The sequence below is a fragment of the Python bivittatus genome, unplaced genomic scaffold (genome assembly GCF_059951505.1).
Source record: "Python bivittatus isolate LINGU-HERP-01145 unplaced genomic scaffold, Pbiv_v1 ctg000330_np1212, whole genome shotgun sequence".
In the NCBI taxonomy this organism is placed as follows: Eukaryota; Metazoa; Chordata; class Lepidosauria; order Squamata; family Pythonidae; genus Python; species Python bivittatus.
The window spans coordinates 38,709,816-38,947,159 of record NW_028277058.1 but is presented as its reverse complement, the minus strand read 5'-3'; the positions used below and the strand labels follow the sequence as shown (position 1 = coordinate 38,947,159).

General features: G+C 39.7%; 9 protein-coding genes across 13 annotated transcripts; 4 read left to right on the top strand and 5 right to left on the bottom strand.

Moving 5' to 3' along the window:
* Positions 1-14,295: 14,295 nt before the first annotated feature.
* On the top strand, positions 14,296-33,324 carry NCF4 (neutrophil cytosolic factor 4). Its single transcript, XM_007421021.4, has 10 exons — positions 14,296-14,522; positions 15,527-15,611; positions 17,396-17,549; positions 19,623-19,693; positions 21,396-21,523; positions 21,650-21,707; positions 22,745-22,843; positions 23,831-23,961; positions 26,806-26,871; positions 32,777-33,324. The coding sequence occupies exons 1-10, from the start codon at positions 14,491-14,493 to the stop codon at positions 33,009-33,011; spliced, it is 1,059 nt and encodes a 352-aa protein (XP_007421083.1). The 5' UTR covers positions 14,296-14,490; the 3' UTR covers positions 33,012-33,324.
* A 7,126-nt stretch (positions 33,325-40,450) lies between these two features.
* Positions 40,451-76,060, top strand: CSF2RB (colony stimulating factor 2 receptor subunit beta). Of its 3 annotated transcripts, none has more exons than XM_025169037.2 (14): positions 40,451-40,676; positions 44,471-44,567; positions 46,486-46,612; positions 51,629-51,792; positions 52,948-53,108; positions 56,131-56,302; positions 61,804-61,936; positions 62,054-62,223; positions 64,153-64,301; positions 64,408-64,570; positions 65,383-65,473; positions 68,095-68,164; positions 69,450-69,538; positions 72,790-76,060. In XM_025169037.2, the coding sequence occupies exons 2-14, from the start codon at positions 44,507-44,509 to the stop codon at positions 73,826-73,828; spliced, it is 2,589 nt and encodes an 862-aa protein (XP_025024805.1). In that variant the 5' UTR covers positions 40,451-40,676; positions 44,471-44,506; the 3' UTR covers positions 73,829-76,060. The 3 variants fall into 3 exon arrangements, with proteins under 3 accessions (XP_025024805.1, XP_087997187.1, XP_087997188.1); XM_088141061.1 differs by having other exon boundaries at positions 61,792-61,936; XM_088141062.1 differs by having other exon boundaries at positions 44,395-44,567; positions 61,792-61,936.
* On the bottom strand, positions 74,775-84,837 carry CIMIP4 (ciliary microtubule inner protein 4). The gene is made up of 6 exons (XM_088141063.1): positions 84,775-84,837; positions 80,699-80,771; positions 78,379-79,028; positions 76,055-76,205; positions 75,431-75,541; positions 74,775-74,911 (listed from the first exon to the last, which is right to left on the bottom strand). Exons 1-6 carry the CDS (start codon positions 84,781-84,783, stop codon positions 74,820-74,822), a joined length of 1,086 nt encoding a protein of 361 aa, XP_087997189.1. The 5' UTR covers positions 84,784-84,837; the 3' UTR covers positions 74,775-74,819.
* Positions 84,838-90,301: 5,464 nt separating this feature from the next.
* TST (thiosulfate sulfurtransferase) lies at positions 90,302-96,826 on the bottom strand. The gene is made up of 2 exons (XM_007421020.3): positions 96,175-96,826; positions 90,302-90,771 (listed from the first exon to the last, which is right to left on the bottom strand). Exons 1-2 carry the CDS (start codon positions 96,767-96,769, stop codon positions 90,473-90,475), a joined length of 894 nt encoding a protein of 297 aa, XP_007421082.1. The 5' UTR covers positions 96,770-96,826; the 3' UTR covers positions 90,302-90,472.
* An 812-nt stretch (positions 96,827-97,638) lies between these two features.
* On the top strand, positions 97,639-103,933 carry MPST (mercaptopyruvate sulfurtransferase). The gene is made up of 4 exons (XM_007421019.4): positions 97,639-97,776; positions 98,474-98,651; positions 101,426-102,071; positions 103,203-103,933. The coding sequence occupies exons 3-4, from the start codon at positions 101,477-101,479 to the stop codon at positions 103,499-103,501; spliced, it is 894 nt and encodes a 297-aa protein (XP_007421081.1). The 5' UTR covers positions 97,639-97,776; positions 98,474-98,651; positions 101,426-101,476; the 3' UTR covers positions 103,502-103,933.
* A 2,448-nt stretch (positions 103,934-106,381) lies between these two features.
* On the top strand, positions 106,382-133,440 carry KCTD17 (potassium channel tetramerization domain containing 17). Of its 2 annotated transcripts, none has more exons than XM_088141060.1 (7): positions 106,382-106,600; positions 110,269-110,377; positions 122,196-122,287; positions 123,362-123,457; positions 124,937-125,062; positions 126,330-126,435; positions 126,509-133,440. In XM_088141060.1, exons 1-7 carry the CDS (start codon positions 106,382-106,384, stop codon positions 126,586-126,588), a joined length of 828 nt encoding a protein of 275 aa, XP_087997186.1. In that variant the 3' UTR covers positions 126,589-133,440. The 2 variants fall into 2 exon arrangements, with proteins under 2 accessions (XP_087997186.1, XP_007421077.2); XM_007421015.3 differs by having other exon boundaries at positions 126,330-126,484; positions 132,826-133,440.
* A 2,692-nt stretch (positions 133,441-136,132) lies between these two features.
* On the bottom strand, positions 136,133-162,820 carry TMPRSS6 (transmembrane serine protease 6). 2 transcript variants are annotated; one of them, XM_007421025.3, is made up of 18 exons: positions 162,743-162,820; positions 161,242-161,398; positions 159,914-160,056; positions 159,485-159,552; positions 158,497-158,681; positions 153,323-153,364; positions 151,713-151,917; positions 150,415-150,551; positions 147,962-148,074; positions 147,039-147,148; positions 145,519-145,664; positions 144,434-144,532; positions 143,329-143,442; positions 141,573-141,689; positions 138,922-139,093; positions 137,492-137,763; positions 136,570-136,706; positions 136,133-136,388 (listed from the first exon to the last, which is right to left on the bottom strand). In XM_007421025.3, the coding sequence occupies exons 2-18, from the start codon at positions 161,390-161,392 to the stop codon at positions 136,227-136,229; spliced, it is 2,373 nt and encodes a 790-aa protein (XP_007421087.1). In that variant the 5' UTR covers positions 161,393-161,398; positions 162,743-162,820; the 3' UTR covers positions 136,133-136,226. The 2 variants fall into 2 exon arrangements, with proteins under 2 accessions (XP_007421087.1, XP_025024784.1); XM_025169016.2 differs by having other exon boundaries at positions 161,327-161,398; positions 162,743-162,760.
* Positions 162,821-174,497: 11,677 nt separating this feature from the next.
* Positions 174,498-201,535, bottom strand: IL2RB (interleukin 2 receptor subunit beta). The gene is made up of 10 exons (XM_025169007.2): positions 201,326-201,535; positions 197,983-198,067; positions 197,163-197,277; positions 193,623-193,686; positions 192,088-192,193; positions 188,687-188,832; positions 187,020-187,194; positions 184,872-184,977; positions 182,727-182,811; positions 174,498-178,879 (listed from the first exon to the last, which is right to left on the bottom strand). The coding sequence occupies exons 2-10, from the start codon at positions 198,047-198,049 to the stop codon at positions 178,130-178,132; spliced, it is 1,614 nt and encodes a 537-aa protein (XP_025024775.1). The 5' UTR covers positions 198,050-198,067; positions 201,326-201,535; the 3' UTR covers positions 174,498-178,129.
* Positions 201,536-226,794: 25,259 nt separating this feature from the next.
* C1QTNF6 (C1q and TNF related 6) lies at positions 226,795-234,499 on the bottom strand. Its single transcript, XM_007421013.3, has 3 exons — positions 234,188-234,499; positions 231,052-231,301; positions 226,795-230,279 (listed from the first exon to the last, which is right to left on the bottom strand). Exons 2-3 carry the CDS (start codon positions 231,293-231,295, stop codon positions 229,732-229,734), a joined length of 792 nt encoding a protein of 263 aa, XP_007421075.1. The 5' UTR covers positions 231,296-231,301; positions 234,188-234,499; the 3' UTR covers positions 226,795-229,731.
* Positions 234,500-237,344: the final 2,845 nt, after the last annotated feature.

Sequence of the window (237,344 nt, the reverse complement as noted above, 5' to 3'; positions counted from 1 at the left end):
AATTTGGAATAACCAAAATTTGGTAATTAGCATGACTAAGGTTCCCTCCCTTGAGTCCCACTTACGAAGATGCTACTGCAACATCCATCTACAGTATGGTAAAGTCCCAAATGGAAATATACAACTCCACTTTTTGACATTTCAAGGAAAAGTACTTCCACATCCTAATTAAGTTAGCACAGTTGTCATGTGCTAAGAGCTGTCATGAAACTCTCAACTTCATTTCTGCAACCAACCGTGCTTCTGATGCAGGATTACACTACTAAAATTGAAAGCACATCTCTTTGAATAGGTTTTTAACTTTAATTGTTTTAATAATTTTTTAAAATAATTTTTTGTTTTTACATGGTTTTATCTTATTAAAACCATTAAGGGACCTTGATATAGGACAGAAGATAAGACTTCTTTCTTGGACTTCTGATTCTTGGCAGAGTTAGATTTCCAGTAGGTGTCAGGTTAGCTGAAATTTCCCATTGTCACTATCATGTGACTCTTTGAAAGTTTTGTCATCTGACAAAGAAAGACTCATTCATTTCTTTTTCCTATCCAGATGGTGTGTAATAAACTCCCATAACAATAGTACTTTTTTCTCTCTCTCCTTTTATTCTTACCCACTCTCAATAGGATTTCTATGCTATGATTCATAAATTTCTGTGTAGGCATATGTTTTTTTATGTAATGCAACACTCTCTGCCTTTCTGTTGAGTCTCTACTTTTTGAATAACTTGTAGCCTCCCAGAACTATTTTCCAGTTGTGTGTGTCATACCACGAAGTTTTAGTGATTACTAGGACATCATATTTATCCTCCTATGTTGGGATTTAAGTTTGTTTCCCTTACTCTGTGCATTGGTGTAGAAACATCTGAAAACGTGTTACTCTAGTAACTTTGATTCTCTGAACCCCATTTCCAGCAATGCCTTGGAGTCTACTGAAGAGCTGCCTCCCCACCTTGTGGACCAGTTGTCCCTCAGGGTATCTGTAATCACAGTCACCGACCTGCTTTTTTGAACACCTACAACAGCAATGTATTTTAGTTACATAAGAAACTGAAAAAAGGGGGTTTTAAAAGTAAGATCTGAGTTAGAAGTATTGCTTGTTCCTTTTTTTTTTTTTTTTGCAAATACACTGCCCAACCCCAGCTGTTGTTTCTAAAAGGTAGCAATCAGTTCCACCAAGGAAGATTTTTTAAAAATGGGGGAAGAAAAAAAACAAAAAACAAACTACCTTCTCAATCACTGTGAAGACTAATCATTCACTGACTAAAGCACTAAAACGCAGGAATGAGCCTTTCTTACAAACTAGTCAGAAGAGTGACTGTGAGGTTCGCTTTATATCTTAGCTTCTAGAAGGGCTTCAAGTTATCCCCTGTGTTAAAACGGATCTAAGTATAATAAAATCCCACTGTAGACAATAAATGGGATGATGAAAAAGTTGTTCTCTGACCTCTACACTAGGAGGCCTCAGAGAAATAGCAGCACAAGAGACATTAGTGCATCTAAACTCATAACGGTAAATGAGCTTTCTCTCCCTGCCTAGCTGTCTTTATCATAATTGTCTTTGCTACTTATCTGGCTGGCAGGCTTTAGCCATTCATTCTTGTCTTACAAACTAAGCTTAAGTATTCTGGAAAGCTAAGGCCAGTGGTGTACTGCGGCTGGCTCAGACTGGCTCATGAGAGCCAATTGTTAAATTTTCTGGAATTTTGCGAGCTGGTTAGAGCAGAACTCAGCCACTACAGCTGGCCTGCTGATCAGCTGTTTGGTGGCTAGTGGCCTGTCATCATCAATGGAAGTGGCAAAGCTGGTTGTTAAACATTTACCAGCACAACACTGGCTAAGGCCCAGCTCAGGTGACATTAGGTTATGCTGAATCTACATTATATTTAGCTGTGGTTTGGCTGTTGAGTAATTCAGCATCACCTAATTGTATTCTTGGCTTGACCCCCACCCGCCACCTCCCAACCGCAACTTGGCCAACAGAAGTGTTTTCAAAAGGGCTTTTGGCTACTTCACTCACTGGCAAATTACATATCAAGACACATGCAGAAAGAAAACAGATCTTGCATTAAAGGCTGGCATATACCCACCCAGACATACTGCTGGGCTTAAGTGGCAGGCTGCATTCCTGGACTGGCTTTCTGTCATGCAGATATCACCAAGTTTGAACCAGTTAAAAGACGTGGGAGAAAGCATCTGATATAAAGGTGGTCTCCTAGCAAGTCTAATTATACTTACTGATTTTCAGCTCCACCTTCCATTAAGTTGGTTGCACCTGATATTCATACAATGTGTGATTCCAAATTTAATGTAGTTTAACTCTTGACAGCAGCCTGCAAACAACAGTTGATGGGATAAATTTAGTTAGGGGAGTGCAATGAACCTAAGAAGAAGAGGGTGACCAGTAGCAAGGTGGATGGACTTAGTTAGTTAGTTAGTTAGTTAGTTAGTTAGTTTGTTTATTTATTTATTTATTTATTTATTTATTTATTTATTTATATTTATATAGCCGCCCATCTCACACAACGTGACTGTTGCAGTGGCGATGAGCACACTGTTGGAAGACCTGAAAGACCAGGTTAGGGACAGATTGTCATGGAGAAAATCTATCTATGTGATTGCTAAGAATTGATAATGACTTGATGGCACATAATCAATAAAATAAATAAATAAAAAGAACCTAAGACTAATAGCTAAGGCTACTATTCTTTATTGCTGTCTATTGATCATCTAGATTTTTGCAGCCCAGATCTTGTAGTCCTGCTAATAGCCGCATAAAAAAGAACCTGACAATTGAGAAAAACAACAGAACAATCCACTTTTACTCAAATCCTACTTTGAAAAATGGATGCAAAGTCCACCCCTGTTATGCAGAGGAAAAAGAAGCATCACAAATGAATTACAGGAAGGGTAATAGGAGAAATGTGATAACAGGGAAAGTGAGGCCAGGGAGTTTGCACATCAAAACACAGAGAACATTGGAATGGAACAGGCATGCTTCCCCCAACATTTCCAGCCAGCATGGTCTATGGGACTACGGGGGAAATTATAGAAATTTTGTCTAGCATTTCTAGAGAACAGCAGTTTATGGAAAGCTATAAACTACTACTTCATCTCTTAGTCTTCTTTCTGACACCAGGACTGATTTGTGAAGGGTGGGGTGTGGTGGTGGTAGGTAAGCATAAAAACCTGTATAGTATCCTTGCAAAATTATTAGATATTCTAGCATGTGCCTTCCCTTGATTTTTTCTCCCTAGCCTGGAATTTTAAGCTGGAACCAGGCATTTCATTTTCACACAGTGCCTCTGAAATAGCTTAGTCTTGGAGCATTTGGGGAACAGAGCAGGAACCAGCTGTCCACGCTGCTTGGAATCCATCGTTTTCTTCATCCCTACTAATCTCAGTTAGGCTCTATATTATAGTCAGGTTTTTCAAAACTACAGAATAACCTTCATTTTCAGGAGTCTTCCCTCATGCTGGGTGAATTACACTGGAGGTGTTCAGAAACCTTGGGCATGTAATTAGTTGAACTTGGAAGAAAAGAATTCTGTATATTAACACTGGGATATTTCAGCTACTTTGATGGAGAATGTAATTGCTCTGGGGTATCCAGATAATGAAAGAATCTAAGTGGAAAATGTAATACCTCTTTGTGGGCCAATTTCTACTGGAGACATTGTACAAGCAGTTAAGTAAACCTTAGTGGATGTCTTCATAAATGATCATCCACCAGCTGATAAAAACTTGAACAATAAAAAAAGATTTCTGTGCCAGGCTAGTGTCCTTAGTTTCACTCAGACCCATGTAAAATAGAAGAGGCAATCTGTGTAAAACTGATCATATACCTTATCAAAAGTTAATACATGCAGGCCCAGTTCTGGGGGATGGAGGTTGATCAAAGAGTGAAGTCTCAGGGAAGTTTGGACATTGTGCTAAGCTATACTTTGGCTTGTTTGATTCTGACTTAATGCAATGAATTAACCCAAAATCCCATTGTGGTTTGTAAACACAGCTGATGGCTAGATGTTATATATGAATCCTCTGGCTTATTCAACAAACCATGGTTAAAGCCTATCAGTGAATCCAGACACTATGGATATTTTTAACAAGCCCCGTTGTGGCTTTACAAAAAATCTAAATCCAGTAATTGTAGTCTGTGGTTCATATTATGGTTTAGTTGTTGCCTGAACCTGGCCATTGGGACTTATTCAGCAAACCATGAGCTGAGCTGGCATGGCCCACCAGGCCTTGTCACTGCCTTTCTTTTGTCCTCACTCTGGGGAGTCCCTGGAATGGGGCAGTGGCAGATTTGGGATTAGAATTTAATCTAATTGTCCACTCCAGAAGATGAGATGAAAAAAAAAAAGTGTGTGTGTGTGTGTGTGTGTGAGAGAGAGAGAGAGAGAGAGAGAGAGAATAGATGGGCAAAGCTGCAGTGACCTTATTACCTGTTACCTGGGGAACGTAATGGCATAGAATGAATCTCTGAATTCATTGCAACCTGGCAGTCTCAAATGATATCAGGAATCCAGCAGACTTAGTCAAGAAACCTGAGCACTTGCTCAGCCTTTCTGACTCAGAATCTATCTTTTACCACAACTATATATACCTGTCTTTCTTTGTCTCTATGTCTCCTTCCTACTTTCTTTGCTGTCTGGGTTTCTTAGAGAAGCCTTCATTTCAAAGGTTACCACATTTTGATACTGCTTCTTTCTGTGAGACAAAAATGATCTTGGCTAGAATGTAAAATCAATTTATCTTCCACTTCCTCTTCTTCATTAACATTCATGTGTGACAGAAATAGTACAAAAGAGATTCATGTGCTCCCGTTTAATAGATGCAGTTCTATACGAGCTTGACGCATGCAAACTTCTTAGTTTACACTTTAAACTTTACAGCTTGACTGAATTTAAGATTTACTTGGTAAAGTTAATCTGACAGATTTCAGAGGATTTATTTCCAAATTAGTAGGCATGCCGTTTCAGCCTTCGATGCCGCTCACTCCAATCTGTCCACATATATCATAAAAACAAGGGTTGATTGTTGAGCTAGTTTTAAGTCCATAATACAGCAACATTGTAGGAGGAGAGCTGTGTTAGTTTATGGTGGCAAAAAGCCAGGAGCCTGGTAGCACCTTTTCTGATCAACAAATTTTATTAAAAAGCATAAGCTTTCACAAGCTTATTCCCTCTTAATAAAATGTGTTAGTCAGAAAAGGTCCTGTCAGACTCCTTCTGATTTAGTTCAGCAACATGAAATCCCCAGATGCCACAACTTTCTTGAATGACCATCTTAAAATTAAATCATGTTTAAAACCAAAATGTTAACACTTCATGATATTGCCAACCCTGATAAGTTGTCACAAGGTTTCAGCCGAGGGGCAGAATTAGTATTCGTCCTCTCACATCAGATGAAAATAAGCAAGGGTGCTTACTAACTGACAAGGTTTCTGGTCCCTGCTATATCAGACCAAACATGCCATAAAATGTTGTGCCCCTAAGGTAGAGATATTCTGTAATATACCTCTGTAGATATAACTCTGTGTACAGAGTAATGGGCTGGATTTTCGTTTCACTCACCTTATGCCCTTCCCTTCTAGCCAAGATGAATGATTTATGACCTCTCTGTTGACTGGTTCAACTTAGTGCTTCTCATAAATTAAAAAGTAGGACATATGGGTCAAGTTCTGAAGCCATATTGTAAGCTGTTGGAGAAGGATAAAGTCTCCATCTGTTCTCTCCCGTGCTCCCTTCTTGTTCCTTTATTTCTTGTTTCTCTTTCTGCTATATAATTTGTAACCTATACAGAAGCTTTCTTCCTTCATGATTCCATCTTTATCTCCTGAATTTTCATCCTAAAAAGAAACTTGGTGGGGGTTTTTTAATAAGAACTTTATTGAATTATAAAAAGCATAAAGGTAAAAACAAACGACAACTAATGATCAAAGAGAAAAGTAGAGAACAAGAAAGTTAGAGATAAAGAAAGAATACAAAAGTGATGGAAAGTAAAGAAAAGGAAAAGAAGAAAAAGAAGTACAGAAAGAATAACTTCTGACTTCTTAGACAGAAGATGTAGGTAAATCATAATAACCTCTTACTCTAAAACTACTTCTTAACATACATATTTTATATAACCTATTAATTTAACTAATCATCAAATCCATATATCATGATTTCATTTTTTTCTGTCTCTTACAAAAAGTCTAAAAGGGGCTTCCAATTGGTATTAAAGTTAGTCAATGTTTTTTCTCTAAGCAAAGCTGTCAGTTTCGCCATCTCAGCCAGCTCCATCAACTTCACCATCCATTCTCCCACTGTAGGTAATGTCGAGTCTTTCCACCTTTGAGCGTAAAAAAGTCTAGCTGCAGTTATCAGATATAAAAACAAAGGTCCATGAGCTTTTACCAATTGTTTATCCATCAGTCCCAAAAGGAAAGTCTCTGATTTTGACTGTATATTAATCTTCAAGATTTTCTGGATTAATATAGGAATTTGAGTCCAATTTTTTTTAGCTTTTTTACATGCCCACTAAAGATGGTAAAAAGTCCCTTCTTGTTGTTCACATTTTCAACATATATTTGAAACTCCTTTATTCATTTTTGATAATCTTTCCGGTGACAATACCATCTATGCATCATTTTATAGAAATTCTCCTTCAAGTTATAACACAGTGTAAATTTTAACCCTTTCAACCACGTATTTTCCTATTGTTCCATTTGTATATTATATCCAAATTTTTTAGCCCATTTTATCATACAATCTTTAACTTGTTCATCTTCTGTTTCAAATCTCAACAAAAGCTTATACATTTTAGCAATAAGATGTTCACTGTCAGTACACAATTCAGTTTCAAAAACAGCTTTGTTTCATTCAAAACCATATGTCTTTTTATCAACTTCAAATCTTTCTCCAAGTTGTACATATGAAAACCAATGACATGAATGTCCTTGTGATGTCAAATCCTCTCTTGATTTTATTTTAATTTCTCCTTGGTGAATATTAAGAATATCACCATAAGTTAACCATTTCTGCTTAGTTACCATTTCTTTCCTATAAAATGCTTCTTGTGGAGATAACCATAGGGGTATTTTCAGATACAATCTAAGTTTATATCTATTCCAAATTCTCAGAATGGCATGTCTAATAAAGTGATTCTTAAAATCTACATTAACTTTAACTTTATCATACCATAAATAGCCGTGCCACCCAAATCTCAATCTGTGTCCTTCGAAATTCAATAGTCTGCTATTTCTCAGCAACACACATTCCTTCAACCAAACTAAACAGCAAGTGGCAAAGTAAAATTTGAAATCAGGCAAGGCTAGACCTCCTCTTTCTTTAGCATCTTGCAACACCTTATATTTAACTTGCGGTTTTTTACCTTGCCAGATAAATTTAGTTATATCTTTCTGCCATTGCTTAAATGGTAAATCAGTAGTCACAATCGGTATTGTCCAAAACAAAAATAGCATCCTAGGTAAGACATACATTTTTATCACAGAGATTCTTCCCAACAATGATAGTTGTAATTGTTCCCATCTTAAGATATAAATTTGGTGTTTTTGAAAAACATGTCAGAAAATGAAAAATCATGTCTAGCACAAACAATACAACACATTTCCATCTCCTCATCCTGGGAGTCATAGAAGCAGATCTGCTAAACTACTGCAAAGCATCAGAAAATCTCTACCAATGGATACACAGACAAGTTACTGATAAAGAAGCTGCAGGATGATGTTACTGAAGGCTAGTTTTGTAGTCATCACCCAACTGGCTGACCGATTTGCTGTTGAGACAATCTGGGCCACCAAGAAAGGGACAGTGAAGGAAAAGGGCAGTTTTTCTGGGCAGATTCTGTTGGAATCCAAACATCCTGATGCAACACTAAACATTTCTTTCATGTCTCCCCGCCCCACCTATTTTGCTTCTCTGCAGGGCAAGATGATAAATATATGTGCAAAAATGTGGATTATTTAGTAGTTTTGGTATCTCTTTGCTGCCATCTTAGGGTCATCAGGATTTTTGCAGCTGAATTCTGGCAGGCTGCTTGAAAGAATCTCAAATTACTTCCCATTAGAAACTTGAACATAAAATTAGCAGCATTTTTGGAGTGAGATACAGGGGAAAATTCCATATACAGTGGCAGAATAAAACATTTTATTCTGCCACTGTATATGCAACAGTTCTAGTGTTACTAGAACTGGGCTGCAGAAATCCTGGCACAGAGAGAGTCGGGGTGGGGGGTGGGGGGAGTTGAATCTTGAAGAATTATTTCTAACCAGCCATCTTGTGCCTCCCCCATCCTTTTCCTCCCTAGATTCTCATACAGTCCTGTGGGAGCCGAGAATTTATTAGCTTCTTGACACAAAGTGTTTGAAGGTAGATAATTAGTTGCTGTGGCCTTGAAAGCCCCCTTAAAACTGATTGAAGTATACATTTTGGTTCTCTCTCCTCCCTTTTCAATCAACAACATGTGCTATCAGAATTTGCACACTTAGTTTAGTGAATCACCTACTTCAGGGGTAGGTAGTGTTTAGTGTAAGGATGCCAGTGTGCCTTTTGACCCTTCTGCCAGACTCCCTGCCCATTCTGACTTTTTTGAATAAAAACGCTGAAATAAAAAGCTGGCATGTGGCAATGCAAATTGGCACCCTCTGACATAATATTTATCACAGGAATATTTGCAGGCCCCATAAAGATCCCATTGGGATGGTTGAGCCTGAGAGGACTAGCCTGCCTTCTTAAAAAGTGTTTTTAGTTATTTAGCACATTTATATAGCCGCCCATCTCACCAAAAGCGACTCTGGGTGGTGTATAACAATCAGATAAAAACAAATATAAAAACAACATGAAAAATATAAACAAACACATTAATAAATATCATAAAAACCAAGATACAAACCATAGGGGAGGGAGAATAAAAATGGCCCACTCAGCAATGGAGCCATCTGAGCAGTTCTCTGCTTCCCTGGGAGCCCCAGGCCTGATCACATAGCCAGGTCTTGAGGGCCTTCCGGAATAGCAAAAGGGATGGCACTAATCTAATCTCAGGGGGAAGGATATTCCATAAAGCAGGTGCCACAGCAGAGGAGACACATCTCCTGAGACCCACCAAATGCAGGTCCCTGGTCGATGGTATCCGTAACAAGCTTTCTTTGCAAGATTTGATGGGGCAGCCTGATATAACCAGGGAGAGGCAGTCCTCAGATAGGCCAGCCCCATGCTGAAGGGCTTTAAAGGTCAAAATCAGCACCTTGAATTGGACCCAGAAGCAAACTGGCAGCCAATGCAGCTCATGGAGCAGAGGTGTAACATGCGCTGTTCTCGGAGTGCACATAACTGCCTGCACCGCTGCATTCTTTACCAGCTGAAGCTTCTGGATACTCTTCAAGGGCAGCCCCATTTGAGCACATTGCAGTAGTCCAATCTGGAGGTGACTAGGACATGAGTGACTGTAAGTAGGGCCTGCCAATCCACAAGATGAAGCTGTGCAAAGGGCCTCCTAGCCACGCCTGCCACCTGCTCACTGAGTTTGTTTCTTGCCCAGAAAGGTTAACTATTCCTACCTATCATGCTCATAAAACTACCATGCTGGGAATTGATAAAAATATGCCCTTCATTACAAGAGACAGCTCTCTGTTTGAAGAGATGTTCCTCTCCTTCGAGTACAAATTGTGACCTTGACATTCAACTGCAACTGGGCAGCAGGCGCTGCAGTCAATGGTCTTGGTTCATATAGAAGTCTAAGTCGTGGATGGGCAACCTTATTTTGTCAAAGGTGGCATTCCCTTAGGGATAATCTGTTGGGGCTGCGTGCCAATGGCTGGAAAGGCTGAGGCGAGCAGAGAGAAAGGACAGCCATTATTTCGATTTCTGATGACCATCTTTCTTTCCATATCTATTTTCCTTTCTCTGGATCTCTCTCTCTCTTTGTCCAAGAAGCTGGTTGCCAGGAAATGAACATATAGTTCTGTAGAGGGCCTGAACTGCAATTTGTAGAGAGTTTTTGCTGTGGACCACATGTGGCCCTAAGAGTTGTCTCTTTTTTTTTTTGCACCTTTCTCTCTCTCCGTGTTCCCTCTCTGTCACTTCCTTGTTCATCCTTGTTGTGTTTCTCCTTGTGTCTCTCTACCCACTTTCTCTCTTCTTGTTGTTTATATTGCTTGCTTCTTGCTTGCCTTGAACTCCAAGTCTGAATTCCCATGCCAATGAATTCCCTTTCTGATAGGAACACTTCTTTTATATCTTCCTTCAGGAGAATGGGGGGGGAGGGGGCAGAATCTGTATTTTCTAAACTTTACTTTCTTTCTAGTTTTGTTTCTCCTCTGAAAACTCCTGCAGAAAACCTCCTACCTCTTTTTTTTATATTGTTTTTCCTCCAAAAACAATTTGGATCAAATTTTCTCTAGCAACACTCTTATGAAGGGGTTGCATTGGGTGAACCATACCAATACATGCTGCTTTGTGTTTTCTGTATCTGTTTTCTGCCATCTAGTGACTGTCCAGATTTCTGTGGCCTGGATTTGATAGCCCTAATTATGTATAATTTCCTACCCAGTTGATTAACTGGGACAGTTATAGTCTTATTGGGTGACCTTATTAAGTGACCTACCTAAGTTAACAGCTTTGTGGATTCCTACTTGAGTGTGAAATATGACACTGTATAAGTGGCATATCCCCAAAGGGGGTAGGTACATTAGTTTTTTGGGGATAAAAGTAATAGATTTTAAAGATTTAAAATAGCACACATTAATTTGCATATACTATATGATTTACCCAATGAGTTATTTCAAAATCACAATGAAAGCCTTCCTTGCGGATTATTCTGCTTGGCAGTTTATGTTGGACTTATATGAATTAGTTCTAATGCTCCTACCTCTCCTTTTAGATTCCTTTTAGATATATACTTTCTATTTTGTATCTTTTACCTTTTCATTATTTAGACTCTGATGCATTTTCGGTGCTTCTTAATTGACTGTATCCCACCATCCTTATGTTGGTCTTTGACCTTTATAAAGATTTGATTTGATACGTGAATTAGTCCTTGCACAAACTGATGGAAGGCTAATGAAATATGGAAGCCTCCCCACTTTGGGAGGGAAGTAGTAATAGCATTCTCCAGCAGAGTACCTAAATATTAAAATGATGAGTTGTTTGGTCTGGTTATCTTCTTAGCCTTAGTTTATGACCAGTGAAATGGGAATGTTGTCAGTGTTCAAAGGAATGGAAGTAGAAAGAGAGCTGACACTGGGCAATGATTGACAAAGTTTACAGAGGTAAGTGAGAATGATCAGTAAAGAGGCAACTCTCTCTTTGTTCTTTTTATGTTGTTATAAACCTTAGTACACTGTGTTACTTCCAGACATTGATGTTTGTATAATATGCTTAAAAGTCATTGACATTCTATTATTTAAATATCTTAGAATACTGAGAATAGAAAAGAAAAAGAAAAAAAATATTCTGTCAATGTTAATTAAAATTTAGGATGACAATATTGCAAGTGTAAAACTATTTAGCTTTTTCATCCATAGTTGAGCTTTTTCATCCATTGAAAAAGAACCACTACAAAATAATTATTTAGATGCATTATTCACATCTAAATAATTGTTATATGCTAGAGGTTTTGATCTTAAGCTGATTGCTTATTAAAGTTTCCCTTGTATTGTTACTTAGTGTGCATATAAGTGTATGTGTGCGTATATGTGTGTGGGGGTATATATACACATATGTATGTATACACACACACACATAATAAAAGGAAAAAAATAAACAGAGCAAATTTAATAAGAATTAATTACCAAAAAGAAAAAAAAGAGAAAAAGGAAATTATAAAAAGAAATATTGGGTTTCTGACTCCCCCCTTTTTATACATCTGCTGATTTGCAATATTTGTAGACATTTAGGCCATCTTAGAATCCACACTGTAAGTGATTCTATTTGCCATGCTGCATGATGTGTTGTAGTATGGGAACTTCTTAAATTGAGTTAAACCTCTTAGTTAAACCCCTCCTCTGATCCAGAGGCAACTCTCTTGTCAGAGAGCTGGGATGCTAATGTGGCATGACTGTGAGGCAAGAAATAGAGGAATTGTACCAAGTTAGGACATTTTCCTACTACTAGTGCATTAAAATACAATTGACTTATACTTGAATCAGCGTGTCTCTACTTCCAATCTCTGCCCTGTGTCTATTGCATCTCTTCTGAATTGCTGCTGAATGGGATTGTCCTGATGGCAGGGAATACCACTTGTCATAGGCAAGATGGCTGGTTTTCTCCTCTGCCATCACCTTTCAGCAAGTCACCAGCCTGTTTGTAAACATCTGCCAATCTACCAGGCACTGAAACAGAAAAGAGGTATCCCTGAGTACAGCACTGTGTTTGACTTTTTGGTTTTTTGCCCTCCTTCCACATTCCATTTGGGCATCTCTCAAGTAAAATTGATATGAAATGAAGAAAGATGTGAAAAGAAAGCAGAGGAGAAATAGCCAAAGAGAGGAGGAAGTAGACCCTGCCATGATTATGAAACAAGCTTGGTCCTGTAGAGCAGGAAATCTGAGTCTGACAGCTGTTGGGTAACCACATCTCTTACAGCACTATACTGGAATGGGACTGTGGGGGGACAGGGGCAGGAATGGTGGAAACTGACAAACGTAAGACACCTGGAAATCAGCAACAAAAGTTATCAACATCCTTATTTCCTGGATACTGCAATGAGAAAAATGAGGTTGCTGCTTCTAAAGCTAAAGGTGCATTTCAGAAAACTATTAAAGTGATACAGTGCAAATATGCTCACTCTTCTTCCCCCAAAACAACTGTAGAGTTCTGCTCTCATCTCCTTGTTAGAAAATCAGAGATCAAGTAAGCAAGGAGGGAGGTATGAAAGGAATTCAGATGACAGAGTGCCAGTGGAAGAGGGCAAAAGAAGAGATAGAATGCTGGCTGGTGACCACAGGGGAGGGGGTTGGTCTGCGCCTCCCAGTACTATACTCCCCAGATACTGATTGCTTCTAACAATGGGACAGTCAACAAAGCCTTTTAGATTTTACTTACCTTGAAACTGTGGTGGAGGCAGTATCAACTTAAAGGGTACCCTTTATGGTACCCTTTAATGGGTACACCTAATGGCAACTTCAGGGTGTTTCATCACAGCTTGGAAATGAGGTGAACAAAACAGAACAATTGTGTTGCCAGGGCATGATTGTGCTGGGCTAAGATGCAGGTGGGCACAAGGGCTTAGAGGAAATGTAAAATTCCACCAGGGTGGGGCTTTGTCACATTCACTATTCCAACAAATATGAATTCTAGCTGCATGGTCTCTCCTCACATATACATACAAAGTAAGTAGATGTTTGAAGTAGCCATTAAATTTGTGGAGATAGATTTTATGCTGTGCTGTAATATCCTTACAATATTGCCAAAGCCATATTGCCCATCACTTCCTTCTCCTTTCTCTTAAGTATTCATGCCCCACAGCAGGATTGCTGTTGCTCAGCAGTGGAAGCAGTTGATGGAGATAGGAGCGACTGCATCATCTCTTGCTCTCCCTCTATGATCAGTGTATATGAACGCCATATCTTCACATGATTCTGTTCGTAGTCAACTTCTGAATAGACCACTGGCCTATTATTTACATAGATCTCATCAGCCAGATAGTATTTCCCCTTTCCGATTCTCCTATGAAGTGCATGCCCTGATCCCATTTTCAAACACAATAGTCATGCACAGGTTTCTGTGGGCATCTCCTAGTCTGCAGGCCTATAAAATTAAGGGTCCCCATGATTCACAAAGATACTCTATAAATCATACAGTTGAATAACTTATAGAGAAGGGTTGTGACAGATGACACGGAAGCTTGGTTCAGCTGCACAGCTCCCTCCCCCCACCCTATTACTACCACGATCTGCCTTGTGGAAATAATCACAATAATTAGTTTTAAAACAGCATTTGCAGTTTTTATTTACTACTATTTATATTGCTTGTTACCTGCTTTGGGAGGACCATTGTTCTGAAAAGTAGGAGACCAATAAACAAATAAATAAGCAAACAAAGAAAACTAAACAGTTCAAGGGCGACCTGAGGATTCAGGATGTGGCCCATAAAGCTGAAACTAGATGGAAAACTCATTTCAGTTGTAATTTGGCCTCATGGGCTTTTTTTTTAAGGGCAAGATATTTTCAACACAGGCATGTGTGTCATGCAACCTTATACTCTGTTTCAAAAGGTTGCTTTCAGTTGTACTTCCTCAAATGACCAAGGGAGGAGAAAACCAAGAAAAAGCATATTTCCGGAAAGTCAGAATTAAGCTGCCAGGCAGAGGTTGCTGAAGCCTGGCAGGGAATCCACAGTGCATTAGCCGAGGCAGAGAGGTGAGCTGGAACACAACCCTCCCCCTGCCCACCTCCCCACCACTCAAGTTGCTGCTGAGCTGTTTGACGTGCAGAGCGCTATTAATCCATTGCTCTTTTGGGGTCTTGCAAGGCAAGGGCCTGGAGGAATGTCTCATCTGAGGCAGCTTCGAGATGAGAGGTGAGTCATTTAGGTTCTTTCTCCCGACAGCTTTTCAATGTGCCTTTGCCTCAGGCTCAGTACTTTTTCAAAGTTGGTGTAAGTTGTCCAGATTTGCGGATGCAGCTCCAGTTGCGGTAAGAGAAGAACGTCTGTGTTTGGAGTGTTCTCTTTGTTCTGATTATACAGTACGGTTTCTTCTCTTTTTCTTTCTCAAATGCAGATATGCCAGGCTAGCCTAAGGTATTTTCCTGCTTGAGCTAGAGTAGCAAATGGAAATAGAAATTCTCCTCTCGAATAACTTTGGCACTTGTAGCAGGAAATCCCACAGCCCTGCTCCCTGGTATTAAAGGGATAAAAATAACACAATAATAACTTATCATTGCTACTTCTGGCAATTTTCTGACTTCCTTTAATGATACAGCTGGTCATGCAGAAATACACACACACACACACACACACACAACCACAGCCACACCCATCCCAAGAAAATTATCCACAGGAAGTTGTAGGCAGTCATCCCAACTTAATGTCTACCAGGTGTGCTAGGCTTCATTTCCCATAATTCCCAACCAGAATGGCCAGAAATCCAATATAACTGAAGGGCACCAATTCTGCAATGTCACTATAAGCTTCCAGATGCAGAAGAAATCAGGATTCTTACACAGTTAAGAATCTAAAAGATCTTACAAACCTGATTCATTTATATTATTCTTCAAACAAATAAGCCAGCTATTAGTACATAATTTTATTAAACAGAGTTTAAGAGGCAACATGCCACAATGTTATATAATCTGTTCTATCACACAGTGATGTATAGATCTGCTCAATGTTGGTTTCAAACTCCCTTCTTTCCAAAGACTAGTAAAAATCCACTTGATTTTTTACTGTGCTTCTCTCTTTCATGTCTTCTTACCTAAACTTCAGGATTTGTGAGTTATCTTGAATTAAAAATAAGCATTTAAAAATGTATGACCATCAGCATAGGAATGGCTGTCACCTGCACCTCTTCATGTACCTTTTAGTGACTTTGACCAGCTTCCAGATGATGTACCTGTTTCTGCGAATATTGCAGACATTGAAGAGAAGAGAGGTTTCTCCAGTTATTATGTAAGAGAAATATTTTTCTTGTGCACCCTGCTCTATGCTATCCCAGGGATGGGGAGAGTGGAGCTAGAGGAAATCTACTATTTCATAAAAAGGGGCTCTTTAAAGGTGAAATGATTAATTTCACAGGATTGGATTTGACTTTGTAATGACAATGTTTATCATATGGTGGGTATTAGAAATTTTGAGAGATGTACAAAACTCTCTTAAATCTGTAATTGGAGGTAATATCAAACCAGTATTGCTTAAACAAGTTCATAAGTTTCTCCCTCCCCATTGAGATGAGGAGATTGGAAATGTTTTCCTTCATTTTCAGCATTTTCACCTGGACAGTCTGTGCTCACTGTTTGTTAAGTATGATTTAGGGAAAATGGCCCATTTTAAACTATGGTTAAGCTTGTTCACTTAAATCAGTCTTCCCTAAAATGCTGTGCTCTAGATATGTTGGCCTTCACTTCCATGACTTTCAGCCAACATGTCCAGAGAACACATCTGAAGGGTGCTAAATTGGGGAGGATTATTCTCAGCCATAGTTAACATTAATCATAGTTGATTAAAAATGGAAGCAAAATCACTGGGTGGGTTCATACATCATGCTCAACAAAGTTGATCCTTACTACCACCACAACCCACTGGAAATACAAGAGAAAACGTCACCTGATAATCCTGTTTTGCTTCCTCTGCCCCAGTTTGCAAATTGTATACTGGGGAGCAGGGGATGTTCTCCAGCCACAATGCAAATGACTGACCACATGTGCAGGTAAATACTTTTGTCCCAAAGCAGAGGCATATGTGGTGTAATGGCTAAGGTATTGGGCTACACCTGGGGAGAGCCAGGTTCAGGTCCATCCTCAGTCATGAAAACTCACTGATATCTTTGGGCCAGTTATTCTCGGCTCAGCATAACCTCCTGGGATTGCTGTTGTGGAGGTAAAATAAAGGGAAATTCTCATGAAAATTGGTATTTTGAATGACAGGCGGGATATAAATCTAAGGAACAAATTAATAGAAAAATTGAATTTCTGGAGTATTTGGCTGCCTGCAACAAGCTTCCAGCAAGTTCCAAGCAATTCTGTTAGAGTGACAGAAAGGTCTTCAGGAGCAGACACAGGTTTTCACCACATACATTTGCTTTGTTATGAGAGAGCATGATGAACCCGACTATTGTGATTTGTAAACCATAGTTTATGGGTTAAGGCAGTCTTTTCCAATCTGGACACTCATCAGATATGATAGGAACACAAGACTCAGAATTCCTAGCCAGCATATTTCTGCTATGTGGGATTGGCAATTGAGGAGTTGTAGTCTTCAAATATCTGGAATGCACTGATAATCTCTAGCCCAAAAATATCTGGAAGGGACTGATCACCAAACTATGGTTAATAGTCTTAGTATGATATGTGATCCACTATCAATCTTGTTTTGACTGTATTAACAAAAGATAGGAGAAGATAACTATGTGCAACCAAGGTTTATTCATGCAATATATTGAACTATGGTTGAGCATTATTCTGAACCAAGCATTAATTTTCTTACTGTATCATTAGTATTGAATGAAAGCCAAGTTTGGCCCTGTGGAGGAAATTATATAGAAAAGATATTTACATATTTCTATTTTCCTGAATTCCTTTGCTTGTATTAAGGACTTAGGAAGCTTATACTAAATCAGGCTCCCAGTCTGAGACCAGTTCTTCAGCACTTTAGGTAGAAATTTCTTTGAGCAATGCTGTGTTGTCTAAAATTCTTTGAACTGGAGATGTCAAGAATTTTGAATTCTTATTTTCTAGGTATTTGTGATTGAGGTGAAAACAAAAGGCAACAACAGATATATGATATTTCGTCGTTACAGCCAGTTCTATAACTTGCATACCAAGCTGGAAGAAAGATATGGTGCAGAAAATAAAAATAGCAGCTTTACCTGCATGCTTCCTACCCTTCCAGGTAAACCACAAACACCTTTCTGGTCCTACATCTAGATTTCCTTCCTTGGTAATCTGGCAATGAATTGTTCTAAGTGGTTGCATAATAAAAGATTTATAATTGCAGAAGATATTAGGATTACAACAATACAGTGATTCAAATGATGGAGTCCTCTGCCTTTACCGCATGTTTTGAACTCCCAGATATCCCTTGCCATCAGGGATGCTCCCTAATTTGAATATCACTTTTTCAAATCATCGTCATCATCATTATCTTGTAACTATTTGCAATCCTTTTGGGAGTAATTTTTATTGTATTTTTATTTATGTGTTGCTTTTCTGTTCTTTTTTACTTTGTGAGCTGCCTAGAGTCAGTTGGAGTCAGGTGGCATCAAAAATTGAATGAATAAACGAATAAACATAAAAACCTATGATAACCTGGAGATTCTTATGCTTCCCATGTGTTATTGAATGGCTTTTTTGATCAATGTGTCTTATTCTTCTTGGGGGCCATTGTGATGCAGCCTAAGCTGATGCTGGCCCTAATTATGGAGATGGCTAGATGTTCTGAATGAGTGCTTCCAATCCAACTGTCCAAAAGTGTAAGGAATGCTTCACTCCAAGCTAGTCTCTCTCTAATATATGTGCCTCTCCTTAGGGAAGCTTGTAGGTTACAATGCCTGAACAGGGTATGTGATTTTTCCATCTGGGTAATGTGAACTTTACCCCATCTATTTTCCCCACGTCAATTCTAAATGAAAAGCTGTGTTAAAAAAAATCAGATTCAACCTTACAATTTTATTTGCAGCAGCCAAATATGTACATTTCCACAGGAGGTCCTTCTCTAAGTAGCACTGCGTCAGCCCCCACCCCCCACCAGCCCTAAATTATCTCAGTCTGGATTATATAAACCTCATATGTTTTCAGAAACACAGTTTCCAAGCTGACTTAACCTGTTAAGTCTGCTGTACATGGGTGCACTCCAGGTCCCATCAATTAAATGTCATTTTATGGGTCTCAGGAAGTGTGCCTTCTGTGTTGCAGCCCATGCCCTCTGGAAAAGAACCCCCCCCCCCCCAAGGTATGGAGGACTTCCTCTCTCCTTGGTTTCGTAAGTCTCTTAAGATCTGGCTCCCAGGCCTGGGGTTAGGGTGGCTGTGGAGCCCCTGCTGAGATTTTGCATGTTAGGGAGTATGTTTTGGTCCAGGTAGTATTTAATGTGTTTTTAATCTATGTATTGGACTTATTGTACGCTGCCCAGAGTCTTCTTGGAGTTGGGTGGCTTTAACAAATATCTGTGTCTGTCTCTATCCACACACACACACACACTATCCAGGACATGAATATTTTGTAATAGACCTTTTATCAATGTTAGCTCAAAGACTCTGTTGCCCGATGCAGAACCCAACTATTCACCTCTCCTGTATACCTTACAGTTTATAATGTCTCATTTCACCATTTATAATTCAACTTCTGCCTTTGTCTATCCTGCTATTAAGAAAAATTCATTCTCTCTGCTGCATGACAGAGCCTGTATCTCACGTCATCAGTTCCTGTTCTTTAAAACAGTACCTCCCTTGTTTTATAAAGCACACAGAAATAAGGCATTCTTATGCCTAATAAAGCCCCCAATTCTTTCAGTTCTTTCCGTCAGAGATAAGGATCCTCTGCTGCTCTTGAAACTTAGTTTCTTTTGTTTGTAGAGAATTGGATTTCCTTCACTATGTGTTCTATTTGAAAATATTTTGGTCTTTGCCATCCTATTAAAGCAGTTGTCGATAATATAAATTTAAAACAGGCATTTCATGATTCCAGCACCATAGAAATCATTAGTTCCTTTCACAGAGTTATTGACCTCAGGACTCTCAGAAAGAAGATGCCCAGCATTCTCAGTGAATTGCAGTTTGCATGAGAGAGAACGTGAGAGTTTCATTGGTACTAAAACAATGAGAATTTAAAATGCAATTTGCTATTAGCCCCAACATTCCCCAAAGAAAAAAAGCTCTTCACAGTCAAACTTGCTGATTTTTTTTCTACACATCCCTTCCATGGCAACCCATCCTTAGTTCTCTTCATTGATATTGATGTTTTTCAGGGAAAGTTTATGTTGGTGCAAAGAAGGAGATTGCAGAGAGCCGAGTCCCTATACTCAACATGTACATGAAGGTAAATATTAATTTTAAGGACGGTTTGTTGCTTTGATCATGTAGCTGCTTAATGCAAAACACCGTTAGGGAAAAATCAATTGTTGCACCATGGTGAGCTGAGGAACTGTTCACACATACAATTTAAATTCATCTGCGGTTAGATTTGTCTACAATATGAATGCAAAATACTGTACATTCAGGTAGAAAGATTTGGATTTGATTTTTCATCCATTTTTTCTTACTCATGTCATCTCAAAAGTATAGCTAGACTACTGAACTCTTTCTGTTTTCAATTGTCACAGCTTTCTTCAGAGAATTGTGGGCCTTATTTGGCACGAATACTTAAACGTTTGGTCAGAGATTACTGTCTACCTTTACAGAATTGTATCTGTTATTACTGTAGTTTGTAAGTCAGGGTAGTGGAGTTTACTGTATGACTAACATTTGTTATTAATTTGCCATGTTGAGCCTAAATACTAACATGTGAGAGAAGCTTTTGGATCAGAAACTTTAGGATAGCATGTGAGATATTGCCACTTCTCCTGTAGAAATTGCCTTCTTCCAAATTAATAGACTCAATTTTATATTTTCTTCATTCATTTTGCATCTCTCCACCCTTGAGTCTTTATGGGCTTTTGCACCATGTTCCTCTTGTATATAATTTCAGGTCATTTGTTGCTGTGTGGTCTTGATGACTTTAGTCTACTTGCAACCTATAACATGGCAGGAGAAGGGAAAACTTATAGGAAACGTTTTTTTCTTTCTGCCCTCCATTTCTCTTTGTGGTTGTTCGTTCCTCTGAGCCATTGAACAATTTCTTGTGGGTTTCTTGACCAGTTAGAACCACTTGCCTTTGAAGACTGAATTCTACAACTGCTAAAAGCAGAAATTACTGGAAAAAAATGGTTGCAGATCTGCACACTGAATCAGGAACAGTGGCCCAATTTTTTATGTAGGAATTGTCATCATAAGGACTGAGGCTGTCAGAGCATCCCTTAGCGTTCGAAATGATGTGTAGCACCCCCAATACATTGAAAGTAGTCATTTGAAAAAAATGTTGAAATGTCTTGGTATTGTGGAGGATTTGGCATTTATAAATGTTCATTCAAGTTTTGGATGCCTGGGACATTATACAAGATTACACAATTGCCCGGAAAAGGTTACCCACATCTAGCATCCTATGCAGCCTCTCATTGTCCAAACTTAACCTAATAATGAGAGAATTCCCAATATTAGAGATACTTCTAAGGTTCCCCCTCTCCATTACATCTGGTGATCCTGAGGCAGGGCATTATTACCAAACCTGTTAATCCCACCCACAATGCCAATACAACTATTAGCCACTCCAACCTCTCCAGCAGCCCAACTGGACATCTGGGGGTAGTTGTCAAAAAAGTCAATATGGTGGCATGCAATCAAAGCCTCATCCTTTTTTAAAGGGGCAGGGCTTCAACTGCACAATCGTGGCTGTCATCTTGACTCTCTCGACCCTCTCAGCAGGTGCTCCTAACTTCTTACAGCACTGATAAGAAGGAGCCCTCATTAATGGTGAGCACGTGTCAGGGCTTAAGGAGTAGGGATACTGGCACTTCCCTCTTACATGGAGTGTAGCTGGACCATGAGGGGGGTGTTTGAAACCCCCCAGAAAGATTTCCTCTACTTATAAAATGTCAAGGCAGAAATGTCCATTTCACAACCTGCTCTTTTGTTCATTGACACAGAAGCTGCTTAGCTTGCCAGCCTGGGTATTGCTGGATGAAGATGTCCGCTTATTTTTCTATCAGTCGGACTTTGATAGTGAGCAGAGACCTCAGGGACTGAGGAGGCTTCGCCCTCGCACTCGCCGTGTGTGAGTATGCAACAAACGTACCAGACAGACCTTGCTAACTTGACAAACATTCAGCTGGTTGCAATGCTAATTCTTCACTGATCCCCAGTGGAGCTGGTGAAATATTCTCTCTCTTCTTTATGGTAGCAAGAGCATGAGTCCCCAGGAACCTGGCTTTGACAGATTGGCAGCTCCACGAGTGGAGGTGAGTGCCTCGCTCACTGGGTAGTCTAATGGCATAAAGGTATTTCTCTGAATCTGCCGCTATCCAGCCAGAGGATCCTCTTTCAATAATATAGTTGGAGTTTGTGGGCCAGTAGGAGGAACACACACTTCATCGTTTCTAATCTTAGAAAGTATGTAGAGGGAGGGAGGGAGGGAGGGAGGGAGGGAGGGAGGAAGGACGGAATTTAATATTACTGTATTAAATGGCACTGAATTAACATTACAAAAATGTTTGCATCAAAATCCACATATAAATAGATATTTAAACACATTACTGAACATATTTCATCATAAAATATGGATTTTAAAACATAATTTATCTCAAAATTGCAGTTGTCCTGAGTTTCCTGAAGAAAAGATGAAATATAAATGTGGTTGATCAGCCTTCCCCAACTTACACTTCTGAGATAACATTGGGATTGCAACTCTCAGAGTTCTCAAACAACAGTTGCAATTCCACCACATCTGAAAAGTGCCAAATTGATAAGAGCAGCGATAGAGAAGTAGAGCAGTGATAGATAAGTACAGTAGAGGCACATTTTCTCTTTCTCTTTCTCTTTCTCTTTCTCTTTCTCTTTCTCTTTCTCTTTCTCTTTCTCTTTCTCTTTCTCTTTCTCTTTCTCTTTCTCTTTCTCTTTCTCTCCCTCCCTCTTTCTTTCTTTCTTTCTTTCTTTCTTTCTTTCTTTCTTTCTTTCTTTCTTTCTTTCTTTTCTTCCATCCATCCATCCATCCATCCATCCATCCATCCATCCATCCATCCATCCATCCATCCATCCCATGGAAACATGCATAACAGTTGATTTTATATTTCTGTCTTTCTTATGGCAACTGAAATGTATTGTATTGGATGTTACAATCTCATTCTTAAATTTAATTTTGCTACGACTGGATTGTGGAATTACTGGACATTTTCTTTCAGAGCCGTGAAATCTGTCAGCTACTGTTATCACAGTATGGTATAATTCTGCTGTAGGGAAATATTCCCTGAGTATTTTGTAATTGGGTTCTTTCCCATAGGCATTGTTTGATTTTACTGCCTCCTCTAAACTGGAATTGAGCTTCAAGAAAGGAGACTTGATCTATTTACTCAGCAGGATCAATAAAGATTGGTTTGAGGTAAATAATGTGTGTATGTATGTGTGTGTGTGTGTGTATAATTTTTATTAAAAGTTTTAACAGCAGTAATAAGAACTAATACAAACTAAAATAGAACAGAAAAAATGAAAAAGAAAAATAACAGAAAAAACTGACAGTGCAATAAGAAGAAAAGAGAAGGAAAGAGAAAAAAAGAGAAAGATATAAAAAGGTTATAAAGGTATAAAGAAGTGGCTTCCGATATTCTTCACAGCATTTATAAGTACCATTATATTTTAACTTCTGTTTCTGAAGTTACATCATGACTCTCTTTATCATCTATCCTGTCTAATGCTCAAAACCATAAAGCACAAGTTCATTTGTGAAGATACTGTCCTTTCTCTAATCAAAGAAGGTTTGAGGTACATAATATTAAGGGCTTGTATGGCTATAAGTTACTGATCTGGACTTATATCTCCCAGGGTGGCCAGGGTGGGATGCAGGTATGATGAAAATTAAGGACTTGGTACAACTCAAGCGCAGGCGGGGGTTCTTTAATCCCTCTCAGCATTGCATGGTGAATGGAAGATAAGATGATGGTGGATTCTCTTCCAGGGATTCCACTCTGAGGGAGTAAGAGTAGAGAGGTTTCTGTGGAGGGCAATGAAGAAGGCATATGCTGACACCATTTCTCCACTGCAACCTTTCCCTCCCAAAAGCACTCTGAGATGTGGCTGGTGGACTAACCTCACACATAGCTGCATTGTCATGCTAAGAGCTAGGATTTTTGCAGGGGGCCTTATATATGTAGGGCATGCACCTTGTTCTTGAATACCGATTTGCTATCTTTGGGTTCTTCTTTTGCTGCACTTTTCTTTGGTGGCCTACTGACTCCGAGAAATGGCTTTTCGGCTGCCTTTGTAAGGTTATCCTGAGCCATGTCCCTAGGCAATGACACTCTCCTCTTTGGGTCTCATGCAGTCAAAAAGAGGGAGCCATCCTGTTAAAAACTGTCCTGTTTTATTCCAGGGAACTCGCCAAGATGCCACTGGCATTTTTCCATGTGACTTTGTATCGGTCATTAAAGATCTCCCAGAGGAAGAGGACCCCATCAACTGGCTGCGCTGCTATTACCACGATGACAATGTTAGCTCTATCAGGTAATGCAGCAAAGCAACTTTCTGGGCATCGCTCTTTTCCTAGTTGTCAGTGCTTTGAGGTTCAGCACCAGTCCCACTTGGAGAATTTTTGTGCCTGTTCACCCGCTAAGAGCAGGAGGTTATGGAGTAATATTTTTGTTTTACGATTATTTATGTAGCACTGTTGGCCAGCATTGCATAGTACCGAGTGCAAGATGTCAGATCCCTGCCTTACAGTGGTTGTATTGTGAACCAAGTTCAAATCTTCCCTCTGCTAAAATCGATGATTTCCTTAAGGCAATCTCTTAACTTTTCCATTTGCTGTACCTGGATTGATGATACTATTCTGTCTTGCAGGATAGTTCTTAGGTAATGTATATGATATAATTTGAAACATTTGAAATGACTAATGATAGTTAATTAATATTATCGTTGAAACCGGTCTATTTATGTTAGATTGGGTATATTTCATGGCCCTTGAAAGATATTTGGTGTATAGAGATAAATTTTAATCCTCCCTGTTGGTAAAGGACAAACTGCATGCTACAAGCAAATGTATATGCCTAAAAATCAAGGAAGGATCATTTTTGAAAGAAGGGAACACACATACACACATCATATATTTTCCACCTTAGCATTTTTGCATTCCAAATAGCCTTAACCAGTGGCTTCCTTTTTGCAGGATTTGAATGAATTTCAGATCCAAAATGGGAAAACTCCTTTGAAGGCAGTAAAAATATGGAAAAAAGGTTAACTTCTTATGCCCTCCCTGGTCCTGATTCCACATCTCCATTCTTAATCCTTCTTAATCCTCTTCCTTTTTTTAAATAGTAATTTTATTAAAAATTACAATGATAAAAACTAGTACAAACTAACAAAAGAATAAAAAGAAAAAATAGAAAGTGCAAAAAAGAAAAAATAGGAAGAAAAATAGAAAAGAAAGAAAAAATAAGAATATGGTAAAGAAAAAGAAAAGAAATATATAAAGAAATTACTTCCCCCTTCATCACAAGTATAAACAATTTTGATAAATTACCACCTTCTCTTAAGACAGAAGAAATTATCTCCTCTTCTTCCTATATCCCATCTCTTATCTATAAACAAGTCCCTAAAGCCTCGTCGTTCAGTCCTGATCATTAAGGGTTACTAGAGAAAACAACATATCTATTTTAACCTCGATCAAATAATCCAACTTTATATTCCTTCTTTTTTACTTTCAACAATCTTGATCTTTAGTCCCTTCAAATAATGTCCTAGAACTTGATTTCTTTTCATTTTTTTCTTTGTCTCTTCTCATTCTTCAGAGCTTTAACAAGCCTTTTTTGTAAATCCAGTATAAGAAAGTTATCCATTTTAATTATTAAGAAATCAGATGGTTTCATTTGTATGCCCAGTGTAGCATCTTTTTCCATAACATTCATGTAGCCTGTCATTTTTAAATCCACTTTCAGATCACTCTCAATCTTGTCTGGTAAAACTTGTTCCTCTTCCATAACATCTTTTAAACACAGACTATCTATAGGGGCAGCCACTCTTAAAATTAACTTTTGAGTCCATTGTTCAAAAATATCCTTCAATATATTCAGTGTTAAAATACTTTGCTCCATTCTCTATTAATAGTCACATCTAAGTGTTCTTCTTCTTTAATTGTAATCTTTAGTTCCTTCTGGTTCCCTCTACTGTCCAACCTTCAAAGTTTCATCCTATCATTTAAAAAAAAAAAATCAAAACAAAAGTATTTTCCCATGGGAAGGATTCTTATAATTAATTTCAAAATCTTATTTCAAATCCATCTAGACCCTCAGCCCATTAGTAACTTTCCAAAATCAAAGTTCTAATCACCCTTTTTCTGTTTATTCATAAATAACTTTTTAAGTCCTTAAACTTGTATTTAAAACTTTTTTCACTAAAGATTGAAGGAAACTCACCTGGAGCTATAAAGTTTGTCGATCCAAAAGTTCCTAATAGCTGAAAAGCAGTTAAAAAGCAATTTCTGAAAGTGATTAGAAAAAGAAGTATGCGAACCCAGTGTCCTTTCAAAGGTGCTGGCTGTGGTTTGAGCAAAAAGATGTCTATTCCTTGTTTTCCAGAGCTCTAAACTCACAGGAGACCACTATCTTGCAGTGTTCTAACAAGGAGCAACTATATGAAATACTTGTGGGTATTCTCAAGTCCTCTTCTTGACCAGACAGAAATTATGAAGAGCCAGTCTACTTGCTGGCTCTTCATTCCACTGCGGTCATTTTGGCAGTGCCATCTTCAGTTTGCCATTTATTCCCCAGAAGTTCCCCATTCTTAATCCTCCTTCTTGAAGATACATTGCTTTTTTTTTTTTAACTGATTTGTAGGTTTGGGGTCTACTTTATACATTAGTTGAAAAGTATTGTGGTGATAGGGTTTTAGAGCAAAGTGTAGGGTCAGTGGACAAATGTGTGACCTAACTCCTAGAATTCTCCTAGAATTCTCATAATAGGACATGTTGGCTGGGAAATTCTGGGAGTCAACAGCCACACTTCTGGAAGGCACCCTGGCTGGAGAAAGCTAGCCCCCTATTCATCTCTATTTTAACTCCTTGATGCACAGCCAAAAACTTCCTGTTTTAAATGAATACTGGTGAAATCATTTCACAACTACACTTCCATAAACACTGAATTACTTAGAACTGAAACTGAAAATGTGGTTGGTATTAAACACCGTGGGACTAGAGATATGATTCTGTGCTGATTGTTACTTCTGTCTGAATGGTCCCCAAATGCAGCTATTTCAACATGTTATGCTTATGCTGTTCTTAGTGGACAAAAGTGCTACGTGTATATATTTAAGTTTTCACTTTTTTGTACTCTAATTTTTTTCCCCCCTCTTTAGGGACATATCAGTGGAAGAGGACTTGAGCAGCATCCCATTGTTCCAAGAGTTAATGGAATTAATCAGGTAAAAGTATAAGCGGGTGAACCAGCTAACTGGATATCCCCAAATATTTGCATTCTTATGTTTGGTTAAGATTCCAGATGCTCTCTGCAATGATGGCAGAAGAGGTTTGGTGTTGTTTCTTCTTAAATTATTTCCATAATCCCTAATACAGAATAATTGAGAGTTCTGCATTTTTCCTTCTTCTAAAACATTGAGTGTTGACATGCCATTATCCTTTAAAACTTTTAATAGAGTGTACTGTCTTTAATTTGCCATTCAGTAAGGTTTCTAGTGTAAGGTAGTCTCACATGGCTATTACTGTAGCATCTATAGTTCTCACATTTACCTTATACCAATGTCCTTATTTGTATTCCATCTGAAATTTCAAATTTAGTATCTCATTAAAAGATAAATTAATAAGCCTCCTCCTCCTCCTCCTCCTCCTCTCTCCCTTCTCTTTCTCAGAATGATTGAGACGGCTCAAAATAGATGTATTTATTGCTGTCTGATCATCTCTTTCTGTACTTACTAACTGAGCTTCATGCAAGAGGCCTGCCTACAACTTTCTGTCTTTAGATTTTCTGTTAAGAATATGAGTTCACCAATTTTTCTGGCCCTTGTAGAAGGCTCTTCTTCAATTTCTTGTCTTCAAAATCTAAAAGGTTAAGATTATGCATTAAATGTTAAGATTATACTAGCCAGTGGAGTATAGTGGAAAAAGTGCTAGGTAGCTTTGGACTAAAAGAACCTGGGTTGGAAACTCTTTTTAGCAATTCCTCATCTCTCATCTTAATCTATTAATTAGAACTATTGTCAGAAGCAAAGTGAGAGGCAGGAGGGCCATTTGGCCACAGCATCAAGAGTAATCTTGCTAATTTTTAAAACATTGAAAAATATTTGGATTAAGTCTCACTATTTTTGTCTTATGTTGTTTTAATGTGTTGTCATTTTAATTTTTATATTTTATTATAGCTAAGGTCCTTAAAAGGGACTTGCAGAAGGCCAACTATATAGTTAAAACTGAAGGGGGAAAGATGTACACCACCCTGAGATTATTGAGGGACAGTAAGAAATTAAAGATAAATAAATAACAAATAACTACTGTCAACTCAGTAATCAAATGATGCATATATGTGCTGCATACCAATCGCACGGTGAATGTTGTCCATAGACAGCAAAACGTAAAAATGTAAAAAGAATAAAAAGGCTGTGGATTGAAGAAGTACAAATTCACAGATGCATCCTCAGAGCCAAATCAAACATGGCTTTTGTTGTTCATAAAGGAAAGGATGCATATGGTATCCAGCACATATATGCATCATTTGATTACTGAGTTGACAGTAGTTATTTGTTATTTATTTATCTTTAATTTCTTACTGTCCCTCAATAATCTCAGGGTGGTGTATATTTTCCCCCCTTCAGTTTTAACTATATAGTTGGCCTTCTGCAAGCCCCTTTTAAGGACCTTAGCTATAATAAAATATAAAACTGTCTAGCCAGGTCATCTGTAGGAACGTGATTAACTTTAAACAGATAGCACTGGTGATGTTACCCGTATGTTATGGTACAATTTTCCTACTTCAGGAAAATTGGAGCTTTAATGAAAAACTTGTTTCAGCAATGATGCAGTTCCATCTGTGTGTCTGTGTAGGAGCCAGAGGTTCTATACCTTGCCTTATTGTAAGTTAAGCTTCGATCTGGGCAACTATTTGCATATATATAGTTATCTGGGCATTTCATTGACAGCCATGAATCCTACATGCACTCAGCTGTTTTGTCCCTGAAGCCATGAAGAGGATGGGTCTAAAAATTAGCCAAGAACTCAGGTGCTTGCATGAGCACTTCTGTCTTGCTATATATAGACAAAGTTTGAGAATGTGGAAGTTCCTTTCTTATGTTCTCACTCTGCATCCTCTGATGAGACACCAGACTTCAGGTTTGGGCAAGGCCTTTGGCTTCCTCCTCAGCTTGTTCTCCTCCAGTGCCATTTGGGTTTAGAACTGTTTCCTGTGAGGTTGCCCTGTATAGATTTCAAAGTAATGTTTGGGGCCTCAACCTGACAATAAAACTGTTTTGCCTCCCACTGCCTACTAAACTACATATCACTCCAGACCCTCTAATCCAGTGTTGTCCAAATTTGGCCACTTTAAGATGAGTGGACTTCAACTCCCAGAATTCCCAGCCAGCCATGTGTTATTGTCCACTCATCTTAAAGTGGCCAAGTTTGGACAACACTGCTCTAATCTATCCTGTCCAGCATAAAGTTCCCATGTATAGTGCCAGATGTGACCAATCCTCATCACAGCCACATAAATCCTAAAATCCTTTGATGGGTAGCCAAGCCTAGATGCAACCTGATCCAAAGGTTCTAGGAGCCTCCAATATTGAGATGTGACCACAAGGGATCAACAGTGCTTTGTACCAGCTAAGCTACAAGCTCTTCTTACCATGTTGTTCTTTATATTTCTTACAATTATCCACCCTTTTACCACCTCGTTTTTTCTGCAGCCAACATCTGCTTTGAACTGACAGGATCTTCCTTTGCTTTTCTTCCACAGTTTGAGTTAATTTCTTTAGCTTATGCTTGCTATAAGCAGCAACTTATTTTGGAGTGCAGGAAAACACTGGATATGGATAACTAATGAGATTCCGGATTCCAGATCCATATTCTTATGAAATGAGAATAGAAACATTCACAGACCAGAGCTTGTCCTTACCTAGTTGTGTTGGCTATAGGAAGGGCTATAAAATATTCCTGCTTGGACTGATTCCTTGACTGAGCAGCAGACTTTTATGCTGTTTTTAGCTGGTTTTTTAAGCTGTTTCTTCTCAGCAATGGTTCCTGGATCTAATGTTAGGGTTGTTCCTCACAGCCACATTAAAGCAGAAAAGTATGTTGGCAATTGGTAATCCCTGTTCTGCCTCAGGCAGTGATGCCATTCTTATAGTCTTAATGCTGAACAAGTACTGGCAATATTGGTAAACCACACTGCGTTCATTTGTTCTCCCACCAAATGTCATCAGCTGAGGAGAGATATCTGCCAATTGCTTTCCTAACTGTGGAAAGAGATGCATTTTGTCAAACATTGCTCTGGTTTTGTGCAAATTGTTTGTGTTGTTGTGTTCAGCTGAGAGCCAGGTTCCTTTTGGATGTGGGTTTAGTGTTATTCCAGAATCGTGCCATTCTAAAATAATGCTAATCTGGAATAGTGCTACTTTGGAATAATGCTATCTGGGAACAGCGCTAACCTGTATTTTGTTTTTTAAACTGTCCCACCCTGGTAAGGACATCTCTGTCTCTCCCTCTTTCCGCAGTTCTGGATCAGAACTTTTTGGGAACCTGGAGTAGTCACCATTTTCTCCTCCATCTTTGCTCACTCAATGTGCTTCAGGTGGCTGGAGAGGCTGAAACCACAGATGAGTGCAGGAAGGGAGCATAAGAGAATCTGCAGTGAGATCTCAGCCAGAGACATCCCCCGCTCAGATTTGTTTCCAATTTCCAGAGTGTGATTAGATTTCCCCCCTGTCTAGTCAATTTCACGGCAGGCTCTTTCACAGCTTGCTGGATGAAATTGGGGGAGGGAGAGGAGTGACCAGATCAGTTCTTTTTTCCTGCCCTTCCCCTCATCTCCCCCCCCCCACATTGTACACAAACAGATCCAAGGACTAGGGCTTTATCAAACAAATATTTGCCCTGGCTTTTTTTAAACAAAAAGGACCCCATATTTATTTATTTAAAACATTTATATGGTCACCCAACTGAAGCAAAGTGACTCTGGGCAGCTTATAGGAAATTCACCAGAACCTAACAAAAGAGGTACAAAACCACAATATGTAAACTGACTAACAACAATAAAATAATAAAATCCAAAGAGACATGACACCATCATTCCAACTGGGGCTCTAACGCAACACAATGTAAATGCCTGGAGAAAGATCTGGGTCTTGACAGTCTTTCTAAAAGACAGCAGGGTCAGGTGGAATGGCATTCCATAAGGTAGGGGCTGCCACTGAGAAGGTGCACCTCCTGGGTCCCACCAGATGGTAGTGTTTCAGTGAAGGGACCCGAAGTGTGCCTTATCTGAGCATGTGGGCAGGCAGATAGCCTAGGGAGAAGGCAGTCTCATAATTAAGCTGATCCTATGCCATGTTGAGCTTTAAGGATGATAACTTTGAATTGCACCCAGAAGACAATTGCAAGCCAGTGCAGCTTGTGGAATAGTGGTATCATATAGGCATAATCAGTGGTATCATATAGGCATAAGCATCCATAACCTCTAGCACCACTGCATTCTGGACCAATTGTAGCTTCTGGATAGTCTTCAAGAGCAGCCTCACATAGAGTGCATTGCGATAATACAATTGGGAGGTGAGACATAGATCCAGGAAGGGGTACAATTGGCACAGAAGCTGAAGTTGTGCATAGGTTCCTCAAGCCACAGCTGCCACGTGCTCCTCAGACAGGGCTTTGAATCCAGGAGAACTCCCAAACTGTGCATTAAGGCTGAGCAGAGCAAAGCTATCCTGTTCAGAATCAAGGATGAAACTCTCCAATTCTGGGACCCAAGGGGCCCAAAGCTTACAGCCACTCAGTCTTGGTAGGGTTGACTTAAAAGCCTATTCTTCCTCATTCAGGCCTCTACAACCTCCAGCCTCCTGACAGCTTCTCCAGGATGGCTGGAGAAAAAATGTACAAATGAGTATCATTAGCATATTGATGATACTGCACCCCATGCTGATGGATGACTTCTACTTCATGGAGATGTTAAAAAGAAGGGAGGACAAGGTAGAACACTAAGATATCCTGTAAAGTAGAGGTCTCCAGCTATATCCATTTCCCCCACCAACACCGACTGGAACTAGCCTTAGAGGAAGGAAAAGAACCAAGGAACAGTGTCCCCCACTCCCAATGCCCTAAACCAGAAGGATATCATGACTAATAGTACTAAAAGGAGCTCATGTGTCTAGGAAGGCCAGGATGGATGCACTACCATCATCCCAAGCCCTTCAAAGGTCATCCACCAGTGTGACCAAAGCCATCTCAGGACTATGAGCTGGCCTGAAAACTGGCTGAAAGGGGTCTAGATAATCCACTTCCTCCAGGATCCTCTGAAGCTGTAGGGTGCCACCTTCTCAATAACGTTCCCCAAAAAGAGCCCCTAATCCCTTCATTGTATCAGAAAATAATTCATTTCTCCCCCACTAGAATCTAAGTTCTCCTCCTTTCTGTTCACATTGTTTATTCATTTCCAAGTGGTCCAGACACCCAGAAATGTTTGGATTTCCCAGTGTGCAAGGACACTGACAGGTGAAATTGGACGTGAGCTCACATTTTCTCTTAAACCTCATTCTACATCAGTCTATCAGCTTCCTTGCTGGGGCAACCATATACTCTTGGCATTGTTGGAATTGGCTTCTTGCTCCTTTACAATAGAAAGCTAACACAGCAGGTTGAAGGTAGCCTCTATCCCACCATGCAGGTTTTTCTCATGCAAGGAGACATGGATATGGGTGTATTTCTCAGCAAGCCATTCCCTGACTTGCCTTTTGAGATTGTGAAGTTCTGTGACAGATCCAAATCAAATCAGCAGCTGAATATTCCATGTGCATCTCAGTTTTTGAATGGCATATCTGATCATGTCATTTTCCTGCCTCTCTGGCGTGGCATTTTAACATTAACCAAGAAAGCATCCCCAGACAAGATCAGGGTTTCTTGAATGATATTGCAGTGGCTAACCTGATCATTGTTTACCTGTTGCTGATAACTAGCTGAGTCTATCTTTGGCATCGACAGCAAGAAACAGGTGAGAGACTGTGTATATGCCAGTGTGGGACACACTTCCAGACAGGAAAGTGGAAATGTGTTTTGGCACATTCTTCCTGGTGTGATTCTGGTCTTACAATGAATATCTTCTTTTTTTCTCAGGCGTGGATTTGAGCGGAATGATATTGCTCTGAATTACCGTGATGCTGAAGGTGATCTGATCCGTCTGCTCTCTGACGAGGATGTTGCACTTATGGTGATGCAGGGCAGAAGCTGGCCTTTTCAGAAAAACATCTTTCCATGGAAATTGCATGTTACTAGGGAAGATGATTACAGTGTTTACCACCCCACAGAATCTGCCGTCTCAACACAAACAACCACCCAACCACATTCATAAGGGAACTTGATGTTTTGATAGGAAGCAGTAATAATTAATTGAAAAGATCAGTGTGGAATTAACCCGCTAAGAAAGAACTTTTATATACAACCTCTTAGAGTTCTTTTTTTCTTCTTCTTAAAATCATGGCTAGGATTCCTTGTGATCCTATAAACATTATCACCCGATTTGATTGTATCCACTCACCCAGTTTTTAGGGGATTGTTTGCATACTAAATGCTTGATTTGGAAAAACTGCATATTTTTGTTTAATACTGAGCTATTATGGAACTATCCTATATTGTTATTAAAAAATACAGAAATAAAATATTTCAAGACATTCCTGGTCCTGATAATTTTGTCTTTTGTCACTCCTGTTTTAACTTCATAATGTTTCATTGTAATTGATATTGGTTTTGTTGTTATTAATATTATTATTAATATTCAGATCCATAATACATTTCCTTTTATAAGTGCATCTTTGAAATGCAAACTATCTAGAAGGCTGTATCATATTTTCCTGAGTTATCTCCATTTTAAAGAGATGGAACCCCAAAATATGTGACCTAAGAATTGCTGTTTAGACTTGGAGAAAGAGATTATGGGTGAATCATTTTCCTTTCGGTTCCTTTTCTATCACCTCTGCATCTGCTCAGCCCAGACATGCATTAGTCTAAATTAAGTTTTTTTTTTTAGCAATATGTGTGTGCATATTTACCTATGCATTTCTATGCATTTCCCTCCACAAACTATGCATTTTAGCATACTTTTATATCGGTTAGGAACAACTGTATTTATAGCAGAAGCAGGAGACTGAATTTCATGACATCAACTCATGAATTTGAGGAGAATCTATAGCAAACATCTGCACCAATCTGCACTTTTTGTGGAAGAAACTTTTTTAAAATGGATGCCTTACAGAAAATATATGCAAAATCATGGATATCGAAGTATACACAAAAATGCATTTTTTTCTGTGCAAATATTTATGCAGTTTTTCTGCCCAATTTGCAGATAGCATGGCCAGATAGAACTCATGGTTGGTAAGCTGAAAAATTAGGGAAAAACAGAATTGGCAAAATCACCCATCTTTTCTACTATAAATATATTTCTGAAGTGAGCATAAGGAAGGCATTTTTAATTCTGGATGTTAAACATTCTGAGCTACTGTTTTGCTTCTGGCTCCAGTTGATGGACCTTGCAGTACTTCTAGAATTGCAAGCCTGAACTAGAAGGAATGGTTTGAATCGCTAGTGCATAGCCAAACAGGGAGGGGGCTATAACTCATCATCCCTGCTCCTTGATCTTATTGGAAGCCCCGAATCTCTGAGGTTTCCCCGCCTTGAACTAGAGGAGAGGGAGGTAGAAACTAATTGGAAATACTGCAATGCTGCATAAAAACCACTCTTCCAAATTCCTCAAAAGTTTATTCTGGGTAAAAGAAGCTTCTGTTTTTCTACTTCTTTCTCAAGCTGATTTAGAATTTCTTTCCATTTGTGGGGCAGTGGTTAGTTTTTGTGGTGGTGTTGTGCATGTCTTCTCCATCATTACGCCGTCTTCCTTGGCTGCAGCGTTTCCTGCTCTCAAAAAACTCAGCGGTAAGAATATCCTCAGGATCTTTAGTGACTCAAGCCAAGAAAGCTTCAGACTGCTGGGGAAGTGATTATATAGGGACAGACAGGACAGTTACACCCATCTATTGGACACCTTGTAAGTAAGTTAAATGGACATGAGGATTTCAACTTTCATTTTCTGCTCTCTTTGGATAAGATTAATCATGCTAAGATGGTAGGAGGCAGCATACAAGGAAAAGGGAAGTCATAATCAGCATGTAATAGTAGATGGTATAAAATCTCCCCACGTGGATGCAAAGGCTCCCAACCTCTTCGTTTCTTCAAGGAATGGGGAAACTCTATGAATGCTGTAGTCTCTAAAAGAATTTCATTTTGTCATTTTCAAGTCTGGAATTCTCTACTCCCTATCAGAAGTCACATGCAAGGTTTAAAACTACCTGTTCCATATTTTTTAAAAAATAAGTTAGCTGTCTTTGGTGTTTGTCTAATAAATTAGTGCATTTCAGGAACATTTGGGGAAATTTCACTGGTTGGCATTTCTGAATGCCATATTGTTGCTAAAAGCAAAGGAAATCTGCCAGAAAGAAGGTATGTATGAAATAGCTGATAATTCTAATTATATGCCATTTTTCTGCATTGCCTTTCCTCTGAGCCCATAATTAGTTTAAGGTTTTAACCTGCCATTCTTAGATGGGTTTCAGTCTCTACTTCCTCTCTCATTTCTTCTGCCATACTTCTTTCAATCTCTTAGAAATAACTCTAGCTCCTTTTTTTCTTGAATGAATAGGGAATGCATTTTATTGTTCTATCTACTGCCTTGCAAATTTTGCAGCTAGTCCTCATTCTCTGCTACTTAAGTGAAAAACCCAATGGTATAAATTATTTTTCCTTTCCTTAGAAAGGAAATCCTTTAACTGTCATTGCTCCTTGGGCATGTTGAGATCTTGCCCCAAACCATGAGCGTGGGATGAAAGAAGAAATGTGAGTTCAGCTACTTTTGGGGAGTATATTTCTTTCAAGCCACTGGGGGCAAGGAAGACACATCAAGCTCTCTCATTCTCAGAAGCACTTCATCAAGATCTTATTCGTTGTTAATCAGCATGAACTTCTTAGATGGAGGGCTGTCTTTGATACTGGGATTAGGTCAAGTTGGCACTCAACATTATACTGGAGAAAGAATGATAGAAAAAATTAAGTAAGGAAACAGCTGAGGCAGTGCTATGGTTTCTAGGAAGGCAAGCAAGAACTCCTGCAGAACTGAGATGCCAAAAAGCTGTCCAGTTTTGAAAGGACCATTTTTCTGTTGGGAAGGAAGGAAGGAAGGAAGGAAGGAAGGAAGGAAGGAAGGAAGGAAGGAAGGAAGGAAGGAAGGAAGGAAGGAAGGTTTGATGAAAGTGGGGCTAGTTCTGGTGCAGGAAGAGACAGGACTGAGTGTCAATAATGCAAGCATTGCCCAAAAAGGACTAAAAGAAATCACGGGTTTGCAATAGGAATACCATTACTAATACATCTAGATGCAAGTATAGTAAGTTTGACTATAACTGAAATAGAAATGCAATCCATCACACTACAGTGGGAAGACTGAGGCTCTGCTCCATCCACTATCCAGATGCTCAAAGTTGATAGCCAACTTCCAAGCAACTCCACTTCTTAGAATTCTTTATCTAATGTAACAATTGTTAAGACAATCCTTTCAAGTGGCAAAATAGGATACATTCCCACCATAGAGGGCGAGGAGGGAGAGTCAAAAAACAAGGACAACTCCTCCTTCTCCGCCCCCCCCCCCCACGTTTGAGATTGCAGGGAGGGAAAATATAATTTCAGATAGCTACATTTTTTAAATGGAGCATTTAGAATTTATTTTTTGAATCACAGAATACTCTGCTCAAATTGCAGTATAAGGAGGGTAGAGAGAGAGAAAAATCCCCATTACCTTTTGTGCTAGCCCTTTTAGCAACTAGAAAATTACTAGGAGATGTAAACATTTTTGATGGTTTATTTGTTTTTCTTTTTGTTGCATGAATAACCTTTGGCCAGCAACACTGACATTTTGAGTTGGCTGAAACTTTTCTCTCTTAATTGCAAAAGCTCTGGAATTTAATGGAATTAAATCCATGCAAATTTAATTCCCCAGCCAATTAGCATTTCTTTCTGACATGGGGATGGATTAGATTTTTTTGTTTTCCATTAAACTCTGAGAAAGCAGATGTGTTCTTTTAGAGCTAAATAATACAACCAAATGCACACAATACCACAAAAAGAGAGGAAACTGGTGGCAACCTGCAACAGCTGAATATCATAATCAAACATTGAATCCACTGCTGTATAAAACAGATCAGAAAGACAATTTTATATGAAACTTTATTCCTGATATTTGAAGCTGCTCCCTAGTAAGCCAGGCAATTGGTTCATCTTGACTAGTGTTGTTAAATCACATTAATGTAACTTCCGCACTACTGATTTCATAGCATCACTTAGCCATTGTTGAAGCTGGCCCACGTTACTTGTTGAATGTGGTGGGCTGCTGTGTAGTGCAAACTCCGGCCATGTTGCCAGTTTATTGTTCAGTATGACTTGTGAAGTTAAAAAATGATTTACATCAGAAAACCATTGTTAACTTGGGGATAGTGTGCTGAGTTTAAAACAGCCTCACAGTAGCTTTCCAGGTGGCATCATATGTGTGTGTGTATGTGTAGGTTTTGATTCCCTCCCTCCCGTCTTGTAGATTTTGACTACCTGCCTCTCTTCCAGACACCCATGAGCAGAGGGCTATCCAAATATCTACAATACAAAATGCTGGAAGTTAGATGTTGGAACTGAACTTTCTGCATGTGAAAATGGAATCTGCCAAACAGCTTCTTTATATTAGTCAAATGATAATGACCTATAATTTAATGTAGGGCAATGGCTTAATTTGGGAGTCCTAAGTGTGGTGCCCATGGGCACCAATATGCCTAGGGCTCTTTCTTTGGCATCTACCTGGCCATATTCTTTACTTGAGCTTCTCAAAAATTTCTTTCATTTAAAATAAATGAATGAAAAGCTGGCAAGCTGGGATTCAGTGTTGTGCTCCCCCCGACCCCCAGTGTGGAAGTTCAGTGAGTTTGTTTTCCCTGGGTATGTGGAGGTGTTTCTCCATCATCACTTTGTCTTTTGTGAAACTGGTATTTTGATATATTTTGTGGGAAAGAAAATGTGATTTGGCATTTAGAGTTCATATCCTACCTCTGCTTTATAATCCCACAGAATCATACAATTGGAAGGGGGCATTTAGGCCATCTAGCCAAACCCCTTGCTCAGGATTGGAATCCAAATTAAAATGTTCATAACAGGTGTCTGTCCAGCTCTGCTTGGACACATCTGGCCCAAAGGTAACTGTAATGATCTGTGGCTGACAGTAACACTAAATGCATATAACAAGATTATGTGTCTCATGGGCATTGTTGAGTCAGGACCTTAAACATGGGTGGTAGATGGTGAATTTTAAATTTTCTGAGTGAAAATAACACAGATTATTACACCAATGAACCTTGGAAGAGAATTAACTTGGAGGTCATAAGTATTTTGTTGTCCAAAGCTATTTTTCTAGGGATCTAGATATGGCAAACATGGATGATCTTACAAGACTTGCTGCTACTAACTGTTTAAAATACGTAATGGCAAATTGGGGCTATCCCAATGTCCCACAATTCATTGAAAAAGAGTTTGCACTATTTATAAAGAAGTGCCATTTTAGACATATTACAACCAGCCCCAGCCATTCACAAGCCAGTGATGGAACAGAAAGAATGGTTTAAACTACAAAGCAAATTCTAGCATTAGAACCTTTGTTAAGTTATAACTATGAATCCTATTTCCAACCTTGAAAACAAACTTGTGCCCTAACTGGACCATTGTCAAGGAAGTCTGTGCATCAGATGCAAAAGCAGCCTACAAATTCCTCTTTGCAGACCATCATGGAAGGCATTCTTTGCCAAAAGAAATGATCTGAAGGCAGAGTCTTAACTAACAACTGTGTAGGAACTCAGTGTTATATTCTCAAGACCAAGAGAGGCAAGATTAAGACAAGCACAAGACATTTACAGCTAGCACAGAAACCTCCAGAAACAGGGTTAAGCAAGGTAAACTTGGGTACAGACCAAAATACTGGATCTGAGTTAATGTACTACTAAGAGATAACAATGGCAATCTAATCACATCATCAGACTCATGCATCTCATCTTCAAGCACAAAACCTGTGACTTCTAGATGCAGCATGGTCTGAAAGTCTGCATGAAACTAGTTTATGCAGATAGAAATACCACGACTTATTGTGGCAGAATAATCCCCAAGTGTTATTGGATGTGACTGCAGACCTATTCATCACCTCAGAGTCAGGGCACTGAAAACATCCATATTATTTACTGTGTTTTTGAAGGTTACGTCGAGTTCATGACTGAATGGAAAGGCAATGTAATGAAATATGTTACTAGTTAGTGAACAGGGGAAGGAGAAGCCAGTTCTATATATGACAAGGAAGAACCCAGGAAGAAAAATGGCAGCTGGAGAGGGAGCGCTTCTGCTAAGAAAAGCAGACTAAGATCTCCAAGCAGTTGTATAATTTTGTTCCTGTAAATAAATTAAGTTATTGTTGTTTAACAGAGTCAGGTCATTTTATAACAACCAAACAGATATTTTGTTTTGTAGCATGTCAGCTTCCTGATTCAGTTTTTTAAAATTAAAAGACTTGTTTAAAAGTTCAGTAGGGCAGGGAATGCAGTATGCCTGTATGGAGACGATCAGCAATGAGGTTATGCAAAAACAACTTGACTATATAAACTAACTATTCAGTGCAATCATGTCTGGGTAACACTTATTTGATTTGCAATTGCTGTCTAAGCTAATTCTGTCACTTACCTGTCCTTTCATATCTATCTATCTGTCTGTCTGTCTGTCTGTCTGTCTGTCTCTCTATCTATCTATCTATCTATCTATCTATCTATCTATCTATCTATCTATCTATCTATCTATCTATCTATCTATCTATCAGTAGATCTCTATCTCTCCATCATCATCTACAGGTAGATCGATCGATCTATCTATCTATCTATCTATCTATCTATCTATCTATCTATCTATCTATCTATCTATCTAATTACAGATAGATAGATACCTATCTCTATCTAATTACATCCCAGGCATCTGATGAAGCCAACTGAGAGCTATGAATGGTTATATGATAACTTTTTATTTATTTATAACATTTTTATACAACCAAGATAATGAACTTCATCAATCTTTAAACAACTTGTCACATAACTCAGAATTGTTCTTTGAAACTGTAACCTTAGATTAATAACTTGGTAAAAATTGACACATTCTGAATGAATCTTTGCATTGCTAGCATAGATGTGCATCCTCACTTTGAAGGAAAACTGGATATTCTTTGTGGATTTTTTTTTTTTTTGTGAGAACCAATATACTTTGAAACTTCATTTTAATGGACAATTGTGGGGAAGAGGGTCCATCGTTCTCCAAAATCTCTCAAACCTAAGAATACTTCATTGGGGTGACCCAAATGTTGCACCTTTTGTTATTTGCAAAAGAATTAATGTTGATAGCATTAACAAATGGTGTAAACAATATAATCTGTGTTATCTGTGTAAGGATGTCATTATGCAAACATTGCAAATCACAGCAGATTTTTGTCCATTGCATGCAAAGTCTTGAAAATTGTAGTTTCATTGTAATAGATGCTCTAGGCTGTACTGTGGGAAGTACAGTGCTTTCTTTAAAATGTTATGCAATTCTTTTTAAAATGAAACATTTAGTTTCCCTTCCGTAAGCAGAAGAGATGTTGAAAGACTGCTTTGGAAAAAGGAAACTAACAGAAAAGAAAAACAAAAGGAAGAAATAAAACTTCGCCAGATGCTGATCGACATACAAACTGTATGGTTAAACCATGAAAATTCAATTCATCTTTGGAAGTTGGGATTTGAAGAATGGGGGACCTCCTGTAGTTATGAAAAGTTTTAATTCACAATGGTAAATTGGAGTAAAAGGCTTAATTCTTTACTGCTGATTGTATATTTTGAAACTGTCACCAAAAAGAAGAGAAAAATTAAATGTGAAGGTGAGTGGCTTATTATTATTACTATTTGTTACCACACGCGTTTATGTTTTTAAAGAAGATTTGTTTGCCATTTTTTCTCTCTCAGAGAAAATCCCAATGCATACAAAATACTATTATTGTTAGTGTGTGTGTGTGTATGTATGTATGTATGTATGCCTTAGTATTGATGCCCAGCAACTGTGTGGACTAGTTCCTGCAGTTTTCTTGGCAAGGTTTTTCAGAAGTGGTTTGCCATTGCCTCCTTCCTGGGGCTAAGAGAGAGTGACTGGCCCAAAGTCACCCAGCTGGCTTTGTGCCTAAGGCAAGACTAGAACTTATGGTGTCCCCATTACTAGCCTGATGCCTTAAGCATTACACCAAACAGGCTCTCTTATTATTGTTATTACAACACTATTATTATTTGGTATTTCTAGATATAGCTGGCAGTATGGATGTATCTTCAACTGTTGACAGAAATATGCCCACTTGGTCTCACCAGAGAAAAACTTGGAATGGGGCCAAGATGGAGAAAAACCTTCCCTGTGCCATTCAAGAAGATGAGAAGATACCAAAGTTAATGCTTCCTCTCCACAAAACAGCTATATAGAATAAGCCAATGATGTACATACCTTTGGCGCTGGATCTCATTTATAAATTTTAAAACTAGCTAGGTTCCTGTTACCTGTAATACACCGACTACAAATTCACTCCTAGCTGTTTAGTTTGCTACAAAAGAGCAGAGGTGCCTTGAGCGATACTTAAAATAGACACATGGTCCATCTGAAACCTTGGTCACCACTTGGAATAAGAGGGTGGCTGAGGCCTTGGATTGGATTGTGCCTACGCAACCTCTCCCCTGTCACGGATCCAGGTACTCCCCATGGTTTACGGAGGAGTTGAAACAAGAGAAGAGACATCTAGAGTGTCGGTGATGTTTTACAGGGGATGAACTCAACCAGACATGGGTTAGAGCCACTATTAAGGCCTACCTTGTGGCAGTAAGGGCGGCGAAGCATCAGTACTTCTCCACCCTTATTTCATCTGTGGATAACCATCTTGCAGCCCTGTTATGGGTGGCACATGCCCCCTTTAGTAGAGGCGGCTTGGAGAACCCCCTGCAGAGGCTGTGAAAGAATTTGTCCAGCATTTGTCAGACAAAGATGTTTGAATTCACTCACAGTTGGATGCTAGCCTTGTTATAGATCCAGAGGAGGTGCCTGGGGAGGAGTCTTGCCCAGTTATCTGGGAAGGGTTTGATCCTGTTGGACCTGAGGAAGTAAACAGGGTCCTTAGGACAGTGAGCAAAGCCACCTGTTCTTTAGACCCATGCTCCTCTTGGCTGGTTAAGGTGGCCTGGGGGGTGTTGTGTGAGTGGGTTCTAGTGGTAGTAAATTCTTCTTCGAGTGAGCGGGTTGTCCCATTACCTCTTAAAGAGGCTTTGGTTCACCCCCTTCTCAAGAAGCCATCACTGTATTCCATTATACTAAACAATTTTTGTCCAGTATTGAACCTCCTCTTTTTGAGGAAGGTGGTTGAGAAGGTGGTTGCGCAGCAGCTTCAGAGGACCCTGGATGAAGCAGATTATCTAGATATCTTCAATTGGGATTCAGACCTGGGTATGGAATGGAAATGGCATTGGTTGTACTTTTGGATGACCTCTGGCATGGGTGGGATGGAGGTTGTGCTTCTATCCTTGCCCTACTTGATCTCTCAGCAGCTTTTGATATCACTGACCATGGTATCCTTCTGGATCAACTCAGAGGATTGAGGTGGGTGGCATGGTGTTGTGCTGGTTCGCCTCCTTTCTTTGGGTGAGCTCATCCATTGCCATGGGGTAAGGTATCATCAGTATGCTGATGAAACCCAATTATACATCTCTGCCCCTGGTGAACTAAGCAGTGCTATGGGTGTCTTATCCTGGTGCCTGGAGGCTGTGAGGGTCTGGATGGGGAACAACAGGCTTCAGCTGAACCCTGGCAAGACTGAGTGGCTTTAGGTTTTGGGGCCTGCTGGTTCTAGGACTATACCATTTTGGTGCTGGATGGGGTAGCACTGCCCCAGACAGACCCTATGTGCAATCTGGGGGTTCTCCTAATTCACAACTCCTGCTTGAGGAGCAGTTGGCATTGGTGGCTAGGAGGGCCTTTGCTCAACTTCATGTTGTGTGTCAGTTGTGCCAGTTTATTCATTCATTCATTCATTCATTCATTCATTCATTCATTCATTCATTCATTCAATTTATATAGCCGCCCATCTCAGACCAGTGACTCTGGGTGGCTAACAACAATAAAAGGAGCCAACATTTAAAACAGTACAAAAAATTAAATATAAATGCAGCCAAAATTTCCTAGATTGAGGGGGTCAACTCATAGTCACTCATGCCCTAGTCGCCTCCTGGTTGGACTGCTGTAATATGCTCTACATGGGGCTGCCCTTGAAGAGTATCTGGAAACTTCAGCTGGTGCAGAATGCAGTGGAATGGGCAGTTATGTGTGTTTCCAGAAGAACACACGTTACACCTCTGCTCTGTGAGCTGCATTCGTTACCAGTCTGTTTCTGGGTCCAATTCAAGTTGCTGTTTTTGATCTTTAAAGCCCTACATGGCATGGGCCGGGTTATCTGAGGGATCCTCTTTCCCCCATTACATCTGCCCATCCCACAAGATCCAGTATAGAGGGCATGCTGCAGGTCCCATTGACTAGGGAGTTTCATTCGGGTCCGACGCCATCAGATATTGCTCCAAAGGCTCCAATCAGATAATGTAAAATGACTGTGGTGGAAAGAAGGGGGTTATGCATGCGGATTTCTTTTTCCATAAGTGTTCATTATTATTAATAACTTTTATTAGTATTAATTATTATTATTATTATTATTATTATTATTATTATTAATTTATTGGCCGCCCTTCTCTAATGAACTCTGGGTGGCACACAAAATTAAAAGAGACATAAAAACAACTGAAAATATTAAATCAACAGATAGCCTGGACTAACATGCTCTAGTGACAAAATCCACAAAACAAAACAAGGGCCATTAAACAAAATACAAACATCAACCCCACTAGTTCAAAGTGAACACAAGTTCACACTTGTCACACTTATTCAGATCTGGCTGAACTAATGGAGGTTGGGGACAGGTCTCACACAATCGGGGCCTATGGTGGCCTGATCTGGAATTCTAAGTTGCCTGTATGGAATTTCTCTGGTGAAGAGATGTGGTGAGACTGTTTCTGTCTCTTCTGTCTCTTCTTACTTCTCCCTATAAAAGGTGATACTGGTCTATGTTCTGAAGAGAAACCAGAGCAGTTCCCTCCGGATGGTAGATAATTAACATTATAATTGTGATTCTGCCTTTCCCATGTACTGATCTCACTGAAGGTTTCAAGACTATCTTTGAGGGAACCCTGGGTCACTTTGGAAATCCATAGAGATTTTGTTTTATTTTTGTTTTCTTGTTTCTTTTAATGTGCGGACCCGAGAGCAAACTTTTCTGGCAAACAGCTCATATATCTCAGTCTTCTTCGTTTTAGTTTACTTGATGAGGACAACATGGCTCTTCAGTGTTCCATTAGGGATGAGTCCCGGGTTCCTCTGCAACAAATGGTGATTTTGAGGCAAAAGTACAAGTTGTTAAGAAGCAGAAAAGTAGTGTGGGAAAGCATTCTCTGAAGAAAAAGAATTAGGAAATTAATTAGGTGGAGCATGAATAATTGCACTGAACATTTTAATCTCATTTTCAGCAAGGGAAAGAGCAGCAACAGGAAAGTAGCCATCACTCAACAGTACTTTATGCAAAGAATTCTATCTTGCCCACAGGTGAGTTCTTCAGCAAACAAGGAGTAACTAAGGGACATGAAGCCCTACAGCGTTGTTCTGACTTTGAGCCTCATCGCTGCCATCGTTGAAGTTCAGCGTAGGTTTTATATTAATCTATTTTATTCTTCCCTTCCTTTTTTGCTCCTCATCTTTCTTTCCTGATAAAGAACCAGAAGACTCTTAGGTAAATAGTCAGTTGCAAGCTTCTCCATTATCAGTGAAAAGACTATGTCCTTACCTGATAAGAAACTTGAGAAGAAGCTTTTTAAATAATTCAGAGAAACTCCACCTTAAATAACACACTATAAATGAAAGTGGGAAATTTCTCTTACAGTTTCCAATATTCTTATTTATCCCAGTCTAGTATTAAAGATACCCTACTGAAATCTGTGTAGTTCTTGCTTCCTTGATCTTGCCCAGCTGTGTGGGGTTTGACACTATGGTCACCATAATGAATGAACTTAGTAGGGATCTGCATGGGAATAATGTTCAGCCTTTTATACCATTAATATAGTATCCTTCTGGACCAACTACAAAGGCTGGAGCTCCTTCTTTAGTGGATAGTTTCAGGTGGTGGTTATATGGGAACAGAGATTGACCTAGGTAGTCATTCCTTTGTGGGTTACTGTAGGAATTGTCTCCTCCTCCCCTCCACCTTCAACATTTACATGAATCTACTTAGAATGTCATCCAGAGGTTCAGGGTACAGTACCATCAGTATGCTGATGATAGTCACGTGTACACAGTTGCCCTTGGAAATTGCTGGGATTGGATGGGACAAAACAAGATAAATCTGGGCCCAAACAAGACAGTGATGCTGTCTTCTGTGTTGACATGCTCTGCCAGCTCCAGTGTTGTCTCTTGACAGGGAACCTCTATCCCTTAAAAAGCAAGGTTGTAATTTGAAGGTCCTCCTAGATTTGTGACTACTAGTGGATGGGCAGGTAATACTATGTAATGGGTATGTAATACTATGAGAGAAAGACCTTGAGAAACAGGGTGAAGAGATGCTGCCTAGGAAATGGTCAGATAAGAGAGGGCACAGCCTGCAGCTGCATAATGGGCAGAGAAAGAGGCTCAGAAGGGACTCTCCCTAACTTCTCAGGCTGTAAAGGAGATTGTGGGAGATTTGTACTTTCAGACTTGCATGACTGATGTCAGCCTTCCCAGGTAGACCAGATAGGAAACATGACCATGAGCTAATTCTATTTTATTGTAAGGCTACATTAACAGAATCTTGCAAGTCTGAAAGAATATCTAGACAAACCACCTAAACTGATAAAAAAATTCTGCCTTTCTCAAAATGGTGCACCTGAAAAGGTGGGATATTTGTATTCCTTAATAATGCTGTCAGAAGGATCAGACACCTTCTTTTTCTCTTTCTGGGGTTCTTGCCAAGCCAGGAATTCAATAAAATATGCCAGACGATCAGTGGAAGTCAAAATATATTTATTCACCCAAAGTTGTCAAGTAGCTCTGCGTGGGCAGCCATAATAGAATGCCTCTCTATCTCCCTTTTTATATATATATTTTAGTTTAAAGATTTTGCCAATCATTATCAATGGAATGGAATGTATTAGCTTATTACAGACAAATGTTTCCTTATCTTAGAGTGAAAGCAGATGCTTCCTTATTTATAGTTAAACAAATGTTTCTTTATCTAGAGCTAAAACAGATATGTTTTTCTTAAGTGGGCATTTTATCTTTCCTATACATATATTTTTCTATACATAAGACATATATCTTCCTTTACATGAGTATGCTATGTGTTGTCCCTTTTGTTTTTAATGGAGAAGCCAGCTTTTCTATAAAATGGCATTAATTTAAACTTATTGTAAACATGTAAGGAAAATATTCCAACAGTGCTTAATTATACAAATAAATAAATAAATAACATTTTAAAAATCCTTATATTTATTCCCATCTCCTGTTGTTGCTATTTTTGCTCTAGTTGCTATCAACCCTACACAAGATACCAGTTCTATATGCTTAGGTATGTTCTCTTTCCCTTTCAGAGAGCCAGCTGATGAAAACCTTGAACTGTTCCAGTGACTATGAATCATATATGGAGTGCACCTGGTCTGAGTCTCGGGAGGCAAATGCCTTTGTCAAGATGCACCTTTTTCACAAAGAAATATATTCGTGAGTGGCTGAGCACTGATCCATTGCAGCGGAATTTGTCTGAGTGTATGAAAAAGAGAAGTTGGGGGCAAAGGAGGACTTCTAGATAGGGCATGTGAAAATAGTGGAATGCTAGAGAGACAGGAGACAGAAGCCCATGGAACAGAAGCAAGTCATATCTCTCATACTGAAGGGCCTGTTAGAACTGTGCTACCCACTGATTTTTCACATGTTCTGAATGTTCCAATGACATTCTTATTTCTAGGAAATAATCAATGCATTCAAGAAAATGATTAATAATAAATAATTAAACATTCTGTATTTGGGGGAAAAAACAAAAAATCAAATTTTAAGAGAAAGTACTATTTATACATAAATTATATATATTTTAAAAGACATGTGCCCTTTCAGATAGGATCAAGAGGGAATAGATTTATGGGTGAATACTTAGAAAACTACCACTGTGCCAACTTGGTTTTCTGAAAGTTGTCTTCCCTTGAGAAAGAAGAAAGAACTCCCCTAGGAAGGGTTTTCTTAGTAGTTTTCCCGTAGGCTTTAACAGATGCATAGGAAGGCTAGAAGACTGCAGACTGCAAATGATAGGATTAAAAAAGGAAAGACAGGGCACTTATGCACTCACTAGGCCATGCTTTTCACATATTTTATTTCTGGAAACCTTTGCTGAAATTTTCTTCTCCCTGAACAAGAATTCTCAAAACAATTCCTTTTTCATCATACTGAATGGGAAAGATGGAAGAAGAAGCAGAGGAATTTTGGGCACAGAATTATGCAGAAGTGTCATCAGCCACAACTGCTGTAAATTGATTCATCTATTCTTGTTTAAGGGTTTTTCCTTATGGCTGAGATAAAGTGCCATCTACCAGTCCTCAGACAAATAGAAAACTAGAACAGTATAATTTTTTCTGCCCCCACCAGTGATCTCTATCCTGCCATAGCTATAATGTTGGCAAATGGTGCTATTTTTTTAAAAAAATGTCATGCAACAAATTTCAAAACAAGGATTGTTGGATTTGCCCAGTTTAGTTTCCCTCCCTCTAAATGTCACCAGCTGCTGGGAAAATATCTGCGACTCAGTCTCCTTTACCTGGGATGGGGATGGGGGAGGAGGTGAGTTTTCCGAGAAGAATAGACAGCAGGGTTAGCCTTGTTAAAATTTGTTCTGGTTTTGAGCAAATGTTTTGCATGGTGCATTCAAAGGGAGTCCAGCTGATAGCTGATATGGTATTATTTCTGGACTAGCACTGCTAAATCCATATTCAAAAGCAGCCCAAACAACAGCTGATAGGCATGGTGAGAATTTTGCCATGAAGCAGCAGAGCTCCCTTGCTCCCATTTCACCACGTGGATTCCTCCAACATCACTGCTGGTAAGCTGTTGTTCAGGCTGATCCAGGTTTCTGAGGATGGGCTCAGAGATCTGGCAGATATGGAAGGAGAGCCTGTGTGAAACAGCTAGATTTTCCTGCTGCCCAAAGACAATGGCCTTGGAAGACACCGCCTATGGATTGGAGGGGAAAGGACATGCCCATCCCAGTAAAAAGTGGCCAATAGGTGCCTGGCTGATCCTATTCCCTGGGGTTACCTGGCTGTGCCATCAACAGCATGGTGAGGGAAGTGCTTCATAGTGTATCCACAGCAGACTCAGTGTTGGGGTAAGAGAGAGAACTGTGAGGGAACGTATCTACAAGGAGGAGACTGATGTGGGAGATCAAGGCTATCAGGAAGGAGGAGGTGCATTCTAGGTGGGGGGAGGAGGCAAGAGGCAGCACAGTCTGCAGGGGGAGCATGAGAAGACTAAGAGATTCAGGATAGCCACTCCCTAGAATCTCCCAGGGTATATCCACTAGTTGCTGTAGTATAGATTTAGTCTGGCAAGATTCCATCTATAAGGTGTAAGCAAATAAAGGAACTGTACTCGACTGGACCATTTCATCGTTGTTCTTGGGCTGGGCCTGACAAGAACATTACTGCAATACTGGTACAGTTAAGGATGACTACAGGCTACCTCAGACATAGGTTGGGGTCAGTTGAAGAGAACATCATGAGGACGCCACAGAAAAAAGAGATTGTTGGGAAATGTTTGTGTTGCAATGAGATGAAAGTGAGGAGATCTTTGAGGCTGATTTCAGAGAAAGGGCTTCTTCCTCACTGCTAGTCCATTAATGGGTAATTATGTTGGGAGATCTAAGTAGAGTGTTGGTACTTCTAGGTGACTTAGTGGCTTTTGGTACTTTTAACTATGAGGCCCTATTGGTTTTATGGAGCTGATGGTAGGAGATACTGCTCCTTTCTTTCCAGTGGCTATCAAAAAGAGGTACATAAGAACATATGATTAGGCTTGCTGAATTAGGCCAGGGTCCCTGAATCCAGCATTTTATTTCACACAGTCGCTAATGAGATGTCTCCGGGGTGTTTGCAAGCAGAAGTTGGAGACATATCCTTCTTGTACCATTGTTCCCCTGCAACTGCATTTTAATGTGTGCTGCCCTCCAAGACTCATAGCCCTTAATAGGGTTATGTCTGTCACAAATTTAGCTAATCCCATTTCAAAGCTATTAGTGGCCATCACAACATTTTGTGGCAATGAATTCCAGTTTTATTTATGTGCTGCATAATGAGGGGTTTCCCTGTTTATTCTAAATCTCTTCACTGGATGACCCCTGGTCGTCCTTGTTCACTTTCTCTATACCATGCATAATTTAATAGATCTCAATAATTTCCCTGCCCAGTCAATTTTTTTCTAAGCTAATAAGACCCAAATGTTTGAACCTTTTTTTTGTAAGAAAATGTTCTAGTGCCCTGGTAATTTTTGTTTGCCAACTTCTATATGTTTCTCAGCTCCATTCTACCCTTTTTCAAATGTGGCAACAAGAACTACACATGGTGTTCCAGATGTGCAGTATTGATTTGCATAAGGACATTACAACGTTGTCCTTTGTATTTTCAGTCCCTTTCCTAACTATTCTTAACATGAAATCTGCCTTTTTCACAGCTACTACATACTCAAAATTTTCATTGAGCTAACTCCCATGACTCCTAGATCTTTCTCCTGGTTTCTTACAGACAGCTTAACCTGCATAATGTTTTTATGGCCCAATGAACATTACTGTACACTTACTTAAATTGAACTGATTTGACCATTTGTCCAATTTAAAGAGGTCCCTCTGGAACTCTTCACAATCATTTTGGTTTTTTCCCCCTGAATAGTTTGATATCATCAACAAACTTGGTCAGCAAACTACTTACCACACTGGAAGATTACTTCTCAGCACCACTGAAGTTTTTCTGGGGGATTTTGCAAAGCCTGGCCTTACCTCCCATATTTTTTAATACCTATATGAAATTGTAGGGGAGAATCATTCTCAGATCTGGAGTTATCAATGTGTGCTATTCAACAGTACTTCCTCTTTCCTATGAATCCCAACCTGTTGGTGTTTCTAAGCTGAAAAGAACTGATGTGGGAGATCAAGCTATGAGATAACTTCCCATTATTGGGAACTCTTGCTTTGTTCCATTTTACAATCACAGGACTCTCTCGACTCCCCAAAACCACTCCTTCTGCTTTCTTTTTGAGACAGAAAGAGAGAAAGAGAGAGAGAGAAACCCCAGAGGAAATATTTTGCTGTTCTCAGTCAATGACTGGCTTGCCTCCCCACCCCCAACATGAAGACATGATGGGCTAGCTCTACCAGGTGAAAAGTAATACAGGGGAGCCGCACCAGTGGCACAAGGAAGGGATAATGGGTAGCTACTGTGTAGTAATTAAAGGAAAGGGTTAAAGTTGGGTGATGGTGGTAAAGCCAGCAGTTGTATTGAATAGGCATAGATAAATTGTGGTCCAATCAAAGCATTTACCAAAGCTGGGGAAACAGAATTCCTGTAGAGTGCTGTGTTTCGTTCTCTCTACATGATTCAAAATCATGGTCAACAGTGACTTATAATCATACAGAGAAAACTATTCAGGTTCAGGTCCATGTGTGTGGGTTTTCCAATGAATATGTACATGAAGTCATGATAGTGTATGTGATCATGCTTCCTTCTCCACATATTAATTATAGTTTGAGGAAATACAAGTTGAAGTTCCCTATTGTGAAAATGAGAAAATATTGCTCATTAGCAATGGAGAAGTGGACACCATCTGCCCTTTTGTTCTCCTGCAGAAAATGAAGAAGTGGTGTTTCAGCTATTGTCTTCTACCTCCGTTACTCTGAAAGAGGAACTGTTTTTCAGTCTGACAGGGAGGGGGAAAAAAGCAGGGTGATGAAGAGGAGCGGGTGGTTTGATGACTAACATTTCACAGATGAAAGTTGGGACCATCTATGACTGCCTTCTTAGATGTACTGTAGGTATTTTTCAGATTTCTTGGAATTCAGTTCCCAGAATTCCACAGCCAGCATGGCATTGCTGAGTATTCTAGAAATTAAAGACCAGACATTTGAAGGTATCAAGGTGGGGGCTGCCCAGAGTCCTTTAGGAATGGGGTATTTATAAGCACTGCAAAATAAATAAATATCTAAATGAAAATGGCTTGGCACCTGCAAGACCACTTGTACCAATCTGACTCATAACGCTCAAGGATCTCTTCCTGGGAGAAGCTGCTAGTGGTGTTCCAATTCTGTTAGGTGAAGAGGACTGAGGCCAGAAAAAAACTTCTTCTTCTTCATGGAACCAGTTCTCTGGAACAATCTCCCCCAGAAGCTAGACACTCCAGTTCAGTGATGACCTTCTGGAACTTGGTAAAAACCAAACTGAAGGGGTTGATTGTTCCCCATCAATAATTGCTCTCTTGTGTAATTGTTCACTTTATTATTATATTGCTTATTTTATGGTCTGAACACCAGCAATTTTATACCGTCTTGCTTGATGGAAGAATTCTGGAGAAGTTGAAAGCATGCACATTTCTTTATGATCTTTATGTTAGTATAATAAAGGTATTAACCTAATTTTGGAATTATTCATATTGTTAATGTAAGAAGTCTTTGCTTTTTTCAATAAAACAAAGTTCTGTTGCTTACAGAAACCTCACAAAGATGATCTGCAATAGCCAAAAACTAGACACCCAGATACATTGGAGCTGTAGGAGGAATGAGAGCGATTTCTATTCTTTAAGGAAAGATACGTTCATTTTCAAACCTGATCGGGAATTGGGAATCCAGCGGAATGTTGACCTCTTCAATAACAGTATGTATCTGCATCTTTATGTGAAAGCTTTCTTCATCCAACTTCCTCCAATCAAGTACAGAACATCAGACCCAGTGTTTTGCCACATGTAATTTGAAACAATTTAAGATGGTGACCATGTAATCCTGAACAACTCCTGAAAAGGTAGTTTCAGTGATGACTTTGAAGTCTACCATGATCACCAACTAAAACATCACACTCGAGGGACTTTTTCTTGCCAGCTTAGTTATGGACATTGTTAAGCAGCATGGTGAAAAATTCACAAATAGAGCCCCAATCTTATCTCATATTCCGAGAATTAGGTATTACTTAAAACTGACTGTGCTGAGCAAACTAGTGCCCTACCCAGAAGGTGAACTGTAGGCCATACTCCCCACTCTCTTCTCTCAAGTCAGCCTTGGTGTTGTGCAAGATAGACATTTGTGAGAGGCTTACTATACCTCTTCATCTAACTAGGTTTTAGATGTTTTCCTATAATCAAGTTGGAGACTGACCATTTTTTCCATCAGTTGATCCATGGGATTAGATGCCATTCCAAGCAAGCATTGACAGACTTAGGGTGCCTTTGTTATTTCTCCAGATTGCTACATGGAACATGCAGAAATGTTACCGATGATCTGAGAGTCAAAGATTTTGACTGTTCTATCTAGCTTCTTATCTCATTTTTCTGGCCATGACAGCAACATTTTTATTGCATTAAATATATAGGGCAGCTTTCCCTAAGTCAGTGTTGTCCAAACTTGGCCACTTTAAGATGAGTGGACTTCAACTCCCAGAATTCCCCAGCCAGCATGTTGGACAACACTGCCCTAAGTGATGCCTTCCAGATATATTTAATTGAAGCTCTCATAATTCTCACCCAGCATGATTATTGGCCATACTGACTTAGGGTAATAGGCATTGAAGTCAAACGCACCTGGAGGGCATCAGATTAGGGAAAAGTCTTGATGTGCTGTTATAAATGTATAGAAAACTTGGGTTTTGTGATAGCCTCTTATATTTACAGATAAGAAATTTCTCCTACTAACATTCATTTTTATACAACTATTTAAGGCCAAAATACTGCCCTTCTATACTTCTGGACAGTATTAGTAAATATGTGGCTTTCACATGGGCAAGGATTAATTTATGTTTTTCCCTTATTCCTTCTTTTAGTCCAACCTCTACCACCTGAGAAATTAAATGTCACTGTCACAGAAGAACGTGATTTCCTATTGGAATGGAAAGCAGGTGGAGGAACAAACAGAAATCACATATTGGAAGGCCTCCCCCTGGATTTTCAAATAACCTACAAAAGAACCTGGGAACTCTGGGAGGTACTTAGGCAATTGTTATAATCACACAGTTACAGTGGTTCTGTTTATATTTATATTAGGGAACTAATAGTAAGCAATGGATGTCTTCCAGAGCAAAAGCAACTGTAAGTTCTGAATGGAGTCTGGAAAATGCTCAAAAACAAACCAAAACCCTAATCTTATGACACCTTCAGCCTCCTTCCTTCCTCCCTCCCTTCCATAGCAGCTAATAAGATAGTCCGGAATCCCTAACTTCTTTGAACATTGACCTTTGAAATGTTTGCCAAATAAACAAGTAATCTGGCTGATGAGGCTATGAGTAGTGCTTAGCCCTATGGCAATCTCAGGTGACCTTTCAGTCCATGAGTAGATTAATTAGAAATTGGAGCTGGCTGTTTTTGTGAACATTTATTTTGACTATAGATGGGCAACAACCTGCCGCTTTTAGGTAGTTATTTGGCTCCCCAACCAGTTTTTGTAGTCTCTGCACCTCCCCAACATTGGGCTATCAGAATTCAGTAACATCAGGCTGAACTACACTGCACAACAGTTTATTTTTAAAAAGGAGCAAACAGTAAAATAAGTACAGAAAACCTCCAGTAGGCTCAAATACATGCATTTTATTTTTTAAAATAAAAACACCCCCCACTCCTCCACCCTTGCCAAAAAAAATGAGAGGAGAAAATTCTGGCTGTACTCTCTTTAATGATGTTACTACAAAGCTGCCATATACCCTATGGCTCTCAGACACATCACACACACACACACACACACACACACACACAGACACACACACATTCACACAAAAATATACACAGTTTTTGAAAATTATGAAAGTGTAATAGCTTCCCCCAAGAGTTAGATAGTTTATCTATCAGATTTATATAGCTGCCTATCTCGCAAACACGACTCTGGTAAGTGTACAATGAACAATAATTATGGGAAAAAACACTTTTTTTTCTGCCAATATTATTACAGTTTTCCATAATTTTCCATCAGATCAATAGGACTTTCTGAAATATTCAGTACTTCATATTTAAAATATAGGAAATCATTGCAATAAGTAGAAAAATAAATAAATAATTGTTTTCAATATAATAATTTTATTAAAATTATATTGAACAGATAAAACTAATACAAACTACAAAGATAAAAAAGTAAAAATAAAAAGTGAAAAGTGAAAAAATAGAAAAGAAAAAAGAAAAAAATTAGAAAAGAAAAAGAAGTGACTTCCCCCTTCTGCTCAGCAAGTATATACAACTTCGACTTCAAGTATATATATCATCATCTCTTAAAATACAACAAATGATCTCTTCACCCTATATCTCACCTCATTCTCTATAAACATATCTATAAATCCTTGTCATCCATCCTAATCAGCAAAAGTCCATTAAGGTTTACCAGAAATAATCACAATCTATTATAAACGTAATCGAATAAACCCACTTAATTTCCTTCCTTTACATTTATATCTCCTTTTCTATTCTTAAACAAATCCCCCAAGCCTCATAAATCAAATACAATCAATTAAAAACTCAATAAAGCTTACCAGAAATAATAACATAACTATTTTAAGCTTGATCACATAAATTTAAAATATAAGAAATAATTTCTTTCCCATACAACTTTGTATATCATTAAAACAAAACCTTAAAACATCAACTTCTATAATCAGAAAAAAATAAATAAAAATTGCCAGAAGCAAAACTCTTGTCTATAGAATAAAACCTTAAGCATCATCTTCCAGTCCTAGTCAGAAAAATTCCATTAAAAATTGCCAAAAATAACAACCACCTTTCTATTTTAACCTTGGTCAAATAAACCCACTTCATATTCCTTTCCCTTACTCCCAAATATCTTGATCTTAAGCCCCTTCAAATAATATCCCAACACTTGGTTTCTTTTTATTTTCTTTTTGTCTTTACTCATAAAAACACAAACAATGTTAACAAGTCCCTTTTGTAAATTCAATGGTAAAAATGTTGTACAAGCCACTCTTCTGATCTATTATTTGCAAGCCCTTTTTAATTATTAAAACGTCAGCTGGCTTCAATTGTAGGTTCAGTTCACCTTGTTCCATATCCTTCTTATAGTCTATCATTTTAAAGTCCACATTTAAGTCAATTCCATTCTTGTCCAATGAAACTTGTTCCTCTTCCACAGCATAATTTAGTCTTTCAAGAATGGCAGAAATCTTTAAAAGAATCTTCTGAATTATTTTTTCACACATATCTCTTGATCCATTCGTTATTTCATTTGCTTCTGGTGCTCTGTAGAGTCCAACCTTCAAAGACCCAACTTATCACATTATTTTTTTCCAAAGAATGTAAACATCTACAGTTTCCCACGGGAAGGATTTTATAATTAATTTCAAACTTTTATTTGAAATCCCTCTGGACCCTTAGCCCACTTTTAACTTTCCAAAATCAACACTCTAAATGCCCTTTTGCTACATTCCAAAAAATAATATTTTTCCAAGTCCTTAAAATCATATTTAAAACTTCTTTCCCAAAAGAGAAGGAAACTCACCCAGTGAATACAGTAGAAACTTGCTGTTCTGAAGGGTCTTAATATTTCCAAAGCTATAAAAGGATAATCCAAAAAGTGATTAAGAAATGAGGCTTGGCTTAGCTTTTTGTCCTTAAAAGGCTACATTACGACTGTGAGCTTAGATGGTATCCCTCGACTCCCAGCCACTCAACTCATAAGCCAACCATAAAACCATGGTTTATCTGGTATACTTATGAGGATTGGCTGTCCGGAGTGCACCTGGGTTATCTCACAATCTCTCCTTTCTCTGGAGAGTTTTCACCGGTGTGGATCCAGCATCCAGCTGCGATCTCTGTCGTAAACATCATCCCGCTTCGGCAGGATGTACTGTATAGCTAGCTATGGCGCACACTAGAAGTCCCATGGCGCTCATTGGAAGTCCAGAAAAATAAATAATCTTCAAGTAAGTTTAGAATGTTGCTTTTCCTAGAACAGATAAATGTGTTTATTTATTCTATATTCTCATTCCAATCTCTCACCCTGTATTCTCTAGGAATCTTCCTCTGTATTAGTCTCAAATAGCTCCCGCTACCTTCTCCAACACAATAACCTTGTGCCTGGCAGCAGGTATGTTGCCCGAGTTAGAAGCAAACCAAGTCAAGGCAGTGGATTTGCTGGCCATTATAGTGACTGGAGTCCAGTGGTAACTTGGCAAACACAGGAAGGTAAGCTTAAAAAGAGGACACCTTTGTGTGACTACTGACTGAGAAAAGATGAAAACTGGATATTTGCAAATGTTGTACTATACTTTAAACTCCTGGAAGGGATCCTCATCAGCTGGATAAGATTTAGGCCAACCACTGGGATGTCTTCTCCATTAAGCTTCTATCCATCATATTAATGGGAAAAATCAGAAGTTGTTTTTCCTCCTCCATTGTCCAAATCTTTGTTTTCTCATCTAAAAGACAAACAATAATTTAAAACTCACTCTGGCTTTTAAAATATCCCCTCTATCTCAACAAATACATGCTTCATTTGCTATTCTTCATTAGTGATTGAATCACCCAGCCTGGTGCTCTTCAGATGGGTTGGACTACAGTTCCAAGAATTCCTGCCAGTAGCAGCACAGTTTACTGCACAGCAGTGTAGAGAGTAAGGAAGATGACCTTGATGGAAGAACCATTATCCAGGCAAAAGGGGCTGAAATGTTTTTTTAACGCCAGAGCAATGAGATAGTATTCAGAAGCAGTTCAGGCAGACACCTCTCTAATTCACTGAAGTATAAGAAGGAGGAGGAGGTATAGCACATTCAGACTAGCAAGAGTCTGTTATTATTGCCAATCTCAATAAAAGTAGTCTTAGCCTTCCTGTTGAGTTGAGTTCCTGATCTTGTCTACCTAGTGGGACTGACCCTATCTTTACTGAAATTGACTATCATAACAGAATCTTGCAAGTCCTCTTCTTATAGTCCAGTGAGTCAGGGAATCTCTATTACTTCAAATACAAATATCCAAGGTAAGGTTGCCTATCTCTGAAAAAAGAAGATTAAAATGTGATATATATTTTCATGCCTTTTTTAAAAAAAATCTCAAGCTGAAGTGAAAACAGGGCAAATGAAACCTAAGATTGGGAAAAATGTGAACTTCACATTGACCATTCATAGTATCCAATGCTCCTGTTTGTTGTGTGAATCTATTATCCACCTTTCTTAGGGAGGAGTTATGCGTCCCTATTATCCTATCAGAAGTACGTGGCTACAGAAACAATCTTGTTGCTTGTTCTCAGATAGCATAGTCTGCATAACTTTTTCATAACCCTTTTTCTGAAAAACATAGACATGGATGATATGTCCATAACATTTAAGTAGAGCACACACACACACATACACAAATCCATTTTTTTGTAGGGTGTGTGGGTCTGCATGGTTCACCTACAGCAGTGTTGTCCAAACTTGGCCACTTTAAGATGAGTGGACTTCAACTCCCAGAATTCCCCAGCCAGCTGGCTGGGGAATTCTGGGAGTTGAAGTCCACTCATCTTAAAGTGGCCAAGTTTGGACAACACTGACCTACAGTATCAGGTGCTTGCAAGGTATGGTGACTGTCACTTGAAAACCTTCATAGCATGAGCATCTTTACTGACTCATCTCAAAAGTGCTTCTGTGTCAGCTGCAGAATGCATAGTTTCGGGCAGGAAAGCTTTCTAGAAGAATTAATGTACAAGAGGGTAAGATAGTAACAATTTAAGAAACATAAATCTTTGTGTGAAAAAACATTTAATGCAAGAACCTGATGTCACACACTTTTAGCAACACCGGCCATGAGTTACACCAGATAATTTTGTAAATCTAAGGAAGTGGTTGAATAAATGTTGCTGCCATCATCTCCTTTGTTCCACTTGTCCTTTTCAACTTGATATCAGTGGGGCTTGATTTGCAAAGTGACAGAAAGATCAGAATCCTCTTCCCATTTTTAAAAGTCCAATATCAAAACTTCACAGAGTGAGGATAGCTACTTTGTCAAATTTTTACGTTATGGTTTTCAAGAGGGCTTGAAATCAATCTATTTTAGGCAAGGAAAAGAGATAAAGGCAATGTTTGACAACAATTTGCTTATTGTTTGGGTTTGTTGTAATTATTTCTAGGGTTAATGCAAAATGAACTCTCAGATTTATCAAGTGGGTAGTGAATCTGGAAAGGCCATTTCAGGGCACATTTTAGAACTTCAAACCTTTCAGCACAGGAAGAAGAATTTACCGACTTATCAACTATTGTCTCTATGCTTTCCCTTTCTCTTTTTCTCTCTTTTAACTAAATGGCACTTTGGAGTCCTTGGGGTTTTCTGAGCTTGGTTCTTTTCTTGCAAATGTTTCATTACCCGGCTAGGTAACATCTTCAGTGCTAAAATGGGATGGGGTTTACTCATTTATGTGCTGGGCCTGCCTTGCCAGTGCTGGGAGTGGGGGTTGTTTTGCTCCTCTGGTAGTTCTTTGATTGCCATATGTTTACTGCTTGATTGTGGGCCTGATGGTAACCTTTGCTTATCTGGGTGATGACTGCTGTTGAGACGCTCTTCTGGTCTTTTGTCTCTTTTGAATAGTATGTAGATGCTGTTTATCTCTGTGTGTCTATTAATTGCTGCCTTGTCTGAATACCAGGCTTCCAGGAATTCTCTTGCATATTTGGATTTAGCTTGGTCTAAAATGCTGACAGTTTCCCAGTTAAAACTATGGTTGAGTCTGTCCATGTGTTGTGAGATTAAGGAATTTCCATCATGTCTTCTGACTGCTAGTTGGTGCTTGTGGATGTGCTCGGCTAGTCTTCTGCCTGTCTGTCCTATGTAGTGTTTGTTACAGTCCTTACACTGTATGTTGTAGATGACTCCTGTTTTTTCTTCTTGGGCTACTGGGTTTTTTGGTTTGCTTAAGATGTTTTGGAGTGATTTTGTTGGTTTGTGAACTACAGAGATGCCATGTGGTTGTAATAGTCTGTTGGTGGTTTCTGAGATGTTTCTGATGTATGGCAGTGTGATCCTTTTCATAGCTTGTGTAGGTTGTGTTGTAGTAGGTTGAGTGGTCAGGCACTTTTTGATAAAGTTGTGTGGATATCCATTTTGTTGGAAGATGTTGTATAGGTGGTCTTTTTCCTTTTTCTGCTGTTCTGGGTTGCTGCAATGCGTTTGAATAATGTTCTTACACAGCTCCTCTTGTGGGAGGTTGGGTTGTTGCTTTGGTAATGGAGTACTTGATTGGTGTAGGTTGTCTTCCAATAAACTTGGGTTTCTAATTTCCTGTTCTTTCCTCTGCTGATGAGGATATCCAGGAAGGGTAGCGTGTTGTTGTTTTCTTCCTCTCTGGTGAATTTTATTACTTTGAAGATGTGGTTAATGGTTTCATGTGTCTTCTCTGGTTGTTTCTTTTTTATTATAACAAATGTGTCATCTACATACTGGTTCCATACTTTAGGTTGTATGTGGGGAAGTGCTATAGCTTCTAGGCATTGTATTACAATCTCTGCTATGAGTCCTGACAGTAGTGATCCCATGGGTGTGCCTCCGATTTGTTGGTATATTGGTCTATCAAACTGAAAATAGGTGGTGAGGCAGAGGTTGATGAGGTCCATGATTCTGGGTATTTCGATCTGGGAGTATTTGGTTAAGTTGGGTGTGTTGTGTAGTACTGCTGATATGGATTCTTTCACTAATTCTGGGTTTATGGACGTAAAGAGTGCTGTGACATCAAATGAGACCATAATTTCATCTTCATCTATGTGTACGTCTTTGATTTTCTGGAGGCACTGTAGTGAGGAGTTGATAGAATATTCACTGTTCTGTGTGAGGTGTCCAAGCTTTTTTGTCAGTTCTTTCGCTATGTTGTATGTTGGAGTCCCTGGTAAAGATACAATTGGCACTTCTAATCAATAAAGCTTTCCCTAGCTACCTTTTTCTTGAAATTATATTATCCATTACATGCAACTCTTCATTCCATTCTTCTCCAAGGCATTCACATCATGCACAAGTCATCTGTGGATTCAATCCCACAAGTAGTAGTGATGGCTGCTAGTTTTAGATATGTTCAGATGGCTTTAAAAGGTGATTAGAGAAATTTACTAAGGCTATGTCTAGCAATGACTTTTAAATCACAATGACTACTGGAAGCCAGTTACAGATGCAGTAGGCCACTGGGGAGATCTTCCAACAAAGCTTCAGTTCCACACCAGCAATGAGATGAGGTCCATTGTGATTAGATGACCTTGTCACTGGTGGGTTGTCAGTGAATGATGTTCCAATACATTTTTGTTTTTAACTAACAGCAAATAGCCATTTCAAGTTTGTCTGTGAAATAGCTCTGATGGGTATTTTGTGCTTCCACTGGAGAGGAATTGACTCCTTTGTAAAGGGGCACTGAAGCAAAGCTGCTATTGTACCAGAATCAAATCACTTGGTAGAGGAGCTTAGTAACTCTAAGAATACCAAAACAACTAGCAAAGTCATTTTCCTTTCTTTTTGTGAAGGGGTGGGTGCTTTTTTAGGATGGATGTGGGGTGGGTGGGATGAAGTTAATTGGCAACCAATCATGGATTGGCTGATAGATCTGTGTTCAGCTGTTGACCAGAAAGGGCAAATGTTGACTGCTGGCCACTTGAAAACAGGCCCATAGTCAGAGTGCCCCGAGGCCAGGTTAGATCTGAAAATGGTCAGAGTAACTGAGGTCAGTCTCAGTTGAACCTTAAAGTGAATGTGGAAGAACTACAAGACAAAGAGTCTCCACTTGCTACAAATTAGTAGGGAGGAACAGTCACTAGCGTGGTTTTGTCCTTGTGGGTCAATGTTATGCTGAAATCTTCCTTGCAGTTTCTCACAGGGCTATTTCTTCTGCAAAAAAGGCTTCTGTTTTGCTTCCTTGTTCTCAGAATACTTGAAAATTATTTTTAATTTCTTTTGGTGATGTTCTTGAGCTTTATTTATGGTTGAAATTGGCAAGTGTGTTACTGCTGGCATTGTTGATCTTTTTACACATTTCTCTGAAGGGTCCTGGTCTGTCTGTACCTCCCACATGTTATCTTCCCATGGGATTTGATTGTGTTAAACCAGGGAGCCTACAGACTGCCAGAGAAAGATGGGCTGTTCACATATACACAGAAATACATTTTATTAACTTCGTAACTAACTAGTTGCAAGAACATCAGATCCCCGGCACCTGTGATCATTTCATTAAAATTCTCTCCTTTGGAAAAAAAATATTGACAGCAAATTATCTTTCTTTAAATTGGGTGAGAACTGGTACATGATAGTTTTTCAGCACAACAGTGGACTTTTCAAAGGGAATTGACTGGCCTTTATCAGAAATAGGATATAGAACTAGAAGGTTGTGTTGGACCTATCCATCAGGATGTTTATATGTCTTATTTACACTATGATAGTCCATCTTAGTTTGAATGTTTGCTAGAATTGAAACATCTACTTGCTGACAGGTTTCAAAGCATTAATGAGGGCTAGATGTCACCGGAAGTATTGATGTCTTCTGAGACAATCTCCATTTTTGTCATAAAATAAGGACTTTCTTCACTATATTAAATACACTGTATACATTGTATTACATACACTCTTTTAAAAATCCTAAGGATCACTATTTTCATTTTTAGCAGTGCTCTTTATCAAATTCTTCCTTCCTACTGTTGTCATGTTTTACACAATTCCAATAAGTTTATTTCCAGTTTCTCCATCAGATGATGCTCGGCCCAAGAATCTTCAATGTTATTTTAATGGAATTGATAGGCTCAAATGCAGTTGGGAGGTGAGACAAGAGATCAGCAGTTCTGTTTTGTTCACACTCTTTTACAAAGACAATCCTGGATCAGAGTAAGAAACTATCTTTAAATCAAATATTTCCCTGAATGACTTACTTTTTCAAAAAATTAAATTTAAATTTAATTTACATTAATCAAATGTCTCCCTGTTGTATTCATTTATGTGCAGAGAGATGGAATGCTCTGAAGTCTATCAAGTACCTCTTATAAGCAATAATGCCACTTATCATGTATTGCAAAGCTGCGAGATCAATGTCACTAATCCCAACAGACAAAGCCAATATCTTGTGCATGTAGGGCTGAAAGAAGAAGTGAAAATGATACATTTTCATCAGAAAAGTAAGTCCCCTCTAGAGAATGCCTATCTATTTCACAGAAGCATGTGCTGGCTCCTGTAATTGTTGATTCTCTTATTTGGAGGATACCTAATACACAGTCATAAAGAAGTAAAAGTGCAGATAAAATAGATTATGTGATCCCCTCTAGGACAAGTCTAGCAGATTAAGCAGGATTCAGGCATGGCCTAAAGACACATGATACCACAACTTCACTGAAGTTAAATAGCTCTGGATTTTATCAGTGCCTGAATGGATATTCTTTAAATACCCCACATACTTTGAGTTGAACTCCATAATAGAAGAAAGATGAAATTTAATGTAACAAAGTTAATAGTCATCTAGTTGGGCACTCTGGCAGGTATGAAGTAAAAGACATGACTAGGACTGTGGACAATCCTTGCTCAAGTTTGTCCTCAATTTGAAACTTACTGGGTGACTTCTGATGTCACTGTTATGGGGACAAATTAGAGGAAGAAGTGCTGTAGACACTGCAGTAAGCTCATGGAGGAAAGCTAGGATATAAATGTAACCACTAAATATGTAACCGACAGGGCAGGTCCCCATTTTCTGCATTTCCATCCCTGTCTACAGTACCACAAATCTCCTCTTCTCTCTCTTTTTTCTTCTTTAAGCTGCAACATAGGCATGCTGGAATGAAGCTCAAAGTTTCAATGAATGGTACTCTACTTTTGTGAAGCTGAACCATCAGTTCTTCCTTGCTACAAAGTTTTTATAGACCAGTGGAATATAGACGTCCCGTTCCTTTTGCTTTCATTGTTTTAGCATCACAGCAATGATTGTTCAATGGGGGCACAAAAAAAAAAAAAAAGGGTCCATGTTAGTGTCAAAAGAGAGAATGTGGGAAGAGGATGAGAAGATATCCATGTGTACAAACATCTGGGAAAGCAAAGGAAAAGAGTGGGGACTAGGAAGAGGGAAACAATCACTAAAAGAAAAGTACCAGCCAACTAGAAGACCCATTCATGCAAGGGTGAGCCGCTGAAGTTTGCCTTCTTGGCAAGGAACAACATGATAAAGAAGCAGCGTAGGTTGCCATGTGGAATTGTCCAAAGTATAGAGACAAGAGTGTGCTCAATTCTAATTTTCCTAAACAAACCTTTTGACTTTTGACCACTAGGTGGCAATTATGTAAACCTACCTTACATTTAGCTTAATTTTTCTTTCTTCCTCATGTATTTACTGCAGGTGCAGGGCCTGAGTTTTTTTTTGATCAACTGGTTACTTTATTTTGATCCATTGGTTATGACAGGAACTGACTGACTGGCTTGTTGCCTGAGCCTGATGTCATGGACTGAGAGAGAGTCACTGACCCAAAGTCGCCCGGCTTACATTTAGCTTAATAAAGTTGTCTAAAACTTTTAAAATTAGTTTCTTCTGCACATGATAGAGGGCAGCAAAGGATGCTTCAGCAGTGATTGTTGTTCCAGCTGGCTAAGAATTTTGCTTGGTTTTCTATTGATAAGAATTTACCAGTATTTGCAAATTTCTGCATAAACAAACAGAAAGACCTTGATAACTTCTTTTCAAATGAAAGAAAATAAAACTAATTCTTCAGAGTCTGGGTTGGAATCCTTATGTATTATCCTATATTTGCAATGCTGAATTAAGGTTGCCAGCTTTTTTTTTTTTCCTGACAAGTTTCTCTTCCTAGACAGCTAAAAATTATACATAGGGATGTTTTGAAAAACTGTCCCTCTGAATCTGGCCTAGGCAGATGCACAAGCATATCGACTGGCTCAGTTTTTGGTAAGATCTTAGAAATATTTTTCATTAACTTGAAATTCAGAAAAAGCTGAATGAGGGAGAAAGTTAAAGAGATTATGTAATGTGTCCAGAGCCTGAGAAAGAGCTAGAAACTTCAAATAATTAAATTGATGAGTCTCTTGATACATTCTTTTGTTTCTTCTAGTCAAGCCGTACCCACCTTACAACCTGTCCATGCCTATGTCTGATGGTCTTAAGTACATCCTGCAGTGGAATTGCAAAAAGATCCATGAGATATATGACTTGCCAAAGACATATCAGATCTCATACTGGGAAACTGGAAAACCTTCAGAGGTAAGCTGGAATAGATTGCTTCATAACTAGCAAACAGATTATGTTTCTGTTTGCCCTCATTTAATTTTTCTTTTTCCTGTCTTACCTTTTCCTTCCTTCCTCTCAGCCCAGATTTGTTCCCAGTGGGATCCAGAAATTTGTTTTTACTTCAGAGTTCCTGGAACTAGGCAAAAGTTACACAGCAAAGGTGCGAGTAAAAGTAAACTTTGATGGTTACGATGGTTTTTGGAGTGAATGGAGTGAAGAATTTGGCTGGCCAACTACCAGCGGTAAGTCAAGAGTGGACACTAATCTTCTTTTGATCTTTATAGAGAAATAGTTTATGCTATCCTCAGAAGGCAAAACATTATATACAGTACATGATTTCGTTTAAGTTGTGACCCCGAGTCAGTTCGATTGTGGTGATCTATGTAGGTAATTAATTAATTAATTTTTTTAAAAAAAATCACATCACAGTGGGACTTTTTGTGGATTGTGTTTGTGGTGTGTTTATGTGCATGCTTTATGTATTTATTTCTAAACATCATTTGATACTGCTTTAAAGCAGTTTAAAATGGTTATAATAAATGCTATGAATTAAGGGTCAGAAATGATGAAAGCAGTGAAAAAAGCTCCGGTTATACCAACTATTTAAAAAATAAATACAATCTATGCAAATAATGTGATTGCATGCAGTAGATCACAGGTTCAGTCCCTGACATCTCCAGGGAGAACTGTGGTAATTCCTGCCTAAACTCTGGAGATAGGTTCTCTTTGACAGGCTGCAGTATCTTGGACAACATATAGTTTCTAAAGCAGTCTTTCTCAACCTTGACAACTTGAAGAGGTGTGGACTTCAACTCCCAGAATTCCCCAGCTAGCCATGCTGGCTGGGGAATTCTGGGAGTAGAAGTCCACACCTCTTCAAGTTGTCAAGGTTGAGAAACACTGTTCTAAAGCATCTTCAAAAGCAGCCCCACTTGGAATATAATGCCACACTGTACTATGATCTGATCTGGTTGTTTTTTTCTAAAACTTGCTTTAATTGTTCATTTAGTTGATTTTTTAACCTTTCCCTTTTTTATCCTCTGTTCTGTTTTAGCTTTTCCTCTCTGGACTATCGTGCCAATAACAGTGATCTTTATCATTCTGATGATGGCAGGAATCTGCTTTTGTCAAAAATATCTTCTCAGGTATGCCTGATGTGCATTTTAATACCTTGGCATAGTGGAGTTGGGAAGGTAGCAAGGGGCTATGCTAAGAGTGCTCCTCCCTTAACTCAAGTCTTAGGGTGACCTTCCTCAATCTGTTAGATATGCTGAGACAAGTTCCAGAATTCTAGCTGGATATTCTGGGGGTTGTAGTGCTAATGCATCTGGAAAGTGCTAGGTTGGAGATAGCAAATTTTGAAGGCAATTTCAACCACTATATGAAAACTGCCACACTATATAGTCAAAGGTCCCAAGGCTGCTTGGAGTGGTGGTTTTAGAAATTTGTAAGGTAAACTATCTAGACTGAATTCTGGGATCGTGGTTTGCAACTAGGTACAAGAGATCAAATAAAAGTACTCTATTGTCATTATCTCATCACTTTCCCCATGTCTGAAACCAGCAAATTTTGTTTAGAGTAAACCTAAGAGTTTCTGCTAGAGAGACAATGTAATGTCTATTTTTTTGTAGGATTCTTTTTTTGAACATGACATAATTGGGCTAAACTGAGCCTTCTTTGCCTCTCTGAGTTTTTCTGTAGTTCTCCCAAGCCACCATGAAGTCTTTGCGAACTATACTTCCATTATGCAGCCTCAGGTCTAAATAATTCTCTGTAGTCTTCTTCCAGTAGCTGTACACTACTACCTGCATCCTTTGCAATGAAATTGTGACAAGCAACACAAAACACATCCTTTTCAGTGTGCTGTGTTCCAATCAGGGGTTCAGTTTGTACCAGGCTGGGATTTAAATGTTACCCTGATTTGCCATATTTTTTGCTGGGAATTATTTTAGCACTGGCTATATAAGACTTTTTTGGCTTAGATTGTGCAATGTCACTTGGCCCAGGTAACCTATTTATATAAGTAGGTACATAATCACCTTGGGCAATAAGCTATCCCATGACATCCAGGATCATTTTCTTCAATCCATTCATCCTCACAAATGTCAGACTCACTAATATTGTATAATTTCTCTGCATAATTTCTCCTCCAACAAATGCTGGTTTCATTCAAAACTTCCTGGATTTCTGAGACATCAGAACTCCATTGAACGTTTTTTGGTGGGTGAGAGGCTACATTTATGAAAGACTGATCTAAAGTTCTTTACAAATGTGTTAGTTCTCAAAGTCTTATTTAGTTTTTTGGCTGTTTGTTTCATTTTTTAAACATTCTTCAGCTTATGATTAAAATTTTCTTTCATTGCCTTCTTTCATTGAAGGCAAACTCACCCAGTGTTTTCAGACTTGTTGATCTGAAGGTCACTAATAGCTTAAAAGTAATTAACAAACAATTTCCAAATGTGATCAGAAAAGGAAGTTAGTGTCCTTTAAAAGGTACCAACTGCAGTTGCAAGCAAGATGGTTATTCCTGTCATCTCCCAGTGCTCAAAACCTGCCAGGGAGTGCTGTCTTGCAGTTTCCTCGTGAGTGCATGTGGGCAATCCCCTGTCCTCTCCTTGTCCGGAGAAGTTCTGAAGGGCCAGTCTACTTACCAACTCTTTGTTCTTCGCTGTGGTCATTGGCTCCACTTTTTGTGGAGCCGTCTTCAGTCTGCCATTTCTTCCTCCAATCCAATTCAATCCAGTTTTTGCCTTGCCCTTGCCCACCTTTTGGAGGGAGACCCCCAACATGCCCCTCAAAGGCCACAGGCAACCCCAGCCCCAAACAGCTTGCATGCCCTGCTGTATAGGCCAACCTGTGTCATCTAATGAGCTCTGTCAATATCCCTCAAGACGTTTTTACACAAGAGCAGCTCATCATTTGATAAATAATAAGAGAAAGACCTTCATTTGGTGGTCATTCTTTAAAAAGCCTGGTTTTATTACGTTGGGAAATAAAAGAAAGCTGCGGTTTTCCCCTGGAAAACAAGAGCATCATTATGATACTGTATAAGCACCTGCTTAAAAGCACCTCAAATATATTAACTAGGGTTTGAAGACTAAGCATGGCAATCCCTGCCCACAGGTTTACAACAATTGTGAAGGCACAACACAAAAGGTATAAAGGCAGGAGGAGGCAGATAAAAAAGCCAAGTCAAATGCCAGTTCTTAACATTATATAGTAATTTTTATAGTGACGAGAAAATGGAAACAGATGAGGTACAGATGCAATCAACTGGAGGTTGTTTCTCATTTGAGATGATGAAGTGAAGCTTTCTGGTGGGGTTAAGGACTCCTAGAACACAGGCCAAATATTGTCCTTTTCCATTTTGGACCTGACTCCTGATTACTTGGTTCATATCATTCCTTCCATTTGCATTTTGTTTCCTGCTGAGCTCAGCTCCAAGATTTGGAGCAGGACCTAGGTCCTCCAGATTTTGATGGATTCCATCTCCCAGCAGCTCCAGCCAATATGGCTATTTGAAAGAATGATAGGAGATGTCTTTGTAGCACCCTAATTTAAACCAAAGGAATTTTCCTAAGATAAGAAGAATGGCAGCAAAAGCTGCAGCTGGCTGTCAATGAATGTGGAGTGGGGGCTTGACTGCCCATTCACTATTGCTTTTGTGTGGCAACTGCAAAAATAAATGTGAGGTTTTGGTGCTGGTTGAACAGGGGCAGGTGGAATCCTGGTTGTTGCCTAAATTAAATGTATGCTTTCACTGCAGCATGAAAAAGGAATGGGAAGCAAATATTCCAAGTCCTCCCAAGAAGTTTCTTCTCCCCAATTTTTTTCCGGTAAGAAAGATTTTTCTAAAACAGGACTTCTCAGCATGTAATAGTTTTAAGCCAAAACTAATGAAAGCAGTATAGAATTATCTAAAACAGATTATATAGCAGCAAAACAGAATATAGACCTGATGTTAGATCACACCACGGCCAATGGCTAGCAATGACAGAAATGATATCTTGGGAGCCAGTCTTGGGAAAGACTGTTCTTAGGCACATCCAGATCCACAAGGCTGTGTAATCCAAATCTAGGGGAACATACGCATATGTCCATAGAGAGATGCCCATACGGTGATGTAAAAGAAGACAATAGAACAAATCCAAACTGAAAAGAGTCACATGAAGCTCCTAAAGCTGCACAATGGGAGTCTGCACAAAAACCAGGAAAGATTCTACCATATCATGATGCAGGCTGGGTCTTGGTGCCATTGCTAGACCTAATTTTGGCAAATCTTGTGTGTTGCCACATAATGGTTTTTGATTTCACAAATAGCCTTCTCTATCTTTTAAACAGTGTAATATTTGGCAAGAGATTTAATCTTTTAAGATCACCTCCCTAAAGATCAACACTATTAACTACTTAGGTCAATAAGGAAAGGTATGAATATACTAGCATAGCTAATGCTGCATCATCTTGCTTTCTGCTGTCTATAATGCTCTTTGATTGCCTGCTTCTGCAGAATTCCTAGCAGACAACATGCAGTAGCAAACAGCACAGAACTGCAGAGGAGAACCTGTGGCCCATAAATCAAAGAAGATAATCTCTTAATTTAATGTTTAGTTAAAGTGTATTTGTTCTGTTTGGTCTTCAGACTACTAAGGATTATTTAGGAATTGGAGGTTCAAGGGGCATGCTGCATATTCCTGAATATTGTGTTCCTCCCCAACATTCACTTATAAAAATGTACAGTGACAGCTCATGGGAAATGTGGGCAAGACGGATCAATTCAACCCAGAAAATTGGCAAAAGCATGCCTAAATCTGCTTAGCTTGAAACTGCTATTGTAGCCACTTTCTATTAAAAATAGCAACTTCCAGATTTACCTTGTTTACATGAATTCTAAACAAGCTATGCAGTTGTAGAAGAGTTCTATGTGTGTGAAGTCAGTTGCATAAGAATGCCAAGCCAGCAGACCCGGAAGTGCTGTGAGACATTACTAGATATGAAAAACACTTTGAGATGGGTAGGTTTATATTTACACACAGCTCAGTTTACTCTGTATTATGTGTACAGGTCTTTTTGAACATCTCTTTGATCAAGGCCAGGCTGCAATCTATTCTTGTTTCATTTCAGAAAGTGCAATTGGCAAACCATTCAGAAGACAGCAGTATCCAGAGCTCTTTAGCAGAGGAAGGAATCAGCCATACCAGTAAACTGGAGAGGTGAGTATAGAAAGAAACACCCTACTGGGAGTCCAGTCCAAGGCATTTTCACAAAACCATAAAGGAAGTGAACTATTAGCTATTCAGAAATCACTAGCATAGGCAGGATCTATGCGACTGCGAGGAACCTCATTCCCAGTATTTCCTGAAAATTCAGTTGCTCTTTAGAAGACACACACAATAAATACACTTCTAATCTGTATATAAAAAACCTGAAATTGAGGCAAGCACCAAAATGATGATGTACGAGATGTACGAGAAGCAGAATGCATTAGAAAGGCCACATGCTTTTTATTATAACAGAACATTGCCTTAGGGGATTCTAGCTGCTACCACTTTTAAAAAGTCCAGTAATTTTCTTCAATGCTCAGAATTGCGCAACAGTGAAATTTAAAATTTAAAAATATATAGTGCTTGTAGACAGGCTTACATTTTTGTGCTTGCACATCTCAAGTCACTTTTCAGTAAGAAAGTCAATAATTTCTTCCCTGCTGAGGTTTTCTGCCCAAGTGAACTTTGAGCACTCTGCTTTGTAGATTCCCAGAGTTAGCAATTAACCCTTTTCTGGACTTGATTCTGCTGGTTGATGTTTATTTCCTTTCCTTCTCAGCAGCATCCTACTTTTCATAGCTCTGCAAGGAGATGTAGCTGGTTTGCACTTTGCACTTGCAAGCAGGCAGACAAGGTCCACCCATCCATACAGTTGGACCCTGAAACCATTCTTACCAGGAATACTGCAAGACTGAAACATAGTTTACATAATAGTCCATAGAAGCAATAGTCCTTTGGGGAAAAAAAAGTTATAAACGGATATAGGAAGTGATGAAATATTGAAGGAAAAATAGAACCAGGAGGATTACTGCAATGCGTTCTACATGGGGCTACCCTTGAAGAGTATCTGGAAGCTTCAGCTGGTCCAGAATGCAGTCGCGTGAGCGATTTTTGGGGTCCAAAGAAGGACCCATATAACACCTTTGCTCCGTGAGCTGCATTGGGTACTGGTTTGCTTCTGGATCCAATTCAAGGTGTTGGCTATCACTTTTAAAGCCCTACATGCCATGGGCCCAGGCTACCTGAGGGACCGCCTCACCCTCACGATTTCATCCCGTCCCACCCGATCTCACAGAGGGGGCATGCTCCAGACCCCCTCGGCAAAAGAACTCCAATTAGCGGGGTCCAGAAGGCGGGCCTTCTCTGCTGTAGCCCCTGCCCTTTGGAACATCTTGCACCCGGAGGTGAGACAGGCCCCCTCACTCCAGGCCTTTTGGAGGGATTTGAAGACTTGGCTCTGCCATCTGGCCTGGGACGGGGAGGGAGGTTGTCAGAAATGGGGTTGGCTAGCCCCTTAGTGGCCTGGTGTGGCCTCCATCGGCCTCTTGGATTTTTTATCTTTTTTCTATTTGTGCAAGTGTGGTTCTTTTTATAACTTTTAATTATGTATTTATAGTTTTGATTTGATGTAGACTGCCCAGAGTCCCCCATTGTGGGGAGATGGGCGGGGACAAGTTATTAAATAAATAAATAAATAAATAAATGAATGAATGAATGAATGAATGAATGAATGAATGAATGAATAAATGAATTAGGCTGCGTGCTTGCGTGGGAGCCAGTTGTCACAATTATGAGATTAAACAAACTAGCAAAGAACTATGTAGATTGGACCTTAAGTTCAGTCAGCGAGAAGGGTTATGAAGTTGTAAAAAAGAGTAATATATTATATTCATGAATTGATATATTTATAAATTGATATAATTGATATAACATTATATACTATATAATTTAATTCAATTTATAGAATATATGCATTTATGAAACTGATTTCTGAAGAAATACTACAATGCAATAATACTGCAATCCATCCACCACTGCAACTTAGTATTCCTCTATGAACATGCCCAAAAGATTCAGGAAAACACTGAACCAGTTTGAGAAGAGATTTTGGAAACAATGGGCAGCATCACGAACCTAGGAAGTTTGGGGAGGAAGTTCCAGTCCATGAGGAAGAATTAAAAATTCACTGTTACTATAGCAATGAATGCTGGATAGTCAAATAGTGACTCTTTTAATGGTTTTGAATACATATTGATTTTAGCAAGTTCTGTATAACTATTGACCTGCCAGACCAGGAATCATTTAACAATCATGAAGGTCTCAATAAAAATTTGCCTATTATTTGCCTATCTGGGACCATTAAAAGAGTCCTGGTGCAAAACATTTCTTTTATATTTGAGAATACTTTTAAAAGTAAAATGTTATGGCTGTTGTATGGAGTTTTTTCAATTGCCTTAATTATGAAGTGGAATATCCTGCCTGCTTCTGTCCATCTGCACTTGGCCTGGCTTCTCACACTTTAATTCAATCTCAAGAAATACATGAAGAAGAAACTTATCCTAGAAGGCCTTTTCAGGTCAGGAAGAATGGGCATCCAGGGAAGTTCTAGGGTAGGGTGAAAAAGTATGGCCTACATATGGATCATTAATGCCCTGGGATGGCTTCTAGAGTCCTTCATCTCTTTTGACTTTTTTTTTTTTTCATTTTGAGAAAGTTTAGGGACATTTGAGAGGCAAAGTTTTTCCTTTTAAGAACTCCAACTTACCCCCTGCTCAAATTGGTGTGCTCCTCCCTACAAAGCCCAGCATGACTGCCAAGCCATTGGAACTTGCACAGCCTTGCTGCATAGCAGTGTTTCTCAACCGTGGCAACTTTAGGATATGTGGACTTCAGCTCCCAGAATTCCCCAGCTGGGGAATTCTGGGAGTTGAAGTCCATCTCTCTTAAAATTGCTAAGGTTGAGAAACACTGCTGTAGAGTAATGGAGAGATAAGTAACAAAAAACTGATAGTACCCACCTCCTCAACTCATAGTGATAAGGTAGATTCAGGCATGTGCCATCAAAAGAAACTCGAAAGCAAATTTTTCAAACTTGGCAACTGCTGACCAGGGAATTCTGGGAGTTGAAGTCCACACATCTTAAAACTGCCAAGTTTGAATAACACTGCTCTAAAGCATCCTGTGAATGAGGTAGAAATACAAAAACTTCTTTTACAAGGAAAAAAGAACTTCCAGGAAACTGGAAGAGTTTGGCACAGTATTAAACACAAAATACCATTTAGTTCTTCTTCCCAAAGACATTTTTCATACATTTCCATGGTACCATCTGTCATTTCTTTTTCCTCATCTAAGCCTTGGTGTGTTCTCTGGTCTCTATAAATGGATGATAATCCTACTTTGCTTACTTTCTTTGTTTGCAGGGAATTACTGATTGGTGGGTCATCAGCTATTGAAGATGGGTCAAAGAAGATACATTTGGTTTGGTCTCAGAATATGAAAAAGACAGATCCTCTCAACAAAGCCAATACAGGCCAGATTTGTACTAGTCCCAAAGCACACGTATTTGATTTTAATGGCCCATACATATATTCCTCTTCAGAGTCCTTTGTACCTACTGTTCAGCAAGATTTGAAAGTTACTCCTTCAGAAACAAAGGAACCACTAGAGTCTCTGCAGTATATGGGATTGCCACCTTTGTCTCTTCAGCAACAGCCGGTAGGGAAAAATGAAAATACTTTGTCTAATGTCCATCAGCAGATGGAAGAGAAGCTTCTGTTTCCTACAGGACAAGAAGCATCTCAAATCCAGGAGACAAGTGGACAGTTGGAGAAAGGGGAAACTGAAGGATGGAGGCCAATGTGTCTTTCCAGCTCAAATAGCCACAGTCAAAATTTGCCATTAGACTACATTGCCACAGTAGATCTATCAATAAGCAAAGAAAAGGGATGTTTATTGCCATTACCTGTGTTGACCTCAGAGGAAGGGATGCTTCCTTGTGCTAATACAGCAACAGTTGCTGCACAGTTGCCCAAAACTATTGAAAATCTCTCAAATTCAGAGTTATGCCAGAAGACGTCAAAACCGGTCCTCCCAGTTATGGATAAAGGTATTGGTGACCTCTCAGCAATATCCCAGGAAGAATCTAATGACTATGTTATGAACTTTTCTGCTATCTCAGGTTCTGTGTCAAAGGATGGACTTGCTTTTGCCGTGGAGGAGCCTAAGCAGGAAATTCTTATATTCAGTCTTGGCAGCAGCAGTCCAGTTTTCTTATACCAAGAGGGTGAATACTGCTTCTTTCCTGGCTCCAAGCCCACCAAGGAAGACAGTAAGGGTGAAGAAGCACCTGTGGGACACCAATCTCCAGAAAACTTTCCAAAAGTCACCAAATCCCCTTGGGAGACAAAATCTCTCGACAGCAAGCTACAGGTCACCTCTCAGGTGTGCCAAGATTTGTGAAAACGTGTGCCTCAGTAAAAGCTCTCTAGCTCTTGAATACATAATCTTGCTCTCTTTTGTGCGATGTGAGGGTTGCTTTTCACCTAATCAGAAGAAAACAAGCTGATATCAAATATGTCCACTGCCAAAGCCAGAGAGAGAAGGAAACCAGGGAGGTCCATCCAACCTACTGCATAGTTGAGGCAGGAGAAAGAAGTGCAAGTATGAACTTTTACATAGCCATAAGTATGATTTGTTTTTGATACATAGCAGTTGCTGGATTTCTTTCATAATGGCCTCTTTTCTTTTCAACAGTACAACTCTTATTAGAAGAGAAATGGTTCAAATCTAACCTGCTGGGCAGAAGTCAATAATTATTGTCTTGTACAATGAATTTTGTTAATGAAAACTTTACCCTGAAAAAAAAAATGCTTCAGTATGGAAAACCTTATTGCAAAGGCAATATTTTTGGCATTAATGCTTTGTTTTCATACTAATTCCATATCTGCCAGTAAAAGTTGGACTTTCCTATGCAGATATCAGCATGTGTTTGGACTGATTATGTAGGAAGGTGCCTTTGAATAGGTCAAACAAATGTATCAACTACCCCAGAATTATCCAATCCTTTTTATGAATTTTTACATGCAGTTAAAAAGAAGCCTGTATCTTCTGCAGAACATTTTTACAAAGCTTTCATCTGTTACATGACTAATTAAGAGTTACCTTTAAATTGGACCCATGAGCAATACCTCTGGTTGCCTCTTGAAATTAGCAAATAGTTATGTAATTCTGTACTTTGAAAACTTTATATGCTGATTTGTGTGATCAAGTCTCTATAAAATGTCAGTTGCAGGGCAAACAGATTTTCCCCATTCATCTGAACGAACTTACTTGTAGCTTTATCAATATAGATAAGTACACAGAAGGACAGAGACTGCAATGAGATTTATTTCACTGCTAGGGAGAGGCAGATAACTTTCACCAAGGGCTCATATGCCTCTCTTATGCCTTTTTAGGATTTGCCGCCTTTGTTCTTCTCCCCATATTTTTGCTCCAAAGCTTTCTGCAGGTTAAGATTTAGGGCATTTTTCTGGAACCATCTCCCTGTTAAGATACAAAATAACAGCAGCAACAATCTTTGTCATCACCATCAAAAATGATAATAAAAAGTTGTTGGACAAGCTACAAATTCAAGAAGTTATGAAATTTTCTACAGAATTTTTTTAATCTAAAAAAAACCTGTGCTGATTCAGAATCATTGCTGGGCTGGACTTTTAACAGAGATTGGATTTTTACTGAGCTCCACAACCTTAACTTTTTGGAGAGGCTGGAAAAGAGCCACTAATGAAAAAGGAACTGCAAAATTATAAAAGGACAGACACTGTAGTGAAATTATGTCAGAATCATTGAAAGGAAATACTGTAGAGAAGTTCACAGAAATGATTTTAAATCTGTTCCTGGGCATATAGTTTGAAGTTTGTAAGCTAGGAACTGGATGAAATCTAAATGTTTAGACTGTAATAATACTGAGGATTTATACATAATCCCTCCATAACATTGATTGTAGGATAAGCTAAACACATCTCCTTCTAGTTTTCCTTTGTGGTTCCTAGGCCTCCTTACCTAGATCATCAGTCTTCCTTCCATGCCAACGTTTGGGGTCCCGCACAGCCCTCTTTATTACATCTGGAGTATAAGAATCCTTCATCAAGCTTTTGGTTTCTAATGGTCCTCCTACAGAAAGAATATTTGAAAAATATTCATTTCTGCTATAGTCATTTTTGCGCTGAATCAAAGGAATGGACAGAGATGAGGACAGACAGGAAAAGGTTAGTGATGTCAGAGATTTTAAACAGTGACAGGTTTCTATAACTGATACAGACTATAATTTGGTCTTGGGTTCAAATCTTTTGTTGGGGGAAATACTTTTTCATGTGGTCATCTGCAGATTATTCAAACTACAGAAAGGAAAGGCAACTTCAGTGTTTTGGATAACGGTGCCCATTGTCCCTTGCCACTGATGCAGTGGATGGCACTAACAGAAGTCTGCAGGGTACCGTGTTACTAACTCCCAGACTACATTGAATGTGAGAGTTTGATCCTACAAGCAGAAACATTAAAAACAAAACAACTGTTAGCTTGTGAGAATAATTTCTCCTAAAGGAGAAAAGATCCCTTACAGTACCAACACCAAATCAAGCTGCTGTTATGGCCAAAATAGGAAGCATGGAGATCTGTCTAACCCACCTTGGAAAATGTTGGATCTCAGATTATAACCCAGTTCATAATAATCAGCATAAGGTGAAGCTGCCATGGGATTCTCAAGGGGTTTGAATGGCCAGTCACTGAGTCTTTTCTGTCCTTGGATCAGTCCAGCTTCACAAAGAGCACGTCGTGCCTGGAATATACATATGCGAAATGATACTTTTAGTCTCTACCTTGCGTCCCAAGGTACTTGCCATCACCACATACGTTTCAGCCTACCTGGAGCACTAGTGGCACCTTCCACTCCTCAGATAATTAATTAATCAAATTTGGCCAGAAGGAGGCTTTTTGTGTTTTGGATTTGAGTCAATAAAAAGATCATAACCACTATTTGGACAGCAGTATATTTTTATGGGTTTTTCCCCTTAAAAATCAAGATCAATAAACAAAAGTCAACTTTACTTAAATGATAAATCAGAGCTGGCATGTATATACACTACTGTATATTGTGGTGACTTCATTGGCTATCAATAGATTTCAGGGTACAAGATATTGCTTGTTATCTTTAAAGCCCTACCTGACTCTGCTCCAATAGGGCCACCTTCTCCAGATACAAGTACCCCATTTCGTGCATTCATCCCAGCTGGGAATCTTATCCTTAGTGTGTGAAAAGTTAGGTTGGTGAAGGCCTAGGGCTGGTGCTTCTCTGTGATGGCCCTTTCCTTATCGAATAGCCACCCCATGGAAGCTCAACTGTTACCAAATCCGACATTGTTTCATAAAACGATTAAAACTGAGCTCTTAAAGCAATTTGAACTTCTTTGGAGGGCTTTTGAGAGCAAATGCCTCTTGATATTGGTGGGATCCTATGATTGCTGTGATCTGAAATGGATATGCTTTTATTGAACTGTTTTGCCTAGCTGATTGCTATATTTATTTATTCATTCTATTTTTTATTATGTATTTTTCTGCTTTGTTGTAAAGCACTGTGAATTGCAAGATTTGGTGACATATAGATTTAACAAATCAATAAATATGTGTGACATTGGCCTTGTGTCTTTTCAGTTATATAACTGGAGAGGTATATATGTTTCTTTAAACCATATTGCTCATGATGTAAATGAAGTCTTGCTTTTCAACTCTGGCTAAATAATATTTAGCACTATGCTGTAGTCACACAAATTCCTTAGAACATAATATTACACATGTCTCCTCAGAAGACATTCCTATAAAATTCAAGAGGTCTTGTTCAGATAAGCATCACTGAAGTAATCATAATTTTCCAGGTGAAAATAGAAATAAAAAAGTCAAGCATAATCTTTCTTAGTTTGATACCAGTAGTTAAACTAGTTGGAGATGATGGAAAGTATAGGTCAACATATTTGGAAGACACCAGGAAGACTGCCCTAACTGGAGAATGTGTTCCTAAAAGCAGATTTCTAAGCTGTAGTTTAAAAAAGTTAAAGCATATATTTTACCTAACATGCAAACTACAGTGATATTTTTATAAATAGAATATAATGCATGTGAATCTTGAAATCAGACTTGCAAAGAAATATGATGTATAAAATATAGAATCACTTGGCTGTCTTTTATTCCTTTTTCTGTAAATATTTTCTGATCTAACGTAACAAGTGTCATAGCCTAATTTCAGGTGTGATTTTTGAACTTTTAAAGCCTCAGGAGTGTATCAAGCTTTTTCTGAACCATGCAGTTCTATGGGCCAGTTTGGGAGTTTCCAAAAGTAAATCCTCCAAACTGGAAACTGTTTGGGGGTTTCTGAACTGCCTTTTGGATGAAACAAGCCAGGTGGGGGCTGTACTGTGCTCCAAATCCCTTCCAGTTCATAGGATTTAATTCTAGAGACCCCAAAACCAGCAAGCACGCCACCCCCAAACAACATGGTCCTGAGAAGGTTTAGCATGGTCAGGAAGGAAATGGAATGTTCCAAAGTTCTCTCTCAGATTAACACACTTTACATATATGCTAACCATGTTCAGTGCAAGAATGTCTGCATCACATTTAACCATTGCTTTGTTTATAGCTGTTTATCACTGTTTATAGCTAACTTTGACTTTTAACTCTTCTTTCACCATTTTCTTCTCCCTCTTTTCTCCTACCCTTGCCAACCACTGCGTGCATATATATGATACTCCATTATCTGCACTATATTTTATGCATCTGATGATGGGCAGTGATTCATGAAAACTTGTGTGATAGAAGAATTATTACTCTTTAGATGACACAAGATTTTGGTGCTCTTAGAAGCTTCCTCCATGTGAGCAGTGTGTGAGTTGAAATCCAAAACCTCTAGAGGACACCAGGTATGGGTCATCACGCCTCCCAATTATAATGATTTTGTTTACCTGCTCCTCTGATATCAGCTTCTCCACTACTGTGGTGCCATATTTGGCTTTGATGTTGGTAGGCACTAGACTTTTCTTTTCCTGAAGGGGCTTCCCTTCCGCTTTAACATCTTGTGTATTTGATGCCAAGGAGCCTTTGGCACTCAAAGCAGTCTTGGCTTCTTTGATGTCTTCACAGCTGCTCTTTATACTTTTTCGCGGGGAGCTGAGCAACTCAGTGCCTACAGATTGATACAGTCTGCCTGCTGATTCATCTGAATTAAACACGTTGGCTTCTGCTTCTTCTTGGATAGGCTTGGCAAATTCTTGGGAACTTGCAGGCCTTCCCTTCTGGTGATTTCCCATAGAAGTTGTGCCGTCTAAGCTGTCCCTTCTCCCAACAGATGTTTTAGATGATCCGTGGTGAATATACTGGACAGAGGGAGTTTTGGAACTGTGGTTCTGTCTATTGTGGTATTTTGCTGGGAAGTGCTGGGTGGAAGGAGATGCTTGACGGATAACTTGGGATTCATATCTTATTTTACCCTCTTCTGAACTCTTGGAGATGTCCCAAGAATTTTTACTGGAGCTCCTTGAGGGAGGTGTTTTGTTGGATGGCACCCCAGCCATGTTATATGTGACCTGCTCCTTGTTTCTATATGCAGGCTTTTCTGGAAGACAGAAAATAAAATATTGGAGGTATTTGCATATCAGAAGTAAGTCCAGGTGACAGCTTCCCAGCCTGCTAGTCGTGCCCTTTTCTCTGATACTTACTTCTATTCCTCCCATCTCAATTTTCCAGTATTCTCTCCTAACTATCACTTTACATTCTAGATTTTCCCATCTGACTCCTTTCTAGGTGGGTTGGATGACAATTCCCAAGTTATTACATCTATCATTGTAGTAACTGAAGAGTATTAAAGTTGCAGTCTACAACACAGGTTAGAGAAACGTTACTGCCTTCTTTTTCTGATTTTTTTCTGAAAAGATGTTCAGTAGTACATCTGTTAGGTGACATACAGAGTAATAAACAAGAACTTCATTTAAATAATGCCCTATTTGTGTATGATGTTCAGCCATCAAGGATCTTCCAGAGAGGTACTTTGGGGATTTGCATAGTCCACTTTTTATGGATTATGCAAAACAAAGCAAAATAAAGATGTAGTTTTCTGTCATGGGGCCCCTTCACAGGAATCGCTTGGATGACAACTGAAAGTAAAACTGCCAGTATGGTATAATGTCCTTATATAAATCTATGGTAAAATCAGACTTGAGCACTATTAATATTTATGGTCACCATAACTGAAAGAAATATATTATAGAACTTTGAAAGGCACAAAAACCCAAAACTGACCGAACAAAAAACAGTGAGCTGAAATGATGGAGTGAAGATTATATGAAGAAAGAGTACACCATTTAGGCTTTTTAGCGTGAAAAAAAATGTGGGCAAGGTGAGAAATGATGGAGGAATAGTAAAGTCATGCGTGATTTTGAAAAAGTCAATAAAGAGTGTTTTTTCCCCCTCTCATATTAGCACTTAAGTTCATCTAAAATGAAATGTTCCATATTGGTGAATATCAAGGCTTCAGTTGCTTCTGGTAGTGTCTTGTGGAACCGATTCTTCTCCACCTCATGGAGAAGCCCCATGGCTATGAAGTTCACCAGACCCTCAACTCCCATAGCCATTTTCATTTTTCCTTTAATGAAGGAAGATCAATGAGATGACTGGTCTCCCCAAAGACATTGAAGGTACATCCCAGGATCTACTGCACAAACATTTATACAGGTTGTGGCACCATGGAGGAAAAAAATCCCAAGCCTGCTACCTGGTGATTGGTGGCTTCATATGCATGGCTTTATCAGCAGACAGCTGTGCACAGCAAACACACTCAGGTTGTACTGTAAGGTCATGTTTATAAGATGCAAGGACAAGCCTATAAGATGCAAACTTATCAAAATGTCACAATTTAAATTGGACCCAAGTCTTCAAGGAGCCTTGAGTCTGAGAACTCTCTAAACGTCACATCTAGCCTTGGCCAAAGGATGAATTTGCAGGGACACTTGCCAGGTTTGAACTAATAATTTGAAGTCAGCCATCCTCCAGATTTATGGGAACATAACTTCCAGAATTCCTGCATGGGTAGGCAAGAAATTCTAACAATTACAATCCAACATGTCTGGAGGTTGTGGTAGGTTGGTGTGATGGTCACTTCTTTTGCTTTTCCTTAGTTTGACAAAAGATTGATCAGACATTAGCAAATAGCTCATAGAATCTAGGGATCTATATCAGTCTTCACTAACCAGTAGAGAAAATAGGTTTCCCATCAATTAAATTTCCTACCTGTTGGACAATAGGCCATTCTGGTTACATGATATGTGCTGGCAGGCATTGGGAAGGCCGTGTCCATGGGCACCTGTTACCCCCCCAAAGGAAAAAAAAAGGTATGGATTATTTACCTGTAAAATACTTGTAAGTTGCAGCACAGATAAGGATCTGAGATTGTGCATGGTTTGTTTAACCCTAAATAGCAAAATCATGGTTTAATAAAAATGAAAACCAATGAAATTTGTAATTCACTCTTAATATATTACCTGATTTTCTATAGACATTTGAACATTAAATTTTATTGGATGCAACTACTGTTGCATTTTATAATTGTATTACATTAAATTATAGGGTGCTTTTATGTAATTTTAAAGGTATTACTAAGTACACTGAATACGCTGTATTTATGATTAAATAAAAGAAACACACTTTAATATGTAATCTCTTTTAGTGTTCCAAGTAAACCAGTCAAAGCAGTGGGTAGAAGGGCAGGTCCTGAAAATGCATTCCTATGGCTTATAGATGATGAACTGAAGAAAACGTCATGAAGTAAGACTGAAAAGCTTTCTACAGTTGCCTCCCTTTTAAAAGCCATTATTTCAAGAGTTTCTGAGGACGGGGGGATTGCTGCAATTATGCCACTGCATGGCCAATGCCAACATTTTCAACTTATTATTTTTTGGAGGGGGGGGGGTAAGGAAGGATGAACATTAAAACAGGTATGATATATATCTCCCATTCATAAAGATTCCAGGCACATTATAACAACAACTACCACAAAAGGCCAAAAAAAAAAAATCAGAATTGAAACATGCCCCAACCCCCAAGTAAAATCCATATCATCCCATTAATTGAAAACTGTAAAGCCAGAATTAAAATCCAACCAAGACAAAAAAGTAACTGTTCTGTTAGTACTTGAACACCTGTCAGAACATTGTACATTGTATGGCCAAAAGGCAGCAGGCAAGAGGCCAAAAACAACTTCAGAGAGTAAGTAATGTTGGGAGGAGGCCTGCCTCTGGGCTCTTATCCCCTTGATCTCTCATAGAGTGGGGGCCCTAAGAGTCCCTCCCCCCGGGATGATTGTGCAGCTTGGGCAGATTCTAGTCAGAAAAAATAAATGTGAACTGAGCCATCTAAAGATTAACACCAGCTCTTGGAATTTGATTCAGAAACTCATTTGCAACCTATACCATAATGTGATGGACTGGAATGGTGGGAGGGGAGTAAAGAATGTGCTCTCATCTCCAGAGGAGCGAGGAAGAGATAAGCGGAGGAGATTGGCACCTCCCTGAGAAATACCATCGGTATGAATTGGCTGAGCCTGGGAACTGGGCTCCAGTCTGGGAAGATTCCTGTAAATGGGTTGTAGCTAATAAACCTTGCTGGATAATTTCTGTATGGTCTCCTGGATTTCCTTGGGCTAGGCCTGACATCAATCTTCCCAGACTGGAGCCCTGTTCCCAGGCTCAGCCAGTTCATACCGATGGTATTTCTCAGGGAGGTGCCAATCTCCTCTGCTTATCTCTTCCTCACTCCTCTGGAGATGAGAGCACATTCTTTACTCCCCTCCCACCATTCCAGTCCATCACACATAACCATTACACAGGTATTTTGCTATTAAAATGGTTCCCCTCTACTAGCAGCTGCATAGTCTTTAAAGTTAATCCCATGTAGAGTGCATTACAGTAGAGTACGCAAGATGTTAAGAGCATGAGTCACAGTTGCAAGAATGTTCTAGTCCAAAATGGGCTGCAACTAGCACACCAACCAAACCTGGGCAAAGACTCCTCTTGCAATGGCTTCCATCTATTGTTCAAGCAAGAGTTTTGAGTCCATGAGAATCCCCAAGTCATAGATCTTATCCTTTAGGGACAGCGCAAGCATTTGTTCATGCAGTCATAAGGAGTCAAGCCAGATTGTGGTACCCACTAACTAGTTCTGCTGGTTAAGATTTGGAAGTAGAAATAAGCCAGTTGTCCTGAAAAATTGTACTAGGAAAGAGGTTGGAAGAACAGATGAGTGAGGAAGAAGTAAATGTGCTCTTGCAAAGCATCTACCAGCACATAACATGAAGGTTATTGCAGAAAATGGGAGTAGGGTTGATAGGAATCTGGGGTTGTTGGGCTATTGAATAAGCACCTCATCCCTAAACTTCTTTTTCAAAATGATATGTATTCAGCACTTCAGCCTGTTTAGAAGATTTTTGAAAATGTGAGCAAGAATTAACTTTGTTTCTCCAAAGTTATACCCAGCAAACCTTCCCAATCCAATATGTTGGTCTCAAAAAAGGAGAGAGTTATATATTACTTATAAAATTGTGTTTTTTGTTCCAGGCACTATATAAAGTTGGATAAGTTCCTGTCCATAGGGAATAGCAAAAATAATATAAGCATGATATAAAAGGAATTTAGATTTAAAGGGAAATAAGAAAAAATAAATAGAAGGTATTTTCATCTGGACCAGAGAACCGCTTTACTCATAAAGCAGGACAACTGTGTGATAAAAACCTACTCTGGAAGAAGGATTTTAATTCAGGAATAGAAACAGAAGTAGAATGCTTTGAACAAGAATAGATGTTTTTTTTAAAAAAACTTTCTTAAGGAGCAAGACAAAGGACAGATCTGTCAAATATTTAGAGTTCCAGTTATAAAGGGCTATGAGAGAGAAAGTATAAAGCCAAGAAGAGCATGCAGGTGAGAGTTAACAAGATGATCAAATGATTCAGCAATTCCAACTCTCATATGTATGATTTCTACAGTTACTCTGGTGATTGAAGTAGCATACAAATTCAAACATTTTAAAAAAGAAGTACACCTTGATTGGCTATATGACATAGCTGGGTCAAAAACGACTTACCACAATTCCCAGCTCTTAATTATTACTTTCATAATCATGACAATAAGTTCTGCAAATTAGCTGTGGCCCTTCACCTCCTGACCTTAGGAATCTTACCCTTGCACTTGACTTAATATACATATTGCATTAAAATAGTTCAGTAGACTTTTTTTTTTTTTTTACTTTAAGCAATGCTTACTGGACTAACTTCAGGATAATTTCACTCCCAAACTTACTGAAGTGCATCGTATTATGCTGGAGTAATAAACATGAGCTAAGTATAGCACCATACACAATGTTGGGAAGACTTTTCAGGACTGACAAAATTACCCATTAAAATTTCAATCCTGAAATTGGTTCAGTTCAATTCCACTTGCACAGATATATTGGCAAGATAAAACTTAGACTCTTTAGATTAAATTCATGGATCTTTGCTGAATATGGATCTTTATTACCTCCCCTTATTTCCTTGTCTCCAAATCACCACTCAAGGAAAAAGTTGCAAAGATAGCCTTGGCCAGTCCCCATGTATTTCACCTGAGTCACAGTCTCCACTTTGTTGACAATTCTTGGGCAGGAAGATATGAGGCAGCTGTCCCGTTGGAGGAGGTTGCTGCCAATTTCCTCCAGCTGTTGTAGATACTGGAGCACAGGACTGATTTCCTCTGACTGCTGGCATGCAGCATCAACCTCTGCCTCAGACTGTGGTGGTGGTTGGTACAAGGCAGTAAACTCTTCGGGATATTGTAGGTATCGGAGCACAGGGCTAATCTCCTCAGGCTCATGTACATACTGGAGGAAGGGGCTAGCCATCTCTGGCTTCTGTTGGTACTCAAGGGAGGGACTAATTTCCTCAAGCCCCCTCTGACCCTGAAACAAGCCACTGGTCTTTTTAGGCTGGTACAGATGCCTGGCCAGGTTCACAAAACCTCTGGCTGGGAAAAGCACAATTATGATTATAAATGAGCTATATACATGCCAGGCATGTCCCAGGGTTGCCAACCAGATGTGGCCCCAAATCAGTTGCCAGAGGTGGCCAAGGAGAGCCCCACATGCCTGCCACATGTGGCCTGGACTGGCAGCAAGAGCACAGCAAGGCTCACTGCAGTGACTTGGGCCTAAAAACCAAGAGCCTTTGTGTAGGTCATAGGGCATCAGCACCTTTCTTTGTGTGTAACTGCCTGGCTGGGAGGGGTTACTTTTGTCTCTGAGATGCACAGAAGTTAAGCCGTCCTCACAAACATGTATCTCACCTCTGCCATGGTTTCAACTGAGGTGCCAGTGGAGTTCTCATGAATCAAGCAGGTCCTTCCCAAGTCTAGGGAGACAAAGAAGTGGAACTATGTCTAGTTACCAAGGATGGTTGCTAAGAAACAAACATTCCCATCTGTGATCTAGAGTTGCTATGGGGACCCAAGTAAACAGAAGTACCCCGCTGAGAGAGATGTTCAGCAGCTGAAGAGAAGTTTGCCTATCAAGAGGGCCTGAGCTCTAGTTTTCCAGCTACTGCCACAGTATAAGTGGTTATTTGAAAAAAAGTATTTTGAATACCAAATTTCATACAAATGCATTTCTCAGAGGAGAGAGCGTTTGTCTTGAGTAGTTTTGAGGAGAGCTCAATTCAATGACTACATAGACATATCCATGTAGTTTTTTGACAGTAATCTAAAAGTAGCTTTCCATTGCTTTCTTCCAAAATGTTTTTTCAGTTGCCTGGTATAGCTTACTGTCCTGAGATTTCCTGGTAATCACCCATCCAAGCACTAATCAGGTCCAAATATACTTAGCTTTTAGAGATCAGCTAACACAACTATGGCCACCACCTCATCGAGCAATGTGTGCTAATAAGTAATTTAAGTTAAATATGGTAGTCCTTCAGGTTTGAAGAAGATACACTGTTGTGCAATTTACCTGTGGACATGCAGTCCCAATCTGTGCAGAGTCTAGCACAATGGGGGCACTGGAAGTCCATTATTGTAGCAATTGTGGGTGTTATATGATAGTCAGGCCAAACTGCATAGCAGCATTTGAGAATTTGTTCAGCATCAACTGTAAATCACTGTCTTTGTGCACCAGGAGTGTACAGTCATCAGCAAAGAGGGTTTCCTGGATGACTGTATGGAGGCACTTTGTCTGTGTATTCAAGTGGCAAAGGTTAAAGAGAGAGCCATCCAATTGGTACCTGATGTACACCTCCTTCAGACCCTGGATAGCATGTGACAACATGCAAGTGAAGAACAGATTGAACAGGACTGTGGCTAGCACACAACCCTGTTTTACTCCATTGGAAATGGCAAATGCAGCTGTTGTATCACTGTTAAGTACATCTTGGAAACGTTGGACTTAGCCTAGGTCCTGCAGTCTGCTGATGGTGAATTACATTCTGACAGTCCTTGGTTGCTTACGATGTAATGGGGCTATGTGTAGGTTGAGGACTGATTGGTCCAGACTATGATTTGTCCAGCACTCAACACCTCGCATGGCTCAGGTGATGGTGACGTCTTTAAGGTTGTGCTGATGTACTATGACATAGTCAAGTAGGTGCCAGTGTTTGGACCTAGGATGCATCCAGGTAGTTTTGTTTGCAAGTCTGAATATTGTGTTAGTGATGCACAGATCATTTGCTCAGAAGCAGCAGGCCATTGCTATTTAGTTTTCTCACCCCATGTCTCCTGAGGACTCTATCCCAGTTGTCACTGTCTGTGCCTATCCTAGCACTGAAGTCACCTGGAATAACAAGTTTGTTGCTGGTGGGGGTTGTCTGAATAATCTGGTCCAGGTTCTTGTAGAAACCTTCCTTGTCTTCATCTAGACTCATGAGAGTGGATGCGTAGGCGTTGACAATGATGATATACTGGGACTTGCTGAGTGGAAAACAGAACTTCATAATGCATTCATTTATTCCAATAGGTAGAGTAGAGATGTTCTTCAGCACAGCAGTTTTGATTGTAAAACCTACTCAGTGAGTCTGGTTGTCAGTCTGTGTTTCCCTTTCCAATCCACTTGCTGCTTCCTGTAATGAACCATTGTCTGCCAGCCTGGTCTCACTAAATGCAGCAATGTCAATGCTATAACAGTAAAGTTCAGCTGCTATGAGTGCTGTTCATCTTTCAGGCCTTGACACCTTGTGTCTATCCAGCAAAGTGCAGAAGTTCCAGGCTCTGCAAATGAATTTTCTTTGATCTGTTTTTCTTCATGCTCAACTGCTAAGGAGATGATCTGCCAGCTGCGGTTAGCTAGCCAGATGTTGTGGGGCAGGCAATGTTTAAGGTAATTTTTCTAAAAAGGGTCACATCACCCTGGGCACAGAGAGAACTGCTCCTGTCTGTGCTCCTGCACTCTGAAGATGCCGGTCACAGGTGCTGGTGAAACGTTAGGAAACAAAACTTCAAGACCACGGCCACACAGCCCGGAAGACCCACACCAGCCATCGTATGCCAGCCGTGAAAGCCTTCGACAATACATTAATTTTTCTAACCTCCTCCCTCATGTGAGGGTGGGCAGTGCTATCTTAGAAGGGCTGCCCAGTCACCCTGGATGCTGCTGGACATCTCTGCTGCCCAGATACTGAGATGAACGACCACTGGTCCAAGGGCCATCCATGTGCAGGTTTGTGACTACAACTGCCAACAGTCATCTCCACCTGTTACTTCACCACTCCCCCATGGCTGCAGGGCTCAAAAAATTAGGTTTGGACTGAGATGATTTGCAGATGAGTTGTAGATGAAGATGAATTGCACAATAGAAATCTGTGCGTGATGGAGTTTTAAGTGGAACAGCTGTTGCACAGAGGCAGTCCCACTCTCTCAGCATAAGGGACCTTAATCCAGTGGCACAGAGAACCTTTACAGCTGGAGACCTCTCCTGCTGCAGTGGATGACCAGGACATCTAAGTGTTTTGTTGTGCTCTTAACATTCCACAACACCTGCTGGGCTTGCTGTTGGACTGTTGATCAGTCTCCTCCACTCAATCTGCCAGGGCCAGCCTTCACACGCTGGGATAGACAAGTCCCCTATCTCACCAACAGTCAAAGACCCATCAACTACCCTCACCTGGTTTGGCCCATCTGCCGAGATGGTTTAGCAGGGTGTGGCTGCTGCACACGTTACAGCTACTTGGAGCCACAGGTGAGAGCTGTGCACCAGGTGGGGACCAAAGGTGAACGAGCAGTCCTAGAAAGGGCATGGCAGGACCCTCCATCAGAGGTGTTACTCCTTCCTGGATATCCCATACACCCCATACACTTAAATATTTAAATAAATAAAATTAAATATTAAATTTAATTAATTAAATAAAATATTTAAGTTAAATAAAAGTAGAGAAAATGCTATTAAAAGGAAAATACTTTCCAAATTCACTACAATTTTAAAACTTCCTTCAGCTTCTTGTTTCTACGGATGTCATATCTTAACTGACTCCTGAGGACTCATCTAGATGCTGTGCAAGAAGCTATGACTGGATCTCATGCTTTTTTAAAAGTAGCCAGGTGGGGTTGGATTAGGGCAGCTGTGTCAGGCACAAAAACCTTCCTCCCCATAACCTGCCCCATATCCTGCCATAACCGTGCTGAGGAAAAATAAATAAGTACATACTGGAACTACCTGTTTTTTTGGCAGTTAGACTGCTGTAGTTTGGAGACAAGAAGTGATGTTGATGAAGAAAACAGCACAGGAGGAATGAGTTCTATCTTTAATGGCTGATCATCATTAAATTCTGTCTCTTGGCAGGAGGGGGCTGATGGAGGAAAGTCAGTTGGAGAAGAACAGAGAAGGCAGTTGGGTTAGATCAGTGTTTCTCAACCGTGGCAGCTTGAAGCTGTGTGGACTTCAACTCCTGGAATTCTGGGAGTTGAAGTCCACACATCTTCAAGTTGCCAAGGTTGAGAAACACTGGGTTAGGTTGTACTTTTGGCTATGCATACTCAGTTCAATGCTATCAATAGGAACACTTCCCAGTAGTAAGTCTGAATGAATGTAACATTGTTATGTGAGTTAAAGATACTTTACTGTCGTTGAGGAATAGTATTTTGAATTCCATATACTGGCATGTGCCAGGCTTCAGATTTCCCCAACTTAATCATAGACAGAAGGAAAGGAAAAAATTTTTTGTTATGCCCAGGAGAACAACTTACACCCCACCTTGCTCATCTACAACAGGTGATGACAGCCTAGCCAAGAAAGATAAAATTGCCATACCAAGAATGTGCTTTTGGGTACTCATAGCTGGCACCTGGCTGGAGAAATAGCTTGGAGTGCCAAATAGGCAAAAGCAAAGGGTTTGAGCCCAAGAGGACAAGGTATACCTGTAACAACCCTGTCCTTCAAGCATCTGCCCTGATCCTATGCTCCTCCTTTTCCTCTCTAGGGAGGTTTAACATACCTGAATGGACTCTCCTCCCTATGGCTCAAAGAATGTTTAGCCCTGAGAAGACTGAGATTGGCTATGATAACAGTTTCCAAATATTTGAAAGGATTTTGCACAAAGACCTGTTTGTTTTTTTAAAGACTTATAGGGCCACCCATCTTGTAAAACACAACTCTGGGTGGTTCACCACAATAACAAAACCAAAAACAAGAAAATTGGCAACCAATGCAGCTCTCACAAAAGAAGTGACATGTGCAAATCTGAACTTGCGCAGAACTGTGCATTTTGAACCAACTGAAGCTTCTGAATACTCTTCAAGGGCAGCCCCATGTCCAGCGTGTTACCATAGTCCAAGTGGGAGGTGACTAGGGTGTGGGTGGTATGTGTACTTTCAAAAATCTCAGGTGTCACCAGGAATGTGGTGCTATTTTGATTGCAAAGAATTCATTCCCAAATATTGAAAATTGAAAGAATGATGAATAGATGGGAATAAAGACAGTTTTAATTCATAAATATTAAAGGTCATATTATAATGTTTGATAGGTTGATACAGATTTGTTGCATTGTATGTATACATGGTGGAAATATCAGCTTCACATGTTTGCTGAGGATTGAATGTAACTGTTTACATTGTGACAAGGTATATACTTGGAGTCTTACCTCATCACAATTATTTAGTAGTAAGGCTCAATGATTTCAAAACTAACAAGTTCTGTGCCAGTGTGCATGGACAAGCTACCTTAACCTATAACATGCAAAGCAACTTCGAAGATGTAAATTGTGGTTTGCCTCAAACTCCTGGGTATCATTTTTAAAGCTGAATGACAGAGCCTAGACTATGTCAAACATCATAACCTCCTCCCTGAACTTGTCACTCAGAAGAGGGTTCTTTGCACCTTACCACTATTGGCAATTTGGTGTGTGAATTCACAGGAACCAGCCTTCTTTGAAACAGTACCAAGACCACCTGGAATTAGAATCCATTCTCAGGAAATCTCTTGGTCCTTTTCCTGATAATATTTCAACCCATTAAAATGATTTGTTTCAATGAGTTTATGGGCTTGATTGAGTTTTGTATGTAGTCTCTAAAACTGTTACTAAAACACAAAATTGTTGCTACATTTATGTCAACATAAGGTTCAAATTAGGTTTTAGTTTTTGCTAGCTTTCCAGAGTTTAGCACCTTCCAGATACGGATTATAATTCCCATCGTCAACTATCATGCTGTTGAATGGATAGTCTAGGGACATTAAGAATTGTAATCTAATACATGTAAAGGGCAGCATGTTGTAGCAGGATGCTGAACACAATGGAAAGGCATAATATAAATGTTAACACTTATAACAATAACAGTGGATAGTTTCCCTTCTGTTATTAGCTGTGGACAATAAAAAAAGGAGACAGAAAGAAAAAGGTACTTGACCTGAGATTCAATTTTATTTAATTACCAGTTGGCAAAATCAAGCAGCAACCATGGATTAGAAAATGAGAATAATTATAAAAGATTAGGAGCATCATCTATTTCCCTATCCTTTTCATCATTCTTGGAAAGTATTAAGAACTATGCTTCACAGAAAATTGAGTTATTATGCCTTATGGCGATTCCATTCAGACATTTTGTACTCAGGTGGGGCACGACGAAACCACTCTGACCAGGATCCATCATAGATGGCCACATCTGGTTTACCACACAGATATGCTGCCAAGGCAATATGGCAGGCTGTAATCCCCTTGCGGCATGTGGCGATCAGCGGCTTTGAGAGATCCACTTTCTTCTCCTGGAACATGCTCCGGATTTCTTCTTGGCTTTTCTCCAATCCTTCCTCAGTCAAGAACTTGAAGAAAGGCATGTTTGTGGTACCTGGAATGTGACCTGGTTCTATCCCTGGAATAAGAGAAAGAGTAATCAATCAAATCATAAAAAGTATCCAGACAGACTTCCTATAACTATTGTAGTGAAAAAAATTGAAGTTATCAATTATTTCTGATACAAAATTCAACAAAAGGTAAGATACGATGTTGGTTATATGGGTGATTGTTAAATGTAAAATAAAACAGCTTTAAAAATGCCTGTTTCTGATAAATCGCAGTTCCAGAATTTACTGCATTTAAATATATAAAATAAATCTGAAAAATCCACAAAATTAAAAAAAAACACCAAATTTAAAGAACGTTCAATCTTTCATTCAATAATGAAATGAAATACAATGTCCTAATTACAATCACAATGACAAACACTCCTATAATTTAACTATAATAGATGAGATGAAATATGTACACATTGACATCTGGGGCATCAGCAAATTGAAATAGACTGGAATTGGACAACCTTCAGTCGAAAGATCATAGTTTACTGCTTAAGACATGAAACAGTCAGGAAGAAAATAGCAGACACAGTATTTGGGTACAATGCAGTCAATGACCAAATATCTGTTAGCTTGTCATCTATAAAGTCCTACATGGAAATGGCCAAGTTACTTCTGGGATCATCTGTCTCAATGGTTTCTGCCCATGCCACCAGATCTGGCAGGGTGGGCATGCAGTGGGTCCTTTCTGAATTGATTTTATATTGTTCTATTTTTGTTTTATGTATTATTAGCTGCCCAAAGTCACTAGGTTGAGATTGGTAGCTTTATAAACAATAAAGGAACAAGCAATGAATGAATATGCTACAATCTAGCACTTTATGGTAACAATGAAGGCCTTAGAAAAAATATTCAGATGCTGTTACGTGTCTATACCTACAAAGATCAGAATTGTGTAGGCAATGGCTTTTCCCTGTGATACTCTGTGGAAGTGAAAGCTGGACTTTGAAGAAGCAGGATGCTTTTGGTGTTGGAGAAGGTTCTTGAGAGTATCATGGATAGCCAAGAAAACAAACAAATGGATCATGGAACAAATCAATCCAGATTTCTCACTTGAAGCACAAATGGCCAAGCTCAAATTATCATATCAATGGATATATTATGCAAAGACCCACCTTGTTTAAGAAAACCATAATGATGGGAAAAGTAGAAGGAAAGAGAAGAGGGCAACCAGCAACAAGGTGGGTGGATTTTATTATAACAGTGGAGGGTACACCATTGGGAGGCATGAAGGTTAGCTTGTGGACAAATCATCCTGGAGGTCTATCTATAGGGTTACTAAGAGTCAACTCCAACTTGATGGCAAATTCAACCTTGCTGAACTCTCTCTGAAATAATTATCTGATTGCCACAGATTGTATTGACATGGGTTGACATAAAAAGGATTGCTGAAGGAACTGCTATCCTGAGTATTTTGTTACACAAATCATTTAAACAAATCTTGTGTCATATGATATACAGTACATGTAATAAGGTTTTGGCCATTCATATTTTGGCTTACAGCATGTTTGAAGTGGTTCCCAATAGGGGATGAGCTGCAATCTCATTGTCTTTCTGACCATTTTGTCTTTATCCCTTGTGTAATAGTACTATTAGCGCATGGAAAGAAGACAAATTCTCCTGTTGGTTGGAAAAGGAAGACAATTTCTGAAACCAGAACGTTTTTCCATTGGGACTTATGGATAGCCAATTAGAAGAGACTCATGGAAGACTGATTTTTTATATGGTAACACAGCGAGATTATTATATGCACAAAGATGGAAAAATTCTGAAATACCCACAATGGAGGAATGGATTATAAAGATTATGGATTTGGCAGAAATGGCAAAATTGACCTTGTTTGATCAGGGATAATACAAGTACTTTTATCAGAGACTGGAAACCTCTTTTGGACTTTTTGCTGAAAATGGAAAAAAGATGAACTGGTGATTTATGGATCTGCTGATTGGAAAGGGTTGAATATGGGAAGAAGAGAATTAGGATGTAATTTTAATGAGGGGGGAATGAGGATAAGATTGTTGTAACTGCTGTAAAGAAGATTGGTAGTTGCTTCTTTACATATCTTTTTTTTCCCTCTTTGTATCTTTCTTTACTCTTTATTTTCTTACTTCGCATTTTTCTTTTTTCTTTGTTTTTCTTTACTTTAACTCTATATTATTTTATGTTTATGTTTTATTTCTGTGAAAAATTCTCAATAAAAATTAAATTAAAAAAAAGGAAAAGGAAGACCATTTCAGCAGAATTTTAAAAATTACTGGAAGCATATTTGGGAAATAATGTTATTTGCCACCAAACTTAACAAAGCCAGCTGGCTGCAACAAACTATAGGTGATCACCTCTACAGATAAAGCTTTGTTTTCATCTGCTTGCTTGGCATTACCAAGACTCATTTGTTAATTCCCATGATTCTGTGGTCACAACATGACATTGTAGCAGCCTTGCTCTATGAGAGCATCCTAATGTGAACCTGCAAGAAACAGTGGTATACATGGCTCCTCTTTAAAAAACAAAAACATGCACACTCATACATAGACATTATTCCGTGTAAAAAATGAGCACCATGATTCCTATGAAATTTTACATGGAAATAAATCTCATTTAGTTCAACATACTTCCAAATACACACATGAAGGACTTGTAGCTTTATTTGATCTACTGCATATTATCTGGATTTTACTAACAGATAAGAATAAATAAGATGATCACCTTTGTTGCAATCTTTGCAGAGTTATTTTTTTATAAGCTTTGCTGGAATACTACATATACAGGCACTAAGCATTCATTTAGAAGCAGGCAACCTGTGGCCCAGAGCCTCATGTAACCTCAAGTCTCTTCAGTGGCCTTCAGAGCCCCTAGCTGACCAGGACTGCTGAAGACTGCTGCTATTTTGAGGTGGGAAATATATGAAAACTATAGGGTAAACCCTCAAATAGGCATATCACAATTTAAAGAATAATCTTCTTAATTCATTGCCTCTTGTTGGATGTGTTTCTGTATGTTTTGTATTGAGTGGCCAGATCTCATCTTGTTTCTCTATTTTGTACTGTGTTTTTATCTTGTTTTTTGCTATACTGTGAGTAACCCAGTGTTGGTTTGGAGTCAGGCGGTGCCTAAATAGAATGAATGAATGAATGATACTGATTCCTCTTTATCCCAGAAAGCTAGGGTAAATATCAGAGGTGATGGGAGCTGTACTCAAGGTTCTGATAAAGATATTTATACTGTGTCGTCATCATACCAGTGATCTATCTAGACCGGAGTAAACCTTACTGTTATTTCTTCATGGCATCAGATTGTTCACATCAAATGAGGTATAATTCATGTTTCTTTGTTTCCCATGCAATGTTAAGATCCCATCAGAGAACTAATCTGAAGACAAGAAGCTTTTCAGTTTGGAAATAGTGAGAAGTATTTGCCAACATACTTTTAGGTAAATCTCCCTGATATTAGTGAATGCCACAGGAAAGAAACCATTATTTTCAATTTACAAATACGTATACCTTGTAGCCACCTCCCTGCATTCATTGTAAGAATGCACGTATGGGAAAATAACGTAACAATGGCCTTAAGATCCCAATAATTTGAGATGCAGGAGATCAAAAAGACTATGCAATGAAATACTAAGTTATGGCCCTTCCAAGCTGATTTCTTGAAAAATTCCTACAGTTTTAAAACTTCCTCCTGCTATTGTGCTCTTCATGTTGAATCTTCCACGAATAAGACAACAAACTAGTCCACTGAGACATGTGCTGTGCAAAGCTTATTGGATGCTTAGCTACTTCACTAGAAGCCCCACAGGGCAATTCCTTTGCTTTAACAACAATATCTTGTTATTAGGCAGATGAATACACAATCCTCATAGGGCTATAATCTCATAGAATGGAGTGAAATTCCTTTCTGCCAATTTTATGCTAATACATCTCTGACGATTCCATGTCAGTCACTTGTGCAGTCTTGCCCTAGGAACCAGTGGTGCCATATTGAAGTTCCATGGGAAGATCTCAAAATAGAAAGATCATTGTGAAGGCTGACATATTAGACATCAGGCTTTACTTCCACCCCAGCATTCTTTAATGGCTCTGACCCCATGCCTTAGAAGGCAGTTGCTTTCCAAAAAACTTGCTGTTTGGAGCTAACTGACATCATGGGGATTGGTCTAGCTGTGTAATGTTTGCAAAGAGATCTTGGGCCTGTATTTCAATTTTTTGATGCTGGTGTGTCCTTTCCAAACTCTCTTTGTCTGGGGCTTCTTAATGCCTACATGTGAGGATCTAGCCACCCATTTTCCCTACCTAGCATTACTTAACAGTAAGTGCTTATGAGTCCCTTGATCCTAGATCCTGAAACAAGGAGTCCTAATAGACCTAAATTATTGCAATAAGGCAAGATGCTATCTGAACTCCCCCCCCCAAAATTTCCTTACAGAAAAGTACTTATTTGAAAAACAGTCCAACAGATGAAAAAGAAATTATCTGTGTGATTTTTCTGTTTGCAAATCCTGTACTTGCTGAGTGTGCTGACCTGAAAAATCATTAACTTGGAGTTGATCAATCAGGATTCTACTTCAGCGGGCTGCAATTTTCCTCTGACACATGCATGTATTCATGCCTTTCACCAATTGCCACAGCTGTAGCTCCTGCCCTTTATCCAGGACGATCAAAGGTTATAGCTCAACAGTCCCTTATACATTATTGGAATGGGGAAGACCATTTAATAAAGTAACACAATGTCTTGGATGTCTTGGGTAGTTGTTGGCAAGATTGATTTTTAGATATTAAAAAACTCTAAGACTAGTCGATTAGATTCCTTTTACTCTAAAAAAAATAACATTTTGGAAAGAGCAACAGACATGTCAAGTTATTGGAGATCTGTTTTGAACTGGGTCCTGAGTTTCTGAGACAGCGTGTCTGGAAGACAGGAATGCCAACAAATGTTAATAGCAAATCCTGTCAGTAACAAATATGGAATCCCAAACAAACAAAAATGGATCCTCTGTTCTGCCAGTATGCATGTGTGTCTGTGTGTGTGTCTGTCTGTGTGTGTGTGTGTGTGTGTAGGTAGGGAGGTATGTTTCTTACCATATGAGAAAAAGGAGAAGGCCAGGAAACTCTCAGTAAAAATTCTCCCAATAGGTGAATTCTTAGATTACCCAGTTTTCTAACTGGGTGTAGTATGTCTACATGTACCAGTTCTGGAGACCTCTTGATCTGCCTAAAGATTTCTTCTTAGACATCCTAGTATTAAAATGTTATGCAAGTGTATTTGAAAAGTGTTCCACTATTCAATGGAGTTTGCTCACAAGTAAGAAACCCTAAAGTATGCAAGAGGGATGTAAAGAGTGAAATATCATTAGCAGGTAAAGAATATGGAAAATGGGCCAAATCAGAAGTAAAGGCAGAAATTATCTCAGGATGTGCTCCTACCTTCCTTCCCTGGCTCAGGTTCTGTTCCTTTGAATCGCCCTTCAGATCTGGCATCCACTACCTGAAACCGCTTGGATTCCATGTTCTCCACCATGTCTTCATAGGTCTTCAGGAGGGACCTGTTAAGGGTGGCTTTAAAGGCAGATGGCTCTGGCCGGGTGATCTCCGATGTCACCGGGTGACCCTCCTTCACCCAGTTTTTGAGCCCCCCATTCAGCACTGAAACAGTTCGGTGCCCAAAGACTCGAAACATCCACCATGCCCGTGGTGCATAGAAGGTGCCCAAGTTGTCTCCATCATACACAATTACATGTGTGTCGTTGCCAATACCCAAGTGGCCAACGTAATCGGCAAAGTGTTTCTCACTGGGCAGCATCAGCTCATAAGGGGATGACTTGTCTTTGCATTCTTCAATATCAAAAAAAGAGGCACCAGGTACATGCTGTTCTTGGAATTCTTTCTGGGCATCTCTTGTTCCAGGTTCATACCAGGAAGCATCCAAGACCCGCAACTCGGGGCCGATCTTTTTGGCTTGGACAGCTTCTGCTAACCATTTGGTGGAAACCAGAGCTCTGTATAATGCTTGCTGCACCATGGTAGGGAAAGCTTTTTAGATGAGTGAATTCAAAAGAGAAGAATGGCATGTACAGAAAGGGGAGGTTCTCAGCCCAGGCTCCAATGTCTGGTTACCTAACCAATCAACTAAGAAAGGGCGGAGAAAGAACCCTAAGCCACATTCATTTCTATTCAGGTCTGCACTTTGGACTGACACAGGCTTACCCACAATCAGCTGCCAATCCCCAAATCTCTCCCTCCCTCCAGTACTTGGCCAGTTTTGAGAAACTCAAATAAATGTTTAGAGGAAGCAAAACTATTGCAGCTCCTTCCAGGGCTTTTTTTATTAATTTCCCTCCCACTCTTACACAAGAACCAGAGGGCGAGAACATTAGCCGGCTTTTGGGGATGTGCTGTAACAAGACAAGACATTCATTATGTTCAGAGTCAGTGATCGTGCAAAAGTAAACTGGCTCAGTCAGAAGTGGGGCAAAGGGCAAACTTGAAAGAGGAAACCAGCACTGAGAAACTCAGTAAGGCAAGAAAGTGGGGTCCCAAAGGGCAAAGTGTGTAAGAGGAAACTTTGTAAGAGAAGCTGGTGTACCAGCCTGAAACATCCAGCTGGATGTATTTCGAAATACATCCAGCTTTGTAAGTGGAGCAGTGTGACTACTTAGGAATGGCTATGATATAGCAACCCTGCACTGCATGTGTATTTTTCCACAGCTCATTTGATAAGAGGGAGCCAAATCATTAGAGGGAGCTAGCGAGATACTGTTGAGTCTTAAACTTTGCAGGTTCTGAAATAAGACCTATAATTCTCCTATCCTGAACACGCTTATGGGAAGGAGGTAGCAGAGGTGGTGGGCTTCATTTTTAAAGAAAAACGAGAGACTTGCAGTATAAGACCGAGTTCTACAGTTTTGTGAGGCTGTGGGAATACAGCAGCCTGCACTGATCTGGAGTTTATATGTGTTGAACTATGATTCCCATTGTCCCCAGATATAACAAAGCTCTGTTGGAGAAGAGATTCATCTTGGATAAAGGGTGAGTTGAGGTTTTGGGGGGAAATTGATGCTAACGGTGAATTGAGGTTTTGGGGGGGACAGTGATGTTAAATGATTGACTCAAGGTCATGAGGGAAGTCTGTGGCAGAATGAAGACTCTAAAGCAGATAACAAGTATGGAAGTAATTAGTGCCGAGATTATCTCGCCCGGTCCTCTTCAGGGCAAGGTTATCTGCAACCTCTCTCCCCTTCCCCGGACTCCTCCTCCTCCTCCTTACTACTGAGAGCGCGAAGGACTAAAGACTTTTTCGAGAGGAGTTGAGCTTTTCGCAAGGGCACCGTTTGGCTTTCAAATATCGTGGCTGGCGGAGGAGACGAGACGTCTTTTAGTTTGCCTTCGTAGCCCAAGTCCGCATGGAAACTCGGGCGAGGCGTTGACCGGAACGCGTTCGAAGAAACGCGCCTCGCCCAGAAACTGCCCGCGCGGAAGGAAAGCGCTCCACGCCTTCTTCTTCTGGACTCCGCAATCTGTTATTCCAGGAAGTGATTGGTAGGGGGGAATCAAATCAGATTTTTAGTTCCCCTCCAAAGGAAGCGGCTCAAGGGGCGAGTAGCTGGTCAGATGTCATGAGAATAAGAGAAGAAAGGCGTGAGTGGTTCCAGTTAGATGAGGGACCGATCTCCACGTTCGGGTGAGTGGTTTTCTGATAATTCTTCCCCCCCCTTTTTTGCACCAGTTGGTTCGCCCCATCAAGCCTTCCTTTCACTGGATATCAAAGTGGGACGTGGTCCTTATCTCCACCCTGGAGGTAGAGTAAGGAAGGAGGAAGCAGCAGGTGGAGGGAGCCGGCTTGGGCGCCACGCTTTGAAGATTCAGCAGCCAGCGAGCCATCCGTGGTACCCGAAGGCGCCGAGGTAAGGGGAGAGGACGCGTGGGGGGGGGGGGGGTCGATCGGACTGAGTGGGGGCTGAAAGGAGAAAGCAAGAGATGAACGCGCGCCCACGTGCCCAGAAGCCACTGACACCCGAGCAAGTTGCCTCCTGAAAGGGTGAGGGCAGGGGCAGGGCGTGGGTGCTCTTCCGGCGGCAGCAGCAGCATTTACCAACCTGTTGCCCTCCTCCCTAGCCAGCCCTGGAAACCTTTGGGTGTTGGGTTATAACTCCCAAATCCTTGTTGGCAGGGGGTGATGTGTAATACTCTCTCTGCGATGGTGTACGAGGTTGGCTGAGGATGATGGGAGCTGTACTGTTGGGGTTGCCAGATTGGGCAGGCCTCAGAAGAATGGTCTTTACTTGGAGAAGGAAATAAATTGCTTATTATACAGGAGTTGGGTGCCTGGTGCTGTCTTTCCACATTCTTCACTTGGGCGAGTCAGGGGCTTTGGTGTTTCTTTGGCGGGGAGGGATGTTGAGGAGTTTTTTTGGGAAGAGAGATGGAATCTTTCCCCCCTTGGGTGTCCTTTATTCCTGCCTGTTGAAGAAACTGTGCTAATTTGAGGTAGTGAAACACAGGGATATGAACAAATCTCCTCCGAACAAAATGGAGTCCCTCTGAATATTTGCACAGCATCTTCCTGCTCTCTTTAACAGTGAGAATCCAGTTCTGTACAGTATAGCTACAGATATGATCAAAAAGCTTTGCGATCAAAGAAAATGTTTTTCAGACAGACTCTTGTCCAGGGCTGCAACATGGGAAGCTCCTGTTTAGCTGATTAATCAAGCAGCAGATATTAAGAACAACAACCATGTTTCTTTTTAAACTACAAGGATTTACAAAGAAAATGAAGGACAGTATCCTTTTTTTATTTCCTTATTTTACCCATTTATTAACTCCCTATCTCCATATCAGTGTTCAAGGTGGCTTATGATAAAAAAGCAATTAAATGCAACATTATAATCCTATAAATAGCACTTAATCATAACAATTAAAATAAAAATGACAATATGAGGTGCATTTTTTAAAAAAAGGATAAACAAGAAGAAGAGAAAAAACAAAAAATGTGGTGTCAATATGGAGAAGGCCCAGCCAGTAGCTGCTGTTACAGAAATTATGGCTTAGGTCAAGACCTGCACATTCTCTATGATGATCTAACTTCCAAGTCTCCCTTTGTTCTTGTAAACCCTGATCACTCTTGCTTTCTTGTTTATTTGCTATTGAATATAGACCTCATGGATGTTTTGGACAAGGTAATGTGGAGATGAACAGACCTTGAGCATTACTGTGACAAAAGGATGGGATTTAAATGAAGGGGTATTTAAATAAACCCCATGGCAATCTAATTATCCCTTTCAGGATTGAGTCCAAAAAATGAGAAAGTCAGGTATCTGTAGGGGCCCTTTTCGCTTTGTATGGATCATACAAGTGTTTCACCCATGGTAAGGTGGAGGGCTGAGGATTCCTGGAGTTTTTTCCAAAAGAATGGCTACAGTATTCTGTTAGAGTTCATTTTAACTGTATGCAGAAAAAAAGTGAGGAAATTATGAGGAAATTATGGCTGTGATGTTTTACATTCACTAATTAAATTGTGTTGCTAATTATATTCCTGTCTTCTTGCCCAGAATGTTGTTAACATGATTCTGTTGATGTTCGGTGGATTGGTGAATGGCTGCAAATCCCTTATGTTTTGAAGGCATATAGAAACATCTATTGTCCTTCCCCTGGGAAAAAAGCGAAAACGTTGCCACTGCTATACCTTGTCAAGTGACCTTGTTAGCATTGCTAAACCATAACATTCTTCGAATTGTAATAAACTAGATTAATTATATCTATCTATTATTTATTTGATAGATCTATATCCTACTTTTCTTCCAGGAGCTCAAGGCAGTGTACCTTGTGTTCCCTCATCTGAGTTTTTCCCCATAACAATAACCCTGTGAGGTTGGGCTGAGCAACAATGACCAGGCAAAGTCACCCGTGAGCTTCCGTGGTGGAGGGCAGGTTTGAGCCTGTGCCTCCCTGGTCCTAATTCAACACCGTAGCTGTTACACCTTTTTGCTTTCTCTGGCAAAATGTAAATACAGATTCATTCTTCATAAAGAATCACTTATCTTGCATAAAGATGTCTCCTGGGCCATATGTTCCTTTTACGCCTGGAAAGACATTTCTATTTTTGCTTGTAGCAGCTCCCATTCATCTACTCCTGCCTCTTTTCTGCCCACCAGCATCTCTCCTCAACTGTTGTTCACTGGGCCAAGGATTCCAGAGTGGAGGAGTGGGGGAGAAAAATTCCCTTGCTCACTCAGTTTTGCCTTTCTCTAATTCCACCTCCATCCTACTTTTGATGATAATGGGAGAAAATTGGCAGCACCAGGACTTGCATAGTTTGGGGAGCATATCTTGAGGGAGCAAGGACCCTGAGCATCTGTGGTTTTCTATGAGGGGCTTCCAGGATGCCTTGCTTCAGACTACATCACTTGTGAGATACTACCAGTGGGGGTGAGGGTTTTTTTTAGCATAGGTAGAGATTTGGCAGTAGATTTCCATCCCCCTGGCAAATCTTTTTCTTGCTACCAGCAAAGCCATATTGTATTGTATTTATTAGAGCAAGAACATTACATCTCAACTTAGCCGTAGAATTGGCTGAACTTACTGTTTCATGTATAACCACCTACATGTTATAATGCCTGGGTGTTCTTTTCTCTTGTTGTGAGAGTGATCATATTTGTTGTGTTGTCTTCTTTCACCCCAGTGCCAAGGGAAATCCCAGGTGACATCTAAACCCAAACAAGCTGTGAGCGCCATGTCTCAGCAGCTTCTCTACCGGGCATTGGTGACTGCGAAATGGGTGTCAGAAGTTATCAAGTCTCCTCAAACTGGATCGTCTGTGAAGCTCTTGGATGCCTCTTGGTACCTCCCCAAAATGAAACGTAATCCCCAGAGTGAGTTTGAGGCACGCCACATTCCTGGAGCTGCTTTCTTTGACATTGATCACTGCAGTGACCGCACATCACCTTATGATCATATGCTTCCCAGTGCAACAGATTTTGCAGAGTACGTGGGCAAACTAGGAGTGGGCAGTGATTCTCATGTTGTGGTGTATGACGCAAGTGACCAGGGCCTGTTCTCAGCTCCACGTGTCTGGTGGATGTTCCGCATTTTTGGGCATGATGCAGTTTCTGTCCTAGATGGTGGGCTGAAGAACTGGATGAAAGAGGGGTATCCAGTCAGCTCTGGAAAGAGTCATCCTACTTCTGCAGAATTTCATGCCTCTCTGGATAAATCAATGGTGAAGACCTACGAGCAGATTAAGGAGAACATTGAGTCACACCAGTTCCAGGTAGTGGATGCCCGGTCTGCTGGTAGGTTCGCTGGGAGAGAACCAGAACCCCGAGAAGGTAATGCTCTTCTTTAGGTTTGGAAGGGAGTGTTGTTGGGCTGGTTTAACTCTGAGATTAAAACCCCAAAAAGGGAAGTTGCAAGTTGTCAGCTCTTCAAGGTAGAATGGACTAGGAACCAATGTCATGTAGGTTAGTACTACTTTTACTGTAAAGCTATAATAACAGAATCTTGCAAGTCTGAATGTGCTTCCCTCCTCCCTCCCTCTATCTTTGTGTGAACTAGGGAGGGGCTTGCCTGAGACGTTTACTCATTTCAATTCTTGCCCTGGGCTCAGGCCCCTTTTATCTGACTATTGCCTTGGTAGCGGCTCTTCCTTCTGTCCTTCAAGGCCATTCCCTCTTCCCTCTACCCAGGTCAAGGAACAAGAGGAGATGCTTATACGCCAGTCATTCCTCCTAAAAAGGATATTATTGAAAGGGAAGGATGGGGCTGTTCATTCCTAGGATCATACTAACTGCATTTGATTTTCATCTTAGCTGCATCTTTCACCCCTTACAGGTGAAGGATGAAGCACAAGGTGATAGAATTGCCAAAAATTGTCAAAACCCTTCTCAAATTGGAGAAGGTACAGCATGGCTCCTGATTTTTACCACTTCATTAGATGCGCTTCCCTAATGGGGGAAGATGTGAATCAGACAAACTTCTTTTCTGCATGCTAGAGAACTGGGAACAGTCACTCCCCATATTCTTCTTGATAGTACCAGCAGGTGGGTAAAACCAGTTAATTCCACCTTTGTGGGATTCTGGCTTACTGGGGCATATGGGGGTGGGGAAAATTCATTCCTTACCATTGGTATAAACCAGTGTTTTTCAAACTTGGCAACTTTAAGATGTATGGGCTTCAACTCCCAGAATTCCCTAGCCAGCATGCTGGCTGGGGAATTCTGGGAGTTGAAGTCCACACATCTTAAAGTTGCCAAGGTTGAGAAACACTGGTATGAACTGTTCTATACATGTCTACTTAGACATTAGCCACATGAAACTTACTGCTATGTGCAGGATTTCAAGGTTCACTTCATACAGAATGTGTGTGTGTGCGTATGCACATTATTTCTAAATTGCACTCCTCATTTTGCAATTTTGTTGAATGAACTTTAATAGTATTTTATTTTTCAAACTTTCTCCAGGAATCGAACCTGGTCACATCCCTGGCTCTGCAAACATTCCTTTCACAGAATTCCTCACTGAAGCAGGCTTGGAGAAGAGCCCAGAAACTATCCGAAGCTTGTTTCAGGAGAAGAAAGTAGACCTCTCCAAACCTCTTGCGGCCACTTGTGGATCAGGAGTCACCGCTTGCCATGTGGCATTAGGAGCATATCTGTGTGGGAAGCCAGATGTGGCCATTTATGATGGGGCTTGGGTGGAGTGGTTCATGCGTGCACAGCCTGAAGACATCATCTCCGAGAAGATGGGTAAGAGCCTCTGAATCCCAGCCTTCTGCAGAGATAGAAACATTAGGGAAAGGGGATAGCCTTTAAAAATTCTACCTCAAGATGTTCTGCTTGTTGAGTGAAATGTTTTGATAACGAATTGGGGGATTTGCCATTCTTTTGCTTGTCTCCTTTGTGAGGTATGGATACTGTCCCTTTTTCATTGCAAAGAAAGCACTAATTGTGGGATGATGAAATTAGAGTTCCAGGTAGAATACAGGAACTCTGGAGATTTGCAACTGCAGAAAAGGAGTTTGCTTTTTAATGGAATTAATTTTGCATTGTAACGATGGGAAATTGTGTCATGCTTCTGGCTATTTAGTACTAATTGTTCCTCCGCTGAGCCTTGTAATCCGGTTTCTATTCACTTTCATGGAAATGCAATAGCGCAAACATTTTTAAATTAAAAGCATCTTAGTGCCCTTAAAGATTCATTGTTTTGTTTTGTGTTCATCCTGAAGTGGGTCAGATTCTAAAAACTTGTGTCTGCGACAGCCTGTGTTGCAAATGGCAGCTTGAATTCAACTAGTTCTAGGCTATTCCATAAGAGAAAATGTGTGTGTGCATGTGCATGTATGGATCTATGACTTTATATAGACAAACGCACACATACATAGAATAGCCTGCAAAAGTTTAAGTACTCCTGGTCAGATTGCACATTTCAGTAAAGCCCTAAATGAATAGAAGTGAACAGAACTACCTCTACATAACACAAAGTTAAACATGATGTCTTTCTGCAAATTAGTAGTGATGGCTACTGCATTGAACAGTTGTTTCAGGGGCTGCAACTTTGCCAACCAGAATAGCTTTGTTGACCATCTCTCCTACCGCTTGACCTCATAAAAGCTTTAAACCACCAGGAGCCAGCACCTGAGGGAATGTAATGACATATTCTGGTGACCCACCAGAGATCAGATTCCAGAACTACTTCCTCTTTCTTCTAGACCTCCACTCTCTAACCAAAAGTACCATCCCACTCTCTGCAATCCAGCCTCACTGAAGCCAAAACATCTTTCTACCAGCTCCAGAAAATTCCAGCCCAAAAACAATTCTGCCTCACTTTCAACTTAGTTGAAAGTGCAGGCATTCCTGCAGATCCTAAGCCAACCTATCCAATAACTCCAACACAGAAGTACTGATCTCTCAGTGCCATCTGCTGACTCCAGCTTTTATTCAGATGGGTCACCTGGTAGTGAACCAAATGTAGTGAACCACCTGGTAGTGAACCAAATAGAGTAAGCAAATTGGAGAGAGAAGCATTGCACTACTGAGGGAAAGGTGCAAGTGGTGACATGTTATACTATAATGAGCTATGAGAATAACCTTGAGAGACAGGAGAAAGACCTCAGCTTAGACAACAGTCTGATAAGAGAAATCTGAGTCCAAAGCTGGACTGAGGGTGGAGAAAGCGTCTCACAGTTGGCCCTCCTGAGTTCTCTGGAGCATAAAGGCAGGGGAGGGGGGAAGCACTTTCAGACTTGCAAGATTCGGCCGCTCTAACCTTACAATAAAGTGTAAGGTTCGTAACCCTGAATCCCAGAGAAATCCAAGGCCAAGAATTCAGGAGGAGGCTCTTGGAAAGAAACAGCTTTTTATTCGGCCGAGTAAAGGAAGCTGGGTGGTCAATAACCCAAAGCATAGGCAGCAACTATGCCAGGGTTTTGCCACACCACCGGAAATGCAAGCTGAGTTTTTACAGTTTACAGGGACAAAGCAGTTTGAACAGCAGTTTGAATAGCAGTTTGAACTGGTTTAGCTGTAGACCTTTTCCTGGAGACCCTCAAGGTACACAAGGCAGGTTGAACCAGTTTAACTGTAGACCCTTTCCTGAATACCCTCAAGGTATCCTGTGTACCTGTCCCTCCTGCTTCGAGCTAATGGTGTCTTTCTAGCTAGGCTGCAAAGACAACCCCCCCCCCAAAAAAAAGTATTCTTGGTTTTGTTTCTCTGGTCTGGACTTGAAGGGCTGACATATTCTTAGTTAAGCTCCATGCTTTTCAAAGGAGAAGTTACTGAATATTAGAGCAGAAGTTTACAAATCTAGGGCATTTTTAAAAAAGAAAGATCTTACACATGTAGGACATTCTTGAATTGCTGGACTTACTAATTTCCACTTTACCCAACAGGCTTTAGGAAATGATGACACTCTTCTTTTACAAATGACCAAACACAGATGTCTCTAGAAAGAAAAGAGATGATATTGAATCTTACAGCATTCTTGGCAAAACAGGATAGTGATGTGATGATGCTATAAATAAGATTTTCCCCTGGACAAGTCTGTTCAGCGGAGTATCAAAGATTACTGAATAATCAACCTGCCAGTCCCCTAAGTGGCACACATGGAACCCTAAGATTAATTTTAAAAAAGAAATAATTGGAATCCCATATGATTCCCAGATCTGGCAAGAATTCACTGATCTTGCAGGAGAGCTCAGTGAAAATGTCAAACCTTATAAGATCTCAGCCATTTAAATGTTTTAAATCAGTGTTTCTCAAGTTTGGCAACTTTAAGATATGTGAACTTCAACTCCAGAATTCCTCAGCCAGCATGCTGGCTGGGGAATTCTGGGAGTTGAAGTCCACACATCCTACAATTGCCAAGGTTGAGAAACACTGATTCAAATTATTTTTGCACTTTCTGCTTGAGAAGATTGCTGAGTTGTCATAAAAAGGAAATCCAACAAACAATCCCCATTTAAACACTGCAAGATACTACAATATCTGCGCCCGTTTTCCTTGACTTCACGTCCCGCCAAGTCCCGAATGCGCGCTATCCTCGAAACAAACTACAAGCCCCAGAATCCTCCAGTGCTCAACACCTGCAAGCCGCGTCCCGCCTATTTGTGGAAGTAGGAGGGGTGTGCCGAGAGAGAGAGATGAGAATGGAACGAGGGGCGGACGCGCCGGCTGCGCCGAGGGCTACTTCGTACGCGTGGGATTGCTCTCAGCAGCCGCTGCCCCCCAGCAGCCGAGGCAAATGGGTTCGGCTGAATGTCGGGGGCACCGTTTTCTTAACCACCAGGCAGACCTTGTGCCGCGAGCAGAAATCTTTCCTCTGCCGCCTGTGCCAGGGAGAAGAGCTGCAGTCAGATCGGGTAAGCCCCCGCGCTTTACCGACCCGCAAAGGAGCGGCGTTGTTTTGCCAACACGTGAGCGTTTTCACTTCGCCTAAACCGTGGGGCGTGGAGAGCGCCGCGGGTCCAGAAGAGGCGAGGGCGATGAGGGGCTCTTTGTTTCGGACGATCGGAGCGCTCTCAGGAGAGATCTTGCTAAGGAATCGAGCGTTCCTCTCGCCTCGCGCACTTTTCGAGTCGTGCCCATCAGCCGGAGTCATTTTTTGCAAAGTCACACTCGCATGCCTCCTTCGTGAACGCAAAGTTGGCCAGGGGTGCAAAATTAATTTCCGGAGACTCGATTCTCCTTTTCCTCCCCGCCCCCCCTCCCCCATTTCTCAGGGGTTTGGGAGCTTTACGGAGGAACGATAGTTTTACCGCTACGCTTCAGCTAATTAAAGAGCGAGGCAAGTCCTATGGAAGCATCTGTTTTCTGGCGGGGGGCATCTGTCTCAGCCAGTGTGTCTCAACCTCCGCAACTTAAAGATGTGTGGACTTCAACTCCCAGAATTCCCCATTTTCCAGAATTCTGGAAGTTGAAGACCACACTTCTTAGAGTTGCTAAGGTTGAGAAACACTGGTCTAAACAGGGAAACTGTGTTCTTAAAAGCCTACGCGCGAATCGCTCTGCTGGTTGAAAAATGCGTACGCGGAGAAACTCCGGCTTCTGCTTTGCACGCGAGAGCTGATGAAATTGGTCGGCGGAGATAATGTTGCTGTTTGTGGCCTCTTATCTCAGAAGTGCGCGGCTTCCTGGTAAAAGAATCGACGAAGAACCCTGAAGACGCCAGCTGCCGGCCCGAGGGGCTGGTTCGCCTCGGAGAAACTCTGCCCAGTCCTCAAACGGCCGCGCGTGTACGGTCGTCTCTTCCTTTCCAAGACATTCCTTGATGTAACGTGGGTCATCTGTCAGTGCTTCCAAGAGTTTATCTTGAGGCTTGGTGCAGCTTTTCTGCGGCTAATGTAGTAGTGGGCAGTCATTCAACAACTTCATCCGCAGGATGTTTTTGTTTTTTGTTTTAAAAGGAGGAGAGGCGGAAAGCTCAGACGGAGCAAGGGCCGTTGATTTCAGGGTTATCCTCCGAGGACATGCATACAGATTTCAGCCTTCAAATAAATGTTATGATAGGATCAAAAAGTTGCTGGCTTTGGACAACACGTTAGGCTAAAATGTGTTCTGTGGCTCAGTGGCTGGATTTGCACACAGTGTGAGGCTAGGCTGAGATGTGCTTTAGCACACTGGAGGAGTCCAGCCATAGTGATAACACATCTTGTGAGCCAGATTGTCAGGTAAAGCCATAATAAGGTTAATTAATTTAGACACAGCGTGTTCTGTGAACTCAGCAGTAACATTTTATTAACCCACGTTGAGTGAATCAGGCAGTGCGTTGCAAACTGAGTATGATTTATGTAGGATTTAGTTTGTTGGGTAAGCCTGCCAATTTGATTAATTCAGTAAAGCACATTAAATCTGCTTTATGACTATAGCCTTTGTTTCAGCATTGTTTCAAATTAGTCAATATCATTTGGAGGAAGTACACTATTGGGCCTGAACATGCACACACATACAATGGGGGCCGTGCCATATCCTCCTATTTTTCTTGGCAGCTTTGCTTTGCCTTTTTTCCCCTCTGATCATGGAGATACATGCAATTTGTGTTGACTTTCTTTGTTTTGCAAACTTAGCCATTGTGTCATATACAACATAGTTTATGGTGTAGCACAAGGCAGGAATGAGTTCATTATATTGGGGTAGTGCATTTATTGTTTAAGAAATATTTAAACACCTCACAGCTTAAATATCTTTAACTTTATTAACTCTTTGCCCTGAATCTTCTATTTAAGTCCATTTAATGACTTAGGGTTCCCATAATATGACAGAGAGACAAAAACCTCTTTTGCTGAGTGTGCATAATTTTATACATACTTCTTCCTTTTTTTGTCCATTTTTCCCCAACCAAAAAACTCTCCAAGATTCTTTCTCTTTGGAGGGCTGCTCCAGATTTTTGTTTGATTACTTTTTACAGTGTTTTTTGAGATACAGCAGTCATAGGTGAACAGTGTAGCTGTGTAATGCATTTGATATTGGCAGTACAATTTGTTTTATCTTTTTCCTGGTCGATGCTATCTTGGGATGTGTCTCTTGCATATCTTCACACTTTGTAGTGATGTCAAGATCTGTTTCTGACCAGTCATTGCCACTTTATCTCATCAATATGTTTTGTGTGTGTTTAAAACATTTGACTTTTTTTTGGTCCCAGTTTGTATACTTTTATGCCTTGTAGTAACTCCCACTCACTCTTTTTGGAGAAAAACCTTGAGGTCAGTTTTTTCTTTACCACTCTGAGTAATTTGGTGTCAGCAGAACTGGTTACCGTACTGCTGATTTCTAAATGATTCTCACTGGTTTAACTTCAGGGCTTACATAAGAAGCACAGGTCCCAAGGCAGCTCTCTGGGGAAACACAACTGTTTGTGGAGTCCTTGGGGTACTCTGAGCTTGATTGTTTTCTTGCAGGCATTTCATTACCCATCTAGATAACATCTTCAGTGCTAGAAGGGAGCGGGGTTTGCTCTCTGTTTATATACAGTAGCTTGCCCTGCCAGTGTTGGGGGGGGGGTTGTTTTTTTTCTTGGTAGTTCCTAGATTAGGCTGTGGTTTACTGTTTGATTGTTTATCTGAGTTGGTAGTTCCTTGATTAGGGTATTGTTTATTGCTTGATTGTTTGTCTGGTGCTAATCCTGGTGTTAATCCCTGTTTATCTGGGTGTTGATTGCTGATGAGGAGGTGTTTTGGTCTTTTTGTTTCCTTTTTATTGTCTCTTTTGAATAGTGTGTAAATGTTGTTTATCTCTATGTGCCTGTTGGTGGCTGACTTGTCTGAATTCCAAGCTTCCAGGAATTCCCTCGTGTTTTGAATTTAGCTTGGTCTAAGATGTTGAAAGTTTCCCAGCTGAAACTATGGTTAAATCTGTCCATGTGTTGTGAGATTAAGAAGTTTTCATCATGTCTTCTGACTGCTAGTTGGTGTTTATGGGTGCACTCTGCTAGTCTTCTACCTGTCTGTCCTGCCCGTCCTTACACTGTACGTTGTAGATGACTCCTGTTCTTTCTTCTTGGGCTACTGGGCCTTTTGGTTTACTTACGATGTTTTGGAGGGCTTTAGTTGGCTTGTGTGCTACAGAGATGCCATGTGGTTGTAATAGTCTTTTGGTTGTTTCTGAGACGTTTCTGATGTATGGCAGTGTTATCCTTTTCATAACTTATGTTGGTTGTGCTGTAGTGGGTTGAATGGTCAGGCACTTTTTGATAAAGTTGTGTGGGTATCTGTTTTGTTGGAAGATGTTGTATAGGAGGTCTGTTTCCTTTTTCTGCTGTTCTGGGTTGCTGCAGTTTATACCCCTTCATTATGTTCATACCTCTGTTTATACCCCTTCATTATGAAAACTGACCGCTAATTCTTTCTCTCTGCTCTGTTTTTAAGCAGTTAATGATCCATAACAATGTTTCATTTGTTATTGCTGAAGACTAAATTTATTCAGAGGTTTGGGTGAGGGACTGTAGTGAAAAGTTTTTTGAAGATCCAAGTAACCAAAGAACTCAGAAAAGCTAGTGAAATGTGGCTTGTTTGGTTCTTTGCCTTTGCTTTAGGATGAGACCGGCGCATATCTCATAGATCGAGACCCTACTTATTTTGGACCTATTCTGAATTTCCTCCGGCATGGGAAATTGGTACTGGATAAAGATATGGCTGAGGAAGGTAAGTCTTCAGATCTGTATGTTCCAGAACCCAGGTTTATGAATATCAGGGTTGTTTGTGGCGGGCAGTGAGCATAATTGATTGCTAAGGGCTATTTATTGACGTGCCTCTACAATACACTTGACAATACTCTTCTCTCTGTGTGCTGTTGTTTAAAGTCATATTCCATGACAGTAATATTCTGATGGAACCTTAAGAACATATTAGATCTTTTCTGGCTACACGATCTTTTTCATAAGTTTGAATGCTTCACATAATTTCTGAGGGAAATGATTCCCATCTTCTAGAACAGGAACACAGAATGCTGCCTTATACCAAGTTAGACTATTTGTCTATCTGACACAGTCATATTTATACAGTAATAGGGTGCCTTCAAGGTCCTTTTTACCGACCCAAGGGCCCAGTCTTCCCACTATTGTTTCTGTTGTTAAAAATGGGTAATATGGTTTTCTGCCATTTTTGAATAAGAAAGACACAAACTATAAGATAAATCTTAAGATAGACTTAGCATAGTTAAAAAGCAAAGAGACACCCTCAACTGCCCCCAAATTATGTGAAAAATTATCCAATATTGATTTTGCTCACATCTGAGATACAGCCCTGCCTATTTTTCACACTATCTCTGCCCTTTATGGCCCATAGCCATCCTGCATAAAATATTAAGTGTAACCCTGATTGTCAAAAATTGCCCATCTCTGGCTTATGATGACTGGATGCAGGGGGTCTCCCGGGTTCAAAACAGAGTCTGTCTTAGCCTTGATGGAGAGACCAGTTGTTAAACCCAGGGGATGTCTGGATGAAAATCAAAGGTTTTACCATGGAGTAAATTATTCCTTTCCTTATTTCTTAATTAGTTCTTTCCTTGCCTTTCTTCCAACAGGTAGAGATGTTCTTGTTCACGCTAGGATTTATATTGGTTTTGCTACTAAGGCAGTTTTAATTGATTATGTATCTTTTTTTCCCTTATAGCTGTTTTTAATTGTCCGATTTATGCATAGTTATTCTGTTTTTATCTTTATTTTTATAATAAAGTTGCCTAGAAGTGCCATTTTGGTGAAGAACTCTGGATAACAAAAATTTTAAAAATATGGGCTGCTTAGTTATTTCACCTATCTAATGGCTTACGACTTGGTATCTCATTGCTGGGCTGTATTCTCTAAATAACTCTGCTAAGATGTCAATATCTTCAAAACATTTTCTCTTATCATCCATGAGAAAACTTTACTTTTTGGCATATTGCCTGAACTAGCAAACTGCCTTAGCTTAGCGCTAATGCCTGCACTAGTGCAGGAGGGGGAGGTATGTTCAAGAGGAAAGAAAAATTGCAGATTTACTGAATAATTCATGCATACACAAACCTGTCCAGTCATAATAACTAGCAATCACTATAACCAACTCTCCTGTATATTACATCTCCCTTAAAAAAAAGTTCACCAGTACAACATACAGGGGTACTAGACCAAACCAATGGTGTATCTCACATATTTGACACTTGTTTGCTGCTGACAGCCAGGTTGGTCTAGTGGTCAAGGTACCAGGCTAGAAATCAGGAGACTCTGAGTTCTAGTCGTGCCTTGGCCACAAAGCCAGCTGGGTGACCTTGGCCAGTTGTTCTCTTTCAGGCTGATGAAGAGGGAACTAGCATGCCACTTCTGAAAAATGCTGCAGGGGGTGGTTGCTGGGAGTTAAAACTCACTTGAAGGCATATTTTTCCCTCTGTCGCTGCTGTGTGGCACCACCCACCAAACAGGGGTGCCTCTGCGCTTGCTGCTGGCCTCCTTGTCGTCTTCAGCTGCACCCCCCTGTGGCCTGCACTCAGGATGGACGCCCCCCCCCCCAGTACTCTACTGGACACTAAGCTAGCAGTTGAACTGGGGTGGAGGAGAGGAGAGGAGAGCCGGGCCAGGCTAGTTTCTTACAAAATAAGTGGGTGGAATAGTGATTATATACTTTATCTCGAATCTGGGCTAGAGAGTGACTTGTTTTTATAATGAAAGTTGGGGATTCCTACTTCCCTGCTTTGGGATGCCCATGTGGATATTGTCCTCAGCCACCATGACCTTGCTGAGTGGGGTTGAGGCTCTGAACTTGAAGACAATATTAAAGAGCAGGTTTATTTACTTACTACTGTAGGGTAAGTACAAAGCTGATCTGGTCCTTACTGTACTTTGGCTCCACAGTCTATTTTAAAATGCCTGCATTCCATTAATGCAGTTCTGTGTACAGAGAATGAGGAACAGGCCAAAGAGTTCATCTGAAGGATGATGTGTTTTTACCCTTGCGAATACACTGGTATTTGGGTATTCTAAATATTTAGTTTTCATGGCTTTGTAAAAGGCAACGTCTTTCCTTCAAAAATGTCATCCCCCTTTTGAATGCTCTGCACTCTATATTCAGAAATCCCAACAGTCAGCTTCAGATGGCAGATTTTGATGACACCTCTTGTTTTTGATACTGATCAGCTAATTAAACAATAGAGCTAACCATCCAAAATAGATACAAGCAATAATTTCCAGCGGTCAAAGAAAAGTACAAATGCTTAAGTGGCAGTAAGAAGTTGAGGATAGTGGAAGGGGAAGAGGAAATGTGCTATTGGAAGCTCCGTCTTACAGTGCTTTTATGTTTTATTTTTGACTTTGCTTTTAGTATTTCCCTCTCATATATCTTCTAATTTTTAACATAAGCTTGAAAAATGTAAAGTGACTATATGCTTATAGTAACGTTTTTTTTCCAACTTAAAAAAAAAGATGCTGATCAGATAATTCACAGCATTACACCATCTTCAGTTTCTCTGCCCTGACAGTTTCGTTTACTTGTGGGAGTAGGTGGCAATGGTGAGAGTACTTGCCTGAATTATTCAAAGCACAAATTTCTTATATTGCAAAAAAGGAGTAAGAATGGGGTGGGGGGAGAATTGACTGACTGAGTTCAGACAACACTACACTAGATTAAAAGTTCAGTGTGTTATAAGAACTCAGTCACATGTTATGGAAACCCATGTTTGGTTTATTTGTTTGGGGACATGTTATGTGCAAACAAAAATTATGTCTTGGTAACCTGAGTTTAGAATTTAGTATGTTATAGGAAGCCAGCCAATCAGTCTTGAGTAACCCGAAGTTACAGCATTTTATTCTATCCCTATTCAGTTCTGGGTGGTTTACATGGGAGGGGAAGGAAAAGAAAGGAACAGCAACATCATTTTAATGATGATGGTAGTAGCCCTCTGAGGTGATTGAAAAAGAAATTGCTTCCTTGTTCCCCTCCCCACAACCTTTGGGCTTGTGCTATACTTTTTGCTTTGTTTATTAATGTATTCATCTAGTTTTGCTAGAGAAGGAAAGTAACATATGGTGAAGACCAAGTTTTCCAAATAAGGCATCAGGTCCAAATAGATTCTTCTGGTGAATTACAGAATGCTGGTTCCTAAGCGCAATTCTGGTTCCTCAGTGTGTTCATTAAGTGCCTAGATCCCCCATGCCTGCTGCTGAAATGCATCACGTGTGTGCCTCTAGGGAAGAGACGAGAGAGGATGCAAATAATGACAGGTGAACAAAATGGAAGGCAATATTTTATTTGCTTATGTTGCAGTAAGGAGTGGCATTTCATGCCAGCTTCCCTTAGGCCTGTGTTTCTTAATCTCAGGAACTTTAAGATGTATGGACTTCAACCCCCAGGATTCCCCAGCCACCAGTTGCAGCCTAGTCCTTGATATTTTGGTCTAGAAATCCCATAATTCCCTAATATTGCCCTTCCGTCTGGGCTGATAATTCCAGTTGGTGGATATTGATATTGTGATAAAAACAACAACAAAATAGGTCCAGCAAGTCTGTAGTCTGGCTATCACTGGACTAGAGCTAGATAGTGGACATGTCTGAAGATTAAAGTATTTCTGCATGAGTGAAATACCTGTACGCTTGGCGGTATAATCTGGTTGGTTGGTTAAGGCTTCCCAGAGGGTGGCATGTGGGCTGGGTCCAAGCAGTGGTGAATTCATCCTTGAAAGAGGGGGTGGTCCATCCTGTGCTTAAGATAGTGGCTCATCCTCTCCTCAAGAAGCCATGCTGGACCCAACTGTGTTAGTTAATTTCTGGGCTGTCTCGTCTTTAGGGAAATTCGCTGAGAAGGTGGTCAGGCTGCAGCTTCAAGGGGCTCTTGATTAGGTAGATTTCTGGATCTCTTCCAGTAGGGGTTCAAACCTGGATACAGTATGGAGATGGTATTGATTTCACTTCTTGACTTATGGCGGGACTGGCATGGAGGTGGTGCATCCATCTGATTTCCTTGAACTCTTGGCAGCATTCAATACCATTGATCATTATATCCTTTTGGATGGTTTAGGGGTTGGGAATGGGAGTCATGGTGTCGCGCTGGTTTTCTTTCTTCTTGGGCCTGTTCAAGTTGGTGTTGTTGTGGGGGTGTGGGAAGAGATCTAGCTTCAAGGCTCTTGCTTTGTGGGATAGCTCAAGGCTTGATTCTCTCCTGACATCTGTTTAACATCTGTGTGAGACAGCTGGATGGGATCATCCATAAGCATGCAGCTGGATGTACATCTCAACACTGGGCCCTCCAAATGATACCATCAAGATTCTGCCTTGATGTCTGGAGGCTGAAGGGACCTGGATGAGGGAGAACAGGCTCAGACTCAACCCTTGTAATACAGAGTGGCTCTGAATTTTAGGACTATCTAGATCTGGAGACTTTCCATCTTTGTTTCTGGATAGAGTAGCACTACCCCAAATCTATCCGGAGTGCAGTTTGGTGGGCTTCCTAGACTTACAGCTCCTGTTCAGAGAGGGACTTTGCATAGTTCCACTTAGTACACCAGTTGTGCCTATTTCTGAATCAGGAGGCTCTCCTCATAGTCATTCATGCCTTAGTCACCTCACAATTGGATTACTGCAATGCATTCCACGTGGACTGTCCTCAATGACCTCTTAGAAGCTGCAGCTGGTCCAGAATGCAGTGGTGCAAGTAGGATAGATCTCTTCTTTACGAACTACGCTGATTAACAGTGAGCATCTGGGTGCAGTTCAAGATGCTGGTTCTCACTAAAAAGTCCTTTGTGGCACCAGGCTGGCTAATTTGCAGGACTGGAAAATAATCTCTGATTATTTCTGCTCTTCTGGTTAGATCTGCTAGGGTCCAGTTAGATCTGACATGGTTGACAGTGTTCTGTTGCTTAGACAGTGTCATCTGGCAAGACCCAGGAGTTGTGCCTTCTCTGTTATTGCCCTACCCTTTGGAACAAGATTCACCCCTGAGATTTGGTTGGCCCCACCTAGCCTGCCTTTCAGAGGACATTAAAAACATGACTCTTTCCCCAGACAGTGGGCCAGTATAATCCTGTTGGCTTAATTTTTCCCAGCACTTAATGCCCTTATGTTTTTATATTTTGTTTTTATTATTTTTTTCATTATGTCATTTTATATGGACTTAATTGTTTACTGATGAAGTACACTGCCCTGAGTCATGTGCTGAGTGGGAGGCTTTATAAATCAAACTAAGTAAATAAATGAAAATTTATTCTTAAACCATCTGTCAAGTTTGCTACGCTGTTTTTCTGATAGGCAAGATTTCTTCACATTTACAGTACAAATGGGAAATTAGTTGTTTTTGATGGTTGAAAAGGCTTAACTCACTGGTTGGATCTATGCATCAAGCTAAGCCAGAATTTTTTTTAAAAAAATTATAGTGTATCGAACAAGCCAGGATAGCTTAGTTTGAATATAATGCTTGGATCTAAACAAGCTCTCTGTATGTTTTATTATGCATGACTTAACGACCATCTTTCATTTACTATATTTACCCAAAAAGAATCTAGCATTCTTCTCAAAAAATTACCTGTGTATGTAGTACATTTTCTGAGAGTAGAGCTGCAGAGGAACTATCACTGTTCCCGTATAACTGTTGAACATGAGCAAATGAGTAGGGGCGCAAAGTGTCTGAATAGGCATGTTAATCTAGGTTAGCCTTGATCACCTCTTTCATGTAAAAGGTGAATATAATAGAATCTCTCTACCCATTTGCTTATTTAGTTTGTTCATTTGTTAGGTTTATATCCCACCTTTCTATCAGGAGCTGAAGGTGGAATTCATAGCACTCTGGCCTCCCATTTTTCTCCATAACAACCATTCTGTGAGATAGTTTAAGCTAAGAGACATGTATACACGTATGTGAATATGCTACATGCAGAAACTTGTTGAGGGAAAAAATACACTCCAGGATTGGTTTCAACAGGAGTTGGACAATGAAAAGGATTTTTGTTTATATTTTTATCTTTTTAGGGATGGGATGTTCCAGAATACATTGGAGCAATTTGTTGTTCTTATGGGCCACACCAATCCAGGGGATGGTCCAGCGGTTTTCAGAAAGTTGATCTTCTGGAACAGGAAATGTTTGTGATATGCCTGTCATCTCAAATTCAGGTTCATCTCCCTTTTGGGTAAATATAGAGTTTTCTTTTGTGTTAGAAAAATCAGCTAAATAAGAAAGTGAAGCCTGTTGAGGTATCCTGAAACTTGCTATGAATAGGGCAAGTAAGAAGGAGCATGCTAGTACCCACCCTTGTTCTATTTACTCAGAAGTTCAGCTCATCATGAAGAGGATGTCAATAATGGGAATGGAGGGATATGTCTAGAGCTATTACATTATATTTTGCTGATTTTCTTCATGGGTTGCTGGAAGTGTGTTTTAAAGTTATTGAAGATATCTAGAGCTTTCTAAAGCTATTAGAACTTTGTGCTGGAGAACTAGAAACATCTATTTTTTATCTCTTTCTATCTAGGAATGTTATGAGTGAGCAGCCAAGTATCTTCTTTTGTTGCTCTCTTTATTTCTGTTCTCTCTTGCCTGATTGGAGGAAATCAGGAAGAACAGAGCTCTTGTCTCCTCTCCTCTTCCTCTTCCTCTATCACCATGAGAATAGAAAGCTCAAAGAAGCAAGCCTTCTATCTGAGCATGCTATTTCCTTAATAAAAATGTCCCTTTGAGTCTGAAGTAATTTTTTCCAGATATTTTTAATGGGCTTGGTTCTACTCACATGCACATATTCTACTAAATATAGACTCACTGAGCTGGAGGAACTCGAGAATTTCCCCTACACTTTGTTGCCTAATAATTATTTATACAGTATTAAGTGCCTTGCTATTGAGAATGGTTCTGAGAAGAACATTCCAGCATTCTACTCATATACTTAGAAATATTTTTTCTCATGTTTTCTCTTTATCTCATTTCATACAAGCTATTGAGATACCTGGTCTTCTTTCAAACTGAGGAGAAAGGAGTGATAGAGAAATGCTGGTTAATTTATTTTCTTTTTGCAAAAATATAACAGTTAAAGATATAAATGGGCTGCCAAGCTATATTCCTAAAATATGAAGCTTTTGGGTTTACTAAGCCTGGGGCTTGGCAATGAGGATAATCTTATGTAAATGGAAAGAAATTTATCCTCCTGATACCAAGGAATGAATTCAGAATATGAACCTTATCTATTTTTTAAAAGTTTTTTTGTTCTAAACATGAGAAGATAAAGCAATATGTTTCCATATGGTCTTGACTGAATAATAAGCTTAAGGATTGAATTCTATATTGATACTAAATGAAAAATATATGGCTCTTTCTTTTTCTTTTCCTTTAACTAGTTTCCCCATATTTCCTTTTTATTATGTTCATTTTAATCACCACCATGTATGTATTCTTTTTCTCACTATATACCACTACTATATTTTTTCTGCTGGTGCTGTAGTTGCTTGTATTCTATTATTAATAATTAAAAAATTAAAAGGAATGAAAGAAAAATAGATACATTGTGCAAATGTGAAACTAAGAGAAAGAATGTAATAGATGTGAATGAAGGTGGGTTAATCTTGTTGAGTGGAGTTGATAAATAAGTGTAGAAGATTGAAACTGTAGGTTTAATTATTAATGAAAGGGCTAAAGTGTGTCAGAAAGTATGAATTGGTAGCATTCGGTAGCTGTGAATGCTCATGAAAGTAGGAATCCGGAGTAATTCTGAACTGAGTGATCTTACAAATCTAATACATTTGATTTGATTTGATTTGATTTGATTTGATTTGGTGAATGTTACATTCCTATGACAAGGGAAGAAGCAAGCTTAATTTTGCCAAAAGTTGTGCAACATTCTGTTGAAAGTGCTTCTGGAGAAAAATTACTTGATTAGATGACTTGAATGAATGGATGGGAATGAGCTAAACATTGAGACCATTCAGAGTTCCAAAACTGAATGAAAATGATGATTATTGGGTGCATGTCTGCTTAGAAATACGTGCTTGTTTTGAATTTATGGTTTATGTTTTAGTCTGTTCACACGTACACATGGAAAAGGAATGAACGTCAGTCTAAAAGCATAACTGATTTGTTTATGATGAGAGATGGAGAGAGTTAGTGAGCAATAGAATGATGAGAGATTCTGAATGTGGTACAGACATTACTTGGCAGTTTCAGATTGCTTCTTGGAAAAATATGGGCATGGAAAGAAAAAAAATGTGAAGGAAATCAGAATAGAAGCAGAGGAAGTGGACAAAGAATCATAGAATTGTAGAGTTGGAAGGGACCATAAGGATCGAGTATGATAATCATGTATGAAAAGGTATTGGAAGATAGATTAGTGTTCTAACAGAAACAATGAGAAGTGGACATAAATTTGAGGTGGAAGTTGCTTGAAATAGAATGAAAAGAGATATTTACCTTATATCACAGATGTATGTGGAAGCGTTAAAATGGGAAGTATGAAAAAGGATGCTTGCTGGAATGAAGTGAAAAAAGGCTGTACATGAGAGAAAAAAATCTTTATAAGAAAATGTTTCCTGCAAAAAAATGACACTGAGAGAAATGTACTGCATAATACATATAGACAGAAGAGGATGGTTGAGAAACTATAGTCAAATAGAGCAAGGAATGGTTAAGATTCAGAGGCAGAGAAAATGCAGAGCAATCTTGGTAGAATAATAACTGAAATGTTTTGAAAAGGGGTATGTGAGGTTAAGCAAGGAACTCCAGTAAAGGGAATGGAATTAAAAGTAAGAGTGATGAAATGATTTGGGATGAAGTGAAAATGAGGCAATGCTGGAAGGAATATTTAGTGATTTGTATGGTTATGATTATGGTATGTTGAAGTGTAAATTGAAACAAATGCTTTGTTGTGCTTTAAAAAACACTAGAGAATGTTTAGAAATCGTAAGGCTGCATATATAGGTTGCAAAACGGGAGAAATGTTAATATATGGCTCTGATTTGCTAATGGAGTGTTCTGCAACTTTAATGTTGCTGTGAAGACAGAAGATCAAATAAATTACAATATTGTTTCTCTATACAAAGGGAAAGGTAGCAGGAGTGGATGCAAAAAGTACAAGGATTAGTTTTTTCTGTGCCTGAAAAAAGATTTTGCAGAATTCTGATAGAAAATGTACAAAACGTGACGGTGAGGAAATCTTGAGAAGTGCATTGTGTTTTTATATCTGGCAAAGGATGTGCAGACCAGAGTTTTAATCTTCAGTAAGTCATTGAAAAATATACACATATGAAAGAATTTATTGTATATTTGATTTAGAGAAAGTACATGATAAAGTAAATAGACTTGAATTTTGAAACCTTCCGCATAAATATAGAGTTGACGTTATTTACTGAATACGGTAAGAGCAGCGTATGATGGAAAGAGATCCTACATGAGAATAAGTGGAATGCTTAGCAAATAGTTCAACACTGAGCAGGGAGTAAGATTAGGTTGTTATCCCCTTAGTTGTTTAAAGTATTTATAGTAATAGTATAAGGACTGCGTGTGGTGATGTTTGAGAGTGCTTGGCTAGGGACATGAATGTACCTGTACTTTTGTATACTGGTGTAGTTGGTTGAGAATCTTAATTATTTAAATACAGGTAGTCCTTGAGTTACAATGACAGTTGGGACTGGAATGTCCATTGCTGAATGATGTCATAAAGCGCAATGTCAGGTGACCGCATCACTTGGAGACGGCAATCCCGGTAGTCTCTGTTGCCATCATTAACTGAATCCTACCAGTTGTTAGGCGAGGACACCCCGATCCAAGCCATTCCCAGCTTGGTTCCTCCCAGCCCCGAGCCTCGATATGGTAAGGGACTGCCTCCTCTGCCTCCCCTTGAACTCCCCCACTCACATATCTCCCTCTCATCTCTGCCCTTTTGGCCACCCGCCTACCTGCTACTGCCAACTGCCCCCACAACCATACCCTGCCTGCCACCATCCCCACCACACCATGCGCCACTACTGTACTGGCTGGGGCCTTCTTTGCGTCGCCTTCTTTCATGCTGGTGCCACCATGGTTTCTCTCACGCCCCACCCAGAGCCTCCATTTGCAAGCCAGCCAGGGCCTTCTTTTGCAAAAGAAAGACCCAGCTAGAAGGATTGTAAGTCTCTTTGTTCAGTGCCATTGTAATTTCAAATAGTTGCTGAACAAATAGAGGTTAAGCGAGAACTACCTGTAGATTGTATGATGCAATGAGAAGTATTGAACTGAAAATTAATGTAAGATACTTTTAGTTGAAAAGAAAAATGGAGTAAATACGGCATACATAAATGGCCAAAAGCTAGAGCAAACAGATGAAATAGTGTGCCTTGGTAGATGGGGAAATAATGGAGAATTTTTAAGATAATGCAAATACCAGTAGAAAAGTGGTGGGTCGTGGTGTTAACTGTTGCAAGAAGTGAATTTGTTGAAGAATCACAAAATGACTCTATAAGAGTATGCTTCTGCCCTCTTAGCTGTGTGAAAGTTAGAACTGAATATGTGAAGACAAACATAATAGTAAGTTGAATGCAGTGGGAATCAGGTACTTAAATGCAAGAAGAGATGGAGTCCAGGATGAATGGGTGCTGAATGTATGTGGATTGAATGGAAAAGTCAGTGACCAGTACAAAAGTGTGTTGAGTAGTATAATAGGGTAGAATGGACAAAACAGACAGCTTTTCAGGTGAGATGGTAGCAGGGGAACCTGGAGATAATTCTATAGAAGGCTACTTTGGAGGAGTTGACTTTTGGTGAAGGGATATTTAAGAGGTAATATAGCCATTTTCAAATATTTGAAGTACCTTCACCTTGTTGATAAAACAAATTTGCGTTGTTGTTGTTGTTGCTGCTTTAGAGCCAGCAATTTGAAATACAAATAAGGCAACTTTGAATAAACATTTGAAGGAGTTTTCTGATGATGCAAGCTGTTAAACAGTGCATCTGGCTGCCTTATGGAATTTTAAGAGAGGCTATATGGCTATTTTATTCCTGATGTTATATCACTCAATTTCTGTATTGGTAAAATTTGGTGATCTATTGAGATCTATTTCAGTTGTATGTTTCTGTGATGATCTGATTCTCTTAAATCAAGATTGTCTCCTCATTTTGCAGCAGGCAAGATTGTGGGAAAGAGACACACTTGTGTGCTCACTCCAGTGTTGGTGGATAAAGTTCTGTTTCCAATGTCACATGGTTTCTTCTTTAAAAATTCTGGATTGTGTGCATTTGAACAGAGCCATAGACCTAAGACATACATTTAGTATTAAATATGTCCCAGTATGTTAAATTAGAATTATTCTCTTATGTGATTTTTCATTATAGTCTTGCCTTTTCCCCACAGATCCTGATTGCCTTTCCAAATTTGATCTCTCTAAAAAACATTACACTCTTGCAGCATATAATTCTGATATGAGTTAAGTTCAAGAATTGTCAAGTCTTCTTAATTTAATAATGTTTATATGTTTATTAATATTAGTTGACAGTGAGGTTGCTCAGTACTTAGTGTTTTATTTATGCTCTCTGCCATTATTATTATTAGGAGTTCTGGAAGAAGCGGAATTCTACAACATTGGGTCTCTAATCAGACTAATAAAAGACAGACTGGAGGAAAAGGATTACACTATAACCCAGGTGGGTTGGGAAATGTCAGAATCATATTTGAGAGAAATGGAGGAACAATAAATGTTACAGAACTGGGAATAAACAAGTCAGTATTTAATTCTTAAAGCAGGGACTAATTAATTCAGTTAATTTTTAGGTACTTGTTACTCTGTCTTAATTATACAACTGGAAAGGATGAAAGAATGATTCCTGAAAATCCAGTCAGTATTTTTTGGGGGAAGAAGTTCATATCTGGGAGTGGTGAAAAGGCAATAGTCTTAGCTCCTGGCCTTTGACTGCTGCTATGAGAGAGGTGAGAAGCTGGAAAATCTCCTAGGATTTCACGTATTAGACTACTTGTCCATATATTTTCTATTCTAACTGGCAGCAACTCTCATACAGTACTGCAGCTTTCCCCAACCATGTGCCTTCCAGATGTGTGGGCACAATTTTAGTTTTAGTCCCAAATGATCAAAGCAATATGGGCTGGGAATTCTGGGAATTGAAATCCCAACCCATCTGGAGGTTGCTGAAATGAGGAAGTCTATACTTCTAGATCCCTTTTAACTGGAGATAATGACTAAACCTGTGAGGCAGATTCTACTTTTTATTCTCATGTATCATCTACTCAATGTTTCCTTGCCCCAAATCTGTGTGTGAGAATAGTGCAAAATGCTTCATCTCAAACCATTTTCATGCATGAAACTTCATGCTCCTCTCCTCCTTTCAAGTGCAGAACTGCTCGCTCTTTTTGTCTTATAATGAGTCACATCATTCCTGCACCAGCATTACCTACGTTGGTTGCCAGAAAACTCTCTGCATTCTTCGTCCCTAGCTCAGCCCTGCCAGAAGATGTTCACTTGGTGAGCTACAGCTCTTCTCTCAGGGCATCTAGCTTTTCAATCTAATCACATATATAGATGTTCCAACAACCAGCAATTGCTTCTGTCTTTGATTGCTATAGCATAGAGTTCTCTCCACCAGGACCCAGTATTGAGGGTGGGAAGCAACTCCCTGGCTTTGTTTACTAAGAGAAAATCTACAGAGGTAGACAGGAAAGTCCATGCTGATATGGTCTGTTTTTGCTTGTCCTGCTTCTTCTAGGTGCCACCAAAGCACGTCTACAGAGTGCTGCAGTGTCAGGAGGAAGAGCTCACACAAATGGTTTCTACAATGTCAGATGGGTGGCGCTTTGAACAGGTATGCAAGATTATGAATATAGATTTCCCAGTGTAGAATTTGATAGTGATTTCAGAATCTTCAAGAGGGTTTTTTAATGGAATATGCAGTTATGCTTCACTTGTGCATCTGTCTGGCTCTTATATGGCTCTTCTCGACCAGATACAAAGAAGGAAGAAACATGATAATGACCTAATAGCCTCTATCAGTCAATTTTTTCTATTTCTGGCTGTATACCTGGAAGTAAGCTCTACTAAACTTTATGGAGCTTACTTTTTAATAGATATGTGTTGTCATGCAAGACACTTCATGTAATCTTGTGCTTGATTATTGGAATGTCCCACTGCTTTCAGTGCTTTTTAATTAGTACAGGTAACATTGCAGGCATAAACTATGAATTGATGATACTCCCAAATCTTAGGCTACCATTATTCCCAAGAAGAATTTTATACTTAGTCTTGGATACACAAGAAAAGTTAAGATGAAATTGTATTGGTCTGTTACTGAAGACATACAGTCACCGAGCTCGCATAGAGATAATACACATCAGAGACAATAGATATTATAAACCATAAACCTTAAATGGCTATACATCTGCCAAAATTAATCTTGTGCAATATTTCTAGCTCAACCTTGTTACCTATTCCTTAGAGATAAATGGATCACTGCCACAAACATTTCTTGCTTGTTTTGCTGGATGTTTCAGATCCTAGACAATTCCAACCTTAACTGGAGTTTGAGGGGCAATGTTCCTTAGCTCCTTTTCCTAACCCTGCTTTGTTATATCTCTCTTGGATTTTTAAAAGGCAAAAGCTTTTCCTTTAAAGAAGGGGAGAGGCTGGGGGGATCCTATTTTGCTACATGCTATAGTAAGCATCCTCCCTCGGGAGGATCTTGCCTGGGAAAATCTGCAATGCCATGCAACTGACAGTCTGGAGTGCTGTGAAGACAGTTTGATTTCAGAAAAGTAACAGTATGTATGTATGTATGTATGTATGTATGTATGTATGTATGTATGTATGTATGTATGTATCTATGAAATTTGTATGCTGCCCATCTCCCCCAAAGGGTATACTTAATATGGTTTAAATGCATTATTTTATTTTTTTTAAATTGGGTCATTCTTTTTCCATTCTGTTCCTATTTTTTAAAGGGACAAGAAACAGCTACTTTGTGGAAGCTCTTTAAAAAAAATTCCTACATTTGAAAATTTTGAGTGGAAAATGACAAGTTGGTAGACTCTATTCATTGCTATTCATTCATTTCTATGGCATAATAAAAATCTTTTGGCAGATTGTGCTTTTTGGCTCTGCTGAAAAACATGGTGAATTTCTTTTGCCACATACAGACCACCGTGGAGGATACCTGTATTAACGTTAGTCTTCTGCACCAGTTCCAGGATATTTGCCCTCTTCAAACGTTCTGTTCTTTTTCAGACCAGAAATGTCCTCAGTTTTGCATCATTTGGCATAACAAGCATTCATTTATCTCTTTCTACAGTTAGTGAATATTGGGTCATCCTATAATTATGGGAATGAGGACCAATCAGAATTCCTGTGTGTCGTCTCGAAGGAGCTGTGCAGCTCACCCAGCGGCCTTTGCCCTGAATCCAGCCGGAAAGTCAAGGTTAGGGCAATCCTTAACATCCTGAATTTTAAACGACCTACTTTCTCAACTGCTTATCTTTTCAACTATCAGATGGCAAACTTGTTAAGACTTGCTCTTTGTTGTACCCTATCATGTCCAATCTAGTTTCAGAAATGTTTATTTCTAAGCTAACATTCAGAATCAGTGTTGACACTTAACCAAAGTTATTGGTGACCAGAATCCCAGTTGGAGGATGCATTGGAGTTCCAAGAGTGCAGAGATTTGCAATTGGTCCATGTTCTCTACCGTTTAAAAACAGTCTTTTTGGGGAGATTGAGGAATATATTGCACTCTTTTCATATGGAGAGATGGAGCTGAATTACATTTTGATGCCTATTTCTTTTGATAGATGTGAAAATCCAAAATTCAGATAAATCCATAGTTCGTTAGAATTGCAGGCATTTTGCATACTCCTGCGTGGCATTGTCCTCAGTTTTCTGTTACCTGAGAATCCAGAGTGAGGGATTTTCTGGAGTGAGGTGATTTGCCTGAAGTTCTTAATTGACAAAATATTAGTTGCATCATATATTTACAGTGCTTCATGTGCATGATCTAGTTCAGCAAAGGTAACATGATGTCCTTGATCCTGTGCCTGAGATATATCTCTTGACCCTCAGCAGGCTCCCTGATCCACTTAACTTTTCAAAAAAATTCTTTTAATTAAAAAAATGAGATGGGAAGCTGAAATATTGCAGGGCAAAGCAGATATTTTCAGGAATCCCGTTTGGTCCTACAAAAGATTTTAGGAGGCATCTTGTGGGAAGATGACCTTATCTTCTGGTAGTGGATGTTTTATGGTTGGCAATGTCCATTATAGCAGCCATTTTTTGAAAAGGCTAGCCTTCCCTGGTATCCGTTGTGCAAAAAATGCCCACAACATGCTTTCGAAATTCCAAGGGTGCTTTCAGACTCAAAAGGTTGCTTATCCCTGATCTAACTGTAACCCCTATAAATAATAGTGTAAGATAAATCTATATCATTACTGCTCCTTTTAGCTGGGCTGGCTGAGATGATGGGAGCTGAAATGCAACCTGGAGCTAGCTGATTGCAAATGTTAGACATGATCTGGGGGACTTCTTTATTTTAAATTATTCTCTCAGCCTTTGGGCTACACTAGTTATCTAAACCCAAAGCTGAAGTTCTTTTCCAGAGCCTTTTTCAAAGGAGGGAGAATCATCTGTTTCCTGTTGATGGTATTTCTGTTCTTCTGTTGTTCTCTCCTTTGGTGCTGCCTGCTGCAACACAGAACACTGAGGAAGGTCCAGAACAAGGAGAGCAGAAGGATGAGGAGCTGCACCTGCAAGAAGTTGAGGAAGGGCAGGAGGAGGCCCCCAAAGCAGAAGAGGAGAAAGGTGCAGCACATCTTTAAGCAAAAAGATGACCAAAGTCATCAACTAAAGGGTAAAGCCATCTGCTCTTTTCCAGCACAAGCTGGTGGTGGAGGAGCTTCAAAGGAGGGTGCATGGAGTGCCTGCGTGGGCATCAAGCAATACACAGAAGCCTAAGGCTGGTGAGAGGTGGGGGAAAACTCTGCTTTTGGCAGCTCTTGCATTTTCGTCTAAACTGTTTATTTTATACTAAATTTGTAGCAAGCTCCAGCTACTCAAGATTCCACCAATTCTCTTTCTTCTTGTGACGTTTTGGAGGCCTTTTACTTTCTGTTCTTTCCATTCCCCCTCCCCCTCCCGGTAATGTTTATTTCTTTGATTGCACTTCCAATCCTACCTTTTCCTCCATGAGCCAAGAATCCTGCATCGTAGCCTAGTTTAGACTTTTCTCTCTGGGCCTCTCCTCCCATTCTGTTTGGTAAAGACAACACTTCATCTGCACCATCACGCCTTTTACGTGTGACTTACCCACCACCTTCCTTTTTCTTGGACTCTTTTGCTAAGGTGGTGGTGTCTGGACTGAGGCCATCCTGAATTTGTCTTCCAGAATAAGTCTCATGATTCTGAGAGAAGGAGTATCACAGTGGAAGATTACATGCAGGAGGAGAGGAGCTGTGAAATGACTTCTGAACATACGAAGCTGCCTTTTAAAAAAATGAATTGGAGCTTGACCTTTCAGACTTGGCTGTATCTTTTCTTATGGGTAGTATCTTTCCAGGGTCTCATATGAGAGTCTTTTGTACCTCTGTTCCTTGAGATCTTTTTAACTGGAGAAGCCAGAGACTGAGTTTGGTTCTTCTGCATGCCAGGTTTGTGCTATGCTTTTGGCAGCTATTCATCCTTCCACTCCGCCCTTATATTGTTACTTACATTGTGATCTAAAAGAAAAACCAAAGTTTCATCCTGCAAAAATCAGTCTGTCTTTGCTGAGGATAAACTCTGCAATCTGCAATTCATTTAATATGCTTAATTCTGATTATGATGCTGAAGAATGAACAAACAGAATGACCTGGGAAAATTGGGATGGGGCAAGAGCAATCAGGGAGGGACTGGAAACAGGAGAGATCTACATGCTGAATTTTCAATAGGGCACTGAGGGATAGCGTTGTACTCCATTTATACGTTACTTGGTGCTCACCAAATTCCTTGCTGTACCTTTTTAAAAGGTTCTTTTAATTTAAGAAATAAGTGAGAAGCTTGCATGCTGCAAAGCATCAGCCATAAGCAAATCTCCTACTCTGCCTCTGTGCTCCCCATGATCTCCAAAGGCATTCTTAGAAAATGAAATGATGGATGGCTCTAGACCTTGCTGTTCTTGTTCTCTGTGGTTGGAGTTTTTAGTAATGAATGACACCCACCATGGCCACTATTTTGTGAGAGTTCCTATAACATATTCTCAAAATGTGCCTATTTGTCCCCAAATGTAAGAGACTCCTAATATCTCCATCTTCTCACCATGTTTGTTACTCAGCTGCATCAAGGCACCTCCTATTTCTTGCCAATCTTGCTTTTACCTTCAGTGAAGCCAGAGTGTTCTGTAGTGTGATATCTCCTTCCCAGGCTTGGAAGGGTTTTGATGTTGCTTCTGCTACGAAGATTGTCTCCTTTCCTGCTTGAGCCCTGCCTGCTCCAGAGAGTATACTGCCTGTCAGCTGTTAAGCATTCCCTCTACTTTGGCTGTTTTTCAGCTCCAGATTTTTATTTTTCCTTTGGCCCTTCCCTTCCCTTTTCTCTTTCTCCTGTAAACTCAGCAGACCTCCTGCTATGGCCACCAACAGCAGTCTGTTGTCTGTGGAAGTATCTCCCCAATGGCTGGGGCCAAACCAGAGCTGGCCTCCAGTGGCACATCAGTGCACGATCTTGTTTCCTCACTGTCCTCTCCCAAGAGGCTTTGGCCAATGTCTCAATTACTGAGTTGGTAGCTATATGCTATGCAGCCACTGTTGCCTCTCTGGATTGGGCCCCATACCAGTGACCAACCATCCCGTTGGCAAACTGGGGGACAAAAAGAGCAGGATACCCCATTTTGGGGTTTCCTGACTGGATTCAAACATGGAAGTAGGCAAAAGGTACAGCTCCTCTTCTCCCTGCCCCTTCTAGATCTTCATAGGGGAAAAAGGCAGACAATCAAATGAAGGGGTGCCCAGTTCCCACCCCTTATTGTACATTGTACTCAGGTATCTCCCCTCAGGACTGGTCAGATGGGGAAAAGAGGGAGTTGTCTCTGGATGAGGAAGAACAAACAGTCCCCAAATCCATCAGATGCTTCCAAAAAATCAGATTTTCCTGAGCATCTCAGTAAAGTCTGTAAGCCTCTTGGCCTGAAGGAGCCAGAACTTCCTACTCCCTCATATCTCAAGACATTCAATCAAGTTCTTGAAGTAGAATATGATTGTGAGGGCTGGCTCCTCCATGGCCATGAAACCCCATATTTCCCCTCAGGCTGCCCTAGAGTGGTTCAGACCTCTACAGTGGATGTCCCCATGGCAGATTTTATTTTTAATTTCACCAAGATGTGGTAGATAACCTCAGATACCCTGAAGACAGAAAAATGAGATCCTCCAACACAAAGCAAATATGGTCACATTCCTCGCTATAAAAACCACCTTCTTATGAGGGAGGAAACAAAATTTACTGTTTTATAACCTAAAAGTATTGGACCTTGATCAGCTACTTTTCATCAATCTTATTATGAATATTGTTACAATTTGGAAGATGGTTTAGAAAGTATTTGGCAGTTCTTGATTGTGGAAGCCATGTCCTGATTCTTGGTACTTGAATCTTTTCATCATTCTTTGATCTTCTCCTAGTTTTTGGCACATCATTGCTTTAGTCTACTCAGTCACGCTGTTGTATTTCTGCACACCTAGGTGTTTATTTTATTTATACATTCGATTTATTCTCCGCCCATCTCCCCCCAATGGGGAACTCTGGGCGGCTCACAAAGTATATAATCCTAACAGTGACTAACAACTGTTACAATTACAAATCTACAGTGCTATATGTGACCAGCAGTGGTCACTAGGGGGTCATCCGGGCTTTTCCTCCTCCGTAGATTTTTCTCGCCGCTCGCATCGATCATTGCTCGTGCTGGTTGCATTCGGAGTTCGGCCAGCACCGGTATTTTGCTCCCCCGCACAGCACTGCCAGTTCCTCCGGTCTAAACGGGAGTCCCCATTTATCTACTCACCGATGGAATAGCTTTCCAACTGCTGGGTGAGCAGGAGCTGGGACGAGTGACAGAAGCTCACCCCGTCCCACGGAGCCGGGCCCAAACCGCTGGAGTGCCGACCATTTCTGACTGGCAAACTCCAGCGTCATTAAGCCCTGCGCCACCGCATCCCATGGTGTTCATGTGGACTGTATATACTTCATTAAACTGAGTATTCATCATATAGTTCATTAAGCTCATTATCCATCATGATCATTAGAAGAGGTCATTTGCTGGCCATATATACTACAGAGTGTATACATTCAACTGAAACATCAATTCTTTGTGGATCAGCTAGCCCAAACTACTCTTCCTGTACACCCTTGCTACCTCAGTCATGGCCAAGGCTTCTGTTCTATGATCCAAACAGAAAACTGGGTCCAAATTATCTCAGCAAATCCCACTGAGAAAAGGAGGAGCTCACATAAGGTATGAACAACTAGCTAAGGCTGCTGCTTTCATGGTGGATTTTTAGCCAGAGGTATGGTGGTCATCGTTGCCACAAGGAGGTAATAGTGGCTGAAGAATAGAGTACCCTAGCTCCGCTGTAGGAAAACTGTATAATGAACTTCTTGTATGCCGCCCAGGGTCACTTTTTCTGAGGTGAGCAGCTATATAAATTTGCTAAACAAACAAACTTACTGTGAAGGTCCTTTTTCTACAGTGGGGATAAGGGCATCCAACCCAACCTGATATATTAAAAAGGGAAAATAATATTTGCCCATAGTCTAATGTCTATATTGTTCATATGTTTCTTAAAAAACTTTTCCCCCCTTTTTGTGGTCTGGAATGTCAGTCCACAACTGGAAAGGAGGTATACTCTTTTATAGGAAGCAGTGTTAAACCTTTTCTAGCTTTTCCTATGGGATGAATAGGAAGGAAATACTCTCTTTAGAATGCAATGTCTCCACTGTAAGAAAGGACCTTCAGTGGTAAGTCAAATCTCCTGTTTCTATTTCCCTACCTGATAACCTTAAGACTACAAACTTAAATTTGGTATTCCCAAGAAGCCAGATTTTGAACCAGACTCTAGATGCCAGCAGCAATCCAGTACAGATTTAAGTGCTCTTAAAACCATTGATTTCATTTGGAATCAAAATAGAGAATATGATAATTAGCCTTACCATTTGAGGTTTTCTAATACTGTCTGGCTAATTCTGTAGGAAGAAGATTGTTGTTAGTCTTTTGTATGGAAGTACCCATACTTGTCCTCCTCTTGATGTATCTCCTTGTCTCATGGGAATAAACTCTTTGCTGATGAGCAACACTGGCCTCTTCCAGTGGATTGGGTTTAACTCATAGGTGGGCTTTGTCTTTTGTTACAAAGGAAGGATCAAGACATCCTTAAGGCCCAGCTCACAAAGGCATCCCTTCTGTGATCATCTGCAATGGGAGGTCCTAGCAGAGGCAGGTCTCTTCATCTTTTGATTCTGCAGGAATGTCTTGGCTCTCTGCTGTGGCCTGAAGGTCATGTAGCCTTTGAGACCACTGGTGCTCTGTATTCACCTGAAGCTACTACTATTATCCTCTCTCTTGTATCCTATTCATTTGTTTTCTCCTTCTCGCTTCTCCTGCCTTTTGCCCTTGTTCATCCTTGCAACTTTTTTAAGCAGTTACAAATCAGGTGTCTCAGGATATGATGCTAACGATGATCAATCTCTCTTTTTAAAGTTGACTTTTAAGTCTTTATTTTTGTACTGTTATTTAAAAAAAAAACAATGGAGTGGGTTGTTACAATAAGGTGAAGTATTGTATTTTTTTTACTTTCTAAGCAGCACCTTCTAATTGCTGCATGTTCTGCTATTTGGCAAAATATTGGATTACTTTTTTACCCTTCTAGTATTTTTGGGAGATGTGGGATGCACTTTCAAGAACTTACTCCTCATGGCCCCAAAAGTTGACTTTCCATGCTGTTATAGCTTCCCCTGCTGGGGAGAACAAAGTAAAGCACACACAACCATAGTTACTCCTTTTTCTAGCCTTGCAGGTTTCAGGCTTGCTCAGTGGGGGAACAGATGAAGTTCTGGAAAGGACCTCAGAAGTTTTTAACAATGAATATCCTGCATCCTGCTGCAAATGACAATCCCTGTTCTTTGTGGGCAACCATCACTATTAAATGCATTCTAACATTTTGGCATGCAGGAATGTCCTTGCAGTATGAAGGAGAGGAAGCACAAAGAGATGCAATCTTTCCATATTTGCTCTTTGTTTTGCATATTGTGTTTCTCAAGTGCCATTCCCAGCTGCAAAGAGCAGCATAAGAAAATATGTTACATTCTGTAGAAAGAAGCCAGCTGGAGTGTTTCTCCTTTGGTAGATATGCTGCTAGATGGAGAGCTTGGCTTGGGTTCAAATGGCAGTTCTTCCTTGGGAGCAGATCCAATATACCTTATGTCTTTAGATTAAGGAGGAGAGCTGAATCCTTCTTGAACAAGACCTTATTATTCCTGAAAGAGGATCACTGAGCAGATTGGCTTGGTGTGAACTGCACCAGATTTTACTGAAACACAGAAGTGTCTGAGGGGAAGGACAAGGACAAGGGATAGGGGGACAGAATGATAAAAGCAACCTTGTGATGCAAGGTTGTACTGCTTTTGTACATGTGTTGTGGCATCATACGTACGTACAAAAGGGTAGACCTTGCAGTGTAGTTTGACTTTTGTCATTCTGATGAAAACAGCAAGCTATGGCAGATGTTGCTGCTGAAACATACCCCATGAAGATCTAAAGGCAGGCAAACTGCAAGCTGACAAACATTTCATTTTCCTTCTAAATCTCCTGTTGCTGGAGCAACTTTTCCAGCCAGTGATTTCCCAGGCCTGTTACAATTCATTAGCTTTTCCAGATTTGCCATCTGGTAAGCAGAGCAAGGGAGTGGGCGGCAGGAACTCCAAGAGAACAGCCTAGAGAAGGAGGAACTGCTTTTATTTTCTTTATATGCACACCATCCAGTGGAAGACCTGTTCAAAAGAAAGCATTTCCATATGGGCAGCTTTAAAGATACACGAATGTCCTCTAGCATGCAACTAGCCAACCCACTAGGAAGAAGAAAACGGGTATGACTGTGACTTAACCATTTCCCAGCAATAATGTTGGCTTGATTCCACCTGTCCCACCAATTTCACCTTCTGTTTGTCTTGCAGATGCCATCTGTGCAGCTGTTGGGAGATACCCTTTTTAAAAATATCCTTATGAAATAGCCCTTTTCTGGCATCAGGAGCAAAAATGCATAGTAGGGAGATGGAGATATGTGTTCTCTAGTCTTGCCCCTTCCAGCCCATTGTGTGATTCTGCTAAATTTCTGTGGGATTGGGCATGGTTCACAAATCTGGGTTCCCAGTTGCACAAGTGTAACTATGTTTAGCTAAATACTATTCTCACTCACATTTTCTCCATCAATCCAAAAAGATCAGGCGGAAGGGAAGCACATACATTCTTCCCTACACCCATTCTTTCTCGTGATATTGGAGGAGGGCTAGTAACAATATTCTAATGGATGAGCATCTGCCCTTTGATACACTTGAATGCATGTGTTTCTGCATGCACACACAGCCACCTCTGTACATGCTTCATTTCAATACTCCAAGAAATATTATAGCCATTTATGTAACTCAACAAGACGACAAATTTTACTTCTAATATAAAGCCACATGTTTACTATGGAGATACCCATAATTCTGTTAATTGAGACAATAATTATAAAGTTGTGTCCAAGGATGCTGTGTAATAACTCCGGAATAAATTTCACTGTCTCATTACTACTGTGTCATGTTCTCATGCCCGTAGAGAGTGTGCATAGGAATGCATCCTTCTGTAATGGCATTTGATTCCAACTCATTTATTTATTTTGTTCAAAAGATAACTAGGCATGCATCTCCTTGGTGCCAATCAGTTTTTTTTCCCCCCAGCAGGAAAGACTGTCCTTCATTGCCTGAAGTTGTGGGTCTTGAGAAGCTGTTTTATTTTAAGGTGGTCTCAGATTAGGATGCAGCTTTCAGATCTTAACATTTCACTTCCAGTGCTATTAAAGAACAGGGAGATCTTCTATTTTTCCCCTTCTAATAATCAGTAGAAGGTGTGATTCATGCAATGTATTTTCCTTGAATGTAACTATCCATTCATCTGGCTCAGAAGCCTTTGGTTGTATTCAGACAACATGCTAAATTAAATGTGTTTTCCAAATATAGTTTATAGCAGTGTTGTCCAAACTTGGCCACTTTAAGATGAGTGGACTTCAACTCCCAGAATTCTGGGAGTTGAAGTCCACTCATCTTAAAGTGGCCAAGTTTGGACAACACTGGTTTATAGCCAATTGGGATTTATTCGTTAAATCATAGCTTATTTAAGGAAACCATGACTTAGTATGGTATGCAATCTCAGCTATAATTTTATTGATAAGGAATCTGGACTTTAAGCCTTTATCAAAACACCCACAGCCTTCACTTCTCTGAAGTATTTCAAAGTTGTTCTTTTAAAGGCATTGCCACTTAGAAAAATGTTCTAAGTATGCATCCAGCCTTTGATGTGCAACTACTCAGTTCTGTGAAAACCTGAATTCAATGTTATGACTGAAGAAGTGCCACTGGAAACCCTTCCAGTATTAAAGAATGCACCCTAAAAAGCTATCAATTCAAACCAAGCATGAATAGTTTTACCAGGTTGAAGTAGTGGCTTCAGGAACCTGCTATATGTCAATGACAAAATAGTTACTGGTTTTGATTTTATGTATTATTTCCACCTATGTTATGTATTCTTTCCACCAGAGGTTCTTAAAGACTTCGCACCCTTCAGTGCCAAAACAATTTGGACTAGCTTAGAATACTGTGAGCGTTTTCTGGTGGCACCAAAATGTTTTTAGTTCTGAAACCAAGCTGATTGGTTTGGAATTGATTATGAATAAGCATGGGGCCGTTGCTAGCGGCTTACTAAATCTAAATGAAACGTGGGGAAGAACCACCTCCTTAGGATAATACTTCCAGAACAAGCAAGTTACCAACTTAATAAGGCACTGTGCTATCTTTGCCAACTCTTCTATTCACTCTCGTTTGGGAGGTGGTGGTGGTTCTACTTCAGAGTAAGTCCAATAGCTTCAACCCATATCCTAATGCTAGCCTGACACAGTCCTCCTACATTTGAAGTGGTAGGCATCATTATAATGAGTATGTCCAAGTTGATGGGATGTTAAAATAAAGACTGGCCAGCTCTACAGCTTTTTTTTTTTTTTGCTGAGGATGACAAGCCACAACTGTGCAAATAAAAAATGTTAAATTTATGCTGTGCAACAAACATTCTCTTGCTGGCAAGAGGTACACTAGTGGGGGAAACCTTTGAAGCATTTTCAAGATGAGTTCATTATTTCTGCACAAAGCTATAGTTCTGAGCATGTGCTGGGGTTATTCAGTTACAGATCCCTTGCATTTATTGACAGAATTTCTCTTTTACTATCCAATGATGTAAGCTGCCTGAAACCTACTTAAATTTGCAGTAAACATTTTGACTGCAAAACAGCTGTGCTCTTCAGTCCAGATCAATGAAATGATCTCATGCAAGGCAGAAAATCTCAGCTTTGCAAAGGGAGTCAATCTACCTTGATGCCTTGAGTAGAAGCAGGTTGCCTTGATATGGCTGCCCACTTGTTTCCTGGAGAACTAAAGAAAATGGCTGCTAGACATTGTGCATTGCGAGAGCATGATGGTGGATCTGTTGGCCAGGGAAAAGGGATCACTAGATCAGCCATTTTGTGCAGACAGGGTACTCACACAGGACAATAGCCTCTGTTGTCTGCTTTGGCTTTTTTAGGATTGCCAATCTTAAAGCTAAGAGGACTCTCCTATCACATCCACACCAAGACAGAGAGTAGCCTGGGGTGAAGCTGCAGTGGGTGGGTGACGACTGCTGGATAGGGATGTGACCTTGAAATACATTTGTATTCTGCTCATTGCAGGCTTCTTTGCATACGTGTTCATTAAAAACTCCAATCTTAGCATGAGAAAATCCATGCATAATTTTTCAAATAATCAGCACATAGATAAGGCACAAGTCATGCTAGTAATAATACAAAGTTCATCTGATGCTCTTCCCTTAGCACTCCACAAATATAATCTCAGCTCCTTGGTCACTACCATTTGGAATTGATTTTTAAATAATACAAGGAAGACTGGATAGGCTTCCAGTTTCTACTTCCACGTTTAATGTTCAAGAGAATCAACCTTCCTAATGCCTTGGATTCTCCATCAAAACTAATTTAAAGAACAATCAATACCTTTAGAAGGAGGAAACCATACCTCTCTATTGTTTCATTGGAGCAGTATCTGAAGTTTTGGATTTATTTTGAACAATTTTTCCTCAGTGGCCTTCCTATGCTTCTTTCTCTTCACACACTAAAACACCTTTGAAGATCAACACTTGAATATCAGGTGTGATATGAGCCAGGTGTAGGATGGGATGTCCTTACAATTTAGGCTATTTGAACAGTGGGAGAAGGACTGAAGGTGTCTCCTCCACAGTGTTTCCTTGTAATGAAAGGAAGAATTTAGAACGTTGCTCAGTTTGACATGGTTTGTTTCATCCATTCCATCACACTGGTAATTCTGGTATACACTCCATAGTTATTGGGACGTGCACAACCCATTCCCCAGCTCACCACACCAGCTAGAAACCATTTGCCACTGGCTTCCTGGCAAACAAGAGGTCCTCCAGAATCTCCCTAGAAAAGTGAAACCAAATAGTGGTCAGGGGAAAAATTGTTCAAATGGAAAGGAAAAAGAAAGCTCTGAGTAATGACCTTTGCAACACTCAGTGTGCATGCAAATTGCATGCAAATAAAGCAGCTTCACAAGGTGGGAAAAGGTTATTTCTAGATCATGGAAACTAGTGCTTAAAGTTACCTGACAGGAGTCTTTTTTGCCATCATGGTAGCCAGCACAAAACATTCTGGGAGAGACCTGATAATGATAAGCTTCACTGCAAATGTCTTGCCGAACTAATTGCACATCCACCTTTTGCAAGATCTTGCTTGTAGGACCTGTGGGAGAGGAGCTGCAAGTTAGCAGGACTGACCAAAGAAAGGATATTTCCTGCTCCTATGAAATTCCACAATTCCAATCCCCACATATTCTACAGGGGTGCAGTAATTCGTTTGGGTGGATTTTGAGCTGCTTCACTCAGAAAAGTGGGTGAAACTAGTAGTTGCATTCCCCTGCTTTGAGAAATCTCCACTGAGTAAGAGATGGGATGGTATCATTTTGTAATTAAGACACCCTGTTTACGCCTAACAGAAGGGGTTGGATCCAGTAGTATAATTCCTCTGGCAGTTGCTGTTCTGGAATGAGTCTTACTACCTTTCATTCCAGGTGCTTGAAAGTGTCTCCTGAGCAACCCTTCCAACACTTATGGAAGGGAAGGAGAAAAGGAACAAGCCTTGAAGTCAAACCCCTGGCATTCCCAGGATGCTGCAGTGTTTTCATGATTTATGCCAGTGTTGTCCAAACTTGGCCACTTGAAGATGAGTGGACTTCAACTCCCAGAATTCCCCAGCCAACCATCTTCAAGTGGCCAAGTTTGGACAACACTGATTTATGCAAAGATCCACTAGGGGGAGCATGATAGCGTCTTGCTGCAAAGCCCTTGCAACTTTTGGCCTTAGCTTTGTACATATGCAGTATTCTGAATTTGCTTTTCATTGGCCAGCTTTTGACATAGGTTTTTGCATGCTCCTTTTGGCAAAAGCTTAGGAAGCCTTTATATTGTATCTGATATACCCTTTTAAGTAAAAAAGAAAGGGCCTTTAAGGACCCACGGGCCGAATACCTCCTTCCGTGACTGCACCCCAGCCAGTGACCCAGCACAGGAGACCAGGCTCAAAGAGATGGGAGCTGGCAGGCAAGCAAATGGGCTGGATGAAAGGAGAATAGATGACCGGATGGTCAAGCTGCAACAGAGCCACGTCATAGTCGTGGCTATCTTCTTCATAGTAGGGATGCTGCAAGATACGGTTCACTTTGAAGGAAACCTCATTGTGGCTACTGACGTTCAGGAAGTGCTTGCCCAGGTAGACGGTCCAGACCGTGGGGGAAACCTGCCTGCAGAGCAAAAGGGTGAGAAATAGCTTCAGCAAGTTGTTTTTTTTTCTCTTGATACTTCATTTGCCCAGCTCCCCAATACAGCTCAGAGGAGACTGGGTTTAGGGGAGAAAGGAAACTGTCTTATATCTGGTCAAACTCTGCCCAGGACCCAAAACTTGTGGAACCTTATAGACCAGTGTTTCTCAACCTTGGCAACTTTCAGGTGTGTGGACTTCAACTCCCAGAATTCCTCAGCCAGCCTTGCTGGCTGGGGAATTCTGGGAGTTGCAGTCTACACATCTGAACCTTGCCAAGGTGGAGAAACACTGTTATAGACTAATTGGTTTTATTAATACATAAGCTTTTGTTGATCACAAGCCATTGCATCTGCTGTAGGGAGGCTTGTCCAAGGGAAGAACACTGTATGCACGTAGTTGTTTGCGGGAGGAGAGGGAAAAGAGGATTGCTGAGGAGAGAAGCCAGGAGCAGTTAAAATGATCTTAGATAATGGCCATAAGTAAAGGAGTAGACCTGTCAGTTTATGCAAGAGTCTTATGGTGTCTCAAAAGGCCAACACATCTATTAATACGTGAATGTATCTTGAAAAAGAAGTGGAGTGAGAGGAAAGGAATGGGGTGGGATAGGGAGGAATAGCAGAAAGGATATTGCCCAATATTCTCCCAGGAGCAACTCTAGAACAAGTAACAAGGAGAAACAAAAAGCTAACAAAAATGTTACTACAAGATTATGGATTTTACCATAGGCTTAAATGCATATATTTAACAATTTGTTCAGTGTTATTAATTTATCTGTTTAAGGAAACCCAGGGCACCTGATATTGTGGAAAAAAGCACATATAAAGAGAATATGACTTTGTCAAATGTGTATGTTTGTGAAACATAATTTCTAAAGGCCGTGATAAAAGGAAAATGCTTGTATAATGGATAAAAATATAAAATACTTTTTTTTATAAAATAAAAATACAAAGAGAAATGCATATTATGTATCAAGGACGTCTAAGCCATTTAGATTTGTTTGATTGAAGCAGCCTAGAAGTACCAGTATAAAAAAAATTAGAAATGCACACAAAATTTTCCCACTTTTCTGATTGTTAGTAAGAACCTTGAACCACCCAATGTCAATAGTCCCTTCCCACCCACCCCCACCTTTATTTACCTGTCTTCCTGGAAACAGTGAGCAGCAGTGATCACCCAGCGATCTGCAATCAATGTTCCCCCACAAAGGTGGTGCCCACGCACCTGCAAACTTGCTTGCCAAGGCCACTCCCCTTCCATAGAATGAGCACCACCTACAATTCGGGGTGTTGCTGTCTCCTGCACTCCACAGTCTGAGGAAAGAGGGAGAAACTTTAGGAAGCAGAAATGATGACAAGAGTGAAGGCAAGTGGAAGAAGAGCAAAGTGAGGGAGAGGTGTATTTGCAAGACCCTTTATGATGGATTTTGTTTTCCTGTTTTGAAAAGTCATGCCTACAAAGAAATCCAGGTTTTCCTTCGTGATTACCATTCATTCATCCATTGCATTTGTGCCTCACACTTTCCTCTGGGAGTGTGATGGAATGTGAGGGTGACCTTGGAAGAGAGGGGGAAGAGATGTCACAGGGAATGATCAGATAAAAGGGGGAGGAGCCCGCAACAGAGTAACGTCCAGAGAAAGAAACTTAGGAAGGACCCACCATAACTACTCAGGCAGGTTGCAAGATTGATGTCAGCTCTCCCAGGTAAACCAGACAGGAAACATGATTAGATGGACTAATTCTAGTTTATTGTAAGGCTACATTAACAGCATATTGCAAGTCTGAAAGTACAAATCTTCCGCCCTACTTATTTACCACCTGATTAGGGCAGGTCCTTCCTAAGTTTCTTTCTCTGGACGTTACTCTGTTGCAGACTCCTTTCTGTTTTGACTGATTGTTCCCTTGGTGGCATCTCTTCCCCCACATCTTCCAAGGTTACCCTCACATTCCATTACAGGGAGGAAGTTTAAGTTGGTGCATGTAGGGCAGTGGAGTCTCCCCTCATTTTATCTTCACAACAACTCTTGTGAGGATGTACTGGTTGCCAGTGATTGGTGGACCCAAACTTGAGTTTCTCTGGACTCAGGTTAAGTCCCTAAATACACTAAATTGGCTGTCATACGTTAGTCACCTGGCATATAATGCTAGTAAGCAAATTGTTGGGAGTATGCAGTTTGATGATTGATTCCATTTTGAACAGCTGATTAGTTTCAATTTGACTTCTTGGATTGGCAATCCAATTTGAGCATCAAATTAATTCAACCAATTTTCTGAATTTTGGAAAAAAAAATCAATTTGATGTGAATCATTGGTCCAATTTAAAAAGTCAGTTCTGAGACTTGATAGCATTACATTCTAATTGAATCTCTAAATCAAGTATTTGCAAAACCATACAAATTATATTAGATTAATTGCATCTCTTTATTTCTTGTGCAATCAGAGCAGATTCTGTGAGAACATAGGCCAAACTGTATATCATAAATGGGTTTATAATGACCGCGTTTATTTTAAATAAAAAGCAGCCCTGAGTTTCTACTTTGGAATGTGTTTCAAACCTCAAAAGTTTTCCATCCAATTTTCAGCTGAAAAATCTACTCTCAGCTGCTGTTTGCCCATAAATGTTGATGTAGTTGACCACAGTATGGAGTAATAATAGAAGAAGTTAGACTAATATTAAGTTCATGTTCAAGTTCATCATCAGCCATAGAAAGGAATAGTCCGATTTTGGGTCTGTGGTTTTGAGTTGGGGGAATGGAGGAGGGAGTACTGTATCTGTCACTTTGACCTCTTAGAGAAAAAGCAAGATATAAATCTAGCAAAAGTACATAAGGATTTTTAAATTAAAGTTTCTGCTACAGGAGACTGTGTATATCAGTGTTTCTCAACCTTGGCAACTGGAAGATGTGTGGACTTCAACTCCCAGAATTCTCCAGCCAGCATTGCTGGCTGGGGAATTCTGGGAGTTGAAGTCCACACATCTTCCAGTTGCCAAGGTTGAGAAACACTGGTGTATATCATCATTATTCACCACTTTATGTTTCTCACCAAAACAATCACACTCAACCTTTGGAGCCTGGTACACCACCCAGAGTCACTTTTTGTGAGATTGGCAGCTATAAAATTAGATAGATAGATAGATAGATAGATAGATAGATAGATAGACAGACAGACAGACAGACAGACAGACAGACAGACAGACAGACAGACAGATAGATAGATGCAAGTAGAAAAATGGATTCATCCACTTGGGGAAATAATTATTAGAATAGTAAGGGTAATGGACATGTTTTGATTCCAATGAAAAGGAAAATATGTACCTTGGATATTACTGTTCTTTTGACAAGGATGATTTGATGTATATGTGACAATATCCATTCACTGAAACTTTCCTACATTTACATTATTTCTCTCAGAAGGAACATTTTGATATTCTGCAAGATAGCTGTTTGATATTAAATGAATCCCTCCAAACTGGATAATTAATTGCAGTTAATCTACTATAGACTTCAGACCCACCCAGAATTATGGATTTCTAACAACACAATCCAGAAAGGATACTAATGCCCTCCAGTTAACTTGTGATGCATGATCATGCTGGCTGGGGATTCTGAGAATTGTAGTCCCAGCAGAAGCTTGGAAAAGACTAGTGCATAGGACTAAAGCTTAATACCATCAACCCCTGAGAGAATGAACATGTGCAGATTCTGTACTAGGATTATTCTAAGCAGAAGAAACTGAGTTGGTTTTAGATATTCCTCTGACTAGGATAGTCCCTTCCTCTGAGTTTCTCACCACAGTTCATTTCATCCGATTGATCCTTGCAGTCAGGGATTGAGTCGCATTGAGGGTTGGGCTTCTTCACACAGCTCCCATCAGCACATTTGTAAGTGTAAAGTCCACAAGGGATTCCTGAAAAGATATATTATGTGGTGGAAAAGGAATGTGGTCTTATTCATACTTTTTGTTGCACTTACTACTGCAATTTTCTCTTCTCACAGGGATGGGGAATTGGGGACCTTCCACGTGTGCCTGAACCACAGTGTCTTGCAAACTTAATGATTAGCCATGTTGGCTGGGAGTTATAATTTGGCAGTATCAGTGGGTCCACAAGTTACCTAGCTAGCTGCACTTGATTGCAGTCATGAAGCCCAGTCCCAAAGGTGTGATAATGGTGAACAGAAAGTGATAATCACAACATCAGTGCCCATTACTTTACATTAAGGAAAGGTCTGTACTCTGAAAACAAAGCTACGACCAAGGTGGTAGAGCCTTCTTTGGGCTAGACTGTTTTAGAATGTAGATGGATAATTGTATAGGACAGTGTTTCTCAACCTCAGCAACCTTAAGAGATGTGAACTTCATCTCCCAAAATTCCCCAGCCAGTCATGCTGGCTGGGGAATTCTGGGAGATGAAGTCCACATCTGTTAAAGTTCCTAAGGTTGAAACACTGGTATAGAACCATAGAACTGGAAGGAGCATTTAGGTTTTCAAGTCCAACCCTCGAATCCAAATCAAAATTGTAGAGCCTCTGCTTGAGCTTCCAGTGAAGGAGAGCCCACCACTTCTCTCAATAATTAGTTCCACTTTTGAGCTGCTTTAACTGCTAGGAAGTTTTTTCCCCCCCTAACATTCAACTGGAATCTGACTTCCTGTAACTTAAATAATGCATTTCACATCCTGCATTCTGGAATGAGAAAAGACAGGTCTTGACCTTCACCCAAGTGGTTTCCTTTCAGACATTTGAAGAATGTGGTGCACAGAATAGGAAACAGCACTTGAAGGGCATCTGGCAAGTTCAGAATAGAATGGAATGATTGCTTCCCATGATTTGGAAATTATACTTTCTGTTGATGTAATCTACATTTGCATTTGCTTTTTTGCAGCCATATTACATGCCAGCTCACATTCAATTAACTACTGTCCCGCAATCTTTTTCACAAATACCATTACCAAACCAGAAATTGCTCATCTTATAGTTGTATATTTTATTTAATTTCCTAGGTGAAAAACTTAGCATTTGTTAAATTTAATTTTGTACTTTCAGCCCATTGTCTCCAATCTATCAATGTTATTTTGGATTTCATTGAAGTTCCTCTCTTCTGGTTGTCCTACTCAATTCTATATCATTTGCATACCAGACTGCTCCCTTTCCTACCAGAAATGAGTAACTGTGAGTTAAAAAACCTGTAAACTATAGAGTTGCTATTTCTGCAGAAAAGGTTTTACTGCCAGTGCTTAGTGAATTAGGTGCCTTCTTGTAATTTGAGATTCAGAAGGAGATAATATATATATATATATATATATATATATATATATATATATATATTTAAGAGAAAGGCAATACATTTAGGATAAACATTGCCCTGACATTCTACTATTTATGGCAATTTTTCTATTCCAGAAAACTTGTACTGTACAGTTTTTTCCCCCCAATCTAGTGCCCTCCAGATGTGTAGGATTTCATCTGTCATAATATCTCAGTCAGCATGGTTTCTGAGGACAGCAGGTTGGAGAAAGTTGATTTAACATATATTCTTCATGCCATACCTTCACTGCATTGCTCCTCATCACTCCCATTGATGCAATCTGGATGTTCATCACAGAGCTTGGAGAAGTCAATGCACGTGCTGTCTTCCTGACACTGAAATTTTGCAGGGCAGACTGGCAAAGTGAAAACCATAAGGAAAAGAAAGAAAGAAAAAAATTGGGAGGTAGAAGAGCAAAAGGGATGGAAAGGTGGAAAGATAATTTGGGTACAAGTGGTGCCCAATACCCAATGTATTTTTATGCATGTTTTTGTGTTTGCGGTCATTTGAAAGGCCTTTGCCTTCACACTGTTTTTATAGAGTTAGATCATTTGCACTGGCCATCCAGTAACACTGCTTTTGAAATTCACCCAACTGTACTTTATATGAAAACATACTTTATATCCTCATTTATATATTATATTACTTTAATTATATTATATTATATTATATTATATTATATTATATTATATTATATTATATTTAATGTAATGTAATGTAATATAATACAGTAAATATGTAAGCAGTAAATCAGTGTCTCCTAGAAAATGGCATCCTCTCTGGATGTGTTTCAAAGACACTGGGCTTGAGAAGATTATTTACATGCTTCTTTAAAAAAGAAAATCATAAAGAAAAAATAAACTAGAGTGCAGTTCCTTGAAAAACTAAGATGAAAACCTTACAAGTTTAAATCAACCAGCAATGAAGCTTATCAGTCCACATTATAATATAATCTGTTTTTTGCGGTGGGAAAGTGCTTGTATGTTTGTGCATGAATATGTATGTGGCCATACTCTTTCATGTCCAGGTTCTGCTGGCGGGATTCAGAGCTAAATGACAGAGCAGTTCAGGAGCATGAGATCTACCTCTTCAACTGTAGATCTCTTCTCCCATAGCAGTCAGTGGCTTTTCACCAATGGCTACATCATAGGAAATTAGGATGGCTCTGAAACTGTAATAATGTGTTTTGGAGAGGCTGACTCATAGATAGGAATAAACTCTTCTGCAAGAAAAGCATGTGTCACCTGCAGAGACCCTTTTGCTCAAAAAGGACAGAGGGATTATTTTCTAACAAAAGTCAAGCATTATGTGATGACAAGGGAAGGAAATGATAAAGCACTGCTCACCACAGTTTCTCTCGTCTAGTCCATTGGGGCAGTCTTCAATCCCATCACAAGCTGGCACGCACAAACCATTGACAAAGCAAAGGAATTCTCTAGGGCATGCTTTTTTTTTGAATGGAAAATAAAGAAAAATGTTAGTTGGTTTTTAATGCATAACCAAATTTCACTTCAAATATTGAAACCACTCAACTGCTTCTAATCTCATCTACAAACACTCTCCGCAAATGTGGTATGAAGCTTATCTTTGTCTTCCTTAAACTGTGCTTGGCATCATGTTCTAAATGCAGGGGATCAGCATTAATGCTGACAAAGCATAACTATCTGCTCAGAAGGGTCCATCCACAATCCTCTTTATCATATCACGTGGCCTCCACTTCTGCTGCTGCTGATCCTATACTATCAGGATGTTGGCCTAGCACTTCCACTTGCTGGTGTTACCTACTAGTCATTCCTGCCTTTCCTCCGACGAGCCATGGTAACACTTTGGGTGAGAAAGATACAAATCACTTTCAGACTCAACTTGTCTATGCACAGACAGCATCCTAGAACAGCCAAAATCCAGTTCCCAATGTTTGGTGTTGCATTTTGGCCTGAAATTTTAGTGGGATCTTAGATGAGGCCTACCCCTCACAGAAGAGAGCAGAATATTACCTGAACTTTTTCCCATTCAAATGTATCAAGGTTGTCCTCTAGTAAATAAAAACAGTATGCTTTTAGGAAGGGGAGATTAATTTGTGTGAATGATACTGGAAAATAGCAGAAACCCCCTCCCTCTCTGGTGGTGGATCTGGCAGCAACTTGAGGCAGGAGTCCAGATCAATGGCAGCATATTGAAAATTTGCAAGTCTAGCACTGATCATGCAAAAGACTGAGATTTCTAGGCCATTTAGGGAAATGTCCCCAGCCATTAAGTAATATTGATGTTCTGTTGTAAAGCGTCCAGTTCCCCATTAGTCTGACAGACACAACATCCAGTATGGCCCTTGATTCATGTTAAATCAAGATGGCAACATTCATAACAAGGCATGCGTTGATTTTTCCACAAGTTTCCAGTTAGCTGAGCTGCGTGTTTTAGAGACTATACTCACGATCTGATTGATTATATAGACTGTAAGCAGCCTGCACTCCAGGCCCTGTTAGGGAAATCTGAGAGGTAAAGTTGATGGTGACACCAGCTCTAGACATCACAGGTATTCTTTCAGCATAGGCTTGCAAAGTCCGCAGACCACAGAACCTGGATTTTAAAAAAAAGACTAGGGCAATAAATCACAATCAACAATCTTGTCCTTGAAAGAACAGGGGTATAGGAAGAAATATGTTACGAAATTTGGGGAACAAGAGAAAGTCAAAAGCATCTTCTTTGGGATCCCTTCCAACAGGCAGACTTACTTGCTGGAAGTGAAGTCAGCAACTGTGAGACATCTGCCACTGTACAATTACCCACAATTCCCCCAGTGGGGAAAATTAAAATACTGTAGTAACTATCTTCCAGGAACAGCTATACAGTATATGCACCCCAAGATTGGCATTAGTTGTGGACACAAACAGAACAGTAGAACCTGGGCTGCTAACCCAAAAATAAATTCTGGGGCTCGGAATTAAAAACAAAACTCAGAATTAAAAACAAGAGGTGGCTATAAACTGTAGCACCAGGAAGAAGGCTCACCTGATGACAGTATAATGTTGAAAAAGTGGAAGAAATTAATTACAACCATGAGACCAAATTCAAGTTTTGATTTCTTTTTTAAATTGAGCCAGTTTAAGTAATGGACCTATGCCTGTAGCAAGATAACTATAGAATTGTTGGGGGTGGGGAGGAGGATTGGATTTTGTTTTCCAATATCTTTAATGCAAATCACTTTTTCTTGAAAAAATGGATTACTACCAGAAATCCAGCAAATGCAATTTTCCTTAGCATGGGGAATGTAGCAAAAATGGAAAATTGTATGTCCTGAATATCTGCCTGTCATGCAGTTGCTAAATGCATAGAGCCCAAACTAACACACTGAGGATCTGAAGCAGCAGAAACAGATGGAGAAAACATTTCTCAATAGTCACATCCTTGAGTGATGGGTAGTGGAGGTAAGGGGAAACTAAGTCCAAAATATAATTCCAAGTCACTTAACAATGAGCCGGAAGAGCAATTTCATTATAGAATTTAAATTAGAGCTAGCAAGAGGCTGATTTTACAAAAAGTATGAAACCATCCAATTTCTTTGTGGCAAAGCTGTTTCATGAACTCAAATGTGTTTTGTAAATTTAAGTCCTGCTGAATCTATTGAAACTTACTTCTGATTAAGCATACCTAGGACTGCACTGTTCATCTTTAACTGCTTATTTCCCCTCTTCCAGTTCTAAAATATAGCATAGGAAACTTTTAAATGGAGCAGATTTCCCAAACTTGGTCCTGTCCCTCAATCCCACAAACTGCATGCTGGTTTGTGCAAAGCTGATATCCAACATGTTGGAAGACATCAGGTAGGGAAAGTCAGAGTTTTTCAAAGCATTGCTGTTTGATTTGCTATCAGTGAAAAGGCTGTGAAATGCTCGCTTTTCTTTTAAGCCAGTCCTGTAAAATGAACATACCAAGATGTTTGTAGATCCTTACTTTCTGTTCTGGATGGTCCATTGGCCTTGAGTACATGGAAGGTCATATTTCTGCCTCCTGAGAGTGTAAGCATCAAACCAAAGGACAACTCCATATTCCAGAGACGGGACCTACAAAGAAGGAAATACAGTGGTCAACTGGATTGACAATATAGGCTTTTTGTGTGTGTGTGTGTGCCTTTTAATCAATCTTGACTTCAGGCAACTGCCTGGACTAGTCCCTGCAGTTTTCCTGGCAAGGTTTTTCAGAAGTGGTTTCCCATTGCCTGCTTCCTAGGGCTGAGAGGGAGTGACTGGCCCAAGGCAGCAGGCAATGGGAAACCACTTCCGAAAAACTTTGCCAAGGTCATCCAGCTGGCTTCGTGCCTAAGGCAGGACTAGAACTCATGGTCTCCTGGTTTCTGGCCTGATGCTTTAACCACTACACTAAACTGGCTCTCTTATGGGGGGGGGAGGGGGGGGGAGGGAGAGAGAGATAAAAGATTGATAACAGCTCAGAGTTTTATTTAGATACATACAGAAATGGAGTTTTGCTCCTGGTTCACAAATAAAAAAGTGAGTGTAACAAAGCAGGAGGGCTCGGAGAGAGAGGAAGAGGAAAAACAGTTTACATAAAATACAAAAGAGACTGCATTAAAATATATCCTCAGTGAGATCAGTAAGGGCTCATAAAATATGAGAATACTGGCACTTTTAGACTGTTCAACACACAAAGGTTCAAGTCTCCATTCACTCAACTAAATGGTGTTAAATATCTGTTCATGTGGAGTGCTCTGTACAACTTTCATGGAAGAGTAGAATATAAATATAATAAGAATGTAAAATAACCAAGTAATGGCATGTTGTCCACAACATTTGGCTGATGTTATTTAAATGCAAAAGTACACACAGCTCAGTTTTGCCTAGGAACAGCCAAGATCGTACCATCATGTGCCAAGTGCACTGTGTATTTGGCGCATAGTAACTAGGATAGTAAGGAGTCTTGATGTTCCCTTGCAGTTCCCAGCTTTCCTTCAGTGTCAGATTCTTCTGGCAGGCTGAAAAGACAGAAGCATTGTCACACCAACTGAGATCCATAGAAAATTTTGCTCATGTTTATTATTCTGCCAAAAATGAGAACAGGAAATAGGAATACTGTCATATTAGGCTATGATAGGCATGAGTGAAGCCATTTATTTCACTTTCAACGATTTTCTCATCTGATTGCCACTGGCAATTTTTGTTCATCCTATGTTTACTATTCATTGAAAAAAAACATGGATCTTGCACAGCATATTTATGCTCACTTTTAATATAAACATTTTCATATACGCTTTTCCTGCATGCACACCTTTTTAAAAAAGAAATTTATTTATAGGAACATATATTTTGAGCTATTATTTTCTTTAAACATACTTGTGGCGGACATTTAATAATGATATACTTACTTTGGTGTGCATTTTCCAGTTATAAACTGTGCTGCAAAGATTCCCCAAAGTGCAGACTGTAACACGTATACGTGCTCTAGGTGAGCCTTTATATTTGGTCTGTTCAAATCAGAACATTCATCTAAAAATTCTGGTGATCTGAATTTCACATCAGACCCTACTTATGAGTCTTCCAAACAAGATGCAATGCCCTTCCTTGGGGGAGAGCCACTGTAGTTCTTCTGCTAATGCTCCTAGCTCTTCATTACTAGCAACTCAGACTGGGATATATTTTATAAAACTTAACTGGCAGCTTGTTCTTCAATCCTTCCTAACCTTTAGTATCCAGATATTGCTGAACTATGAAGTCCACATTCCTCAGTCAGCACAACACTGGTAACTGTAATCCACTGTCACCTGGAGATTAAATAGGATAAGGCTGATCTCCAGCTAAACTGGCTATGTCCAAGCTCCGATGCTCCATCCAACAGTCAAGGTTCAGTAGCAGTGGCCATGATGAAAGTGTGGTGGCCGTGGTGATGGTAAAAGTTTATTCCTGGAGATTGGCATTTCCAATCTCTAGTTATACAATTCTTAGAAAAGACTTCAGTCTGGAACCTTGGAGAACTACTGCCAATCAAGATGCATAACCCATCTAAAGCCTGCCAGTTATACAGAATTTTTTTCCATATTTGGGGTTTGATTGACCATTTCTCTGATGTAGCTTTGTCCATGATTGGTGCACATGTGTTATAATCATTTCCACACAGAGGCATTTTTACCTACTTATAAGCCAACAATCCACTATTTTCTTTTCTGCAACTGGATTCACAGATTCATTTGAAGCAAACTCCTTCAAGTTGTTATGCACCCTGATGTCAATACTGAAAGGATTTTGTTTTGATCAAGAAAAAAAAATGAAGCTGCCGTACACTGAGTCAGACCATAATTTATCAAATTATTTATTTGCTGTCTTTCCACTCCAGGTACCGTAAAGAAGTACTAGACTACCCTCTTCCCATAATTCTCAGCTGGCATATAACCCAGTACATGAAGAGGCCTCCTCCAGCAGGCAGTTACATGAGCTCTTCCCACAATCAAGCAAAAGATTCCATTTCTCAGATCCACTGCCTAAAACCAGGAATTAAATCTGAACAGTTTGCAGGCTATATGAGCTATGTTTATGATCTCAGAATAGAAGAACTCCCCCACAGCACTGGCTTTATTTTTTAAACACTTTTCAGCTGTTTCCTACCACAGCTGCACTCTGTCCTACCATGCTTCCAGCCAGTGCTCCTTCTAGCTAACCAGTGGGAGGGTGCAAAACAAAAGCAAAACATGAGGTAGTTTTCTACATTTATATTTGCTTATTGCAGCAAGGGGTGAGGGTGGGGAAGGTTCAGAAGAAATCGGACTAGTCCCTGTGCAAGGCATGGGTAGGGGACAGCAGCAAAACTGCCCATTGGAGGAACTGAGGAGGACATGCAGGTAGCAAAGTACAATTGCATCTTAGCTGGGGGAAGGACCAGGGGGCTCCAGAGTTTTGATATTTCCAGTTGGGTCACCACAAAGTTCCACAGTATAATGGGAATATAGCATTTATATACTGAATAGGCCTATAGCAGACTAGATTAAGCTCAGTCCAAGCAATACTGAAACTCATCCTTCTGCTCTCGCCTAGAGTGTACTATGGGTAATTGCAACACAACTTTTATTTTCTCCAAAATAACCTTAATATAAGATATCCTTCTTAATGCCAGATCTGATCTGATCTGAACTTCTTATCCAAATGTTTGTGAATCCCTTGGCCAAACTATTCTGCAATTTTGCTGAACCCTACTCAGTTGCAGTTATGTGCCATCTTAGAGATAACAGCACCATAAACTGGAAAATATATAAAAAGGTAGGTCTCTAGAAGTTCACAAATGCAATCTACATTTTCTATCTCCTTCTATCCATATCCTGGCTTACCTTCAAAGGGCACTGCCTGAGCAGAGAGTATGAAAGGATCATAGTAGCTGTACATCCCCTTCTTCCATACGATAGACATGACTGGACCAGAAGATAGAACTTCTACCACAGGCTCCTGCCGGCTGCACCCATATAGTCTAAAGAATGGAAACAAAGGGATTACTATCATATTGACAAGATGAGAAGGATGAAGGGAGGTTTTTATATAGAAAGATGAGACAGAAATGAGGGGGGGAGGTAAAGAAAAGTAATTACTTGGGTTCTTTATCTATGTAGGCATGTTGTTGAAACCCACCACTAATATGAAAACCGGCACATAGGAATATAAGATAGGCAATAATAGTATACTGTCTAATGGGAATCTTTGAGATTGGAAAAGGCCAGGAAAGAAAGAAAGAAAGGAAGGAAGGAAGGAAGGAAGGAAGGAAGGAAGGAAGGAAGGAAGGAAGGAAGGAAGGAGAAGAAAGAAAGAAAGAAAGAAAGAAAGAAAGAAAGAAAGAAAGAAAGAAAGAAAGAAAGAAAGAAAGAAAGAAAGAAAGAAGCAAGCCTAGATAAATAAAATATTTTGGCAACAATAAATGATAGTGGCTGGATAGGTCATGCAGAACACATAAGTCTTTTCCTTCAAATATTTATTTACCTCCTTAGGGGCTAGAAACCTGTTCTACTTCATATAATACATGTATGAAAATGTAAGTGGTTTCCATATTCTTGTCAGATCTTTCCAATTTTCTGACAAAGTGCTGCACACCAAGAAATCTTTTGGCCCAACATGCATTTTGGGGAGGAGGAGCTAATGATGGCTATAGATGGGAGCTTTCCTGTCCTGCTCTGCATTTTGTTTTGTTTTTTTAAACCCCAGATTTCAATGCTGGAGGTTCTGCTTAGAAAGCATGGCTGAAAGGGGATGGAATCCCCCAGAAAGTTAATTTCAATTTTAACATCAAGCACCAGCACAGGAATAGCTTTGTAAGCCAACTGCCCCACAAAACTGCACCAGACTTTCCCTCCCTTTCCCTTTCCCTGTCACTAACCGAAAACAAAAACCAACTGCCCTGGAGACTGGAAAAATGCCTTACTTACTAATGATTGTAAATCATTAGTAACTTTTCATTAGTTAGTTCAGTGTGTACTACTTCCACAGATTATCTGGACCATAATTCTATAAAATGAAACTTCCCGTACATCCTGAACCTAAACTAAATTCTGCTTAGAAGTGGATTATGGGAAAGATATGGAATTCATGACTACTCTTCTCCTCTTCCCACTGTTGCTGCTACAAAATCAAGGGTACCTACGAAGTGATGAGCTGTCTCTCCAGTGGCCCAGCTGCATCATACATTGCCAATCGGTCCCTGCATTCTGAGAGAGTCCATTCCAGGTGAAGCTTGACCATGTGACCTTTGGGGCCATGGAGATGCCAAAGGCAGCTGGAGGCTAAAAAATCTGGGCCCTTCAGTTTTAGGACCACATCCTCCCGGATGTAGCTGTACCTATAGCAGCCTAAACAGAGGAGACAAACAAAATTGCAGAGTGTACCATGCATTTGATCAGAGATGACATGGAGGAAATAAAACATTCAATCCACCCACAGATTTAGGGGGAAAGAAAAATACAGCTCTGCATAAAAGCAGGGCTTTTGATGTGTTTTTTACTGATATATCCAATTTTTCAGTGCTACTCTTTCCTATTTTGATGTAAAGCCTTGCTAACCATTCTATTCCTCTTTATTCCCAAATTCTATGTATAATCTATCCCAAAATAGATATTTTTTGTACCATTGTCCCAGTGATTTCAGTAATTCTTCCATTGGAAATAAGTCTGTCTCCATCCATCCATCCATCCATCCATCCATCCATCCATCCATCCATCCAATCTCAGGTTTGAAACTAGGAGCATTTAATGGAATTTACACACATTTATCATGCTGATGCAATCCTCAGCCTTTATGTATGCAAGGGTAACTTTTGGCCGTGGAATATATTGATGGAAGCCTTGCTTGCATTAATATGTACTGTTAGGTAAGAGCCATACACCAGGAAAACAAGCATATTGTTGGCACCCAGAAATAAGTATTGATTTATTCAGACCTATATATTGCTATGCAGCACAGAAAGCAGTTGCTCCCACATACTAGGACCACTTACTCCAATTAGATTTGACCTGTCCAAGGAGGTTCTTCCAAGAGAAGCTGCTTATAATACCCCAGTTTCACAAGGCAAGATGAGATGAAGCCAGAAAATGCTTATAACAGCTTCCCCCAGTAGTTAGACTGGTTCCCTTGCTGATCACCTTCCAGAATTTAATGAGGACTGAATTTTCTGAAAGGCACTTTCAGTTTACAGTATTTATTTATTGTGTATTATAACACTTGGTTTTAGTTAATGAATTTGTATTGTGTTATTTTCTAATTTTTGGGGGGTGTTTTCTTACACTGTTAGGTAAGCCTCTGTGAGTCTGGAAAGAGTTGGTGGCATACACATTTAATACATACCCACACACTCAATTAACATGGCACATACAGACAGAAATTTGCTTTAAGGTGTGAAAAACAGATGCCTTGCATATTCTGAAAGCAACTGGTGTTAAAGGTATTGTGAGCAGAATTAGCATCATGCATGCTGTTATTATGACTCATATTTATTATTAACCATCTTTTTTCATGTAAAACGAACTTAAAGAGAGGCTAACAAGCATCAGATAAAAAGTCAGCCCGTACTAAAATGCAGCAATATAAAAATACAATTGCAACATTAAAATGATACAGAATGCTATGAAAATAGTTCATTTTGGTCCCCGATGTCATATTAATTGATGGGTTGTCTGCAACAGTCCTTACTTCCACTTTGTAATGCAACAAACATAACCAAATAAAATAAATAAAATAAGGGGGAAATAAAGAGCCTACCCAAGGTGGATTTCAGCACTATTATGTCTTTGAGACTGGATTCTGTCAAAAGAAAAAAGAAAAAGAAAAAAGGAAGACAAATACATGAGATGTCACAGCTAAACTACCCAATGCTCCTTGCCCAGCTTCATTTCAATCACATATATTGCCCATTTTACTCTTCTCTTTCAAGTTTCAACAATATTTCAGTTCAGACCTAATTCTAAACCACAATTTAAACATTCTGCAAACTCATTTTGTAAGCATTCCCTTCCTTCTCCAACAGGTGTCAAAAGAGATGGGTAGCCATCGCTTCCTACTTTAAATTATGTGTGGTTTATCATGATGGCTGAATTGGAAGCTATGATTAGTTTAAGCAAAGTGTGAGAAATGGCTTCACACATTATGCTAATTGGCTTAATCACACTGTCTTGAAGATACATTTGGTTGACTTCACACGTCATTCTAAGCTATAAACCAGGGTGTACAGTGATAGGTTCACAAGTTGGGCTAAGTTAAAATCAAATAAATCACAATATATTTTAATATTAGGACACCAATGTGCTCACAGGCATCTCTCTCAGCACATACAGGCTCCCATTCCCACCTGACCTTTTGCTTTAAAAATATGAAAATAAAAGAAGATACATGCTGCAGAGGAAAATGCCAGTTTCCATTTCCATCACTATTTCCCCAAACAACTTTGACCCGAAATGTGCCCCATAAACTTTGTTAGAAAATAAATATGATGTGCAGCTGCAGCTCAGGACTGTGGAAGGGTGTCTATTTGTCCAAATAAAGGGCAAACATAAGCAGGGGTAGTAGGAATCACCCTGCTGGTGATGTGGGTGCGGGTAGGACGCAAGATATGGTAACAGGTACTATGTGAGTAAATTACATGTTGGTTTGGTATGACAGCCATTTTGTGAATGAGTACTGTAATAACCAGGTGTATTTATATTGTTTTTTTATTTATTATTATTATTATTGATGTGTTTTTAGTTGTTTTTAATGTGGTCAGCCACTCAGTCACCTGGTGAAGGGTTGGCCATGCAAACTGAAAGAATTAAATTGAAATGAATTTCACAAGAGTGCACACAAAAATTCCAAATGTGCTGTCCAGCCCAAAAGTTGGGAAATCCCTGAGCTATGCAAACCCAGCCTGGGGGCGAAAAACCTGCACCACCTAAAAACAACCCACACCACCTGAAAACCATTATGATGATATGACTGATGGCATTTTTGAAATTGCAGAAGTGGAATGTTGAAACAAAAGACATATCTGCACTGTTGTTGTCCCCTATGGGCTCTCTGGTGATTGGTAAAGGCATGATCCAAAGAGGCCACAGCCCACGGGGGGTGGAGGGCTGAGAATTTTTGAGAAATTCTGGGCAGGTCAAAGGCAGCTCTTCCATTGACAAAGGGCATCAGGTGTTCAGCGCTGCCAACCTCTATTGCCATCACTGCTTGAAATGTCTGTTTCCCCAAAGGTTAGTAACAGACCCATCAGCAGTGTGCTGGTCATGCAGGCTGTGGCCAGTGATTCAACAACCTTGATGTCGGCCAGGAGCTACTTATGGGAGTAAAGCAAGCAGTCATATTGGCACATCACACCACTGGTGCCTCTCAAGTTAGGGCTGTTTCTGCAACCCTGAAAAGCTAAAGCCAGACCAAATTATATGATCCCAAAGATTTTAGCACTGTTGCCTTATGCAATGTGATAGGTTTTATATGTGGTTTACTCCTTATCCCTCTTTCAGTGAGCTTTTTCCCTACCTTTATTAAAAATTCATTTTCTTTTTTTGCACATCTATGACTCCTGTCCTTTTGTATCTCTCCTAATAACTTGGGAAGCCCTTGATGCTTCTCAATCACCTCCCGATTCATTTCTGAAGCTTTTCTGTCCAAAGTGCTAGATTATGACTTAGGATATGTACTTTCATGAATTTCCAGCAATCCTGTGATTTATATTGTAATGCTAAAAGGATATATGGGAAGCGCTACCTGTTAAAATATGGAAGCTTATACCTCTGAATTGAATTCTGACCCCCTCTCCCAATTTACATACAGTATTTCTTCCAGGTATGCTAGCCAGCCCTTAGGTTGCTTAGGCTAGGCAGTGTCACAGGATGAAAGTGGTTAAAGTTGAAACCATCACAAGGGGTAGTAAATCCTACCAAATTCTTTTGTGTGGGAGGGAAGGAGCATGGAAGAGAATCATGACACTCAGTGGGATGAATCATTAGGAAGCCACACTAAGAAATGTATTGAAAAATCACTACAAGATAATTTTTTTTTAAGATTTTAAAACATATCTGCAGAATTTAACAGTGTGCAACACTCAAGCAAGAGCAAGAAAGAAATGGAAAGAAAATGAGCTTAGGTAAGTAAAGTACACAAGACATTGAATTTGTCTTTAATATCAGGTGATTTTGACAAGGGAAACGAAGCAAAAGGCAGTTAAGGAGGGCCCTGATTGCTTAGCATGAGTAGAAGGGGAGAAAAAAAAATGCACACAACTATAAAACTCTAAAGCTGAGATTAACCACTTGTGTACTTTATCTGAGCTTCCAGGTATAATGCTTCTAGGTTTCTGTGTTGGTACAAAAAGCTGGTAGAGGCATCATAGAGTAGGGTTGCTTTAATGCAACCTTCAGCCTTCCACAAGCCTCCTTGCTAAATTAATCTGTGAGAAATATTGAAAGCAGATCTGGAGATATGAGTCCATTCTCCAGTTCTGAGTAGAATAGGCAAGGCATTTCCCCTCTCTTCCCTGTCTGGGAATGTTGCAGATCATCTGGGAGGTCCAGCATGGAGATCCAGTGCATCATTTTCAATCTCTTTCTCTTTCTGCAAACAGCGAAAGAGTTGAGAGTGCTACAGAAATTTCTGCTCATGGAGTATGAGATTCTAGGTCTTATTCATTTATGAAATGGCCAAGGGGTATGTGCGAATACCCTGACTTTCATTGTGCAATCATCTTTCCAGAGGACATGAGCCTCCCTGGCTTTTCATGCTACAATTCAATCCAAAGAAAGTGAGATAAATAACTCTCTTTTTGCTACTATTATTGTTATGGGGGAGTTCTGCCCTTACAAAATTGTTGGAGAATTATTCCTTCCCCTGAAGACATTCTGAAAAACGGCCCACCTATTTCTCTACCAATAAATCTGGTACAGAATCTTGTGAGGCTATTTGTGCCCCACCCTAGTTTGCACAGAGGGGTTTGTATCTGAAATACAAACGTTTTCAGCTGCTCTTTAGGTAAAAAAAATCAAGTGTCTTTGCACCCCGCAAGTGATAAAGCTTTTATAATCTCTTCCTGAACTAAAAGATACCTCCATTATCAATACAGCACTCTAATAAAGTTATTGACCCACAATCCACCCATGAGAGTTTCTCAAATTCTCTTCTCTTTTGAAAGAATTTCTGAAATTCTCTTTTATCAATTGAATGAGAATTAATAGAAACAAATTGAGAAGACCTGTTCCTCATGGCACTAGAAAAAGATATTTGTCATATATGAATAAACCATAAAATACGATAAATACTATTAGTCGTGTCCTGTGGTATCTGCATGGACAAATGCAGAAATCACTCTGTGTCTAATTTTTTAAAAAAATCATTCATACTTATGTCCAAGTTATATCATGAAATTCTATGACTTGCTCCCAGTGTTAAGATTTGTCCTTAGGATAAGACTTTGTCAGATTGCCTCAAATTTTGTTTAGAAGTGTCAACAAACACAATTCACTTTAAAAACAAGTACATGATCCATAGTAGAACATAAATTTTGACATTTAAATAACTGTTCATTTGTAGTTTTGGCTTGCAAAATTATAATACAAATTACTGACATCTGAGCAGAGTTACACAGAATTATATATGTATGTGTGTGTATTTGTGTTTGGGGGTGTGTGTATGATTCTAGGTAGCAGGCCAAGAGAGATAAAATTTAAATCCAACAAGAAAAAAGGGGGAAAACCCTGATATATTATGAGCTAATGAAATTTTTGTATGGTTAGGCACAATGTTCTGTAATATGATTTTGGAAAAACAAAAATTGGTGGCATTCTTCAGGTATCTGACATGTGCATAAGGATCTCTTTCAAGCATCTCTTGAAAAAGAGATGTTCCTTATTTGTAGATCTGAAAAAGGTGAGGAATAACTGGAGACTTTTTTACTGCTCAGAAGAAACTCCAGCTGCTTCTTACCTGTTTGAAAACTGGAGTGGAAATGACATCTCCAGGTAAGTGGCAACAAGTCATCTGCTCACCAGAGGACAGGAGGCACTTGCTCCTGAAGAACTGGCAAGTTTATGTGTAAATTCCTATGAATATTGTAATGTTCTTTCTTTAATTTGAAGAGCATACTCAGAATGTTCTTATAGAAATTACAACCCAACCACTGCCACAGAATTACAGTTCTCAGGATTCTCTGGAAAGAGGAAATAGTATTTTCTAGTTTAAGTTAGCAATATAGATATACCTTATATTCTTAAATGAGAAAATACTTCACATCTGGGAGGATTAAAAACAATCACCGCCACCAAGATCCATGCATCTAATTTATCCCCATTGTGATCCATGCTAGATCCTTTGTATACCTCTGACATTAAATTGAAAAGACACAGCTAGATCTAGACCCAGCTCCCTTCATCTTCAGTCAGTACTATCAGAAGGCAACAATGCTACTCATTTGGTGATAGCATACAGGGATCCAAATAGGCAAATTCAAAGAGATGCCCTTTCAAAGAAAGACAGGACCTTTGTTATAAAAGAAAGGAAGCACTTCCTCACTTATTCAAATGGCTCAAGAGGGCTAAAATGTTCAAATAAACAGACATCCAGCTAAATATAAAACACATACAAGACTTTTCCACTGATATCAATGGGACTTTTGGTTGGATCACGTTCCTATGTATACTACTATTTTTAGTATGTGTAATCTAGCATCTTTTAACAGTTATTTTGGATTAAAAATAGTTTTTCAATGTGGTTTCTTCTAGAGAAGACATGTTTTACAAGATAGATTATTTCCTCTTCATTGACAGTAGGTATGTAGATATGCCACCCCACCCTACATAACTACATTACACTTTCTCTTTTTCCCCCCAGTATCAAGAGATCTGATTTTCAATTTTGAAAGCTGCTCTCTTGGAGACACTAAGGAAAGATAGATAGTTAGTACCTACCCAATAAAATTAAGGATTCTGGATCAATTTTGTATTCAGTCTGATAAGAGAAGTACCCTGTTCGGTTGAAGCTGGTAAGAAGTTGATTATAGAGTGTGTCTTTTACATCTTCCACAGTCATCTCCTCATGCTGATCTTTTGGGACTTGAAAGGCGAGCCAGAAGAAACATGTCAAAGACCCTTCTCTAATAGGAAGACAATTGTCACAATTACCACCTCTTTCCAGTTTCCTACAATCATCATGAAACTACTACAGAAGCTAGGGTAGATAGAACATTTCCAACCATCACAAGGGACAACTCAACCCAATGACCCAATTCAAAATATATCTAGCAATTTTTAAAATGTTTATATCGCAACATCCAAGAAAGATATAGACAGGTCTCAGACTAGCAAGATCTACCCTGTTTTTTTTTGGTGGGGGGGGTTGCTAGAAAGTCTACCATTCAGATGGCCAGATGCAAAACTGTAATTCAGATGAGGTACAGTCAGATAGAAAAGATCTTTTTGGATGAAACCAATAATCTCCTGCATCCCAACTAGAATAACTTGCACAGACAAGTATAAACTCACAGATACCCTATTATTATGAATCAGTAACCCAATACAACTCTAAAACCAGGCTGTATAACTGCACAAAGTTTGGGTTAAAAGCAACTAATAATGTTCCTGTTTTACAGGTCAAGAATACATACATACATACGTATACACACACATATATACACACACACCATCTTTGCAGCCTGGTTTAAAAAATATTTAGTAGTTTTAAGTGGTTTTAATATTAGATTTATGTTATTTGCTTAAAGGTTAATGTAAACCATTCGGAGCCATTTAGGAAGTGTGGTATAGAAATGAACAATTATTAATTCAACAATGGTGAATTAGAGATCCAGCAGATCTACTATAAGCCAGTTAGATCAAGTTCTACTTCTGACCATCCATGTTCTATGATAACTCTCAAACAAACTAACAATGCTTCACTCACCCAAAGGCATAGACAGCACTGGAGTTGTAGAAAGAGGCCAGGTTAGTGGCAAGAATTAGGTCTTTTAACTGTAAAGGAGATTGTTAAATAATGTCAGGCTGAGGTACCATCACAAAGAAACATGTTCCCCTTAACAATACAAGTCACCTCTCATTTAGTACATGATGGTGAATTATCTAGCTCTGATGAAGATCACCATATTTTTAAATTGTTCCAATATTTTTATCCACAACCTGATACAAAGCACATTAGCAGGATCTGAGTAGATGAAAATGATAATCGAATAGAGAATATGGACATATTTCATTTTGCATGTTATACTACTGCAAAGTGACTGGGGCAGCTCTAGTAAAAAAAAGCTGCCCACCCTTATGCTAGTATCCATTAAACTACCCAGTCTAAAATGCTATTCTCCTCATGAAATCCCACCATCTTCTGCATCTTTGATCTCTCTGTCCAGAAAGTTCTGGATTCCATCCGCCCGTGATCCAAAGAATACTGCCGATTGAGGATCCTCAGGCTGCCAGAGTAGAAATGCAGGTGAGCAGAATCCAGATACCGCAGTCTGTAGTCTGCCACAAAAAGATACATATGCTAATTACTTTCAGGAAATGGAAGAACATAAACATTGCAAAGTTTAGATCATAGGCCCACAGTAACTACAAATCTAGGCAGAAACATGTTTGCAATGTAATAATTACTTGCCTACAATTCTAGTACCTGGCAATTTTAGGAAATGCAACATAAACTGTATTGGACTTAAAGGGGAAAAAAGATCTAAATATATATAACTGAGCATTCTTTTTTTACTAGGGCAATGTAAAGATCACCCACGTGTGCATACACACAGACAGGCAGAGAAGCTTTGACATTTGTTTTTCATCCTTAAGCAAAATAAAGTTACCTTCAGAAGATGGAAAAGAAAAGAAAATTAATCAGATAGTTATATTAACAAAGTGAGTGATAAATCTAAATGCTTGTTTTTTAAAAAGGAAACAAAACCAAAATAGGTAGCATAGTTGAATTTTGTATTTTCGAAAATGGAGGAATAATTCTTGGTGTGGATATTGCTTTTTCATATTATAGCTGCCTCAAGGATGTCCTGGATGAACCCTAAGCATCAGCTAGATCTTAGTTTGAACATCTGCAACTAATCTTTTGAAAGTATCTATCAACAGTGAGCACTTAAACAGGAGGCTTACTATATATAAACCCATGGGATTGAGGTAGGGATAAATCACCTTCATATTCATTTCTATCACCTAGTCAGAGGTTTCCTCAATGTATATAGCATATGCAACATGTTGACCCATTTCTTCTTTCGTCATCTTATTTTGGTGACTAATTATGGAAAAGTGACCTCATACCAGTTATTACCCCACTCCCACTCTCAATTGAATAATAAATTATGGCAAACGAATCTCTGTACCTTATTTGGTCTAAACCAGTGTTGTCCAAACTTGGCCTCTTTAAGATGAGTGGACTTCAACTCCCAGAATTCCCCAGCCAGCATAGCATAGCCGGCTGGGGAATTCTGGGAGTTGAAGTCCACTCATCTTAAAGAGGCCAAGTTTGGACAACACTGGCCTAAACCAAGTAAGACTTCACTGTGGGTGAACTGAAATAGTCATGCAAAATGGCCACGAGGCAGGTCATAGGCAGCTATATTGACTCCTCTCTATTGAATACTTTCCCTGAACACATTCTCCCCAAATGCTGCATCAGGAGTACAAAGAATGATGCACAGCATCTGTTACCTAAGAAATACCAAGTTATTGCTCCAGCTCCACCCAACAGCACCAAGACTATCAAAAGTGGGATGTAGCGTTGGCAGATAATCACTTTACTCTTCTGTCTGTTTTGTGGTAGTTCCACTGGATCCTCCTCCTGTTCTTCTCCCTCAGTCATGGTTACCTTGCCAAACAGCAAAGCAAGAATTAGGATCTATGATCTATATTTATATTCTCCAGATGTGTTAGATTTGCACATAACTATCTCTGAGGCACATTTATAGATAAGGAAAAACGGAAGCAAGCACAATTTTCCAAGCTCGAGTTCTAGAACTTCAAAGTATTACTTTCTTGTGGGTTCCTTGTGAGTCCACAAGGAAGGTCTGCTCATGAAGCATGTCCAGGACTGCCAAAGAGCAGGGGAAGGACAAGATGCTGCCTTTATTCCGTGGACGGCAGCTAAATGGCATGTCAATGAATTTTATTTCAGTACTGGATGTATGATAGCATCTGATGCTACATCTAATCTGATTATACACATTTTAATGATAGGATTAGAAATTAACTATCAAGGCATGGAATTCAATATCAGCTCAGCAAGTGGAGCAGAGTTCACCAAAAAAGCTCGCTACATTATGACAATGTCTTGTAGGGAAATATTCCCAATGAAAGTGATTCCATAAATTCACCATAAATACATACCAGGGGCTACACTTCTGACAGTGCTTACACTTGACCTGAAAGAAATTAAATTTATGTCTTCCTTTGTCCTCTTTTTAATATGAGTGTGGGTGTGGGATACATGTGTGTGTGTGTGTGTGTGTGTGTGTGTGTGTCATTAAGTTGTCCTCTTGAAATATTTCTTTTTTGCCCTCCCTTTTGTGATTTTTCCTGTTAGAAAGTTTAATATTACATAGCAGTCCCAGTGTGAAAATGGGAATTGAACAGCAATTTCTATATACTGAAGAGCCCAAAACTAGGCCAAGTCTTCCACATTTGCTACCTTTCAAAGACTACAACTCCCAGAATTCCCAGTCAATGCAGCTGATGCTGAGAATTGTAATATCCACACAGGTGGAGGGTACCAAGTTGGGGAAAGCTGCTTGAGATGAGGCTGTATCAGTTCTTCAGAAGTAGCAAGGATGCAACTCTTGGCAATTAACAACAATCTCATTTCCCACCTTTATAGCCATCTGAAAACCAAATCACAGGCCTATAATTTGCCTCTCCAATTCATGCACAGTATTTTTTTGCTAGATTTATAGCAAAACCTCTAAAAGAAAAGAATCTGGGTTTCCATTTGCCAACTCATAGCTACCACTAACTTTGCCCTTCCTTCCTTCCTTCCTTCCTTCCTTCCTTCCTTCCTTCCTTCCTTCCTTCCTTCCTTCCTTCCTTCCTTCCTTCCTTCCTTCCAGGCCTTTTGGCTAAGATCAAGTGTAATACATAAACACACACACACATCCATACCTACACCCACAAATAACTCGCCCTCCCCACCGGTGTAAACTTAAAATTACAGTCTTACCTTATTTGAAGCCTTCTGTGGTATTGTTCACCTGATACACGCTCATCCAAAATGAGGCACACACAAGGCCATATGTAAACACCAGTGAGATTGAATATTTACTCAGACCCAAGGTCTTCCCTGAGATGAGTTGTCCAATGCGCTGCCCTGCTTTTTTAGCCTTTGCCCTATTCTCCATGAAAAGCAGAACTTGTCCTGGGGATTGATTGTCTATCACATGGCTGCCCAGCGAAGAGTCCTGTGTCACTTGACAGCTATACAGGTCTAACAGAAATTTGCCCTAGAAAAAGGCACCATCGTACCTACGGTATAGTTAATTCCTGGGAAGACTATAGCAATTTTCAATACCAAGTGACTAAATATCTTTCCAAATAGCAAAGCAGAGGACAAGAAAACTTAATGGCCAAAGAGAGCTCAGAAGTGGTTATTGGAAGGTTAAATGGATGTTGGAACTGAGAGTCAGGATAATACAGTGATCGCTTCTACCTTTCCGTCCCTCTGGATCCTGCTCTAGAGGCTGTTACCCAGTTGCCCGGCAACTGTTCCCTGTCTTAGTTACACCCGTTGGCTTCCAGCATTGATGGAAAATAATAAGGCCAAAGTTCCGATTTTAAGGAAATTTAGAGTTGAGTGAAATCAAACACATACTGTGAACTTCAAAACAAGCAGATTTTAATGAACTCGGAGCAATGCTAAGCAAGATTCCAAAGCTGGAGAAGCTAATAGGAAAATGAGCTAAAGATGGCTGGGAGATTCTAAAGCAAAGAAATACTAAAAGCACAATTGCAAACAATTCCACTGAGAAAAAAACCCTGAAAGACAATGGCAACAGAAGCCAGTGTGTCTGCACAAAAAGCTTAGTGAAGTTTTGAAGAAAAGGAGGGACACAAATAGGAAGTGGAAAAAGGGAGAAGTCACTAAGGAAGAGTACAGACAGACAGCTTAGAACTGTAGAGAAAAGTGAATGTGCAGAATAAGGTTGGCAAAGAATGTTAAGAACCAAAAGTTGATTCTTAGTTTTTGTATGCTGTTTTTAATCTATGGTTAGCTACTCACTATAGCAAGGTGGATGGCCATATGAATATAATTAAATAAATAAAAAGGACTTTTTAGATATATTCAAAACAAAAATGAAAAGAATCTGTATCCCAGCTGTTCAATAAGGACAGTAAAATGCTAATAAGAAACAAAGAAAAGACTTAAATTCTCACTGGTTTTTTAATTTATTATGAAGATGGGAATTTTGTAAGCTGGTCCAAGAAGCAGCCAGCCACCAATACAAGAGAACTGGCACCAACATTTGATGCCTTCTCTTTTCTTTCATCCTACTTTAAAATTTGAAAGCAATCCTGTATTTTTCTTGTGATGGCACAGTACAAAACCAAAGTGGGTTCCCCATCGCTATTTAAAATGATCTTTGGACCATCTGAAATGGTATATCTGATGTCTGATCCTTCTAAGCCAGTGTTGTCCAAACTTAGCCACTTTAAGATGAGTGGACTTCAACTCCCAGAATTCCCCAGCCAGCCATGCTGGCTGGGGAATTCTGGGAGTTGAAGTCCACTCATCTTAAAGTGGCTAAGTTTGGACAACACTGTTCTAAGCTACTACCAGGTGAGCAACATGAATAGTTACTGAACTCCAAGCATACCTTACCATTGGCTAAAACAGCAAGTAAAGTTACAGTTCAATAACATTTGGATGGCCACATGATGTGATGCTTATCTTAAAAGACTAAAAGCCAAATAAAATATGGAGCCTTGTTATTATCTCTGACTCCTTTGAAAATTCCATTAGGATCCGTACTACAGGACTAACATTTTTCCGCATAGAAATCCAAGACATGAAGTTTTTTCCATTTCTAAACCTGCCCTGAGGGGAGATTTCACAATCACCAATTTTTGCTGCAATTATAGAGTGTCTTTCTCTTATTTTTTATTTTATTTATTAACAGTGTTTATAGGCCATCCCAATCCATACAGACTCTGGGTGGCTAGTGACAATTCCAATATATACTGCATCACATTATAATTTGTATAGGTTTTTTTTTAACATTATAATTAGATGCAAGTTATTTTGTCAGTAAAGACTTGAAAAAATAAAATTCAAAAATCACAGTTCAGCTGTGAAAGTACAATAGCAAAAAGAATATTTTATAGGCTAACAACCAGCCAAAATAGACAAAGAGAACTAGAACATATCATTCAGAACACATTCACATAAACTAGGCTTGGAGCATTAATACTAAACAATTCTATAAACTAATTAACAATATTTTTTAAAAATTAAGCAACAACGAAAAACAGCTGAAAACATTAAATCTTTCATGGGAATGCTTATTGAAATTAAAAAAGCCTTCAGGCCATGTTAAAACACAGCCAAGAGAGAGAACAGACAAATATTTTTAAGACTGCCAAACTAGTTTTGCTCTCAGCAGGCATCTTCCTGATTGCTTTCAATATCAGACGAAAGACCAAGGCTCAGAGACCAATTATAATAATTAGGCAGATGCAAGCAAATACAGTAGGGTTTTGAAGTTCCAAATTTATTTATTATTTATTTATTTACTGGGTTTACAGGTCACTCCAGTTGCTAACAGCTCTGAGAAATCTGCACTTCAGAGTAGACCAAGGGGAAAAGAAAACATCTGCCCTGGAATATCTTAATCCAGCTAACACCGGAGCAGCTGTGTTTTGAATCAATTAGTATTTCTGGTCTGATCTGAAAGTCACTTTGACATCAGAAGGATTAGGGTTTAATCTGTATGTAATCTGTACATGTATTCTAAACGCTAGTCACTACTGAAAGAGACTAGAACATCAGCAGAAGCTGTACAAGATGTCCCTATCCTAAGCATTATAGCATAACCTGCAAGAGTCCCAAGCATATCCTTATTTGAGTGGGGGGCTGAAATGTCTCCTGTAGAGAACAAGTTGTAGATTTTCTTGCATATATAAGCACCACGCTTTCATCTTATCTGGAATAAGACAAAGGAATCCTATAAGAAAATATAGAAGCCTAGTGAAGAGAAACATAAGTTGATACTTTCCACCAGTTTATTGTCAAATTGGTGTCACGTTTAATTCATTATTTTTGTACAACGATGGCTATTTGGATATCTATGTTATTTAGGTGGCAAGAGCTACCCAACTACCCAGGAGTATGAAATAACCAGCATTAATATTGAAGTCAAGATAAGCTACTGGTTAGAATAAGGACCATCTAATTTTGTTGGTCGCTACATACCACAACTAATGAATTCAGTACGAAACCACCATTTCTCAAAAATAAATAAATAACCATGGAAGCTGACACAGCCAAACCAATGATGTATCCAATCACTTAAATAAGCAGAAGTGAGACCTCCGTATAAAATAAGTCTTTTGCACGTATTGTGGGATAATATAACTGATCCTAAACTATTTAGAGGATTGTATAGTAATGCCAATAGTTCAAACGTGGCTTAGCAGCTTGGCTGCTAGTACAAAACTTTTAGAACAAATGCAATGTCTGCCTCAGAAGGAATCACAGTCAATAATGCAGTCATTGTTTTCTACCCTGATTTGATTTTGTAAATTCTAGAAGCAGCTATATATGGAGCACATTGTACAAATCTGGACTTGCATGTATGGATCACAGGGTCTGAGTCATCTTTGTCCAGGGAAGAAGCACTTAGTGCACTAACTTTAGAAAGCAACAGGCATTTCTGGCCATGGATATTCTTTAATACCAGATGCAAATATTAGATCCTGCAAACGTTTATTTTCATCCATATTTTTTTCCTCATCTTTAACTGGATCCACCCCTTGGAGCTGCTCTTGGTTTTCAGTAGCCAGGTTTCCACAAGAACCCTGCATGTTGCTTCATATTCTACAAATGAAAGGTCTTTCAAAGTGTTACTGAATTGAAATTCCACACTTCTTGAGTAAGGCCTGCAACTGTCTTCAAGGTGAATAAAATCACCCTTCTGTGAGATATTTGATAAAGCACACATTTCACCAACACAAGTCACTCTACTAAAACAGGCAATGTATGACAACATATTGCTTCCTATTTTCCCTCTCTGTAAAACCACTTGTGGGGCATCCTAAAAAGTTCCATTCCCCTGGGGTCTTTATGTAGTAAACAGCAATGCTCAAATAGCAGCTTTTTCATGTGGCACCCATATTATCAGACTGCATAATCTGGCTTCCTGGTTGGTCAAGAGAAGACCCAGGACTCTTAGGAGTAGAGCACTTGCTTTTCATGCTGGAGGCTTATAGCCTAAGTTCCCATATCAGCATAAGCCATGGTTTGTTTTATCTTTTTTTGGTATAAAATATAATTGGCCAGGTTTAAGCATCTTGCTAAGCCAGTTCAGAGCAGTTGGCATGTAATCTGAAGATGGATAAAACATCATTGTTAGTCCTTTGCCATGGACAGATCACTTTCTAGTCAATCTGCAGCTCATCCTCTTCTGTGACCTCCACAAGGGTGAGAGGCTGATTAGGATACTTAGCCCTAGTGGTTTATGGATCTGGTGGGATTCCAATTGGTACCTGGGGATTTTCCCAATGATCCCAGCACCCCAGTGGCAAGTGTGGTAATCCCATATGCCCTGCCAGTGATCTAGGCAAACTTTCCTCCAGGAGACCCAGGCAACAGTTAGAGAAAGAGCTGGAGCACCATCAGTGCTGACGGATACCAGACATACTCCTAAAGTTACTGGAGTGGAGGTCCTAGAGTGTGTAGTTCCAGACCAAGCACCCACACAGAGATAAGATTTCAGAAGTTTACCTCATGTTGCAAAGGGTTTTGAAGCAGTGGCTAGCAGCAGAGGTTTACAGGAAGGGAGAGCTTGCCTGTAATAGGTCCAAGTCAATAGATGGGTGGCGTGGTCAGTTCCTGGTTTAAGATTCAAGGCATTCACAGGAAGGTCATCAGTCAATCCAAGGTCAAAGTGACCGAGTTTCTGGATAGATAGATTTAAAGGCTTAAGCTCACAGAGTCCAGGTTGGATCAGTTGTTCCCACAAAGAGATGCTGGTATGACAAGATGCCAGCAAAAGACCCAAGAGGTAGCAGAATCAGCAGCGTCGGGGAGGATGGGAAGGTGCATGGCTGAAAAGGTGCATTAGCAACAAGACTGAGCCCTAGGATAGATACTAGATAAGTTAGGAAAGTTAAGCATAAATTCACTGAAATAGGGAACAAGAAACAGAAAGTATACAATAAATGAAAGAGCACACTACTGTTCAATCCAGAAATAAAGTTTATTTTTCTGATGTACCTTGATACTAATCACTCTTTTCCCCAGTGGGAGTTGGCCTGTGCCCTGTCTGACTTTGTACCACCTCTAACCTATGGCAGTGATCAAACACAGATAAGAGCTCAGACCTACACTGTGGTGATAAGAGCGGCAAACATAATTATTTCTCTGTTCTTATTTGCTTCAGCTGGATATTGTACAGTAGCTCTGTTTAAGATGGCCCATGCCCTGGTAGATAAGGAAGGGCAGGAAGATCTGTCAACAGATTGCTATGACATCTTTGCCAAACATTCCACCAATAAAATCACTCATGTTTGCTTGAGTTTGGATTTCACCTGAACAGATTCTGATGACTAATGCAATGCCTTGCAAAATCATCTGGATTTTACTTCCAGTCATGAACTTTGAGAAAGTGGAGCTCTATAGAATGAGCTTTGCCACCCATGTGGCTGGATCTGGGAGGTAGTCAGTGCTTCTTTGAGAGGGGAGAGTGTACTTTTTGCCTTGGTCCATAACCTCCTACAGAATCTCTGAACCTTCCCCTTTAGGGAAGGTTTTGGAGACAGTAGTGAGACACCAACCAGAAAGCATGCTAAATGAAGCAGATTAGTGGTTCCCTTTCAGTCAGGCCCTGGGCCTGAGATGGAAACGGCATTGATTGGTGTACTGGATGGCACATGTTGAGTCTGGATTGGAGGAAGGCAGCCTTCCTAGTCCCATTAGACCTCTCATTGACCGTGGTATACTTCTAGATCATCTCAGAGACTGGGGCTCGGTAGCAGTGTTCTACAGTAGTTCAACTTCTTCCTGACTAGGACGTTCCAGTAACTGGTCCTGGGGATGTGTAATAGTCTGTGGGAATATCCTTGAGAGACAGGAGAAGGAAGAACCACAGCCAAGGCAACAGACAGATAAGAGACATCTCAGCCCACAGAAGGAATGGGGGCATGGAAAGCATCTCAGAAGGGACCCTCCCTAATTCCCTGGAAAGTAAAGGCAAGGGGGGGGGAAGGGAGATATGTGCTTTCAGACTTGCAAGATTTTGTTACTGTAACCTTACAATAAAGGCAGTGTTAGTACTCATGGTATTGCTTTCTTGTTTGGATTACTTCAAAGGGCTGACAGGATGAGCGGTAAGCCAACTGGCTACTCCATTGTGGAGTGCCACAAGGCTTCATTCTCTCTCCCCTTGCTTTTTAATATCTACCTGAAACTTCTGGGGAAGCTTATCCACTACTCACAGGGAGGTATTATTTGCATGCTGATGATATCCAGTTGTACATCTCCATCTCAGGCCAAACTGGACAGGTGGTGGAGATCCAGATCATTGTCTGAAGACTGAGGGACTGGATTAGAAGAGACAAGCTAGAACTGAATTATAGTATGTCATCCCCACTAGGTTGACTAGATCAAGAAATCAACTCCACAGGAAGGCTAAAACTACTTTTATTGAGACTAGCTATAATAGACTCTTGCAAGTCTGATTGTGCTGTTCAACCTCCCCCTTTTTATACTCTTGTGAATTAGGAAGGTGTCTGACTGAGCCTCTTCTGAATATTATCCGACTGTTGTGGACTTAAGACATATTTTACTGCTCATTTTAAAATTTATTTTAAATTTATTATTAAATTTGTATGCCGCCCATCTCCCCCAGTGGGTGACTCTGGGCAGCTCACAATTAAAAAACTGAAAGCCTATAACAATTAAAATAATCCATAAATAATTAAAAACTGCATCCCTTAAAATCCCCTATAAACCAAACCCTATACATAAATACTAAAGACATTCAAGATGATGGAGGGGGGGCAAAATCAATTACCCCACAAGCCACTTCCACTGTTGCAAGCCCCCATCCGGCCTCCAGGCCTTCTGGCATAGCCAGGATTTCACACCTTTCCTAAAGGCCATGAGAGTGGGAGCACACTGGACCTCAGGAGGCAGATTGTTCCATAGGGTGGGGGCCACAACAGAAAAGGCCCTCTGCCTAGACTCCACCAGTCAAAATTCCTTGACTGGTGAGGTCTGCAATATGCCCCTTCTGCTGGACCGAGTGGGGCAGGCTGAAGTAACTGGGGTGAGATAGCTCCTCAGATAACCTGGTCCTGTGCCATGAAGGGCTTTAAAGGCGATGACCAACACTTTGAATTGGACCTGGAAGCAAACTGGCAACCAATGCAGCTCGCGTAACAGTGGTGTTATATGTGCCCTCCTAGGGGCATTCAGAACTGTCCACGCCACCACATTCTGCACCAGCTGTAGCTTCTGGATACCCTTCAAGGGTAGCGCATTACAATAATCCAACCGGGAGGTGACCAGAGCATGAGTAACCATGCGGAGGGCCTTCTGCTGCACAACATGAAGTTGCGCAAAGGCCCTCCTAGCCATGACTGCCACCTGCTCTTCGAACAGGAGTCATGAGTCTAGAAGGACCCCCAGCTTATGCACCAGGTCTGTATGGGATAGTGTGACCCCATCAAGAACCAAAGGTGATAAACTCCTAGATCTTGAGGCTCCCTGTACCCACAGCCACTCCGTCTTACCAGGTTTCAGTTGAAGCCTGTTGTCCCCCATCCAGGCTCCTACAGCCTCCAGGCACCATGAGAGGGTAGTCACAGCATCACTTAAGTCACCAGGGATGGAGATATATAATTGGGTATCATCAGCATACTGATGATACCTCATCCCATGGTGCCGGATGATATCACCCAACGGTTTCATGTACTGTAGATGTTAAATAAGAGCAGCAAAAGCACTGAACCCTGAGGCACCCCACAGAGTAGGGGCCGTGGGTTGGACCTCTCGCTCCCTATCAACACCTATTGGGTTCAGCCTTGGAGAAAGGAGCTGAACCAGCACAACACTGTGCCACCCAGCCCCAACTCCTGCATGACCCAAAAGGATACCATGGTCAATGGTATCAAAAGCCACCGACAGGTCAAGAAGAGCAAGGATGGATACACTACTCCCATCCTGCTCTTGCCAGAGATCATCCAAAAGTGCGACCAATGCTGTCTCTGTCCCATAACCGGGCCTGAACCCTGACTAACAGAGGTCCAGATAATCCTCCGGGATTCTCTGAAGCTGCTGTGTGACCACCTTTTCCACCACCTTTCCTAGAAAGGGAAGGTGGGAGACTGGACAAAAATTGTCCAGAAGGGTGGGATCTAGTGATGGTTTCTTGAGGAGGGGGCGGACCAAAGCCTACTTGAAAGGCTTCAGGAATACCCCCTCCTGCAAGGATGAATTGATTACCACCAGTACCCACCCTAAAGTTACCTCCTTGGTGGCTTTAACTAACCAGGAGGGACAAGGATCTAGGATACAGGTAGCCGCACTAACAGCCCCTAGGATACAGGTAGCCGCACTAACAGCCCCTGTCCACTTCCTCAGGGCCAACAGGGTCAAACCATTCCCAGATAACTGGGTAAGAATGCTCCCTGGGCAACTCCACTGGACCTGCCTCACGCTTGGCCTCCAACTGAGAACAGATCTAAACGATTTTATCCATCAGGTGTTCATCAAATTCCTCCACATGGCTATGTAGATAGCTCTCTGAGCCCTCCCTAACCAAGAGGGACCAAGTGACCCTGAACAGGGCTGTCGGGCAACACTCTGAGGATGCAATAAGAGCAGAGAAATGCTGACATTTTGCTGCCCTTACCGCCACTATGTAGGCTTTAATAGTGGCTGTAACCTGTGTTCGGTCAGACTCGTCCTTAGTTTTCTGCCAGCAGCGCTCTAGACGTCTCTTAGCCCTTTTCAGTTCCCTTAACTCCTCTGTAAACCATGGGGAGTGCCGGGGGTGATGGGCCAAGAGAGGCTGCACAGGCATGTTCCTGTCCAAGGCCCCGGCCACCTCATTATTCCAGGCTGCGGCCAGGACCTCCGCTGGACCATGTGGCAGGGCCTCAGGAACAACCCCCATCTCCCTTTGGAACCCTTGCGGATCCATCGCCGGGGACGGACTGTTTGAATAGGTCCCGCCTCCCTGCACAGGGGGGCAGCATAGGAGGAACTGACGGCCACCAGGGAGCGGTCTGACCATTTCCCAGTACAATTCAAAGTACCCATTTTGACCTGTTAAGGTGCCTTCAAGCCTATCTTCTCAAAACTGTCTTCTCAAAACTGCCTGCTCTGTTTGTTTAGCTTGTGAGGGGTTGCATTGAATCTTCCCACTTAAAGAGATTGGAGGCAGACCTTCTTGGTCATGATCCTGTCCCTTTGGAATAGTCTGCTGTCAGAGGTCCAGATTGCCCCTACTTTGCTGTTCTTACAATAAGGAATGAAAATTATACTTTTTTTGGAGGACCTCTAGAATGAATTGGCTACTTTTGTCACCCACCTGGTAAAGTTACTGATGGTTGGTTTTAATCTTGATTGTTTTTATTAATTTATTGTCAACTTGGTTTAATGTAACGTGTGAACCCAGCTGGGATTGTATATGTCTATTTAACTGGCTGGTGTAATTGGTTGGCTCTGGACACTTCCATGTGAGTATTCTGCACTAATTTGAAACTCAGGTTGTGAGACTAGAAGAAAAAAGGTTGACTGCAGATTGTTTTCAAATGATTTTTTGAAGGCTTAGGCAATGGAAACAAAGGTGTCATATGTGATAAGCCTGCTTTTCACCATAGCCATCTCCCTGGCTTTTTGTGTATCCATGCAGACACCCATATAAAGCCGTTTGAACTTGCTTTGCTGATGTAGAACGGAAAGTTGGAGTTCAGAGGAATATTGTGCTTTGTGCTTTTGAACTGCTGTGAGGTGGGAGGAAGAACTTTTTCTGCTTTGGTATGTGACTATGGTGGTGTGAAGCTGCTCGACTGCTGTAATCAAGTTTGGCTGAAATGGCTTCATACTGTCCTTTGAGTGAATAAAAAAAGGAAAAGAAAACTGAAAAGCTGTGTGGCCCTGCCTCTTTAAATCATCTCCTTCAAACTCATGTCTATTCTCTGCCACAGTGTGAAAGTGCTGTTGTCAGGTACCTGCCAAGTCTGTACCTCTGCTAACCCCTTTATTGTGGTCTTGCTGCTCTTCCTAGATGTGTTTGTCCCACCTGTTTTCTCCAGGGAAGACATGAAAGAAGAAACAGACCAGCAGCTCCTCCCCTTTTGGGTGCTTACTCATTCAAAGATTGAAAAACTGGTTGGACCCCAGAAGAACAATAAAAGCTGGGGCCTACACTGCTAGTTTTATAAAGATCTTACCACACAGAGGTAAAAAACCTGCAGTTCCTTTTTATGTCATGACTAGAATTGCTGAAAATTGATGGTAAAGTTTTTCTCCATTCCAAATCTGGATGAAGCTAAAAATGAACTGTGCATATACCCTAGCATATTAAGGACAAAAAATGGTTGGGGGGGAGGGGGGAGAAAGAAAAGAACTCAATCCCCCAACCCCACTCATATGTATGATATGACATCTTCTTGCTTTGCAGCCTCAGCCACCAACATTTGATCACTCTTTTGTAGCAGAACTAGGTGTGCTCTTCCTGATCTTTGGAGAAGACTGGGCTTTTCAGTCAATGGTTGTCTCCTTTAGGCCCATACCTCATACTTAGCAGAGGATCCATTAGGCACCTTGTACATCTCCTGACACTCACAAGATATCTCCTTCTAACTATTTCATTAGAAACTATTGCTTCCCCTGAAGCAAAATAGTATCCCAGAGAACCCTCTAGCATAGTCCTCCATTTTAATATATGTACCTAAGAATTAGTTCCTCTGAAACTAATTATTTTGTAACTAGGAATGAAACCAATTCATCTGTACCTAAGACTTAGTTCCTCTGAAAGCTGGAAGTTAAGGAGAGTATTCAAGCTACTGTTCCTGGATTTGAATTATTACCATTTCCTCTATAGCCTGAATAAGCACAATTGGGAATGTTCACAAAATGTGTAATCAAACAAACATACTGCATGTAATATAATGTGTGAACCATAGTCACAGAGACCACCTACAATCTCTGAAATAAAAAATGCCCTTCTTCAAACTCAAACGTTGTGTTACTTATCTCATCTGAATTCTTTAAGGATCTTAGAAGTTGCATAGAGTCCCTTCTCCCCCTCTTCCTCTCCCCTCTTCCCATTTCATCTTTGTGAGACTAAATTAAGGGCCTTTGGCCCAGAAAAAGTTGTCAATCACTGTTCTAAATGTTCATACAAATAGAAATGTAGTCAAATATTCTTTTTTCATAGACAAAAATTTGGATTTTAGATTACAAATTCAGTTGGTTAGAGAACTTTTCTCATATGTAATATGCTAGGCATAATGCTGGTGTGTTGATGAATAAATAGCATTTCTTTTATTCTGCTAATCATGTGGCAAATTCAAAATTACCTGCATAGAGTATTTAGATTCCTGTTACATAAAATGCATCAGATGGGAGCATGTTTATTGAGTTTGAATGTTAATAGGAAAAATAACTACAACAAGCAAGAGAGCTTGCCCTAATTATAAAACAGGAAACCATGAAATATCAAGTTGTTTCTATGCTGCAACCTCTGTACTGCTGCAGTTGGCAAGCAGTTTTCAATTTAATATTGTGTTTGTAATGCTAACCACATTTTTTCCTAGGCTCTTTGTTCTGAGAAAAGCAGAAAATGTACATAAACAAGTTGTTGATTGACAAAATCTGATAAAGGGTAGAAGTTGAATATAGATTCCCTCCCCCCTCCATTTATAAGCCTTTTTTGCACATTACAGAACATTTCAGGAATTACTGATTATATCCTAATGGGAAGTTCCTCTAGGTTAAATTAAGAAGTTTTACTCTGAGTTTACCAGGATCTTGGATCAACCAGGCACTGAGTGGTGTACTGTGAACCCCACTCCAAAATGAATGAATGAAGGCAGAACAAAAATTTCATCTGAATCAATTTTAATTTTCATTACATTAAACTTAACTATAGTTAGTTTGCTTATAATCTAACCTAGCATTTATAATTTCTCCTCCTGTCACGTTCAAAATATCAATTTGGTCAAAGTTTCTTAGAGGCATAGCCAAGGCTTCTCAGGGCCACATGAAATCATGGAAGCGACTATTGTGCATTTTTGATGTAGAAGATTAGATAAGTGGGCTTGATTCAGCAAGAACTAGAAGAATGGTATTGTTATTACCATCTATCTCTTCTTCATTGTGTTATTATTAAAGGTATTTCCACAACACATGACTGTGGCGGTCCTATTTTTGCTTCAAAGCAGGGAGGAAGTCTGACAAATGTTAACTGAACATGTATTGCTTTGAAACAGATAATTTGGTTTTGGTTTTAGGCCCAGGTGCAGATTCACCCAACTTCCTAGCTAATTACTTGATGTTTCCCTCAAACAAGGATACAATGAAGATAAGTATCAGATTTCTCACATGGGATCTGGGTTGTGTTTATTTATTTATTTATTAAATTTATCTCCGCCCATCTCCCCTGATGGGGGACTCTGGGCAGCTCACATAACTGATAAAACAATAAATATATATAAAATTAGCTAATTTTATATATTAGGTAAATTCCACAAGAATTATTGTTAATCAAATGAAAGATGGATCCTTTGTCTGATCAAGCAAAGAGAATTATTAGTTCAATATCCCAACTGCAAATACTTTTTTTTTTAATTGTGAAACAATTTCCTCTATTCACTCTACAAGGAATAAAAGAGAATGCGTAATATGAATATGTATATGACTATTGAGAATAAACAATTTAAAAATTCCCACTTTTCTCATGCTAAGGAGCTCAAGGTAGCTAATGGCATGAAATGCAAAATAATTAAAACAACATTCAAAATGCTATAAAAATGCAGTAATAATAAGAGATGATCAAGGTAATCCTGCAGAAAAAATAATGCAGCTCATTTTTTCCTCTTTTTTCACTCAATACAGCGTTGCACTTCATGTAAAAACCAAGCTACGTTGGCTTATCTAATGAATCATGATGATAACAAAACAGAGTTGAGCACAATGTGTGGATTTAACCATTGCATTTAAAAGAGATTATTTCCATGTAGTCTTAGCAGCAGCAGCACCTGGACCAGCCTTGTCTGGCTGGGAAGTTAAGCACAGAGATTGAGGGGTGGGGGGAAGTGTGGGTGGCTGCAGGAAGAGATGGTCAACTTTCCATGAACTTCCTTCACTGGATTTATATTCGGACCCAAGCCAAGATTCTGCTCCTAAGGGAGTCCACCAACAATAAAGCAGTTTATTGTATGAAAGAGTATAAAGCAGTTTAACAAAAGGGCACCTCCACATGGTGCTACTTAAGCATTGGCTCTGCAGCCTTGAGACCCCATAATGCTCCATCTTGACAGCTGAGCCAATGCATCTGAAAGCATCGTGAAGCTACTCTATGTTTTGAAAGGCTGCAGCTCTCTGCAGTTTATGGCTGGTTTATTTCCTCCTTTGCAGAGTCTTTCACCTTATCCTGCCTGTTGGCTCCTGGACTGAAGAAGCAGTCTTTTACAGAGAAAAGTGACTGGATGGCTTTTTAGTCCCTCCATGAAACGCAGAAGGTTTTTCTGTTTGCTTTCATTGCTGTGGGGACCGTGACAACTCAGAACAGAGCAGTGTGACCCTTTCCCAGCATTACAAGGTCAGCAAGTTTGGAAATAATTGCTGAGTGTCTTCAAACTCTTTTCTGGGATTGGGGAGTAGAAGCAGTGGTGATATGGAAGTGCTCAAATTCAGAGCAAGGATCAGTGAAAACAGCAGCAGAAATTATATTCCAGTTACTCCTCCGACACTTGCATACTAGAGACTGGAGAGGAACATAATAAACACAGAGCAAACACAGGTACTTTTGAATAATAACCACAATACTGTAGCAAACACTTTGCTTCAGCTAGACAGTGATTTCAATTTTTCAGACTGAGTTGAATGTCACTAGGCAGACCCTGCTACAGATTCTTGTAAGGCAGCAGCTTTTATCCAGTGGCCATGCTATTTTTTCCAGCAGAAAATCAGACCACACTTCATATTGTTCAGCCTTTATGTGATCATGGTGGTAATATTGTGAGAACATCGGAAAAAGCAAGGCTGACATGTTTTATTTTGGGGATTTTGGAGGGTGTCTGTTTCGACATCAAGTGTTTCAGTAAAGAAAGACCAAAAATAATGCAGCTGAAAATTGGCAATTTGCTATCAACATTAAAATAAGTGTTTTGGGAACTCTAGTGGGCCAAAAAATGGGCCTGGAAGCTACATGACTCATGAGTAGTCTAATTTCCAAGATAGAAGTTCTTCCTGAAATAATCAGGAGTTGATATTTATGGGATGTTGAAGATGGAACCTTTAGCTGAGGCCAGAAACTAGCAAGAATCTACCTAGCTCCTTGCTTTTTGTTTCCTGTTTCCTGTCTGATTAAGCATCTAGCAGGTTTTGCTAACATGAGATTACATACCGCAGTCTAGGACAAAAAGGAGTGTCTGCCTTCTTACTTCTAAAAACTGTCTGTAAATATTTACTTGGGGTAAAACAGTCTTGTCAAAGCTGCACTCTACTTCTCCATGCAACATCAGAAGCTGATTTCAAGTCAATTTCATTAAATGATCACATCCAGTACGGAGGGATGCAACATGCAATGGCCAATGAACACAGAAAAAAGTCACAGTACTGATTAGCAGACTAGCTATACCTAAGACCTTCAACAAGTAACCCACAGACTTGGATTCCAAGGCGTGAAGAGCAGAATTTGGGTCCGGATTTGCAAGAGGTCTTTTTGATGGAGATGCCTATGTAGTTCCCACATTAGTGAAAATGAAATAAAAAATAAAAAAGAACCACCCAAAATCAACACCAGAAATAGCAACTTGTATTAAAACTCTTGTGGGGTGAAGTTGTAAATCTTTCACTAGACATATCTCTGTATTCCAATTTCAGAGCAAAATTTAGTGATGTGAGATTAGGGATGTGAAATTCTATGCAAAGAATAACAAAAGTATTCTATAGAAAATAAACTTTGGAGGCACTTAAGCTTATTTGACCATGTTTCTCTGATGACTGACATCCCTACAAAATATGGAATCTTCTATCCATTCTTTTTCTTAAATCATGCCAAAAGGACAGAGATCTATTTCCTCTTCCTTGATTGGAAAGAGTGGATGATATGTAAAGAAACTGTCTTGCTCTCAAAAGAGGCTTCCTATTGTGGAATTAGACAGAATGATGACTGTAATGTCTCTGAAGATCCCGCAAGGACAGGTAGGCTTCTGAGGAACTGGGGATCTGGCTGGAGGATGCAGTTCTGCAGAAATCATTGGACTGGCCTTGATTTGGAAATATGAACCTATTATTTCCCATAACATTGTTAGATAAGTCTTCACTTGTGAGTAATCCTATTCCATCTGTATTGTTGCTAGATGATTCTGGCTCACTTGAACCATCCATGAAATACGGCTCAGGAGTTTTTGAAGACAAGACAATAGGAATTCTCTCTTCTGTGTTCTCATCCTGCTCTATTGTTGATGCTGTTGGGAAGTTTTCCCCTGATGGAAGACCTCCTCCTGAATAATCTTGAAGAAAACCATAGTTTTCCTGGTTTGTCATGATGTTGGTAGACAATGGGAAATTGTGACTTGCTTCATGGAGCTCTTTGAAGAAATAGGAATTACTATCTTCACTGCTTCTCTCTTGAGTGATAGCATCATAGGTAAAATACACCTTGCAGGAATTAATCTCAAGGGAGTCAAGGTGGTGGAAAAAGAAATAGCCACGGTTGGTAAAACAGCTGCTTGAGGACTGTCCACTGGTCCCTACTGTGTTCTCAATATGTGTGAAGTATTCCTTAGGAGGGGGAAGGCAGGACTCCTTGATGCTCTTTTGCATGATCTCCAGCATGGAGACATTGGGAGCTTCAGTTATAATGTGGAAGGAAGTAATGGATTCTGGGGAGGACAACCACTTCTGTTGGTTGGAAAAGTACAGAAAAGGGGATTAGTATTCAAAATGGGCTGCAATGCAAACTTCATACCTTAACATACAGATGTTTAGGATCTTTTCTCTTCTCCTGTTTCCATAAGAATTGGCATACATTTCTGTATGGTATTTTACATAAATAATAACATCATGTGCCATATTCCCTAGAATGACTTCTCCCAACCTAGTGTATTTGGCTTCCAATACACTTCCAATAATCTCCAACCTGCATAGCCATATCTAGAGGGTCCTGGAATGGAAAAGACTGATGTAGGACAACTTTGTCTTTGAAATTCAGTGAATCCTGAATGTTGTGCATCTTTAGGAAAGATTTTAAAGAGTTGTCTATTATGTTTGGGGACTTTAGTTATTCTGAAGCTCTATTGTAGTGCAGACCCAGGGTTGTGTTTTTTTGTTTTTGTTTTGCTTGAAATATACAGCCTTATGCTATGATCACCACAGGTAAGGCTGCTTGAAAAATGAATGAAATAAAATCTGCATCCTGATGTAGCTACGCTATACCCAGAATAAGCAAAATGAAGCAAAGGAGAAAGGTGATATGAGTTATTACGTACTCACTCACTTATTTCTCTTGAAGTACAGTATTTTAGATTTTGCCGAAACATGTACAAGTAGTCTCCACTTTAAGAACAAGTTCCGTTCCCAAGGTCCGTCCTTAAGCCAAATTCATATGTAAGCCAGAACATAAGCAGTATTGTGTAATTAACTTGGACTATTGTGTATTTAACTCAAATTATTGTGTATTTAACTTGAGCTTTGTTACAATAGGCTCTGTTCTTAACTATGGGTCATCTGTAACCTAGGCATTCTTAATCCAGGGACTCCCTGTATATCAGCTATTTAACTTAAATTTTCAAAGGCAATCAGAATCTTCCAATAAAACATATCTAAGATAGACTAAAATGGACAAAACGAATGTAATAAAAATTCAGACAATTAGCATGACATTTGCATCAGCATTTCCTCATGAAAAATTATAGAAATGATCACAAAGCTTATGAGGTCTGTCTGAATCATACCAGAGGAAAATTATGTTTTTCTTTCTGGATAGTTCTAATGATTGATATGGATTTCCTATTATGGTTAGTCGCATGGTCAGCCAGATATTTAGACTGGATTTGGCATTTTTATCCATCAACAACAACAACAACAACAACAACAACAATTATTATTATTATTATTATTATTATTATTATTATTATTATTTCCTGCCATTTTTTATATATTTTGGTCAACTCATGGCAACAAACGTACCTAGTACTCCTACCTCCTATTTTCCCCACAACAACAACCCTGTGAGGTGGATTGGGCTGAGAGAGCCGATGGCCCAAAGTCACCCAGCCGGCTTTCATGCCTAAGGCAGGACTAGAACTCACAGTCCCCTGGTTTCTAGGCCAGCACCTTCACCACTACACCAAACTGGCTGTCATATTACGCTTTTCCTAATATATTACTTAGTTAACCAGTTTCAGTGTTTAACAGATAATCTGAGATAGCACTGTCATATTCCCCAAATTAAATATTTTTTGTGACAAATGTTTTATCAATATGTATATCCTTAAAAGGTACTGTAGATTAGTATAGTAAAATCATGCTTTGAAATGTTGAGCTATCTGCACCTTTTTTCTATTTTTTTTTTCTTTATGATTTTGCCTTTTTTGTAGAAAGGCTGTGCAGATCTTCAATGGAAAGTTTTATTCTGATGAAAACTTGAAGTGTCCGCTCATAACCTGCTTCATGAAGTAATGCAGCCTCCTGCTTCTAAGAGTAAAGTGAAGTGAAGTGAAGTGAAGTGAAGTGAAGTGAAGTGAAGTGAAGTGGACTCCCCTCCTCTCCACTCCAAAGCCTCTTTGACCCTTCTAAAAGTCAGCTTCTGGAAGCCATTTCCACCTTTAATGACTGTCAAGAGGCTAAGAGGTGATGGGAAATTATTAGTAACTTTTCCTAAATCAGATGATGCTTCCTTTATTACACTAAGGTGTATAAAAGCAATCATTTTTACTGGCAGTGTGCATGTATGCTCTCACTGAGGTAACTGCAACTCAGGGCATTAGCATTAATGGTTTCTCCTCGCATTAACGTCTACACTTGGGAGCCCCTTCACGGTGGGGGATGTTCCCTATAGCTCTTTGTTTCCAAAATTCTTTTCATCAGGAGCTCATTATCTCCCAAGATTTAAATTAAAATCTGTGAATTAAATGGTTTGCAAAAAGGGGTGCTGGATAACTTTGTAGCACATTTAAAACAGAATTGACCAGATTTGCATTTCTTAAACAAACCTGCAGAACAGCTTTTAATTTCTGCAAAAATGGGTACATGTCCTAATATGCCCCCCACCATTATCCTCTCATTTTGTGTACATGTGAAGGAACACAATGTGAAATTAACTTTTGATGCATTTTAGGTCAGAAAAAATATATTTGTGATACTGGAGTACTGAATAATGATGACATGAAAAATATCACCTATAAAATATAAATCTGTGCATTCTAAAAGCTACCTGGAGGTCTTTAATTTTGTCAAAGTGGGGATGGTGGCCTTTACCCTATTCCTCATCTAAGTGCTAAATGTTATTTGAATAGTGTTGTGGGTAGAGAGAGAAGGGAATTTTCCTTTTTTTCATTCTAGGATTTCTGCTACCTGGAAATTTTGTTTCAGAAGTGAATATCAGAGGTTAAACATTTCCCATTGCTCTGATCAAAACTAAACCCCCCAATATTTGCTTCCCAGTTTAGCTTATTTTTACTATATTTTTTCAGCCAAACATGTGGTTTGACCTAAAACTTGAAAGTGGAGGTTTGAGCATAATATATCTTTTTGGTGGATTAGATTTTATCAGACAGTTGACCTTTGTCATCTATTGCAGATTCTCATTACAGTAGTGGTAGTGACATAAGTTCATCTTTAACTGTCACTATAGGCTTTAAGTAAAGTGTTCCAGCAGAATGTTTTGATTCTGTACTATTTAGAGCTAGAAATGAGATCTAAAGATAAAATATGTGCATAGATGGCAAGGGGGGAAAAAAGGATAGAGAAAGCTCTTCCTCTGAGTTAAAAATTTGCATTGCTAGTCTGTTCAGATATGATAGGTTGATACTGATGATGTATTTTGATCTAAATACATACACCCAAATAAAATATAGAGATATATGAGAAAACTGTACACAACCAATTTCAGAGCTCCCCAACAGTTTGGAGAAGCAAAACACGTAGAAATTTGAAATTTTGCAAATAGTACAATTAACTCAAAACTATTCATAAAGTAGTACATGTTCAGGAAAATACACAAACACCCTGAATACAAAAATGCGTACAATGTGTGTAAATATTTATGCTGCCCTTTTTCTTGCTGAATATATAAACAAGTCAAACAGAATTTAATAAAATCAGTAATTTTAGTAAAACTAAATATGACAGAATGGCCCATTGCTAAACAAATATCAACATTCAGATAGTAAGCAACAATAACCAGATTAAATTAGGGCAATGGTGATTTCACCAAGAGTTCCTGAAAGTGGTCAGTTCAATCATTTAAGGAAAGTCATTTTTGCGAAATTATTTAAAGACATCATAATGCTGATTCTTCAGTGTATTTATTTGGTAGTAATAAATATTGTTTGCTAACAATCGTATTGCTAAGCTTCATCTTGCTTTACCATTGGAAGCCTTAGCTTAATTATTTCATCCTCTGTCCGAATTGTTACTGTATGTGCAGTGGAAGGCATGGGTCAGGTTAACTCTAGCCTACTTTCTCTTATCCTAGGCAGCAGTCTGGCCCTAGGCTATCTATCCACCCACTTCTAAGTCCCCATACCTGGATATCTCCTCCATGGACAGCAGTGAGAGATGGAAAGAACTCAGCTGGATTTGGCAAAGTGATGCTGAACATCTTTCTAAAGCTAAAAAAGCACAATTTGGAAGAGAATGAAAAGTACTGTAAGTAAGAGTTTGGAGAACAGTAACAAGCAAGCACAGGAAGAGCGGATTTGGATCAGCAACAATATGTAGAAATCTTTTCTCAGATTTATCTTTGCATCATTTTCAGGGTGCTTTAGAGTTTGGGGGTTGGTATTTTTGTGGTTATCTTGTTATATAGTAGCAAACTGTAGTATGGGTTTCTCAAATATATTTACAGTGTTCTGATCTTCAGACAGAGGCTGCCCATATTTCCTGAACTTATAAACTATCATGGAAGGACTGATTTCACACTAGAAAGCAGTCTAGAATTGGCTCTATCTGATTTCTAATGGAACACCATCTTTTCCTTTTACAATTATTTTTAAAAAGTATAATTAATGGCCTCTGCTTCATGAAACACAAATATATTACCTCACAACAATGAGAATTTACACATCCTGCATTCCAGGATTTCAGAACTTCAGAAAAGGGAATTATATTTTCATTAGAAAAAGTTAAATGTAAACTGTATTCAGAATTAAATGATGTAATCAAGGGAAACAAAGGAAAAAAACATGTCACTGCACTTATTTTGTCACAAAAAGGTGAAGGGAACATAAAGATCTAAATTATCCCAATATTCCTTATTATTTTGAAAAACAACCACGTATGACCATATTTGCTAATCTGGTATTCTTTAGATGTGCTAGACTACAATTTCCTAAGGATGCTGACTAGGGATAATGGGAACTGGAGTCCAAAATATACGAAGGGAACCAAATAAAGGTTGGCACATAGGAGGTGATCAAAATGTGGTCTCCTCTTTACACTCAGAAATAGTTACATCCATTATTTATCCCATAAGTTGGGATAAGGTGTGCCAGATCTTTTTTCTGTTTCACATAGCAGAGAAATATTTAAGTCATGTGATTCCATGAAATTGAACAGATATGATGACAGAGACCACATTTTCTACCCCTTAGTGGAGCTGTTCCCTGTCTGACACACTCCATGTGCATTGGATTACAGATCCCACATCTGGGCCACACTTTTAGAATGACCACTGTAAGAATCAATCTGGGTTTCCACAAAATTAATTCTACATCACAACTCTATGGACAATTGAACCAAATTTAAAATCTATTTCTTCCACAGTGAACACTGCTTGAGAGGAGTCATGTAGAGGGTATGGACATAAAACATTGCATAGATCTTTTTTCTTTTTTGGTCCCTTCAAGTCAGTGTTGACTCTGGTGACTGTCTGGACAAGTCTTGCAGTTTTCTTGGCTAGGTTTTTTAGAAGTGGTTTACCATTACCTGCTTCCTAGGGCTGAGCGAGAGCAACTGGCCCAAGGTCATTCAGCTGGCCTCATGCCTAAGGTAGGACTAGCACTCACAGTCTCCTGGTTTCTAGCCTGATACCTTAACCACTACACCAGACTGGCTTTCCCATAGATCTTACTATGAACATATGTGGGCTTTTCAGTCTCATTGAAACTATAATGGGACAAACACTAAAATAGTAAGAACAAAATCTAACCAGTGTTTGTCTCTCCCCACAAAAATTCTACCTCACTGGTAAAAATGTAATGCATGGCCAGGGTTCTTAAGGTTTTGGCAGCAAAAACAATAATTATTGCACAGAACAATAATTATTGCACAGGTCTCTTCAAAGGGGGATTCTTCCTTGTAGTACTTCCTGAAATGTTCATATAGTCACACAAACGAATATGATCACATGGTCAATCAAGAAAGCACTACAGAGGAGAAGTAGTCTCTGAGGAAAGCCCCATGCTGCTGTAAACATGAGAAAAAGTAAGAAAACGTGTGGTGAACATGTAGGGTATTTTTGATGTCAAAAGAAAGAAATGCCAAGAGCCTTGGCCAGTGTGTACATTTTCAAAAATAAGTAAAAACTCTTTTTGTCTCTAAATGGACCATTGAATTTATTTATAAATGCTCCTAAATTTTGCCAAAGCAGAAACCTGCATTAGTGGAGCAGGAGATAAGGCTCTTAATAAATTAGCAGGAGGATGGAAGTAAGTTTTCAGCTCACTTTTACCATTTTGATGCTGGAGATACAATCATCAAGAAAATGACGAAGATGGAAACGATGAGGCTCCCAGCAATGGCTAGAAGAACTGGAAGGAGCGTACTTTGTGGTGATGCTTTGGAAATAACCAGAAACAAACAAGTAGAAATTAGCTATTCATTGAAGACAACTATGTCCTATCTGAATATAAGAAGGAGACTCCTTATTGTATATAAAGCAAAATGGGCTTATGGGTTCACAACTCAGTGCAACATTGCAGACTTGAGCTTTTGTCTAATGAATAAGAGGAATATATATAATATATGTATAATATGTATAATATAATACAATATATATTATATTGCTTTTGTAATTATTTTGGCCCACCCACCCTAACGTGCATCATGATCCTTGCAGAAAACTCATTGCTTCCTATCAGGTTTTTTGTTATTTTTGAGATGAATGATCACAGCAATAAAAACTGGTACTTGACATGTGGTAAAGGAAAACACTAATCTTCAGCACCATCTTTATTTCCAAGAATACCTGCCAAACCCTTCTTAAAATATAAAAATGTTGATTGGCTGCTAGCCTGTGCTTTTGATGTTGCATGTCTTGACTGGATTTGTGTTGTGTTTGTTTTCTAACAATCACTCTTGTCTCTCTTCTTGTGCATTTGTAGGTGCTAATTTATCACTGAGCATTAGGAACTTATCTTCTATCTTTGCCTTGCATTCAGTTTTGTGATCTAGTTACTTGTGTTTGAGCTCTATCAGTTTGCTTCTCAAATGGGTATTGGAGCATAATGTTCTGGAGTCAAAGAACCGATTTGCAATTCTGACCCCATCTGTACCCAGAGGCATCCATGGGGAACAGGGAACCAGAAATGTCAAGAGGGAAGCCACAACTGGATGATTTTTTTTTTTTTAATTTGCCATGGTTGCAGCTGCCAGCCTCACTTTTTTACCTCCCCTGTGGACATCCTTGACTGCACTAGCTTTTGGGTAAAACTGGCAGCTATTGTGTGAAAAGGTACAATCTGTATGGTAGCTAATATTTATTCATTAGATTTACATTCCATCTTTCCTTCAGGAATCAAGGTGGCATTAGTATATAGACCCCCTTTTACTTTTTATCCACATCAACAATTCTCTGGGATTGGTTGACCTAAGAGATAGTCACTGGCTCAAGGTTGTCAGTGAGCTTCCATGTCTGAAGGCAGATTTGAACTTGTGTCTGTCCTAGTTCCTAATCCAGTACCTTAACAATTATATCACACTTGCTCTTGTGAATTCCAGATGTATTCTGTACCCCACAAATTGGGAACTCAAATAACATCCTGCACAATTACATTGATTAAAAGTTCATCATGAGACTTTTTGCATCCTGAAGCAAAAGACTTGAACCTAATTTTTCACACATGAGAAATTTAGCCCCATATGAATGTAAAAGTTTAAAAGAGGCACATTAACTTCAATCAGTGGTCTCCTTAAAACAGCTACCCTTTTTTCCAGCTGCTGGAAAAAAGAAAGAAAAAGACTGGCTGGTTTAATAAGCAGCAGAGAGGTGCTATGCTTGCATAATCCAGTTAGAAGCACTTCTTCCAATTCATTTCCTAATTTAGATTTTTAATTTTAGTTTGTTTTGTTTAATGGAAGTGTTTTTGAGATGTTTCTTTAAAATGATGTTCATTGTTTTGTTTTATAGGATATGTTATAAACCACCTAGAATCATATGGAAGATGGCACTATATAAATATTATAATACATTTCTGAAGTGTGTACATTCCTAATAAAAAGGATTAGGAGCACAGTCTAAATAAAGCTTATAAGTGCATATTTTAAGAAAAATATAATTTGAAATAGGCTTATGAGTAAACATGTGCAAAAGTAATGCAGGCTGGAAATTGTTCCTAATATTACGTGTATGAGATGTATGTACCTTGGACTCTGTCCATGCAAGATACTGTACATTAACCTGTAGAGATGTCTGTTTGCCTGAAACCTCCTCCCACCTCCTAACACATATGCACACCACCAGATTTCTTATTTATAATTTTTTTTTTTAGCTCAAGGATCGTTGTTAAATTTAACTCTTGAGTCTTCTACTTAAGTGCTTGGGAATCATTTTCCAACGTGTTCTCGAGATGTGACGCAAGCCTTCTATTAGGCCCCTTACCTTCAGGCTCTGTCCTCCATCTTATGGGAGGTGTGCTCCATCTGCTCCATATACTGTAATAATATTTGATCCGTTGTACTTTTACACGAATGGCTGCCTCAAATACCGTGTCAGGAGAAAGGTTCTCAATTATTAGCCATTTCTGATCCTGAGTTATGGGCAGGATTGTGTCATTCTGCGAAATGGAATCAAAAGTAATGAGATTTGAGTTGTGGTATAGAAAACCTCTGCACATTTTCTACCAGGATAGAATGGAGAATTCATAGCCCTACAACTTGTGGGCTGCTTGTGGCTTAGGTCCTGCCTAGCACTCCTGGATCATGCTACAAAGATTCAGCAGCACAAAACCAACTGGGGAAGGGGCAAAATAGGTATTAAGGCTTCCACCCTTAAAATACGCCCCCCACCCCAATTTTGAATATCCCTGCTCTGGCCACTCCAGTGATGTTACTACAACACTGGCTATAGATCTCAGTGACTGGAAAACATTAACACACACATATATATACACACATATACACACATGTATGCAGCTTTTGACCAAGGTTCCCCGAACTACCTTGGGCTTCCAGACGGTCTTGTCTTTTCTATAGACCGTCTGGAAGCCCAGGGTATTACAGGAATATAACACATCTGAAGAGTGCTCAATTAGAGAATTTAGTTCTTTCTGAATTTGTGGATGGGTCTCAATGGATACAAGAAACCTCACAGCCTAATATTATGTGCAAACCCTACTTCTGTTTTTAAAATTTGCAACAACTAAACATCCATCTTATCTAGATTAAAATTGGAAGCATGTTTCATTGTTACAACTTAAAAGTCATTCCTCCAAGGAGCACCAAGATTTTATTCAGAGTCCTTCCCATTGCCCCATTTTATCTTCCTAACAACTCTGCAAGTTAGGGTAAGTTAGATCACCCTGAAGGCTTCAAGGTACAAGTGGAGATCAGTGGCATCTGGTGGGGGGGGGGAGGAGGAGGATTTAAACAACCAAGAAAAGTAAATATGGCAGTTGAATCAACATGATTGAAGCCCTGCTCCCTTTGTCAGGGTGTCAGCTGACATCCCTCCCCCGGCTCCGATGAATAACACTGATGAAATTTCGAAACTGGGTATCAACTCAGGCTGGGCAAATATGTCAGCTTTTGGTTTTTCCGAGTTTTGAGCAGTTGTCAGTTCAGTTTGTCAAACCTAATAACAACAGCTGAGCACAACCAATACCTTGGTTTTCACATTGCATTAGGCCATTGTCTTGGGTTTAACAAACACAACTTGACAACTAAATTACAATTGATTGGATTTAGACAACATACTAAACCTTAAACCCTAATTTATAAATCACACTATCGGGGATCATGTTTGGTTTTGGCATAGCATATTATATGAACCCAGCCAACTGTGATTTAATCATCAAAACATGGTTAAGCACACAGTGGCTTAGAGTGGTGTACGAAGTAAGCCAAAGACTTTGGGCTCATCCATGCCCTGCAGCCAACTGTTTTCGAGCCTCAAGAATAGGTGGATATTCCTTCCATGCCTTTGTACTGTGTGTTAATCCTATACCACATTGCTTATAATCTTATTGCGGGTCCAAAACAAAATTGCAGAGTAAAAAATAATCAGTGGAATCAAGTCACTGCCTTCCATAAAGAAATCTTCCTCCATACCTCACCAGGAGAAGTTGCTCTATACCGTACTTCATATTCCAGTTTTTCTTTTAGATAATGGGAGAGAACACAAAGGGTCCAAGTTAAATTGTAAGAAGGCTTGCTGGCATTTTCCAGTTGAAAGTTGCAAGGAGGCTGGAGCTGAACTAAATTTGAAAGCAAGAAAGGAACTGATAACTAACTTTCTTAATAGTATATATGTTAAATCATGTGGCTATCATAAATTTCAGCAAGAACAATGATTTTCTGACTACTTCCCCCCTTTCCATGTGTAGCTGGCCACAAAGCAACAGTCCAACAGCAAGAGAGGTAATTGTCCTGTTTACCTAATAATCCTAACTGTTCTCCAATCTATTTCATTTATCATCATTAGATAAACAGGGAGTAGAACACTTTTATGGGCAAAGGAGTTCTACCCAGCTAGGAAGTAGAACTGAAAGAATATTGCACAATCAGGAATCAAGAGGTAGTTTCTGTGGTGTGTGGAGTCTCTGTATAGCTACTTGCTGGGGACATAGTCAAGAATCTGCAAGGAGATGGGGAGGAATAGGCTTTGAGTGTTCATGCTACCCCTCTCTCTAACTCATGTCAGTTGCTGCTGGAAGTGTCCCATGAGAAATATATTTGTGAGTAAAGAAGCCCAAACCCCAGGAAATCAAACTGGTGAACCATTTAATGTATATGTGCACATGTGTGTGACAGGGATTCCCTCTGGAGCCATTGCTGCTATAGACCCAGCCACAACAGCTGCAGTAAGAGAACTAGGGAGAGAGAGGGTTTTTTTTTTTAAATCCACATCTCCCTTCTCTCTAACTTAAACTGTGGTTGCTGGATGCATTTGGAAGTGAATCTTCTTTGAAGAACCCTGCCCATTCAAGATATCAAATAATGTAGTGTTTGCTACTTTCTAAAGATTTACTCATGTATCACATTTTTATACTATCTAATCTCATGATTCTGGGCAGTGAACAACAATAAAAACTAAAGGAAAACATTAAAAGAAATGGAAGCTTGGATGGGGAAGAACAGGCACCAGCTCAACCCTGTCAAGACCGAGTGGCTGTGGGTTGTAGCCCTATGGTCCTCGAACTGCAGAAATCTCAACTTTGACTCTGAGCAGGCTTTCACTATCCTGCTCAAATTTGGTGTACAATTTTGGGGTGCTTCTGGCCTCACAGTTCTTGTTCGAAGAGTGGGTGGTTGCTGTGACCAAAGGCATCATTGTGCAACTACATCTTGTGTGCCAGTTGCACCTGATCCTGGATTGTTCTCACAGTCACTCACACCTTAGTCACCTCTTGATTGGATCATTGCAATGTGCTCTATATGGGGTTGCCCTTGAAGACCATCTGGAAGCTTCAATTGCAGTGGTGTGGGTAGTTATGGGCATTTCTCATTATGTCTATGTAACACCCCTGCTCCATGAGCTGCACTGGGTCCCTATAGGTTTCCATGTGCAATTCAAGGTGCTGGTTATCACCTCTGAGGCCCACAGTGGCAGCTCTGCACTTTGGAACAATCACTCCTCCAATATAGAGTTGGCCTCAAGCCTGCAGTCTTTTAGAAAGGCAGTTAAGATCTGGTTCTTTCCATGGGTGCTTGGGGTAGGATCAGTAGAGTTCCCAACTGGTGAAATATAGTATATACTAGTTCTTATTGCCATTTAAGTGTTTTAGTTGGCTTTAACGCTATGTGTTATTTTCCTATGTATCTTTGTTTAACAATCTCTTTTATGCCATCCAGAGTCACATTGTTTCAATTGGGTGACCATATAAATGTTCTAAATAAATAAATAAAACCAGATGTAGGAGGAATACATGATGGCTTGCCAATACAACTTAGGCAGCAGAAGCCTGTGTAAAAAGAAAAAAAAATAGCATTTTAAATACCAGAAGAGAGGGAGCCAAACTTACTTCTGGGTTCACAGTATTTCCTAAATGTGAGGACTACTAGAAAGAAGGCTTGCTTTCTAGTCCATGTGTCCCCTGCCCAAATTTCACACCTTGATGATATGGTGAGCAGGCTATCTTTGGGTGTCCTCACAGGACAGATGGATTCACTTTGGATTAGGTGGTCTCTTAAGCATCTTGGTTTAGTATAGCACATTTTGCTGGAGATATAGCCATATTGGAATAGGGTCAAATAGTTTCTTTGAGATCAACAAACTTTTGATCATTTCATTTATGGTCAATGTGATGAGTAGACATCAGAGATAAGGATAGTGGGACATGATACAGCATGATATTAGAAGTTGGGAGATAAGATTGAACTTGTTCCTGGTCTTAGTTTTATGAGAAGTGATATTGATTGTGCAACTCACTCTTTCCCTACACCATTATCTTGATGCCAGGTCAGTTAAAAACAAATTTATCTCACATTAGAGGAAGAAGTACATTTGGCATGTTTTACTGAAATTTGGATGGACAGTTAGCAAGCTGAATTTGATCTAGCCATGTGTGTATCAAGTACTTGTCCTTGATAATGTGCAACTTTCGTAGCCTGTGACCCTCTAGTTATGTGCAACTATAACTCTTACCTGGCTGTTATCCATGTTGATTGGGGATTTGGGGGAGTTGTAACTACAACATATCTGAAGGATCCCAGATTTGGAATGTTACTGATATAATGTCTATATAACTGGTGCTCCTATGTAAAAACTTAGTGGTGGTCTCAAGTCTTTCAGAACATAGGAGACAACAGTAATTATACTGAATCTAATCTGATTCAGCATAAAATTCATAGTCCTCATTATTTCATCTCATCAGCAATCCTGGGAGAAATATTTTCTCTGCATTCACACATAAGCTCCGATGACATGGGAAGGTTCTTGAGTTGTGGGTTTGGATGACTATTTCAGTTGCTTTGAGAAGCACCCCTCTGGATGCTTCACACAGTCGTATTTGTTTGGGAACAAACCAGAGTCAATTTCACATATAAAGTCATTGGAAGAATGTGGAACAGAGTGACCCCTGAACTAGAACTGGATCACTTTAAGCTGCAAACATTTGTTATAGGTTCTACACTACTGAGTTATGGTTTACTTGTGTTGTGGTTGTTGTTACTGTTTTCTTTCTCCTTGACATCAGGTTCATTATTTCAGTCCAAAGCTATCACTATCCTTGAGTTCCCACTACTGGTTTAGCAAGGACTGTATTTAATTGGTTGAATGTCTCTCATTGAGAGCTAAAAATGGAAGATAACAGGTGATGCCTGTGAGTGACAATGACTGCTACCCTCTTCTCTGGGGATGAACTTATTTTCCATTGCATAGTGCTAATTTGGCTATGTGGAAGATGGCACATGGAATCATAGGGATAGATATAGGAAAATGCATCATACAATCTGGTGAATTAGCACAGGGCACAGTAGCAAATATTTCAATCCAAAAACTTTCAACTCACTGTTCCGAAATGGTTCTATTGTCTGATTATGAACTTCTATCCATTTCTCCCCAGTATGGCAAGATACAACCAAGAGAATAGTGTCCACAATAGTCAAGCTGTAACCCTAAAAACAAATATGGAACAGAACCAGTTATACTATCACTGATGTTGTTGCAAAGAGCTGTACATATAATATGTCAGATGATGTTCCACAAACTCCATGATAGGTATAGCTATTAAATGTTCATAATTAAAATTGGAGATTTACTGTTCAGTTACATAATTTGGAAGGAAACTTTCACACAGACATACTGTAATACTCCAGCAGGTCACCTCCACTGTAGGCAAGTAATTCTGGGATGTACTACTGAATTGTAACATATGTGTGAATGTGTGTGTGTTCTTTGTGTATCTTGACACATTCTCGAAAAATCTCAATCTCTTTAAATAATGTGCTTAGCACTGCCTTTTCTGGAAAACAATGATTTTGACGCTGTTACCATAAATTTTGGTTTCATCTAGGCTGCCTTACAGTAATATATTCAGTTTAAAATGTTGAATTCTTTTAAAGCCCTAAATATGTTTTACTCACGAACCTTAAACATTGTTTCCATCCATTAAAGTATTCCAGAGAATCAGGGCCAATATAGATATCTAAGCCAAGGGAAGAGTATGGGATTCAGGGATGAGGCTTTTCCAAGATCTTTTCAGTCATATGCTGGCCTGAATCTCTGTTCCATCTCTCACTTCCATCTGAAGTTAAACTGGTATTCATGTAAGAGACAGGGCCTTGGTCTATCACGGCACCTTGGCTCTGAATGAATTTCCTTTTCCTGGAACCCTAGTTTAGCTCCTTTTTCTCTCACTTCTCTGAAGGATTATGAAGACAAATTTTACAACACCTGATTTGGATGACATTTTATGTCATATTTTTATTAGGACTCTCCATTCAATTTTTTTTTCTCTGATGTTTTGTGGAAATTTGGTAATTGTTTTTTATTGACAGAGGGATGGTATTCGCATATTTTATTGTACATTTAAACATTATAATTCATTTTATAATTGAATAAATTATATACATTTTATAAATCCATTAATTTATGGATTGTGATATTAAGTTTGAATAACTAAATAAAATCACCCCACAATTGTTAAATTAGTTTAACTGTTTGATATATATAGGTCCTTAGAAGTTTGGTGGCTTTGGTGATAGTTGACATATTCTCTTTTTCCCTCTGCCAATTAAAGGGAATAGATCAAAGTAATATAGAGAAGAATAAGAGTGGTATATAATAACTGAGTCTTTGCATACAACATCAGTAAACAAATCAATTTATTATTGAAGCAGAGATTTCAGCCCTATGTCAGAGAGTCTTAAATGAGACAATTTTAATATGCTGCAGAATTTTAATATGCAGAAAGACAAAGAACTTGTTGGTGTTGAAGGATTAATCAATTGTATTTCATCAAATACTGTTTTTTCAGCCTCATATATTGAGAAAAGCTTTCGTAAACAGGCTGTTCGCATTTTTTTTTGTAAATGAATCACTCACCTCAAGAATCAGCTTACAACTTCTTATGGTTGTGCCATTCATTTGACATGTCTTCGGTGGTTTTCTGTAAGGAAGAGAACATAAGGCACAAACTTTCTAAATTTTGCACATAATTCGTTCACACGATACAAGATAGCAGTTGTAGGATCAGATAACTCACATGCAGGAACAGGTTGTTAATTTAGCACCACTGATAGAATTATGCACTGGCCAGGCCCAATTCAGAATATTGATGCTTATGAGTATAAAACCCCAACATATTTTAGGAATGAAATAGATAAAAGAGAATGTTCCCCAATATCTCTTAATCCAGATTTTAAGATCATATGGGGAGATCTTGCCATTTGGAGTGGTGTATGGTGTGATAGCTTGAAACTGAACTTTCTTAAAGGCAGCACTCCAACTATGGATTTTGGGCGAAGCATGGAGCCTTGGACAAGGAAAACCATACTTGTTCACAAACTTTGGAGGTGTAATATGGCCACAGGACTACTATTTTTGAAATGATATTTCTTGTGATTTGCTTGGTTGCTGGGTCTTTTTAATTCTGGTATGGTGGTGCTTTGTTTGTATTGAGCTATGTACCATCCAGGCTCCTTTGCAAGGAAAGGCAGTATATGAGCAAAATACATAATAAAGCATGCCTCCAACCTTTTTCAGTTGAATCACATTCAGATGCCAATCTGCCATTCCCATTTCAGATGCTCTGGATGGAGCAAGTTTACTTTTGAATCAAAGCAAATTACAGAATTATATCAACATTTTTGACATGACCAATTTTAATGCATACATTTAAATATTTTATAAAATTAATAGTCAGGTATAACAAAAGTGGAGCCAGTTTGGTATAGTGGTGAAGGCAGCAGGCTAGAAACAGGGAGACCATGAGTTCTAGTCTCGCCTTAGGCACAAAGCCAGCTGGGTGACCTTGGGCCAGTCACTCTCTCTCAGATCTAGGAAGCAGGCAATGGCAAGCCACTTCCGAAATCTTGCCAAGAAAACTCAGGGACGTATCCAGGCAGTTGTCAGGAGTCAACAATGACTCGAAGGCCCCCCCCCCCATAATAATAATAAATAACAAAGGTAATTTTAAAATGATAATCCATAATCTAAATCAGTGTTTCACATCCTTGGCATCTTTAAAATGTGTGTACTTCAATTTCAGTGGTTCACCTCCTTCCTCAGCGGTTGGTTCCACTTGGTGTTGATGCAGAGGAGATATTGTGTCCATGGCCCCTCACATATGGGGTGCCTAAGACTCAACGCTCTCACCTCTCCCGTTCAACATCTACATGAAACCACTGGGTGAGGTCATCTGCCGGTATGGGGTGTATTATCATCAGTAAGCTGATGATACCCAGCTCTGCATCTCAACCCTGAGTGGCACAGGTGAAGCTGTCATTGTCTTGACCCAGTGTCTGGAGGCTGTTCAAGTCTGGATGGGGCAGAACAGACTTCAGCTCAATCCTAACAAGACCGAGTGGCTTGGCTGTTTGGACTGTTTGTTACCATCCTTGATCTTGGATGAGGCTGGCTTTCCCCATTCAAGACTAATGCACAACTTGGGGGTCCTTCTGGACTTGTCGCTACTGCTCAAGGAGCAGGTGGCAGCTGTGGCCAGGAAAGCCTTCGCACAGGTTTATCTTGTGCGCCAGTTGCACCCTTTCCTCAATTGGGAGGCCCTTCAAATAGTTATTCATGTCCTAGTCACCTCACAATTGGATTATTGCAATGTGCTGTATGTGAGACTGCCCTTGGAGATCACCCGGATGCTACAGCTGGTTCAAAATGCAGCAGTAACACATGCCTCTTGGTGGGCCCGTGTGTCACCACTGCTATGCAAGCTTCATTGGCTCCCAGTCCACTTCCAAGTACAATTCAAGATGCTGGTTATTATCTCTAATGCCCTGTATGGCATAGGCATGGATATGTCCAGTCAAGGAATTTTGTCTGGTGGGATCTAGGCAGAGGGCCTTTTCTGCTGTGGCCCCCGCTCTATGGAAAAATCTACCCCCCGAGGTGCGGTGTGCCTCCACTCTCATGGCTTTTAGGAAAGGTGTGAAATCCTGGCTATGCCAGAAGGCCTGGGGGCCGGATGGGGGCTCGCATCAGTGGAAGTGGCTTGTGGGGTAATTGATTTTACCCCCCCCCCGTCATCTTAAATGTCTTTAATATTTATGTATAGGGTTTGTTTTATAGTGGATTTTAATGGATTGAGTATTTAATTATTTATGGGGTATTTTAATTGTTTATAGGCTTTTGATTTTTAATTGTGAGCCGCCCAGAGTCACCCATTGCGGGAGATGGGCGGCATACAAATGTAATAATAAATAAATAAATAAATAAATAAATAAATAAATAAATAAAAAATGTGAGAGACTGCTTGTCTCCAATCATTTCTGCCCACCCACTATGTGCCAACACAGTGGGTGTGCTCCACGTCTCCTGCATTAAACTCTGTCACCTTGTGGAACCTAGGAAGTACCCCTTCTTTGTTGCAGCCTCTGAAACAGCGTCGCACAGAGTTACGGATGGTGCCTTCTTTCCTAGGGTTCCAAAAAGCTTTGAAAACCTGGCTTTGGTCCCAGGTCTGGGGTTCATGATTTATTTAAGGCCACTGTTTTGTTTTGTGGATTTTGTTGTTTATTAGATTGTTTTAGTCTAGGCTGTCTGATTTTATATTTTTAGCTGTTTTTATGTTTTTTCTAGTTTGTAAACTGCCCAGAGTCCACTGGAGTTTGGCAACCAATACATTTAAATAAATAAATAAAATAACTCCCAGAATTTCCCAGCCAGCATAGGGAAGTCCACACATCTTAAAGTTGCCAAGGTTGAGAAACACTGAACTAAATAATAGTTCGAAGATTACAATATTGTCAGTTGGTGTTACAGGTTAATCCTTTTAACTCTGCAACAAAAAAGAAGTGGAGGAAAATTGGTCAATAAGCTTAGGAATACTAAAAAAAATCTAATTTGACTACAGGTAGTCCCCAGATTAAGAACAAGTTCTGTTTCAAGGTCTGTCCTTAACTTGAATTTGTATGTGAGCCAGAACAATATTATTGTACAATACTGTATAAGTAGTATTGTTTAATGAATTTGAACCATTGTGTATTTAACATGAATCGTTGTGTATTTAACTTGAATTTTGCTACAGTAGGCTTCGTTCTTAATAATGGGTCGTCTGTAAACCAGGTGTTCTTAACCTGGGAACTACCTGTATTGTGATGGAGTCAACATTTGAAAAAGTTTTATTATTCTCCCCCAAGTTGGTCCTGACCCCTTGGAGTGGTCACAGTTTAAGAATCCCAGGGATTGATTAAATTCTTACAAGACAGAAAATGCCATTTACTAAGGTGTAGGGGGTTAGGTATTCAAATTCAAGATTGTCCTAAGAGTATTGAAAGATGAATTTGCCATATTCTATCTATTTCCTTGACAAGAGATGGAATGATCTCTTCTTTGGATGAATGACTTATATAGACCTAGGACAAGGAAAACTGATCTTTACCTTCTAAATACATTTTCCTGATTACTCACCCATAGTCAACAGAAGCAGTGAGTTGGCATTGCCCTTTCATGGCATTTTTCACAGGGGTCCATGTGCAAATGACAGTCTCAAATGAGTCATATAAACAGTCCAGATTTGAGGATTCTGTTAGTGGAGAGGTGAAAATCTGTTGTGACATTTCATTCTGTGTTACGTGAAACACGCTGCACCGGGCAGTTCTGCTAAGCAGGCAAAAGAAGGCTTATTCCTTAATTTTTTTCTTTTTAGTGGGTGAGAAGATTTGGATATTGGAAAACCTACTATGCACTTGGCCAGTTATAGGGGAAAACTTTATGAAAGAAATCTTCATGATGTCATAGGGTAGTTTTCTATCACTGATGTGTGAGCAACCATGTCACCCTTTACTATTTTTCTTCTAAACTGGTCTGAGATGTTGATTTCAATAACAAATTATATAAACTGTTTCTGGCACTTAGTCTGCTTTTTCCTCATGGAAACCTCACACCCAAGCTAACTCCTCCTTCTGTTCCTGCCTGAGAAGGCAGACAAATGGGTAAAAATACTATCATCATGGAAGAAATTATGCCTACAAAGGGAAGAGCTCATCAATTGCATCTTTACTCAGGGATCCCTTTACAAAATTCCAGATGGCTGAGCACTGGGCGCTGGAGACCTCTTAGGTGAACCATTGTACCTGCAGTATATAGAATATCCAATACTTTTTCTGGTTGTATTCTGCATTGGAAAATTGAGATCTCATGGGCACAACATGAAAACCACTAAATTAGCATTTGTCCCTGACACAGCTCTAAGTGTTCATTCTGAAATATACAGAGAAATCAAACTTACTCTGCCTGGCTCCTGATGCCTGGAAGAATGAAATAATGTAGAGCAGTCTGAGCAGGCTGGTTTCCATAACCACAGATTTGGAAGACTAAGGGAAAAAAAGAAGCAATCTCAATGGAATCCCCACTGCAAATGTGTGCATGTATCAGTTCACTCACACTCACTCACTCATCCATTCATTCATCCATTCATTCTGTGGAAAAGGCATCTCTCTTTGCAATTTGATTTTCATTAGTGAGGTCATTCTGTTGATCCTGTCTGATATCTCTACAGCTTTGATAGCCTCAATATGACATCTTCCTGGACTGTCTTCATGAGTTGGGAGGTAGTTCTGGTCCTACTTGCAGGAATGATATGAGAAAGTAATAATGAGTAATTATGCCTTTGGATTCTGGCAACTACACTGTGGTGTTCCACAAGGCTATTTTGTCCTCAGTGCTATTTATTATCTCTATGAAGCTGCTGAGGGAGGTTATCAAGAATTTTTGGGCTGGGTATCATCAACATGCTTGCTCTACTCATCTCTATTTCTTCACAAGATCTGAATCAGTGCCTGTATGAATTGATGGAGAAAATGTAGGTCAATAAACTGAAACTTAATGTTGACAAGATGGAGAACTTGTGGATAGGAGATGAAAAGCTTGCTTATTCTCAGTGGGGTCACTCTGTCTTGGAAATGTTAGATAGAAGATTATTGAATTTGAATGCATGTAGTGTAATCAATGTAATTGGATGTCTAAGTGACCTTTATGGTGAGAAGCACCAATGAGAAGCTCAGCTAAGCTGTTTCCCACGCAGGAACCGCTGAGTTATTATTGTCCATGCACAAGTAACCTCATGCTTATATTATCGTGACATGCTTTATATGGGGCTACCTTTGCGCTTGGTTTGGAAACTGAGCTGGTGCAGAATGGGATGCATGCACATCCATGGGAGCAGGTTCATTGCTATAATTAGCTACCAAGCCAGGTTAATCATTTTACATGTGGTGTATAAAGCATTCACCATTATCGACCTCAATCACTGAGACTTTCAGGAGACATCCAACTGCCTGTGCCTAGAACCACAAAATGCCACATTGCAGTCATTGCATGGAGGCTTCTTCTGTAATGATGGCTGTATTCTGGAATGTTCTCTCCCACAAACATCATTAGGCACCTCCTGTTACACCCTTTTGAAGATTTACCACTTCACCCAGGCCTTCCTACATGAACGTGGAATAAATGGTGTTTGTTTTGTTTGGCTTTGTTTTCCTTTCCCACACCTCTCGTTCTCTTGTCTTTCTTTAAAAGAAGCTAACATTTTATCATGCATTTTATATTTTATAATACCTGAGATTTGTTTATATAGGAAGAACCATATCCACTACGTGGTTCCTAAAAAAACATAGGTGAGACTGTGTAACTGGAGACCTTCACAGGATACCTCTAGGCCTCAAAATGCCATCCACGTGTGCTTGCCAGGACACAGACACTCTGTTCTGTCTGGTTTTTCATCTGATTTACGTTATTTTACTGTAAGCACTAATTGGGAAGCCGACATGCTGCCAGACAAAGCACCAGCCTTCAAGATCAACTTTATTTCCAAGAATGCCTCTGGATACTACATGGACTGTGTAATTATTACATATGGGCTCACTGGCATTTTTGGAAAATAAAACTGTTGAGTAATTGCAGCCTAATTCTTCTGCCTACCTGTTCAGGAATTGGTGGGAGAATTGTTGTCGGAAGCAGTTTTGGAAGGCTAGAGGGGTGATGGAGAGCAAACTTACTTACTGGTGAGTTGTTGTTTTGTGAATGGCTACGCCCACCATGATAGCCGTTTTGTAAATGGACAAACCTCTCAATGGCAGCCATTTTATAAGTGCATCCAAGTTGCGCTCAAAATTCCTAATTTATTTATGTATTTGTCTCACAATACGTATAAACCTTCTCAATCCTCAAGGACTCTGGCCAGCATACAAGTGTACTCACAGTTAAAAAAATGTCAGGGGACTTGGTCATAAAGTATCATGAAGTCTCTTGTTCAGATGTTTTCTCCTGATCAGGAATATTTAAAAAAATATGCTACTCCACTGACTTTGCAAAAGTTCAATGGATTTCATTTGCTGGGTCATTGTAAAAGTTCATTGTATTTCATTTCAGTCAGTATTCTAATTACTCTGACATTTATACTTTAAGTGGAAATTTTCTCAAAATGAATTATTCTTCTTTAAGTAGAAGCTTTCTCAAAATGAATGGATTGTGCACACGACTCAGAGTTCTTTGGGTAGCTGAGTATCGTTTTGACACCCAAGACTTCTTCAGAGCAGTTTTTATGTCATCGTCAACAACATGTGCATAGGGAAACAAAGTGTCTTTTTATGATAGAGTAACAGGATTCTGGAATTAAGAAGAGGGAGAAGCTGATTCTCTTTCATGGATTTTGAGATTAGTCTAGCTACTAGTTTCAGAACAAAACTGTGTGCTAGATCTAACAAAAAAGGTTTATCTAATCTATAGTAGTGACCCCAGAAGTGATCAGTCAGATACCTTGTTTTATTTGCCCCAAAGGTGCTGTTTGTTGCAAACAGGACATATAGAGACTAAAAACAGTCAGGAGAGAACAATTTTCAACAGAAAACCAGGGAAGGACCCTAAAATGAAATGGAGAACATCAAGAACATTAAAACATAAGAATATACCTTCTGGATCAGGCCAATACTCACCTTATTCAGCATTTTGTTTCTCACAATGACCAACTAGATGTCTCTGGGTTGCTCACAAAAAGGAGGTAGAGATAGATACCTCTATTGCTGTTCCTCTGCAAGTGGCATTCAGGGATACACTGCCCCCAGCCCATAGGTAATACTGAGTCTCAAAACTAACATCCCTTGATAACAGCCCTTTCCTCCATGAATTTATCCAATCCTCTTTAAAAGCCATTCAGGTTAGTGAGCTGCTATTAAGGAGATCCAAATTCAAGGCCACCCTCAGCCATGTAAATTCACTGAGTGGCTTTGGTTCAATCAGTCTCTCTCAACCCAACTTCCCTCACAGGGATTTGTTGGGGGAGGAATGGAGGATGGAGCACTATGTGTACTACCTTTTGCTCCTGAACCCAGGACAGGTTAAAAATCAATCAAACATATAAACAAATAAAGCATGTTCACAGTGTTCACTCATTTGGGATTGCATAGCATTTGTGGAGTCTCTAGTTAACAAATTCCAATTCTTAATCCTGTTTCTTTAAGAACTTTGAGGGAAGGAAGAAGTTGTAAAATGTAATGCCCGAAATCTGCAAGATTAAAAGTTTGCTTTAAGATAACCTCTCTTAAGCTACCACATTTAACACATGTATCCATTACCTGGTTTTATGATAGTCTTCTTTCCCTTCTAGTCTCATGAGTCAGGTTGGAAGTGCAGTGCTGTTGATCCTGGTCTTTGGTTTGACGTCCCTGTGAGAATTGCAGCTGCTGGATTACTAGCCTATATATATGATAGCATCAGAAAGGAGAATGTTCTGATGCTCACACATAGTCTTAGCCCTTACCTTCACACAGGAAGCATCAGCTCCTTTGCTGTGTCAGAATGAGATGAGGCCCCAAAGTATAAATAGGACTTAAAAGGATGACAGTCAGAAAGCCCCAGACCACATCACAGCCCACTTCCTGATTTGTAAAGTGAGAGAATAGAGGTCTGATATCAAAGCTACTATTCAAGATGAAATGACCGCAGAAGCATAGACATCCATCAGCATAATAATTGACCAGAAGTCAATAGATAGAGTGGATTTAAACATAGGAATCTGGACCACAAAATTAAAAAAAAAAATACAAGTCAATTTTATTCATGACCTGAATAATGCATTGATGCACAGGAATGCATATGAGCATTCCTTATTCCTACCATATTATGTAATTTATGCAGCCCATATCATTGTGGCCACAAGAGGTGGCAGGTTTCCAAAGGACAATGGCTCATGATTAAACCTGTGTAGCAGTAGGACGTAGCCAGGGTTCCAGTTTTCAGTTTGATTCAAGATTTCAGTGATGGAGCAGAGAGACATTGATCAATCGCCTGAACTGTCTTCATATACTGTAGATCATAGATGTAGTCTGACAGGGCATCACCTGTGACCTCCCCTTCCTGCAATCTCTAGATTATGTTGCCATTAACAGTTCCATGCTACATGCCACCTCTCTCTGCCTTGTTTGGCCAAATAGTATGTGGGAATGACCTTGGGAGACAGGAGGAAGGGCCTCAGCCTAGACAACTGTCATGCAAAAGGTATCTCAGCCCACAGAAGGAAAAGGGGCATGGGAAGCATTTCAGAAGGGATCCTCCCTAGCTTTCTGGAAAATAAAAATAAAGGAAGGGAGAAGTGCTTTCAGATTTGCAAGATTCTGTTACTGTAACCTTATAATAAAGGTAGTATTAGTACCTAGTATCATGGTTTGTGCTTCTTGTCTAGATTACCCTGAAGGGCTGACAGTATATGAGATGTATGTGTATGTCAGAGAAGAATGTGCATGACAGTATGACTTTGGAAGGAGGGGCAGGCTTAACCATATTTCTTATTTTAAACATGGGAGGAGATCACTGTAAGTATGTACGTTAAACTTAGGTAGTTGTCTAGTGCAACTCATTAAAAAGTAATAATATTAATTTAATGTTGATCTCTTCTACCCAAATATGACCCCACTCTCTTTCTCTCTCTCTCTTTTTTAAATATTTTATTGGGGTTTTAAAATTACAAAGTTAAAAGTTAGAAATGGAAAAGAAAATTGAAAATACAAATTATAAAGAAAAGGAAAAGAAAAGAAAAGGTGAGATAAAGTAAAAGAAAAAGAAAAAAGAAATGAAAAACAGATAACTTCCAATCTATCTCTGGTCTTAGGAATAATAAGAGTATCATAAGTGCTAGTTTTTAATGCATTAAGTAGGAATAATTATTTGTCAAAACATATCCCATTACATTTACTGTATAATCTAATCTTCAAATCCCCATGTAAGCTTTGCCCCGCCTGCATTTTGCAAATAGTCCATCAATGGTTTCCATTCTTTAAGGTAATAATTATTTGAGTTTTCTTTTAATAAGCAAGTCAGTTTATCATTTTCTGCCATTTCCATCAGTTTTAAGCCCCACTCTCTTTCTCAATGCAGCCCTTGCTGTGCCACTCAAATGTTGGTGCACCTCTTAATCCAACGAAAGGGCAGGCCCCTGTTCTAGACCAACATAAATTGTGCTGATTCTGTTGATGGATTGGTCTTCACTCATACTTTTTTTGGTTGCTTGCTTAAATCTGCCTTGGTTGTTCCCATAAATAAATAAGATACGGAGCAATAACTGGAAAGGAAACAGAATGACAATAAGATAAATTATCAAATTGAGAAGTGCACTTTCTGTGAAAAAGAACCTGAAACAATAATCCCACCAGTTATGTTATGATTTATGTTTTGTTACTGGTGCTTACTAATATTATGCAATTCAAGGGAGATCCTTTCACTTGTCATGTTTAATATAATCAAATCAGATTTCTACCCCATTAAAATGTTCAGTTCCCAGAATCCAAAAGCAAGCAAAACAAATAGCCGAAGAACTAAGGCACAATATAATTTCCAGTGTGATATGATGAGAGGAAACTTAAAACATTTATATGTATACACAAGTTAGCCTAAAAATCTCATTCCAGAGCAAGGGAGTCATATGCAGTCCAAATCAGGCATAGCTTCTGAATGCAGACTGAGGTTTCCTTCTACAAATATTACTAGTGGTTTATGTACCTACCCACTAAGAGGAAGAATAAATCATTTTTTCTAACTCATCAGGCACATTGGGTTTTTCCAATTCTGTTGGGATGGACAATAGCTCCATTCATCAATTATAGTATGGAGCGAAGGTGCCATACTATAATTAATATGAGTATTCAGGGTAATCAAAAGCTTTCCATTGGTTAATTCTTTTCAATATTTCCCACTATTTATATATTAAGATATAAAACAGCATTATAGAATTCTACTCTTCCAACAAGGAAAGCTCTCTAGTAGCAATTTTTGGACAGATTCCCTACCTGACAAATCTCAAGAACCAAACTACTCGTGATCATGCCCTTATTTACATGAATAAGTCCAAGAAAAGAAAAGAAAATGTCCAGGACTGGAAATCATAAATGTAAAGCTCAGGAACTCAAAGAAAAAAAAGAAAAAAAAGAAATAAGGGGGCGCCTTTTTAAAATTCCTAACAAAATGGGAAGATGAGTCAAACCAGAGGGGGTGCCAGAATTTGACTTTGCCTAGGGCAGTGTTTCTCAACCATGGCAACTTTAAGATGTGTGGACTTCAACTCCCAGAATTCCCCAGCCAACCATGCTGGCTGGGGAATTCTGGGAGTTGAAGTCCACACATTTTAAGGTTGCCAAGGTTGAGAAGCACTGGCCTAGGGCATCAAAATGTCTATAGCCAGCCCTGCTCTAACAAAGAAGAACATAAAGTTACTCCTTGAAATCATTTGGTCACAGCACAGATCTGCTTTCACTGGAACTCATGAACATTAGGACTATTGTCTTAGTCCTGATCCCACTCCATTAAAAGTTTTGAGTTTGGAGGTGGGTTAAAGGTAAATGTTTTGTGGATGAAATGAAGCTGTGAAGTATAGTCTCTCCTCTGCTAATCCCATAAGTCATTCCAGCCACACCAGTTTCTCAGACTCAAAACTCATTAAAAAAAAAAAACCCCTATATGAAGTATCATTTAATATTGCATGTTGATACTGATTATTTTCTAGCCACAGGGAATCCTTGGGTGATGCTACTGGAGTGACCTTGATATAAGAATGACTGCTGCTGGACTGCTAGCCTTTATGCAGTAGGCAAACGAGAGCATCTGAAAGGAGTAACATAGCCCAGAACCTCAAACATGCACTTACTTTTGGCACTTGTCTTCAGTCAAGAAATAGCAGCTTCTTTGCCATATCAGAGAAGATGATGGCCTGAATTTAAGTAGGGCTCCAGAGCACATCAGGAAAAAAGGGAATGTATGGGGAGAGCCAATGATAAAACTGGCCACTAATATGAGCAACTGGGGTCAAGTTAGTGTGAACACTGCAGCGAAGGTAATGTGACTTTGTATGTTGAAGTACAACTAATTGTGACCCTTGAAAACCTTGGGTGTAACTTTTTCAGACCATAAAAGGCTGCTGTGGGGACAAAGTCCCCTTAAATAAGGAACCAAAGTATCTGGAGATAGATGCAACAAAGTATCTTTTATTGGCATGCACAATAACAGTGATCACCAGCCAAAGAATGCAAAAGAGAGCCGCAAATTAAGCAAGGTTATGGGATATATACCCCCAGAAATGTTACATAGGAAAGATATAGTAAAGTAAATCCTACTTTGACCTTTACAGCTGGAATGCGCCATCTGATAATACTATGCTTTGACCTTATGATGGCTATCCCAGAGCCTCTACATTCTTCTCTCCTAATGGTACTCGAGCCCATCCTAATTACAGATACTAACATTATGTATCATAAACAGTGGCATTTATTGTGCTCATACCTTGCCTCCCCTCACACCAAGGGAAAGACCACAGTCTGGTTTCTGTTATCTGTCTCCTCTCCCTCCAGGGTGATCAGATGACTTGGTTGGCCTGCTCCTTTGTATTTCTTATGCTATGCGCAAGCCATCATACATGATAACCCTCCACATTCCATTCCATAATTGTTATTTGCCACTGATAGAAAGGGGAATTTTTAAAATACATAATCAGAGAATATATTGAATGTTAATTAAATGGAAATGAAATGAAATCTAATGTCAGTCTTTGTCCTGGTAGACCTTGGCCTAGAAAATACAGTGGAGCCCAGTGAAAACACTGGCTTTTATCAATGCAAGAATTGACTGGGGTTGAATTGGCTGTTTATTTAAGGAGCTGAGATCCAAACCACATGAATACATAATTGCCCCTGATGACAATACCAAGTGGTTGACTTTGCCCTCAATGCTGTCTCTATGGCCATATTTCTGTTTTGTAAAAAGTGTACATTGGGGTATATGTTAAACATACTATAAACCATTCAGAGTTGCTTTTTAATGAGATGGGCAGTGACAAATTTGATATATAAATAAATAAATATACATTGGGATATTGCTTTCAAAATGGCATACATTATGAAAAATTGTACATAAAGAAATATTTGGGAAAGTTGTGTTGCAAACAGTGTTTTAGGGATGGTACACAAAAGTTGTTTGTTAGAGAAAATTGCTACAACTATGAAAGTGGCATTCTAGTAATTTTGCTAAGAAGAAATATACAAAAAAAAAAACTTGATGGAACAAAATAAAGCTTGAAAATCTGTGACATTGCTACAGTCTTTATTTAAAATAGCCCTCACATCCCTTCCTCCCTGCATTTAAGTGTTTGTTTCTCCTTCTCCTTCTCCTTCTCCTTCTCCTTCTCCTTCTCCTTCTCCTTCTCCTTCTCCTAGAACAGCCCAGACTGGTGTAATCAGACTATATCTTGAATGATGGGAACTATGATAGGGAAGAAAAGGCTAGTTTTAGAGCAGGGATTCTGTTGTTGTGGTCTGTCAGCACTTCAAGTGCTAACAATGCAAATGTCAAAAGTTTGAGAGAAAGTGGACAAGAGAGTTTGAGTAACTTGGTTCACACACCATACTTAGTGGTGCTTGGCTTACCCAGGATTTGTTGCATCAACCACAGTTGACTGGGTTTGACAACCTACCAAGTCATAAAGGTGTGGTAGGCCAATTATTTGCACCTAGGGCCCATACTTCACTATTTTTTGTTTGGCCTCTGATTGCCAAGAGATTGTGGTAGTGATTAAAAACATCAGCAGAGCAGATGAAACCATCATTTTGGGGTGGTTCATGGTTTTTGGATGGTTTTGGGTATACATGTAAATATTATAGGTGTATTAAACCTAGCGGAAGTTGAATGTGCTTACTTTGTTATTTACGCATACCTAAACCACAGAACTGTGAAAAATCACACCACTGAAGTCTATTGATACAATTTGGGTAAGCTCTGAAGGCTGCAAATAAGGAGTTGGAGGAGCTATCTACCCTTGCTATAGATAGTTACCATAGTTTAAAATTGTCAGTGGCTGGGTTTGACAACAACTAGATGATAAACAAGCAAACCATATTTTGGCTTAGTGAGATGTTTGAACCTGACCACTAAGTCAGCTCTGAGACTATACCCTGAGATTATACTCCATATTTAAACAATATTGAGAAGGAAGTTTTCAAATAATGTATATAGTATTTTAGTTTCAGTAGTATATATAGACTCATAATTCCTTGGCTTTGCTTACCAGTTCATATGGTTTATTGCTTGAGGACTGTAATAACAAGTAATGAATTGCATGTGTGTGAAAAAGCCATTGTAGATCCAACTGCCTCAGGAGCTGTCAGCCACAGCCTGATCTTTCATATTACTTCCAGTCACCATTGACTGCTAAGCCATGGTTTATTTAATAAATCACAATGGCTGGGTTCACACATGGTCTTTGTTTGGTTTTGGCTTAATATATTGTGTGAATTCTGAGGCCCATCTTAATAAATAAAAATGGTGGGTGGCAGACAATGCATTTCATTAGAACCAGACAAAGCACATTATGGTAATGGAATGTATGAACCCAACCAATGTTTTTAGATACAGCAAGACTGAATATTCAACTGTGGTTGGCCCCCAGATTTGAGCTGCAGAGATCCAGATGACCATTAGATGGCGACCCCAAGATAGAAAGATTTTTTTTTTTTAGACTTTTTATCCCGCCGTTATTATTTTTATAAATAACTCAAGGTGGTGAACATACCTAATACTCCTTCCTCCTCCCATTTTCTCTTAATGTAGATCTTAATGTAATTATATATCAAAGCTTTGGAATTTGACTGTTAATCAGAATTATGGTTGTATTGAACATGGGGGTGGCTAAAAGAATTATATTAAGAAATCGGAAAAGTGATATTATTCCAGATGTCAAGGAATGGTGTTGGAAATGTGTGATTTATCTGTTTTGAAAAAGACAACATTTTCTACTAATCAAAGAATGCAGCAATATGTGTTATTATGGCAGAGATTTTGATATCTTACAATAATATCTTGAATTGTTCCTATTATAGCAGTGAATTCATTAGTAAACCAGTGACAATTGATAAGTATAAAATAAAAGGTAGATTTTTTTCTTTTCCTTTTCCTTCTAAGTTTGTATTTTTAGTTTGTATTTTACTTTTTTTTAAACAAATCTTTTTCTTTAAGATTAAAGATTGTTTTGTTAACTGTGCATGTATAAATTAAATACATAAGTTAATTTTAAAAATAAAATAAAATAAGACAATGAGGTAGTGAAATCTCCAACTCTCTGCTGTTCTCTGGTGATTGTCTGAATTTTTGCAGTCCAGATCCTGTAGCTGTAATCTAGGGATCCTCAAAGGATGAGGCATCAAGTCATATAAATTTAATCTACCTCCTCCTTCCCCACCATGGCATTTCAGGACTTTTCATCTTCACATTTGTGGAAGAAAAACTGAAAACCAAGCTTGATGAAACCTAAGTTGCCCACTTAAAGACCAGATTTGCTTAAAACTTATTGTAGTTTCTGAATTAACTCATTTTCTCAGCTCACACAATACACTGAATCATAAACTAACCAAACTGGCTGGCCTCACACAACACACTAAGTCAGAAAGGAATGAATAGGTTAATGAAGCCACTAAGTTTTTAACTGATTTGGTTATTATGCAAATCCAGCTGCTCCTTTGCTGGTAGGACAGGTGAGGGGAAGCCATTTCTTGGCAGCTGTCAACACAATAATACAATAGTGCTGACCCTGTGTCCCATTTTGACACAAGGGAAGTAATACACTGCTGTATCAAAAGAGAGGGGACTCTTTGCAATAACTGAAATACTAGAAATGCAAGAGAGGGTTATCTTCTCAGATTATCTTCTAAAGAGATAAGGTAATAAGAGATAAGTAGATTACCTTCTACTTCAAATAAGACTTATCACACGAGAAGAGACTACTCGTAAGATCATTTAAGTTCAAAAATCTGCAGTGACCTAATTTCCCTACTGCTTATTTGCAAGTCCCATTGATTTCAGCAGGAGAGAATTAAGGGTAAGCATTTCCCAATTTGCATAATTATATACGACATTAGATAACACAGCTATTGTACCAGGCCTCCAACAGTGACCAGCAGGCAATAAGATGATACCGGTTTTAGCCTCAAGGGGGTATAAGATTTTGAATTACTATTTTTCTACCATTATTTTAAAAAATGCCCACCCATACTCAAACAACCTAAGTGAACTGAACGTGATTAGAGGCCATGAAAAATAGAGTGGAAGAGGGTGGGACAAAAAATAAAGATGGTCTTGGAATGGAATATTCCAGAAAAGAATTTAGTTCCAGGAATATTGAGCAGAAATTCCCCATGTTCCAGCTTGCTCTGCTTTCATGCCAACACCAGCTTGAGCTGCAGACGCTAGAAAGCAGAGCTTTGCCAAATGCTGTCATTCGCTAATATATGCAGATCGAGATCCTGATAAAATCCCAGGAGCAGAGGTTAGTGGGAAAAGCAGCCAGCAGCCCTGTGACTGTGCATGCCACTTCTTAAAATGTTCAGATACTCCTCAGTTCTTTTCTGTTTTGTGACCATTTCACCCTGAGCTCAATTTGGTTGCAAAAAGCTCTATTGAAATTACACTGAAATCTTGAAATATAGAATGGTCCCAAGATGGCACCTCTCCTGTTTTATTCAGCTTTTTTAGGAAGCCTTATCAGGCTGTTGGTACTGAGCAGTTTTCTGCAGCCTTCAAAACTTTACTGGGTTATAGCACAGAAACCTTTCCTGGGCTGATGTGACTCACATTTTGAACCACCTTATGAAATACCAGGAACTTAGAAGCTGTTTCTTAACTTCTGTGGCGGAAACCCTTGTTTACCAGCAAATAGTACTCAGCCTGTTGGCCTTCAGGTGACGCAGAGGCAAACAAGTAGGGAAGTCTGAGTTCTCAGCTGGTCTATGGCTACTGCAGACACCATGGCTACAAATGATGGGCTGGCAGTGCCTCAGTAAGGAACCAGTGAAATGTAGGGGTTAAAACATCCATCAATCACTCCCCTTAATGTGGGAAGGGTTTGGAGAGGAAGTGAGTTTTGACAGAAGGCTGGAGCAGTAGGTTGTGCCCAGGTATTTGCATGTATGCATTCAAAGGGAATTTGACTACCAGCTGATATCAGATGATAGCTGGGATCCCTTTGAATGCACCTGAGAGAGAGGGGAGGACCTATTCTCTACCTCCCAGAGTCTGATCCTAGGAGCAGCCCCCTAAATCTTGTCCTGAAGAACTGTCTCTTTCCTTCCTTCTGCACAGAAGCTGTCATGGAAATGTGACCTTCAGTTTCAAACTACAACCCTCTCCCTAAATCTGAAAGGAGGATTTAAACTCGTAGTGCAAAAGTGGGAATTTCCTTTGCAGCAAATATAAGTACAATTGCAAAATTATCTCTTATTCTATGATTACAAAAAAAGTCACTTTTTTCTATTATCTATTTTTTTCTAATCATCAAATTCATATATCATAAGTGCATTTTTTTCCTTTTCATGCAAAAAGTCTATAATACGTTTCCAGTCAACCATAAATATATTGTTTTTTCTCTGATCAAAAAGGTTAATTTAACCATCTCTGCAAGTTCCATCATCTTCACCAAACAAACCTCCATTGTAGGTAGTTTCAAACCTTTCCACTTTTGAGTATATACTGTAGTAGTCTCGCTGCAGTTGTCAATTATAAAAACAAAGTTCATGACTTTTTTCTAATTGCTTGTCCATTAGTCCCAAAACAAAAGTTTCCGGATTCAGTTGTACTTTAACCTTTAAACATTTTCTGAATTAATGCATGCATTTGTATTCTCTCGAGTTTCTGCTATTGCTCGCAAGATTTCCCTGCTCCTAATCACTATTTCCAGCTGTTATATGCATTGTCCTCAATATTATTTGTTTTCCTTTGAAACAAAAGAGGTATAAATCCCTTCCCACCAAATGCTAAGGAGTATTTTTCATTTCCAAGGAGATGTGCAGAACAGTTATTTATTTACTTTCAATGGAGTGTTATTTACTCCTTCTTGTAGTTATTCTTCTGCTCAGTTCAAGTCAAAACAGCAAGAGATTGAAGGGGAGGAGACAGGCCCACACCATCTTAAAGTGATCAATAGGAGCTGAGCACTTCTCAGTTCCTCAGTGTGTCATTACCAATGTCATTAATGAGGCATCATAAATCATTTGTACAGCAACACTTGAATCTGGAGAAGAGGGAAAATACTACTGTTAAACTGGAACAATTAAAGATAAATGTAAGCTACCTGTCTGGTGGGCTGGGACTCACTTGCACGTCTTGCTTGACCAGCATCATCCTCAACTAGTCCTTGGCCCTGGGGTCCTTAGCATAACCAAAATATAAATCAAAACAAAAGGAACAAGCCCTTGGTTCAGCAAATCATTGTCAATTCCTGCTTTAGCAAATGGAGAAACAGGGTAAGTTAAGATTGCTTTTCAGCTTAATTTATGTACAAGTTAAGACTAATAGTCCCATTTTATGCACACCTACTATAAAGCAGCTCCTTCTTTTGGATGGTCTACAGCAGTGTTGTCCAAACTTGGCCACTTTAAGATGAGTGGACTTCAACTCCCAGAATTCCCCAACCAGCATGGCTGGCTGGGGAATTCTGGGAGTTGAAGTCCACTCATCTTAAAGTGGCCAAGTTTGGACAACACTGGTGTACAGCAGCCTTCCCCAAGGGGCCCTCCAGTTATGTCAGGACTGCAACTCCCAGAATCTCAAACACAAATAGGTAGGCTTATGTTGTGTCTACACAAGTATAATTATATTTTGTTGGAACATAATGATGTAATCTAATGCTTTGTTTTGCAGGAGCATTTTGTTCCATGGAAGCAGCACGATTCTCCTTGTCAAGGCATCTCATTTCTCCTCATGGAAACACCTGCATCTCCAGGAAGCCTTTCACATGCATACAGTATAGAGCTTTGCTTCACTTTTAGAAATGGAGGAGGGGGCGCTGTTCTGAAGAGTTTTGCAAGAAAGTTCACCAAGTACCCCATTTTTGTACTACCCTAAGAGAGAGATCATGTGCTTGCAAAACTAGATCCATTTCTCTCCAAACTCTGCCTTGAAGGAATATTCCAGTGAAGGGAAAGGAAAGGATTAATAGGAGGATGCAGTTTGGAAGTGAGAGCCCTAGTGAATGACGCCCCAATGCACAGCGAATGATAGGCATGATACTTCAGTGACAATGAAAGACACTTTACTCATCTAGGGCTTAAAGGAAGAAAGTATGAAGATTGTTTTATGCTAACTTTTTCTACCGGTAACAGAATCATGAAAGTCTGTAATAAATGGGATTGTGTATCACTGAATATTTGTTTCCGAATGCTGAATGTTTAAGTCCCATCACCCCACCAGTATGCTACAAAGAATCAACATGAGCTCCTGTCCTCTTTTGGTGTCAACTGAACACAAAGCAACCAAAATGTCCTCATAAAGTCATCATAATTCTCTTCCGCATTTAACAAGTTTCTTACAAAGAGGTTTATATTTAAATTTCATAAAATTAACATCAGCATTAGAAAAAGAATAACACTACAAAAACGGGGACAGGGGAAGGAGGAAGAACTGAATCTTCCCCACGTTAGAATCCCTTTCTGGTCAACCACTGATGTTATCTTTCTGAAATTTAGCAAGTTTCTTATCTAGAGCCACTAACTTTTAATGCCATTTCAACAGATATGAACAGAAACCGTATGGAAATGTGCAAACCTTTTCAGAAATTCCAAGAAGGTAAATACTCCTCTTGTATAACCTCCCCTGCCCCAAATCTATTAATCTGACGTTACCAGCAGTATATAAAAAAAAATCTAAATTTAAAGAAGCATAGATTAAATCCCCCTGATCAGTTTGTCTGAAATAATCAGGTTTAATTGCTGGACATGGTGTAACTATTCCTGCAAGTTTCAAATAATAAAGCTACCAGATCTGGGTAACAAGAATCTGAACATCTAGTTCAGATTTTTGCTCAGCGATCTCGTAGCCTTATTAAACAGGGGAAAAATTGCATCAATTGTTTGGTTCCCAATTAAAAATGGGAAAGTCAGATTTTTGAATCAATAGAACTGGGCCCTCGGCCAAACTCTGTACAAATCCAAGGTGAATCTGATTGTTTTCTAAGTTGATCAACTGAGGCCTGAGCCAAATACTGTAGTTTGTGGAAGCCCATACTACAAACACATCCTGGCCTAGCTACTATGACTGTTACATGTAATAGTGACAAAGAACCATGAAGCAGACTAGGAGTTAATATGTTTTTTTACGGAACCTTAACAATGCACAATCCGGGATTTCTCAGAATAAAACCCTGAACATTTTGCTTGCCTTGCAAAACCAGAACAAACCAAGTAGAATCAATAAAGTTTGCCACTTCAGTGCAAGTATATAATCTATAAGGCAAAAGTATTTTTAAAAACTGATTCTGTTGCTTCACTTTTGTACAGCCTGAATTACTTCTAAGCCAAGTGAAATTTGTTAGGCTACTGATACGCTGAAATCAGTCTGCTAATAATCCAGTTGAAGGCTAATGCATTTATTTTACTTATTATCTTAGTGAAAATCAGATGATAATCACACCAGTGTAAGTTTGTTGGTACATTGGATTTTAGTAATGCAATTTTTGGGAGTTTTGTGGACTACAAAACAAGGTTCATTGCCCATATGTGCTCAAAATGTTGATGAAAGGCAAAGGGTCAACAAGGGCAATAAATAAAATACATGTATTCAGAAATTAGTTCCAATGAGTACAGCAGGATTTACTTTATATTTGCAATCCAAATTATTTGGAGGCTCTGCTGTGAATCAGACAGTGCAGTGATTAGTTTTCCTATTCTGGGAAATGATGTAATAGTTAAGATGATGGACCTGGGTCATGGAAACCTAGGTCCAAATCCCTATTCAAATATGTGTGACATTATTTCATCTCAACCTACCTCACAGGTGAGTTCAGGCCCTCAGCTGACCATGGTATACACTGGAAAACCTATTATGAAGACAAATTTAGGGGAAACAAATGTATTCCACTTGAACTCTAAGAGAAAAAAAAACTTGACATAAATGCAGTATATAAAATAATTTTATGAACAGCAGGAACATTTTGAGGAATCTCATTTAAACCATGTAAGAAGGGATGTCACTTCAGCCCACTTTTTACATTCAAGATGACAATAATTTCCAATCTTTCCCTTTGAGGGAGCCACTGTATTGTCACTGAAAACTTTTGTGGACCATGATATAATCCGAACATCAGCAACATAGCATTTGTGAGCTCCATGGCACAAAAAAGTGGTATCCATGGGACCCAAAATTAAATAAAAATAGCTTTATTATTTTTTTTAAAATGTGATGTCGATTTTTCTGCTATTGCCTAATCTCACAAAATTTCTGTATTCACACCTAAAATCTTAAAATATTTCATAGGGCTTTGAGATTTGGGCCACTTTAAGTGTGCATGGTTTATTTTATGTTATATTAATGTTGTGAGAGCCAGTTCGGTGTAGTGGTTAAGGTATCAGGCTAGTAACTAGGAGACCAGGAGTTCTAGTCCTGCCTTAGGCACAAAGCCAGCTGGGTGACTTTGAGCCAGTCACTTTCTCTCAGCCCTAGGAAGGAGGCAAGGGCAAACCACTTCTGAAAAACTTTGCCAAGAAAACTGCAGGGACTTGTCCAGGCAGTCTCTGAGAATCGAACCCAATTGAATCGGTAGGGAAAAAAAAGTGTGCATGATTTATTTTATGCTATGTTAATGTTTCCTTATTTCATTTCTGCCCAACCAGGATCGCTAGCAGTGACTTCTCACAGGCTGAAAACCATTTATCTACAGTGATTATCTTAAAAGAAGCAAGATAAAACTGAATTTAATGAGATCCAGAAAAGGGGAAGACTGAAATCTGACCCCCAGAAGCTGGCTATCTCCCTGGAGACCCAATGTGGGAACAGTGGAATTTAGACTATGTATCGTTTAAACCACATACAAGCCAGATGTGGCATATAGCCTTGAATGATCCACACTGTTTGCCCTTTCCCTTTTCTCTCCCAAATTTCTTCTCATGAGTTGCTGCTCCTCTAGAGCAGGGTTCCTCAACCTTGGCAACTTTAAGACGGGTGGACTTCAACTCCCAGAATTCCCCAACCCTCTGGGAGTTGAAGTCCACCCATCTTAAAGTTGCCAAGGTTGAGGAATCCTGCTCTAGAATATGCATAAAAATGGTATAAATTTTAGTGCAACCTTTAAAAAAATATTCTGAAGTGTGAAAGCTCAATTCAACAGATTTGTAAAAATGAGAGAAATTGAAAGTGATAGAATCACCCATCCCCAGTTCCCATCATTTGAAGAATTGGGTTGCTTATAAGAATACACACGTGCATAATGCAAAGATGGTATTCCTACCTTACATACTGTACATATACCTTTCCCAGGATTTTCAGACTCATTTTACACTGAACTCTCATAGAAAGAAAATAATATGTTAATATACACAAAAACAGCCTTCTGATATTCATGTGTTAAGGATTCCAAAAATATGCTGAGATGGAAGTTTTAATAATGAAATTTGCCACTCTAAGTATATAAACAAGATGCTGGCCTCTCTGTGATGGTATGTTTGTTATATGTTAGTAAGAGGCTAGAGGTGTTTGCTTTTTCTGAATCCACAATGAGAAAAGATACTGGGGTTTTTTTCAGAGTTTTTGCTGCAGCAACATTTCCCTTCCCTATGACAGTTGCTTCTAAGAAAAGCAGCCAAGCTAAACACCAATGAGTAATATAATTAAGGAGCTTTTTTTAAGGCTTTGAAAACATACTGACCTTTCGAAAAAGTTGTGATGTTTGTTGCCTGAGGAACATTTACACTCATGTGTGAGCACACACATTTGGGTTGGCTGCAGATCTTGGGAGGCAGAGGAAGCAGCGTGGGTGGTGGAGGGTGTTGTGGTCCCCATATGTGTGAACTGTAGCCGAGCCTTAGAGCTAAAGCAGATAAAAGTGGAAAGCAACTGAAGTGCGGTATGAAGTGACAGGTATTGGCCTGACGGCTTGGTGTTTGCGTCAGTGACCATTCTGCTTTATCAGCTCATCTGGCCATCTAAACCTCCTCCTCCTCCAATCTCCTGTATGTTTTCTTCTAAAACTCAGAAATAACTGGGGCCACATTCAAAAATAAGAGAAGTACGTGGAGAAGAAAGAGGAGATACTTCTTATGTAATTGTTTGTATTTTCCTGGGTACATGATTCTCTCTAGCTACACTTGGCCTGATTAAGATTAATCTTTTCCAAGCTAGCTTTTGTCAGCAGTATTGGACTACAATTTGGGTGCTGCCTGGAAAAAAACATGCAGTACTCTATTTTCTTCTGTCTATACTTCCAGCAGTATCCTCCTTCACATTCTCCTCGTTATCTGGCTTTCCCAACCTATTGCTTTTCCCAGATGTTTTAGGACAACAGATCCTGGCATGAGAAGAACCTTCACAGCTGTTTTGAACTTCATATTTACATGCATAACATACCATATTGTTAGAATCATTATGCAATCCAGCCACATCTTTTACTGTGTTTTTCTACAAACTGTGAGGGTCACAGATTGTTTCCACTGTTGGTGGCCACATCACTTTTTCTTTTTGTTATTGTGTGAAATTCTTTAAAGAATATTTCTTTATTCTTTACAGGTTAATTAATTCTGAAATGTGTTCATCTATTTCTTACAGAATTCATAACTTTCTCAGAATTTTCCATGTTTTCTTGAAATTTTGGGAGCCACAATACATCTTGCAAACACCAGGTTGGGAGAAGCTGCCTAAATGAATTTAGAATAGGGTTAGACAAATCCTCACATTATAGCTTTATCAATGACAATTAACTGGGGTGCCTACATTAAAATTCTTTCTTCCTAAGTAGGAGAGGGTGATCTTGTAGATGCATCATGTTGCCTTCCTTTAGAAGCAGGATGTTGGCTATACTGAATCTGATCCAGTATGACGTTTTTAAGGTATATAATTCTAAAACAAAGGAAAATCACATAGCCCACCTGGAGCCTGGCTTTTGAGAAAGACAGAGAAGCTGAAGTTTGGCCTGGAAACTTTGCCTCCTAATTTGATGCAGATAGGATATTTCAGGATCTACATTGCATGTTTCTGCAACAATGTCGCCTACAGATGCACTTCCTACATTATCAGAATAGACGGAATGGGATATGTTCTTCTGTAGTGTTTCATTGTAGTGTTTCATGCTCTTCACACTGTTTCATTGATATTCCCAGTAACTGCTTGGACTGCTTATACCTTAGTTCTGCTTGGTTGTATGGACCACTGTTACACACTATAGTGTGGGAAAGCTATTGTTCTCCTTAGCATTGCTCCCCATTATCTAGAACCAAATCCTGGTTCACATCCAACCATGGCTAGTCCTCCCAGAAATCAAATAATCCCCTTCCTCCTCAATGATATTGTAGCTCTAGGGCTTGAAGGGACTTGTGTAATAACTAAGAGGGAGGAAGGACAATAAGATTGTAATTATCTGTTGAAAAGAAGGTTGGAAGTCACTTATATATTTTTTAACTTTAGTTTTTTTTCTTTTTCATTTCTTGTACTTTTCTGTTTTTCTCTTCTTTTCTTTTTTCAATTTGTCTTTTATCCGTGGGATAAAACTCTTAATAAATATAAATTTTAAAAAATGATACTGTTGCTCTAGATGCAAAGAGACATTCTGCTCAGTTTGGAAATTGCTTAATCCAGTTCTGTTCACGTCTGCAAATTAATAAGGCCAGGGTATCATCTTTTTTCTTCAATTGCAAAAACATATCAAGGGAACTTTGTTCAAATATACCTGGCATGGAAATGCATGTTAGTCTATCTTGAAAAATTACTTGAAGTGGATATTTGGGTATTTACAGATTACTATATCTCTATAATGGTTTTGTATCCTCCTTTCTTTCCTTAATTAAAAAAAAAAAGAATTAGGATTGATTCTATCCTATCCCATGTCATTTCAAAACAGACCTGGTGGCTTGGAGGCGTCAAATTCAATTTTGGGGTATCATTCATTTCTAGAACAATTCCTCAATAGACCTTTCTCCCAGTCTTTAAAAGGTTTTAGCCTTTATTTATGATTGGTAGAAATTCTGTCAGAAAGGATAAGTTTTTCCCAATGTATTAATTCCAACTTAATTTAACACACATGAATCCATTCCTTCATTTTATTGCTTTTTATTATAAAAATTGAATACCGTGAAATACCATATTAGCAGCACATGGTAACATGCCATAAATAATAGAACCAAAAAATCAAATGGATAAAAAGAAATTGAAGAATAGCTTCCACAAAAGTCCCCATTTTCATAACTAAGAATATATTCATTCATTCATTCATTCATTCATTCATTCATTCATTCATTCATTCAAAGAGCTATCAGGAATGAAAAGTAAAGTTCTCTTTCTCCATAATTTCTTTTACCCATTTCTCAGTTAAAGGTCAATTTGTTTCCCCCTGTCTTCCAGCAGGTGGATTTATCTCTTATTTCATCTCATAGTATGTGTCATGCTATGATTAAATTGGATTCAAGTAATCTTATATCTTAGATTCCAAGTAGCACAACAATATGTTCTTGATGGAGCTGGCTCTCTCCAGTCTTAAAAAGGAAATTTCATGAAGGAAAAGAGGTAAAATGCCAGAAAACATTTTTACATGAGTGTTTTACCCCACCACCAGAATGTCCCACTGCACAAAAATTACTGAGTTTTCGAGATGCATCCTGTGAATAGCTCAAGTTTTGCTTTTCTGTCTCTAGTTATTGGCATAATCAGTACGATTTTAATTGGTTCAATGCCTGCAACTGCTGCTTGAGGCAACAAGTCCATCACTGTGTGGACTTGAAAGGATCCACCATATAGTTATAATGCAGCATGTTTGAAGGATTCCAGATTGGAGAAGGCTGTGCTAAACCATGATGTAGCAGTATACTCATGAGTTTTTGTAAGTATCAAATATAGTCCCCTCCTTTTCTGATCCCTTCTCCACTGAAGGGATCCATTCTGATTGCACTGGTTGAATTGCACAGAAAGAAACACCCAACTTTAGATCCTTTAAAAATTCACACTTCAGAGGGATGATGCTTAGAAATGAGAAACTGGATAGAGGGACTTGTAAGGCCTCTGTTCACCTTAGAGTCTTTATTGGGACATGAATTTCTAACATATGCTGTGTTAATAGAGAAATATAATCTATCAGATGTAAGCCAGTATTTATAGCTACAATATTTGTTAACAACATTGTTTGGACCAGCAGCATTTTCAGCTTTTGAGATACCTGAGATACTAGAACAACTTGTTAAATCCTTTAAAACTAAAAAAAAAAAAACCCTACCCTTAGCTTTTAGAGATATTTGTTATCAATAAGTAAATTTGATATATGCACATGTTGAGAGATTAGTGGAATAAAGAATTAGAGGTTTCTATATTACCTAGACAATGGGAGACTGTCTTAACTTCTATAACAAGAGTGTCAATGGGCTTTAACCTTTGACTTATACAACAAAAAATAATATGTAGAATTTATTGGACTCCATTACATTTGTACTGAAAAGCTCTATCTAAGACAGCATTTTGCTGGAGATGTAACAAGGATAATGCTTCTTTAAAACATACGTTTTTACAATGTCCTATATTTAGTAAGTTTTGGGAGAAAGTAGTGGACCATATAAATGTGACTGTACGGCAAAAGCTAAAATTTTCAGAGTATAACATTCTCTTGAATTACATACCTAGTACATGGAATTTGACAACTAGACAGCGTAAATGGATTCTCCGTGCCCTTACTATGGCCAAAAGACTGATATTGCAATGTTGGAAAGATAAATGTATGGCCCCATTTAGTTAATGGATTGAAAACCTGCTACTTGCTACTTATGAGCAGATTGCCCATAAACATAGACTTTGTATGGACAAGTATAATGAAATATGGGACTCATTTGTACAAAATACAGTAGGTCAGGAAAAAGCACAGTAGTTACATAATTGTATACTCACATACCATTCCCATTAGATACATATATATAGAATTGTAACTGTTTATTGTTGTAATGACATATTATACTTTATATTTTCTTTTTTTATTATTATTTTTTCTGTTGTATTATTTCCACTTACTTTTAAGCACTTGTTATGTAATCTTTTTTCTTGATAATGTCTGTATCTTTGTGTTTTGTTCCTTTGTGTTTTTCTATTATTTTTTTTTTGTTATTATTATAAAATAAAGGAAAAAAACTAAAAAGTCTTTATTGGAGCATAGTACTCAACCTTCTGTAATGCCTCAACACAGCAAAAAGTCTTTGCTATGAATGGAACAATAATCAAAAGCATCTACTTCTTCTTTTGAATGCGCCAATTGATGTACAACCTGGGTGTACCTTGGTTAGTATCTTTTTTAATATAATTTTTATTAAAGCTTTTAAACAAAAAGCTAAAAACTAACACAAACTAATATAAAGTAAGGAAGAAGAAGAAAAAAGAAAGAAATCAAAGCAAAAGTGCAAGAAAAGAAAAAAGTTAGGAAAAAATAGAAAAGAAAAACAGAAAGAAGGGGCTTCCAATATTCTTCACAGCAGGTATAAATACAAATATATTTTAACCTCTCTCTCTAATGGTACATCATGTTACTCTTCTTTCTATAATCTATCCTGTCTAATCATCAAAATCATAAATCACAATTTCATTTTTTCATTTTTACGCAAAAAGTCCATAAGAGGCTTGCAGTCACCAATAAATGTAGATATTGTCCTTTCTCTAATCAAAGAAGTCAATTTACCCACTTCATCAAAATTTAACAACTTCACCAACCATTCCTTCATAGTGGGTAATGTCAAATCTTTCCATCTCTGTGCATATAGCAATCTTGCCATGGTATTCATATACTGAAATAATTTTCCATGGCTTTTTTCTAACGGTATGTCCATTAATTCTAAAAGGAAAAGTTCTGGTTTCAATTGAATCCTGATCTTTAAAATCCTCTGTATCAAAGTATGTATTTGAATCTGATTTTTTTTTTTAGCTTTTTTACATGTCCACCAAGCATGATAAAATGTCCTTTCATGATGTTCACATTTCCAAGAGGCACCTTGGTTAGTATCTACTAAGAGTTGTTTGCAAGACAGACTCATAAAAGATAGCACGCACTTGGTTTGATTTGGTTATTAGGACATCTATGTAGTAATCTGGGGATAAGAAAAGAGTGACATATTGGCCAAGCTTGTCCCTGAAAATTGACATTCTACAGCAATTTTCCTTTTATGAATGTGATGGTGAATTTGGGGGAAGGTTCCAATTTGAAGACTTGCTGACCTGCATGGCTAAGTGGGACGCATAATGCTAGACTAGATGGGAGTAGAATGCAGGAGTAGACATCATAGCAAATTTAGTTGTTTTGGACTTCTTACTGTCCCGAAATATGAATGGTATCTGATTGTCTTTCCCTGTTATGCAGGATTTGGAAAATAAGCCAAGAGAGAAAGGAAGAATAATGGAGAATCTCTGATCTGTTTGGTCCAATATTAAGAAAAAACAGAAAATACAAAAGATGAAAATACAGAAAACAATTCCTAAGCAGGTAATAACCCACCTTTTGCAGATGTCTTACTCATTTTCTTTGGTGTGATAAATATTTAAATATTAATAGTGGAAAGAGAGAGATCACCCAACCAAGGAAGCATTTGTGGAGATGAACATTTATTTGCAGGAACTGCACATCACCGTAGTATTCCTCTTTAGGAATAACACCTCAGAATATTTCTCATCAGGAAATGCTCTCTTTAGGATAAGATAGCCCTGAGTCATGTGCTGAGTAGTGTAGCTATATAATTTGATTAAATAGTAATGACAACAGCAGTAACTGTCCACAGCTGATTGGACTATATCCCTAACCTCTTGAAGAAAGGTTTAGAGAAATAAGTTTTAAACATGAAACACCTCAACCCATTTGCAGTCTTGAATTTCTAAACCCAGGTTCAGCTCTGAGCCTCGATCTCCTGCCATGCCTTGTTCTACTCTCCCCCTTATCATCCTCTCAGTGAGATTTGAAAGTTCTGCTTTCTGTGATTCTTCTTGCTGTTTTGGACTTTCTGCTTCCCCCTCCTGTGTCCCCCTTAGGATTATCTTTCACTTTCCTTCTTTAAGAACATGTGGTATTGTTTTTGTTCCTGTAGCAAAGAGACCTACATCTGGGTGTGGTATGCCACTATGCTTTCAACTGCACACAATTTACTTACCTGGTACTTTCTCATTGGCTCCTTTAAACTGGTGTGGAAACCACAAATCACCAGAAAAACAACAACAATTGAAAAGTTTCCTGGTCCTGAACATGATCACTCTAAAGTCATAAATGGCAGTTGAATTGGCCTAAATGGGTCAGATCTGGATAGATAAGTCCCTTCTTATGTGTACTGCATTGTCACCAGCTGCAGTATTTGGAACAGGATACCAGATAATGGAAAACCCTTTTAGGATCCATATTATCCATTGAAAAACAAGCTGTTACTTCATTTTGATTTTTGTACTTCAGTTCTCTCAAGTTGGAATTGAAAGGCAACAGCATGATAGTTAAGGCATTAATACCCCCATTTAGAAATTGCTGGTGAGGGGAAAGGTACTGAATCTTATAAGCAAGGTTAAAGTTACACAAAGGATCTGCAACTGATTAATGCCCTACTAATAGAATTTAAGACCAAATAACATTGATGCAGAAGACTGATTAATCAAATCTTTTGACATTGTTAATGTAAAAAAGCTTTTGCATAGGACTCTAAATTTGACTGAAGCCACAGAGTCCAAGAAAGGGAATATTTTAACTTTTTAACTTTTTTTCAATCTAAATGACACAATCATGTCTCCCCACTAACTCTCTAGGCCCTATTAGAAATCGATGCAGATGCAAATGAAACAATAGATTGGGTATTAGACAGAGGTAGTGGCACAGAAGACGCTCTAGCCCAAACCATCAGAAAGTGGAGTCCTTCACAACTGGTTTTTATGGCTGGCAATCCAAAAACATTGAGGTTCTATTCACATGACACTTTTATCTGTGGTTAACCATGGTCCATTCATTAAAATTTCTGGGCTTACATGGCAACTGAAGTATAACCAATATAGCTCAGGATGTGGTACATACATACCTATCATTTGACTTTTTTTCTAGAGTGAAATTAATGAGGAACTTCTCCCAGTGTTATATCTTGGCTTCATAACCCAAGCTAACTTGGCTTCATAACCCAAGCTAAGCCAAACGCGAAGTACTTTCCCTCTATATGGGAACATATGAGTATCTGTATATACGTATTCTCCATACTATGTGTGGAAACTGTAGTTAACTGCAGCACTTCATAGCTCAGGACTGGAATATAGCATGTCTTCAACTTATAGGCTGGAATTCACAACTGGACTATTATGGATTTCAACAACAGAACTACTATTCTACCCCATATATTTTTGTGCATATTAGGCTCACTCCATCAGATCCCTGATCTTGCTGTGCAAAATAGCAAACTCTGAAAGTGAGTTCTACGGACATTCATTTGCATATCCACATAGCTCTTTTAACAGTCATAGATCCTGATAGAGCAAGATCCATGATCCTAACAAGAACTGGTGTTCATGTTATTGCAGAAATAGCCACTATACAAATCGTGTTATTCTGCTCAGGGAGGGGGTGGGTAGGACTAGCACACAGAAGGATAGAGGCAGTGGGACAAGTAAGCATGACCCTGTTCTTCCTATGCTAAGGCAAATGTTGGAAAATTGTATAAAGATATCCCTGTATGAGTAAAATTAACTCACAGAGATATTCACTTTTCACCTGAGGAAGGCAAGAAGTTACAGCATTCATTCCTGTGTTTCCTTATGCAATTCTAAGCAATTGAATAGAAACACTGAAGTGATATATCATGCTGCAACCACATGCTTTGAGTCTGGGGAAAAAAGCAGGTTTTTGAAATATAGAGAATGAGGACCAGATAGACATTTCAGCTTTAGCTCTTAAGACAGATGTCAGTCCATCCATTAGGGAATCTGAAAAAGAGATCAAACAGCTCACAATGATGCTGTGTTAATGTTCTCACTAACAAATGAGGGCTGAGGTATATTTGTCTAGTTTCCAATATTCTAGAACCTAACCCTTTTTCCTGGCACTCAACCTGATTAATGAGATGATGTGTGTATCTAGCTTCCTTGAACCCCCTGCTGCTCCTGTTTCTTGACCTTGCCTATCTCAAAGGCTCACAGAATCTTTTCTGGCATGGAATGGAAATTATGGGAAGAAAATCTTCAACTATAAAATCTGTTAAATAAAAGATTTAAAAGGGGCAGATGTGTGTGTGGGGGCACTTATGGCCTCAGAGTGCATGGGCCTTCAAGCCTCTTCTTTTGGCATCAACAGGAACATCCTCTGACCACAGTAACTGAAAATCAGTGACATGTTTCCCCATCATTTTGATGTAGGAAACTCCAAGAACAGTCCAGCTTAACCCTGCCTACTGTCCAGCCCATCATGCTCTTCCCCCCACATTAGAGGTACAACCTTAGTCATCAAAGGTCCCTCACCTATACCCTCAACAAGAACTCTAGTGGCAATAACTGTTATTCTTGGGAACATGTGGGATACATTTAGCAGGACATCACTGCTAAAAAAAACAAAAAACAAAAAACAAAAAAGCAGGCCTGGCACAGTATGATGCATCTGTGTTTGTTTACTTTTTTTTTTTTAATTTAAATGTGTCCTTTATATACATTTTTCAGTGAAACATATTACTGGTGTTAGCAGAGGTGCTGTGGAAATTTAACATAGTAGCCAGATCCAGGTGCCTGGAGCAAATTGGAGCCCTGCTCTTGCCTAATAGGCTCACTAGGACCTACAGATGGATGATGTATCTTGGAGAAGACACCCAGTCCAAGTTGCTCTTGAGGTAGCCCTGGCTGCCCTAGATTAAAAGTGTAAAAACCAAACCACCTCTGTTCCAAGAAGCACTTTCTTTCAAAAACTATTCTGTATACGTAGATTTTTATCAGATGAAAAACCTGTAGGAAAGAGGAAACCACACACTAGGGTCAGTACTCAGGGCCAAAATAAGCATGCTAGCACCAGCCACATTTTGTTAAGACATCCCACACATAAATAACATGCTGGGGAAAATGGCGGCTGAGGTCCTTGAATGTAGAAAAGACAGTTGCCCTGACCTATCTACTTACCCCATTCAGAGAGAGAGAGAGAGAGAGAGAGAGAGAGAATAGTAGTTAAAGTGCCATGCTAGAAACTGAGAGACCATGAGTTCTAGTCCTGCCTTAGGCACAAAGCCAGCTGGGTGACCTTGAGCCAGTCACTCTGTCTCAGCCCTAGGAAGCAGGCAAGGGCAAACCATTTCTGAAATCTTGCCAAGAAAACTGCAGGGACTAGTCCAGGTAGTCGCCAGGAGTCAACACTGATTCAAAGGCACTTTATGTATGTACATATCCCCTTTTATACTAAACTCAGACCTTCTATTCTGCCTGTTTCGTATGCAAACAGAATAAATATACATGCAAAACAGGACTGCCACTAGCATATCTGATTTGGCACAAAAAACAATCTCTAGCTGGGAATACATATGACTATATTCTAGAAAGAAAAGAAAAAAAAAAGGAAAAAGGAAAGAGAAGAGAAGAGAAAAAGAACATTAAAATAAAGCATGTTTTCATAATGCTTTTATTTTTTCTTATAGTTAATACATTGAGTGTAAGTCTTAATATGATGTATGAGTTGCGTATGACAGTAAATTTCATTAGTGTCTATACTGAGATTTGTTAATGTCTTAGAAAAGGCACATTTATTCTATTTCAATATATGCTGAAGAAAAAGGGAGTAGGACATTTAGTACCTTTCACATAAAAGCTCCCATTTTTTGTGAATTTTCATCCCACGACCTTTTTAGTGGTATTTTTCAGTACTTTCAAGTTGCACAGAGAACACTGATTCTCCACACACACTATTTGAAAACATTATTTTAAGGACTTTCCCACAAATGGCAAAGAGTTGAATCTGAGGACTAGTGCTCAAAAACTTCCCGTATCTCCTGTTTTTGAACACTTCTACCATTCCATTATAAGGTTGTGTGATATGAGGGGGGAAATCCTATACAAAAAGAAAAACAAAGATTAGACTGGAGCTTTTCCAATAGTTTTCCTGCAGTCAGAATGATACTGATTCACTACAAATGTACTACATCTGTTGTGTGTAGTTGTGGGAGAATCCAGGGACATGTCTATTGTCTGCTTTTCATCCCTTTGTAGACACTTAGCACCACCGAAAAGCAAATACCTAAAGGCTTTTGCACGTATCATTCTGAGCCTTAAGCAAAGCCAATCACATTTGAGGCTGCTTCCAGCTAGATGACTCCTAGTAACTACCAGTCAAACTATTACTGTCCTGCTCTTCCATCTTTTCAATTCCTACAAAGTAGCCCAGTGTACTGAAAGGGGTCGCTGGGATGTTTGACAAGGCATGGGAATTGTTTATTACCCTCAATTTCCTCATGCCTTAAACATTCTTTCCACAGTATGTGCAGTCTTTCTCCCATCAGTCTGCCTGCTGGTTCTCTTATATTTTAGAAATATTCCCACTAAAAATGACCTTTGTACTCTTCTTAAGGACACTAAAATCTTGTAATCTCATGGAAAAAAGCCCTACAAAGAAAAGGCCAACTCAAAGTGCAATCAAGAAGTTTTAATATTTAAAAGATACAGACACACATATATACACACACAAACCATTGTTTGATGATTTGACTTGCCACAAAGCACCATAAATTCCACAGGCCTTCCTGTCTATGTTACCCCCAACATATCTCCCAGCAAAGTCAAATTATTTTTCAGTCAAATTTGGCATCAAAAGTTTCTTTAGCACCAAGAATTATAAGGGTTTTTATATAGCACCAAAAAGCAGGCCTACTGCCTCATAACAACTATGCACAGACTTTGTCCTTGTGCTTTAGATGCGGCTTCCCAGGAGAAGCACTTGAGGGAGTTCTGCTGAGGCAGGAATTGAGGCAAGGGCTCAAAGAGTTCAGGGCTCACATCTGGAAGCAATTCAGTGCTAGAAATTCTGGTTGTTCCCTCCGGAGACACAGGGACGCCATGTGTTGCAAACAGCCAACAGCTGGTTTTTTAACCACTACTTTGCAGAGAGAAGGAATTCAGTATGTTATGCAATCAGCTACAGCCTTCCCTGTATTACAAAAACAGGCACCCTGACACTTCCCACAGCCCCACCGTACAAGGTTACCCACCAGGTCAAAACAAAAATGCATGTCCTGTCCACCTCCATTTTTTTCTGAATAGACTGAGAAGCCTCTTGGTTTGAAATTACCTATTGTTGTACCATGCTTAGTTACCCGTGAGTGGAAGAGGCAGCAAATGCATAAGGCATGGTGTCTGTATATATTCACCATCCATACACAAAAGGTACTGTTAACATACAGTGCATCATGATATGAATTCTTTAGCATCTAAGTCACACTTTAAGAACTGCTCAGTGTTTTACTTAAAGCAGTCTTTCCCAAGCTGGTGCTCTCCAGATGTTTTGGACTACAACAGATGCATTAGGGGTTATCATCCTGCCTTATCTTCAAGGTACCAGGTTGGCAGAAGCTGATCTATAGTATCCTGACCACAACCCTATATGGTGGGTCAGCATTATAATTCCCATATATCAACTAAGCAGTGCTTAGGGGGGGAAAAAAAGAGCTCACCTTAACTATCTTATACATACCTAATTTTACGTTGTGTGAAGAGTGGAAATGGGGATGGGATAGGAAAAGAAATGTGCCTTTATATCCTCTTAAATGATTGTGATTTACCATGATATGATGATGTGAAAAATTCTGGATGGACACTTCTGGGTTGGAAGGTTAACTTCCAGAAAACTTCCAGACCACTCTCTGAATGACTAGATCGGTGGCATCCAGAGTTCTTCAGAAAGTTCCATTCCCCAAGCAGCATATTTTGCACTTATTTGATGGTGATTGTTGGGACAGCAGGGGAATGGAAAACCAGGGAAAATGGAGAATAAAATGCACTTTCCTGCTAGAGGGTATGCTGCATCTTGAACCGGAGTATTCCACTTTGCAGTATTTTTTTGCAGGTCTCATGTAAGAATCAGAAAGTAAAAGTTCCATCTAGAAACCTTCTTTCCTCTATGTTTTTCCATCCTTGGAGTAGCCTATTTCTTTTAGAGCTTTAGCAAGAGAACGCTAGCCTGGGCCCTTTTCTCTCCATATGTAGAAATGGCACTTGCTGCCCTCAATGAGAGAAGCTGATACGCAAGCCTTTGTATCTTTCTTTTGCTTATAATTCCTTGGGACCTTTTGCCCTTACAATGAATAGTTTACCCAGTGAACCAGTAGAGCTACACAGTGGCTTAGACTCGAAGGGAAGAGGTACTTCAGAGTATCTGGGGGCATCATATAGCACTTGTTGGAAATGCTTTAAAACAGCTGCATATTTTCCTAGGATCGCACAGCTGCAGCATGCTCTCTGGAAAAGATCTGTTTGCTTTAAGAAGTTGCTGCCAGGTGCTATGTATGCACGCTGCAAAGAATTTTCCCCCTTAGAATCTGAAGCACTGCCCAGCCTCAGTAACTAATTCTACTATGGGCTATAGGCCAGCTCACAGCGATACTAAAGGAAGCCCCACTGATTTTTTGCCCAACTCATGTCCTTTGAGTGACCTGCCTATGGGAAAATCTGAAATATCAATCTGTGTCAGCTGAATGAAAGTGGATTTGGTAATGGATTTATAGATTTGCTGCAATTCAATCAATTATAACACATGAATTCGGGCACCAGCATGGAACCTCTTTAGGAACCTTCTGATTTCTGGGAGAAATTAGAGGCATTACTTTTTAACCCTTTTGCTGTCTGAAGTAAATCCTAATGAGGACAATTCTGCATGTTTTTAACATGGTGACGGAAGAGATCCCTAAGTTATACAGTGTATAACAAGTGTACTAGACAGTTGTACAAATCACAGTTACATTTGCCAGCCCTGTATAACATTTACAAGTGTAAATTTTGTGAGGCCGACTGCAGCCTATCAACTACCACCAGGAACACTTTGCAAAAATAAGGGGGCTGTCATGCACTTGAAATGTCAAAATAATATATCTTGGCTGGCCTACATTTGGTTTGAGATCGATATGGAGGCTTAACTCACTTGAGACAACTCAAATCAAGGATTTTCTCTCATGTAAACAATCCAAATTAGAACATTCTGCTCAGGAAGAACCATGTCCAAACAAAGATGTTCACAAAATGATTCTGAGTTAGCAGATACAGAAATTTCATAAGACCACTTAAGATTTCCAGCCCATACCTTGCAGTTGCCATCTGCCATTGAGGATGACAAATAAATCAGCATGACTTTTCTGGAATTTTTTTGACCCAAGAGTACTATTTTTTCCAGTTGGCATTCTCAAAAGGAAAATGAAAAAAAAAAAAAGTTTTCTTCAGTGCTCTCTCTCTTTTCAGATCTTTTGGTCATTTTCTATATTATCTGCAGTAGTTCATAGGAAATCAAGAGGAAGTTTGGAGGATGAATTTGTGCTTTGGAGGAAAACAGCTATTCAAGACTGGGCTTGATCAAATAGCCACTGAAAGTGATGTAGACATCCACGTCATCACTGTAGATGGCATTGTCACGCTCTCGCTTGTAGAGACGCACCCAAACCTCATCATTCTCCCGCAGCTCCAGCATCAGACTCTGGCTTTGCATAATGCTGCGGTCACTGGGCTGAGCATAGAGAATGACCTCCTCTTGGTCATTCCGCATGACATGCATGTAGGTCTCCTTGAAATTCCAGGTGTGGACATTGAGACTGAAAAAATACAAGCCTGCCACATAGCAGTAGAACTTGCCCTTAAACATGTCAAAGTGGCTATAGAGGTTCACAAAGACAGTGTCAAAGATCAAAGCTTGGTAGCCTTCATTACTGTGGAGAGCCTTCTTCCGGCCCACTGAGAAAGCTGCATACTGGTGCTTGCAGGGATCTCCAGGTGCCCCCATTTGTCCCTTGCTGCCCTTTGGGCCCTGGGGTCCCTGATCACCGGGGGGTCCCTCTTTGCCCCATTTCCCAGGAACTCCAGGCTGTCCTTGATCTCCTTTTTCCCCTGTGGAAAGAGGGAGAGAAAGAAAGAAAGGGAGAAGCTGTGGAGGACAACCGCTGCTGGTGGGTGGCTTCAGAACCTTGCCTTACAGTGTATTTTCATGCATGTGTATCATCTCTGGCAACCACAATTATAGGGTAGTACAAAATTCCAGAAAGGGAGGTAGAACACAAGAAGTGAGGCAGGATGTGATGGAACACATGGCAACAGCTCTTTCCCGGAGGAGATGCTTGGATGACCCAGCTGGAGAAGGAGAGTTTTAAGTGAAAGCCATACCTAAGTAAAGTATACATGCCACACTTGTAGCAGCCTCTGCTTTATCTGTATTAAAACATGCATTAATTTTGGCTGAAGAAGTGGGTATGTTTTGGTCCTCATCTGTACTGATTCTAGGCATTTTTAACCAAATGGAGCCAATCCTGGGACTTTATAGCAGCCTTTTCCAACTTCTCACTGTCCAGATGTTTTAGACTATATTTCCCAACATCTTTCGCTAGTAAAGCCATGGAATATAAGACTAAAAGTTCAATGTGGTCCAGCATTCTTTCCCTAAAGAAGCATTTCCATGGTGTCTGACAGTTACTGGCTTGGGAAAGATGATTCCCATGTCTTCAGCACAATAATGTACATGGTGGTTTGCTAAGGTAAATAAACAAATCACAAGATCCTGCCAAGGAAGCTTCCAGTTTGATTCTAGGTACAGAGATGAAATGAGACGGAAACAGCGTGAAAGTAGCATGATTCAGAAAGTAACAGAGGACAAATACAAGCTTACCTTTCAGAATTGTGATGTTGATATATGGGCGAACTTCTGGCACTACAAATGGCAAAGAGTGAGGTCTATCTGCACCATGACCGGCTTTGGAGGACCCAGGGACGTCCAGGGAGTCACAGCATCTCTTGCAGCCATTCAAGCTGGTGGTGACTTCCTGTGGGCCAAGCTCCTCACTGGGAGCCCCAAGCACCACAAGTGGGAGCACGAGGAAGGCCAGGGGCATGCGGATTCGGATGGCTTCCATTGTGAACTGCAAGAGAGTTCAGTGAAAAGGAAAGGGAACCAGAATGGAGCCACTATGAAATGGCCAGGTACCTCATTTTCCTATAAGAACAAATCAGAAGTAATAAGGAAGGCAAGCAGGCAGAATCTTCTTGCCATTGATGTTTTACAGTGGCCAACTTCCTCCCAAAACAGCTGACTTAAAATCCATTAGTTCTGACATTCATCTCTGTCTAACACATGAGAAATAGTCTGTTATCCCACTTCAATATGTCAGTCAGCTCATCAAGGGGAAAATGTATTGTGCCAGACCCAGCAACTATTCTGTGAATGGCTATTATCTTTAGCGGTAACACACACTGTCTGCACTCTTTACATTTCATTTCCCTCTAATCTCTCCTTTTTATTATTTTTACTTCTCCAACCATTAGTAATTCTCCCTTGGGATAATACTCAATGCATCTATGAGTTCACAAATATTATACTTTAATAAATGTATTGACCCTGGAACTTATTTTGGCGAGGAAATAAAGGGCACATAAATTCCTTTTGTACAGATATTTTCTGCCTCCATTCTGCACAAGTTATTGAGTCATGATGGAAGGGAAAGTGGCTATTACTCAGTTGTACAATACAGATCACTAGGTGATCTATAAACAAATTATTTCTCATTGTGGGTGCAACTGATTTTAGAGCTGATCCCTATAGGTATCTGGGTCTTTTCCTTTTGAGTGGGAATAGAGATGTAAGATGAAAAAACTACATGGGTAAAAATAATCCTAGCATCTACACTAAAGATCCAGTACAAATCCTTACTCTATAACAGCTGCAGAACATCCTGATTTCCCTTGCCGTATCTAGCTTTGGTCCCACAATTGACCGTCTGTAAATAGTTAGCTTCAGAAACCCATAAAATGAGCAGTTATCATTTTTAGGTACAGAAACATTTAATTTTTCTTTTTTTTTCTAATTGAAAGTAAGCAGTCCCCTGAACTAAGCTCAACTCCTGGTAAATGCATAGATATCTCCATGTAGTTTTCTTGCAACTGCCTTCTCTGAGGATGGGGTTGGACTTTTGTGGAGGGGGGGGGGGTTGCCCAGAATCGCCTACGGCCTAGAGTTACTTACTTACTTTTTGTAGATCAGCCAAGATCACCTTGGTGCTGCTGCCCCCTAGTTCCTGTCAACAGTTTTTAATTTAGGCTGTCCTTAAATAATTAACTAGTTTAACTGTCCTTTACCCTCTCTTTAAGCAGGTACTTTCATTAAAGCCATGACAATATCTAGACAGTGATCTTTTCACTTTGATGACTTAAGCACTGCTATTTTTTTTTCAATTCTTTTGTTAAAATAATTGTCGTGGGAGGGAAGTTCTAGATGAAACAGCTGAACAGGAAGGTAACTAAAATATTGATCACTGGTGAAGGGGAGAAGATGGGAAAACAGTTGCCACTAATGTCCTTAAAACAACAACAATATTCCCTATCCTTAAATCAATAAGTCATTCTTTAAATTGAAATGATCATGTTATAAATGTTAAAAGCCTTTTGAAACAGAAGCAAAACCTTATTTGGAGCCATTTATCCTCAGGTAATCTCTGTCCTAAGTTGCAAGAACCTACTAAAGATGCAGTTTATTTGTTCAAATAGGGCTTATCCACATGGCCGCCTCGTTGTGACATTAGGATGATGGGCCACTTACTGTTTAGGGGCATTTCCCCAACCTGCAACCTTCATCTCACTGCAGCCCACTGGGGCATTAGGACATGAAGTACTGTTTTCCCTCTTGCAGCGACATAACACCTCCTATGTGGACATCAGAATTTGCATGGGGGAAGTGTGTTGCTCTAATAGATGAGATAGGTCTCCCATGGGCTCCCTTTCCTCACTCCTCTGGTGGCTGGGCCCTGACTTTGGTCATCATTCATAATTAGGCTGCCTGCTATATTCTGCAGGAACTACTGGTCTACTGACCTTCACAAGACTTTTGTTTTTTTTATTTTTGTCTATGTTTGTCTATTGACCATAGCTGCTCTTCCCTATATCATTTCCACATGATATATTCTACATATTCTTCAAATTCTATTGCAGTGTTTCTCAACCGCAGCAACTTAAAGATGTGTAGACTTCAGCTCCCAGAATTCCTCAGCCAGCATGCTTTACGATGTGTGGACTTGAAGTCCACACATCTTAACATTGCTGAGGTTGAGAAACACTGTTCTGCTGGAACTGTCAGCTTTCTGTTTTCATTCTGGACCACTCCCAGCTTCCAAGCATTCCCCCCTACACACACACACCCTGCACTGCCAAGTTGTGACTGAGGGGCGTCCCACTTGTATGATTTTGGTGCTTAACCAACGATATAATGCTACAACAGCTGGACTCAGTTTTGAGAGCTGCACAATGGGAACCCAAGTAACGGGGGGAGCCAAAATAACACGCCAGTGAAACCTTGTGGCTTGGACCAATTTGCTATTATTTTAAATCGCGATTTTGTTATTTTTGCTCGGGTAGGGATGCTGGAAGGAATTCTCACTCTAATCGTCTCTGTTTAGAAACCGACCGTCGAAGACGCTAAACAGTTGCCTTCTGCGCCGGAATGAAGCCAGTCACCCTCCCGCGGATCCCGCCCGACCCCAGCCTCGCGCGGCGCATCCCTCTTGGGACGTCTGTCGAGCGCTCCGGAAGGCAGAGCTATGCAAGCTTCGCCGAAGGGGCGGAGGTGGACTTGGCGGAGCCGCAGCACCGCGACGGGGGAGGGACGGAGGGACGCCGAAGCCGGGTGCGTCTGAATACTAGCTCGGCCGGAGTTCGGGAGTTTGCAAAATCGGGAGGGAAGGAAGGGGGGTTGCAGTCTGCAGAGAGGTCTGGCGCCCGCGGGCTCCCTCACTCAGTGCAGCACCCGGGAGGCTCACCCCAGTGGAGATGCGCGTCGCCGCAGGTCTTTGTAGAAGTCCTCGTTGCTCCTCCGCTCGCTGCTCAGTCCCTCCTGCGCATTGGCTGACCTCTGCTCGCGAAGCCGGCCTGGGGGTTTCTTTAGCTTCTTGCTGGCACACAGGCGCCTCAAACCGCCGGCTTGGGTTCCGAGCCCGCCGAAGAGCGTCTATGCCTTCCCTCGCTCCCTTCCCTTTTTCTCCTCTTCGGGCTCGGCAGGGTGTTAGGTTTCTGGAGCCGTTAACTCTTTCCTCGGCGATAGGAGCCGTTTTCTTCCCCCCTCTCTCCCAGCCTGGCCCAACTGCGCCTGCTCAGCCCCGTCCCCTTATTCTCCTTTGGGACCGGCCTGAACCCGAAGGAGAGGCGTCACGGAGAGCTCTTCGTTCCGGGAATGAGTCCTCCGTCATTAACTGGGACTTAGTCCCGAGTAGCGGAGCAGAGGATTGCAGCTGCCGTTTTCTGCAACCAAAGCAGCGAACGATTAGCGGAGTTTGGAACTGAAAAGAAGGCGAAGGGAGGTGTCTGATGCCACCTTGGGTCTGCAGACGGGTGGATAACAACTTCTCTAATCCTCAGCCAGTATAGATAATGTTCAGAGATTATGGGAGTGGTATCCAGAAGCATTTGAGGACCCAAAGTGGGGAAAGGGGTAACCACTTATTCATGTGCCCCATAGCAGCAGTGGGCACTGTGAAGCCCTGGGCTGCATGCCCTCCCCATCTGTTTCTTGCAGATCCCCCAAACCCTTGTGGTCATAGTTGCTGCAATTCAACCAGTCTGAGAAGAGAGAAACACATGAGAATTGTAGCGTAAGCTTTGAAATAAGCTTAGTTTTCTTTTCTTTTTTCTTAAGAAAAAGCCCTTTGCCCTTCTCCCACATATCCTTTTTCTCTTAAGAAAAAGAGAAGAAGACTTTTTCTCTTAAGTACCCCTCCCCCCAAAAACCAAAAAATCCTACCCAACTCTGCAACATAGAACACAGCCAATCAGCCATGCTAAAATGCTATCTCCCAATCCTTGAGCTGGCAGAAAAGTATGCTTCGAGGCCATGGCAGTGCTGACAAGAAGTACTACAACTGGCAGCACCCATAAGTCACCCACGGAGGAGGCAAAATGGGATAGCAAAATGTGCTGCTACCCCTAAACGTAATTAAAAAAGAAAGAAAAAGTCCCCCATGAAAAACCGCTTGTCAGCTGAAGCTTTGGAAAACCTGTAATGCACCCACTGGTGATAGGACCAGCAATCCACAGCTGGCAGAATCCAGCTCTCTTCCCTGTTTAAACTGACCTTCAGTGAGGTACACAATTAGCAGCAGAAGAGGAAAACACTACTTTAAAACTGGAACATCTAAAGATGATTTTAAGCAGCCTCAGCTGCGGGGTAGGGAGGAGACAAAGTCAACATTTGACTTTAGCATTGTGAAATGGCATTATGGGGGCATGTTTCTACTCTGATTAGAGGGATGCCAGGTTGAACGCACAGACTTTCCCACTGGGATCTTTGCCCTTCTCCCACATATCCTTTGGTTTCCAAACCTATCCTAATACACACTGCTGAATCGAATATATAGACTTCTCTTGCTTACTGTTGGGTTCTCATCCTTTTCCTCTGCTGCCTTCTCTATATGCCAGCTTTTATTCTGATGGCATTATGTGGCTCCAGTGGTCAAGGGCTGGCTGGGAATGCTGGGCATTATTATTCTACCTCATGGGTTTGGAAAGACTGGTATGTAAATCTATACTTGAATTGAGAGAAATCTTGGCTGCTGAAGTGATGGTAAGATTCCCTGTTCCCATCTTCATTGCCCTGATGCTCTTCTGCTGCCCTGGCTTTCTGTAAGCAGACCACTCATGAAAGGGAAATACATATGCTTCAGGTGTGTACCAGCTTGGGTATTGCTCCCCACCAATCCTATCTTCAAGGATCCCCATTATAATGCAGAAATCAGAAGCAAAAAGGTGAACTTTGCTTTGGTCTTTGGTCTGTCTTGGGTTTGGTGACTGAAAGACAAGGGAGGCACAGTTGTCTCAGAGGAACCCTAGAATAGAGCCTCCATGGCATTTGTACCCTGCACACACAGCTACTTTTCAAAAACAGGTTGAAAAGGAATGTCTCAATCAGCTAATTTTGGATCCTTTGTGAGGGCAGCAAAGTGTTAGTCATTTTGTGTATTTGCTGTATGGGAGGAGACACTTTGTGGGATAGTTTGTATCAGATTCAGATAACAAAATAACTTGGCTGGTTTTGGCTATTCTTCCCCTTGACTTGAAATTAGAGCATTCACGAGGCTGCTTCTGGATGTACGACGTCTCATGCCAGCCATAGAGAACAGTGGGTCGACTTTATTTATTTTGGCTTTGCGCCTTTTCGTTCTGGCAATTAAATAAAGAGGGAAAAATTTTGATTGGCTGGCAATCAGAGTTTAGCTAGAAACTGGGGAGGGGGGTTTCCTGAGAAATGTGAAGGCCCCACTCCTGGTTAAATATTGGGGAATGAAGGACCAAAGAAAATCATTTTTGCTTTTCACTGAGAGAAGAATAGCAAGGTCAGCAGCTTTACTGTAGCCCTTTCAAGTTATTGGAGGAAAAGCTGGATAATGTCTTACACCAGGCTCTGGGGTGAACAAATTGTTTCCATTTGTTTAGATTAGGGAGTCAGAGAACTCCCTGGTGCCAAATTTGGTGTGCTTCCCACAACTTGGCAAAAGAAACTGAGAACAGAGAAGCAAACAGAAAGTCTGGGGAAGTATAAGAAGGAAACGTGGCAGGGAGCAGAGAACAGAAGGTACTGGGAAGTTGCTGGTTTTTAACACTATCCAGAAGCTGGCAGTGGAAGAAAACGGAGATGATTTCTTTGAATATTTGGGGGAAACAAGGCTCCCCTAAATAAAAAAAAGCTGAGATGTGAATATCAGAACTCTGTCGGATCTTTTTGTGATAGTACTTAGGTCACTTTAACTCTGGTCTTACAGTTTGTCCTTGGGGATTCTCAAATATGCTGGGGGTGGGGGTGCGGGCATTCTTCCTCTATGCCCTTGGCATTTACACACTGATGCACATAGCCAATTCCAATACTATCCTGTTAGTATTCCAGCATTAATGAAAAGTTGTCAATTTCGTATTTTGTTTTAGGGAACT

Coding starts and splice junctions, on each gene's coding strand:
- NCF4 (XM_007421021.4), top strand. CDS start 14,491: ATGTCTCATCTGAGGCAGCTTCGAGATGAGAG. Junction 21,708..22,744: donor TGGCAGCTCCACGAGTGGAG/GTGAGTGCCTCG, acceptor TCTTTCCCATAG/GCATTGTTTGATTTTACTGC. Junction 26,872..32,776: donor GAGTTAATGGAATTAATCAG/GTAAAAGTATAA, acceptor TTTTTTTCTCAG/GCGTGGATTTGAGCGGAATG.
- CSF2RB (XM_088141061.1), top strand. CDS start 44,507: ATGAAGCCCTACAGCGTTGTTCTGACTTTGAGCCTCATCGCTGCCATC. Junction 61,937..62,053: donor AAAGACAATCCTGGATCAGA/GTAAGAAACTAT, acceptor ATTTATGTGCAG/AGAGATGGAATGCTCTGAAG. Junction 68,165..69,449: donor TTCTCCCCAATTTTTTTCCG/GTAAGAAAGATT, acceptor GTTTCATTTCAG/AAAGTGCAATTGGCAAACCA.
- CIMIP4 (XM_088141063.1), bottom strand. Junction 79,029..80,698: donor AATGGCCTATTGTCCAACAG/GTAGGAAATTTA, acceptor TCTGTCTTCCAG/AAAAGCCTGCATATAGAAAC. Junction 76,206..78,378: donor AGCTGATATCAGAGGAGCAG/GTAAACAAAATC, acceptor TGTATATTCCAG/GCACGACGTGCTCTTTGTGA.
- TST (XM_007421020.3), bottom strand. CDS start 96,769: ATGGTGCAGCAAGCATTATACAGAGCTCTGGTTTCCACCAAATGGTTA. Junction 90,772..96,174: donor ACCTGAGCCAGGGAAGGAAG/GTAGGAGCACAT, acceptor CTCTTATTCCAG/GGATAGAACCAGGTCACATT.
- MPST (XM_007421019.4), top strand. CDS start 101,477: ATGTCTCAGCAGCTTCTCTACCGGGCATTGGTGACTGCGAAATGGGTG. Junction 102,072..103,202: donor AGAACCAGAACCCCGAGAAG/GTAATGCTCTTC, acceptor AACTTTCTCCAG/GAATCGAACCTGGTCACATC.
- KCTD17 (XM_088141060.1), top strand. CDS start 106,382: ATGAGAATGGAACGAGGGGCGGACGCGCCGGCTGCGCCGAGGGCTACT. Junction 106,601..110,268: donor AAGAGCTGCAGTCAGATCGG/GTAAGCCCCCGC, acceptor CCTTTGCTTTAG/GATGAGACCGGCGCATATCT. Junction 110,378..122,195: donor TAAAGATATGGCTGAGGAAG/GTAAGTCTTCAG, acceptor TATTATTATTAG/GAGTTCTGGAAGAAGCGGAA.
- TMPRSS6 (XM_007421025.3), bottom strand. CDS start 161,392: ATGACTGAGGGAGAAGAACAGGAGGAGGATCCAGTGGAACTACCACAA. Junction 151,918..153,322: donor AGTGCTGAAATCCACCTTGG/GTAGGCTCTTTA, acceptor TCCTCTGTTTAG/GCTGCTATAGGTACAGCTAC. Junction 145,665..147,038: donor TGGACCATCCAGAACAGAAA/GTAAGGATCTAC, acceptor TTTAAAATCCAG/GTTCTGTGGTCTGCGGACTT.
- IL2RB (XM_025169007.2), bottom strand. CDS start 198,049: ATGGAAACCAGCCTGCTCAGACTGCTCTACATTATTTCATTCTTCCAG. Junction 192,194..193,622: donor GTTGTAAGCTGATTCTTGAG/GTGAGTGATTCA, acceptor ATTTGTTTTTAG/GGTTACAGCTTGACTATTGT. Junction 188,833..192,087: donor AATAGAACCATTTCGGAACA/GTGAGTTGAAAG, acceptor TTTCAAATTTAG/TTCAGCTCCAGCCTCCTTGC.
- C1QTNF6 (XM_007421013.3), bottom strand. CDS start 231,295: ATGGAAGCCATCCGAATCCGCATGCCCCTGGCCTTCCTCGTGCTCCCA. Junction 230,280..231,051: donor CAACATCACAATTCTGAAAG/GTAAGCTTGTAT, acceptor CTCTTTCCACAG/GGGAAAAAGGAGATCAAGGA.